The sequence below is a fragment of the Rhineura floridana genome, chromosome 6 (genome assembly GCF_030035675.1).
Source record: "Rhineura floridana isolate rRhiFlo1 chromosome 6, rRhiFlo1.hap2, whole genome shotgun sequence".
In the NCBI taxonomy this organism is placed as follows: domain Eukaryota; kingdom Metazoa; phylum Chordata; class Lepidosauria; order Squamata; family Rhineuridae; genus Rhineura; species Rhineura floridana.
Window position 1 is genome coordinate 94,816,412 of NC_084485.1, and position 288,358 is coordinate 95,104,769.

General features: G+C 42.5%; 2 protein-coding genes and 1 pseudogene across 3 annotated transcripts; 1 reads left to right on the forward strand and 2 right to left on the reverse strand.

Moving 5' to 3' along the window:
• The first annotated feature begins 28,101 nt into the window (after positions 1–28,101).
• Positions 28,102–53,336, forward strand: PCSK9 (proprotein convertase subtilisin/kexin type 9). Of its 2 annotated transcripts, none has more exons than XM_061633149.1 (12): positions 28,102–28,653; positions 32,621–32,812; positions 37,228–37,351; positions 38,535–38,668; positions 41,369–41,510; positions 43,607–43,803; positions 45,024–45,207; positions 46,267–46,437; positions 46,723–46,871; positions 47,002–47,182; positions 47,945–48,126; positions 50,549–53,336. In XM_061633149.1, the coding sequence occupies exons 1-12, from the start codon at positions 28,375–28,377 to the stop codon at positions 50,747–50,749; spliced, it is 2,136 nt and encodes a 711-aa protein (XP_061489133.1). In that variant the 5' UTR covers positions 28,102–28,374; the 3' UTR covers positions 50,750–53,336. The 2 variants fall into 2 exon arrangements, with proteins under 2 accessions (XP_061489133.1, XP_061489134.1); XM_061633150.1 differs by lacking the exon at positions 28,102–28,653 and adding an exon at positions 29,081–29,144.
• A 714-nt stretch (positions 53,337–54,050) lies between these two features.
• USP24 (ubiquitin specific peptidase 24) lies at positions 54,051–195,143 on the reverse strand. The gene is made up of 67 exons (XM_061633148.1): positions 194,626–195,143; positions 172,754–172,919; positions 168,112–168,179; positions 167,434–167,577; positions 166,885–167,007; positions 162,672–162,707; positions 161,478–161,543; positions 160,453–160,518; positions 159,315–159,389; positions 157,480–157,638; positions 156,865–156,979; positions 155,842–155,945; positions 151,216–151,323; positions 150,974–151,069; positions 150,719–150,880; positions 147,058–147,165; positions 142,235–142,384; positions 141,924–142,055; positions 141,230–141,341; positions 140,953–141,029; positions 139,869–140,009; positions 138,952–139,005; positions 131,538–131,653; positions 129,396–129,462; positions 127,694–127,804; positions 126,453–126,551; positions 126,207–126,377; positions 125,450–125,535; positions 125,239–125,332; positions 124,084–124,239; positions 122,247–122,344; positions 120,680–120,775; positions 120,335–120,560; positions 119,948–120,107; positions 119,634–119,789; positions 119,279–119,349; positions 118,531–118,691; positions 112,393–112,454; positions 111,263–111,454; positions 105,927–106,044; positions 104,629–104,773; positions 104,280–104,399; positions 102,976–103,101; positions 102,566–102,664; positions 102,375–102,457; positions 100,446–100,587; positions 99,201–99,320; positions 98,572–98,789; positions 89,481–89,605; positions 84,415–84,556; positions 82,952–83,102; positions 80,720–80,815; positions 79,231–79,334; positions 79,024–79,137; positions 77,730–77,826; positions 76,812–76,928; positions 75,247–75,339; positions 74,072–74,174; positions 67,134–67,255; positions 66,906–67,019; positions 66,022–66,087; positions 64,624–64,690; positions 63,389–63,467; positions 62,446–62,521; positions 61,231–61,317; positions 57,732–57,842; positions 54,051–56,292 (listed from the first exon to the last, which is right to left on the reverse strand). Exons 1-67 carry the CDS (start codon positions 194,989–194,991, stop codon positions 56,230–56,232), a joined length of 7,848 nt encoding a protein of 2,615 aa, XP_061489132.1. The 5' UTR covers positions 194,992–195,143; the 3' UTR covers positions 54,051–56,229.
• Positions 166,420–166,528, reverse strand: LOC133388112 (5S ribosomal RNA; annotated as a pseudogene).
• Positions 195,144–288,358: the final 93,215 nt, after the last annotated feature.

Consider the following 288,358-nt stretch of genomic DNA (forward strand, 5'->3'; position numbering starts at 1 on the left):
GTACCTTACCATGGAGCAGAGTCATGACTTTTTGCTCAGCTTGATACCTGGAAGTGTGGACTGACAATCTATGACTCACTTGAACATCATCTATTGACACTTTGCAATTTATGAACAATACTCTTATTAAAGCTGTAATCTTCTAAGCATTACAGACCTGCGAGTAAGTCCTACTGAACATGGTAAGGTCTGCATGTGAGTGGAAATGCATAGGGCTGCACTGTAAACGTGTTGCTGGCCTTTTGGAAACATTTAGCCTTCTTACCCCATCCTCCTCCTTCTCACTATCTATACAATTGGTGTGATTGTTATTGGTGTTCATATTGTAAGTGGATTGTTTTGCTGGGGACATTTTGGGTGGCAGTGATTCCTGCTTTGTTCCAGGGGGTTAGATGATGACCCTTTCAGGCCCAGGATTCTTTTTTTATTATTATTATTATTATTATTATTCTATTATTTTTGTAAGGCTTATGTCAAGAGGTACACTGTAATAATACCCTCCTCCCCAATCCTGAAAAAAAATCTTTCAGCTAGTAAAAGTACACCCTCACTCAGCCTCCACTGAAGAACACAGTGTGTGGGCTGGTTCACATGGCGATTTAATGTGAGATTGGAGCTACTTGCATGCCTGTTTAATTCACAGAGTTTACATGATGTTGCAGGCAAAGGGATGGTGTGTCACTGCTTTTCCCTTTAAATCTGAATTAAACCAACCCGCTGAAAATGCGAAAAGTGAAGGAAAACCCGTCTCCGCTTCGCTGTGTTCCTCCCATGTAGGCGCTTTGCTCCAATGCTTTTTGCTGGGGGGTGGATTGTCATTTTCAGATACTCCTCTTTCTCTGCCCACTAAATTCTCCATGAAATTCATTTCATTTCCGTCAGCTTAACCAGCCACTTCCGGTTGCTCTAGCCTTCATTTCCCCTCCTGTTAAATCCTTTCCCTCGCTTTTACTTCTATGGTTGAAATAAATAACAATGAAGGCCAGACTCATCACTAGAATGCAGTGGGCCGGGAAGAGTAATTTGCACGCACACCTGACCTCGTTTATAGGAAACGATAGCTAGGGCAAGATCTGTGATGCTCTATCTGTCGAGAGGAACCTCTCTATGGTTATTGGTGATAGCCATTCCCTCCTTGTTTCTGTGGCTGGAGGGGGATTTGGGTTGATACCTGAGCCCTGAGTGGAGGGGTGGGGGAAGTAATGGAAAGAGACCCTTGGTTGGACACAGACATCAATGTGAGGAGCAGCAAAGAAGAGGGGCAGGAATCGTCTGCTCGGAAGGCGCTTCCCCTTGGGAACTGTGGGTCCCCTTGGGAGCAGGACAGTGAAGATCTGGAGCTTGTGTGAATGTTTCCTCTGAAGTAAGCCCCGCTGTGGTCAGTGGACCTCCTTTGTAGACAAATATGTATTGGGTTGTAGCCTTGTGTATTGCCTGCTCACTTGAGGGTGAGCCCTGTTGAGGCTTACTTCTGAGTAAATAAGGACTGGGTAGTTGTTTGAGGCTGCAGCCTGCGTATGTATGCACAGGAGTAAATCATACTGGACACGGCGGGACTGACTTCTGAATAGGCAAGCTGCATAGTATTGCATTGTATAGCGGCAATTTTAACAACGCCTGCCTGGGGAAGTCAAGCTCCTTGAATTTACAAGAAACAATGAAACAACCCCCCCTTCTCCATTAGCAATAGTCTGGAGGAAGTAAACATGTAAATTTGGGGGCAGGGCCACAAGGAAACAGCGATACTAAATGTGAATGGAAAACAGCAGATTGGAAGGCAGTGTGAATCTTGCAAATCTATCTTGAAGGGAAAGCTGCGTCTTTAATCCGAAATTCATCTCCCGTGTGAATCAGCCCTGTGTGTGTGTGTGTCTGTGTCTAAATCAGTGTATCTCAGTGTGCAATATATGGGCTCTCTTTCCATCCATTCTTCATAATTACCAACATAACACCACTGATACTTGAATACCTTTTACAAGATATCCCAAACTGTGGCCCTTTAACATAATTTTCAACATTTTTTAAAAAAATGGTTAGAGGTTAAAAAGTGTTTCTGTGTGGATGCTAGACAGCTCACTACTCAAACTTCATTAATTGGTATGATCACAATGGAGCAGCTGACATGCATGAGCAGCAGACAGGCAGAAGGCAGAACTTGTGCCCTGAACACACTTTGTTTTTGAAGCCTTGCTTTCTGCTCTGATTCATGTCTCTTAGCCATTGGAAGTCAACTTGCTGCAGTGGAAAATCTGGAGTGATTTATGTTGGCTTCAGAAGCCTGCCAACTGCTCAGCTTGTCAGACTGCTTCCTCTGCATGAGGAGGAAGACAAACTTCCGGGTGGCCATTGGACAGCAGCTGTGTGAAACTGACAACGTACGGCAAAATGTTTGGCATTGAGGATGGCACCATCTTAACTAAGCCATCTGAACATCAAGCCAATAAGGCCTGCAAGTTGTGCTCTTGCCTCCATCTTAAACCAGCAGGGCTTACTTCTAAGCAACATGTATTTAGAATAACAGCCTTAGGAACCACACACAATATTGTCTGACTGATTAAGGAATTTTAAAAACAACCCCCACCCGAGATATTAGTTTATAGAACCAAAATGTAGAACGCTGGCAAGAAATCTCAGAAGAAGTGAGCATGTGTTGCAGCTGAATGTGTGGTGAAATAGTTATTCTCGTTCATCAGGGTTCTGGAGTTTTGCCTTAGTGAATCTTTGCTCAAATATAGCCCTGAGCAGGCATGTATAGGATTGCACTGTCAGTGGAGAAGTTGTGAGACTCCAAACCTCCAATATCAGCTCAGATATTTTGGGAGAAGACCATCCAAGACTGTTTGCTCTTCTGAAGGTCCTTACTGGAGAAGGTAATGGGCACAATTCATGGCCATTTAAAGGTGACACAGTGTACCTTGCCAAGTCAGAGCACTGCCCCTTTAAATCCTTTGCCAATTAACTTGAGGGAGTTGAGCTCTGACAGCCATTGAACCCTACTTGGACATATAAGCACCAGTTGAGCTTAGCAACTTAGTTGGATCAAGTCTTGGTGCCCTGGAACTCTCTCAAGCCCTGCATCAGGTTATCTTCTGCTCCTGGTTGATTTTCTCTAGAACTTATCCAGCAGCCCATTGGCTCTCAGTCTGAAGAGGAGTACCTCCATATATGCTGTGTGTGAAGTTGGTGCAACATGTTGATACCTATCTGTGGAATGTACTTTGGTAGCTATTTTTGAGAAATATTGTTTAGAGCACAACTTGCAATTCTGTGTTTAGGATCACCCCCATAATCATGACCATTAGAAATTCTTTTTTGCAGACCTCTTGACACTGTGAATCTCAGGAGTCTTAATAAATAGCCCAGTTTCCCAAATAAACTTTCAAGATGACAAGGAAGATGAGGATTTGCATGTTTGAATTAATGTTACTTTCAACAATGGAATGAGACACTTGTTTGTTCGACTATGTTTAAAGGCTCCTGCTAATAACAGAAGGCTCTCATATTAAATATCCTATCAGAGGCTAGGTTAAAATGTGACTTGGAAGAGATTGGTTGTCTTGAGCCACAATTTTTCTAAATCACTTATATTATCAAAAACAGCCCCATGGGTGGTATTTAATGCTAGTCCTACTCAGAGTAGACCCATTGAAGTTAATAGATATGACTGACTTGGGTTCATTAATTTCAGTGGGTTTACTCTGAGCAGGCCTTAGTTGAATACAACCCCATGTTGTAACCTTGCTCCGTAACATGTTCTGTTTAATATTTGTCCTGAGCATCATTTCCCCACCTCTGACAGTAGCAATAAATTATGTGGACTGAAGATGGGGCAATGATGGCATAATTATGTCAGAAGTGATATTAATTACCATGGATGATTTTGCTGCTCCTTTCCTTATATCACACTAGGTTTAATGCTTTGCTAAAACATTGTGTACCTGGTGTAAGCTGCCTTGACAGCAGTAATCCTACTTGTGTACTGTGTCAACAGCTACTTTAAATGTGTTGCTTACACTAAATAGAAAAGCCTAGTTAATGACCCTGAAGTGTCCTTCACAGCTTTATCTGAAGTTCACAGAGGATTCAACCCCAACCATAGTTACTTAGAAGTTCCATGTGGAAAGTGTATCTACATTCAGGAATATTTCACATGTCCACCAGTAGATAATTGGGATTATTTTATTCAGTTTATTCGGTTTTGCAGATTCCACTTCACTTCTTTTTGACGCCCACACGCCTTGTGCATGGTGACCCCATCCCTGACAGTCTCCATGATTGTGACAGTAATTTATGATTCTCTTTGCTTTCCTGGCTATTCATAATAATGCCTGCCTGACCTCCTGGTTGCTCAGTATTGCAGAGTGAATACGGATGCATTATTATGCTTTATATCAGATAATTGTCAGAGCAGTTGGCCAGTTGTCATTCCTAAGAACATTATAAAATATCAACACTATATCAAACACACTTCCAATGTATGTGGGGCAAATAAAAGTTTAATAACTTGAGCCTTGGGTTCTTCTGTAGAAAGTCAGGCTATAAGTTAAATAAACACACACAAATAAAGAAACACGAGGGTAAAGAGGACAGGAGGAGAAAGAAACACAGGCTAGATGAATTGATTTTATATACTTAGTTATTTACAATACATAAAGTGCCTTATAATGAATACAAGAGATTAAAAGCAAAGGGTGCAATCCTAATCCTAGGCCACCTGCAGTAGTGCTTGATAGAGCAGTGGAACCAATGCCTGTATCCACAGCTCTGGTGCGCATGCTGGGGAAGGTGAGAAGAAATGCCCCTTTGTTGTATCAGCTCCCAGAATGGTGCAGTGAAGAGGCCTGGCTCAGGTCGTTGTTATCATGTAATGGCAGCAGGCTCTGAACAGGGTCCAATGGATCCTGCAGTGCCACCTCACATCTGCTCACCCCACACAGGAAGGTTGTTTATACAATGGTGAGAGACACTTGTTGGATGTAGGGTAGAAAAGAAGAGCGAGTGTTTCCTAAACATTGTTCACAGAGCGGGTGAGCCCAGTATGTGAAATGAAACAGATCCCCTCTTTGTTTAGGCCTGACTAGTTTTTCTCCCAAAAGGCAGGCCCTTGAACTTGCAAGAGGTTTGTTTGTACGCAAGCCAAGCTAGATGTAGTTTGCTGTAGCTGTGCAGCTAATTTTTGTTAAACAAATAGCAAGGGCAGGAGTGAGGGATTCAGATCAGGACCACAGCGTGGCTGGAAATATTTTTTAAAAACTCTCTACCCCCATTGCTGTCCTGTTTTGCTGTCCCATGCACTCACTGCCTACTATTTGCAATGGGAGAAAGTTAGCAGCTGTAGGATAAGAACAGGACCACAGGAAAGGAACAAGGAACACTAAAGCCATTCTTTTTGGCCAGTGGAATTCTTTAGACATTTCGGCACATGTGGATTGCACATTTCGGGTGTAACTTTGTGACCATTAAAAATATAGGCAATAATAGTTTAGAATCTCAGTATTCCCAAATCCTAAAATGATTTGAAGAGCTATAGCAGAAAGTCACAGGTTCAGTCCTTGCCATCTCAAATTAGGGCTGGGAATGTCCCCTGCCTGAAACCCTAGAGAGCTGCTGCCAGTCAGTGTGGATAATTCTGAGGTAGATGGAGGTACTTCCAGATTGTTGCTATTTTAGGGTAGAACAAACACATACTGGCAAATTCAGATTGTGCTATTATAGTTGAATGGGAGGTCTTGGGCAACAAATCTTTCCCCAAAACACTGCACTTTTTGCAGTAAGGAAAGTGACAGGAAAATGCATAGGAAGGTGCAAGTAACACTTCCTTCTAATCTCCCCTCAAACAGATTAGGATGAATGCTCATTTAATAGACAACTGTTGAGTGTAATCTCCCTGCAAACAAATCAGGATGAAACAGCCAATCAACAGGTATTCTGGAAATGGCCTGATTCAGTATGAGCTTCCTGTGTTCCTAAATCAGTGGCTTTTCGGGCCCAAGATTCTGTGATCTCACACACAGTCCTTAAAATCACCTTTAAATGGTATATAAACAATGACATAATAATATTGATCTCCCATCCTGCTTGATTCTAGCTCAGCTGTCTGTGGGTGTATAGAGCATGAAAGTCTTTAAAAGGCCGGGGGGGGGGACACTCCCAACTGAATTACCTTACAGTGGGTGGCATCATGTATCCACATTATCATGAAGTACCAGTAGTTTTGAACTATCATCTGCCCAAACAGACTCACTCACAGTATTTTATTGCTTAGCAGTATCCCACCATCCTATTCCCATGCTCTCTAGCAATATCTTGTGGCAGGGATGAGGGACTTGTGGCTCTCCAGATGTTGGTTGGAGTAAACCTTGCCTCAGCACCATCCAAGCATGACCACTGGAAGGGGAGTCCCTGATGGGAGTTGAAGTCCAATAGCATCTGAACAGGTCACAAGTTAGGTTTCAATTAGTTCTGTACATAATATTTCCTTGGTAAGCTGAAATTAGACAGGCAGAACTTATGCCGTGCAGAGCAGGTCTGGGCTTACTTCAGTGGTCTTGTTTCTTTTTTGGATTAGAATCCCAGGATCCACCAATATTGTTCACTTAAATTTATAAAAGGTAAAGGTGTCCCCGCACTTATAGTGCGAGTCGTTTCTGACTCTTAGGGTGACGTCTTGCGACATTTACTAGGCAGACCATATATATGGGGTGGGATTGCCAGTTCCTTCCCCGGCCTTTCTTTACCCCCCAGCATATGCCAGGTACTCATTTTACCGACCACAGATGGATGGAAGGCTGAGTGGACCTCGACCCCTTTTACCAGAGACCCTCCGTGGTGCAGAGTGGTAAGCGGCGGTAACGCAGCCAAAGCTCTGCTCACGGCCGGAGTTCAATTCCCATGGAAAGAGGAAGTCGAATCTCCGGTAAAAGGGATCGAGGTCCACTCAGCCTTCCATCCATCCGTGGTTGGTAAAATGAGTACCCGGCATATGCTGGGGGGTAAAGAAAGGCCAGGGAAGGAACTGGCAATCTCACCCCATATATACGGCCTGCCTAGTAAATGTCGCAAGACATCACCCTAAGAGTCAGAAACGACTCGCACTATAAGTGCAGGGACACCTTTACCTTTTTAAATTTATAAAGTAAGGATACTGTATACTAAGGATTTCTGGTCTTTTAAACATTTTACTTCATTGTTTTTCAAATTTAACAAGTTCTGAAGAACAGAACATTTATTTATCTAAGGGCTCTTCCAGATTACCTATTTATTGAGCATTCATATTGAGCGATATGAATTATTATTAAATTATATTGAATTAAATTATTGAGCAAGCTTGCACAAAACGTATGCGGAGGTTAGATTGTATCCAGCCTTTTCTGATTTGTTTGTGGGGAGGTTATACTACGATAAGCATTCATCTTGATTTGCTTGCAGGTTGTTTACCCATTTTTCTGTTTGTCATTTGTTCATCCCACATTTTTCACTCCATTTCCCTGTCACTTTCCAAACTGCATAAAGTCTGTTTCTTTTTAAAAGTGGATTTGTTGCACTAGGGTAAGATAGTACTTTCATCCACTTCAATTGCCCAAACCTAAATTTCTTGGTGCATGTTTGAATCCCTCTAGGACAATACTGAATCTAGACTACGTACCCAAAGATACAACCATCAACCATTTTCATCACAGAGATATAACTCTGTTAACTTACAAGCGGTTATTGGCAGTGAAAGGAGCATTATCCATCTTAAACAGGACATGAACAACATTATCAAGGTAAAACCAAAACCAAGAAAATGATTCTACTTTGAAGAACAATGCCACATAGATGTGTCTCTCTTTGCATCTGTAGTTTGGCGACAGCAATAAAGAAATGTAAAACAAGATCATCATCCCTCCCTGTTGGATTGCTGTTGTTTGATTTGCACTATATCCTGCAGGATTGGGTCCCAGGAACCTTAGCCAGCCGTGGTTTATTTTTTCCATCTACCCTTTGGAGGGATATGTTGACTGCGGACTGAGGGACGTGTGGAGACCTTTTTGCCTACAGGAAGAGGAACATTGTTGTTGCTTAGAGAAAGAGAGCAGCTGTGGCTGCTACTTTGGTTCTTACACACAACATTTGTTCCAGCTGCCCAAGGAGTGAGAGCTATTATTGCTGTTTGCTCCTGTCTTCTTTTGATTGTCATCATTGCTGCGCTTCTCATTGAACTGCTTGTACTGGGAAGATCTGCTGCTGGGCGTAATGAAGATGGCGGCGTAAGAGCTCGCTATGGCTGGAGCTCCGCCACCATATGTTTCTTTTAACACCTTTTAATCACCTTTTAGTGTTATTTTTGGGATCAGGAACGCCTCCCCTCCGTTTTATAACTTGCAATAAGTTTGGCTGTATTTTAATTTGTTTGTTTGTTTGTCTGTCTGTTGTTGTGTGAATGAGATTGAGTGAATGTGTGTTTGTGTTTATGTTGTTTAAGTGTTTTGCTGTATTAGATTTATCTTAAGATGTGCCTCGGAGAACATGCCTCGGGCCTCGCAGGGAGATTTTCGGGGGCCCCAATTAACGTTGTGACGGGTAATGGGAGGTATGGCGTTGGGAGGAGAACGTGCCAGGTAAGGGGAACTCGTCCCAGACAAGTTGTGTCTGTGCCTTGTTCCGGTTCTCCTCCTATCCACAGGACTGTTGGTTGTACTGTCAGCCAGCTCTCGGATCTCCAGGTGCTGCTTTTAAATGCTAGGTCGGTCGTTAATAAAAACCCCCTTATCCACGATTTGATTGTGGAGAAGGGTGCCGACCTTGTGTGTATTACCAAAACCTGGGTGGGTGAGCAGGGAGGAGTTGCTCTTTCCCAGCTTTGCCCACCTGGGTATTCGGTGCAGCACTGTGGTAGATCTGAGGGCCGGGGAGGCGGGGTTGCTGTGGTCTATCGGAGTTCTTTCTCTCTCACTAAGCACCCTGTCCAGACGGCGACTGGTTTGGAGTGTCTTCATCTTGTGCTGGGCCAAGGAGACAGATTGGGAATACTATTGGTGTACCGCCCACCTTGCTGCCCAATGGCTTCCCTAGCTGAGCTGACGGAGATAGTCTCGGAGGTATTGTTGAGATCCCCCAGACTTGTGGTACTGGGGGATGTCAACATTCATGCCGAGGCTGTCTTGTTCGGGGCAGCTCAGGACTTCATGGCCTCCATGACAACCATGGGGCTGTCTCAAGTTGCTACTGGCCCGACGCATGTATCAGGACATACTCTTGATTTGATCTTCGCCACTGGTCATGGAGATGGTGATCTGAGGGTGGGGTATTTTTCATCTACTCCATTGTCATGGACAGATCACCGCTTGCTGAGCTTTAGACTCACGGCAACCCTTTCCCTCTGCAGAGGTGGGGGACCTATTAAGTTGGTCTGCTCCCGGAGGCTTATGGATCCTGTTGCTTTCCAGAGCGCTCTGGGAGTTTTTCCGGCTGATAGCACTGGCGCTCCTGTCGAGGCCATGGTCGATCTGTGGAATGCGGAGATGACCCGGGCCATTGACATGATCGCTCCCGCGCGCCCCCTTCGGTGCAGAACTCAAACAGCACCGTGGTATACCCCGGAGCTGAGAGTGATGAAGCAAGAGAGAAGGAGGCTAGAGTGCAGGTGGAGGCGAACTCCTGACGGATGTAGTCATTCTTTGGTGAGTGCTTCCACTAAGTTGTATGTAAAAGCGGTTAGGGCGGCAAAAAAGTCATATTTTGCTGCCACCATTAGATCATCTCTTTGCCGCCCAGCGGAGCTTTTTAGGGTGGTACGAGGGCTTTTACATTCTGGCCCTCCTGATACTAAGGAAACATCGGAAGCTCGCTGCAACGAATTTGCGGAGCACTTCCAGGATAAGATTGCTTGCATCCGTCGGGACTTAGACTCTGATGTTATGACAGATGACTCCATTGAAGTGTCCAGAGCGCGGTCTTGTCCTTCATTGTTGGATGAGTTTCAGTTGGTGCAGCTCGAGGAAGTGGACAAGGTGCTTGGAATGGTGCGGGCGACCACGTCTGCCCTTGATCCTTGCCCATCTTGGCTGGTGAAGGCCAGCAGGGCTGTAACCACCGGCTGGGCCAAAGAGGTGATAAACGCCTCCTTGAGAGAGGGAGTAGTCCCTGGTAGTCTCAAGGAGGCAGTAGTGAGACCTCTTCTAAAGAAACCTTCTTTGGACCCAGATATTTTGAACAACTATAGACCAGTGGCGAATGTCCCTTTTTTGGGCAAGGTCCTGGAGCGGGTGGTCGCCGGCCAGCTCCAGGCGCTCTTGGATGAAACCGATTATCTGGATCCGTTTCAATCCGGTTTTAGGCCTGGTTTTGGCACTGAAACAGCCTTGGTCGCCCTGTATGATGACCTTTGTCGGGAGAGGGACAGGGGGAGTGTGACCCTGTTGATTCTCCTTGATCTCTCAGCGGTGTTTGATACCATCGACCATGGTATCCTTCTGGGGAGGCTCGCGGAGTTGGGAGTTGGGGGCACTGCTTGGCAGTGGCTCTGCTCCTACTTAGCGGATCGTCGCCAGAAGGTAGTGCTTGGGGAACATTGCTCGACACCCTGGACTCTCCATTGTGGAGTCCCTCAGGGGTCGGTCTTGTCCCCCATGCTCTTTAACATCTACATGCAGCCTCTGGGTGCGGTCATCAGGAGTTTTGGAGTGCGTTGCCATCAGTACACTGATGACACGCAACTCTACTTCTCCTTTTCACCTTCTTCAGGTGAGGCTGTTGATGTGCTGAACCGTTGCCTAACCGCGATAATGGACTGGATGAGAGCTAATAAACTGAAACTTAATCCAGACAAGACTGAGACACTGTTGGTGAGCTCTTTACCTGCCCAGATGGTGGATGTTCATCCTGTTCTAGATGGGGTTACACTCCCCTTGAAGGAACAGGTTCGTAGCTTGGGGGTCCTTTTTGACCCTTCCTTGTCGCTTGAGGCTCAAGTGGCCTCGGTGGCACGGAATGCGTTTTACCATCTTCGCTTAGTAGCCCAACTACGCCCCTATCTGGACAGTGACGATCTCGCCTCAGTTGTTCACGCTCTGGTAACTTCTAGACTGGACTACTGTAATGCGCTCTACGTAGGGCTGCCCTTGAAGACCGTTCGGAAACTTCAGCTAGTGCAAAATGCGGCAGCCAGGTTGTTAACGTGGACCCGCTGGTCTGCGCATATAACACCTGTCCTGGCCCGCCTGCACTGGCTGCCTGTTTGTTTCCGAGCCAGATTCAAGGTGCTGGTTTTGACCTATAAAGCCTTACACGGTGTGGGACCACAATACCTTGTGGAACGCCTCTCCCGCTATGAACCTACCCGTTCACTTCGTTCAATATCCAAGGCCCTCCTCCGGGTACCAACTCATCAGGATGCCCGGAGGATTGTTATTAGATCTAGGGCCTTTTCTGTAGTGGCCCCCGAACTGTGGAACAGCCTACCTGTGGAGATACGCCTGGCGCCTTCGGTACTTTCTTTTAGGCGCCAGGTTAAGACCTGGCTATACTCCCAGGCATTTTAATGTTCAATGTGTTTCATTTAATTTTTTTTTCCGTTTAACTTGTTGCTGATTTTATTGTAATTTTATTGTAATATTGTATTTTAATCTTGTTTTGTTCACTGCCCAGAGAGCTATTCGCTATGGGCGGTTTAAAAATGAAATAAATAAATAAATAAAAATAAAATAATATCACCAGTGTTTTTGGAGTACAGTATTAGTAGTAATAGTAGATACTATTACTACTAGTATTCCCAACACCCACAATGGTGTTGCTGCCATCGTTTACATCAGCCTATAAAAAATGTCTTTCGGTGGGGTTTCTTCTCTTAACAATTATAGTACAGTTAATCTATGTTAAGTGATTCTCCTGAGTATGAACTCTGGGTTAAGAACATAAGCAGTGCCTGCCAGATCAGGTGTCTACTCACCTCTCCACCTGGACTCTTTGCAGGAGTCCCAGCATCAAGCCAGTGCAAGATGGTCCACTAGAAATTGGCCAATAGTCCACCCATGGACCTGATGTGGAGCACTTAGGAGGTGAGATCAGTGGGGCAGCTTCGTTGTTACTGTAAATCAGGGGCCTGCTCTATCCTGCTATGACTTAATGTTCCTGTTAAGTCTTGTGCCTCCAGCTGCTTTTGCCCGAGCAGTTCAGACCTGGAATATCAGTTTTGGTAGGGGTTAAATATTGTAGGGAAAGAGAGACATTCCTGCATGAAATTAAAACATGCAAACAAAAATCCCTGAGGTTTGGGCTGCCTATTTGTGGAAAAAGCCAAGGTAAAACCCAGAGTCTTGGTAAATAACCTTGACATAGGGTGCGGGAGACAAAAGGCTTTGCAGCATTACCAGAAATAACTCACCTGAGAGGAAATTAAAGCCAGGTACATGTAAGGTAAAGAACAACTCTGAAGCTTTGAGGCACCATAAAGTATTACTCCTTGTGGAACAGGTGTGAGGCAGCTGGGATGGAATACTTGTTGCTAAGAAGGGGCAGTTTTGCTATGATGATCCTGGAGGAGTTGTATCTTAGAAACATGGGAAGATGCATTACACTGAGTCAGACCATTGATCCATCTAGCTGTGTACTGGCTACCCTGACTGGCAGCAGCTCTCCAGGGTTTCAGACAGGAAGATTCTCCCAGCCCTATCTGGAAGTGCTGGGGTTTGAACCTGGGACCTTCCACTTGCAAAGCAGATGCTCTGCCACTGAGCTCCGGCCCTTCTCTACATTTGGATTGTGGGAATTCTACCACTTAAGGAGCATGGGAGATATGAGCCTAATTGCTGGGGGAAATGTAAGAGGCCAGCTATTACAATCATTCAAACTGAGGCAGGATCCACTTGCAAAGAGATGCAGGGTTTTTTTTTTATTTAAAATGCTTTCATATACTGCCTCTTCTTAAAACAATACCAAGGTAGTACACAAGGAAAACCATTCAATATATAATAAAAGCAATCCAATCAACACAACATATCACAATTAAAGTAGCTAGGAATCATTCAGCTGGTATCAACTGAGCCCAGGGAAAGCTTGAACTCTGAATAAATAGATATAATGTTGACAGGCAGAGGAAAGCTCACTGCAGTGAAATGCTTGGTGTATCTCAGTGTGGAGATCATTCCAGAGGTTGAGGGGCAGGGAGGAAGACACCATGGAGATAGCCCTCCTCCAAGTTGTTATGAGATGAACCTCTTCAGGCTGCTGCATAGATTCAGGGTAGAAACACACTCACTGTTCTGCCGGTTCCAGTGTATCTCTATCTCTCTCTTCTGAAAACTGGGGTACATGATGCTAGTCAACCCCCACCCCTTTTTACTGTAGAACCTGGTGGGAGCAGCTTGAGAGTGCTTTGTTGAAAAGTCAGCTCCAAAGAGATTTCGTAGCTGATTGGCAGATCAACCCATTCTCCCTTCAGGTGTGGCCAATGGAAATGCTTTGATCTGGTGACTAGTGTGTTTACAGTTTCACAGGGCTCCCGTGAAGATCCTACTGAGCAGGCAGGTCTATAGATGAGAAGGTGTTCTTTCAGATAACCTGATCCTAAGTTGTTTAGGGCTTTATAAGTTAATAACAAAACCTTAAACTAGGCTCAGTTACAGCTTGTCAACCAGTGCAATCCCTTTAACACAGGTGCTGCACATGCATAGAGAATGCTTCACTTAGCAACCCAGCTGCTGCATTTTGCATCAGATGCAGCTTATAAGGGCAGCCCTACAATAGTAGTCCAAGGTTACCTATGCATGGTTCTCTGTGACTTGGCTATCCCATTCCAGGAATGGTCTTAGCTGGCATACCAGACAAAGATGGCAAAAGGCCCTTCTAGCTGCTGAAGTCACTTGGACCTCCAGCAACAAAGAAGAGTCAAGCACCCCCAGACTACATATCAATTCCTTTAGGAGTGCAGTCCTGCCCAGAATAGGAACACTCCCCAATTTACAGACCTAGGAGCCACCCCCACCCACAAGGCCTCCATCTTATCAGGATTTAACTTTGGCTTATTGCCCTATATTTAGCCCACCGCTGCATCTGGATGCCACTCCAGGGCAGAGGACAGAGAATAAAGCTGGGTATCATCACCATACTGATGACACTGTGCCCCACACCCATAATGGCTGCTCCCAAGAGCTTCACGTAGATGGGTGACCGAAGGTCTGGGAGCCACATGTAGCTCTCCAGGGCTCTCTGTTTGGCCCACGGGATTCTCCCTGGACCATACACTATTCTGAGTCACACCTCTCATGAGTCCTGCTTTGCACCCTCCTTGATTGTTTTTGCCTGGATGGAATGTGTCCTTGAACTCTGATAATGCATCTTGCTTGCCTGGATGGAGGATAGAGAAAGATGTGTGAGTGTGAAGAAATTAGTCTACTGTACAAAGGTAACACTCACCTTTGTTACTCAGCTGGCTTGAATCAGCCATGATGGCCAAGGATCAAGAGGGCATGTGGTTGGCTGGAAAGTTGGAAGCAGCTTGTCCACATCCTCAGGTTACAAACACGGGAGCTGGTCCCTTAAAACCCGATCGGACAGTGTATTGGATATCTTACTTGGACCTGCTACAACAATGGCATGGAAGTCGTCATGGAGGTGAGTGACTTTATCCTCCAAAGTGTCTAGCAAACTTGTCACACAGTCCTCTGAGACCTGGGCTCCACAGCACTGGAGAAGACACTCAGGAGTTATCATGTTGATGACCTGCTGCATTCCACAGTGAGACTAGGGCCTGGGCAGAATTGCCAGTTTGATTGCTGGAAAATACCTCAGAGCATTCAGGAATCCATGAGATTCCATAAGTCACTGGGGGTGGGCATACTAGTGAGTCCTTCACACCTGCAGTGGTGAAAACTGCTGCAGTTAGACCAAACCATGCCAGGAAATGGACTCACCATGACAACAAGGGATTACAACTATTTTCAGAGCATTCCTCCCATATCCTGAGGCAAAAATCAAATTGAGGGTATGCCCTGCTCTGTGTAATTATCTGATGACAAACTGAGACAGCCCCATGGTTTTCATGGAGGCCATGAAGCCCTGATCTGGCTCACTAGTTAGGGAGGATGTGGTAGGATACTAGTAAATCCAGTTTGCATTCTGAGACCATAAACAGATTTACTGACCTTTTCACTTGCACCACTGCCAAGCCAAATTGGATGCTACACATAAATGCATGTGAAAGTAGTCTGATGGCCCATTTTGAACTGGAGAAGCTGCTGGGTCCAGAGAAATTAGGTTGTAGGGTTAGTAGAGAGAGGCATTTAATCCTTTCCTGGCCAGATTTTTCTTCACTCCAAATCACCCAACAGTTATATCTCTCTCTCATACCACACTCATTGAAAACCTTGTGTAGGGAATACCTGTAAGCAGTGGAGGCTGCACCAAACTCAGTCTGGCCTCAGCCAGCCCCCATCTGCCTACCTCTTTATTTACAACCAGACTGGGGTGGCACTGCTTGCCATCTTCCGCCTGCTCCTTAGTTTCAGTGTTGCCCTTGTAGAACTCAGCAGGAAGGAGGATAGGGACAAAACCAGAATTAGGGGGCTATCAATGGCTACTAGCCGTGATGGCTGTGCTCTGCCACCCTAGTCAGAGGCAGCATGCTTCTGAAAACCAGTTGCCGGAAGCCTCAGGAGGGGAGAGTGTTCTTGCACTCGGGTCCTGCTTGCGGGCTTCCCCCAGGCACCTGGTTGGCCACTGTGAGAACAGGATGCTGGACTAGATGGGCCACTGGCCTGATCCAGCAGGCTCTTCTTATGTTCTTAGTTGTCTCTACTTGCCATTGGTTCTGGCTCCACCTACAGTTGGGCTCTCTGACTTCCACCCCATTAGGCCCAATGGACACTGCCTGTAAGAGAGGCAGGGAAAGGAGTAAGTGTCCTTCCCATCTATCATTTGCACCTACCCGAAACAGCTTTCCTGATTCCAAATAGGTTGCCTGGCTGCTACTATGCATTTCTGTGCAGTGTGACAAAAGGCTCCTTCCTTTACCGCATTGGGGCTGGCTGGAGAAGGTGCCCCTGCTGTTCCACTATAACGAGGGCAGGAGATGGTGGTGGTGGTGGCAGCGACTAGGGATGGGAAGATCTGTCAGTTTTGGTTCTCTCTGTTTCTCACTTTTCTAATGTTAAATTCAGTCTTCTACATTTCTGCAGCAATCTGCTTTTTTTTTTTTTAAATCCTCATGGAAATTCTCCACCATTCCAGTGTGAATTTCTCCAAATAAACACATTTTTGTAGGCAGTTTTGACAAAGGTACATGTGAGTGCAAGCAATTTCTCATCATGCCTTTTCGCATGTTATTTTCACTCATATATTCATTTTTATGCACACTTTCTCCTAATATATGCATTTGTGTAAATATTGTTTAGTTGGCGAAGCGCATCCCAAAATTCTAATAAATGTCCATTTCGAAGGATGGCTGTGTTTTGGTTCTCATATTGTTTTGGAAAGTGCGAATTTGATAAATTCTGCTTGAAATGCGAACTGAATTGAAATTCTCACCCATCCCTAGTGGTGACAGGGAAAGGCTCTCCCCCTTTACTCTCCAATTGACTGCAATATGAGGTAATTTGTTACATCAGCCCCAGGGTGGGGTAGTGTTGCCCCTGCTTTGTGGGGCTTGTCAGGGCAACAAAGTGTCTTTGGATTGGGTGGTTCCACCATGCCCACCCCTAGCACATTTCCCGTGTAGGGCCCTGAAATGGCTAGATTCCCCCTGCGCAGCAGAACCCCACCAGGAGAACATCTTCAGCCAGCCCTCAGCCAGCAATGTCACTTTCATCTGCTAAATCCTTCAGGACAAAGCTGATCTATCCCAACTAGGGTTGCCAGGTTCAGGGCCTGATCCTGATCCTGTATCTTTAGGAGAAGAGAAAGTCAGCCAAGTGCAGGTGTTCTTGCAACACTGTAATGAGAAAAACCACAAGGTGGAATTCTCCCTTCCCCCTGCACAACTTTTAAAGATACAGAAGCTCTCTTGGTTGCCAGGCCTGGTCTCCAAGAGGTCTTCTGTATCTTTAAAAGTTGTGCAGGGGGAAGGGAGAATTCTATCTTGTGGTTTTTCTCATTACAGTGTTGCAAGAACACCTGCACTTGGCTGACTTTCTCTTCTCCTAAAGATACAGGATCAGTCTCAGGCCCTGAACCTGGCAACCCTAATCCCAACATTATCCTTTTAGCTGTGGGTAATTTCTTGCTTCTTTCCAGGAACTGGTACTTAGAAGTGTATTGATTCTAAACATGGAGATAGTAGTGACCAAACCCTTGGCAGCATGTCTTTTCCTGATAAATCTGAGCCATGCAAACCTTTCTGGGAGACGGTGCTGGGGGAGATCAGTGTTATTGTTGGGAAAAGGGGAGTCCCATAAGTTATGCTTATTGTCTATGTGCACGGGAGGCCGGAGAACTTGTACATCATTTCAAAGATTTTAGTTATATTTCTGTTGGTTGCTCCCTGCCTGCCTGGTCATTGCCAGTGGCATTGTTATGATCGTTATTATCATTGATGAGGAATAATTAATAAAAATCCATCAAACCTCACTCTGGAAAACTGGAGAAAAAGGACTATGTTTACTGCAGTTTTGGAAAAGCTGATGCACCAGAAAAAGGTTTGGAGGTGTAAGGTTGACTTGGCCACAAGCAGGTGGGATTTTGTGACATATGTACAGGCAATCACATATGCTATTAATCTTATCCAAGTATGAATATATTTGGGAAAATAAGTAACTCCTCTCTTGGATGTTTTGGATTTCCTTATTTGGACACCCTTGTTGCCCTCTCTTTGTGTCTTGGCCTCTTCATTTTACTTTGTGTTGCCCACTTTACAGACGAACTTGTTGGAGCCGTGGCTCAACTCTTGATCTTGTGGAAGAAATAGGTTTTGTTAGTTTCCTTGCCTTTCCTGCATACTGCTGTATGTTTGATGTTTGTTTAAAATGTTAAAGTTTGAAAAGTTTTTTTAAAAAATGATACTGCTGCAGTTTTCGGTGAAACGTCTTTATGCTTTCCAAATCTTTTCCCTAGCAGCCACAGCCAATTTCAAGTTCATCTGTGTTTATGTACTACATGTAGTCAAGATGTTGTGTGTGTATATGTCTCAGTGTGCAGGGCACTAATCTGTTTCTTGGTTGCCAGTTCAACAGGTGAAGCATTTCCTCTCACTGCGTCTCCACATTTGATCTCCACTGCATTTCAACATTCGAATGGAGAACTAGATAGGGATGGTAGTTTCTTTTGACAGTGACATTGTTATGATCATTATTATTATTTATGAGAAATAGTTAATAAAAATGCGATTAGATTTTCAGTGCCTACCAACTCATCATGTTAGTATCCCAAGAGTTACGAAGTTGGGTGTTGTTTTTTTTGCAAAGCTGTTTTTATTCATTTATCATTTCTAAGCCATCATTGGGCTTTGAAGACCCTCAAGAACCAAAGTGGCTTGCATCTTTGCTGTGCTAATCTACTCTTTGTTTTGATTCCATTGACTGCTTACGTTAAGGAGAGGCAGTGTGAAACTGCTGTTGATATTGGACTTAGACGAGACCAGGGAGAGGGGTTTAAATTCCTGGTGAACCATGGAGCTCACTGTTTGATCATGGTCAGTTACACACTGTCAGCCTAACCTACTATTAAACAGAGCCTGAGGTTATGAAGGGTGGCTATATGAAAAATAAAGAAGTCCCAAAGCTCCTCTTAATAGTGGGTTGTTTTTCAAGAACAGGACCTATACCCAAGACAGAGAAAAGCAGATGGATCAAAGAGCATTTGGTTACTGACAACATAATTTGTTCCATGTTGTTTAGTGGGATACAATACTGTACAGAGGGCTCCACAACTGGTAATCTTGTCGCAGTGCACCCTCTGCTGGCGACATTTGTATTTACACTGCTCTAGATACTTTCTAATGTAGTAGGTTCTCTTAACTTTTAATCCATTACCACCCACGAAGTACACAACTATAATAAGAATGCCCCTAAAGCCACAGGAAGGCCCATAGGCAACCTAAAAATTCAGGGAGAGAGAACCAGAAACATAGGGGAGGGGGAAAAAATTCTGTAATAAATTTAATTATTTATTTTTTGTAAAATAATTTTTTTTGGGGGGGGAGAATCTTGGGGGGAGTTGCCCCAACCTGCCCCCCCTGCCTTGCCACAGGTAAAACGTTAGGATATAAAATAGCAGTCCAGGCAAGGGAACTTTATTCTGACGTACAGATGAATTGGTGACAGAATGCAGCACAGGCAGGAGATAAGTAGGACAGGGCATGCAAGTAGAACCCATCTCACATTAAATCACCATGAGAACTGGCTCTGCAAGAGGAGGGGGAAGAAGGGGTGGTGGTGGTGATTGTGTTGAAGCTGGAGGGGTGGAACTGGGGGAAGGGGCACGGAGGAGATCATGGCTGGGTGAATGGTCATGTGATTGCTCTTGGGTAACAGAATGGTGAGCAGATGGCAGAGGGAAAAGAAGAAATCTGAGCTGGTTTTCCAGCCTCAGCCCCCTCGCCCCAACAAACTGCGTGTGGGGCATCTTTCCCAGCTGGTCTGTGCAGGGACTGTAGCTCAGTGGCAGAACACCTGCTTTGCATGCAGAAGGTCTCAGGTTCAGTCCCCAACATCTCTAGCCAGGACTGGGAGACAGCCTGGAGAGCGTATGGAGCTAGCTGGAGCAAGGGTATGGCTTGGTATAAGGCAGCTTCCTATGTTGGGATCTGGAAGCTCATGTTAAGCCCCTCCAGGCATCCTTTTTATTGTGCATTCATGATGATTTCTGCTCTTGATCAGTGCTTGGAGGTTGTGATGGTCTGGATGTGAGCCAATAAACTGATGCTGAATCCTGATCAGACACATGTTGTGTTACATATCCCAAGTTGCACTTCCCTGGAAGCAGCAGGACTTTAGCTTGGGGTGCTCCTGGATCCAACAGTCTCACTGGAAGCTCAGGCAGCCTTGGTGGCTTGGAGTGCCTTTTCCCAGTTATAGCTGGTTTGCCAACTATGGCCCCCTTTCGACAGTGGTGACTTGGCCACTATACTTCTTGTTCTTGTCACTTCCAGACTGGGTTATTGCAATGTGCTCTACATGGGGCTGCCCTTGAAGATGACTTGGGAACTTCAACTGATCCAAAATACAGTGGCCAGATTATTGGCTGGGGTTTCATTTAGAACTCACATAGCCCCTGTTTTAAACCAGCTGCACTGGTTGTCAATTTGTTTCCAGGCCCAATTGGAGGTGCGCACATTAATGTTTAAAGCCCTGAATGACTTAGGCCCCAAATATTTGAAGGACCGCTTCTTTTCCTACAGACCCTTTCAGGTGTTAAGAACAGCAGAAGGGGCCCTCTTGGTCGTTCCACCACCCTCAGAAGCTTATGTGATGGTTGCCTGGGAGAAGGCATTCTCTGTGGCAGACCCTAAATTGTGGGACTCCCTCCCCATAGAGGTGATTCTGGCACCTTCACTATACAGTTTTTCTAGTATGCTGAAGTTGTGCCTCTTTACTCTGACCTTTGAAACTTGAGATGTTTAGTGGTAAGACCCACCCTATTGTTGTGTCTGTAATTTACTTTAAACTGTTTCTAATGTTGTATTTTAAATTCTTGTGATCTGCCCTGGGACCTTAGGGTGAAGGGTGGGTAAATATTATTATTCGTAGGGATTTTGCCCCTGCACGCTTTGCATGCCAACCCCACACACTCCCCCAGGAACTCCCAAACACGCACACACAGAGGGACTCCCAGCCCCTTTGTGGCTCCCCCCCCATGCACACACACATGGACTCCCAACTCCCCTGGTACTCCCATACACACACACACACACACACACACACACACAGGGAGAGGGAGAGATCCTGCCACAATAAATTGATCCTACCACAAGACTCTTTGTTACTTTTGCACAAAGTTATCTTCTGGAATTTATCCCTCTGGAATTTGGCCGTGTGATGCGGAATACCATTAACTTATGCAACTGCGAAAGGAGCCTTTTGCCTATGAGAGCTAATTATATGATGCCACAGAACTCTTAATTTGTTTTTTGTTTTTCAAATGTAGTCTAACATGGCTATGCTTTTGGAACATATCGACTTATTCTATCCTGCACTGAATCTCAGCCCACCAGTTTACATACATGCCGGCCACGTCATGTATCTAGTGAAGCAGGTTCTTGCTTCCAACCAAAGCCTAATAGATCCGTGTCTATTAGAATACCAAAGCATTCTATTTGTGCTATTGGTAGGACCAACCGGCATTTGTCTTTTGGAGAAATGAAAACAGGTCACTGAATCTAAATCATTCTGAAACTGTTAGCTTTCCTTTTAATTTGGCAAGAGGAGCCTTTGCCATTTGGTGCCCAGCAGAAAATTAATTTCCACTCATGAAATGACATGAGAATCATCAGCCCATTAACTCTTCTCACTTTGCCAATATCAGGGATCAGAGCAAGCCCCTGATGTGGGTGATATACAGCTCTGCAGACCTCTTTTGTGCTGGGCTGACAGCCTCCTGCTTCCAACATCCTGTTGTCTGCTGCATTTCAGGCCTCATGGCTGGCTCTCCACAGTGAAAATCTGGAACAGCTCATATAAGTCTCAGGAGCCAGCCAACTGCCAGCTTCCTTGGCTTGCCAGTTTGCCTCTTGTACAGGGAGAAAGAGCCAATCTCTCAGGGAGGCATCAAGCCCAGAGCAGTGGCTGTGTGAAGCTGACCACGAGTGGTGCAGGGTTTGGCAGAAAAATGTTATTTGCCCCCTCCTTCATCTGTCATGTAATCGGATTTCAAATGAAGTGGAGGATGGGTCTCCCTTTGGTATGTGTTAAATGATTCGTCCAAAAATTGGCACTGTCTGTTCAGAATTTTGTAGACCTGGAATGCGTGCTATTTGCTCACAATTGATATTTATTCAGGTGCCTTCTATTGCCACTGTTCAAAAGATACAATCTCACTAGCTAGGGCATTCTTGTAAAGAGTGCAGCGATTTCTTAGAAGCTTGAGGACAAAGATGAAAGACCTTTCCAGGTAGTCATTTGTCATGCAAGGCATTGTGTGGCCATTCCTCAAAAGTTGCCGGGGAGCCACATACGAAACTAGTACACCTTTTGGAGAAATACTCTTTCCCTTGTAATAAACGACAGTGTTTTACCTTTGTCCCCTTCCATTCCACAGGTATGAATGCTGGATGGACTGTGATTGTAGGAATAAATGAAGCTGCTTTATTCTTCACTAACTGAGTCTAATTAGTCTGATGCTGTCTATTCTGGGCATCTGGGTTTCCAGGGACTTGGGTAAAGGTCTCTTCCGGACATGCTATATGAGTCATGTAGCAAATCCAGGAGAAACTCTTGCCTGAGTCTCTGGAGATCCAGGTACCCAGAGAGATGCCAAGGATTGAAACTGGGATGCAAATCATTTGTGCATGCAAAACATGTGCTCTAACATTGAGCTATGTTCCTCCCTTCATACATGAATGCACAGACCCCTTCAGTCATGAGGACTGTGGGATTATAGGAGTGTCATGGGCCCTGATTGGATAGTGCCAGTGGTGTGGCTTCCACATTTATGCACCTCCATGCATGCCTATGCCAGTTCACAGAATGCACAAAAATATTATGTTATTGTACTTCTATTTTGCTAAAGGTTGTGCAACATCCTGCTTTACAACTCAACCACAAAATAATTCAGGTCTCCCTTGAGTGATGGGAAACCTCAGGATTGGAGGCTGAATGCAGCCCTTCAGGCCTTTCTATCTGGCCCTCAGGTCTCTCCCAAGGCAACAACTCCTCCCCAGATCCCCCCCCCCAACAGCTCTATGGCCACCTCAAGTGCTTTTGCCTGGCTGGCATGTGTCCTTGAGCTGTGATAATGCCTTTGCTTTCCTGGATGGAAAGAAGTGGGTATGGAGAAACCTCTGACTTTTGCACTGCTTGCATGTGGCCTTCTTTACCTCTGTTGCTTCACCCACTTCTGCATCTGGCCTTGCCCATCACTGGCATGGTGTCCCCAGAAAGTTGCTCATGAGGCAGTGCAGCCCATGTGTAACCCTGCGGTTTGCAGTTCCCCATCCCTGAGTCCAAAAAGTGACAAAGTGCAGCAAAGCCAGCCCCCCCGCCCTCCCCATCAATGCTCTATCAATTTCACATATATGCTAATTGTCATCCCCCCCCTTTAAGTTTGTAAAGGTGGTAGCTTTCCTCTCTCTGGAGTAGTTCTATCTGAAGCAAATCATACGGGTAAGTCCAAAGAGGCTGCTCAATATCCAGAGGCACAGCAGCAACCCACAAAACACACAGATCAAAAAATCAGAGGTATTACAACATGTTGTCGTTTTGTTAGAAATGGCTGAACTGGATTAAACCTCAAACATCTCAAGAATGAGCCACATCACAGGCTTTCCAAGCAAGGCCTTTAAGTGAATTCTTGCAATATTTTTCCCCCACCATTTTTTTTTGTTTGTTCCCCAGCACACAGAAGTTCCTGCCCCGAGTTGCATGATAACATTACTGTTTTGAAATATCCTGGCCAGATTGTAAAAGCATGAGAATATTGCTGCTGCTTTCTTTTCGGTTAGTCTTCCTGATATATGACTTAGGCTGCAATCCTAACTCCACTTACCTGAGAGTCAGCCCCGCTGAATTCAATTGGACTTACTTCTGAGTAGACATGGTCAGGATTGTTAGTTGAGTTTTGATCGTTCCACAGCACTGTCATTTGTTCTGGAGCACATTTTGTAGGGCCTTTGGACATGGGTCTATCTAGGGCACAGTTTATGTGACAGAGCAATTTGCCTTAGATAAAGTTATCAATGGCATGGATAATCTTCTGGACTGGAATGATGTGATGGAGCCCAATATAGAGAAAATCTATGGAATTAACTGCAGCCATGTGACAATGGAAAAACTTTTAAGAGATGACCCAGTGTATTTTGAAAAAAAGAACAGAGATATGATTTTACAGCAGTATTTCAGCAACCTATTCAGAATGGATGGCAAGAAAATATTTGGGATAGAGGTAATCCCCATCAGACTCTTACTATATGACTATGGCTTTGACAGCAAGATTATTATGGAATACTGATAATGGAAGATTGGATATTGAAATTACTGGACTTAACAAGACTACTGAAGATGGAAGATGGAAAATGGAACTAATAGAGATAATAGAACAATGGCTACTGAAATTATTGAACCTAACAGATTCTGATGTGATGGATTAATTGAAATGTTTATTTTGACTATGGTTATGACAATAAGATTATCATAATTAGTAATGAGATGGATTAATCGATATGCTTATCTGGAAAAAAAAATTGATAGATATATTTCTTAAAGAATTGAAACCTCTCTTTGACTTTTTGTGGAAAGAATAAAGTAATGTTTATGAGATTTGATGATTAAGTAAGATAACTACTGGAGGAAAGTGATTTTATAATATGACTTAAGAGACAGGATTGTTATATATTATAGACTTATAACTGATTTGATCTTTGACAAATGGGAAGTCAATATTTTACTCTTTATTTTTTATTTTTGTTTTTTTTTTTCTTTTTTTCTTTTTGTTTAACTATTTTTGATTTTGTTTTTTGTCTTTGAATGTTTTATGATTTTGTCTTGTATGTTTTATGAAAATCTGAATAAAAATTATTGAAAAAAAAAGAAATAAGAGAACCATAGAGATGGAGGGGTTGCTTGTAGGCTGTCCTTTATCCAATCACATTCATTGTAGGAAATAGAAAGCTAGAGCACCCCAACAGATGGCTGCCCAGCCTCTTCTTAAAGACTTCCCCTTCCAGTTAGGCAATTGGTTCTATTGTCAAATTGCTCTTACCATCAGGATGTTTCTCCTAATGTTCTACCAAAACCTACACTCCTTGTATTGATAAAGGAGTCAGTTGTGTTGCTAGTTCATTTGCTCAGTAGCTTCCTCTAATACATTTGTCTCTGCAGTGGTGGCTCCATGTCAGCTTCTTGAAAGTTTGGACTAAAATCTGCAGTGGATTCCACTGCCCCACTGACATGGAGTCACCAGCTGCCACTGGTCCTCTGTAGTTATGACCAGTGACACAGTCTAATCTTCAGGGGACAGCCGCACAGTAAGCCTAAGAAGTGATGTTCTGGGCATGGCTATGGAATTCTGCCCCATTTAGATCATAGAAAATCTGAAGCTCCACCTTACTGCTAAGAGCCCTGAGTGCAGCACTGCATCTGCTCCAGACATCCAGAGGCAGTCAAATGATCCCTGGGATAAGTTGCCTGGGGTCTGTGACGAATGCACATGGATTCCACTGCCAGAAAAAGAGATCATTAACATGTTATTGGCATAATGCCCTTCCAGAAATAAAGATCGAAACTGAACTCTTAATTAGTGTATGCTCTGTATGCTTGATTTGCAGCTCAGAGTGGTGCCACTGAAAAGCAAGGGGTTAAAAGGTGATAGGAGGTGACACTGGAAATTCTGTCTGTGGCAGAAGCAGATGGTGTTGTAGGGCAGAGCCACCCTCCCAATACTGGCCTCACTACAGGTTACAGGGACGGGGTGTCACCAATTTGGGGCTCTGCAGATGCAGCGGCGGGAACACCTGATTGGCTCACCCCACCCTGCCCCATCCAAGTATGTTGTAGTGACTTTGGTATCAGGAGGGCTTTGCTGCCCCATCACCCCATGCCCATTTCATTCTTGAATTATTTGATTGTCATATCCTTTCAAATATTCAAATGAATTCACAAAGTGGAGAGCAATGTTTAAAAACAACTGCAAAGCCTCCAAAGGAAAAAATACAAACTCGCAGAACAATCCAACTCAGGGCATAACTTTTGCCTGGATTGAGACCTACAGGAGCACTCTGAACAAGAGTTGGATGTGGCCTAAGTCCCCTCCCCTCGGACCCTCCCTTGTGACACCCCCTTTTTCGTGTTGTTGTGTAAATTTGTATATTTGTTAGCATGCATGCGTGTGTGCCAGTGTGTGCTTTTACCCTGCACTGAGATCACTGAGACTTAAGACTTAATAAGATAAGAAAAGCTACTTTATTTACAGAAATACGTAGTAGATAGAAAGGCATACCTAGTTCTAGCTAACTAACTAAGTTTGGAGGCACAACACCCTCATGGCTCAAGAGAGAGAGAGCAGAGACAAAGGTGTCTCCTCTCTCTCAGACAGTGGAAGAAGAGAAGAAAAGAAAGGGCGGGAGGAGGAGGGGCAGATAAGCTTCCCTAAGACATATCAGTTTAACGACTGTAATCAAGCCTATCCATCTGGAGGACCCTAACTCTATCTCCCTTCTAGAACATTAACAAAAGAACAAAACAGGAGTTGCTGTTGCCCCACTTCCAAAATTTCGGTCCTTATGCTGGCTCCGTTTGAGCCGGTCTTGGCTGAGCCGGGCTGAGGGACTTATGTTGGTGCATAACATAACATATGCAGCATAAATGACATCTAAACTATATATCCATGTATAACAATGCATGATAATATCACATCCCAAGTGAGAAGGATTTCTTTATTATTTCTATTTTTTGCATTTCTCTGACATTTACGTCATCTTGGGGACTTTCCTTAAAGTAGCATCTCCCAACTCTGGACTGCTGTTACCCAGTCGGAATGAACTTTTCTTGAGTCCTATATCTGTGTATACCTGGCTGGGACTGATTAGAAGCTCAACTTTATTTGACTGCGTCATGGGTATGTTTTTGGCAGGTTTTACAGCTCAGTGGTAGAGCACATGCTTTGCATGGGCAAAGTACCAGGTTCAATCCCTGGATCCTCCAGTTAAAAGGATCTCCACTAGCAGGAGCAGGATATACCTCAGTGTGAATCACTGCCTGTCACAGTAGATGGACCTATGATGCGACTCACTATGAGGCAGGGTATGAAACCGAGGGCTGCATTCCCTCACAGAGTAACCTTCCAGGAGCAGCATGCCAGTAGTGGGCGGAGCCAGAGGCAAAACTGGGTGTAGCCAGAGGCAAAAGTGGGTGGATCAATGGCGATCACTCTTTGTACAGTAGGCAAACAAAAGTGACAGGTTCCTACAGCTCCCTCCCCCATCCAGGCAAGCAAGAGGCATTAGGGCAGTTCCAGCCAGACAAAAGTGCTTAAGGCAGGCACAGGGGTCTCAGGGGGTCTTAGACCCTTTACTTTTTTCGGAGCAGGGTCCCAGCGGGGTCCCTTTGTCTCCTGTATCCTGCAAGCCAATCAGCATGAAAGGGGAGTGTGTTAGCCACTGAGAAGAGTCTTACAGCATGCTTCCTTGTCCTTTCCTGTGTATTGTAACCAACCATAGTGAAAGGAGGTGAATCAACCACTGAGAAGACTCTTCTTAGTAGCTAACAGTCTCCCCTTTCATGCTGATTGGCTCCTAGAATATCTGTTGTTGTGGGTGAAGGCATTAACAAGGATCTTATTCTCAACTCAGCAGCAGAAAAGGGGGAGGGGTGGCTGTGACTAACAAGAAGAGACGCTGCACTTCTGAACTTGCCACTACACTACTGGGCAGGTGTGAAGTCTGGCCAGCAAGTAGAGGGAGTGTGGCCAAGTAAGAGGCCTGAGGGATGGACAGAGAGATCTGGAGGGCTGCATTGAGTCCCTGGGCCTGAGATTCTCCACCTCTGCTTTAAAAGACATCGATGGATTTCTTGGGTACCTTATGGTTATTCCAGGTCTCTTGGAAAGTCAATACTTTCTTGGGATGGAGGTATTAGGAAAATGATTGTTTATTGCACCCTGCAGAAAGAAGAGTCTCTGAACTATGGTGCACCTTTAGACATTTCCTTGTGGGTTTCTACAGAGCTTTCCAAAGACCCACACACACTGCTTCTGGGATTTCTTACGTGCAACTGCTTCTCATCCCCTTGAGACGCAGTCATCCAATCACGGGCATGCATAGGAGATATACATTTGCCTTCTCTGGGCTACGTAATGGAATGAGCTTTCAAAGAAAGAAAGAAAGAAAGAAAGAAAGAAAGAAAAGTATTCCTGTAATCTGACGCCAGGAAAGCAAAAAGGGGCAGAAACTTGATCTCAATGGATAAGAAAAACTCCAATTAATGTTTAACAAGATAGGATGGTCCGATGGGATAGTAGTGGCGTGATCCGGCACATCCACGCCCAAAAGACTGAGGGAAGCACATGGAACTGTAAGGGGAGGAGAGAAAGTAGAAGCAGCGAGAGAGGGCGAGTGAGTGTACGCGCGCCCTCTGGGATGCGATTACCATTTGCTAATCCTTCGCATCGTGGAAGGGCAGCTCGCCACAGATCCGGTTCCACTCCGTGCAAAGAAGTGACCTCGCCAGGTTCCAGACCTTGCGCCGGGTTCTAGGTGTCGCGCTGCACTCACCGGCGGGTTCCAGATCCCCGACTTTCTAGAGTCTGGTATATTCCATGTCCGTCCCTCCCGGCAGAGCTCTAGGTTCGGCGCTGCAGATCCCCACCTTCTTCCAAGGCTGCTGGGGGAAAAGAAGGATGGGCAGCCGCTGTCTGCGTGCTCCGCTGCTGGTGCTGCTCCTGGGCGCCCTCGCCGGACTAGCTCCGGCTGCCGGCACCCGCTATGATCCGGAGGAGGACGACGACCTCATCCCGTCCTTCGTCTTCGAAGAGGAGAACCAGACCGATTTTGGGAAATACAGAAGCGGATTCGCCGCTTTCCATCGGAGCAATAAGGTGACCGGGGCGGAGAGATGAGGAGGACCAGCGGACCTGGGAAGGCTGTGCTCTCTCTTTGGCTCCGGGTGACGCTGGTTGCGCCTTTCCCCCTTTGCCCAGGTTGGCGAGCAGAAAAACGAAGCGGAGCTGCGCATGAAGGGCGAACGCTGGAGGGCGCTTCGGCGGCTCGGGATTTGGTTGCGGGACCCCGATCGTCCCGCGCAGGCAGGCAGGCAGGCAGGCAGGCAGGCAGGGTTGGAGAGCAGCAGCGTTGGCAAGAGTCGGTGGCTTCCCCGCAAAAGCAGCTGGAGTTGACTGGGGAACTTGACCACTGCAGCAGAGCTGGTGCCCTTCGGTTGCAATCCTGTCGCCCACTCACCCGGGGGAGGAAGCCCCTGGAATGCAGCGGGACTTCGGAATAGGCACGAGAAGGATTGCCAGAACGACCCTCGCGGGGGTGGGGCTGGCGGGCCGCACGGCCCTGGAGAGTCACTCCTTTGCCTGCCACGGTCAGTTCCTCAACCAAAAGGGCATGGAGTTAAGTTTACCGGGAGGACTCGCTCTCTCTCCTCTTGATACCCCCATGATCTGCAGGCGTGTGTGTGAAGCCTGGCTCTGGCTCAGTGGCAGAGCAGCTGCCTCGCACGCAGAAGGTCCCGGGTTCGATCCTGGGCATCTCCAGGTCGGGATGGGGATTAGCCCCTGCCTAAAACCCTGGAGAGCTGCTGCCAGTCAGTGGAGAGCATACAGAGCTAGGTGGACCAATGGGCTGGACTCAGTTGAAGGCAGCTTCCAGAGCGCACCCGCCCGAGGCTACTCTCTTCACGGTAGTCTGCCTGGCTTGTTCCAGGGCAGGGCCCCGATTCTAAACAGATTCTGTGGCACTAGAATCCCTGGCACAGTGTAAACCCGACAGGACCACGCGACCCGTTTCCTAGTCGTTTCCCCCACGGGGAAGGGGTGCCCATCCATGCTTTGGGATTGCTGCTGCCACACTCCGACGTTTGGCGGAGTGATGTCTGGGCTAGATCAGAGTCTGTCCTCTCATCATCATGACAGTGACCCTGAGACAAAGGAACAGGTCTCCAGTAATCCCCTCCCCAAGTTATTTCGGATTTGTTCTGTTTGCTTAATTAGTCTCCTCTGCGGAACTGTAACGCTCTTTTTGTCTTTTCAATAAGGGACATTTGGAGCGTTATCTTCAGGTAGCACGAGGAAGAGGCTTTGTTAAGCATCCATTTTAGGAAAATTGGCCAGATGTCAGTTGTACACCGTTGTCATGTGGACATGCCCCAAAGGTATCACTTCCCACACGCTTTAGTACAAGTATACACCTGTAGCATTTTGCCTTTACTTGGAACCTACTTGTCTGCTGAAAGGCAGACCTGCCTATTAAAGTCTTGTGATGTCTGCTGACATGTCTTCTGTTGGAACTATTAATTTTAAAATGCCTGCTTTGTCTTGCATATGGAATCTAGGATCTGACATGTATGGAACAGTCAGGAAATGCAAGGCTTGGCTATACGGGATTGTTCACATGGCCCTCTGCACTATATTATTTTGTCTTGTCCTTGGGCCACTTCTGAGCCTTGTTTTGGTTGGGTGCATTCACATGGTGCATCTGATCCCCACAATCCACATGCGCTGCAAACTCCAGCCTGACAGAGAATGACTGCCTTGGCTTGTGCTGCGCATAGCACATGGCTGATCTACCTACCTTTAGTGCACAGGTCTCTTGGGAAAAACTTAGCTGTCATTTCTAGGGGGACTTCCCATGATTTTAAAGGTGGAGTCTAGTGATGAATCAGGTGGTGTGGATGGTATGGTCAATAAATGAAAGGGCTCTGGACTGGAAGTGGCAAGCAAGCAACATCAGGATTTCTGGATATGGATGCAGACTCCTCCAAAAACTGTATTTTGTTTTTGTCTTTTAAAAACAATCAGAACAATGTAGGAGGATGTGAAAAATGAAGAGACTTTGAAACACAAGTGGCAAACAGGAGATTGCTCAAAGATTGGGGGGGCAACCAGAAGTGATTGATGTGGGAGATCTATAATCGGATCTCCCAGCATCTTAAAAAGCACTGATGAGCAGAGCGGGGAGATGATTTGATTCCCCTACACTATTTCTCTGGTTGAAATCCCCCCTCACCAAAGCTGCTGCTAGCCACAGAGGGGGAAAAGCCACATCCAGTCCTAGTTACATGCCTTATCCCTCCACTTTACAGCTAATAGCTTTTGGGGGTGGGCCATTTAAATTATGCAAGAAAGGAGACCCCCTTTTCCCCAGCACCCAATCCTGATCCAAACTGGAGAACACGACTGCTTTTAAGCAAAGATGTTGCTGGATCTCCCAGGTCTCATCCAGTTTGGCCCCGTGAGACTGACTAGAAGGTGGGAGAAACCTTTATGTGTAGGATTCCACAAGGTTTGCTTTACAAAAGTCCCGATGTTCCCCCCCTTATTCTTTCTCTTCCTTTTCCCCCACCCCCACCCCATAGTTGACCTGTCTATACATGACAGAATCACGGTTAATCTTTCTCCTAAGGAGCAGATTATACATTACATGTCGATGGATTTAAGAAAACCCCAATTTTTACAAAATGAAAAGCAGATTTTGAGCAGAGTTTGTGTGTGTAGTTTACTTTTCTCTGCTGATCATGTTCCCTCTCGAAATCGTCTCTCCCCCGCCGGGGAGATTACGAACAGGGGGGGAACCAACCAGCTCCTCTTCCCTCCCTCCCCCTTCAGCATCATATCACCCTGAAGAGGCTTTTCATGAAACAAATAAAGGCTTTGCTCCTTTTTTGTGTGCGTTTAACACGGTGTCGTTTGCTCCTTAAACTGGCATGTGTGTTGTGGCTTTGAGACTGGCAAGGCAGTGGGGTGAGGGGGCATGAGGAGACAGATCTTCGGTGACCTCCTCTTACCACGTGGCATTATTTGGTTGGTGTGGGTTTCTTCTCATTTGTCCCAGGCTAGGGCATTAGTCCTCCAGTGCACCCTAAAAAAGGCAGGCTGAGGTGTGTGTAGGAAAGACAGAAAGAAGGTAAAGTCAGAGGAGTGTTTCCCTTCTGGCATGGTGTTAAATTCAGCAGTGTAGTGGTAAATTCTGAAGGGCAGGCCGTCTTCATGACACCCCTCCACCCAGCCATGCCTCTCCTAATACTGTAAAACAACAACACATTTTTTATCAATGCAGATATTACGGCTTCAGCACCAAGACAACTTTGGCCATCCTCACCTGCTTTGCTTAACAGGCAGTCTGATGAAGAATTCTGGTGGACAAATAAAGCTTTCTCATGATTTTGTGACATTTGGGTTGGTCATAATAAAGGAGCGTTGGCATTTTTCAAAATAAAAATGGCAGTTTAACCTTTAGCCTGATGCTAAAGCCACCTACCTCTGCTGAGCTTATTCAATGGCCTTCTCTCTTAGAAAAGCTTATTTGTTTGGCATGCAAAGGATTGGCAAGCAGCACCTCGTGGATGACAGCACTGTGAAATCAGTGGTGCTGCTTTGTCCCTGCCCCTACCTGCTCCACTACCTCACTGGTTCAACTGAGGCACACTTCAAAAGAAGCAGACAGAGTAGTGAGCTTACAAAAGATGTACGTTTCCGCACCTGGAGGGGAAATGGGTTGATCTGCTGATCAGTTGCAAAATCTGTTTGGAGCTGAATTTTTTTTAAAAAATGCCTTCAAGCTGCTCCCTCCAGGCTTTACAGTAAAAAGGGGAGGGGTTTGACTAATGTCTGTGCCCCCATTTTCAGAAGAGAGAGGTGGACTGGGACTGATAGATCAGTGAGTGTGTTTCTACCCCCAGTGTATGGATGTGAGATTGGGACAACAATCTTGCACAGTCTTAGGGGTACCAGAGCCTCATCCAGGTTAGTGTATCCTCCTGGAGAGGGGATACCTTTTCGTAAGTCAGCAGACTTTGATTGTCATCTACTGACTCTCTCTTTCTGCTCATTTTCAACACAGGATGCGTGGCGCCTACCAGGGCATTATATTGTGGTGCTTAAGGAAGAAACCCTTAGATCCCAGACCTCACGGACAGCCAAGCGTCTGCAGTCCAGAGCAGCCAAGCATGGCTACCTGACCAAAATCCTACATATCTTTGAGGACTTGTTCCAGGGCTTTGTTGTGAAGATGAGCAGTGATGTGCTGCATGTGGTAAGTTTCTCTTTCTGCCTCAGGGCTGGGGATGCTCCAGATGTTGTTGGATCCCAGCTCCCATCAGCCCCAGCCAGCATGGCCAATAGTCAGAGTCCAACAACATCTACAGGTACAATAAATATTTATTTATTTGTTCATATGTTAGCATGCCTCTCACCTAAGGTTTCCCTGGGGCTAAAGTTTGAATTGAACTAAAATGTAATAGAGTGGTAGGGTTCCACCAGTGCGGGAGGGGGCAGGGGATACACCTCTGGCCTGTGGGCAGTCTTGGCCTGCCAGGGGATTTAAGTTGGCCTACAGAGCTATTTTCCCCATACCCCACCTACCTGTCCATCAGGTGATGTCAGATGATGAGCGGGGGGGGTTTCAATCCTGCAGGGGTCTACTTCACTAGTATGTTCACTGTAGGGACCATGCTGGCAAACCCTGCAGCAAACAGGATTGAACCCACCACTCATCAGCTGGTGAGCAGAAAGTTCAGTCCTGCTGGATGCTGCTTCACCACTGTGTTCTCTGTGAGGAATGTGCTGGCAAAAGGCTTTCAAAGGGCCCTGCCCACCTGTCGAATTTGGCCTTTCAGGGGTGGGGAGATACGTTGGTTCCCCACCCCTGCACCAGTGGAATAGGCGTTGTTGGTGGAATAGATTTTCTGTCCCATGTGCAGCCCCTGCTCCTCCAAAATCAGCTTGAGAGAGTAGGAGGACCTTCTGGACCAGACTTAGGGAGGTGTATGGGGCTACAGTGGGGGAGGAAAAGAAGAAGGGGAAAACCCATCATGCGAGCAGAAATCTGCTCATGCCTCCCAAACAGTTGGAGGGGTGTCTTGCAGGCCATCTAGTTGAACTCGCCCTGTTCAGTGTTGGAAATCTAGAGCTAGAGCATCTCCAACAAATGGCTGCCCGGCCCCTGTCTGAAAACCTCCAGTTCATTACAATATCGTGAAGAAAAATATTTTTTAAAAAATCTTGACTAGTAAAAGCAAGGCAGCTATTAACATCTGTAAACAAAATACTTTCAGAATTTGGATTTTGTAGAGCAGAATCTACTGGGGACTTTTGCTTAGTCGGAAACAGGGCACACGTATAAAAGTTCATGAGGTATTTTAAGAATTTCTCTTTATCAAGGAGATTTCTTTCAATTACAAAACTGCTTGAGACAACTTCGCAAAAGACGTTCTCAAAATGCTTCGGGACCCTATATACTTGTGCAGTTGTCTGCTTTTGATCATCTCTATGGTGTGACTTTTCACTAAGGCTCTGTACACACTTACCCATTTGTATCGCAAAACTACCTTTTCTCAATATGAAATAATTCATGCTTGCCCTCAACATGCTGCCTTCAATCAAGATTGATTGTAGATCCTGCCATCCACATGGATGGGTGTGGTTACCTGATATACGTTTGAAACTCCTTCCCACATCATTGGCAGGTGTGAATACCCCTGCCCCCGCTGCATTGCTATGACAGCTGCTTCCATCTGTTTTCAAATGGACACACTGCTGGATAATGCAGAATCAATCTGCAATGAGCTTTTATTTTGGGAATGAAGCCAAGTGATCAAGATGCAAAAAAAATGTAAAAAGTGTAGACTAGTTAGTAAAAGGAAGAACTCCATTTCTAGAATAAAATGTGTGTATGCAGCCGAAGTCGCTATTCAGATGTGTGCATCTTTTGAAAGACTACAGTATGGCAGTGATGTGGGTCTTTTGGCAAAATTTGGTTGGCGGAAATCAACTAGGATCTGCTTAGGGATGTCTGACTTATATTTAATAAACAAAACTGAGCGGTTACACTATGTTAATTTTACTTGAAGTATAAATAGAATGTTTTCCCAATAGCCCAACAATGGTTGAACTATAATATTTGATTAGGGTAGAAAACAAAATCAATAAAGTGCTCTTATTATGGGTTAAATAGTATGCTGAAAGAAACTCAGGGATTTACTTGGAAATTATTTTTGATCAGAATACTTGCAAATAAGTTAAGACATGGCAACTCAGTAAGCGTGCACTTACCTTAAATTGTTTCAGTTGTAAGGAAACAAAATGCTGTAAACGGAAACAGGTAACATTCCAATTTTAGTGTGTCCAAAGACCTGTGCATGATCTTTCTCTCTCTCTCTCTCATGCACACATTCACACACACTCTCATTCTCTATCACAGTCACACACACACAAACATTTACACATATTTCAGACATGTGAAGGCTAATAGAATGAAATAATCCTTTTTTTAAAACGGAACATTTTCTGCAGAAAAATATAACCACAGACATTTTCTCACCCCTTCCACCATTGCAGTGTAGTGCAGTGTCTTAGGCTGTGAATACACTAGTTACTAGATTAAAGCGTTTCCATTGGCCACACTTGGAGGGAGAATGGGTTGATCTGCTGATCAACTGCAAAATCTCTTTGAAGCTGAATCTTTTTTAAAAATGCCACCAGGTTTTACAGTAAAAAGGGGCAGGGTTTGACTAGTGTCATATGCCCATTTTCGGAAGAGAGAGGTGGAGACGCACTGGAACTGGAAGAACAGTGAATGTGTTTCTACTCTAAAATGCAGCTCTGAGCTCCTTGAAGAAAAGGCAAGGTCCAAAGAAACAAACAACTTTCCCATTTATTCCTGTGGGAAGTGTTTTCTGATGGTCTTTGCCCTTTTGTTCACAAGAAGGGCATATATGCAGGGAATCATGGGGCTTTTTACAGGATAAACTGTTAACTGGTGGTCCTTTCAGGTTCAGTGGAGAAAATGGTGTTTGTCTAATTACTTCCTACCTGCCAATTATTTATTTATTTTACTATTGCATTGCATTTATTATTGCATTTATATCCCACTTTTTCTTCAAGGAGCTCAAAGTATCATACATGGTTCTCCCCCTCCTCATTTAATCCCCACAACAACCCTGTGAGGTAGTTTAGGCTGAGAAGCAGTGACTGGCCCAAGGTCACCTTTCATGGCTGAACGGGGATTTGAACCCTGGTCTCCCAGGTCCTAGTCCCAAAACTCTAACCACTATACCATATTGGCTCTCAGTGCCACTCATGCTTCAGGCTGGAAGTTAAAACTTCTGCTCATCTGAGAACTTAAGAGCATTGTAGGCCGAAGATGATGCCCAGGTATGCCACATCTTGGGGAAGTGATCAAATGGAGAAAGCAAATGATCCTGGGTTTTAGTACTCAGTGAGGTGGCTTTCTGTTCAGTGTTGGTTGTGTGTTACAGACACGTTCAAGTTGCAATGGGTACAGAGAAGAGCATCTAATATTTTATATTAGGTTGTGCTTGTGGTAGTGAAGGCTTGTCAGCACATGCCTCAGGGAGGAGGGAGGAGAAATACTCTTGAACACTCACAGATGAGATCCCTGCATGCACATGCACAGATGGAGAAAGGGTGAGAGGAAAAAGGTAGTGGACAGGAGAGAGTTGGTTGGGTTTGTGGGGATGGAGGTTAGGAGAGAGAGGAATAGAGTGAGATTGGGGCTAGGATGCTGGGGGTGGAAAACAGGATAAGGAGTAGGAAGCAGGGCCGGATTATCCATTAGTCTTAGTAGACTGAAGCCTAGGGGCCTGGAGTTCTTGGGGGCCCGCGATCCACGAAAACAGGACAAGAGCCACGGATCGCCGGACAAGAGCTTCCGAACCGCCCGCCATCCCCTCGCTTCAGTTACCTTTTTCTCCGCTGTTTTTTGTGGTTTGCCATCAATCAAGATGACGGCCGAGGTTTCTCTAAGGGGCTGAAGCGTCACGCATGTGTGCTACACACGTGCATTGCTGCCATCAACCAAGATGGCGGCAGAGGCTTCAGCACCTTAGGGAAACCTCGGCCACCATCTTGATTGATGGCAAACCGCAAAAAACAGCAGAGAAAAAGGTAAATGAAGCAAGGGGGGATGGGATGGGACAGGACAGGACAGCGGGCAGCTCAGGATCAGCCTAGGGGCCCTCCTCAGCTTAATCCAGCCCTGGTAGGAAGGAATACTGTGCCTGGAGCAAGGTGATTCTCCCACAGTCTGTTGTATGCAATAGATATTTACCAACAAAGGCCTCGCGTCATCAGAACACACAGGAATAGAGAATTTGTCTTATGAGTAGCCAGTGAAATAGCTTGTCCTACTTTGCTTTGCAACAAGGAGGCTGAAAGGGCAGCTGTTAGCACTTTGTAAAGATTTTAGATGGCTTAATAAAGAAGATACCCAGTTAAGGTTCAAAGAATCTTCTTTGGATACAAGAATCAATGGTAACAAATGGGAAATCAGCAAATGTGGTCAAGGAGGATAAGAGCTGGAGTCCGACAACATCCGAAGGTCCACAGGTTTACCATCCCTATTATATGCTGTGGACGCTTTTAATAGAAGAGCATGATAATATTCCTTGCATGAGCTGCAGAAACCTTCCTGTGTCTTCCATTGAGCAGGCTGTGAGGCTACCACATGTGGATTATATAGAAGAGGACTCCTACGTGTTTGCGCAGAGCATTCCCTGGAACCTTGGCCGGATCGTCCCACTGCAGGACAAAACTAGTGAATACAATCCTCCCAGTAAGTGCTCTTTCCTTCCACTATTTGCACATTTTGTTTATGAAATGCCAAATATTCATGGGGCGAACAACAAAGTCCTATGCAGAGGCCAGGATAGGATTGTTCTGTCTGTCCCTAATTTCATATGCAGTTCAGATGTTATGGGGCTATAGATGTTATAGTTATGGGGCTACCGCCAAGGCTCTCTTCCATGTGCTTGCCAGCCCTACAGTCTAACTTGGTGGGCGTCAGAGCAGGGCCTCTGAGGATGACTTTAAGGTGCAGACTGGTTGATACTGATGGAGGTAGTTCTTCAAGTAACTTGTTCCCAAACCATTCAGGGCTTGCAAGCTCATTACCTGAATTTTAAATTGGGCCTGGAAATGCATTGGCAGCCAGTGCAACTGGTACAATATAGGTGTAATGGATTTCACCTGCCTGACCCCAACCACTATCTGGATAGCTGCATTTTGTCACAAGTGAAGTTTCCAAATCATCTTTATAGCCTGCCCCATGTAGAGTGCATTGCAGTCAAGAGTGTAGTGGCAAATTCAGAAGTGCAGGGTCCCTTCATGATAGTCACAGTCACACCCCTCCTCCTTTTTTTGCTGCTGGGTTGAGAATGAGTTCCTTGATAATGCCTTCTCCCACAACAACAGATGTCCCTAAGAGCAAATAAGCATGAAAGAGAGTTAACTACTGAAAAGTCTTCCTAGTGGCTGACTCACCGCCTTTCACTCTAATTGGTTCTAATCGACAGGAAAGGACAAGGAAGCATGTTAGAAGACTCTTCATTGGCTAACCCACCTACCCAGCTTGGTGTAAAGTTATTTTTGGATTGCTCTGCCCTTGTATGTATTCACACACTTTTGATTAAAAGACAAGTTAAAAATAAACTGAATTTTCTATTTTTTTTATGCTAACACAAATAGAAGGTTAAATACTGAGACCGCAAGATTAATAATAACAAGATAGGCTGAATCACCTTTAAAATAACTAAGTAGACTCCTCACCCTGATTTCCGCTTCCTGCCTACTCTTTACAACACAGTTTGCCTATAAAATTGGACCAGCCATTGTAAATTGCTTGTGCAAGATAAACATCCTTGTTTATTGGCAAATATGCTGGGATGATAAGTGGAGGCTGCAGTGAAAGCCATGAGCACACTGCCTCTTGGCATTGCTGACTGACTCTCTCTCTGCAGATAGAGGTGACCAGGTTGAAGTCTATCTGTTGGATACTGGCATCCAGAGCAATCACCGGGAAATAGAGGGCAGAGTGTTTGTGACCGATTTTGAGAATGTCCCAGAAGAAGATGGCACTCGTTTTCACCGACAGGTACATCAGCTCTATGTTTCTGTTTACTAGCATTCCTGACTTGGTTGTCATGTTCCTTTTGATAAGTGATACTGTTAGAACCCTAGGTAATAATGATAGCATAATCCTGAATCTTTGGTCCTTTAAGGAAATTTGCTGTATCAAGCACCAGTGATGGTGCTGGTGCTTCAGGGAAAGCAGTATGTATAATCAGTGCTTTCTTTGGTAAAAAAAATGAGATGCTGGTACTCATATCTTGATAAAAGTGCTGAGATGATAGTACAAAATGGCTGCAATGGGCAGCAAAAAAATAGTTGCTGGTACTCTCTTCCAGTGAGCAATCACCAAAAAAGCACTGTGTATAATTCTTTCTGTGGGTAATTCAGTCATAAAATTCTGCATAAAAATGATGCTGGTGAAGATGGATACTCAGCATTTGTACCATTGGGCTAATGACTTGGGAAGTGGGTGAGTTCTTAATCAAAACTCGTAACTGTGGATGTTTGTAATGCATATGTAGATTCCGAAGATATTCACTCTAAATCCATTTGTAGACAGAGCTGGCCTTAGCCTTTTCCTTGCCCAAGATGTTGGGAGTAGGGTTGCCAGGCTCAGGGCCTGAGAATGATTCTGTATCTTTAAGAGAAGAGAAAATTCAGCCAAGTGCAGGTTTTCTTGCAACACTGTAATGGGAAAAACCACAAGGTGGAATTCTCCCATCCCCCTGCACAATTTTTAAAGTGTATCTTAAAAAGTTATGCAGGGGGAAGGGAGAATTTCACCTTGTGGTTTTTCCCATTACAGTGTTGCAAGAACACCTGCACTTGGCTGACTTTTCTCTTCTCCTAAAGATATAGGATCAGTCTCAGGCCCTGAGCCTGGCAACCCTAGTTGGGAGACTTTATCTTCCCTTTTAGTCTGCCCCTCTCCTCCAGTTTGTGAATTATGTATATTGCATGGAAATGTCAATGTGTGGCTATATTTGGATTAGATGGTACAGTTGCTGTGACAATGTATGCACATGCTCAGTGCAATCATATAGACCCCCCCCACCTGCTCCTGCTGGTCCCCTAGCATGTCCCAAAGGCAGTGAAATTTGGGTCCAGGGGTAGCGTATTTTGAACAAAATTGGTTCCCCAAATTTTACACTTTAAATTTGACCCTTGAGACTGGGCCTTCAGCCTGCCTCTCTGGGTTGGACTGAGAGAAAAACTGGCAGAAGAGGGCTAGTGCAAACTGACTTTTCCACCCCTGGCACCCCCGTCTCCTACCAAGCTGGTCCCTTGGCATTGGAGTGCCTTGCTGAATGGGGTAGGATGTGATGCAGTGAGCTAAAGGGGAAGGGATAATCCCCCCAAATTGGGCAGAGGCACCTTCTGCAAGTGGAGCTCCCACCTACAGAAGGTACCTCCACCTGACTTTTGGGGATCTCCCCCAGTAGCCCACTGCACCATAGCTCCACCCCATTCAGAAGAGCCCTCTCACTGTAAGGAGAGGCTTTTGGGGGTCTGAAGGGCTGTCAAGGGGCAGAGAGAGTGGGACAGGCACCTTCTGCCAGCTTTTCCCTTGATGCAGCCCTATGGATTCTTCAGTCATAGTGAAACTTTTGTTCAGATATTACGAACTTTTTATATTTCACTGACTTACTGCATTTGAAAGTACCCTGCACAGAATTTGTCGTGCTCTTTCTCCTTATATATGGCAGGGTAGGTCCGGTAACATTCATGACTACTTTTTAATGTGAGCCCTCAGGCTCACATATTTAATGTGTCAGAATGAGGATACCCCTGATTCAGCTGCTGCTGGACATTCCTAATAAAAACTGATAGTGCATTTGGAAGGACCACTGAGACGGTGTTTCCTACAATGGCAAGTGGGGGCTGCTGTCAGTTAACACATAGGCCAATGGTAATTCAGTTGCTTTTTATCTGTAATGACAATAACTCCAAATGTGAAAGATTAAGGTGATTACACTGTCTCTTATTTATGCTGTGTATGGCACAGTCTGGATCCGGAACTCTGCTTGAAGGCCCTATTCTTTTTATTGATCTTTGAAGCTCCCTTACTGATTCTAGCTGGTGTGTGTGTGTGTGTACGTGAGTGAGTGAGTGAGAGAGAGAGAGAGAGAGAGGCATCCAGCTTTTTATAAGATTGAGGCATGAGGAAAAGAGGATTTTTACCTATAGAAGGAATGAATAATGGGACCTTCAGACAACGTACAAATTCAAAGTTGCATCAGTAAACGTGTAGGTGGTCATGTAAAAGCTTTTAAATAAACAATGCATCCAGTCATGTATACCCTTTTTATGGGGAGCATTTATGACCTCCCCCTAACAGTGGTATTTAATCAATTCCTGTCCTAATTTTTTTCTGTTATATTGCATCTTAATGAAATTTATCATATGACTGTATGAAGCTTTTCATGTCATACCTGGTGTTCTACTGTTGTTGCTTTTCAAAGAATTTTCAATAAAAGTTAATGTAAAATTCTGTAATATAATTCAGCGTAGAAGATACTTCACAAATCCCATTTATCTCATCTTTGGATTGCTCTTTTTCTTCATGTCTGTTGAAGGTAACAGAGCTGCTTGATCCTTCAGCCATGTAGAGGTTGTGTGTGTGTGTGTGTGTATGTGGACATGGTGACATGAAGGGCTGCGATTTATGTTGTGGGGGGGGCAGAAACAGGAGATAAATGATGTACTTTACGCTTTCTGGCAGGCCAGTAAGTGTGACAGCCACGGGACCCACATGGCCGGCGTTGTGAGTGGGAGGGATGCTGGTGTTGCCAAAGGAGCCAGTGTTCGTAGCCTCCGAGTGCTCAACTGCCAGGGAAAGGGCACTGTGAGTGGCACCCTAATTGGTGAGTAGCAGCACCTGTTGCCATGGCAAAACTGAACTCTGGAGTGCAATCTGTAAAAGTCAAAGCAATGTTTTTGACTTGGCTGATCCGCCGCTCAGGGAAATCTGCAAGATGCTTGTTAAGTTGAATCGACGTAAATAGTCAGCCCAGTTCTCGTGAGCTCAGCTCTTGCTTCAGCACCTGATGAGGTTTGTTTTAAGAGAGAGATCAAAATCTAATTTATGCTGAGGGACTGAGCTCTTTTGAGATTTTGAGCAAGAGCATCAAAACCAGATGTGGGGGAACCTTTGGCTCGCCCGATGTTGCTGAACTACAACTCCCCTCAGCCCCAGCATGCGTGGCCAGTGGCCAGGGATGATGGGAGTTATAGTCCACCAATATCTGCAAGGCTAAATGTTCTCCACCCGACCTAAATCTTTCCCTCTGCAACTTTGTGAAGGCTAATTCTGGTGTTACACTTTAAATTAATGGAAAAACTCCCTCAAGTCGTGCCTGTGTGTTGCAGTAATAGAGGAAAGGTTTTATGATCCATACACAATAGACTCCAGGCTTGTATTTGGTTTTCAGCTGAAATTTCATTATATTACATTATTTACTGCAAGAAAAGGCTACTATGAAATATTAAGGGTGAAGGTTTGTAGCTAGTCTTGTAGTGGCTGAAATGCCTTCAGGAAAGTAAGCTCCCTCCAGTCCCTCTCACCTCAGGCTTCCATCAGTTTTTAAAAACCTGAATTTGACTGTAACATTTTTTAGATACAACAGCGGCACAAACAAAATTACCAGTAATTAGACGTTTGGAAAGGAGGAATTAAGATAATCCTGAATTGTAAACCATTGTTCAAAAGTTGTGCACAGAGTAACAAGGAAGTAATGAAACCAAACCTGAAATGTATGAAGATGGGGAACCTTTTACAGCCTAAGGGCCGCATACTCTTCTGGGCACCCTTCTGCGGGCCACGTGCTAGTGGCAGGCAGGGCCAGCGGCAAACTTGGCAGAACAACTGGTGTACAGTTCATCTTTGTCCAGTAGGCTAGTTTCGACACACATTCACATACGCCCCTCTCTAGTCTCCACCCAGTCAAGGCAGAGCCAAGGACACATTCCAGCCGGGCAAAAAGACTCAAGGAGAGTGCAAAGCAGGGCTGGTGAAGGGTGAGACCTGGGGAGAGTCCTGACAGACAGAGACCTAGAGGGCCGCATTCATCCCTCAGGCCCGAGGTTCCCCACACCTGATAAAAAGATACCTCTTTGTCATAAAATAACCTTTACTTGTTTGTGGCAGGTGGGCAAGATATGTTTCAAGAAGATACAAACAATGCATAATGCTCATCATTGTTTTTGTTTTGTTGCCGAATGGCTTTGTACAATGATGACCTGATGCTAGCGGTTGTTGCTGCAGCAGCGTTGCCCCATGCTGCTGTGTTGGTGAGACGTCTTTAGTGCTTCACAGTACTCTTGCACACCACCCAGGACAGGCTGTTGTAAAGGTGCGCTCCCTGTTCTACTTCTTAAACTGTTCTGTGCCAGTGTCGTGGCTTGTCAGATTAGGCAGTTTAACATGTAGCTTACGAAGTAGCTCATAAAAAGGGTTCATGCATGCTTTCATTTTCTCTCTTGAATCAGGGACTACCTTCCATTTATTTTTTATCTTTTAACAAATGCCATCATATCTGAGGCCCTAAAAGGGGAAATATTCAAGAGTTTAGTGGAAATTTGGACTTATGTTGACTACAGTCCACTTTGCCAGGAGCACGCATCTGATGAAGTTGACTCTAGGTCGTGAAAGTGTGTGCCATAACAAATCTTGGTTTTGCTGCAGCACACTAGCATGGTTACCCATTTGGACATTGCACTTGCAAGGTTGCTATCTTATTTTTTTTTAATGATGAAGGCATTTTCTTCCTTGTCCTTCTTTTTCTGCATATTACAAGAGATGAATCTATGAAAAGCTTCTCTCTCTCTTTCATTCTTTAAAGCTCATATGCTCTTCATGTTTGTCTCCCCAACGTGGAGAACAGGATAAAGCACACAGTGAGAGATGTGCCCTGTACTACTCTTTCGAGTGAAACATGCTCAGTTGTCGGTTTCCCAACAGGATTGGAGTTTATTAAAAAGACCTTGGCTGCCCAGCCCTACAGTCCTCTGGTTGTTTTGCTTCCCTTGGCTGGTGGTTATAGCCACATCCTGAATGCGGCCTGTCGCCTGATGGTGCAGATGGGGGTAGTGATGATTGCTGCAGCAGGCAACTACAAGGAAGACGCTTGCCTGTATTCACCAGCATCGGAACCAGAGGTACCTAGAGGGTTCACTTGGTCCCTTCTTCTAGGCTGTAGTAAAGTAGCCCAGAAATGATTTGTGTCACCTCCATCAAGGTTCCAGCTCAGCTCATCACTGATAGATCTTCCACATCGTTTCACACACAATGGTTTTCAGTGGAATCAGTTTGTCACATTCTGCTGCCAGTCACCCAGTGTGCAAGTATTATCAAATATTGGGAAATCAACCAATGCACACATTTGTATGAATCTGCCCAATGTTAGATGGAACATCAGAATTTCAGGCCAAGGAATGGAGGAATGGACCACCACTGCCACGTGAATCCTTCACATCAAGGATTTGAAGGATTACTGATGGAACCTGATTCAATGCCAACAAGAGTTTCGGGGAAATCACTGCCCTAGAGCATGTTGTTTTTGTACCTTCAAAGCTGTGCAGTTATCTTGGCCAAACCACATATTCTTTTCTGTGACTACATTTACCCCAGATTTAAAGTGTTTGTGTGTGTGTGTGGAATGGTCCTTGGCCTTGTGGACTACATTATAACCCACTCATAGAGTCAGTTAAAGAAGAATGTTCAAAGGTAAAGGCGAATTAGCTGGGGTCTCCAGAGACATTTTGGAAAATAGATTTAGGGAGGAAAAGTGAGGCCATGAAATAACACTAATATTCTCTAGAGCCCGTGATCATATCCACACCATACATTTAAAGCACTGCTATACCACTTGACGACAGCTATAAAGAATCCTGGGAACTGAAGTTTGTTAAGGGTGCTGGGAATTGTAGCTCTGTGAGGTCACCCTCCATCTCCAGGATATTTCAGGGGAAGCCATGGCTGTTAAAGTGGTATAAGAGTGTTTTAAATTTGTGGTGTGGATGTGAGATCCTTCTTTCAATATGGTTCTGTGTGGAAATTTCCCATCAATATTGCACCTTGTGTTTGTGTTGTTTAAATACATATTAGAGTTTAAATATACATTATCAAAGTTTGACAGTGGAATTTAGTGCTCAGGTGGAGTGGGAGTGGTCTCTCCCTTGGACAAGCAGAGGCCAGACATCCGTCTGTTGGGGATTTTCTGCATTGAGTTGCAGGCTGGACTACACTTTATTTTTATTTATTAAAGTACTATCCTGCCCTTCCTCCCAAAGATGGCCTACAAGACCTGTTCCATCTCTAGGGTTCTGTTTTTAATATTTGTTCCATGTCAACTCTGACAGGCCTTGTGTCATCATAGGTTATCACAGTTGGAGCCACCAATGTTCAGGACCAACCTGCTTCCATGGGGACCTTGGGAACCAACTTTGGCCGTTGTGTAGATGTGTTTGCCCCCGGAGATGATATCATTGGTGCCTCCAGTGACTGCAGTACTTGCTTCACATCACAGAGTGGGACATCCCAAGCAGCTGCACATGTGGCAGGTAAATTTTTGCAGCAGGATTTTATGAGTGCAGACTGTTGCTCAGCTGCCAATGGGGTTTTCATAGGAGGAACTACCAGCAGTGCATGGCCCCTGTGTGTGTCTCTGAGTCAGCGGTTTTGAGCCTTTATCCCACAAAATCTCTCTCATTCTCTCTTCAGTCTCATTTGACAGCTTACTGCAAATACATCTTTATTCCTTCATTAAGCAGTTGGGAATGACAGTGTGTGTGTTACGGTCTGATAGTGACACGCCTTGTGGGCTTTTGGGCCTAAGGCTGGGTGCAGCTAAGAGTTAACTGCTGACAACACGTCTCCTTATTAAACAGTTATATGCATCAGGAAGCGTGCCTGTTGTGATGGGAAAAACAGAGATATTTTAAAGAATCAAATTTGTATTTCAAGTTATTAGTAGAAATAAAAGCTCAACCAGGCAAAGCAGACTGCAGAGTAGAAGGCGATTCTTGCCTCTTGCCTTATCCTGAACAGAAGTTTCTTTCTGTCTTTCCATTCACTTCCATAGAGAAATTGGCTGCTCCATCAATGTAAGTGACTGGGGAAGCACTCCAGGTTAAAGAAACGTCCATATTAGAGCCTCTGTGCCAAAGCACATTGCTCAGTTGGGCCTAATATCTTCTATGGGGCCAGCTAAAAATGTAACAAACTTTTGGATTGCCTCTTGTCCTCCTTTTTCTTCTGCAGGAGCATCAGAGGTATAACAGAGTATGGGGTACAATCCAGTCAAAGTTAAGCACTTTTATGTCTTAATGAATTCAATGGAAGAGATTTAAGTACATGCTCAGATGCTTGGGAGGAAGAGCAAGTTAGCTGGATTCAGTCCTGTCACATCTTATCAAACTGCCAATCAACTTCATCCTAACTTTATTTAAACAGCTACACAAACACAGAGCCAAAACACTGAACTGTTCATTTCTCAGTACACTTGTGGAACTTTGATAAATTTATAGGACAACATAGTATGTAAACAGTAAAGATTGTCTTATCAAGTTACATATGTACCTAGCTCTTGCCAAATAATACATATATATGTGTTTCTATAGGAATTGCAGCCATGATTCTGAACACCAACCCTGACCTGTCCATCTCTGACTTGAGACAGAGGTTGATCCACTTCTCCGTCAAAAACCTTATCAATGAGGCTTGGTTTCCAGAAAACCAGAGGCTACTAACCCCCAACAGGGTGGCTGGGCTTCCCTCCAAACTGGTAGCAGGTGAGTACTTATTCTTTTCGGCTTTTATAGAAGAGATTTGATAGGCTATGATAAGGGTCCAGTTAGGCACTGAACATGCCTCCCCTACCCCTTCCCAAATACCACTTTCACAATCCAGCTTTCTGGTGGTTCCCAAAGAGCATCCTACAGTGGGTCTCTTGAATGTATGGGTTCTCCAGGTGGGTGAACTATGGAAAACATACATACTGGAGAGAGGTAGTCTCAAAGTCACTGTGGGTACTGCGAGGCACATATAATGAATGCATGTTGGCCACCTCCTTTCAGATGAACAGTTGTACTGTCGCTCTGTGTGGTCTTCCTTGTCTGGGACAACTAGCAAGTCAATAGCTGTTGCCCGCTGTAACAGCAATGAAGAAATGTTCAGCTGCTCAAGCTTATCGATGAATGGCAAGCGGCAAGGCGAGCACATTGAGGTGACCTTCTGTGGCGACAACACTACTTTTTGTTTTTGGTTTTTTATGGGCAGACAAGTTTTCAGTGGGATGGAATATTGAGGTTTGCTAGCATTCCTTCTGTCTTACTGCTGTGCTTTCTAAATACCAGGATAACGGAGGCAGGAAGGAGTGCGTGGCTCATAATCGATTTCGGGGCCAAGGTGTCTATGCCGTAGCCAGGTGCTGCATTTGGCCCAAAGCTGCCTGCCAGGTTAATGCCCACTCACCAACTGCAGAGGGCACAGCATTGCAGAGTGTCAGCTGCACTAAGGGCAGCCATGTTTTGACCGGTATGTAGCAACAGCTCTGATGGCAATAATGGATGCAATCAATATTGTCATCCCAAGGCATCTTTTACTGTCACCAAGGAGATTCTGCACATGGAAGAGGACTCCCTTGCCGGGTCAGAACAGAGTTGGGGAATAGGTGTTCATATCTGGGTTCTTACAGAGATCACCATGTGGTAAGATGAAGAGATGAAATGAGGCAGGGTGTTGTGCCAATCCAGAATATTCTTCTGTGCTCCATCTAGTTTCTGACCCTGCAGCAGGGATCCTTATCTCCCCAGCCCTGGAGTGCCAAATTTGACAAGTGGGTGGGGCTGCCCACCTGTCAGTCACCTTTTGTCACTCTGGCATCACATGATGCTGTGCTTTAAAGCCCTGACTATCAGGACTTCAGAGCGACTCATGGGGCTCTTTGAAAACCCTTTTGCAAACAGCTCCGCACTGCTCTTTAAACCTAAGCAGGATTTAATCCTCACTCATCAGTTGACAACCCCCCCATTAGAGTGATTGGCACATGGTTTTTGAAGAATTGCCTCATGGGCCAAATTTGACCCCTTGGCAGGCCAAGATTGGCCCTCGGGCTGGAGGTTCCCCATCCCTGACCTTCACCAACAATATAAACCAAAACAAACAGAACCATACTATTTAATGTGGATTCCCAGTGTGAACACTCCAGATCCACTAGTATTCACAACTGTATTTCTCTCTCTCTACCCCTGCCACCATGTCACTGAACACATACCCTACTATGATCTCAATTGGCAGGTTGCAGCTCTCATTCTCTGGCTGGAGATTTCAGTGACAACATCAGACCTGTACTCAGGGCAGGAAACAACCATGATGAATGTGTTGGCCAGGCAGATACGACTGTGCATGCTTCCTGTTGTCATGCACCCAGCCTTGAGTGTAAGGTACAGGAACACTCTTCTCTGGAGTACACAGCAAAGGTATGTGGGTGTTACTCCTTTAGGTCACAGGTCATTAACCTTTGTAAGCCAGTGGACATATTTGCAAACCAGAAAAACACAACACACCTCAACCAAGCACATACAACTTTTATCGGCTGTGACAGAATGCATCTTTCAAATTTCTACTGGAGTAAGGGACCCTGTGGCCACCAGGGAAGACTTCTATAGGCACATGTGTACCCCCAGGCACCAGCCCGTTGACCTGTGCTTTAGGTGGATTCCCATCCAGTTATAATTTGATCTGTAATCTCCATGCAGGTTCAAAGCTTTATTTCTCCATAACTCCTGAATCAGGAGAGGTTGTGAAAGCTCTGGATCGGTGTCTGAATGCTGTAGTGGACTCCCATGAGGGCCAATAAACTGTTGAACCCTGGGAAGATGAAGGCTCTTTGGGTAGATGGTTCCCGTGTCCGGGAGATAGGCAGGTTGCTTGTTCTGGATAGGGTCGTGCTCCCTCTGAAGAATCAGATCCGTAGCCTAGGGGTATTCCTGGATTCATCTTTGTCACTAGAGGCCCAAGTATCTTCTGTGGCTGGGAATGCTTTTTACCAGTTTTGGTTCATCAGCTGTGGCTCTTTCTGGATAGAGATAGCCTGGCCACTTTAGTCCATGTGTTGGTAACCTCAAGACTGGATTACTACAATGCACTCTATGTGGGGCTGCCTTTGGACGTGGTTTGGAAGCTCCAGCTGATGCAAAATGCAGCGGCAGACTTCTGATGGGAGCACATGGCTAACACATGTAACACCACTTTTAAAACATTTGTACTGGGTGCCCATCCACTACTGAATCAGGTTCAAGGTCCTTATATTAATTTACAAAGCCCTGAATAACTTAGGTCCAGGGTATCTTAGATAGCGCCTGAACCCTTATAACCTAGCTCTATCACTGAGAACATCTGTAGGAGCAGCTCTGGTTGTCTCCAGAGATGACGAGGCTCATTTAAGATGGACATGAAATCGAGCCTTCACTGTCAGTCCTCTGGAATGCTCTGTCAACAGAGATTCAGCAAGCACCTTCTGTTTTAACTTTTAAGGGCCTGCTACCTTTCTGTTCCACAAGGCTTATGCAGGCAATGAAGAAGATGCTTTTTTTGCAACAGCTGACCTTTGATGTTATTGTATTTTTAATGTTTTTATTCTATGGTTGTTTTTCTTTTTAATGTGATATTTTTAATGCAATAGCAGTATACAAATATTTTTATAAATATAAAAATCAGTAATAAAGGAAATGAATCTGAACCCCCTCACACTTCTGCACATTAGAAGTTCCTAGTGAGACTACCTTCTCAGTGGGTCCTCCTTGCTCCATAAGCTGATCATTTTACTACACTCTGGCTTAAGTGGAGGTCACTGGGCTCCTGAAATCTGCTGCATACCCAAGCTGTATCAAAACAAAGAGGCAATGAGAAGGAAAAACGAAAAACCCTATAGGCGTAGCTCACTTGGCTAAAAGATGCGAACATTCTTCACAATGCAACTGCCGCTGTAGCTAAGAGGGAACTTTGGACAATGTTGCTAGATCTGAGTAAGAGGGGGGACATGTACCCTGCCATCAAAACATCTAGGCCTGTTTCAGGAATGCTGAAAGATCCTTTAGGGAGGTGCAGTATTCCTCCCCCCGTTATGTGCCTACACAGAGACAGCAATGAAGAGCAGACTTAGTATTTCACGTTTGACTCCCACAAACAGGGGAGGGAGGCATTAGGCTTCAAATCTGAGATGCGGATTGTGGCACTGTGCCAAAAGTGTCACAGGAAAAAGTAGTTTCTCATGAGGGATTTGGAGAGAGACATGTTACATCCCACAGGTCAGAGGCTGCTAACTTTTTCAGGCCCATGAGCACCATGCACACACTGCAAGCAAATGCAAGCACACAGAATCCTTCCTTGATTAGCAATTCACTTCAAAAAAGTGTTCCCCCCCCCAAGCCTTATTGTTGTGGGAGGTGGGTGATCTTCCTGGATAACGCAGCTGGGTAGACAGAAACTAACCTTCCCTCCCTAGGTGCAATCTCCAGGGTGATCCTTCCACCCACCAAACAATTAGGCATGGAAAAAACAAGAATCCTATTGAAGCCAATAGAAGGCTCCCCCCCCCGCCTAATTTGGGATGGGGAGTTTTCTTTGGAGGGGGCCACAGCAGGGGAGGAAAGAGGTAATCCAATTTAAATGTTGGAGGGAGGAGGAAAGGGGACTCTGCAGATGCCAGGGAAGGCAACTTGGGGTGTATGTGCGCCTGCAGGCTCTGCATTAGTGACTTCTCTCATGTTCAGTGGTGGGGGAGTCTCCATATAAGAGGCAGCAAGAGAAAATGAGTAGGCTTATTTGCAGCACCCTTCATCCTTATCGAGAGAAATTCATCTTTGTTAATGTTGACTAACCCTGCCTCTTCCTTCTCAGGTGATGGTGACTTGTGATGATGGCTGGACTTTGACAGGCTGCAATGCCCAGGCCCATGGCCCCAGCACGCTTGGTGCATATTCTGTGGACAACATGTGCATAGTAAGGAGCAGCCCAGGGGGCAAAGGAGCAACAGCTGTTGCCATCTGCTGCAGAAAGAGACTTTTAGAGAATGAGAAGCACAGTTCCAATTATAAGTGACAGAACTCTTTTCACCCCTTTACTGTCCATGGAACTCTTGTGTTATGAAACCCTGTAACATCATATCGGTGAACTGTACATCTCTCCCAATCAAGTTTGAAGAAAATATTCTTCCACGTGGGACTCTAGTACCACTGGAAAGTGCTTGTGGTGGCCACAGTGGAATGTTCCCAGTATCACCATGAGAGTACGAGCATCTTCACTGTGGAGAGGCTGGTCTATTTGATGCCTAGGTAATACCAAATGAGCTGCACTCGCAAAATAATTTTGGACAACAGCTTAGTCAATACTTCTCCCAGCTACCCTCCATATATTTAGGACTTACGACTTGTTCAAGTATTTGAAGGCTGACAGCATCTCTTCCTTACAAGTTTCTTCCTATTCTAATACTGCTAGGCATCCAAATATAATCCTTATTGTAATTTGAACCATTCACAGTGGCTTATTGTCTGAAGACAACCTGAACTGGGTATGTTCCGTGCTCAAAATAACACAAAAGTGCATTTCCTTAATTGGTTTTACTTCTATGATTTTTGAAGAACTGTTCAGTATTTCCGCAAGAGCAGGGGATAAAGAGTATGAATGAATCAGTGCAAGGAGAAGTGCCAGTGGAGAGGATTTTTGTGAGGCACTTTAGCTTGGCCTGAACTCCTTTATGTAACCAGCAGCTCTCCTTTGTGTAGATTAGAAACTTTTCTTAAGACTATAAATGTAGATTCTCTCACCGTTCAAAATTCTGCCCCAGATACCAGATTACTAAATACTTTTGCACAAAGACCTAAGCATTACACTGTAGGTTCAGCTTAAAAAATTTTTTTTTTTCAAAGGAGGCATTCCATCTTACAAAACGTAGTAAGTAGCATTGTATCTCTCAGGTCAGTCTCACCTAGAATCAGTTGTGCAAGTGTTAGCATTCAAGACTTCTTTCCCCAGCCAATGTAGTTAACAAGATGGCCTATCTAAGACATACAGAATAGGAAAAATAAGGTCAGAAAACCTCTAGCACAATCCTTAATCATAACTATTACAGCAGGGATGAGGAACCTGTGACTCTCCAGTTGTTGCTGGACTACAATTCCCTTCTTCTTTGACCGCTGGCCATGCTTAGCGGGGGGGTCTTGGAGGACCATAGCTTCCCTATCCCTGGTTGTAGAGGATAGCTGGGGAGGGAACCACATTGTGTAAGCCAACAGTTCCCAAACTTTCCCCTACCCACACACATCACTTGAAAATTGCCAAGCGTCTTTGCAGACCACTTAATGATTTTTCTGTCTGTTGTGGCAATTATGATGCCTTTTACTAAATGCTATATGATTTTTAACTGTATTTTTATTGCTTCTTTTACTTCTTGTATTTTATCGTATTTGATAACTAATAGTATAAGAAATAAAAGCTGCAGTAGAAACACAATTAAAAATCAATACACACACATGAATATGGTAGATGTGCCGTCTCCCATCTTCAACCACAAATCCACATACATGCTGTGGACCACCTGATTGAAGCTTGCTAACCACTGGTGCCAAAAGATTCACTCCTGTGCTGAGGAATCTCAATGTCCTGTTGTGGTTTAGTAAAGGTTGGAGAGTGGTTATGCCTGTGGAAGTGCAGCACAGCTCATACAGTCACTTACCTGCGCTTCTTCAACATTTCTAGTTCTAAAGTGCCTTACAGGTCCCATTTGCAATGCTTAACAGACAGCCTTGCAAATTTAAACCCTCTGCACTGAAAAAGTAAGAGTGGCCAGGCTGATTTTTATGATGTTGCCTTCTAACCTCGAGAAGCCACATCTACAAGGGCTGTTGCCTGTGATTTGATCTCAAGAAGAAAGTTTCTCCTCTTCCACTTATGGAGGCCATGTTTAATTGGCCATTGTTGTCCCCATCTGTGAGGAAAGGCACTATAAAGTCACCAACCATACTGGACAAGCAGCTTCCACTGATGAGGTAAAGGGAAATGTCCGCTTACTAAAATACTTTATTGATGGCCCCAAGAATATCACTGAGCTGTTGCAGAATGTTTCTTTAGAAAAAAGCACCCAACACTTTTAAAGGCACTTAGACTCAGGAGACCAAGTACTACTGGCTATGCTTGAGGTCAAGCACACTGTCAGTAATTTAGGCCAAACAGTTTGGTTTACTGTTAAAGCACTTGGTAGCTAACTCTTAATTTTTTTAAAAAAGCAGGCTTAGTGTTACATACAAGCCCTTCCTTCTTTTGCCTTTTATACAAGTTTGCCAACATGCATAATCAAACCTTTATCTGTTAATGTTGAAAACAGCAATTGTGTTCATGTTTTTCTCAGAAGCAAGTCTCACTGTGTACAGTGAAATTTACTACCAGTTAAGTCTGCATAGGATTTAGAAAAAGTCTAAATGGCTTTTTCATGAGTAATGTGGACAGCATGTAATACTTTGTATGTGGCTTTGAGCTAACACACACATAGACTTAACTACTGTAATTCATAGCTGCTTAATGTAGAGAAAAGCTTTCCTCGTGCTGTGGATTTTACATTTTTATCTGAAAACTATTTATTTTGTTTTATATAAACATTTTATAATACCATCTTTTTTTGAAATAAAGTTTCATATGAACTTACTTGGGGATGCATAACAATGTCGGTCTCATCTTAAGCAGAGTAAGTATCTACACCTAGAATTGGAGAGTAAGGGGGAGGAGAATCCAGTCTCTAGTAAATCCACCCCTCCACCAAGTTTGCAAATCAAACAGATTCATGCTGATTTATAATTGCCCAAATTTCAAAAGCTTAATGACAGAGCTAAACACTTGGGAGGGGCGTAGGTATATGCAAAAGATATGATGTGAGGTTCAAGAGGTGCATGGAGACACACAGAAAAAAAGGCTTGTTCTGTCATCAAAGAGAGCACCCTTGGATTTTTTTGGGGGAAGGGGAGAAGAGACAGGAGCTGCATGTGTGTGTGTGTGGGGGGGGTAGTGGTGATGGTTGAAGGCAGCTCCATGCTGAAGGATAGCCAGCTGATTGTCCTCCCTTCATATGTGCTTGGTATGTGCTAACTGGCACATCTGAGGCAGACTGAAGAGGAAGCTAAATTGTTAAAAAAAATTCAGGGCTCTGCTTATGTCAGATGTTTTTTCTTAGACAGCTACTTAGCATGCTTCGGTTGTAGATTCTTGATAGTCTTCAGCTCTACGTGAGTATAGAGCATTTCATTCGGTAAAATGGACCAGCAAAATGGCATCTGACATCTTTTTACAGCCTAATGATCAGACTATTTGTGAGAGGAATAAACTTTATTCCATTGGCCAGGATTTTTTTCCATGAAAATTGCCTTTTCTTTTTTAGTACGAAGGAATTAAGAGCGCACAGTTGAACTGTAGTTGCCGCTCACTCCAAGAACATTCCATTAACATAAATGAAATCCATTTTTCATCCAAAAAGACTGGCAATAAAATATAGAAACATGTCACAATTTACACAGAAAACTAGATTTGTTACGTTTGATTTAAAAAAAAAATCCTTCAGCAGATTCAAGTGACAGTAGCTGGAAACCAAGTAACTGATGGACTATCATACTTGAATACTATAACCATCAACTTTGTACAAGCAGAAAGAGGATCACAAAACAGCCTGCAACGATTTTAGAATGTATGGTGGTGAGACAGTCTATCCTGGGATTCTGCAAGGAATGTTCTGTTTCAGCCTGTGATAACACATCCTTTCCATAGGAAATGATAGAAACTCTAATGTCTTTGGACTGAAGTGATACTTCCTATCCAATATCACCTCTGTAATGTTTGCTTCTGATTCATCATAAAAGTGAAGATGTTGATGCAATAAGGATGGGGTAGGACATCAAAATTTATTCAAAACTTTAAAACATCACATTTAAAATTTTGGAGACTTTTAATAAAATATTTGAATTCTGCCACATTTCAAAGAAGACACTGTCTTGAGAAGCGAATGCAACTGAAATGTCATTGTTTTGCACATGCAGTGTTATTAACACAACTCCTTTGACTTGAACACATGGCAGAGAATTCTGACTGGAAGATGTACCGCTGTTACCTTCAACAGTGAAATGACCTGTAATATTCAACTAGTGCACAACAGTGAAGAAAGCTATATATGGGATCAGGTTTTGCAATAGTACATACAAGTGAAAAGAAAAAAGAGGCACTTTTTGGCTGTTTGTGCCTTTGACTTGGCAAATCTTTCAACAATGGCGATAACCCAGGCACTCTATGTCTTTCCCTCAATTCGTGCACGGTGCATTTTGTTTAAATTAAGGCAAAATCCTTGAACAAAGGCAAAAGCTGTGCAGAAAAATGTGAAAAACTAAAGAAACTTAAAAACTGGCACAGAAGGAGCTAGTATCCAGAGCTGCTAAAGAAATCACTTAACTGCATTTCATTTGGGAAAACTAAATCATACCCATGGAGCTCAGTTGGATTCCAGTTATTAAGGAACAAATAAACCTGTTGTATTTTAAATGCTGCCTGGCCAAGCAAAACAAAGCCTACAGTCCTTTGCCTGTGTTAAATTTGTAAAAAAATCATATGTCCCCTAGTCACTCAAGGAATCATATATAAGCCAATTCCAACTTTCAACTTCAAAAGTATAAGCAAATGATTGCAGATCACATCATTAAGACTATAATTTATTCAATATGTCTCCAAGTAGAAGAATGATTTAAGGAGGCAAACAGCAATAAAATTCTGTCTTAAAGTGCTTTTTTTGTTAAACTTACTCATCAACATTTTTTAAATGATCCACTGATGCCACAATACATAAGTGTATTCTTGGAATAAACAAAGCTATTTTATTGCTCTTACCCATTTAACATCAGGAAAAAGTTACCAATTTCAGACTTCCTTGTACCAAAACCATTCCATAAGGAATAACCATCCTTACAAAAGGGCTACAAACCCTTTCTGTAAAGAGCTATACAAATTACCTAGGAGACATATTAAATACAAAGGTCCTTGTGTAAACTGATTCTTAACTAATATTTTACAATGCCAAGTGTAAGTCACACATTTTTACATAATTTTGAATATTACTATTCAATATTTCCAGAAAGATTAAAAATTTGCCCTCCATATCTAAAGGCAGTCTGATTTTTTTCTTCTGTATAAAAACCGAAAGTTTTTTTTTTTGCAGCATCACAGAAAAGCAAGTTTTTACATTCACTCATTAAAGGTTCACATAATAAAAATTTCACTTGATTTTCCCCCCTTTAAATTGGTAAAATCTTTCACAGATTTTTACACTCATGCCTGGTCCAGCATCCCACAAGAACTACCAAAGATGCTGGGAATCCCTCACAGCCTGATGCTTAAACTTCTCAGTTGAAGAGTAACTCTTTAAGAAGTAGCATGGCCACTGATTCTTAGAATGCCTTCACTTCTAATAATGAAAGCAATGGGATTTTAACAATATCAAAGACCAGGTATTTAGTACTTCAGTTGAACTCTTGTTCTTCAGCTTCAGCCAATCACTAAGGGTCCACATCATCAAGGTCACTTTTAGGTTCACCAATCATCATTGGAGACACTGTGCCCTTTCAAAAACACAAAAGAGTTAGAAAAGGATAAGTTAAGTCTTCCAAGCAGTACATAGCGCAGGAGCTCCCAATCTTTTGGAGCCTGGGAGCATGTTTGGAAATCTGCAGCAGGCACCAGAAAATACCCATGACACAGAAGAAATTGGTGATGCTAAGAACCCCCCCAACAGGCAGCATATCTATACCCCCCAAACAAATAAAAGCAGGACACCTCTTCACCAAAATAAGCAAAACACCTCCCAACCAACCAAAAGAAAAAGCAAGCAAAATACCTTTCTAAAAAACAAGCAAGCAGGCAACCCCCACAAAACAAAAATGAAGAAGCAAGCGTGCACCAAAGTCTCCAACTGAACAGAAAAGTAGGCAAAACACCCAGAGGCATTCTGGAGAAAGAGAGGTAAGATGATGGTCTGGATACCTGCACTTTGCTTTCCACCCATGGTAAAGAGGGAGGTAAAGCCAATACTCTAAAAGATTGGGAAGAGGCAGTTGGCCTTAGCAGGTGCCACATGAAGAGTCTCAGCATGCTATGGTGCCCACAGGCACCACACTGTGGATCCCAGCCACAGTGAACTATCACTGAATAGCTGACATTTAGAACTTTTCAGCAATCATTTTGCTGATTTGAATGGCACAAAAGTGACCAGGAAGGCACATGGTGATAAAAGTATGCCAAACCAAATTAAGCAGAGCTTATTTTTGCTTGGGTCCTTTAAAGTTTGAGGTGTGAATCACATCTAAGAGAGTAATGTGTTAAAGTACTCCGATATAGCAAAGGTTGCTTAAAAACAGATGCATCTTAACCTAGGATAGCATCAAATGTATCTGACTATATTGTGAATTTGTTCTGTGCCTTTTATCTAAACATTTCAATACTGTAATCCTTTGATGCTACACTGGCCTGAAGGTGTATCAAGTTGGCAAATAGGGCCTTAAAAGCAAAACACACTGCAATGCATTGGGTTTTACATTGTGGAATACATTTGTGTGGTTCGTAACGGAAATAGACAGTAAGGTCCTACGTGGCTTGCAGACATTTGGTTCCTTTTTAGCTATTATAAGAAGCAAGTACTAGCTCAATTCATTTGTACTGCTGGGGTTAAAACTGGTAAAACCATGTCAGAAACCATCTGCATGAATCACTTTTTACATGCAGGTGTCTGTAAGTGGTCACCCTCTCACAGCTTCCTGAATGCATGAATGGGAATTATTGTCATCTATAGAAAATAATTGAACATCTAAATGGAATTCAAAGTATTAGGAGCACTCTAAGTTTTCAGCAGCAGGATATGCAAAGCGAGAAGAGTAACCAGAATTCAAATCCTTTTTGTTGGTATTATTCACTTAGCTGTGAAGATGCAATGTTTGCTCACTGATAAAGAAACCAACCACAGCAAGCACGCATGTAATGGACTCAGAATAACCTTGTTATTTACCTGTGGTAGATGTCTGCCACCATTCTCATTGGCTGGACTGCTCTCAGATCCGTTACTACTTCCTGATTGATCTTTCTCATTCAGCAAGGCTGTGGCATATGCCAATGTGTCCTAAAGACAGACCACAGAAGTTAAGAGCCATTTGAATACTTTTACAGTGTTGGAGCTCACCAGGGGAAAAAAATCTGCACTATCTACAAACAAGTATAACTTGGTACTGGTTTGAATGCTGCGCACCCCTCCCATCAGCCTAATACAAAAACTAGTAGAACAAAAATTATATGCATGGTGGGCTCTCATATAGATCCTTACCAAAAAACCCTTGGGAGGGATGGGGAGATTTTTTTAGTCTGAGGACCACATTCTCTTCTGGGCAATCTTTCAAAGACCAAATGCCAGTGGTGGGCAGTGCCAGAGGCAAAAATGGGAGGAGCAACAAATGCACATTTTACCTTTGAACAGTAGGCTAGTTTACACACCCTCTCTACCCTCCATCCAAACAAGGAGGAGGCATTATCAGAGTTCAAGGACACATACCAGCCATGCAAAAACACTCTGGGTGTAAAGCAGGGCAAGTGAGGATGGTGGCCAGGAGAGAGGATGTGCAGCTCAAGAAGAGTCCTGATAGCCAGACAGAGAGGCTTGGCGGGTCGCATTTCCCACATCTGCTGTATGGCATTTATTTTTAAAAAGTAAACTGGAAGACAGTTATAAAGTTTCAGTCCTGTCTTAATGATAAAGCAATACTACCTGAAGTTATTTGAAAATCCATGTTAATGGATTCGAAGTTGACGATGATCGGCAAATTTATGCATACATGCACATAATTTGAGATATTTGTGCGCCATGTTTGTAATAGTTTTGGAAAATAAAACTTGACAATCAAAGTTGACAACCATTGGCCAATAATATACAGTAATTCCTGGTGAAGTTTAGACTTATGGCTCTGATCCTTTCTGCAGGGGTGGTAGACAGATTAAGATGGTCTGCCCCTGGAGACTAATGGAATCCACAGGATTACTGAATGCCCTGGGGGAGTTCCCAGTAGATGGAGAGTTGAAGCCCTTGTCACGCTGTGGAACAGCGAGACACGTTGGGCTCTTGACATGGTTGCCCCCAAGCGCCCTCTCAGGCATTGTGGAGCCCAGTTTGCACCTTGGTACAACAGCGAGCTAAGGGAAATGAAACAGGCTGGACGATGGCTAGAGCTCAAGTGGCGAAAGATGTGCTGTGAGGCTGATCGGGCAATAGTAAAGCATCATAACAGTGCCTACTGTGTGGTGATGAGGGTGACGAAGAAGGCCCACTTCTCTGCCTCCATCGCATCCTCAAGTAGCCCTCCAGTGGAGCTTTTCCGTATTATCAGGAGTCTGTTGACATCAACTCCACAAAATGGAATTTTAGACCCTTCGGAGGCCCACTGTGAATTGTTTGCAAGGCGCTTTGAGGGTAAAGTTGCTCGCCTCCATAGAAGTCTTGATGCCCCCTCCACATCTCCCCAATGAGGTGTCCAGTGCAATGTCTGCAGCAACCTCTTGGGAACGGTTTCAGTTGATGAGGCCTGATGACGTAGACAAGGTGCTTGCGATGATGTGGCCTGCAACGTGTCCTCTCGACCCTTGCCCTTCTTGCTGAGGGGGTTTGACTGAGTGGATCCAGAGTGTGGTCAACACATCATTGCGGGAGGGAATGGGAGGGAAGAGGCCGCGATCTGACCACTCCTGAAAAAGCCCACCCTGGACCCATTGGTTTGTGACAACTACCGACCAGTTGCAAATACCCCTTTTTAGGGAAGGTGACTGTGAGGGTTGTGGCGCAGCAATTGCAAGTACTCTTGGATGAAACAGATTTTCTTGACCCCTCCCATTCTGGGTTCAGGCCTGGTTATGGGACTGAATCAGCCTTGGCTGCCCTGATGGATGACCTTTATCGGGAGCAGGACAGGGGGAGTGCGACCCTGTTATTCTTTCTTGATCTCTCAGCGGCTTTTGATACCATTGACCATGGTATCCTTCTGGGCCAACTTGGTGAGCTGGGTATTGGAGGCACTGTTTTACAGTGGTTCCAATCCTGTCTCCAAGGTTGTTTTCAGAGAATAGCATTGGGTGACTATCTTTCAGCCCCATGGCAGTTGTGCTGTGGGGTGCCGCAGGGTACCATCTTGTCCCCCATGCTGTTTAATGTTTATATGAAGCCCTTGGAAGCGGTCGTCAGGAGATTTGGGGTGAGGTGTCAGCAGTACACTGATGATACCCAGCTCTATTTTCCCGTAACATCTGAATCGGGAGAGGCTGTGCAAGCCATGGATTGCTGCCTGGGCTCGGTGGTGGGCTGGACGAGGGCCAATAAACTGAGTCTGAATCCTAGCAAGATGGAGGCACTGTGGGTTAGTGGTTCCCGAGTTTGGATGATTGGTCAGTTGCCTGCTTTAGATGGGGTTGTACTCCCTCAGAAAGAGCAGGTCCATAGTCTGGGGGTGCTCCTGGATCCATCTTTGTCGCTAGAGGCCCAGGTGACCTCCATGGTTAGGAGTGCTTTTTACCAGATTTGGCTGATAAGACAGCTGCAGCTGTTTCTGGACCGGGATAGCCTGGCCACTGGTAACCTCCAGGCTGGATTACTGTAATGCGCTTTATGTGGGGCTGCCCTTGAGGTTGGTCCAGAAGCAGCTGGTGCAAAATGCAGCGGCGAGACTGCTCACTGGGGCTGGGTATCACCAACATGTTACCCCGCTGCTGAAAGAATTGCACTGGCTGCCCATTTGCTACCGGGCCAAGTTCAAGGTTCTAGTTTTGGTGTACAAAGCCCTATACAGCTTGGGACCAGGATACCTGAAAGACCGTCTTACCCCTTATATGCCCAGCTTGTCACTGCGCTCTGCAGGTGAGGGCCTCCTGCAGATACCATCTTATCAGGAGGTTCATTCTGCACAATATAGTAAACGGACCTCTAGTGTGGTGGCACCTACCCTCTGGAATTCCCTCCCCTTAAATATTAGGCAGGTGCCATCTCTGTTATCTTTTCGGCGCCTACTGAAAACTTTCCTCTTTCAACAAGCCTTTTAAGTTAAGACCTATCCCAGTCTGCGCCTGTGTTGGAATTGCTTTTAATATGTTTTTTAAAACATTTTTTCCTAAGCAATATGTTTTTTTAACCCTTGTTGTTTAAGATGTTTTTAAAGCTTTTTCAAAGAATGTTTTTAACGTTGTTTTGTTTTAATGTATTTTAAGGTCTGTTTTTATGATGTTTTAAAGTGTTTTTACTGCTTTTGTTTGCTGCCCTGGACTCCTGCTGGGAGGAAGGGCGGGATAGAAATTAAATAATAAATAAACAAGCAAACAAACAAATAAATAGGCGGGAGAGCTCTGCACACAAGAGCAAAAATCCTAGATAGCAGTGTCCTTTTTCATTATATCTGTATATAAGAAACGTAACTGCAACCAATCAAATTAGAAAGTTCAGAGAGTTCCTGCGCAAACAGTATCAAATTGAGGCTGACCTGTGCAGAAATAGTGCGCTGAAAGGTTTTGGCAGTTGAGGTTTCATTGGATACGTTACTCTGTGGAGCCCAGTAATGTTCAGACATCTAGAGAAATGTGAAAACATCCATTAATTGAAACTGTGTAACAGCACAGCTTAAGTGTTACCTTAAGTTTCTTAAGTTAAGGAAGTTCAAGGAAGGAAAGTTTCTTATTCCCTCCTCGCCCCTGCAGCTACCTCTGCCCCCCCCGCCACTCTAAGGGGGTCGGAGGCCCTCCTGAACAAAGTGGGATGGGATTTTTTTTAGGATCCTACATTTCAAGAAGAAATCCTGTCTTTAATGATATCATTGTATATATCACTATCCAGGTCAAGAAAACATCCCTCAATCCTTGTATGAAACTGGTTTTGTCATAACAAAAATGTCACTTCCTTGAAAACCTTAATAGGAAAAGAACAGCTTTTTGTTTATTTAAAACAGGATGTATTCTATTCAACAGTCTTTTTTTTTTTTGCAACAAGGAAAGCAAGATGGCCTTTGAAAGAGCAGCAGTCCCACAATGATAGAAAACCAATACTGAAATGTAGCAGCTAATAATGGGCGATATCCAATTGTGGTGCCCTGCTAGCACAACCGACTCCCACGTATGCAGAAGAACTCTCTCTTCTTCTCCTTCCCCTTGCTGCTTTCAACATGTGCTCCAGAGGACTGGAGGACCCTCTGCAGCAGACAGGGTGAGGGGCTGCAGGGATGAGGAGAGGAAAGGGAAGTCCTGCACAGTGCACCAATGGATCTTGCCCAATGGACTTAGCAAAGATGGTAACTAAGGTGGCAAAATTTAGTCAAGAAGTGATGAAACTTTCCTTCTGGGAGGAAGGGTGGGATATAATAATAATAATAATAATAATAATAATAATAATAATAATAATAATAATAATGTGCCAGGGCTCCTGCCTGACAATAAGTAACACAGCTGAAAAAATGGAATTGTGCCACTTTCTCGGGGTTATGAATTTATACTGCCTTTTCTTCTTTAGAACAGCTATACTGTGCAACTGCCTAAACTACACTCTATTCACTTCCTTATTTGTCTGTCTTATAATTCAAGTGTGAGCTTGTGGGCAAGGCCTGTCCCTTTTTGTATTACACTTAGTTGTAGGCCTATGAGTGATTTGCATTAGTCTGCACTATAGTCGTGTGAATAAACTTTTGTAATAACAGAGTATAAATTACCTTTATTTGAAGCCACTGTACAGCCCAACTCCAATGATGGGAATTCTCCTTGAAATAATCTTTAGCAGCACAGCACCTTTGAAATTCAAAGCAAACTATTAAAACTATGTATCTGAAGATAATTAAGGATCGCACTCAGTTTTCATATTTTAAGAACTGTTGGGTTGTGTAAATCACTGTCATTGTTTATCGGGTTGCAATACAGATCAGGAAAGGACCAGTGATTTTAAACCAATCAAGAATGTACTGGAAATTCTTCCAGTGTACAAAAGCTTTCCTCCCTGGTCACACAGAGGCCATTCTTTCTTGTCATAAGCAGCCAGGTGGGTGTGAAAAATTGCAGTGACAGGGTAATTTTATCAATTTATTTTATTTTATTTAACAAAATTTGTATACCACTTAACTGTAAATGAACCCTCTAAGCAGTTTACAAAGAAAGAACATATATGGTTGCTATTTTTAAAGCACCACAGGCTTGGTGTTGGCTGCCCTTTTACAGTGTTTTTTTCTGAGCCTGCTACTATTATCAAGCAACTGAAGGTACAACATTGTACCTTTGATTAAATTGTCAATGTGTCAAAATGTAGGCTTATATGGGCAGATGGAAATTTGTGTGGTCTAGTATCTTGTGGAAATATTTGCCAGACCACATGATCTGAGCAACCAGTTGCCATCTGATTTATCACATTTTCTTTACTATCCATGCTACTACTCTCTTCCATAGACTGCTGGTAAGGAACCAGCTTTCAAAAGTATAGATTTTAGCAGACTCCTTATCAGCAGGTTATCAGTGTATCTTCCACATTTTACATTGGCATGAAAAAAGTCAAGGATAAAAGAGAAGTGGCAAAGGCTTGGAGAAGATGAAGAGGGCTTCTTATAAGCATATAACTTAATGTGATCAGAAAGCACTAACTTTCATTTCACTGACTATTACACTTACTTCTGAGCAAGAGTGACTAAGAATTTGACACACTGATAGCATCGACTGCTGTCCACGTGGTTACTGTGGTGCATCAGTGCTGTTGAAGGAAAATAAAGGAGATTAATCAGTAAAGAAATGATATTAATCAGTATTAATGACTTTAAAAAGTGGTCCCTGCCATAGTGCAGGGAAATTAGATTCTATGTCTCAGTTCAGACATGATGTCAAACCATGGCTTACACTAGAAGAGTGTAGAATCTAAACCATGGTTTGAGTTTGAAAACATTCAGTAGACAAACCACTGTTTCAAGCTTTTTGTCTAGTTTTGTCTTCCATGTTTTCAGCACTTAGCTTGGTAAATTTATAAACAATTTCCATTCCATCGTGCGGCTGCAGACAATGACTGTAGTTATGGCTTGCTAATTTAGACTACAGCATAGTTTGGTGCAATTTATGAATTGAGCCTATGATCCATATCTTACTCAACAACAACAGAACGTTAAAACGTCTTTTTTAGGTAAAATATACAATACATTGTGTGATTACCACCTATGCTTTAAAGGAGCAATTTAAATATAAACAAATTGGTCAGTTGGTCAGTAATATATCCTTACTGTTACTGATCCTACAGTTTTCTATTCTTCTGATGCCACCTACTTTTGATGTAGTAGGTAAAACGATAAAGTGGTTCAGTTTCCATATGAATCAAGTTGCCTTCACAATTAAAGAACAGCTCCTCATAAATGTTTCCAATTCTTTATTTGTATGTACCCAAGGACAGAGGAAGAGGGTTGTATTCAGTAGCTGTACGAGAATAAGGCAGATTACACAACTGATCTTCCTCTCCCTCTCCTGCCCCCACAGCCCTCTGTACCTAATGAAAATCACCTACAGAAGATGATTTTAATTAGGTAAAATTGTGTTTTGAACAGTCTGCAGTGGAAGAGGGGAGCTGCTTTGGGTACCCCCCGTTCTGCACTGCAAACCTGTATGACACAGTCCCCACAACCCCTCTAGAGAGTTTTCAGGTGCTACAGGGGAGGAAGAGGAAGATCAGTTGTGCAACCTGCCTTTCACTTGTGCAACCACTGGATTTAAAACTTTTTTTACCACTTAATGGTTTTCGAAGTTTCCCCCCATTTCAAAGTGATTAGCCAGGAAGCTGAAAAGACTAAAGCATCCTTGCATGCATGGAACTAGCTGCATAATTCTTTGGAACCTTCCTAGTAACTCTTCACAGCAGGTTTACTCACCCAGCAATCCATTTTCAGTCTCAAATGCAAACTTGACCCGCTCTATTTGTAAAGGATCTTCAATAATCTGTGAAAAGGAACAGAAACATTTGGTTATATTGACACTTGGAGTCTATGTTATGGTTATACATTCTTGGTTATAGCCAATGAAGTTATCCCATCAGCACAAGGACTTCCCCCCATGCTCCACCTGCTCCAGAGAACAAAGAACCCCAGAACAGATTTAGGGGGCACAGGGGATAGAGGAAGTCTAACAGGACAACTTCATTGGACACAACCTTCTGACTGTTTTAATGTTAGCACGATGTGACTCAGTACCAAATTGTTAAGCTGTCACTGTCAGAGTCGTGTTCACATTTCAGTTTTCTGTGCAAACTAGAACTATTCTACCTGAATCCTCTGTGTGATACTTTGACTCAGTTTCTTATGAATCTGAAGCAGACAAATAAAAGTTGGTCCCAGCCAAAAATATTTCTATGCCTGCCAAACAGTGGTACACTCGAGCAATTAAAACACTTTAAAATCAGTTACATTGATGCTTATGGAAAAGTAACCCAATTTTTAACCTTTTCTCATTGACAGCAGTTTGACCCTTCTCCCCTACACGAGCAGGAAGGCAAGGGGCAACCCCTTCCCCCCCGTGCTTAGCCTCTCTCTCTCTCTCTCTCTCTCTCTCTCTTTCTTTCTTTCTTACATTTGAGCAGGCAGGCAAGGGGCAGCCACCCCCCATGCGCTCTCTCTCTCTCTGTGCCATCCTCTCCTACACTCAAGCAGGCAGGCAAAGGGCAGGCAAAGGGCAGGCAAAGGGCAGCTATCCCCCCCGTGCTTGGTGTCTCTCTCTTTCTGTGCCATCCTCCCTTACACCTGAGCAGGCAGACAAGGGACAGCCATCATAACTACCTCATGTGAGAGGTGCCTGAGGCAGCCACAATCCACCAGGCAAGGAGAATTGATTGATTGCAGCTGCTGCAGGGCAACTCTCACATGTGGCTGGAACCACACACCTTACCAGGTTGTGCAGGCACATCTGCAGTAAACGCTGCTTCCGGGGCAGCAGAAGCACTGTTTACTGCAGAGGTGCCTTTGCCACCTGGCAGGGAGTGTGATTACAGCCACATGTGACAAAGCCACCCGCAGCAGCTGCAATCCAGCAGGCAAGGAGCCACATTCGGCCTATGTAAGAGTGTGTGTCCCCTGCACCCAAAAAAGCCTTCACTGAAAGAAGCTTTGTTCCTGGAGGTTTTGTTAACTGAGGTACAACTGTATTGGTTGTACAAATTAGTTTAGAAGCTAGAGTTATATTAGTTTTTGGTATTTTCATCTATACTCAAATGTATATAGACTGAGTGGAAAGCAAGAAACGGGAGGAGTATCTGGCATTGAGGACTTTTTCGTTACCAATATCTCATGAAGAAGCTGGAAGGTGTTCTTCAGTTCATGGGGTGGAGCAGTCTCTAGCTGATTCTGTAAGTTGAAGACACAGATTCAAACAGGTAGAAGGGCATATACGTGAATATCAGATTGAGATGTATAATTTTGCATTTTTAGAGAACTATGAATTATAGCAAGGTGGGTGCTAGATATATGCATTTTTACCAGAAGCTCATGCAATCACAGAAGTGCATTTAAATTAGTTTTTTACAACTTGTTCTGGGGACAGAATTATTTATTTGTGATTTTTCTCTCTCGAAGAGCATGCGTTTAATAGCTAGGATGCTGGAAGGCAGGCAACAAGAACAAAGGACACAAATGGGAAAATTAGAGAAGCAGGTGAGAGTACAAGCTAGGGGCTAAAACATGCAGTGCAGATCTCCTGCTCTCTGAAATACCACACGAAATGGTTTTTTGTTTTGCAATTCTGTCAGATAGCACTGCACAATTTTCCATCTCTCTGCCAGGTATCATGCAAGCTAGAAAGCAATTTTTTCAATATGAAACCAATTTATCTGCTGTGTAATATACACACGTAACAGGCCTCTATTTGTAAATGCATGGAGGAATATGCATGGAGGAATACCCTTCTGATATTCATACCTTACTAGTAGTTAACAATATAATATGAAACATAAATTAGTCCCTGGATTCTGAAGAATTGGCATTTACCAACAGATTACACAATGGATTGTTAGAATTTGTATTGCACAGTGCTACTGCAGTCTCTCTCTCTCTCTCTCTCTCTCTCTCTCTCTAGTGCCTTAGGTACCACATACTGACTTAGAAGGGGCCATGCTTTGAAAGGAACTCCTTCACAGTAAGTAAAGCCCTGACAGGTGTCTCCTTACCTTGATGAAATGCAGTATGGTAAAGGAAAACTGCTCATTACAAAAGCAGCAGTACACCACCATCTCAATGAGGATCAGTAGTGAGCCAGTTAGTTCCCGCAATGCATACATCACCTAAATGAGGAAAGAGAAGAGTCAGAATATTAGGCAGGCATTCTTTTTTTAAACAACAAGAAACAAAACCCCAGCTGTAGGCAGCTGGTAAATTTGCATATTTAAAATGCTTACCTCCATTAAATAAGGCTTCCCTTCAGGCAAGAACAGTAAAGCTTCTACTTCTTCATGGAGGGCCAAGAGTGGCCCTGAGGTGGTAATGCTAAGGTGTGAATGCAGAACACACAGACCAGGAGCTAAAAAATGAAAAATAAAATTCCACATGGTCCTGAAATGGAACATTGGCTTTTTACAGTAAAGGTTCCTTCTTGATTAGCATGCAAAGGTATCCGTGTGGGCTATGCCTCCTAGTTGCTCAGGATGGGAGGAAACCATCTGATTTAGAAGTCTTCACTATCCTCTCTCCCCCACCCCCATCCCAGTTTGTAGAAGAATGAATCAACTTTGAAGAGTGAATTGTTACAGAAAAGAAACAAAATAAAGGAGAAAGCACTGTGAGTAGTGACCTGGCATGTGGAAGGAAGTTATGGAGGTAGCAGAATGACACAAGTGCAGTGGATATGTGACTACAGGCAGTCACAAGAAACCCTTTCACAGTAAGTAACCAATGCTTCATTCTCCTGTTTTGCATGGGAAGTATTCAAATCAGATGTGCAACAGATGTTACTATCAAGGTGCAGTTGGGTGGCTGCCTTAGTGACGTGGGAGAACATGCTGAATCATCCTCCACATGAAGGCTGCTTGTGTAACCTGTAATACCTCATGAAGGTGTTTGCTAAGGAGGATATAGCTGCCCAACATATTTCAGCTGCAGGTGCATTAGTGAACAGAGCTGCAGAAGTGGCAGCAGCTAGAAGAACATGTTGTTATGTGTAGCTGCATGGGAAGGGTTTGGTCTTGTAGGCAACGGTAGGCAACAGCAGGGAGTAGAAAAAGAAGAAGACCAAACAAGAGATGGACTGATTCCATAAAGGAAGTCACAGACCTGAACTCACAAGATCTGAACAGGGTGGTTCACACCAGATGCTATTGGACGTCGCTGATTCATAGGGTCGCCATAAGTCATAACTGACTTGAAGGCACATAACAACATGGCAAAGGTGATGCAGGCTTTTATTCATTTCACCAGAGTAGAATTTGAATCTTCTACTCTGATGTGGAAGGATGGAAAGACACCTAAAGGATTCTGTGCAGTGAATGTAACTCCTAACTTATGCCACACTCACTCTGTGAGGTGGAAAGGCTTGGAACAGAAAAAGGGTAGGATACCTTCTTGGAATTAGTGAAAAATGGAGTTGATCTCAGAGATTAAGGAGGGGACCACTCAGTCCATGTGGAATATGCAGAGCTACTGATGGACAGATTGTTGAGTTCCAAGACTCTCCTTGCTAAGGTGATGGTGATAAGGAAAGGCCACTTTAAGGGAGAGTTGACAAAGACAAAGATAGACTGACTTGATGGGTTTGAATAGGAGCGTTAAGAGACACTGGATGATCAAAAGGAAACTCCAGAAAGGGAACCTGTGGAATAATGGAGGGCTAAGCAAAGATGCTCTGCAAAAAAAAACCCCAAATGAGAAGTGGGTAGAGCCCAGGGGATGGGAGCCCTTTCTAGACAGAAATGATGATAAAGCAGAGACGTAAGGTTTTACTGAGTCTTAGCTTCAAACCTAATGAAAAGAAGTTTAGGAGGTCTCTTTAGGAGGGAGGTCTCTTTAGGAGGGAGGTCTCTTCCTTTTGCCCTTTCTAAAACCTTCCAACAAGTGTTGTAGATCTGGATTGTGGATTTCTTCCTAAATGCAAGGAGAATGGTGACATCTTTTAGAAACTATCATTTTATTAAGGATCTCAATTTAATCTTTAAGTGGCTAGGCAAAGTCATTCCAATTGTCTTTTCGAACCTTGTGTCAGAAGCTCTGGTTTGACAGGTATGAAACTGGGCTGGTGGGAGGGGAGAAGATGCCTGGTGAAGGATTTTCAAGATCCACATTGTAACTAATGAGGTGCAACCAGGACAACTATGGCCTTTCAGGCAGATCTTGCATAGTATTCTGGAAATCAATGGGGCTAGGGAGAAGGTGTAGAGAATACCTGTTGGTCAGGATGTTGAGAGGACATCTATAGTCTCTGTTCCATCCATCAGATACCTCATGGTCAATCTCCAGATTTTCTGATTGTTGACTGAGGGGAATAGGCCTATTGTGAGACAGCCAAAATGCTTCTGAATTTCTGCAAATATGATCAGGTCCAAGATCCGGGTTGTTGTGTTCTCCATTTGCACTAAGACATGCAACTGCTTGATGAGAAGGAAAGTAGAGCGATGTGAACCAAACGATTATGCTATGGAATGCTTTCTGCCTGGATCATGTACCCTGGATAATCTGACCTCGGCAGCGGGCACTCCACCTCTGCAAGCTGGCATCTGTGGTAATCATGGTACATGGAGGGGGGTCTTCAATGGGAACTGAAAGGAGCAGGTTGAGGATATTTGCTCACCACCTGAGGGAGTGTCTGTGTGGGAAACAGACTAAACCTGAGCTTTTATCTGTGGGATATGAAATCCTGTAGGGCATGTGTAGGAACCTCTGGTCCACGTAACTGCCAAATGGCCCATGAGGCAGCTATTTTTTAAAAAAAACCCAAGCCCATCTGTCAATCTTTCCAATTGAATTTGATTATTTTTGCCTCTTTGTGCCGCACTGCAGCACCTACAGAACAAGTGCTGCTTCAATTGCTGCTTACTGTATGGTTGTAGCTTTGCTCAAGGCTTCTCCCTTGCCAGAGTGTCCATGGCTATGGTGGTTACCATGGATGTTGCCTCATACTTTCTCCTTCCTGTCTCTCACAGTGAGCGACTCTGGTTCAGTACAGTTCTGGAGAAGCTGATCTCTTTCAATTACTTGAATAGTTCTCTTCTCTTTCATAGATCCCTTTTGATTGATTGTTAATTGCTATGTTTGTGCTTTATCTGTCTCCACTCAGTCATGGCTAAAAATGGTGTGTATGTGGGTTTTCCCCTCTCATCTCCACTTGGCCATGGCAAAAATGTATATACTTATTTAGCATTGTCCGTGGGGGCTGCATTTAACTTTGTTTTAATGTTGTATGTGAAGTGGAAAGCTACAGGATTAATTTTTGTAGTTGTCCACAGGAAAGCTGCAGGCTTGAATTTGTGGTGGCATACTATGTTTGGGCTGTGTGTGTTTTTTTAACATTGTCTGATGCTGGGAAACAGCACAGGCTTTTTAGGTGTTTTATGAAAGTACTTATTTAACTTTCTACAAGGCCTGACCATTTGGGCCTTGGGAGGTTGGCCAGGTAACCAACCCTTAGGCTGAAAGAGGTTCCTCACCTCTGTTGTATGGGAAGAAACAGCCACTGTAGGGATCTTGAGTGTAGGCACCAGGTAGGATGTCAGTGCAGGATATCACTATCCCTAAGGCTTGTCCAAATGCATGATGTCCATAGTGCTGTGATTCTGGAGAAGCTTTGTGTGTAGGATCTTTTGGTTTACCGTGGGAGACAGTGAGATGCTGATCATGGCACTGAAGTGCTGAATCTAGAGAAAAGCATGCAACTGGCTTTTTGCTTTATCCATCAGATTAGGAAGCCGTGGTCTTTTACAGAAGAACAGAAACTGAGCAGGTCAAACAGATAAGGGTAAATATTTATCCCCTAGAGTCCATGAGACTAGCTGACCACTAGCTCCGTGAAGATACGAGACTTATGCCAACCCGAAGAGTATTGCGTTGAATTGAAAATGCTGATCTTTTTATGTAAACCAGAGGTATTTGTGATGTTTAGGTAGGATGGGAATATGTAGATGGGCTTCTGTAAAGTCTATGGGCGTTAGGAAGTCCTGTGGGTGGATGGCTTTGCATACAATCCATGCAGAATTTGTGATATTCGATAATTTTATTCAAGATTGTGTGCCAAGCCCTGCTGTTCTTTGGGACCATAAACAAGAACGAGTAAATGCCTAAGAACTTTTCATTGGAGTCACTGGGTCTATGGCTTTGATTTCCTGCATGTGATCAATGGCTTCTGGATAACTCTCTGCTACTCTGCAGAATGGGGGGTTGGGGATGGGTGCAGTATGTCTGAAGGAGTTTTCAGCAACTCTATGCTGTAACTGTGCCTGAGTTTGCAGAGCCTGCTGATTCAACATGGAGGCTTCCCATGCAGGTAGACAGCGCTGTAGCCTCCCTCCCATTGGAATGTGTCTGGTATCAAAATGGCTGCCTGCCTCCTCTGGTGTAGGAGGGCCCAGGCTCAGAGAACAAGGTCTGACCTCTGTGGGGGAATTATGTCTCATTCCATTCAGCATCACTTCTCCAGAAGTCCTAAAATTAAATTTCTGAGGATGAAAGGAAGGCAAGGTGCACCATGACTAGTGCTTATCATCTTTGGATGCAGATGGAAGTCTTTGCTGTTAGTTTCCATGAGCACATCCTTGAGTGTTCTTCACCAAAGAGCTCTGCTTCCTAAATGGGAACAGAAACGAAGTTGTTCCCAGATGCAATATTTCTACTTCAGTGTTTAAGTCAGGGGGAATATCTCTGAAAGCTATTGCCTTGTTGAGGTTTGGAGCAACTTGTGTAGCCGCTCTGAGTCTAGCTTGGGATCCTGTATTAAAGCCTTCCACCACAAAGAGAGAGGCTGTGGAAAAAATGGGCATGGAGGCAGCTCAGAGTGCAAGAGTAGATGCCTTGTGCACCCATTTTAAAGCTGTCTTCTTCCAGCACCACCATCTCAAGGAATGACAATACAGACAATACAGCAGCTAACACTACATCTACCAACCGGAGTCCTCTATAGCCTGTCCCAACAATTATGCTATTAAAGGGTGCTGGGAAAGACATTGTTTTCGGAGGCCATTTGGTCTCCAGAAAGACTTTGGTGCCCCTTCTTTGGTTTTGACATGGACTTAACTCTTGCCCCTTTTCCTCTATGAGGGGATTGAGTCAGAAGAAGAGGAAGAGGCATTCCTGCACTAGTTTTTGTTTTTACTTGGAGCTACCCAGATATATTTGCAACAATTGCCTCCTTAACTTTTGGATGAAATCCTTCTCCATAAAGAAGACTATGATCTGAGAAGAGGGGTGCTTGTGGCTATTTGATCCCATGAGATTTTCTGCTTAGCCACTGCCATAATATTGGATATGGACTCATGCATAATGTACTCTTGCATTATCTGCCAGCACAAACTGAGGTTTCGATTTTTGTGCTAGGCAATTGCATTGCTTTCTCAGCAAGCCAAGAGTTGGCGGTTTCTGCAAGCTGCTGTTTCAGAATGAAACAGTGGTCTGTGACAATCCAAGGTGGAAAGTGATTTGGCTTGGCAGGAGAGGTTGTTCCAGTTATGGTAATAGCCATGATGTACCAGGTCTGTCCGGAACATCTTGGGCTTTCCAAGAGACTGTCTGTTCTCACAAAGGTGGAGAGATGTACACTGCCACAGCAGTTTTCATTGCAGATGAGACTGAAGGAGCTGGAAACTTTTTCATCACCTTGGTAGGTTTGCCTTTGTTAATAAGTTGGCCGCTGGTTGCATTGCTGATGAATTTTTCCACATAGAAGCCATCAGGAGGAAAGACAGAAGAGCGAGAGGAAAGAAAAAGATTGTGCGCTTTTTAAACATTTGAAGTGGAGAAAAAGCAAGAGAAGGACAACAAAATGATGGGTAAGATTCTAGGACAAAGGTAGGGCTCAAAGAAGAAAATACAAGTTTGAGCTTTAGTAGCAATAGCAGAAGAGAGGAACTGGCTTCTCTAAGAGAAGGCAGGAAAAAAACCAATAAGAAGACAGCAAAAACTTCCATTCACATGGTTTCCTGCCTTCCTGAGAAAATAAGAGAGCCATAACCCATTTGGATGCCTCCTAAGACAGTTGAAACCCTAATCCTTTTGAGTAGCAACTTTATATGCAGAGAGTAAATAATAGGGGTGAGCATCGGCTCTGTGTCTACCCCAAACAATGAGGCGAATCAGGGTGATTTGGGGGCAGTTCTCACATTTCAGAGTCAAATCATGCTGTTAGCGAGGCATCTCAAGGTAGACCAGAGACTTCCTAAGCCTCTGAGTGGCTCTGTGGCCTCAGGTCCCAGCCACCTCCACCTGAAACTAAATCAAGCTTACTATGGAAACTCCCAGAGCTTGAGAGGGTGGAGAGGTGGTGGGATCTGATGGACAGGCCTAGTTTTTAAGCTGAGATTTATTTTCCCAGGGTATTCCAATCAGTTATTTGGGGGATGGCTTAAAAGCTATGTTTTTCACATGGATCTATGCTTTCCCCTATTCAAATCAATGGAGAATTTCCACTGTATTCCCAAAAATACGTGTGTGTGTGTGGGGGGGAAGCACCACCTACAACTCTTGCCAGACTGAAGAGCAAGGTGAAAGGCAGTGCTGCTCAAATGAGGCAGGAAAATAAACTAACACTCCATGGGAGGAGCTGAGGTGAGAGTCCTTTGGAGTGTTAACTCTTTCCTGCCTCAAGCAACAGGAGAGAAAGACAATACCCACTTGGGGGTGTTCTGGTGTCCACTGGAAAATCCATGTTATTTTTTCTACCCCCATGATTCCTACTATGCCCTATCCCAAAGAGTCAAGTCTGTTCTTGTGGGAGAAGCACTATAGCTGAGGTTTCATTCCCTCAGAAATGAAAAGGTCATGGTGCCTGCAAATTGCATTCAATTCTGGCAGAAAATGAGAAAGTTACAGACTTCTCCTTTGTTTTTGTTTTAATCAAACTTTTAAAAGGTGTCCTGCACAAAATGTATCTATCTATAAATTTGGCAGACTTAATCCATTCTGGAGATGCTGTTATGCCACTTTTGTGAAAAGGAAAAAAGTTATAGGTGTATATAGATCCCCAAAGCTACAGATAAAAGTCAAATTGTGTGGCTGGTGCACACCCCTACTAAATTGTAACTTGAAATCAGAACTGATAAAAAATCCATTGAGGTTTAATATCCTTACTGAATATCTACTGAGCTGCATTATTAAGAGCAGCCACCTAGTTTGGGTCCCTAATTTGAAATAAAACACTTACCCACAGTCCTTTGCGAAGACACATTCGAGTGCAAAACAAGCAGTGCCACAGTATTATGGAGGAATCCAAACTCTCGTGCTTGTGCTGAACTCCACCTGCGATTCTTTTTTGTTACAGAAAATTTTAAAAAGCGTAGAAAATAGTTTAGTGAGTCCTGTTTAAACAATATCACCTGCACATAATGAAGATCTACTTTTCATTTCTGAAGGCAACAATCATCAAACACTGCACAAAGACTGGAACAATGGTGGAATTTAGGAAGTAGTTCTGCTAGTGCAAGGCTGTGTAACTGAAAGCCTTCTCCCTCTTCTTCCCAGGCTCCAACCCCCCAAATCTGTTTTGGGGTTTCCCCCATCCTCCAAAGCAGATTTGGGGAAGACCTGTGGGGGCAATGGGGAGAAGAGAGTGAGGGGCAGTTCCATTGTTCAAGCAGAAATCCTTGCACTAGCAGAAGTACTTTATTGGACACCACCCAGAGTGTTTTTTTAAAGAAATGGGGATACTTAAACGAACCACATGTTTGCTTGAGGTAAGCAGCACTTTTGTTTAGGTGAGCACGGTAGGAGCAAATTATGGGGTTCTATAAGAAAACTCTCTCCTAGCCTCAAAAAGGCTGGTCATTTTGAAGTTCCAAGATTTTATGACACAGCAGCTCGGCATACTGCACCATACATTAGATTTTGCTTGCAAGTAGCCGTATGTTTCTCTTCAATTAGTGCAAAAAGCCTTTTATCACCAACTTGTTCCAGTAGTCCACATGGTGTTCCAAGAGGGAGATGCCCAGCAGTGCATGTAGCATGTTCAGAACTAAGTTGAGCTAAGGTGAGCCACCTGCAGGCTTGAGAGTCGATACTAGCAGTTATTAAGTCCGGCTAAACACATGGTTTTGACTCCCCTTCTGCCACAAAGGCTACAGAGAATGAACAGCTAGATCTGAGGGAAGTGGCTGTAGGGAGTCTGATCCTTTTCTTGAGGATCCTCTTGCAAGGACAGCATCCTCTCTTGGTCTTTCAGGTACTGGGGCAGCAGTAGCAATAGGAATGCAGAGTGCATGGTTGGTTGCTGGGTTGTTTAAAGTCCCAATGGTTCATTTTGTAACTGAGCATAAGAACTAGAAGGCCACACAGACAGTCTACTAAGATTATTAGACAATGATATTAAGCACCTCTCATTACCTGGTTATTCTGTCGGCTGGGACCAAGAAGGAAGTTAATCATATGTCTCAAGGCAGAATGTCTGAGAAGCAGATCACAAGCTCTTACACCCTGCTGTAAAAAGACAGGCAGAGTATGGTGTCACATTCCTTTACATGTACAGAACATGTTCTCGTGTTCACTAATAGGTATAAAACCATTGCAGTTTAAGAACATTCTACAGCCAACAGATATTTCTACCAAACTTTAAAAAGCAGGGAAATTAGGCAGCTGTAGGGAATGCACCAAGGGAACAGGAGACCTGACCTCTCCTCTCAGATATTGTATTACCCTACAAATTTGTAAAATTCAAACACAATTTGGGTTGGTCTTTCTCAGTCCAATCCACTTTCTGTGCAGCTTGGAAGAATTTGGTCTCATGTGCCTCTGAGCACATGGAAGGGCGGGATATAAATTTAAATAATAATAATAATAATAACAACAATAACAATAACAACAATAATAATAATTTTGCCATAAAACTTTCCAAGAATACATCTGATTAAATTCAAATGTACTGATTTACAGGGTTTTGAAAGGCTCCTTAGTACCAGAGTATTCTGTGATTTCTGGTCTCATATTTTTCTTTCACATTTGCTTGCCTTTTAGTCTAGGAATAAGATGCATTAAACACATAGCAAACCTTAATGACTGCAGCCGAAGCAGTTTCCCACTGAAAAGCACCTGGGGAACTGAATGTTCTCCAGTCAATTAGGGCTTCCTTTGGTCACCTGTTTTGGATTTAAACTTATAAATAGCTACTAGGGGCTCCTGCTCGCTTTGCTCGCCAACCCCACCTACACTGCACCCGACAGCAACCCCAAGGCCTGCCCCCACCCCTCTGCCAGGCGCTCCCTAGCCATCTCTCCATCCTCTCTGCCATGTTGCCCTGTACCACTCTCCCAACTGCTTCTGCTAGGTGTCCCTAGCCATTCCCCCACCCCCTCACCAACCACTCCACACACAGGTTGCCAGAGCCCCCCTGTGAAGACAGTGGTTGCCAAAGATCTCCTCCTCCCTGGGCCTCCAAGCCTCACCCACCCCCTCCACAGGTCTCGGAAGTCTTCCCCCCTCCCCTCCCCCCTCCGCCTCCATGGATCTCCAAACCTTCCCCCCCTCTTACCTTCTGGCCTTGCTGCTGCTCATTCACTCACTAGGCCTTGGCTAGACCCCGGCTAGGCCCCACCCACTAGACCCCGCCACCACCCCTCTCATAACAATTGCTGCCTCCTCCTTGCCGTGCCATCACAGCCAGTGTTTGCCTGTCCTTGCCCTCCTAGCCTGTAATAGTCATGCTACCTGTGAACGCTTCAGCACAGGCACACGCCTGTGCTGAAGTGTTCATGGGTACTGCGACACAAAAATAATATAGTAAGATATATGGAATCCAGAGAAAAAATAGTGAACAATCTTGTGAAGTTTTGCAATTGTTCTTATTTTAAAAGTGTCTATCTTTATGTGATAATGTTAACATTTTCCACAACATATAAATTTGTCCTAGCACTCCTATAATAAAATAGACATGGAAGAGCAACTATTTGGTTTACCTTGTGTACAAAATTGTTGAACAAGTAGAAGTACTGGGCACAGTTTTTACAGTTCTCAGGGACATCTTTGTCCAACAGACCAAGCAGCACTTCCACTAACTGATGCAGATTTTTCAACTGTTGAAAACAGAGATAGGGAAATCTTGAATTATTAGGATGATGGTTTCAATTAAGGCACATTTAACAAAGAGTATAAAAGGCAAGCATGAAAGCCAAACTAGCATTACCTTTGTAGATATCAGGCAGCTTATTAAAACTGAGCAAAGAATAGGCATTTTACAGAGTTTGCTTAAAACAAATGCCAGGTAGCTTGGCTCAGCTGGCCATTTGACACAGCTTCCTTAATGCTTCATTAAACAATTTTCTACGGACATCTCAGGAGTCAGACAAATCCTCAAAAGGACTGATTTATATAGGTTTCAGGATATACACACTCAGAACAGAAGAACTGGCTCAGTAATTAAGTAGAAGCACTTGAGCTTAAAAGCTTGGCATAAGCTTAGCATTTTAGCATAGCAACAAGAACTTTGGTATGTGTACATGTAAGGAGCAATCAGAATATTTAAGCCTCATCCTCTGACCACCACCTCCTGAGAGTTTATAATCATTGCATTACATACATTACCCATACATTGTCAAATGCATCTCTGGATAAGGACAAAAATGGAAACTTACGATATTAAAGTTGGAGTTTCTCAAAATACTGGATTCTGCACTTACACATTACAATCATAGAACTACAGTATTGCACAGGCCTGAATCTATAAGTCACAAGACACTTACAGTGAACAGACTAAATATATAAATTAAGATAGAAGGACAAGAAAAAAGCAACATATGCTATTAATGAAGCAGCAGCATATTATTTTCTGAAGTACAATTACTTGTTTTACATACTGGCAGTTTCGTATTACTGACCTTTTCCTGATAAAACAAGGCACTGTCAAGGGTTTTTTCAAGAACGGTGGCTACAGCAACTCGCACCTCTCTTACACTGCATTCCAAGAGAAAAGTCCTGAAAAATACACACATGCAGTAAAATTGAAGATGCGAGACAGAATCCTTTTCTTTCATGTGCTAGTTTAAATCTTCAATCCCTATTACTTACTGTGAAACCCAATATTTATACTTTTTGAGAGTTGAAAGACTGGATATGGTCACTTAATAGCCAAATTGAAGGTGCCTTATAGAATGTAAATGATATCTGTGTGCGTCTGACAGAAATTCTTCAAATCAGTATGATTTAATACCATAACAAAATAGGTAGATGAAAAGGAAACAGAAATTGACTGCCGGAAGCAATGTAGATAGGCTTTCCACTGAAAGTTATTCAGTGTGGCAGAGCTTGTCATTTGGAGCAGACACATGCCTACACACTCTCCCCTGTCTCACTCATTCTTCACTTAATGGATTGAGCAGATTTTTACATTCATGTCATAATCACTCTCTCATACTGTTTATATTTCTGAAGTCTGTAAAATTTTAACACCTAAAAACACTGAAGATTTGCTTTCCTAAACAGGAAGCAAAAATGTGCTTGTCACTCCCTCCCTCCCTCCCTCCGGGAAGGAGACTAACACATACTGAATTTTCTAATGTTGTCAAGTGAATATTCTTGCTATCTACTATAATCCCTCCCATAAATTAGATATTGACATACTTAGGAAATGATTTCACCAACTGCATTAGGTTGCTTTGTTAAAAGCTAAATTGTATAAGGGCCAATACAGATCTTTATTTCCATACAAAATTAATTTTCCTAGTCAGTCTTTGTTAAACCTAACCTTTCCAAGGGATGTTACAGATTGTTTGGGTGCATACCTCTATTTATTTATTTTTTATTTGATTTATATCCCGCCCTTCCTCCCAGCAGGAGCCCAGGGCGGCAACAAAAGCACTAAAAACACTTTAAAACGTCATAAAAACAGACTTTAAAATGCATTAAAATAAAACACCTTTAAAAATATTTTTTAAAAAGCTTTCAAGACATCTTTAAAAAAAGTTTAAAAACATATTAAAAAGCAAATCCAACATAGACGCAGACTGGTATAAGGGCTGAACTTAAAAGGCTTGTTGAAAGAGGAAGGTCTTCAATAGGCACCGAAAAGATAACAGAGATGGCACCTGTCTAATATGTAAGTATACTCCAATATATAGTATTCTCTAATAAGTATACATGTGTAATATATAATAGTAACAGACTTGGACTTACTTTATGAGCTCTCGCCCTTCTGCCTCAACTAGATATTCAACCAACCACTGACAAGCATCAAAACTTTTAGAAACCAAAGCCTCAATGGTTGCAATCCATTCTTCCGTGTCAACCCTTTAAAAAAAGCAAGCATAACAATGTCAGCAAGACCACTATATGTGACACATAGCTATTCTCTCCTTCAAAAAGCTCCTTTAAAAGGAGTACCTGAGTTTTTTCTTGGTTCGCAGATATGTTTGGAAGAGGAACTGGACTGCTAGTTGTAAACTCACTCTTGCCATAGATGAGTAGTGGGGGTGCTTTAACTTCGTCTGAGAGAAAGAAAACAGATTACATAAAACTATAAGTACTGTATTTTGGATAAGTTTCTTAAACACAATTTTCAGATAGGAACCAAGATGGTGCCAAAACCACTTTTAGGATGGCATGAAGCTGAAATAGATTCCCCCCAAAGTCTGATAATTTCCACTTTCTGCTAAGCTCCTTCATGTTTAAAGAAAACGTCTGCTGGACTGTGCTCTGGGAACTGCAATCCAGCACCATTTTTTTCTGTTCTTGCGCCTTCCACTTTAGCTCACACCAAGAAAAGGGGAACTGGCACTAGCTCAAAAAGAGTGCTTGGTAGCAGACATGACAGGGGGCCCAAGTATGCTCTTTCTTGAGGCCCACCATTTCTCTTTGAAACATACAGTTAGGTTTATCCAGGAATATACATTTATATACCTTTATCTAGCTACAAAGAAACATTGGGATTATTTTATTATTATTATTTTATTACATTTTTAAACCGCCCTATAGCGATAAGCTCCCAGGGCGGTGTACAGCATGTTTGCAGTGGCCCTAAGATTTGCCTTGTATCTGTGTTTTTAAAAAAATCTGATCCATTTCTGAGATGCTTTGTGCTCTCAGATTCAATCCGTGTTTTGGATTCTGAGTAGCTCTATACAAAACATAGGGTGGAGAAGACATTTGCCTCTTACTCTCTCTTACCTTAAAATAATTAAAGAGGTGACTGAGCGGTGTGTATTCTTGCTTGAACATTTTTTAAAAGTTTCATACCAGGCCTTTTCATTCTGGTGCCTGGTTGTGACCTCCAGTACGCCTTAACAGGCATCTGACAAGTCTTACAACATGAGGCTGTCTAGAACACTGCCTGGAGAGTTCTGAATAGCTCTGGCATTTTTGTTTTGTTAAAGCAGAGAAACGCAGGATTTAAAGAAATATGTATATGAAGCCTCCACTTCTGTGATATGACCAAAATAAAAATAAAAATCCAGAGCTGTTCAGTCCTCTGAAGGCAACATTTTGGACAGCCTCACTTCTTGCAAAGAGATATTGGAAAACATAGTTATTTAATACAGAAAAGTACAGAAACACTGAGACAGAGCAACATGGGGCTTTGTGGGAACCCGAATCCAATTCAGGGGGACCCACAAATCAGCCTGTTATTTGGCCCTCAGACAGAGCTGATGCACAACTATAATAGATGTAATCACAGACCGAATAGATGCTTGACTGAAGTTTCATAATGATGCCATAGCATGCTATATCAACAATGCATTCAATTTTCAAATAGACTCTGCTGCTGCATAGTATAAAAAATTATTTCAGCAAGGACATTTTATCTTGTCTGGGCTCCACTGAGAGTTAGCAACTGACTTCATTTAGTACCCGAAAGATAAAATTCACCACTCACAGCATTTAATGAAGCTAATGATAAAACAAAGCTAAAATAGTCACTGCTGTAGACATCTCTATTCTTCATAAACTTCAGGTTTTCATCTCTCACCATCTGCAAAGACAACCCATGACTGGTTTTAGAAATAAAAGTCATGTAAGTGTTTACAATTTCTAAACTTGCAATGTTACAGAAAGCATTACATTTAGTTACAAAAGCATTATAAAAAGCAGGATGTTTGAAACAACATATATCTCAGCCTCTATGTTTGAAAAGGCATGATGTAGGATAAGTTAGTTATAATTATCACCAAGGTATCCAAACATACTAGAAAGCTCACTGAAAACATCAGCTTAAGTGTGCTGCAGCAGTAGAGGGGAAAAAAAGGCAAATTCTATGTGAAATTATAAGCAAAAGAGATTGAAAATAGAACATAAAGTTCTCCCAGTGCCATAAAATACTAATGTGCACGTTCACAATTACAGAGCTGAAAAGTACAGAAAGGGGCAGCTACAATTACCACAGGACCTTCTATAACACTCCAGTTATCTACTGAAATTGACAGTCATTAGACTTTGCAACAGACTTCACAAAATGCAGTTAATTTATGTACTATCACTGCCACAACATGACAAAATGGCATTCAATTAAATGGCTTTAAATGAACTATATCAATATCTCTAAACTCTGAGACAGCATCTTTCTGTTTACAACACCCCAGGAAACCATTGTGTCCTTTTGTGAGTCAGGAACATTTGGCTGACTACTGCTAGAGGGGGGGATTCTCATGATGCAGCTTGGGTCTGAAGCTCACCGTACTTAATTTAGAGGCAGGAAAAATCAGAAGAACTAACTGAACCTATTTCCTCCTAGCTACATCAAGGAAAAAAGTTAGAAACATACACAATAAAGGTTTTCCTTTATCAAACTCTATGAGTTCAGTAACATTAAGCAGCATAAATTCTCATTTTTGTCAAATGTTTTCTCAGATACATACACACACACACACACGTGTGAATTCCTTCTTTGTTTATTTGTTTTTATTTGTTCGTTTGATTTATATCCCACCCCTCCTCCCAGCAGGAGCCGAGTGGCAAACAAAAGCACTAAAAATAATCTAAAACATCATAAAAACAGACTTTAAAACATATTACAACAAAACATCTTTAAAAATGTATTAAAACAAAACATCGTTAAAAACATTTTTTTAAAAAGCTTTAAAAACATCTTAAAAAGCAATTCCAACACAGACACAGACTGAGATAAGGTCTCTCCTTGGCAGCTGTCTAATATTTAATGGGAGGGAATTCCAAAGACTAGGTGCCACTACACTAAAGGTCCGCTTCCTATGTCATACAGAACAGATCTCCTGATACGATGGTATCTGCAGGAGGTCTTCACATGCAGAGTGTAGTGACTGACTGGGTATATAATTGGTAAGATGATCTTTCAGGTATTCCGGTCCCAAGCTGTATAGGGCTTTGTACACCAAAACCAGAACCTTAAACTTTGCCTGGCAGCTAACGCAATTCTTTCAGCAGTGGGTTAACATGTTGGCAATACCCTGCCCCAGTGAGCAGTTGCACCGCCACCTTTTGCACCAGCTGCAGGTTCTGGACCAACCTCAAGGGCAGCCCCACATAGAGTACATTACAGTAATCCAGCCTGAATGTTACCAGTGTGTGGACAACAGTGGCCAGGCTATCCCGGCCCAGAAACGGCCACAGCTGTCTTACTAGCCAAAGCTGGCAAAAGGCACTCCTAGCCACTGAGGTCACCTGGGCCTCTAGCAACAAAGATGGATCCAGAAGCACCCCCCAGACTATGAACCTGCTCTTTCAGAGGAAGTACAACCCCATCCAAAGCAGGCAACTACCAATTACCTGAACTCGGGAACCACCAACTCACAGCGCCTCTGTCTTGCTAGGATCCAGAGTCAGTTTATTGGCCCTCATCGAGCCTATCACTGAGTCCAGGCAGCGAGGGCTTGCACAGCCTCGCCCGATTCAGATGTTATAGAGAAATAGAGCTGGGTATCATCAGCTTACTGCTGACGCCTCACCCCAAATCTCCTGATGACCTCTCCCAAGGGCTTCATCTCCAGACCATCCCTTCCTCCAACTGGAGCAAAAAACAAGTTGAGGGTGTGCATATGCACTGGGCTGGTTCTTTATACCTAGATTTTACCTACTGAACTTGTGAAAATCCGACATCTTCACAATGTATCTAGCTGCCATTAATATTGTTTACCTGATATATCCGAACCGGCATTTTCTCTACAAATAAGCCTTTTTTCTCTCCTTTCTTGACCAACTTGGTTAAGATGGACAAACGGTCACTACTGGGTCTGTGGGGTCGTGGTGATGATTGTGGTGAAACATCTGGTGAAGATGGAACAGATCTGGGAAATAAAATGCATATAAGCTTAATGCTGAAAATATACTATCCAGTCTGCTTGACAAGGCAGCTTTCAAAGAGTCAAAGATCGCAAATATATTGTTCATCCAGCAACGTACATTTGATCATACTTTATATAATTATCTGCATATGGAAGCCCTGAACTCACTATATGGTTGATTGTTCATATCTGTAGATTATGCATCCTGTGGGAGAGCAACAGGGTGTGGAACAGCCTTTTGTAAGACACCCATGTAATCTCCCTCCTTCATCAGGTTGTGTCCATGGCTCTGTGCACTGCTGTTGTGCTAAGTACACTGCATCACAACTCCACTCTAAACAGATACCCCCACGCATTCAACAGCCTGCTCTCTCCTCACCCTACTCAAGCCCTCACACACAGCTCTGCTCCTGATATTGCTAGGAATAATAAGATACATCTAAGAACAAATAAGATGCATCTGTATCTCCCACTGATGTTCATAACTGAATATTTTCATTCAGCTGAAAACAGGGAGAACAGGGTGGAATGCCCTCCCTGTTGAAATATGAGAGGCTCCATCTGTCTTGGCATTCTGCCAGCTTTTGAACACACGCCTGTTTAGGCAAGCATTCCCCTGTACTTGAACTTTTGATTTTATTAACTGGTTTGTTTGCTTTTACCTGTTTTAATTATCATGTTTTTAACTATTTTGTTTTATTGTATATTTTAACTAAGGATGTTTTAATATTTTAACTGAGTTATAATTTGGTATTTTAACTAAGTACATACTTTATAATTGATTTTATGTTGCAAACCATTTATAAGCCTGAATGGCTTCTAAGCGATATATAAATAAAATATAAAAAATAGGTTTTATAGTTGTCCAGCCCCCTGCTAAAGGAAGGTAAAGAGGAAGCAAAAGGCTTCTCTAACCAAATGTATTTTGTCCTTTAACAGGATTTGAGGGTCATGATGAAAGTATCTGGTCCTGAAGAGGTATGTTCTGCTTTTCAAGGTTATACCCATGCAAGCTGCAGTACTGTAGCCTGTACAGTCCCATTCCTCTAAATTGCCATTTCCTAACTTTCTTGACTGCCCCTAGCTATAAACGTGTTCTCAGAAGCTACCCTGAGCTAATGCATAACCAAATGATAGCCTCAGGAGTACTCCTCTGGATAGAAGATTATAAATTCTGCAGAGCTCCCTCATGGAAGCAATAAGCTTCTTATTAAGTAGTTTTACAAAAAGCCTAATGGATTTTGTAGGGAGAGCAATAGTAATGTTGTGTTTGTGCATGAATCAAATGACTGGAGTTAAAGGAAAGATAACTTACATGGACAGATCCTCAGCTTCTTGACGCACAACACTAACTCTGCTTTTCTTTGGCAAAACTGGCGAGTTCTGATCAGAGACTGTCTGATAGAAGAGCATGTAGGCATTCCAGTAGCGACGCCGAACATCAGGATATGGATTTGCTATAAAGAAGAAATATTCCAAAAAAATCTTTATAGTTGACTGCCTTGATTCTTGCAGTATGAACACAGGTTTAACCACAAATTTCAGACAGCTGTTAATGGAAATCCAGTCCTTTCAATGGGGAATGGATAAACTGCTAATGATCAACAAGCAATTCAGAAAAAGGTAGCTGCAGTCATTCATCAAACACAGCTGATGAGTAAATGATAACATTTTCAACATTTTATTTTCCAAATGCAGACGGATCACTTGCCTCACACATTCTGCCCGCCTCCCCAAAAGCAGGCCTGTCCAGGAAATAGAGTGGGACTAACATACACACGTATTTCATGTGAGGGATGAATGTGCTGGAAAGTTATGGGTGCATACATAAAAGCAGTACACTACCTATCACACACATTGTTTTCTACATGGAAATGCCTCCTGTGTAGAAAAAACATGCGAGTGTGAAGCACTACAAGAACATCTATGAGGAGAGATACCATCTATTGCATACGGACGTTGTCGCTGCTGCCGGGGGGCGTGCCGCTGTCGGGGATTCTGTCGTCGCGGCCCGCGCCGCCGCCGTTGCCGCTGTCGGCCCGCTTGCATGCGGGCGTTGTCGCTGCTGCCGTGGGGCGTGCCGCTCCGGGGGACTCTGCGCCGCGGCCCGCGCCGCCGTTGTCGCCGCTTGCCCGCTGGGCGTTTTCGCCACTGCTGGGACCGTGTTGCTGCCGGGGACTTCATCGCTGCGGCTTGTGTTGCCGCCATCGCCGCCGCTGGTTGCGGGCGTTTTCATCGTCGCCGAGGACCATGCTGCTGCCCAGGATATTACCACTGCGGCTCCGCTGCCTTCGCCGCTTCTCTGCTCGTGTGTGGGCGCTGTTGTCGCTGCTTGGGGCTGTGTTGCTGTCCTGGTGCCATCGCTGGCGGCTCGTTTTTGGCTGGGGGCCCCGAGACTGCCATTGTTGTTTGAAGAGGACTAATTAATTTTAATGTTGTTTGTTCGGTGTGTGTGTGCGTTATTGTTGGGTGAATGATTGTATGATTGCTTGTCTGTGTGAGTTTGTGTATTTTTAACATGTGCCTGGGAGAAAAGATTCCATCCTTCGTGGGGGGGCTTTCGGGGGCCCCAATTAACGTAGTGACGGGTAATGGGAGGTATGGCGTTAGGAGGAGAACAGGCCAGGTAAGGGGAACTCGTCCCAGACAAATTGTGTCTGTGCCTTGTTCCGGTTCTCCTCATACCCACAGGTTTGTTGGTTGTCCTATCAGCCAGCTCTCGGATCTCCAAGTGCTGCTTTTGAATGCCAGGTCGGTACATAATAAAACCTCACTTGTCCATGATTTAATTCTGGAGGAGGGTGCCGACCTGGCATGTATAACCGAAACCTGGGTGGCTGATCAGGGAGGAGTTGCTCTTTCCCAGCTTTGTCCACCCGGGTATTTGGTTCAGCACTGTGGTAGATCTGAGGGCCGGGGAGGGGGGGTTGCTGTGGTCTATAGGAGTTCTTTCCCTCTCACCAAGCACCCTGTCCAGATGGCGACTGGTCTGGAATGTCTCCACCTTGTATTGGGCCAGGGAGACAGACTAGGAATACTGTTGGTGTACCGTCCACCTTGCTGCCCAACAGCTTCCTTAGCTGAGCTGACAGAGATAGTCTCAGAGGTGCTCTTGAGATCCCCTAGACTTTTGGTACTGGGGGATTTCAACGTCCATGCCGAGGCTGTCTTATCTGGCGCAGCTCAGGACTTCATTGCCTCCATGACAACAATGGGGCTGTCTCAATTTTCTACCGGCCCAACGCATGTGTCGGGACATACTCTTGATTTGATCTTTGCCACTGGACATGGAGATGGTGATCTGGGGGTGAGGTGTCATGGACAGATCACCGCTTGCTGAGATTTAGACTTACAGCGGCTCTTTCCCTCTGCAAAGGTGGAGGATCTATTAAGTTGATCCGCTCCCGGAGCCAGATGGATCCCGCAGGTTTTCAGAGGGCTCTGGAAGATTTTCCGGCTGATAGGACTGGTGCTCCTGTTGAGGCCCTGGTCGCACTGTGGAATACGGAAATGACCCGGGCTATTGACACGATCGCTCCCGTGCGCCCCCTCCGCTGTAGAGCTCATACAGCTCCGTGGTATACCCTGGAGCTGAGAGCGATGAAACATGAGAGGAAGAGGCTGGAGTGCAGATGGAAGAAAACTCCCAGTGGATACAACTATGCTTTGGTAAGTGCCACCAATAAGTTGTATACAAAAGCGGTAAGGACAGCAAAGAAGCTTTATTTTGCTGCCTCTATTAGATCATCCCTATGCCGCCCAGCGGAGCTTTTTAAAGTCGTGCGTGGGCTCTTACACTCTGGCCCCCACGATACTACGGAAACATCGGAAGCCCGCTGCAACGAAATTGCTGGACACTTTCAAGATAAGATCGCATGTATCCGCAGGGATCTTGACTCCGATGTTGCGACAGATGAATCCATTGAAGTGTCCGGAGCACGGCCTTGTCCTTCATTATTGGATGAGTTTCAGTTGGTGCAGCTCGAGGAAGTGGACAAGGTGCTTGGAATGGTTCGGGCAACCACGTCTGTTCTGGATCCTTGCCCATCTTGGCTAGTGAAAGCTAGCAGGGCTGGGACCACCGGTTGGGCCAAGGAAGTGGTTAATGCCTCCTTGAGGGAGGGAGTAGTCCCTGGTAGCCTCAAGGAGGCAGTAGTGAGACCTCTTTTAAAGAAACCCTCCTTGGACCCAGATAACTTGAACAACTATAGACCGGTGGCGAATGTCCCTTTTTTGGGCAAGGTTTTGGAGCGGGTGGTTGCCGGCCAGCTCCAGGCGCTCTTGGATGAAACCGATTATCTAGATCCGTTTCAATCCGGTTTTAGGCCCGGTTTTGGCACCGAAACAGCCTTGGTCGCCCTGTATGATGACCTTTGTTGGGAGAGGGACAGGGGGAGTGTGACTCTGTTGATTCTCCTTGATCTCTCAGCGGTGTTTGATACCATCGACCATGGTATCCTTCTGGGGAGACTCGCGGAGTTGGGTGTCGGGGGCACTACTTGGCAGTGGTTCCGCTCCTACTTTGCGGACCGTCACCAGAAGGTAGTGCTTGGGGAACATCACTCGACACCATGGACTCTCCATTGTGGAGTCCCTCAGGGGTCGGTCTTGTCCCCCATGCTTTTCAACATCTACATGCAGCCGCTGGGTGCGGTCATCAGGAGTTTTGGAGTGCGTTGCCATCAATATGCTGATGACACGCAGCTCTATTTCTCCTTTTCATCTTCTTCAGGTGAGTCTGTTGATGTGCTGAACCGTTGCCTGACCGCGGTAATGGACTGGATGAGAGCTAATAAACTGAGACTCAATCCAGACAAGACCGAGACACTGCTGGTGAACGCCTTCCCTGCTCAGATGGTGGATGTTCACCCTGTTCTGGATGGGGTTACACTCCCCCTGAAAGAACAGGTACGTAGTTTGGGGGTTCTTTTCAATTCTTCCTTGTCTCTCGAGGCCCAAGTGGCCTCGGTGGCACGGAATGCATTTTACCATCTTCGTCTGGTAGCCCAACTACGCCCCTATCTGGACAGGGATGACCTCGCCTCCGTTGTTCATGCTCTGGTAACTTCAAGATTGGATTACTGTAATGCGCTCTACGTAGGGCTGCCCTTGAAGACCGTTCGGAAGCTTCAGCTGGTGCAGAACGCGGCTGCCAGATTATTGACGAGGACCAGTCGGTCTTCGCATATTACACCTATTCTGGCGCGTCTGCACTGGCTCCCTATTTGCTTCCAGGCGAGATTCAAGGTGCTGGTTTTGACCTATAAAGCCTTACACGGCGTGGGACCTCAATACCTTGTGGAACGCCTCTCTCGCTATGAACCTACCCGTTCACTTCGTTCAGAATCTAAGGCCCTCCTCCGGGTACCAGCTCATCGGGAAGCCCGGAGGGTGGTTACTAGATCTAGGGCCTTTTCTGTGGTGGCCCCTGAGTTGTGGAACAGCCTCCCAGAAGAGGTACGCCTGGCGCCTACACTTCTATCTTTCCGGCGCCAGGTAAAGACCTTTTTGTGCTCCCAGGCATTTTAATCTTTTAATTTTCTTAATCTTTCTACTTTTAACATGTATCCTTCTTAATTTGTGTTGTATTTCGTTTTTGTTGTGCTTTCTGTTGTTTGTTTGTACATGTTTTTGTGATTTTTTACGATGATATATTGTATTTTATCTTGTTTGTTCACCGCCCTGAGAGCTATTCTGCTAAGGGCGGTATATAAATTGAAATAATAAATAAATAAACCCTTATACCACTGGCCAGATTCTCCAGTTCACAACTCACTTATGGGTCATATTAAAAGTATCAAATGCAAGAGGACAACAGCCAGACTGCATATCAATAGCTTAATTTGATTATATTTTTAAAAAGACAGATATCAAACTACAATGTGTGTTCATGCAACTTTAAGTGGAAGCTTGAGAATTATGATTCTGCCCTTGAAAAACCTTGTTATATGAACTTATAAATTATGAGAGAGTGAAACAGAGAATGTAAAATTCCTTTTTGGCATGCTTTCTTGCCATATTTTTAAACTTCTTTGGAACAATACAGGTTGTGGTGATCCTCTAGAACAGTTTCCAGGCGGAAAGCTGCAGGAGAAGGAGAGGAAGGAGCAGTCTGCTTGAGCAACAATGGATGCCACCCTTTATGTGTGCTCAGCATAACATAAAATGCATTTGTAAACCAGGTGTGGGGTGTAAATTAAAAACAAAGGGTATATCATCCAAATATGCACAGATCCCATCAATTTAAGGGCACTGGAAAAAAATTCAGTTCCAAGTTTTGTAATAAATCCACATCACTGACTGAAATTCTGCGTTTTGGCTGATGTGAGAAAGTTTTAAATGCAAGGAAAAGTGATAGTTAAACACAAAATTTATACTTACATTGATCATAAACTCGGGGTCTATACTCTCCACCAAAGCATTCATACTCCAAAGTTTCATCATTCAACTCAAATTCTTCAACAACTGTGTCATTAAATTTGAACCATTTTCCTTTCCCACATCCCCTGTGGTAAGACAGAGAATAATAATAACAATAATACAATTTTATTTTTAGGCCGCCTATCTGGCCGAATGAACGGCCACTCTAGGCGGCGAAAGACAAGTCCTGTTCACACTCTAGTATGATGGCTTAAAAATCTCAAAACAAGATTCCTAATACTTTTCCAATTCTCAAGGTTACCAAAGAGATAATCTGTAGTGTGAATGATTACATACTAAAATCAAATATGAAGCAAAACATCTCTGAATTTAAAGGAATCAGAAATCACAGCAACATGGCAGATACATTCACAGCCTTGGCTTGTACAATCATTCAAAATATCTTCTTCCCTTGTGCCTCCTGTCACATACCTGGTTTGATATGAAGGTCCTGGTTTTGTATTAAACCAGAATTCTGAATTGGGAAAAACTCTGCCTTACTGCTAATTAACACACATCCTGGCTTACTTTTCTGGTTAGTTAACCAACATTAAGCCAGAGTTCCCTGGTTCTAACACTGATTTAATACAAGCTAGGATCTTCACAACAAAGCTGGACTGTGACAGGAAGAGGGATGAGAGGAATAGTACTCCAAGGATTCATAAACTTTAAACTATCATCCAAACAGGTCTACTAAATCCTTATAGTATTGAACAGAACCTACCTCTCTTTGTTTATACCCTAGTGTGTATAGAGAGATATCTATGAAACATGATATCAAGGACTATTTTATTTGAACCCACTTTTAAATCTAGAACTCAGTGTACAGAGAGTGGAAACACATTCTTAGCCTGTGCTCTTTCTTATCTGTAAAATGAGAATATGAACCAATCAACCTGACACTATTGGTTCAATGAGGACACACATAATGTAAACCATAGTGTTAAGAAAGCCATTTATTATTACTTAAGATAAAGAGTGTTTAGAGAAATGAGCAAGTTAGGTTTTATACTATGATTAAGTATCTCAGCCTGAAATGAAACATGGAGGTACAACTGTATCTGATTAGGCCTCAGACTTTTGGAAAATTACACCGTATGGGGGAACTGACTGCCAACAGAAGTGTTGGTTACAGGTGCTAAGGAGGGGAACACCTTTGGCAGTTAAAAGTACTGAAAATAAGTGTCTCTGGCATTTATTTATACTGAGCAAAGACATTAGAAGGGTCTAATCTGAAGGGTGTTCTGAGGGTCATTCTAAAACCTTGGTGTCCAACATGGTCGCCACTTGCCACATGTGGTCAACTGGCGATTGAGCTGTGGCAAATTGGTGCTTTACTTCTACCACTAATTTTTAAGATAAGTTTTAAAATAAAATTCTTTTATACATGTACCAGTTCAAAAATGTGTCTACCCCTTCCCCTAACAATTACAGATCCTTGGGTCCTGTACGCTTTTCTGATTTTGAAAAGTACAGAATTGCTTTTGAATTCATGCAAGATATTGACATCCACAACTCTCATCTATCTCAAGAGCTTGTAAAGCTCCTTTCTTTGGAGAGGCACCTTTTTGAGACAGATGCAATTTTACTTCAAAGCACTCAGCATTTGAAAGATGATTCAGTTGTGATGTGGACTCATATTTTAAATCAAAACAAGTCTGCATTTATTCCAAAACCGTTTGATTTTTGCATCAATAGGTTCTATGAATCAACTTTTTTCTGTGGTTAAAGTGGTAAAATCAAAATATAGGTCGCAGATATCGGATGAAAATTGGAGGGCAGATATGTGATCTAACTGATTTTATGCCTGCTTTCTCTGCACTACTTAATGAAAAGACATGTCAGATTTCTCACTAATTCTATCAGTAAATAATTCAAAACATTATTGTGTATTTTTCTATCCTCAAAACCGGGGGGAGGGTTGTCATGTGGCAAAAATGTTAACACATTCGCCACAATTTTGGCAAGTATGAAATTAATGTTGGACACTGTTGCTCTAAAATCTCCTAATGTTCATTTGGAAAAGACCAACAGAAGAGGGATCCTGCAAGAAGGCCAAACATTATTGGCTGGAGGCTGGGTAACAGAAATTAAAGCCCAGATGAAATATTGTCAGTCAGCTGGAGTTAAGAGTCAGGCAGAGAAGAGCCTGAGAAAGCAAGTCAGAAGACTAAGGAAAGCTGAAGAGAAGAGACATTTGGTCTTACCGTGAAATCGGTCTTCTCTGTGCATGTCAAAGATGATATCAGGTGGGTAACTAGCTCCACCTAGTGGTTGAAGGCAAAAGAGTACTGCTGACGTTTTACTGTAGGTCCGTTCCCAGTCTGCGCCTGCTCCGTCCGCAGTTTTTTAATAACAAGCCCACAGAAAGAAATGAAATAATACCACAAAAAGACAAGACAACAGTACTCATACACTCTCTGCTCAAGGTCTAACAGCGCTTGGACAGGCAGCCCAGCCGTCATAGGGAGCGGCCCTGATATCATCTTTGACATGCACAGAGAAGACCGATTTCACGGTAAGACCAAATGTCTCTTCTCCTGTGCATGGAAAGATGATATCAGGTGGGACATACCAAAGCTGACCCATGTAGGGTGGGAATACTGCTGGGCTATGGGTACTAGTGATCTGAGAGGACATGCTGTAGCACCCTTCTACCAAAGGCTGCCTCGGCTGAAGCATAGGAGTCTATTTTATAATGTTTAATGAAGGTATTGGGAGTGGCCCATGCGGCTGCCCTACATATCTCCCCCAGAGAGGCATTATGGGAAAAGGCCGCTGATGTGGCCGCCGCCCTAGTAGAATGAGCTACCAACCCGGTGGGCCAGGATAATCTTAGAGAGGCATATGCCAAGGAAATGCATGCCTTGATCCACCTGGCTAGTGTAGATGTGGTGACTTTATTCCCCATGGATTTTGGGTGAAAGGAGACAAACAAATTATCTGTTTTCCGAAATGATTTAGTCTTGGAAATATAAACTTTAAGGGCTCTTCTCACATCAAGAGAGTGCCAGGCTTTTTCTAAAGGATGGACAGGATTTGGACAGAAGGATGGTAAGACCAGCTCCTGCTGACAATGGAAGGCAGACAACACTTTGGGACGAAAGGAAGGGACAGTACGGAGGACTACTCTATCCTTATGGAATACACAAAAATTTTTATGGACAGACAGGGCATTCAATTCAGACACTCGACGGGCCGAAGTAATGGCCACGAGAAACAAGACCTTAAAGGAAAGAAGACGGAGAGAAACTTGACTCAGGGGTTCGAACGGAGGTTTTTGAAGGGCTGACAAAACCTTATGCAGATCCCAAGTTGGGTAGCGATGCACCGTAGGAGGTGCAGTTATCGTTGCTCCCCTGAGGAAACGCTTGACGAACGGGTGAGATCCGATTGGCTTATCCGGGGATCTGGAGAGGGTTGCTGATAAGGCTGAAACTTGGCGCCTCAGGGTGTTTGGTCTGAGACCCAAAGATACGCCATCTTGCAGGAAGGACAAGATTTCTTTTACTCCCGCCTTTCGAGGAAGAACCCCTTGTTTCTGCGACCAGGATGAGAAGGCCTTCCAAGTGCTTTCATAAATTCTGAGTGTGGATGGGCGTCTAGAAGCCATCATGGTTTCTACTACTTGCGGAGAGATGCCTCTTTTCAAGAGTCTCTTCCGTTCAAGTTCCAGACATGAAGTGCCCACCACTCTGGGTCTGGGTGCTGGAGCTGTCCCTGAGAGAGCAGGTCCGTTCGCACTGGAATCTTCCATGGTGGTTCCACCGACAGGTCGAGAAGGTCTGGAAACCAAGGTCTCCTTGGCCACCATGGAGCCACCAATAGAAGTGCTGTCCTTTTGGCACGAAGTTTTTTGAGTACCCTGGAAATCACTGGAATTGGAGGAAATGCATATAGTCTGCCCGGAGGCCACTGGGAAGTCAAGGCATTTATCCGTTCCGCGCCTGGTGACGCGTATCGGGAGAAGAACCTCTGCACCTGCCGATTGGCACTGGTGGCAAGAGGTCTACTTGAATGTGGCCAAAACGTTCCACTATTTGACGAAAGGACTGTGGGTGAAGTCTCCATTCTCCTTGAATCAGCTTCTCCCGACTGAGCCAGTCCGCTTGGCTGTTGTCCTCCCCCTTGAGGTATTCTCCCGCTATCGATGATATTGGGCTCCACCCACTGGAAGAGGAGAAAGGCCTCCTTCTGAAGAATGAGGGAGCGTGTGCCTCCCTGACGGTTTAAATACGATTTGGCTGACACGTTGTCTGTTCTGACAAGCACTGCCCCTAACCGTCTGGTGTTCGCAAAGTGCCTGAGGGCCAGACGAACTGCGCGTAGTTCGAGTAGGTTGATCGGCAGTGCGGATTCCTGAGCCGACCACGTGCCTTGAATCATCTGCCCGTCGCAGATGGCTCCCCATCCGGATAAGCTGGCATCGGACGTTATCAGGGTGTGGAGTGGATCCTGGAAAGGGACGCCTCGCGTCAGGTTGAGCTCTTGGGTCCACCAGAACAACGACTGACGAACCTGTGGCTACAGAGTGACCATGCGGTGGTGCCTGGACGCTATGTCGTTCTGGAATGGCAGCAGCGCCCACTGAAGAGTGCGGGAATGATGACGTGCCCATGGTGTCGTTTGGAATGTGGATACCATCAAACCGAGAAGTGCTGCCAACTCCATCAGGTCTGTAGAGGTGGAGGATAGGACATGCAACACCACTTTGCGGATCTTGCTGATCCTGTCTGAAGATAGCGTAATGAGACCATTTTGAGAGTCTATAGTCGCTCCCAAATGTGTGATGCGTCTGGACGGAAAGAGATGACTCTTGGCTTCGTTGATCAGGAAACCGTGATCCTTTAGACAGGTCAGGGTGACATGGAGGTCCTCCCATGCCTTGTGTAACGATGGTGAGCGGATCAGAAAATCGTCCAGATAAGGAAAAATATGAATCCCCTGTGTCCTGAGGTGTGCCACCAGGGTAACCACTATCTTGGTGAATGTCCTGGGAGCGGACGACAGGCCAAAGGGCATGGCCCTGAACTGATAATGGTCTTGTCCCACCGCGAAGCGCAGATACCTTCTGTGAGGGGGAAAAATTGGAATGTGCAGGTAGGCTTCCTTCAGGTAGATAGATGAGAGGAAGTCCCCTAGCCTCAGCGCTTCTTTGATGGAAAGTAAGGTCTCCATCCGAAATTTGCGGTACTTTATGAAGCAATTTAGAGTCTTGAGGTCTAATACTGGCCTGGATGAACCGTCTTTTTTGTCGACGGTGAAGAACAGAGAGTAGTTTCCCAGGAACCTCTCCCCTGGAGGTACTGCCTCGATAGCTGCCATGCGTAGGAGATGGGAAACTGATCTCAAAACTTTGCCCCTTTTGTGTGGATTTGCTGACAGAGGGGATGGAAGGAATCTCGCCGGGGGGGTGGAGGAAAACTCCAGGCGAAGGCCGTATCGAAGAGTGCGGAGGACCCAGCGATCGGAGGATAGGTCCTCCCATCGGTGAGCAAAGCGTTGGAGACGGCCTCCCACCGGCGAGGTGGAGGCGTCAGAACTGATTTCTGTTTCCACGTGCCTGGGATGCAAGGCCGGATCGACCTGGGAGGTGTTGCTGGGACTTAAGTTGGTTGCGCTGTCTGTTCCAGAAGGGACGGCTGAAGCGGGCGTCCTTCTGTCTTCCAAAGGGACGTGAGCCCCGAAAGGACTGCGACAAGTGATATGGATGGAATGAGCGGCGAAAGGTCCTTCCATCCTCCCTTTTTCTGGTGGATGGCATGGACTTTTTCTTTTCCTTGGTTTCTAATATGTTGGCGAGGGCAGTGTCCCCAAATAATTTGCCACCCACGTAGGGTTCTGAGGCAAGATTCGAACGAGCTGCAGGGTCTGCATCCCAATGTCGAAGCCAAAGGGTCCTTCGCGTGAAGATCCCTGCAGTGAGAGACCTAGCTGCAAACTGCATGGCGTCCATTGACGCATCTTCCATGAAGGTAACTGCCCGAGAGACCTTCAGCAGAGATTTGCGTATCCGGGCTGCATCCTGCTGTGGGCCATCTATCAGGTCTTCCAACCACAGTAGGGAGGCTCGAGCAAACACAGAAGAGGCTGATGCTGCCCTGATTGAAAGCGCACTAGCCTCGTGCACTCTTCTAAGTCCCTGGTCCATCTTGCGCTCAGTAGGATCCTTAAGGTGAGCGTCTGAGTCTTTAGGATTCAATGATGGGTTCAATAGATTGACTATAGGCGCGTCTATGAGCGGGACTTTCAACTGATCCATGATCGGTTGTTCCAGTGTATAATATTTGTTGGCTACCGAAACTGATTTTTTGAATTGCAAGGGAATGTCAAATTCTGATTTGAGCACCTTGGGGAGAAGAGAAGGAAGCTTCAATACTCTAGACCTAGGCTTTGGATCTGGACATACTGCTGAGACTCTCGAGGAGGGTGGAGTAGGAGGATCCTCTGTAGAGGTGAGGGTAAGAGCCTCCATCGCTTTGCATAGCAGAGTTAGGAAATGAGCCTCTTGAAATATTCTAGTAGATAAAATCTCCTCAGATTCTGATTCCCCACTCCATTCCTCTTCATCCAACACAATCAAGTCATTTTCTGTGTCTATAAGCTCCTGTTCTGGGAGCTGAAGGTGTCTGCCCTGCGATGCAGCATAGGGGTCTGGGGATGTGCGGCCCGGGGAAGGGCGTGTGTTCGCCCTCGGGTGCCTTGAGGGTTGTGAGCCTGATGCAGTTTGAGAAGACAAATCTCTAGTCAGATCCATTAAAAGGGCATCCTTAAGCTGTTCTTTTAATTGCTGAATTGAATGTGCTGAAAGCTGCAGCTGAATAGGGCGAGCTTGAGTGTGAGATGGATAAAACCTGTGCCCACCAGCATCATGAATTTGTTGGACAGGGATTGGCTCCTCCAAAAACCCTGTGAAGGCCTCGGGCGAGGAGTTGTTAGAAAAAATAGCGTCTAAGGAAGGGTGAGACTGGCCACCTTCCCCATCAGACAGGGGTTCCAGGTCCCTCTGGTCCCTTGAGTGGTGGTAGGAATCTTGACCTTCTCTACAGGTTCCCTTATGTGGAACAGGAATCCTGCCTTCTGCAGCCACCCTGCCCGCCAAAACCTGAGCCTCAGCCACCTCGTGCCTGACGGTAGAGGGGCGGGCCACCACTGTTTCAGAATGATCCCCCGAAGAATGAGCCTGCTCTGATCCCAGGATGGGACTGAGTTCTGGCACTGCGCCTGTCACTGGCTTGCGGGGAAGCACTTTTGACCCCTTTGAGAGGTGCTTTGTTTTGTGTGTGGCTTTCCCCATAGCGGGCACACACTGCGGGACTTACGGGGTTAATGAAAATATGAATGGAAGGCTCCCGCTGGTAATGATTGACAACGCTGTCTAATAAGCGGCTAGGTAAAGCAGAAAGATTAGAAGCTGTTGCCGCCGATCTGCTATGGCGTCTGTGCGTCTGCCCCTCCCCGCTATGAAGCAGGGAAAACAAAGCCGCTTGAAAGGGAGCGCGAAAATCCAAGGCGTGGGCCTGAGTTCCGAGCTCCGGTGAAATTCGCCTCTAAGGCTAATGCTGCCGACGCTATGCTGACTAGGAGGAACGGTAGCAAATTCGGCTGGGGAGGGAGCCTGAAGAGGCCAACGGCCCCAGAAGCCGTGGGGAGGGGCTGAATGCTCCTCGCCACCGAGAAAAATCTGGAGGAAAGACACAAGGAGCTTTTTTGTTTTTTTGTTTTTAAACTTTAAACTTTAAACAGCAGGGGAAGACAAAACATATACTGAGGGCAAGAAACAGCAGAAACCAACAGGTAAGACCTAACAGACAAACAATACAAGCCTGAACCGACGGAGACAGAGAGGAATCAACCAGATTTGGTGAAGGCAAAAGAGAAAAAAAAAAAAACTGCGGACGGAGCAGGCGCAGACTGGGAACGGACCTACAGTAAAACGTCAGCAGTACTCTTTTGCCTTCAACCACTAGGTGGAGCTAGTTACCCACCTGATATCATCTTTCCATGCACAGGAGAATAAGGCTGAGCCTGAGAAGACGACTCATCACCTGAAAGAAGCCTAGAAGGTGAAGGATCAGAAGACAGCAGCTAGTGATAGAGGGTTCCAGAAGAGTTATTCTTAAAGTAGAGAATGTTCAAAGTTAGTTCCCTGTGTCAATGTGTGACATTTAGAACCCATAACTGTGATTTATAAAAATTATGATCCACTATTGATCTCATTTCTGTTAATACTAGATGAGTGGCTTTGTAAAGTGACAATGAAAGCAATTTTAAATTGCTAATTGTTCTTGAATTTCATTTGTTTGCTATTATTAAAAATTGTTTTGTGTTTTTTTAAAGTAGAGAATCTTCAGCAAGCAGGCAGCTGGGAATCTAAACCCATTGTCTTTAGGATTTTGTTTGACCCAGACAAACACTTCTCTTCAGAAAGTAATAAGTCCTCACTGCTGCCAAAAACCAGAGAGAGCAAAGCAAGAACTGGATCTCAGAGAAGACTTCAGTCCAGAATCCAAAGCTGTTCTGCAAGTGCAGGCTGGGATGGAGAGAGATAGAGGAACTATGTTTGGACTTAATTAGACAAAGGCGTCTCTCGTATTACTTAGTAACTATACAGAGGGTAAATATAGCTTAACATCTGAAGTTATAACAGTTTATCTTACTACAGTATATTATCTTGTAATTGCCATTTGTGTATACATATTTCTTAATCTCTGTATAATATATTCTTTGGGGTTTTTTTTAAGCTATGGTGTAGTTGTTGGTAAATCTCACACATACACAATATTAACCAGGTTACTATAGAAAGAGGCAAAACCAAGGGAACATTTATTTTTAAGGTATATGGTGGCAGCAAGAGTTTTTTTTAGCAGTATTAAGTATGCAATACACATTTTTCCACACACAGCTTTATGAAACACTACAAAAAATGATGCACTTGCCAAGAAGAATTTACAAGTCTAACACTTCATGGTCTCAGCTGCTTTAAAGCATTCAAGCAAATGACTAAAGAACTAAGAGAGACTATCATGAGCAGACTTAAATCTCTTATTACCTTCTATCTTTGATAAAGGAATAGTAGTGCCCTGCATGGGCCTGACCGCTGTGCACAATCACTCCAACCAGCTCATAGTTTTCTGTAGGGGCCACTTTTTTCCGTGGAGAACCTGCACCTCCCTGATCTGTATTTCGTCCATTATCAACTTCTGAAGAAGAATCTTGGCGAGCCGTTCCTGAAACTGTATAGGGTTCCATGTTCAGCATCCAGGGGAACTGTTTGAAAGAAAACACTTCCGATTAAATTTAAACCTGAACCATATTACCTGTTCTTAAAGCTCCTGTAATTATCTACCACAAAAGCACTTAAGCTGCAAAAGGTTGAATACAGAATATATTCTGTGGAATGGAGAGGGTCATAGGGTAAACCAGAAGGTTTATCTGTTTTTCCAGGACTCAGCTTAGAACTTCAGAATTCTTGCTATGAGACAGGCTATGGATTGCAACTCAAAAAGTAAATCATAATTAATTCTTTTAAAACTCTGCAAACACCATTAGTAGCCAAGGCAAGTAATTCCAAAGCTTATAAGAGAAACGCACCATGGGTGACATGCTTACTGATAACAATAAGAAATTGGAGTCCATTCTAGAAAATGCCTTCAGAGAAACAAAGAGCAGCTGTCTTACCTTTATCTGTTCATCGTACTTAATGGAACGCCCGCTTTCCCAATCAAATCCAAATCTCATGAGGTGGATCACCAACACACTAGGCAGAGCTTTAATGCATGTCCGCTTTACTGTAGTTCTCTTAAAAATAGAAGAGAGTCACCTCCAGCTACTCATTTTAGCATCAGGGACTGCATACTTCCTGTTCACTACAGAGAAGTATTCTTACAAGCGTAGATTTAAGTTTGCAGAATGAAAGAGCAAGAAAACTTTTTTCTAAAGGCTCACAGTATTTATTATATGGAAAAATAGTCAAAGGAGAAATATTTTAACCATACAAATATTTTGTGACATTTGTTTCACTCAAACTCTGCTTTGGTTCAAAATCCCACGGCTAGAATGTTTGCAAACAGTAAAATAAAATAGCAAAAAATTGATATTGGATAGATTCCAACAATCTCTTTGTCACATGATTTTAACATTATTTGCCCATGCAAAGTGCAGAACTTTAAAATTCATATGAATTTTTATTTTACAGGAAAACCCCATAAGCAAGACCTTTCAGAATTTAGTAACCTGCTTACAGATCATATGGATTCTCATATTCTGTAGTGTGGAACAAGGTACTACATTTCTGCCAGGTTAGGCTCTGAACTATTTCCTATAAAAGAAATAGGCTGTTGACTTGTAATGGTAGGATTTCAATTCCTCTGCAGCATTTTCCACACTTAATTTTCTAAGGAATCATTCCTAAAAGCACTCCATCCATTGAGGTTCTTAACACGTCTATTGAAAATGTGTCAACAAAGTTAACTGTTGTCATTTCATACAGAGTTAGGTGTGGTATCCCCTCCTATCTGCTCAATTCTTGCAGGCTGCTCATGCTGTCAGCCCCCCTCCCCCCAAACTGCTATAGAATTTAAACTTTCTAGAGATTTCTGGCTAATGTATGCTCTATAAAAAGAACCATGACTTCACAGAAGACACAAAGGAAAAAAACCGTTACACTGGAACCAGCCATATGACTAAATTTCACAGCCCATCTCAGCCACTTAGCATGTAAGATGGCCTTGCACGAGTCACTACCTCATAGGACTTTGTGAGGGTAAAATGGGGAACCATAATAAAAATAAACACACATTAAAACTGTACGACTTGGAGATCTCAAGAGTGAGTCTAGCCCAAGTATACTAACACACCCTGGGTTATCTGTCCCCAAAGAATACCACAGGTATTTTAATCATCACATAGGGAAAAAAGCATTACCTTTTCTTTACATTTCTCACAGTAGTATGCATTACTTCCTTCCAGAATTTCTCCTCTAACAAATTGATCCAATGAAATTTCCAGGCTTTGACATGAAGTGACTCCTAGATTGAGAGCGACGAAGGCTTCCTCACGTTCATATCTACACCAAAGAGTATAGTAAAAAGTTTGGAATGCAATATTATTAACTCTCATGATTCAGTTTAAGAGATGTCTCTTTTAGGTAGCATGTTTTAACAGTTAGACCCAGTGTAGACTTGAGGCTCATCATCTTCTATGGTGGTTTACAGAACAATCCTAACTATAAGAAGCCAGCATAATTTAAGTTACCCCTATTCCAAACTCCATTCAGGAGGAATTTGACTTACATCATCATTTTTGCTGGCCAAGTTCTGCTAGGTTGATAGTTCACGTGATCAAGCTGAAAGGGGTTTGGAACAGATGTAAGTCTCTCCTGTTCCACCCCCACCATACCCCCAGAACACCAATTTTTGGGGGAGTTAGCTGGTGTACGTTCCATCTGTGGAGAGGGACTTACACCAGAGTAACCCCAGCTCAGCACGAAAACCTAAATCCATACTTTGTCATCCCAATGAATCTTGGATTGTGCCTTCATCCATCTTCCTGCCCCTTTATCCATCCTCTTGCTTAAGAACTAACCATGGTGACTATAAGTGCAGAGTTGCAATAAGATAGTATAATTACAGTTGCCACATGACCATAGTTAATGCTGACAAGAAAATGGAGAGGGAGATTCATACAGGAAGAGGGGCAGCCATAACATACAGATCTAAAGTAGCCTTCCTTCATCTGGTGTCCTCCAGAGGTTTTGGGCTACAACTTTCATCAGCCCACCCAGCATAGCCAATGATCACAGAGATGAGGGGAGTTGTAACCCAAAACATCTGGAAGGCACTTGGTTGGGGAAGGATGGTCTTCAGAGACTTCCCAATCAAACATCTGCTGGGAACATGTTTTCCTATATTTTCCATGTTTGCAAAAACAAACAAACCCCTGACTAAATATTAACTGGCTACTGTACTTTATTTCTTATTTCTACAAATGGAGAATTGGTAATGGCTAATATGAACCCTAACCCTTTTATATGAGAATGATAAAAACCTGAGAAATTAAGTGAAAAATCAAATATAATGAGCTCATTGAAAAATGATCAGGCTCCTCTCTCATCCAATCCAGAGAAGGGAGGGCAGAAACTATGAGAACTTGCAAGAGCTATGTGCTGTTGCAAAAGAGGCAGGGCTAGAAGTCAGTGAGCTATCTTTCATGGGATGTTAAAAGATGCCAAATGATTGGCATGGCCCTGCTTGTAGAGAAAGTGGAAAGAATAGCCTGTCTTATGATCTCATGCTTCAGAGAGGGAGAATTCCATGTGTACTACTCTACAAGAGAAATACTTGAAGGCAAATCTGGCAATGGACTACTTATCAAGAAATTTTATTTAGTTTCTTTAAAATGATGTCATTGATTGGCACTATACAAAGATGAAAATAAAGTCCTTTTCCCATAATAGTGTAGTATCTAGACATTAAGAGTTCTGCATTCCAAGCTAACTACCTGTATTCTACAAAATGATCTGACACACAAAGGAACCACCATGCAATATTGACAGAATTCTTTTCACTACCGATTGATTTGATTTTAAATTTCCTGGCATGGCAATATAAGGCTATTATATTTTGAGACAGATCAGTAGTCTATCTAGCCCAACACTGACTCTGACTGGCAGAGGCTCTCCAAGGTCTCATGCAGGTATTTCTCATTACGTACAGTAAGATCCTCTTAAACAGAGATGCCAGCGATTGAATCAGAGACCTTCTGCATGTGTGTGCTTTACCACCATCTCCAAATATTTAACAGTAGCCAATTCTGACCTGCTGACTAGGGATTATCTAGTTAAAAGTCACTCACCTATGAGGACAGTCTTTGCAGATCTTCTGATCGGAGTAGATTCCCTGGAAAGTGTTTTTAAATATTTGGTCTCGTCCTATTTTCTGTAAGAGATTGAAAGAGACAATAGTGACTAACTTGTACATCAAGTGGCTGTTAATTAAAAGAAATAATATCTGGTTATAACACCTTGATAGCAAATCAAAAATAACCTTGAGGTATTCATCCATCTGATCTATTAGACTTGTGAAGAACTCATAAGCATCTTGTTGTTCGCGTACATAAAGCTCCTTGTTCCACATCTTGAAGATCTATAAAATAAAAACGCATTCCATATAGTCATTGCTTTGATATTTTGAAACCCTAGAGGGGAAGCGGTAGGTGTTTCCTAGTTCTCTCCCTGGCTAGGTCTTTTTTCCTGGAAAAAGCGTGCCTCCAAAAGAAAGGAGAGAATCCCCAGTGTTCTGCACTATTGGATTGTAACACATATGAAGAACTTTAAATTATATTTGAGAAGGTAAGAGCCCTGTTAGTACTGCTCTGTTTCAATATGCCTGGACTTAAATCCACATGTTCAATCGAGGGGAAAGGCATTAATGCTGAATGAAATGGAAAAATTTACCTTCCAGAAATTTTCAGGTAGATAGTACTGCAGCTTACTCTCCATTAAATGACCAAAGAGTGACTGAACTTGATAGAATACATTGTCGTCAGGATTGTCCGTGTCATCATCAATGGAAAGCAATGCCTTTAGAAACAATTGGTAATGAAGTTTATTGAGAAGGCATCACAGTGAAGAATAGAAGTTGTGCTGCTGGATAGGCCAATGAAAATTAACCACAAACAAGTTCACAGATAAAAATCTATTTGTGAAACATTAAGAAAAGTCTATTGACAATCATCTAATTTGCAGTAGAATTCACATACACAAACCTTTCCCAATACTCTGTATAGCTGATCATTACATGTAATGGAACAGTTTAGTTCTGTCAGGAGTTGGTAACAGTAACCAAGATACTAATATTCAACATACCCAGTTCAATAAGCATACCAATTAGGTAGCTGGAAGGGAAGAGTGGGGTCATGTCGTTGGCCTCACAGAGAGGCTTCTCACAAAGCTGTACTACCTCAAAGGGCTGAAGAGGATTGGGTATTATGTCCCCTTACAGAAACTGGACTGAGGCAAGAGATCATATAGCTCCCACATCTGCCCTCCAAGCTTGAAATGGGAGCAGAGCAAGAGCCTGGCCTTCACATTTCAAAGTGCTCCAACTCTGACCCATTTGGGCCCAGAAACATTCTTCATAGGAAGGAAAGAAAGTGAGTGGGGAAGCTCTAGGACAATGTCTGGCCTCCAAACTTCCTTTCAGTCTGGCATTTTGGGGACGGGAAAGCAATGGTGTTTTTTCTCCTTGATGTTTTGGTGTTGGGGGTATATATGTATAAGTTACTTGCTTTTCTTGCCGTTTGGAGGAAGACTGTTCTGCCTGCTTCTTTTGTTTGCTTGGTTATTGGAGAAGTTGTCAGCTTTTTTGTTGGGAGGCATGTTTTGCCTGCTTTTATTGTTTGTTGTGGGATGTGTGTTTTTCTGGGGATCTTTATTTTGTCTGCTTTGTTTGTTTTGGGGTCTATGTGGATATTCTGCCAGTCTTTCTTTTGTGACGTGGCTATTTTATATTGTCCATGACAATATTAGATTTCCAAATGAGCCCCAAAGGCAAAATAGGTTGGGGATCCCTGGTCTACTGCATATGAATATCTGCCCTGTAGTTTCTGAACTAGATGGTTGTGAATTTACCTCAAAGTTCTGGCCCATTTTCATCCCAGCTTTATGACTCAGCTCTCCTTTCCATAGTTTCACATATATAGTGTGGGCTAACAAACATCCTAAAAGCATTTTCTGTAAGAACTGTGAATAAGGATTACCTCAGGAAGTCCTGGCTGCATATAGAGTTGTTGGAAGACTGCATTCATGTAACATGTTGCTCCACCATTTTTTAGCCCCACAAATCCTGAAATGGATCGACCGTCTACGGGCGGAAGATACTGCAAGGTAAGAGAACAGAAATTTGTAGCACAGAAGACCAGATGCGAGTATTAATGGATATAATTATTTGAAAACTGAATATTCAAGACTTTCAAAAAATATTCACTATATGGGATGCTTTCCCGTATTGCTATTAATTAATCCATTCTGAATACCTGACATTTATCTTCACATAAACATAGCAGGAATGAGTAATTTCACTTGCACTAAAGGAATTTGCTTACTTACATCAAATTCCTTGGAAAGAGCTGGATCAAGCTGGTGATGCATAGAAAGCAGTTCTTTTGTAATAAGCTGTAGATTTGAAGGCAAGCTATCAGCCAGCATCACCAGCACTTCATATGCTGCTAATCGGCTATTCACTGTGCTGCATCTAGAAGGGAGTAAAACAGAATCTATTCATGCTACACATTCAGTTTTCATACTAGCAAGATATAACAAGTCACTGACTTCCAGCAGTTGCCAAAGCAAATCAAAGCCAAGTCTAATGCCCATCTGTGCAGTCCAATTTTAAAACCATTTGGAGAATGGATGTTATTTTTTACTGCAGATGCAGGGAAGCAATAGAAAAGTCTGTGTGTTTATCATTCCCTCCCAAAGAAAGTCTGGCTTCAGGGTGTAAATAAAAGGAAGATTCAGCAGAAGAGGGCACTAAATTGTAAATTCAGGGATTAGAATAAGTTATAGAAGTGAGAGCAATTAACAAAAAAAGTTACTTGATCTGTGTATTTCTGGGTGTGGCTTTCAACATTTTGTGGGAACTATGCACTGATAGGGCACAGCAATTGGAAGGGAATTCATGGCAATAATGGTGTAGCTGAAACACAACACAGTTGTGCTGAATGAAATCCTGATACAGGCCTACCGACTGCCTGTTCTACATTCTCCATGGTAGGGATGTATAACCTTGGCCCTCCAGATGTTGTTTGGCTCCAACTCCCATCAGTCCCAGCCAAAATTGCCAATGGTTACCCATGATGGGAGTTGTAGCCCAACAGCATCTGGAGAGCCACCCCGCCCTATTGTCTGGAAGTTCAGAGGAAATTGTTTTGATGTTTTTGTGCTTCTCAAAGAGGGATTGAGGTTTGCTTGTTAAAACAATGAGACTCCTGGATTCTGTAATGGCCCAACTACAGCCATTCAGATTATGCATATTAAAGCAAGTTGTTTTGGAAGGAGTTTACACTATTGCTTAATATCTTCAAGTATCTGAAGTGTATTTCTCCAAAAATCTGAATCAAAATCTTCTAAAAGTTTGACAAAGATCATATAAGAGCAATACAAATGATTTATAGTTAATTAATAATTTCTTAATAGCCTCCTCAGGGACCACATTTATTCTTGGTTATTTAATTTCATGGCACACTTGACCATCGCTCATGAAGTTTATCTTTTAAAAGGGGAAAGGTCCTATTCTGCTTTATTCAGTCTGCACAAAGCTGACTGAATATTCAAGGATGTTAGACTCTAGCCCTCTGCACTTCTTCTTCATTTAAAACAACAAATGGTACTCATTCACTCTTTACTTTGGATGAAAATCTTGCTGAGTGACAGCAACACTGCCAGCTGGAGAATGGCTGTTCAGAATAATCCTAGATGCACGGAAGAGGAAGTCATCCAATAATGGTTTGATCAAAGATGAACCTATGAAAAGAGTAACACTGTTTTTAATATTAAGCATTACAGTATTTATAGTAAGTGGTCATACAAGAGAAAGGTGTCTAGTGGACATGGTTTCCTTATCAAGTTCAAATCCCCAGCATTTCCAGTTAAAAGGGTCTTAGGAAGCAGAGCTGAGAAAAGCCTTAATGGATACCTGCTGCCAATCAGAACAGATAGTTCCACTAAGATGGATCATAGGCCTGAATATAGTAGCTTTCACGATGTATTAAAAAGAAGCAGCAGTAGAGTTTCCCCTCCCTTTACTACAACAACTGAGCAATGACTGTTGAAAGGCATCACATGTTGTTTCTGTTTTGTTGCAAGCTATGCACACTGTTATTTTCCTCCCAGATAATTGTGTTTCCTATTCCTTTTCTATGGTAAGGAGTTCTCTGCAAAAGCTCTGCCAGCCTGAGAGAAGACCTCCCCTGCCCCTTTTACTACAAAGTGACTTTGGAAGCCTACACCTGCCTACACCTGTGTTGAAGGGGAGAAGCCCACACCTCTGCTTAAAAGAGACTGCGCTGCTGTTGAGGCCTTGTCCCTCCAAGACAAGCCACTCAGAATCATGAAGTTTTGCAGGAGATAGTAGATGGGCTTGGGGGGTGTTAATGGTTACTTCTTTGTTTGTTTTTAAAGATTGTTTTATTATGTTCACAATATTGAAAAGTTGTTTTTGCTTGCTGTTATATTTGTTATGTTACTGTTTTATTATTTTTTGTTATTAGGAAATTGTTTCTGCAATTGTTTTTGAGATGTATTCCTGTTAACGTTTTAAGCTCCCTTGAGCGCAATTTTTTGCGGAAAGGTGGCATGCAAATCAAATGATGATGAAAAAGCACTAAGAAGCAAATTTGGAAAACAGCAAATAATTTTCATTTAAGATCACTGTTATTTTAAATATATTTTAGTAGGTGGACAATGGACCGTTGGTCTCACCTGAAAGGTGTTTTTTCCAGGTAGCATACCATCAGGTGGGTAGTAGCGCCACCTGGTGTCCAAAGGCAGGAATGCACAAGAGTCAAGACTTCGGCTGCTCCTTCCGGCTTGACCCCAGTCCATTCCAGACGACCTGTACACCGGATCTATGCATCTCTCTTCAGACAGAAAACTCTCAGCCAGAAAATAATATAAGGAGCAGCAAACATAACAATACACATCTTGACTCCGAACAGGAAATATGTACAAACAGTAAAAAAATGGAAAAGAATAGTAAAGAACAGCTTTAGCAGTAACATGACTCATGCAATAAATGTAATGCAGGTAGTTCAAACTGGACTGAACTGAAACAAGTTGAAGAGTTATTAAACAATAGCAAACATTATCTCCAGAAAAGACTAGGCAGCCACCCTCAACAGGGAGGGCCCTGATGGTAAGCCCTAGAGAACCTCTCGAACAACTAATGAATGCCCAGCCTTCTCCACAGGATGAGCTGGATTGGAATGAAATGAATTGGGACCAAAGGATGCCCTCTTAGTGAAGGTTGTCTTCGAGACAAAACGTAAGAGATGGCCGAAACTTCCCGATGCAGAGTGTTAGGCTTCAGCCCCATATTCAATCCAGGAAGGACATACCCCCTGAGAAGAACACCACCTGGAAGGCATGACCCATGAACTTTGGTAGATCTGGATCCTGGAAGACAGGATCATAGTGATGCTCACCCTGAAAGAAAGCCCCCAACAACTTGACTGCCACTGCTGAAAAGACCAGATTCCAGAAGATCTGGCCTCATTGGCAACCTCCCTGAATCCATGATGGACAGACTCAGGAGAACTGAACACTATGGCCAGTGAGGTCAGTAGAACAGAGGAATTCAATCTGTGCCACCAGGAGTAAAGGAGGCCAGGCGTAGAGCAGACTGTCAGAAAAGCGTTGACTACCTCTGCTTCCATCTTGAGACAACTAGTGAAAAAGAGGGGAAAGCTGAATGTTGTGAATCAAGATGAACAGATTCACAGAGGACCAAACCTACAAAAAACTGGTGGAGACCCCGTAATGGAGTTTGCACTCCCATGGCCCCACTTGTTGCCTGCTAACCTGGACCACTTCCAATTCCATGTCACTGGTGAGATACTCTGCCCTGAAGGGGTGTAGGGACACCTGGCCCAGGGGACTAGAAGAGTCATTCCTGCTTGAAGACTAATCAACAGAGTACCCCCCGAAGAGGGATGAGCCAAGTAAAGAGCAGACCAATGCCTGTGCTATATGTCAAGCTTGAGGCCCAGTGAAATGATCCCTCTGAGCAGTGTAACTTTCTTGGAGAAGATTGTGTGTGACCAGATTGCATTAAGTAGATTTGCAGAGGCATGTCAGCCGTGTTAAGATGGGACCACTCACACCAAGATGGTGGCAATCATGTCCCCTAAAAAACCAGCATTCTCAGAAGCACCAGTGAATCAACAGACCAGGTCTGGAAGGTTCATTGGCCCCTGGGACATTCAATCAAGCCTGACTAGGATGTAAAAGAGGACCTTGAAAGCAGCATGGCTAGATGAAGTGGAGATGCCATGGTGGAAGAAACTCCAACTTATTGTTTCCAGCAAACATGGCCTACTGGCCAAGATATCTGACTACCACTACAACATATGGTCAGCTAGTAAAATTCAAATTCCAATCTGAAGAGGAAACCAGTGCAAGATTAAACAACTTGATGAATTCCAAAATGAAAGAAACATCTTAGAGACTATTGCCGGCAGAAACCAATTGGAATTCCTTATGGAGTTTCTGGCAGAAGAAGGAAAAGAACATTGCACCTCCATGGAATTCACAAATCTAGGGAGTTGCTTCACAACCTGTACCATTGTCTTAAGGCTACCCTGTTATTACACAGAGAGAGAGCCAACAACTTGGGAATTCTTACTATTGTCTTACGGCTACCGTGCAGATACGCAGGGAGGGAGTCAGCAGCTTGGCTGGGTCCAAGAAGAAAAGGCAAATACATGGAAGACAAGGTCAGCAGCGGTCATTAGACATGATGAACATGCTCTAACTGCATAAAAAGGGATAAAATGCTTTGAAATCCTAAACATCCAAAACTGTGGGAGCATGCTGCTGCTCTCATGTCCTGCCTCCAACTGGCCGAAGGGGCAATCTGTGGCCAGAGACACAATTGGGCAGTAGGGGGGAAAAGCTGTAATTGGGCAGCACCGGGGGGAGGACATGGCCTCCAGACAACATGAGGGGAGAAGGAGGGAGACGCTAAGAGGAGAGAACCCCCAGTAGCCACAAGGCTGGTAGCCAAGCCTGAGAAGGCCAGCTGTGTTAACACAATTTAAAGACAAACAAACAAGCAATTAACAGAGAAAACAGAATACACAACAAAAAAGAGGAACATAGTAATAGAGAACACAATAAAGGAACGAACTCACAAGAGCTAAGGCAGAAGGATCCAACCTAGGACAAAGGCAGGAACGGATTGGGGTCAAACCAGAAGGAGCAGCCGAAGTCTTGACTCTTGTGTGTTCCTGCTTTTGGACACCAGGCGGTGCTACTACCCACCTGATGGTATGCTACCTGGGGAAAAGTTGGCTTTTCTACTCAGAAGCAGATCCAGCTTCTGCTCACTCATATCTTACCATTATAACCTTTCTTTCAGACATCTTATTTAAGCCACAAGAAGTCACCCAATGGTAAGAACATAAGAAGAGCCTGCTGGATCAGGCCAGTGGCCCATCTAGTCCAGCATCCTGTTCTCACAGTGGCCAACCAGGTGCCTGGGGGAAGCCCGCAAGCAGGACCCGAGTGCAAGAACACTCTCCCCTCCTGAGGCTTCCGGCAACTGGTTTTCAGAAGCATGCTGCCTCTGACTAGGGTGGCAGAGCAGAGCCATCATGGCTAGTAGCCATTGATAGCCCTGTCCTCCATGAATTTGTCTAATCTTCTTTTAAAGCCATCCAAGCTGGTGACCATTACTGCATCTTGTGGGAGCAAATTCCATAGTTTAACTATGCGCTGAGTAAAGAAGTACTTCCTTTTGTCTGTCCTGAATCTTCCAACATTCAGCTTCTTTGAATGTCCACGAGTTCTAGTATTATGAGAGAGGGAGAAGAACTTTTCTCTATCCACTTTCTCAATGCCATGCATAATTTTATACACTTCTATCATGTCTCCTCTGACCCGCCTTTTCTCTAAACTAAAAAGCCCCAAATGCTGCAACCTTTCCTCGTAAGGGGAATGGTGACTTAATCTCATTTGCAGTAGGTATTAAAACAATGTGATTTGGAGTATGCTTTGCCAATCCAAAAATCAGCTCCAAAATAATATATAATAATGCACCATTGGCTGTCTCTGTAGACAACTGTAGAAAACTCTGTAGAGTGTTTTTTTAAATACACTAACACCTGTTGAGAAGACTGCAATCCCTTCTTTTGCATCCAATTACTGCAATTCATAACTGTTCAATCTGGAAGTTAGGTGATGATTAGCAATCCACATGACGCTTTCCTTTAAGTTACTCTGCTATATTGTACACTAACAAAGGATTTGACTTGTCAGAAAATTTTTACTCATGCTGCTGAGTCTGCACTGATTTCCTAGAGCACAACCTGTCTAGAAAGTTTTTCACCTAAAAGTTCTAAATAGTTGGGCCCCACAAATACCAGAAATGACTTCCTGCTTAGTGCTCTATAATCAGTTTAAAGCATAGTGTTGTTCATACCTTTTTGCACACTAATTGGAAAATTAAAACATCTTCACAAGTTTTATGTGGTTACTCTGCAGTTCTCATCCCTAAATCTTAGAGTGTGTTTTCCAAAAGAGTTGTTATATCACCAAGGGCCTTTAGGGGCTGTGATTATGCTACTACAGGTAAATGTAGTTGGATTAGATGTACGCATCATAAGTCCTTGAGATCAGATCTGCACAAAAATTCTAAATAGTGGCAGAACACTGAACACACATTATATTTACTTAGAGGTGGCTGTTCATACTGCCAAATAAGCCATATTTGTTTATTTGAATGAAAGCCTAAACCTTGCTCAAAGGAAGTGAAGAACTATTCTCTTTCCACCATGAAAAATAGAACTCTTGTTACCCCATGGCCGCCAGATGCAAGCAGCCTAAAATGTAATAAACTGATGATGATGCCTAAAATGACATATTAGGGAGTGTGCAGATCTGAAGTCCAAACAATCCAGCAGAGGAGAAGAAACAGCTGGATGTAACACTGAAACAACAACCTTCATTACTGAAAGCAAGTTACCTAGCATTTCCTTCTCTGTCCCGCAAAGTGAGAGGAGTGTTTTAATGAGCCTCAAATGTCCTGCCAACAACACATTGTCAGCTTCACTGGTTTCACATTCAGCTGCACGGGTGGGTTCAAAGTTATCCAACCATGTGATCTCATCCTCCAACATAGCAGCTGGGCTAATCTTCAGCTGTTCCATTTCTGAAGCTAGGTAAGAAGAACCACATAAGGTTAAGCCTACAGATGTTATCTGCAGAACACACAGACAAACTTGGTTCACATAACGAATTACTACTAGGTTAACACTTTGTTTCATGTAAAAATGAGTGTTTAGTTTAAAATGAACATAGAACTTCTCTTTGGAAATGAAATATCAAGACAGAGTTCTCTGAGGTAACAGATCATGTGTGAATGCATATATTATTTCAGGTATGGTTCTGTATTATTAATGCCGCTATTGCTGAGCATGGTAATTTACATTAGATACCATGATGTATATTGTTTTACAAAAAGTAACTGAGAAGGCTAGCAGTATTTTTTGATGCTTCTATCTCATTCTACCACTTGCTCATTCTCCTGTGTACATTTCTTAGTTGCAAAGAGCATCAGAGTCATCCTGCCCGCTTAGCCTAGCTCTACCAGGCAATGTGAAGCAGCCAAGATGCCTCTTGTAGGTTCTTCCCATCCACAAGGCAGTGGAGTGAAGTGCTATGGTAGGTGCTGTGTGCAATTTCTTTTAGCTTTAAAAAGGTAGGAAATGGTAAATGCTACTGCTCATCTGTGTGTTTAGAGTCACTCGAGGCAACTGGATTGTACACTAAAACTAAACTAAAGAGAAGCCTCAGGCAAACAGCTCAGGAGAGAGGCAGAGGATTTCTCTCCTGACCTCTGAAAATGGGTTTTTGACCTATGCACACACAGTTCTGTTGCATGAGACTGCAACAGAAAGGACACAAACAATAATAATAGTAGACTCCATGGAGGAAAGAGGAGAACACAACAGAAACAGGATTTTTAAAAAATTTCTTGAGAAGCTCAGCTAATGTTAATTCTTTGAAGACTTTATTCTCTTAAATGTTTGTTGGATAAGGGACATTTTCCTATGGTGTGTGAAGTGCCAAGTACCTTTGGTTTCTACTACTTACTTGTGAGATCGTCCAATAACTGGCATCGAAGGTCAAAGTATTCTGTACACTGGGACAAGAGTCTAAAAACAAATTCAGGCAATTAATACCAGGAAGAATTTTCTCAGAATCATCAGAAATAATTTTGCAGAAACCTTTACTTGCACATGTATCATCCAAGCATAGAAAAAGTTTATTCAGATCTAGTCAATATGTCAACTGATGTACATTCTATGCTATAAATGAAAAATCTATTTTTATGTTAACTTCACAGTCATAAATTGTTTGTAATGATTTTTTTTGTAGTGTTTTATTGAAATTTCTAGTAAATGTAACAACAAACAAATAATACAATCAAAGTAAAATAAACGTCACTCTATATGAAATAGAAAAAGAGTATGTTCAGCAGCAGAAGCTTTTTATATAAAATAGAAAGAATACCAGAAAGCAGAATAAGAGAATTAAAAAGCAGGGTACACATCCCACCAAAAGGAAGTTAATGATGAGGGTGGTCTCACTTCTGCCCCCTCTTTGATAGCATAACATGAAAAAGGGATACCATATTGGAGTAAATTTATCAGAAGATATTTCCCCCTCCAAGCTTTTTTTTGCCTGAGTTAATTTTTCATCTGGTCAAAGTTGCCAAAGTCTGGTAGACCAATTTTTTATTGATAAATGTTCTGCTCCCTTCCAATTTTTGGCTATTTCAAGCCTCACTGTAAGTAGGAATTTGGATAGGAGAGACATCTAAGTTTTAGGAACAATGGAACCCTCTTTAAGGAAAAGAAGTGCCAAGGCCAGATCCAGGATAACTGTAGCTTTAAGAACTTTACTAGCAATTTGAAAAACATCACTCCAGAATTGTCTCACTTTATTACAATCCCACTATAAATGTAAGAAAGAGCCACAGATCGGGCATCCCTTTCAGCATAGAGGGGAGAGGGAGGAGTTGATATAGTTCAGTTTGACCAGAGTGAGGTGCCACCAATGTATAGCTTTCAAAGCATTTTCTTTGGTGAGGGCTGAGGTGGCTCTTCAGTGTGGGCCTACCCATATATCACTCCATTCCTCCCTCCACAGATCTTTAGTCCAAACTTTACATGCCGAATTTTCTTTTCCACATTTAAACTCTAATAAAAAGCTATAAATTATAGTGCCTTTTGGGCTAGAAGTTCCTTGTTTACACAGGGCTTCATAGGATATCAAAGAACGTGGCAAACCTTCTGCTTTATAAATTGTGTTTATCTGCTCCCAACCTTCACATATATTGTCAACGTGACAAAATTTGAGGTGATCTAGGAATGGAAGAAGAGGGGATGGCCAAGGTGCTAGTTTGCATACCCACTGAGTCCAGATTTTCAAGGTGGCGTTCAAGAAAGAGTGTGTGATTGAGGAAAGAGCACATTTAGACAGTGGTAAGAAAGGGATTGATCGTGCTGATGGGCATTTTACTTTCAAAGTAATTTCCACTGAAATCCAAGGTATACTTCAAAACAAATCATTTGAGCTAGTTGTTTAATCTACAATGCTTCATAATATAGTTGCAGATTTTGCAAGCCAAAAAACCCCTTATTACTTGAGCGATACAGAACTGCTTTATTTAAGCATTAATGTTTACCGCTGTTACAGTAAGAGTCAAGCATTTGTTGCTATTTCTGTAGGAGTGTCTCAGGGAGATAAACGGGAAGAGTTTGGAAGAGGAAAAGGAATTTGGGCAGAATAGCCATTTTCACTGCAGCCAATCTGCCAAGCCAAGAAAGGGAAAGGTTTTTCCAAGAATAAAGCTCAGTTTTAATAGCTCGTATTAATGGATCAAAGTTATGCTTTTTTCATTGTTTTAAGTCTTTGGTAATAGTTACCCCTAGATATTTAAAGCCGCCAAACATCAGTGGGAGACCAAATACAACACTCAAGTGAGCCTGTGCTCATAAGGGGAAATTGATGCAAAAAAGTTCCAACTTTCTGTAGTTGATTTCTAACTCCACCACTTCTTTAAAATGAGCCAAATGGGTTTCCAGCCATGGAAGCACCATCATGAGGTTCTTGTAAAAATAGGAGTATGTCATGTGCGAAGAGGTTGATAAGGTGCTCTTGGCCATTAATAACCAAACCTTTAATATTCAGGTCTGTTCTAAGCTTGCCAGTACTTCTATTGCAATTGTAAATAATATAGGAGATAAAGGGCATCCTCTTGGTGCCTCTTGTTAAATTAATAAAAGGGGGATCAAATTGATACAAATTGTTGCTTGGGAACCAAAATAAAACTAATGAATGACATTAAGGAAGTAAGCACCAAAATTTAACTTAGTTAATAAACAGAGTAGGAAAGGCCATTCAAGACAGTCAAAGGCTTTGAAAGAATCTAGGGAAAGTAGTGCAAGAGGAGTGCCTGTTCGTGAACTATGATGGACAATATTAAGAACCCATCTTACAGCATCTGAAAGTTGTTGTTTAGGAATAAAACCTGTTTGAGCGGTGCGAATGTATCTAGAGATAAAGACATTTAGTCTCTGAGCCATTATCAAAGTAGCTTAGCATCTTGATTCAGGAGAGCTATTGGGCTATAGGACCCCCAGAGAACACAGATCTTTATGAGGTTTAGAGATGACAACTATTCTAGCTTGTTTCCAGATCTCCGAAATCCTATCTCCCTTCATAATTCCATTCATCAGTGCTTCTAGATGAGGAAGGAGAATTTCACTAAGTGTCCTATAAAATTCTGCACGAAAGCTATCAAGACCTGGAGTCTTTCCATTTTTCAGAAGTTTTATAGTGACCTCTATTTGTTCAGAAAGGACTGTTTAAGTATTCTCTATGCTCCAGGCTCAATGGGGGAATTTGAAGGTCTGTTAAAAATGTGTCAACAGACAAATCTTCTGTTGAGTCTGTACCATACAGATTAGTGTAAAAATCAGCAAATGCAGAATTGTAGTACAATATTTTTTGCCTTCATGAGAGAGCACACTAGAAAGAACATTTCTCAGTCTCTGTTTGCGCACTGCATTGGCTAAGAGCTAGAGTTCTTGTTTCCGAATTCAAAGTACTGGTGTTTTGTATAAATGAGAGACTTAAATGAATAGTGTCTATGTCATAAGCCTGCAGCTCTATACCTTTTGCTGTTAGCTTGCGGTATATCTTAGAGCCACCCCTGTTTTTATGGGCTGTTTCAAGGGCAGAGATTTCCATAATCAGAGCTGTTCTAGCAGCTTCCCGCTGTTTTTTTAAATATGGAAGCTTCTTTAATACACAAACCTCTCATTACTGATTTCATAGCATCCCACACTGTTGCCTGGGTGTTGATGTTGACATTAAAATATTCAGAGAGCGACTCCTTAAATTTGCTAACCGAATCTCTTTGGTGTAGGAGGGTTGTACTGAGTCTCTGGGCAGCAGTGTGGGAGCCATTTTGTCTCAAATCTACCAACAATGAGAGAAGGGCATGATCAGAGATTAGAATTGGACTAATGTCTGCATCAACAACAGCAGAGAGCAGTGTTTTGGAGATCAGGAACATATCTATGCATGAATAAACCTTATGCCTTTTTGAGTAAAAAGAGTAATTGTGCTCTGTTGGGTTACATTCCCACCAAACGTCTATTAAAGCTAATTTATCTATTACACGGGAGAAATCTTAGTTAGGACAGGGAGCAGGGTGATTTGCTCCACTCCTATCTTTACTGTAGTGCAGATCATCATTAAAATTGCCTCCAACAATAATATCACCTTCACCAAACGTTTCAAAGCAAGTTAAGGTGTCAAGCAGGAAGGAGAGTTGTTGAGTGTTCAGACAGTAGATAGATGCCAGAGTTATTTTTGAGTCTCCTATAGAACCGTGAAGAAATAAGTAGTGTCCTTTGGGATCCAAAATGGATTCCGCCACATGGAAAGGATAACTAGAAACTATAATAATGGCAACTCCTCTGGATTTGGATGATCCACTAGCTGTATAATAATCGCCCATCCATCGACCTTTAAGATGATACATCTTTTTTATGAGTTTCTTGCAAAAAGGTGTTATCAGGGTCTGCCTTCTGTAATAAAGTTCTGATCCTAGCATGTTTCACAGGAGTCTCCAATCCATTCACATTAAGGGAAAACAGTTTTAGTCCAGACATTTCCTAAGTTTGTTATAGCTGGAGGTTGGATTGGTGAGAATGGGATGAATAATGTGACTTTGAGAGGGCATGAAGTGACAAAAAACTTAGAACACAACAAGACCTAAACAATTAGAACAACTGGTCAACCCATATTGTGGGGGAGACTTTGCAGCCTCACAATCTGGAAATACATCCCAAGATTGCCCATGGGTCGATTCTGCCAGCACTGGGATAGAGGCAGAGAAAGAGTCCAAAGTTAAGCAGCAAGATTCCTCAGAACAGCAAACATATAGAAAGATTGGAGGTTGTCTGACAGAAAATTCAGTCAGGTCCAGAAGAGGAGCCAGCAGAAGGGCTAGGAGGTGTAGATTTAGCAGTGCCCCGCTTCTTTCAGCTACATCATTTGGCTAAAGGTGAAAGTGTATTTCTGTTGTGTGGGGATTCAGATGGTAGGTTTGGGAGCTCAAGCCCAAGATCGTGTAACAAACCAGATGCTTGACCTATCGTTGAAGCTGTATAAAAATGGCCTCCTCAACGAACCATAAGCTTGAAAGAGGAACCCCAGCGGTAGGGGATGTTAGCTTTTTGCAGAATCTCAGTGAATGACTTAAAACCCTTGTAGCGTAGCATGATATTGGGGGAGACATCTTGAAAGATCTGTAATTCAGCATTTTCATAGGAGATCCATTTAAGCTTTTGCAGTGCAGGGTAGATTAATTCTCGCTTATGAAATCGCTTGAAGCTAATAACAATACCCCAGGGTAGACAACCATCCTGTGATTTACGTCACAGAGCATCGTGAGCCCTTTCAGTATCAGCTTCTACTACAGGTTCTGTGAGGCACAGCTGTGTAACTAATTCAACAATAAAAGAAATCATGTCTGCTTTTTCAGTCCCTTCTGGCTCCCTACGTATGCGCATTCTGCCTGCGATTACGATCCTGCTGAACTTCCAGTTTAATTTGGAGACCTAGTACTTGATCTGTTAACTTGTCTGTTCTGATCTTCTGTCTTAAAGCCAGCTCAAAAGCTTCATCAGAGGTTGTAGTGATTTCTGCAACTTGGGTGGTCAAATCCTTAAATGACTGTTCAAAGACTTGAGAGCAGCTTGCCAACTCTCCATAAAGTTAATTTGCATTTGTTGCATTTGTGCAGCTAAATCTGCCAGAGAGAGGTCAGCAGTGGCCCTTGACAGTTTTCCCGCCATCACTTCATTAGTCGCCATTTTGAGAGTGTCAGTTTTACCCCCCCACTGAGCTGTTAAAATGTAACAGAACAGGGGTGTTAAAAGCTAGGAGAACTAAAATTAGAGCACTTGTGATCTCTAAGTCTCCCAACTCACAGACCATGAAAATTTATTTATTTGATTTATATCCTGCCCTTTCTCCCAGTAGGAGCCCAGGGCAGCATAGTATAGTATGTATCCATTCACAGTAAAAAAAAATGAGGAATATCACCAAGATCCAGGGTTAAGCAGCCATCTTGGCAGCAGGCTAGCCACGCCCCTCCAATGATGATCATTATTGAACCTACAACAATATGTTAAAATGATAACAGCTTAAGATCCCTCTCTATGAAAGCAGATCTAGGATTTGGAGTTTATATTTAATGCTGAACATTAAATACTGCTTCATATTCAACAGCATGAACTTCTTTATTATTTAAAATCTAGCAGTTATAGAAAAAAGACTGCAGTTTAGTAATTGGCATGTTTTGTATTTAAGGTTTAACTAGCATAAAAACAGCATTATTAGTTTTCTGTGTATTTATTGTGATCAACAAATTTAAAAGTAAATTAACACAGCAGAGAAAAGCTTATCTAGTCTTTGTATCATAAGAATGGGTTCATTAGGGTTCAAAGCTGCTGTAAGATGCAGTAATTTCATGGCTATCTAATTCCTATATGAAAGCATCTACAGAGGAAATTATTCCTTCTCAGTTCACTTCTAGTACTCATTTTTCTGTTCCACATATTTTTACTGCACTTGTCTTAAATAAGCATTTAAAAAACTGCTTAGTTTTAATTTTTACATTCTCTATTGAACAGCATGCCTGCAACTTGCCTCTGGTTGACTCCTCTCATGATGCTGGTAGGTGACCAGAGTGGCAGCTGAGCACTAAGGATGACACTCAAAAGAAACTGGTTTGGTTTCTGTACATCAGGATGAGCTGATGTGTCTGTCTGACTGAGGGTATACAATTGGTCACAGGCAACACGACGAATCTGGAACAGAAGCACACATCAGATCACAAAATCTTCTAATACCGCCATCTTAGAAAACTGCAAAAACACCCGAGACAGCATAGTAATCTGTCCAAGTTAGCTCATATAGGCAGGCATTTAAGCAACAGAAGGGACCACACTCATTCTCTGCAAACTACCTATCTGCACACATCCTTCAGAGGACTACCATATTGATAGCAAAAGTTAAACAATGCTGAGGCTAGTCAAATTTTTGCAAGATGTGCTGATAATTTAGTTTTCTCTTTAGATTTTCTGCTGATGCATTGACACATTGCTGCTTTGAGGGAAGTCTTAGTTTCAGTTTAAGGGTGGCACATTTGTAAAAAAAAGTGTGATAAAAGTACTTGTAGTCAATTTAATTCCCAGAAGTCCACTCCCCTAAACAGCACAGCTTTCTCATCCTAGGAACTTATTTTGCATGAAATCATTGGCATAAGCAGTAGCCTAAGTCACTGCATCTGAAGCAAATATTTATCCATGCATGTCAAAGGATATAGCACACCATAATCCATTGGGAACTCCTTGCAAGAGGAGAACTCTTTTGAATATAAATGCAAGTCACTTACCTCAGCACTGGGCGAGCCAAGCAGTATGTCTATGATAAAATCAGCAACACAAGGGAGATTGTAGAAAGATCCTGAGGAGCACACAACTCTGGCTGTCAGAATTTGTTTTGTAAGAGAGCATTTAATACTGCTAGTATTAACATATCATTTATAAATGCTGATAGCAATTTTAGCATTATATAAAGTTACAGTAAAATGTTGGGTGTCAAACAGAAACAGAGGACAGAAGAAAGCAAAAAGAGAGTTGAATGGTGAGAAAGCTGGACAGTTTTTGTCATACAATAGCGTCTAACTTTTGTGATGCAGTAGTGTTAGAAAACAACATCAGAACTGAATTAGCTTCTCTCAAACCTACCTAGCTGCTGGCTGCGGAGCTGTAGACATGTAACTAAGAGAGACAAGGCTTCTCCAGCAATCAGTGCATCTTTGGTGGATACAGAATGCTGCCTCACACAGATCCCGGCATGCAGAGCTGTTGGTTCTCCTTCACTCCCTGAACTGCAATTGCTTCCTGTAATATGATAACAAGTGACAACAGACTGCAAGAATCATAGCTCTCTCAAGTTAGGATTGAATAGTTACAGGCACAATAAAATCTTATAAGCAACACAGTGTTGAAGTCAGTGACCAAACCCCAACTGTTTCAATTTGTTAAAGTCAGGGGAGTACCTGAGCTACTAAGACGGTTACGAATCCCAACCGGAAACAGTGTGTTGTTTTCTTTTATTGGCTGGCTGCTTCCCACCAGGTCAAGCCGCCCTGCGGCAGCAGCCCATGAGAGTCGCATAAAACAAGCAACTGTGGAAGTGAAGTCATTTGCTTCCATTGTCTGAAAGAAAAGAATTTTCTTCTTGTTCATGATACCAAAGCATAAGGCAAAAAAGGACTTAAAGATGACCCTAAATCCAGTGAACACTGTTGGAAACAGGAGATACGTGACAGTATATTGGGGTTTTATGGAAGAGTGGTGTAAAAAAGGTACAAAAATTCTGCAGACAAAATGTGTGAGCCCCACCCTTTAGCAGGCCTACTGCTGTCACATTAGCATTAACTTACTTGTATTGCAACCCGTGCAGCAGGAATGATCTCCTCTACTCTGATAGAGGACCTGTCTGATACAGATAGCTGCCGATAGGACTTCTCTGGGGTTCCACAAATTGACATCTGTCTGGTAGTCTGTCGGCTCACATTACGGAACGGGCGTGAAGACAATGTTTCCACTCCATATTTAGCAAGATCATCATCAAGCAAGGTAGGCATGGTTTGCCCAACAAGCAAAAACCTGCACACAGAAAGAATTGTGCCACTTTTGAATGTTGAAGGCACTGTATACACTCAGGAAGATCAAACTCTAAGTTGATTAGTGCCATCTCTCTCTCTTTGAGACAGTCAATCACATACCTTGCTAGCTGCAGACAGATTGAATAAACTCCCTGTCTTGTTTCATAATCTACTTCTGATGGGATGGAGTCTCTCTGCATGACATTAACCACCAAGCTGGAAAATAAATGTAGGGATTTTAAAAAATAAAAGTACTTAAGCATGTAAAAATGTAGAAGTCTTTCAATTGAAAAGTTTCCCCTTTCCCACAATGATGGTGATTATTTATTTGATTTGTTAGTTGCTTAACACAGTGCAGTCTCACTAACAGCACCATCAAAAACAGGCTGCACCAAATTCTGATTTTCAGTAGGTGAAACAGAGGGAGTGAGGGCTCTGATGTAATTCACACTTTCTACACTCCTTTGTGCCCGCCAATCTAATGACCCTCTCCCTGTCACCATAAGAATGGCAGACACCTTCCCTACTTCCTCTGGCACAACTGCACACTCTTCTTGTCTTCCCACCAATACACCACCATTGGAAACTAACAATATAAGCAGCACTTATTTCCCGCTGAAGTACTAAGTGCAAAAGTGCTAAGAGAGGTGTGGGGAACCTTTGCCCCTCCAGAGGTGCTGAACTTCAACTCCCATCATCTCTGGCCATTGGGCATGTTTGCTGGGGCTGAGGAGAGTTCTAGTTCATCAACATCTGGAGGGCCAAAGATTCCCCACAACTTTGCTAAGAGATAACACCAATAATACTTACAATCTCCAGTTTAGGAAATACAGATTCACATATTATTATTTCATCAGTATAGCATAGTCAGCCATATCTCAATACTTCAGTATCTACTCCCACTCAAAGGTGAGTACAGATTCAGTGCTTAATTGCACAGTACCATGTTAGGCCATGTATTTTTCCATTTGGAGGAATTGCAATTTACCTGTGATCTCCTGGGCTAGACAGAGATGCCAATTAGGAAGGATAATGGCTGTGACACATTGATACCTGCAGGTTTTAAGCCAAGCCACCTGACAGGAGTGGGAGCAGATCTCATAAAAGTTACCTTCCTGGGTCTCACAAACCAGGCTGCATATGACTTGATGGAGTTTACAAAGGGATTTTCCAGTGTCAAGATGTGCGTTTTTTTCTGAAGTGATCTGGATAACTGATTCACAAGCATGGCAACTGTATTGTGCAAACTATTTTGGAAAAATGGTTGTGAGAAATGGAGCTATTATCGAAAACCATTTGACAAACCATTTTCTACAAATAGCTTGACAACAGATATTGGGAGGAGAGTACCAAACAGTGAAAGCAATACACCTAGGATGTATTTGTCTGGTTAATTCTGATAACGAACGAGACTCTGGCATGCTAACTAGTTTGAGGAGTAGCGTATGGAAGTGGAATGAGAACACAAAGAAATCCTTGCTGTAATTTAATCAATCATATTATGTTGTCCCCACAATATTTGGAATACCTGCTCAAATACTACTTGTGAGAACACAATTTACAGTATTTACATTATTTTATAGCATTTACACTATTTTATAGTATTAAATTTCTAATGTGAATGCTTAAACGTTAGTTCTCACATTGCTGGAAGGTTCTACATTACAATTGTTTAAAAAAAACTAACCTCAGGCCGCCTGCTCTGAGAAAATTTTCACAAAAAGATTTGGCGCAATTTCTTGCCATTTCATCATCTGCTGTAGGCATTAGCTTGGAACTCAGGACCTGAAAAATATTGAGACTTTAGATAAGTGGCAAAGTTTCAATGAAGCAATAAATTAAGCCTCTCCCACCCATAGGCACAGCATACTTAGCTAGGCAACAGTTCATACTGCACTCTAACATTGCAATGGACAATTAACGTACTGTACTATGGAATTTTATCAGTTGAATTCAATAGGTCCTTTCAATAAAATCAATTAATTCCTTTATCAACATCCTTCACACAATTAAAAAACCTAAATTAATAAAGTAAGACCAACAATGCTTTCATAAAGTGTGTTTCAAGGTTTGTATCAACCTCCCTCACTGCAAGAGAGAGGTTATGGGAGATTTTAATAGCAATAACATATAGAAAGAATGGAAGTTAGGGACTATGAGGTGGTGAGAGAACGCCATGTGAGGTCTGAGCTGCTGAAAAATGTTTGGGTGATTGGAAGAGAGAGCAGAAACACTAACATGGAAACCATGCAAAAATCACCCGAGTTGGGGACAACCGAAAACACAGCGTTAATACAATAAGGTTTCATCTTACCATAAGTTGATTGACTTACACTCTACTCTATAGTAACTAGAATTCCTTTGTGCCAAACTCACTGGGCTTGTTGTGGGCCCAACAAAAGCTGCTCTACTGCTGATACATATCATGGTGTGTAAGGATTCATTGAATTTGCATGTAGCACTAAGCCATGAGTGATATGATACCCCTAAATACCCCCTTGATGCTCACCAGGGCCCCTTGCCACTCCCAATTTTTGATTTTTTGGGGGCAAGAGTCCTCCCCTCTTCCTCCCACCCTACTCCTTTGGCAGTGGCTGAGCTGGCTGGAAAAAGAAGTGCAGGCTCCAGTTGCCCCATTCTCTTCCTTTCCATTCCCCAGAATGACTCTGTGCCCCAAATGGACTCAGAGAAATTCTTCCATAGGAAGGCTGGTGCCTGCCCTCCAAAAGGGGATGACCCTGCTGCTGCCCGATAAGTTTGAGGAAACAGGGGAATGGCAAGGAAGGTGCTTTCCTGGATGTTTCGTTTTTGAGAATAAGTGCGAGTTGAGGGTACATGCGTCTTTCTTTCTTTGGGGATGGGTGTTATGCGTGTGTGTGTGTGGCCGTTTTGCCAGTTTGTTTGTTTGTTTGGAGAAGGTACTGTTGATACTCACCAGAAATGCGCTTCTGTGGGGCATTGAGAAGAGGGTATTTCACATGGGGGGGGTTGTTCGTTCTGTGTGCTCTGCCCGTTGAGAGGGAAGGTATTGCATGTTTTTGTTTGCTTGTTTTGTTTGTGTGTCTGTGTAACTATTTTTGTTTCTCTATTTTGGGGGAGGATGGAGGGGATTGACTGTTTTGTTTTTTGGTGTGTGTGGGGCTATCATCAATTTTTCTTCTGTGAAATGGGTATATTGTGGTGACCATGAGGACTTTGTTTTTTAAATGTGCCCCTGAGCCCAAAAGGTTGGGGATCTATGCACTAAACCATGCCTTAGTGCCATCTGGATGAGCCTCAGCAAAGCATTAGGCTCATGCACTCCCCTTCCCCTCTCATCCTTCTTATTTAGGCTCACTGAGGCTTGTTTTAGTATAATACGTTTTAGTGTTATGCGTAAACCAGGTCACTAGCTGGCAGCAACTCTCCAGAGTTTCAGAAAGGAATCTTTCCCGGCACTGTTTGACTACACAGGACTGTTCGCATGCAATGTCATGTGCTCTACCACTGAGGTTTGACCCTACCCCACCCCAAATTCCTCTTACCTCAAGATTGTAAAGTACTCTAAAAGTAGACATTCCTGGAGCAAAAGACCTAAAAAGACTTTCAAGTATTGAAGTAGCACTAGGCTGGTGTTGATGCTTTGTAGACAAAGATGGAGATTTTGAAGACTGAGAATTTGATTCAGACAGTAATGTTTTCTGAGAAAAGAGTAAGCATAGAGAAATATGAATAAATAGGCAGTTCTGATGTAACCTTGAGTATAATGACAGTTCTAAGAATGCTGATCTTCCTAAGTTAATAAATTTGCAAGCAGGCACCTTTTGCTATACACTATAGCAGGGATAGTGAACCCATAGCCCTCCAACTCCCATCATCCCTGTCCAGTGACCCCGCTGGCTCAGGTTGATGGGAGTTCAATAGCATATGGGAGGAGCACAGTTACCAGCCTCTGTTCTATACCATAAAGAACTTTCAAAAAACAGTCAATGGTTTTTAAAAAAATCTATGACACCATTGTTCCTTTTCAGTGCAATACCCCCAAAACATTTTAATAACATTTTCCTCTAATTAGTATTATTTTGTAATTCACATTATCATTTTTTTCATACATAAATACTGGCCAACTGAATGCCCTGCCTAGGTTAATTTTTATGTAATTTGTTAACTTCCATGGAATGTGTTTAGTTCCAATACCTGTTCCCTACTTCCCTACATAGATAGCTGGGCCAGCAGTCTTAACCCTGTGGCTTATATGGAAGCGTCTTGGGCTTAGGTGGAAGTACATTAAGGGTAACAGATTTTGCGGAGTCTTTACAGCTGAGGCAAGCAAGCTAATAAGTGGCTGTGCTAACACTGTACTATTTTCTGGCCTAGTGATAAGCACATTAGCCATGCTTCTGAATCCCTAGCAGGTAAGTCAAGCAAAGGAAATACTTTACACTTTCCAAAATCAACATGCTACCCATAATATCAGAAATTAATTTAACTCAGTCAGTGATTGTTCAAACTTACTCTATGGCAGCAACTGTTTCTCCAGCTGTTTACAACTTAATTTAGTCAGCGCTAATTAAAAGCCAGCAAGGCTACTAAACACCTTACCTAAATCTCTCTATTTCTTTCAACCCCAATGACAAGTTATCAGTAAAACTAGACCATATTTTTTTTTTTGTATTTGTAGTTAGCAGAAACATATATACCTTTCGTCCAAGAGAATCCAGCTGATCAAGAGCTTCCTGAATAGCAGGGTCAGTAGGAATCAGCAAAAGAAGCCTCCGTACCCTCAAAGTAATTCTGAAGAATACAAAAGACATATAATGCACTCAATTTCTGCTGGGCTGGAGTCTATACTACTTGTAAATGCTTTTTGCAGCCACAGTATTTCCACAGTGTGTCAGCAACACCGCTTACCTTGGCTCCTCTAGATTTGCAAGCTGATAAAGCATGTCAAACACATTACACACAAGAGCCATTACCACTCCAGGGAGGGATTTTTCCTGAGGATTAAGAACACACAATTAGTTCTTCCATCTCTTCAGTAATTTGATAGGGTTCTCGGTTTTTAAAAATGCAGCAATTTAAGCTGAAAACCTGGGTTAGGGACATCAGCTACTTGCTAAAACAAGACACTGAGCTCTGTGTATTTGCTCACGTGAACACAAACTGCAGAATTAATATGAAATTCTGCCAAAGAAATCACAGCTTCACACTGTCGATATTGTAATTTTTATGTACACAGTTAACCAAAATATTACATCTTGGAATTCTGAACTGTTGTCATCAAGTATAATGAATAGTAATAGCACATAAGTGGTCCTACGAATAAAATGTTTACCCTATACCATTTTAAAAGACAGAAATGCGTTCTATTTTTTCATTTCTGCTTACAGTTAAAACAGTGTCAAACAATTCAGATGCATTCATTTCTGAAATGATCACTGGAATCCTGGCTTAAGCAAAAACAGGTGATGTACACAATAAGATGCACTAGCATTTCTTGAATTGGGAACGACCAATTCAGGATAAGCAGAAATGGAAGATACCAGAAAGCATTTTTGAAAGAGAAAAACCAACAGTACCTGGACAATGTAATTAAGGAAAAAGAGTATGTGCAAGTGCGCACACGCAGCAGAGAAATATATCTACATTTCATCTCCACATGCTGTACCTGTTCCATTGCATATGATGAACTGAAGACACTACTACTGTTGCTGGAGCTAGTGGAGGAATCAGCAGAGCTTGCTGATGGGGTTCCACTTCCTGATGTCTTCACAGTAAGTGCTTGTTCATCAGAGAAGCCCAACTGGTGAAGTAGCTTTTGATCTTTATTCACTGTTAGCTGAAATGCAACAGTTTTTCTTAGCCTTTGCAAACTGTACAAATTTAATATATTGATAAAATAATCCCAACATACCAAGCTGTCATTTGCAAATATCTGTATGTTGTCCACAGGAGCATTCAACAGCTTTGCTATCTTCCATCTGACACTCCCTATGGTTTCATTGCTATGAGCCTGTAAAAATGAAGTAAAGTTAGTTTGTTCATGTTCTCAGCTCTGGGAATTATTACTAGATAGAAACCAGTGACCCTTACAGCAAATGAGGGGCAAATCCACACAACTGTTATTTAAGTTATCTTGCAAGACTGTTTATTTATTTATTAAGGCAATGTACATAGTGCTTAATTATAATAGTATCTGAGTGGTGTACAAGTAACTCAATAGAGATAAAAATCAATTGAAACTATAAAGTCAGAATTCTGTTAAAATGCCTGCTTGAATAAAAAACTTTCAGTAGGCACAGGACGTTCAACAGCGAGGGGACCTGTCTGACTGCAAATGCAAGAGAGTTCGATACAATTAGGCCCACAATACTGAACATATGGCAAGTGAATACAAGTTGTGCACCCGAGCCTCAGCATATTCTTTTACTCAGCATATCCTTTTAATAATTTTTAAGTATTTTATTATAAACATACACACACTCAATGCATATTAACATTTTACGATGATATATAACTACAGCCTATTTCATCATATATTAATTATAATGTAAAACTATTATAATTGATGTAAGATATATGTAAAATATAAACTTATAAATTATACTTCAAATTATTTGACAGCTGTGACACAACTTTAAAATAGTCCTAACTGTACCCTTGCTTCCTAAGATAAAAACAGTAGATTCTCTTAATTGTACCATTTCAGTAAGTTTTGGCACCATCTATATTTTGTAAAACATGCTTTTATCAAACCATTCAGTTTTAATTATCTGAGCACAGTGTTTAGTTATCAAAATTTTGGCTGCAGTTAGCAAAAGCAACAAAATTATAATGTTCTGGTTGCACATCTTTATTAAGGTAACCTAAAAGTGTTTGTAAAAGTCTCATTATTATATGCTAACCAATAAGTTCCTGTATACAGATAGCGATTTTTACCCAGCAACTTCTGACTTTCTCACATGTTCACCATGCCTGCATATAGTCTGCCACATTTACCCCACATTTCACTATCACCCGATTTTCTTTGTCAAACAATGTGGAGTCAAATACCAACTACATAACATTTTATAGTTTTCATCTAACTCCATTTTTGCTGAAAATGTTCACCCTTATAAGTGTATTTAAAAATGCAATACAATTATATAAGCATACCTCTACTGTAAAGGTATCTTTGGTAGACTCATACGTAATATTAAGTGTTAAAAGATGTCCATGAAAGGAGGCACCATGAGGTAGAATAGTACGAGGAACAGAGTAAAGATCCTACAGAAAGCAAGTAGTAAAAGTGATCCTTGATGCAAACATTTAACAAATTAAACAATATAAAATGTAAACTGGCCTCAGTTGTATTACTGAACATCTTATGTGTTTTAGCTAACACAACATATCATTGGTTATATAGTACAGCCTTCCCCAACCTGGGTTCCCTCCAGATGCTTTGGACTACAGCATCCCTGACCATTGTCCATGTTAGCTAGGACTAAATAGCAAAGCCTCTGCTTCACATGCAGAAGGTTCCAGGTTCAATCCCCAGCAGCTTTAGCTAGGGCTGAAAATGTCCCTGTTCTGAAATTATGGAGAGTGACTGCTAATTAATGTAGACAAAAATGAGCTAGATAGGCCAATGGTCTGACTCGGTACAAGGTAGCTTTTTATATTCCTAGTTGGGGCTGACGGCAGTTGCAGCTCAAATCATCTACAGCAGTGGTGCCCAACTTTTCCCCCCATGGACCACATGAAAATTAATGATGGTCTTAGTGACCACTTGATTATTTTTAGCAATTTAGCCTTCTTCAGCAATTGTAATGAACTGTGCTAGATACTGTATTGTTTTTAATTGTATTTTTATTGTTTCTTTGATTTCTTACACTGTATTTTATTGTATTACAATTTGCATTATATAGAATTCAGACTGAACCACAATTAAATACAGCATAAGAAATAAAAGAAGCAATAAAATACAATTAAAAACAGTCTGAATATTTAATGCAAACGTGCTGTGGACCACCTGAATGAAGCTCACGGAGTTTGGGAACCCCTGATCTAGAGGGTACCAGGAGAAGGCTGACATAGCACATAAAACTGTTTTGTCTCTACAACCATTTGAGACACAGATTACTATTGCACCAAGCTTCCACCCTCTGTTGGGGGCAACCTTTGTGACTGTCACAGGATATGGGCCCAGAGCTGTGAGGTGGTATAGCAATGGCCATGCAGCTTCAAATTCTTGGTCTTTGCCACTGCACTGATTATTCTTCTTGACCCTCAGCCAGTCAGTTTGGTTCTGGGTGGCCTGTGGGCAGGAAGAGTTTTGGTGGTCCAGAGTGGAGACCTCCTTTCTGGCCTGTTCTTGCATCATTAAAAAGAGACCCAATTTGGGATAAGGCTCAGTATTCTCATGTCACTTGGATAGTAAACAGAGTCCATTATTAAGGGCCAGGATATGATCACTGCATGTCACCAGAGGAAGGGGAGGTCCTTAAAGGGGCTTATTACTGGGGGAATTCTTAGTCACCTTTCAAGATACAAGCTTCTTCCCAAAACTTGAGATTGGGGCTCTTGGCCCAGTTCACTGGACCACTTGGCCTGCCACTGGTTCAGTCAAATACAAAAAAGTTGCTGCTAATAAGCCTGTTAGATTAAGTTCTGTGATGGCTCTCACCCTTCTTGTTTTCCCTGCTGCAGAAACAATTTCCTTTTAGAAATAGGAGGGTAATAGAGACTGACTTGCCTTAGATAACAAGTCTAACAACAAGAGAACTTGAAGCCTAAACCCAGCATTGTATTTTACTGGACTACTCACTAGATCAAACTACAGGGGCATGGATACCAAAATGACAGACTTTTTTTTTACCTCTATAGTGATGACGTAGCGTTCTGCCAATAGTAGCAATCTCTCAATTATTACAAGTTTCGTTGACCTGGAGGTTGCAGTCAAAATAAATGGCAGAGAGTTGGGTGAGATCTCAGTTGAGTTCCTGGAGAACACCTACCAGCCTCTCAAAAGCCACCAACACTACCCCTGTGGTTCCTATCCAATAGCAAGACATTTGTTTAGACCACCTATCAAGGAGTACACAGACTCTGGAGTTCAGTTCCAAGGTGACAATAGCCAAAAAGTTGGTTGGGGGTGAAACTACACATACGGAGGAGCATGTAGCTGCCATTCCTCCCTCCCTGCCCCCAGTAACATGTGATTAAAAAAAAAAAGAATGTGTGATGTGATGTTTTCATACTCCTAATTTTGCTGTTCTTGTTTCACTTTAGTCGATGAAGTAGAGCAGCGGCAGAGAAATTCTTGAATTTGATCATGTCATATCATGTATTCCATGTAACTATATATTGGCAATGAAGCAGTAGTAGTGGAAGCAAGGAGAAAGCACACATCTCCCTTTACATGTACTTCCATCCTAGCTTTGCCTAGCAAAAGGAAAAAAATTGATGGCTATAAGCAGTAACCTTAGTTTAGTTTTTCCTAAACCTTTGTTATCTGGAGCTCACTTAACTGGAAGATAAACCTGGCAACATACTTCATTATTTCACCTGAAAAGGCTTAAGAGTGAGGTGTACCATCAGTTTTAAAAAGGTATGTTGCAAGAGAGGAAGTAGGTGTGAGCCAAGAACAAGCCAGCAGTGCAGTGCACTTCATGCTAATCTGCACCTCCAATTTGCCCTCCTCAGAGTCAATGAAATGGGGAGTGGGGTTGGCCCTTTACGGAAATCTGGAAGTTGTACAGGCTTCTGCACTTAGCTGTAAGCCTTGGCCAGTTCATCTTTTCATTTATTTAACATTACATCTCACATTTCAGTGAAAACAGCAAACTCAAGGTGGCTTCTATATTTTTATTTAACAAAATTAAAAATCCTACTAAAAACAAGCAGCAGTAGAAATAGTATAATAGAAGCTGTATTAGTAACCACAAACATTTAGATTTAATATTTTAGACTTTTTACAGTGTTGTTGCTGGTCAGCTGCAGCCCAGCTGTATACTTCCACTTGCATAATGGGCTACTGGACTATAATATACCCCTTGAGTACTACTGCTAGTACCAACTTTCATCTTCTACAATCAGTTGTCCAAAGAAAACACGTAACTGGAAGTGCACATTATTTGCAAGAGGTTCCATGACTATCACACTTGTTTAAGATAGAAAGCAGAGCACTGCTTCTCTGGAATTGGAATAGAGTGCCACTTGATTTTCCAAAAGCAGCAACTTAAGGTATATACTGATTATATTTTTGTTCTCATCCCAGACTGGCATACATTGAGCAAACCTTTTTAAAAAAGTGTTTACTCATCATTCTGTAACCAGACTTGCATCACAATTCTAGCAACCCCCTTCTCCAGTGAATCCTACTACAAGGTAGGATTCCTCATTTGTGAGGAAGAAGGAACTGCTTAAATCTATCCTTTGTAAAAATATCTAGGTATCATAAAGCTTTGGGTGCCAGTGGCTTTTCAGCACAAGTTCTAATTTCAGGCCCATATACACTTCACACATACAGATATGTTTCAGACATCACATTCCAATGTTTAGTGGATAAGGAATGGGGGCTAGAAGAGTCTCCCTTCATTTATGGGCTTTCTTCTAACAAAACCAAGTAAGACAAATTATGGTTAGAGTTAACATCGAAACCATGGTTTGAAGTGGACTTTCATACCATGGCTTGGTGAAGAACACCAACTAGTTTTCCTGATTCACATATCACAGCAAGGTATGTTTAAGGAAATGAGGACTGACACACTCCTTCCTCCAACACATTCCCAGTCATCTAAACCATGGCTTGGAGAATTGTCTGGAACAGAGGTGGGAAACCTTTGGCCCTCCAAATATTGTTGGACTCCAGCTCTCATCACCCTGGACCACTGACCATCCTGGATTAGGCTGATGGGAGCTAGAGTCCAACAGCATCTGGAAGGCCAAAGGTTCCCCACCCCAGTCTAGAACTAGCCAACACGAATAATATTTATCTAATCCTGAAAAACAAACTTACCTGTATGGAGACTGTACTGATGTTGCCACAGTAGGCATTGCAGTTGCTGTTAGCATTTTGGTAGCTCTAGTAACAGCATGTGTCAGTGTTGGACCACCAAGAGCTGAACTGGCTGACTAAAATGAAAGAGACATCATGCTATTTCTGGATTACAATGAAGGCCATGTAATGGTGGAGCAACTTCTTCAGCAATAAAAAACTAAACCTTGCCTTTTATTAATAAAGTAAAAGTTACATAAACATTTAGTAGTGCCAAGGTGTAACAGGTAGGCGTGGTTTAATTCTGAACCCATGAAGACAAGGAACAGGTGATAGATTTCTGAACCAGTTTTGACCCCAGGCTCCTCCTCCATTTCCAACCCCCAGCAAAACCTGAGACAGAGATGGTAAGTTGTATCCCGTGCTAGTCCTACTCAGAGTAGACTCATTGAAATTAATGAACCTAAGTTAGTCATGTCCATTAACTCCAAAGTGTCTACTCTGAGTAGGACTAGTATTGGATACAACCTGGTAAATAGCGGTCAAAAAAGAAAAATAATCCTACTTGGATCAAAGGTGGGAGAAAAGTTAAATATTCATTTCAGAGGCACTTAGGTTTTCTCCCGTAGCAAAAGGACTATACCAGCTAGAGGTTCTGGTGAGTGTCCAAATCATAATGAAGGAGTTATGTTACTGATCTTCTTGGCAAGTGGCTCAGATGTCTCACTGACAACTAGAAAAAGCATTCATGGCAAGTAATTCAAGTTCCTTTCTTATTTGGGGTAATGAGGCATCCAATATGCTGGGATACACCTAATCTAACTTGATACTAGATGGCAGAAATGTGGTAGAAAAGGACCAGTGAAATAGGCTCATTGTGGAGGGATAACCTGATGGAAGCTCTCAATGGTTGCCTTGCAGAGGCAAAGGAACCTATTCGGTAATGTCTAGTGAACGTGGAGGGAGACTTCACAAAGTGGTGGCCTTGCAGATCTCTGCAGTGGGCATTTGTAGAAAAAGCTGCCAAATTGGCACCACTCATGCAGAGCGTGCTGTGACAGGGCAAGGTTTTCCTAAGTATGAAGATCAGAGACTAGAAAGATGGAGTCTTGATCTAGCCAAGATGAAACTAGAGTTTTCTTACCTAAAGCCCTAGGGAGGATAGAGACAAACATGGAATTAGTCCATCTCACTGAGTACATTTGCTGTAGATTTTTAGAGTCTGTGAACATCCAGCATGTGCCAAATCTGCTCCCTCAGATTAGATTAGAGGGTTGAGGCAAAAAGATGGCAGGATCAGTTCTTACTCTCAGTGGAAGGACAAGCTGACCTTTAGAATGAAAGCTGAATCTATCCAAAGGATGACTCTTTTTGTGGAAGATGCATAAATGGTATCTTATATAGAGTGCCCTCAAGTCATTCTGATATTCTGTAAGCTATGGTAACAGCTATCAGGAAAATAACACCCAGAGATAATAAGCTTAGGGACATATCTTTTAAGGTTTCAAATGATGAGGTTGTCAGGGACTCAAGGATCATGTGGAAATTCCAGGATGGAAACCTATCCACCATTGGTGGAAGCAGGAGGGAGACTTCTCAGAAAACGGTAGAGGCGAGGGTGGAATCCCAATGTGTTTTGGTTAGTTATTAAATTTATATCCCACTCTTCCTCCCATGGTGACAAACTGGTAAAACACTAAAAAACATATTTTTAAAAAATCATAACATCTTAAATTGAGTTTTGAGTTTCCTTTGTCATAAATGCAATTTAAAATATAAAAAATATACAAAGAAACCACATATAAAAAAATCCATAAACACATCAAAACACAGGAGTGGAAATTTAGTCAAATGCTTGTATAAAAAGATGGGTCTTCAGCAGACATCTAAAAATGGGAAGAGAGGGGGTTGATCTTACCTCACAGGGGACACTATTCCATAGTCTTGGGGCCACAACAGAGAAGGCTCTGTTGTATTTGCCAGTTGGGCTTCAGATATAGTAGGCATTCACAATATGCCCTCTTCCCTGGCTCTCGTGCAATGAACGTGACTGAGGGGAAGGTGGGCGGACAGATACTTAGGTCCCAAACTATTTGGGCTTTAAAGGTTAAAACCAGCACCTTGAATTGTACTCAGAGGAAAACTTGGGGCGAATGTAGCTCTTTTAGCACAGGCGTTAACATGCTCAAAGTGGCTCTTTCTAGTTAGCATCCTAGCAGACACATTTTGAACCAGCTAAAGCTTCTGAGTAGTCTTCAAAGGCAGCCCTATAAAGAGCACATTACAATAATTCAAACAAGAGATGACTAGGGCATGGATGAGGGTGGTCAGATCTGAGTGTCCAAGGCAGGGATGCAGCTGGCGCAACAGCTGAAGCTGAGCAGAAGCCCCCCCGTGCCACCACCACTACCTGATCTTCTAGCAGCAAGGCAGGATCCAGGAGGATTCCCAGACTACAGACCAGCTCTTTCATGGGCAGTGCAACCCCATTCAGAGTGGGCCAACAACCCCAATCCTGGTTAACACTTCTGTCTTGTCTGGAGTTAATTTCAGCTTGTTCACACACATCCAGCCCTATCCAGCACCTGTACTGCATCCTTGGGATCTGATATGACAGATGTGTAAAGCTGGGTATTATCAGCACATTCCTGGCAGCCTAGCCCACATTCTCAGACAACCGCTCCCAATGGTTTCATGTAGATGTTAAATAGCATGGGGGACAAAATGGAGCCTTGTGGAACTCCAAACACCAAAGAGTCGAACTACATCTCCCAGCGCCACCTTCTGGACACCACCCTCAAGGCAGGACCGAAACCAGGCAAAGACATTTCCTCCCAGCCCCAATCCTCTAAGGCGGCCCCAGAAGGATACCATGGTCAATGGTATCAAAAGCTGCTGAGAAGTCCAGCAGAGCCAACAAGGACACATTCCTCTGTCTAGTTCCTGGCATAGGTCATCCACCAAGGCGACCAAAGTGATTTCAGTGTTGTGACCTGGGTGAAAACCAGACTGACATGGGTCAAGATAATCCATTTCATCCAAGACCCTCTATAGTTGGGACACCACCACATGCTCATTAAGTTTGCTGAAGAAGGAAAGGTTAGAGACAGGACAATAGTTGTTAAGCTGCAGTGTATCCAAGGAGGATTTTTTTCAGTAGTAGATGCACTACTGTCTCCTTTAATGATACTGGTAACGGACCTTCTGATAAGGACACATTTATGATGTTACTAATCCATTCCCTCAACCCATTCTTGGCAGATTTTACCTGCCACGAAGAGCATAGATCCAGAGCACATGTGGTACTCTGAACACTGGAGAGGATCTTGTCCACATCCTCAGGCTGTACAAGCTGAAAAGAATCCAAAATAACAGGACATTCCAGTTCCCAAGGCAACTCAATATGTACTATCAAAACTCTCGAGTCAAGACTGAACTGGATTTGAGTGGTTTTATTTGCAAAGAATGATGGAAATTGGTCACAGTGGGCAACCTAGGACTCCAAATCCTTCCTCCTGAGGCTTTTGATGTAGAAGGCCTCTCACTGCTTGGAAAAGTTCTGCCAGCTGGTTCCCTGCATGACGATGGTGGCAGAGAAAAAACTCCTTTGCTGCCATCACTGCCACAGAATAGGCTCTAAAATTAGCTCTAGCCTGTGTCCGGTTGAGGGTCTTCCACCAGTGTCACTCTAATAGTCTCCTGAGCTGCTTCATCACTCACAGCTTCATGGTATACCAGACAGCAGAATGAGCTCTACAGTTCCAGAGAGAACGTTTCGGATTGACAGAATCAACCACTCAAGCAGCTTCCTTATCTCTGAGGGCTACTACAGCATTGACAGAATTGCTGGAACTAGCCACTGGTAACTCCCCTAAGGCCCTCAGAAATCCATCTGGATTCATCAGCATTCAGGGGTGGACCATTCTAATTGGTCCTCTGCCCCTGTGAAATGTATGGAGCAGTGGTAATATGAACCCCATCAGAGAGTGATTTGACCACGACAAGGGAGTTATGGAGATCTCCCCCACTCCCAGATCACATAACTCCAGACCAGCAAACACCAAGTTCAGACTGTGTCCTGCCATATGTGCTGGGCCAGATATTAATTATGACAGGCCCGTGGTTGCCATGGCAGCCATGAAATCCCAAGCTGGTCTTGAGGAAGGGGCCTTTGAGTGCATATTAAAATCTCCCAGCACAATATGCTTAAAGGGCCCCATGGCCACCTCCGAGACCACCTCCACCAGCTCAGGGAGAGAGACAGCGAGGTGGCCAGTATACCAACGGAATCTCTGTCCTGTCTATGGTACCCAACTTCAGATGCAAACACTCAAAGGACTGTGGAAGCCTAAAGGAGCCTCTAGATAGTTTTAGTGTCTCACAATAAATCACCACTACTCCCCCTCTCTGGCCCTCAATGTGAGTCTGCTGGAGGCACTGGTAGTCTGGTGGACAGAGCTGGGTAAGATGCTCACCTCCATGCTCTTCCAGCCAGGTCTCCATCACACATCAGATTAGCTTGCTCATCCAGGACCAAGCTGCAGATGGCCGATGGCTGCCATAAGTTGCTGTGGAGGAGGCAGGACAGGAAGGTCACCCTGAGAATGGACCGTTGGTCTCACCTGAAAGGTGATTTTCCCAGGTATCATGCCATGACCAGGGGCCAAAATGGAGCTGCAGATGCGAGCTCCTGAAGGTGGGAAGAGCCAGGCCACGCTGGCAAGTGCTGCCACCCCCACGATCAAACCAAAGTCACTCTGAAGGGGGGAAGCCTGAAAAGCTTTTGGGCCCACAGCTGCGAGTCCCTGCAGCCAAATTAGAGCCTCTCTGAAAGGGGGGAGCCTGATGAGCTTCTGAGCCTGCAGCCGCGAGCCCACAAGTAAAAAGGGGCAGACCGCAAGCTGCTGGATCAGTCGCCACAAGCTCCAATGCCCAAAAAGTGGGAGGAACTCAGGGCTGCAGCCACGAGCCCCGCTGGGTGTGTGGAGAAGAGGTGGTTCAGATAAGACCAGAGGGGCAAAAATGTGAGCAGAACGCAGTAAGGAGGCCCGCAACCTAGATGGGGAGGGAGAAAGGAATTTTGTGTGTGTGTATGTGTAGAAAAAAAAACCCCTCAAACAAGAAAACAAACTAGTCCCTAAAAGGCAGACTAGACACACCACACACCCCCCCAAAACAGAACAAACAAACACAGAGCACACAACTCACAAAACTGAGTATGAAAAAGGTACAGCCTTGGACAGAGAGCTAGTGTGGTGTAGTGGTTAGAGTGTTGGACTATGACCTGGGAGACCAGGGTTCGAATCCCCACACAGCCATGAAGCTCACTGGGTGACCTTGGGCCAGTCACTGCCTCTCAGCCTCAGAGGAAGGCAATGGTAAACCCCCTCTGAATACTGCTTACCATGAAAACCCTATTCATAGGGTCGCCATAAGTCAGAATCGAAGGCAGTCCATTTCCATTTTCCACAGCCTTGGACAAAGGCAAGAATGGAGTGGGGGGGGGGAAGTGCAGGTCTTGACTTCTGTACATTCTTGCCTTCGGACACTAGATGGCGCTATAACCCACTTGATGGCATGCTACCTGGGGAAAATCTACATCTAGCCAGGTTCCTATACACTCTGGAGTGAAAGGAAAATATGGATGTGTAGAATAGCATTCTTTTTGTGAGATGAAGGTATAGCCTTTTCTTATCTTTTTTTTTACTTGAAAGCTTATGATAAAGTTGAACATGATGCTGTATCATTGTTCCTGAAGTGAAGCGACAAGGACCTCTGTGCACAGGTGAAGCAGCAATGGCTTGAGCTACAAACTGTGGGACACCCATGGTAGCATCTGCAATAAGTGGGTAGAGCTTAGCAATTCTAATTCAACTCTGAAGGGTTGTGTCATATAGGTCCTTATCTTGCATCAGATTCTCTATTCAGAGAACGATGACTCTGGCAAAAAAGGATGAGGTGGGGGTGGCTCAGACGACTAAGGCAGAAGCAACATAATTCTTTTAAAGAGTTCATCCTGCTTTTCTCTCTGTGGTCCCACTAAACAGAATGATTTTCCTGGGAAAAAGAGAATCTGAGAGCAGTGCTACCACTGGAGTGTCTAAGTGCCTCCATAAACTAAGTGGGATGTGAATAATGCTGTTGAATGAAGGTAGCAGGCTTTTTCACTTGTAAGGGATTTGTCCATTCATGATTAACCATATCAGAAAAGAATGAAGGAAAAGGTACCTCCTCTAAAGGTAGGCTTGGATTCAGGAAAAACAAATGCTAATTTGGAGCTACTAAAGGTACAAAGTCCTCATTACCAAAGTTTAGACATGGGCAACTCTTTGGGCAAACTTCTGTCTGAACATTTGTCCTCTTTCTCCTCTTGGATCCTCATGGGAACTGCATTCATTGTACGTGTGGAGAGGGGCAAAGGCCAGGGTTTGTTACCCATATATTCCTCTTGGAAGATAAGGAATTGGAATTAGGAGGCTAGGATCCCACTGTAATACCATAAGGCATGGAAGAGGCTTGATTCAAACCTTCTGATGAATGGGGAGTGGGACCCCTGGGTTGTTTGTGTGGCTGTCTTTGTGAGAAGGTGGGCTTCTGTCTTTCCCACAAATGGGGATGGGAGATCAGTCACAGACAAGTTGGGACAATTGTTTTTGGGATTTCCATTATCTGCTCTGCTGAGAAAGTTGAACAGAAATATCTGCCAGGACTCGTGGCTCAATGTTTTCAATAATACATTCATCTTGAAGAAAGGATGGCAGCATTAAACTGGAACCTTTCCTTGGGATCGGGGAGGGAGAGGATAAAATAGGGTGAACAGCAGCAGCTCTATTGGACTGAGACAGAGCTGCATCTGCTTCAACAGAAAGGTCTTGGTTGAATCCCAAGAAAGGCTGCCACAGTCAAGATAATCTTTGGCAGCTGGGAAAGGTGTGAAAAGGGTAGACATGCTGCTAACAAATGGCTTGAGATGTCACTTCTGTTGGAGGCTTGTGGCTGGAGGCTCCTTACAGCACCAGAAAGCTTTGGATTTTTCTTCCAATGACCTTGCAGATCTTTTCTTCATTGCAGCTTTCACCTGCCTTTCAGAGGGAGCCATGGGGAAGGAAGGATAGCAAAAGAGAAAGCTAAGGTGGAAAAACAAGGGGCTTTTTAGAGGGGGGGAAGGAGAGTCTAGAAAATGAGCTGCACTAATCCAAGAAGAGAGTAATAGAACTAGAAGAAGCAGCTCCGTGTCCTAGCCGAAGGCAGGGAAAAGAACTGGAGGAGTTGTCTAGGGTCCTGGGGCTGTCCCAAAAACCTATTGTATGTTTCCCTGCTGCCCTGGGTAATTGGTGGATATAATCTAATAGCATAAGGTGGAACATTTGGAAATTATCTTACTATTATGTAAGAAAAACACAGAACATTTTATTTCAAAAAGACTGACTCTTACTTCTAATCTTGTATAGCAATCAGCAATGAATTTCTTATGGAGTGACACTGAATCCTGAAAAAATGCAAAATATTAAATTACATTAAAAACCTTTAGCAATTCACACATACACAAACACGAACACACACACAGCATGCATATAGGACTATTACTATACATAACTAAATTTAAGCAGGAGCATGGTCAGGAGAAAGAATTACTCAGTAGACTTAATTTACCTACCCATGCCTCAATTCAGACAAACAACAAAACAACTATGGTTTGCCATTATGAGAATGAGCAGCAGTAAGCCTCAGGCACGCACACAACCTCTTTCCCTTGCCTCTTCATTCCTGTGCAAAGAGAGGAGACTAGATACTTCCATTTCTAATCACTGACAAGTCATAGTTTGCAGTTTCATCCAAATGCAGCAAACTATCATTTGCCAAAAGCAACAAGCAGAAGCTCCTAACCTCCTCTCCATGTGCACAAAGGAAGAAGGAAGGGGGTGGGAATGCATATTTCTGATTATCTGAAATGTGAGCCCCATTCAGACATTCTACTTCTGTGTTTAAAACAACATGTAAGGGGGAAGAGTGTAGATGAGTTCACTAGCTCTGCCTCCCCCTCCCTGTTGCCCTCCATGAGTTGGAGGAATAACTTCTTCTGCAGTGGGGAGCATGCTCTACTCATGTAGGCCTACATAAGAGCAGGTTACCCACTGCAGAAAAAAGTTATTCCTCCAACACATGGACAGCAATGATAATGATGATGCTGAGTGTGTGTTTGTGTGTGTGTGTCTACTATGTTAATCTATTCTCCACCCTCACATGTTATTTTAACACAGACATAGAACACCCGGATAGGATCATCTGAATGCAGCCTGTATCTCATGTTCTGGGACAAGTGTGGCCATCAAAACAATTCAAAGTTGTTACCTTTTTCAATCTAGGATTTAGGCTAATGTAACTATAGTTTATTATCAGCTGAATAGCTTCATTAGCTATTTCTTCATCAGGTGACTCCATTGCGATTTTCCAAATAAAATCCATTCCTATTAATTCCAGTTTTTCTACGTGCTATTAAAAAAAAGGAAGAAAAAAAAGAGAAATCAGAGTACACTACTGAAACAGTTGAGATGTTTTCTCCTCTCCAATAGACAGCTTGACTTATGGATGACCTTCCTTTACCAAATATAAGGAAATATTACTTGACTAACAGATACATCTCCTGGACAGAGGTTCTTCCTGACCTTTACTGTTACTTCTTGTTCTGCTACTGACCTCAGTACTGGCCTCAACCACCTTGCAAGGTTTTAGGCTTGAGAGAAAATAGTGACTCAGAATCATCCAACAAATTTCATGGCTGAGCCAGAATCTGAATCCAGGTCTCCCTAGCCCTAGTCTGACACTGTCCATTGTCTATGATACACTGGTTCTTCCAGGAAAACTACTATACTACCCTGGTTCTTAACCATTTTTATTAGTTTAAAGTAATAAAATACAGAGTAGAATAGCTTAAGATAATAGCTTCAGCCTTGCAACATAAAAAGAGTACTAAGCAGAGGAGCAGAGTAAATTCAAATGTTGTGTGAGTGGAAGACATGTTTCTACAACTAATCTTTTCCATCCAAATTCCTCCCACAGCAGCTTCACATGACTCTACCCACAAAGTCTGGCAAGTCTTCCCAAGCCTCTGGAGAGGATTTTGGGGGGACAGAAGTGCTGCGAGGGGATGGAAAGATTAGTTGTGCAAAGTGCCTTCCACTTGTGCAATACCAAATGTAACCCAAATTTAACTGTGTTACTAAGCATGTTGAATGAGCAAGTTAAAGGAAACTGATCTAAGCCCTAAAGTTGATACTGACTTGGGACGAATTCATGTATTTTGGCTTAGCAGATCCACAGTCTAATTACCATTTGCCAAAGGCCACTATTCTACAGCACACACATTTTTCCAAATAAATTTGACAGCTCTGACTACGAACTGCATGCTGGAATAAGGTTACAGAAAGATGCTTACCAACTGAGTTCCTTGACGTTTCAATCGATGATCACAGAGATTCACATTTTCAAAAAAGGTCTTAAACAAACCAAAACCTGTTTTTAAAAATTAACATTTTAAAGGAATTCTTTAAACATCAGAAACATTATTCATACAAAACAAAAGCTTTAAAGCCTGACCTCATTAAAGCTGTTCACAATTTTCATCAGTATTGAGTTCCCCAATTTTACTCTAACACATTTGCCTAATATGCAGAATTAGTTCAAAGGCTAAGAAAGCAAAAATACTTACATACCATTCATAGTGATTTCATAAGATTCCAGTTTAAGAATTTTTTCTTTAAAAAGCTGCTGCTGCACATCACTCTCAAGATCATGCTGTCCTTTCGTAAACCATTCAAAACACATCTGTAAACAGAGTGCACAGTAGGGTTCATATTCGATATTAAAGTTATGTATTTTATACTACCCTAAAATACTGAATACCCAACAGTTTACTCTATTCACAGGAAATTGTTCAATGACTGCTAATAATTTAAGGAAACCAACATCAGTACAATTGTGAAGATAATTTTTGTCCATTCTGATCACTGCTCTTAGCAGTTAAGCACACATAACAGACACTTTCTTTTTCTGCAAGTTTGTGGCACAATTTTTTTTATTAGCTTGTTCAGATTCAGCTCCGGTGTGTGTATATTATATATTTGCTTTTATATATGCAATTAACTTTTTAAAAATGTAACTGTTCTATATATGTTTTTATTGTGAATTGCTTCAGGATGCCTCATGGGAAGCGATTCATAAATGTAATAAATAATTATAAAAAAATCAATCAATGGCAGTTTGCACAAAGGCAGTTTTTCCAGAGGTAAATATCCAAGTGAACCTGCCCCCAGGAGCCTATTATGACAATCCAAAACTCATTTCAGGATACACTGCTTCAAGTACATTGTTGCTACATTATTCCAAGGACATACAACAGGAACTCACCTCTCGATCTAGCTCACAAACATCTTGGCCTGTTACAAGGCATTCCCAGATTTCCCGAGCACGATTCCATCCTAAGTAGAGTGTAGCTTCTTGAAGGAAAAATGCCAGAAATTTGAGATGTGCCTCTAAGTACTGAAAAGAAAGCAAACAAATTAACATTAACTAACATTTCTGAAGAAGCATTTATAAAACATTTTGTAAATTTTAAAAAATCCCAAGTTTAGATCACCTTCCCCTCAGTAAGAAGATAAGTCACTTTCATTTAGAGCATTCCCAAATTATCCAGATTTTAATAGCACAATTTTGCTTACCTCCCGATACGTGTATCGGCCATCCACTAATGTTGCTCCCGCCAGGCCGCCAGGACCTGCCGCTGATGCAGCCAACCTGTGACATGCTATTAAGCTTCCTGTTACCAATTTCACTATTTCAAAGTTTTTCTTCAAATCCTGAATAATGCTCTTGACAAAAATATCAGAAAAAGATGCGTTAAGCAGAGCATTAAAACATGTACAATTAGATTTTCATTACCTGATGTTTCTCTTGCTGTATTCCCTGGGCATATATTCAATGAGGGCCTCAAAAATCTTACAGTTTCTATTCTCATTCACTACAGTGTCCAGTCATGCCAGTAGTCTTCCAGAAGAAGGTACCAAGCACTTTATTGAGTACTTCTACGTCAGTTATCACAGCACAAAATCTTGCACTTCATTTTCAAAGCCAGATTTAACCTTATTATGAACAAGTAACACGACATCATTATCCTCAATTTATCTTACCTTAACCATGTCATACCTATAAAGAGAACTGTATTTATAGCAAGACCACCACAAATAAGTTTATTTACAACAAAGAATGAGGGAGACAAACTTAGAGCACAATCCAACTAGTATTTGTGCTGGGCTGGGGTGAGCTGGATGTGGTGGATCCCCAGCTGAATAGGTAGGCTCCTGGCACTGCCAGGCTCTGCCAGCAGAAGCACCTCACATACCGGCTCAGACACGGCACCGTCAAGTCCCTGCCAGCTTAGCTAGGGGTCTGCCAGGGGCAGCCAGTCTGCAAGACAGAGAGCTGGCTGAAGCTGGCGGTAGCCCCCAAAACAGGGCGTTCTGGGGGTGTGGTGCGGGAGGAACCCCCAGGGGACTTATGTGGCATCCAAATACCCTTGAAGTGCTCCCACGGGTCCCAATCCACATAAAAATTCTGCTGGCAAAAGGGTCAGCGGAGGAAAATAATTGCAATGATGGTCTACGGGGAGCGCTTATTCCCAGTAGGGCTATTTGTGGGAGCCGGCTCTCCCCTTCCGGCTTCCATGTGCAGTTCCCATCAGAGCCTGCATTCAGCCGGGCTGCAAGCTCCCACTGGCTCCCTCCCCACCACCCTCACTCCCACCAGCTTCCCCTCATATGGATTGCTCTGCCCGCTCCCATGATGTTGTTCTGTTATCAGGCAAACACTTCTTCATTAAGACTGAGCTAATTTTAACACTTTTATTTTTCAACCTGTTGTTAACTGGTCACTGTTCGGAATTTTAATTGTAGAGTATCCAAAATGCAACACGAGATAGTGCTGGAAGATGAGACCCTCAGGTCAGAAGGCACTCAACAAGCTACTGGGGAAGAACAAAGGACAAGTACAAGTAGCGCTGTGACTAATGACGCAGCTGGGTCAAAACCGAAAGGAAGCCCGGAAGCTGATGCGCCCAGATGCAAAAGGAGTCTGGAATTGTACGACGCACACGATAGGAACATGGAATGTGACAAGCATGAACCAGGGAAAGTTAGAAATTGTCAAGAAAGAAATGGAATGTATCAACATTACAATTCTTGGCATGAGTGAATTAAAATGGACGGGAATGGAACATTTCCAATCAGGCATTTACAAAATATTTTATGCAGGAAATGAGAAATTAAGAAGAAATGGGATTGCTTTAATAGTGAGAAGTGATGTAGCAAAAGCAATTAGGAGCTACAACACAAGGTCTGAGCGAGTGATATCAATGGGATTAAACGGGAAACCTATTAACATAACCATCATCTAAGTCTATGCTCCAACAGCAAACACAGAAGAAGAGGAATTGGGAGAGATTTTATGCAGAAGTACAGGAAGAAATTGATCACACACCAAAACAAGATGTGCTGATAATCATGGGAGACTGGAATGCAAAAGTAGGGAACAGAGAAGAACTAGGAATTGTGGGGAAATGGGGCTTAGGAGACAGAAATGAAGCAGCAGAAAGACCGATTGAATTCTGTGAAGCCAGTAATTGGTTTCTTGCAAACACAGTTTTTGAGCAATCAAAAAGACGACTGTACATGTGGACATCACCAAATGGGCAATATAGGAATCAAATTGATTATATAATTGGTAGCAGAAGATGGAGAAGTTCCATACTTTCTGCAAAAACAAGACAAGGAGCAGCCTGTGGTACAGATCATGAACTGGTTGTATCGAAAATCAGAGTAAAGCTAAAGAAGAAGAACAAAGCAATCATAATGCCAAAATACAATTTAAATAACATCCCAGAAGCATATAAAGATCAAATAAGGAACAGGTTTGAGACTTTAAACTTAGTTGACAGAAAATTAGAAGAACTATGGAGTGAAGTCAGAGACATTACCAGGGAAGAATGCAAAAAGACAATACCTCTAGTTAAAAAGAGAGGAAGACCTCAATGGATGACTGAAGAAACCCTTAAAATGGTTAAAGAGTGAAGGAAAGCAAAAGCAAAAGGAGATAGAAACACGGTCAGAACCCTAAATGCAACAATACAGCGACTAGTACGTAGGGACAAAAAGAAATATTACAATATTGTGTAGAAATAGAAGAGGACAACAAAAAGGGAAGAACAAGAGCCCTATTCCAAAAGATTAGAGAAATTAAATGGAAATTTAAACCAAGAGTAGGGATGTTGAATAATCAGCAGGGGAACACACTGACTGACCGTGATGAAATAAAAGGAAGATGGAAGCAATACACTGAAGAGCTCTATAAAAGAGATGACAGGATGACAGATTCACTCATGGAGGAACTGTATGACGAAGAACCAGAAATAGAATGTGAGGTGAAAGCTGCTCCTACAATACTTGGAAGAAATAAATCACCAGGAACAGATGGCACACCAATAGAGTTGCTACAAGCTATTGAGACTGAATCTGTCCAAATTTTCACAAAAAATGTCAAGAAATATGGAAAACTAAACAATGGCCCACAGACTGGAAGTGTTCAATATACATCACAATTCCACAGAAAGGGGATCCCAGGGAATGCAGTCATTATCAAAAAAGGTAAAGGTGTCCCCGCACTTGTAGTGCAAGTTGTTTCCGACTCTTAGGGTGATGTCTTGCGATGTTTACTAGGCAGACTGTATATATGGGGTGAGATTGCCAGTTCCTTCCCTGGCCTTTCTTTACCTCCCAGCATATGCTGGGTACTCATTTTACCGACCACGGATGGATGGAAGGCTGAGTGGACCTCAACCCCTTTTACCGGAGATTCAACTTCCTCCTTCCGTTGGAATCGAACTCTGGCTGTGAGCAGAGCTTTCGGCTGTGTTACCGCTGCTTACCACTCTGCGCCATCAAACTATTGCCTTAATATCCCATGCAAGCAAAGTAACGCTCAAGATTCTACAAAAAAAGCTCTTACCATATATGGAGTGAGAAATGCCAGATGTCCAAGCTGGATTTAGAAAGGGAAGAGGCACCAGAGATCATATCGCAAACATACATTGGATAATAGAATGGACCATGGAATTTCAGAAGGAAATCACCCTGTGCTTTATAGATTACAGGAAAGCCTTTGACTGTGTAGATCAGGAAAAACTATGGAATGCTTTAAAAGAAATGGGGGTGCCATGGCATCTGACTGTTCTGATGCACAACCTATACTCTGCACAAGAGGCTACTGTAAGGACAGAATATGGAGAAACTGATTGGTTCCCCATCGGAAAGGGTGTGAGACAGGGGTGTATTTTATCACCCTATTTATTTAATCTATACGCAGAACATATCATACGGAAAGAAGGATTGGACCAAGATGAAGTAGGGTGAAAACTGGAGGGAGAAATATCAATAATTTAAGATATATAGACGATACCATACTACTAGCAGAAACTAGTGTTGATTTGAAACTAATGCTGATGAAAGTTAAAGAGGAAAGCACAAAAGCAGGACTACAGCTGAATGTCAAAAAGACTAAAGGAATGCAACAGAACATTTATGCAACTTTACAGTTGACAATGAGGACATTGAACTTGTCAAGGATTATCAACACCTTGGCACAGTCGTTAACCAAAATGGGGACAATAGTCAACAAATCAGAAGAAGGCTAGGACTGGGGAGGGCAGCTGTGAGAGAACTAGAAAAGGTCCTCCAATGCAAAGATGTATCACTGAACACTAAAGTCAGGATCATTCAGACCATGGTATTCCTGATCTCTATGTATGCATGTGAAAGTTGGACGGTGGAAAAAGTGGATAAGAGAAAAATTAACTAATTTGTACTGTGGTGTTGGAGGAGAGCTTTGCGGATACCATGGACTGCAAAAAAGACTAATAATTGGGTGTTAGAACAAATTAAACCAGAACTGTCACTTGAAGCTAAAATGATGAAACTGAGGTTATCATAGTTTGGACACATCATGAGAAGACATGATTCACTAGAAAAGATAATAATGCTGAGAAAAACAGAAGGGAGTAGAAAAAGAGGAAGGCCCAACAAGAGATGGATTGATTCCATCAAGGAAGCCACAGATCTGAACTTACAAGATCTGAACAGGGTGGTCCATGACAGATGCTGTTGGAGATCGCTGATTCATAGGGTCGTCATAAGTTGTAGTCGACTTGAAGGCACATAACAACAATAGTTTTAATTGTTCTTGTATAGTTAGTATTACCATTAACCACCTTGGATGCTACATTCAAGAAGCAGTATATACAACAAAATAATACATAATAAACATTTCTTGTCTTGCAGTCCTAAAGGACCACCCCATCTAGCTATTTAATGTTTCATACTTTCCTAACGTTTCTTATTTTTCAGTTCTAACCACTCCTGATAATTTCCCCCTAGGAGTGGGAAATTATTGTTATTAACGTACACAAGATGTAATTTTGTCGCAAAAATTCTCTTACCTTATCTTGTTTTTGGTAGGTTTGCTTAATAAATGAACGCGTGATTTCATGGAGCTGACGCAAGGCTGGTACCACCCACACAAACTGAGGATTATTATGCTGGGATGACTATTAAAACAAGTTAGAGTAATATATATGCTTAGTAACAAGAACTGTATAGAGTAAACATTCAGAGCTTTCTTCCCCATTCTAGATTACTTTTGTGGTTTGTACTAGTACTACAGTATTCATCAATTCTACACAACCCCTAACAAATCCATTTGTTTCTCTAGTCTCTTGAGTTCTCTGTGTAGTATACATAGATATTTTTAATAATCATAATAAAAGTGAAGAGCAGGCTTTGATAGCCACAGAATTAACATTAAGTAATTCACTTAGGGAAAAGGTGCTTTATGTGAAGCATAGCTCAATTCCAATACTGTAGCCAAACCATGGTTTGGTTGTCAGTGTGCATGGTCTCAGCTATTCCCTCCTCAGTTTGGGCAACACTATTTTCTGATAATCCACAGTATGGCTTTCCATGACTGTATGAACATGCTGGTACCAGAGAAGAGCCTGCACCCACTTTGCTACTTATGGTTAACGTTTCTCCTCCTTAACCACAACCAGTAACCATTCAGACAAATCTTGGCAACAGAAACCTTAACAATGATCCCAGGTTTGAATGACATGCTAAGCCAAACCTTGGGTTAGCTGCCACGCTACACCAACCTATAAAGCCCAGGGGGGAGGAAAGAGGCTGCAGTCTTCTTTTTGGGAGCCAGCATTTTTATGGTTAGCCATGGTTTGGTTTAGTGTGATGTGCAAATGCAGACAACAGGCAGTGATGTGAAAATCAGGGAAACTATATTAACTGCTAACCATATTGCCTCCAAACCAGACTCAAGCAGGAAATGTCCATCATTATCATGCTCTGCACACTAGCATTCAGGAGTATTTGGCTAGTCACTGTTATTTGAATACAACCCTCTTTTTCCAAATCAATGCACAAGTGAAACAACTCTCACTTGCACAACAGAACTTCCCATAAGAACAAAAGAAAAGCCAGCTGGAGTGGGTCAGTGGCCCATCTAGTCCAGCACTGTCATAGTGGCCAACCAGATGTCTATAGAAAGCCTTCAAGCAGGACCTGAGCACAAAAGCACTCCCCTCCTATTGTTTCCAGCAACTGGTATTCAGAAGCATACTGCCTCTGACAGTGAAGATAATAAATCCCCTCCCTCTGTAGGACCCCGCAAACCCCCAAAGCTGCTCTTAGGGTTCCTCTGACCCTCTGGAGCAGATTTGGGAAGGTGCAGGGAATGCAAGGGAAGTTCCATTGCACTAGCAGAAATTGTTCTGCTCACACAATGACTTAGTGGATACAACCCAGAGTTCAGACCTGGAGTTTATGGTTTTTAAAATTACAATTTTCAGATCACCAAGGCAAATGCATCTCACTATTGTTATATTTGCTTTATTTCTTTTCATTAAAATGAGACATTATTAGTAAACAAACAAAAATTTCAATTATTAAAACCTATAGAGAAGTGAAATTTTAAATCTGTTTCTTCCAAAGGAGCGACTGATATGGGGAAAGGGAGAAAGTTAGGAATGAAACATTATATTATACCTATGCCAAACACTCTCTTGTAAGTCTATATCTAACTAGACCTGGGGTCACTAATGTGGTGACCTCTGAGGCTTCCCCTGGGACTTGCAAAACCTTTGAGTCCCCCTTCACTGTACTCATTAACATGTTTGTAGCACCGAAGAAAGTTAGAAGTGTGAAAAAGTTTCACACTTCCTCTTTCAGCTATATGTGCTTTTCAAGACTCAGATTGGCTTGTGAGTAGCTGAACAAAAAATAAACTGAGAGTGCAGGAGGGAATTGGGGGCTATCTGCGAGACTGGAGGAAGGAAAACTGAGCAACTAGAAGTAGAAGTATGGGGGACAAAGTGAGCAGTGGCAAGAATAAAGAGAATTGAGTGAGAGAGAGGGAAAAGGAGCATGCGCAGAAACTCACGAGATTAATCCACTAAAATAGACCCTCTTGAAATTGCACAATTTTCTTATCACAGATTGCACCTGACTCTATTGACTGATATGTAAAAACCGTGGACCTAGTGCTTTCCAGTGCAACCAGAGGCTAACAATGCAAGCCTTGATGGTAGGCCGTTTTGGGGGTGTGTGAGGTGGGCCCAATGTAAAATAATACAAATTCAAGATGATCCATTTAAATTTGACTGGATTTGATTTCCCCCGATTTTAAGGTAAAGCAAAGAACATGTCTGTATATAATCTCTTTTCCTGTCTTTGGGGAACAGTGTGTGTGTGTGCCTTTGCCACACACTTAAAAGTTCCAAATATGCTCATGGGCCCAAAATTTGGCAACCCCTGAACTAGGCCAAGCCGCCTCCATGGCTAAAGGGCAAAGTAACATGTAGTTATTATTTACTGATTGTATTCTACCCCAAATACTGAATGTACATTGGCTAGAACAAACCCTGTTGTGTCTGATATATTTCCTATACAGAAAATATTCCTAAATCAAATTATGCCGTTATGTTAATTTCACAGTCCAAGTTCCTTACATATATATTTACAGACAAATATTTTGTTAACTGTTGTCAATCTTGAGTGAAGTTCCCTGTTTTCAATTGCATCTTCTGCCAGACAGACAGAATCAGTCGCAAAAGGTAGCCTTTTGTCTTAAAATAATCTTATACCTACCAAATATATGGAATTTGCTTCCTGATAGATAAGATTAGAAAGATAAAGATGTCGTGATGGCCACCAATTTGATACGTTACTGGAATTGCAAGTGGGAGAGTGCTGTGACACTTGGGTTCAGCTGGCGAGCTTCCCATAGGCATCAGGTTGGCCACTATGAGAACAGGATGCTGGACTAGATGGCCCTTGGTCTAAGGGTGGCTCTGATCAAGCTGGCAAAGTTTTAATTTGTTACCCCAGTAAGATCTTTCTCCTAGAATATGTATGAATCCTAGTGCTCTAACTCAATAGGTGGAGACAGCTATTTTTTTTTGCCTTTTAGTTCCAATGGTAAAGCTGGAGCAACTAGACCTACCACCTAATTTGGTATACATAGTGACCCCATAGGATGCCAGGTTATCCAAAAGGGCCCTAGAGATGTCATAGATGGACTCCAGGACAGAATTTGGAGATGGATCCACCTGCAGAACAAAGCTAAATTTTTGAAATCTGACTATTTCAGATCACATTATTATTACTAACCTTTGCTTCAGTTCACTTCATAGTATACACTAGGAAACTACCTTTTTTCTTTGAACATACAAACAAGTTTTATTACTTCCTAATAATAATGTAGACTGAGTGTACTAAAGCAACAGCTTACTGTTGGAGAGAAGTTTATGAAAAACATTACGAAGAACTTGTTCTGCAGGGAGATCCATCTGCAAATTCTATCCTTGTAGCTTTTCCCAGAATGGTCAGTCCTTTGGCAGAAGCAAAGGCAAAATGTTTGCTCTGACTGTCATAGGAAGAAAACTGATTTTCAAGGATACCCTTGAAAGGTGAGAACCAACAAATGTGACAAGCTTCAAGTTCTGTACTATTTCTAATAAAAAAGCTAGATCTAAAAGTACATCTTAAGAGAACATACTATTTGGACGAAATACACATTCTAAAAGAGAAACTAACTCTCTTAATATCTTCTATGCATTTGATGATGTAACTTCTTTTTATTGCCTCCTTCACTGCATATGCATCACTAAGGATTGTCAAATGCTCCTCCAAGGCCTGTTGAATCAAACTGCTTGGCAATGTTGGAAGATGAGCCAGCTCCCAGAGAACCTCAAGAACCTACAAAGAGATACACACAAAGAGATAAATATCACTGTTCATTACAGAAGTTGGCATCTATATTCTTTTAAAAGTGATTTTTATTACTCATGCCTTTCCAGTGGTTGTCTCCACCCGTGCTTCCCGGCCAATACGTCCTATCAAGCTCAACAGTTTCTGTCTCACTCTATCACTCTCAGACTCCCAACTCTATGAAAGGAGGAAAAATGGATAAAGACACACAAAACCAAATCATTATAGTTTGAATTGGGCTAAGCTTTGGCTATCCACATTATGATCTTTAGCCTCAAACAGACTTCAAAATATATTTCAAATTTTTGCAGTGTGCACCTCACCTTCTGAATAAGAACAAAGAGATGATTGAGCTGTTCTGAGCTAAATTTCACAGCAGCTGCTGCAATAATGGTGTGAATGTTCTCTATCACAGTTGACGGCTGTCCTGACTTTAATGAGAAGAGAAACACACAATTGTAAAGAGGCAGCAATGAAAAAAGGCAATCTAAAAAGAATCATAGATTTATCTTAAACAGAAAAGCTGGAATCTTAGGCGCTCTTACCCTGCTGTAAACCCCACGGGAAACACAGACATTTCTGATTAAACATGCTTCGGTTCACACTGCATATGTATCAACCAACTAAGAGACTAAAAAATAAATAAATCACAGCAACCCTTGTGGTTTTATCTTCAGTTTCTGAACACAAGACAAAAAGTATTTGTATTTTGTAAAAGGTTTAGCACTAGGGGCATATACTGTTTGCTAGGCGTGTCATTAAATAAATTGATTACTCATTCAGAAGTATTTTCAGTTTCAGGCTCTGGGTATTCTGGAGGCTGATGAAACCAGTAGAAATGCAGCCATTATGGAAGTTTCAAAACAGATCTACTACTAGATAATTCTCTAAAGGTGAATCATTCATTCATCTCTAAGAAAAGTTGATCCATCCGACAGCCTTAGAAGGTAACATTTCAGAAATTAAATTTATTCATAAAAGGATTTATATACTGCCCTCTTGCAAAACAGCAGCCTAAAAACATTTAAAAGCAATACAAGATGATCATTGAAATGACTGGCTACTAAAAAACATTTTAACAGCTGCATAGGCTTGTCAGTACAAAAAAGTGTTCCAGAGATACCTGAAAGGCAAAAACAAGTGGTGTAAAAATCCAATCATACCGCAATCCAATCACACCGCAATCCAATCACACCATCACGTAGCAGGAAATTGAGGTTGAAACAAAAGAAACGAAAATTAATCTCAAATGACTGGTATGCAAAAGGAATGTGGGTGGTTTAGTCAGTGGGCGGTTCACGGCTAGAGGCATTTTTTTTTATATACTCTTGTAGTTTTGCATTTTAAACCGTATAAAAAGCCTTTGTTCTTTCTCCCGGGGGCCGACTGAACTCAGCCCTTTGTTGCTGATGTATCTGATTGTGCCGCTATTGCAATAGCTTAGATAAATAAAATATTTTGAACTTGTTACTGTATCAGGTCATTCTTTCTTGCATTCATTCCCGCCTGGAAAGAACCCCCTTGGTTCCAAGTATTTTTGCAACGCAAGGATGCCCACTGAATCTCAGTTGGAAGAGTGTTCCCCAGCACGGGATAGGTGACACTAAATGCCCCACTTCTGGTTAAGGCCAGTCAATTGCTCAAGCCATCAGAAAGGACTCACAGTTCTTCAGGAATGCTGCATTGGCTTGTCCAAAATCAAGGTAACATGCTGGCATAGCACCTATCAGCTCATTAGAAAAGCTAACAGCCCTTATTTGACTGCCAATTAGCACAGTATTTGAAATAAATATTTCAAAAGTAATGCAAATATAAAGACAGTGTTTTCAACACTGACCTGCCAATTTATCAACAAAATTCTTGGTGGTACATCTTGAAGCAAACAAGAAATTTGTTTTGAACAGCACTGTGCAAATGTTATAAGTCATGTTGGCATATAAGAGGCATACAAATAAAATAATAATAATGATAATAATTTGTTCCCATATATAACTGAAATTAATGTTTGGAAGAGATATAAAGCAATGAAGTTATTCTAAAATGCTGCAGCAGTATTCTTGGTTAAAAGCATCCTATGTAATGTCACTCTACTGACAACATCTTGTTTGTTTGTTTTATTATTTGATTTATATCCTGCCCTTCCTTCCAGCAGGACCCCAGGGCGGCAAACAGAAGCACTAAAAACACTTCAAAACACCATGAAAACAGACCCTAAAATACATCAAAACAAAACAACTTTAAAAACATTTTTTTAAAAAGCTTTAAAAGCATATTTAAAAAAGGGTTAAACACATTTAAAAAAAAAAAATATTAAAAGCAATTCCAACACAGACGCAAACTGGGACACAGATGCAGACCTTGAATCACAGATGTTATCCATTTGGAATATTGGAAACTGTATCCTTAAAGCAGTGCATTTCACATCTTTCTAGATCAATAGCCCACCTTTAACAACCCCTAGACCCTCCGTGGTGCAGAGTGGTAAGCGGCGGTAACGCAGCCAAAGCTCTGCTCACGGCCGGAGTTCGATTCCAATGGAAGGAGGAAGTCGAATCTCCGGTAAAAGGGGTCAAGGTCCATTCAGCCTTCCATCCATCTGTGGTCAGTAAAATGAGTACCCGGCGTATGCTGGGGGGTAAAGAAAGGCCGGGGAAGGAACTGGCAATCCCACCCCATATATACAGTCTGCCTAGTAAACGTCGCAAGACGTCACCCTAAGAGTCGGAAACGACTCACACTATAAGTGCAGGGACACCTTTACCTTTAACAACCCCAACCTGCAACATAGGACCCCCAAGCCCAAGCTGCCGCAGCCACCATCCAACATGAACCAGCAACAGCAGCAGCAGAAGCCTGTGGAGCACCAGCTGAGCGAGCCTGAGGATGTGGAGATGGAAGCAAGCCTATCTGGACAGTGGGGGAAGACACTGCTACCAAGGAATCTGTTACAGCCTTCTCTGAGGGATATGGACTGTTACACAATGAAGGGACTTTACTGTATTTTCTCTCTCTCTCTTTTGGAGACTAGATTGATTTGAGATTTCAGCCTGTTTTGTGAAATTTTGTGGTGTTATTTATTGATACTGTTGTAGTTTTTATTATTATTATTATTATTATTATTATTATTACGTTCTGAATTGGTTTTATTATATTGTTTTGTTCTTGCTATGGAAGCTGCTTTGAGGTCACCTGGTGATGAAAAGCGGCATGTAAATATACTAAATAAATAAATCTGTCTCCCTGCGGCAGTGATCCACAACTCACTTTAGCCTGCAATCCATTAGGCGCTTACTTGGAAGTAAGTCCCACTGAACTTAATGGAGCTTACTTCTGAGTAGACATGTATTGCATTGCAGCCTTAGTCACAACTCACCAGTATCTTAGAGCACTGGAAAACGAAAAGACTATAAAGACATTTTATAAGGTCTGAGATTCAGACACACACAAAGCCTTTTTTTAAAGAACATCTCACAGGTTTGTCCTCAGGATGACTGCACTCAAACTGAATGATAAAACATGTCACACTATTACAACAATACCAGTATGTATAAGCTTTACACTGTAAAGACATACTAAAAAGTCCATAAACTAGTTATAAATAAAATGGAGGGAGTGATGGTCCTTGTGCTCATTACATTTTTGCACTCTGACTCCAGCAAAATTTTTCACATGGCATTTTTTATTAAGGTCTTGGATAATGATTAACTGCTATATAGAATAAACCATAGTTTCTTAAAGTATTCAGTGCATAGGAAGACTTGGCATAGCGGCTTCATGTACAAGCACTAAAATAAAGTAATGAGATGGGATGCGGAAAGAATGCACAGGTTTAAACACCTATGTGAAATTAGAATGAAAATTATTTCTGCAGGAAAAACTGTTAGCAGCTGCTCTGAAGACAAATGAGGCACTAGAGCTGTATAATCCTAAACCCATTTAAAATGTACACACATGCAAATATATGTGGATGCCAAACAAATCTAGCACAAGCAAAACAATTTTAAAAATTGTTTAATTGTTTTAAAAATTAAAAACAGCACTCAATTAAATAACAAAACCATTCATACATATCTAGAAGTTTCTTCTCTCAGAATTTGAAGGAAAAGAAATGTAACTAGAAGATTGAGGGTAGATATGATACGTATGATAGCACTTGAAAAGTAGTCAAGCAGAGAAGAGCCAGAATCTCTTTTTGATTATCCCAGAGTACAGGACACAGAATAATGGGCTCAAATTACAGGAAGCCAGATTTTGACTGAACATCAGGAAAAACATCCTAACTGTTAGAGCAGTACAACAATGGAACCAAAGACCTAGAGAGGTGGTGGGCTGTTTAACACGGAAGGCATTCAAGAGACAGCTGGACAGCCACCTTGAGTGGGGTTTGGACTCAACGACCTTATAGGCCCCTTCCAACTCTACTATTCTATGATTCTATGAAACAAAAGAAATGCAACTAGAAGCATAAGATCCTATATTAGATTAACTTTTTTAGGACCTCAGCAAACATTGTGATCACCATACTGTTTGCTATACAGCATCAGAGTGTGAAAATGCAAGCTAAAGTCATCAGGGCTTAATACGGTGGCAAGAAAGTACTGAGAAGCATGCCCTGAAGCAAACCCTGCTCTTTCAGTGACTGATTCATGGAGAAGTTGTTGAGTCCTTCCTTTGGGCAAGTTGTTTAACCATATGACCTCCTGGCCTTCTTCCAACTCTAGGACTGATAAATATATTTAGCATACTTTCACAAGTTCATGTCATGAGTCACAATTCTTCAGGGGAACAGACACTCCATGTCCATTGATAGCGTATAATCGTGTAACTGACCAAATGATAGCTAACGGTTTAGCTCAGTTTTGGGTCTTACATATGCATTTGAAAATGACATTCCTCAAGCCTTGTCATGAGAATTTCAAATGCTGAGATAAATGACTGCACATTCTCACCTGTATTCTCCAAATTTTTGTCAGCTCATCTAACGATAACTTGCTGCCCAGAAGCTCAATAATTCCCTTTATACGATCACAGTATTGTGCTTGGTCTATGTTACCTAGCAGAAGGAACACAAGACAGTGAGCCTAACCACAATGAATGCTTTAATCAAGTCTATACATGGCAGGAACAAAATATAAACTCCTTAAAAAAACAAAACAAAAAACTAATGGAGCAGGTATAGGAAACCTTTGGCCCTTCAGATGTTGCTGAACTCCAATACCCATCACCCCTGACCATTGGCCATGCTTGCTAAGGCTGATGGGAGTTGCAGTTCAGAACCATCTGGAAGGCCAAAGGTTCCTTATCCTGTAAGAGAGGTTCAACAACATGAAGAACTTCTAACATCCCCCCCCTCTCATTCACTATATAACTTATACCTTAAAACATGCACCTTCTTTCCAGGTTTATGTTTGGTGCTGGTAGCAACCAAGACAGTTCTAAAAAGCAGAGATTTCAAAAGACTCATTAAAATATGAACTTCTACCAGGAGTATCCACCTCAAGACATTCAGATACAAAAATAGTTCAGACATAATGTTGCAGTTTAGCATTAGGAGCCTGCGGCTCATCTCTTTCTCTTCCTACTTTGGTGTGGCCACGAGAAGTTCAGAAATCTTGGATTAACCAGTTTGTCGTGTCATCCAAATCTGGACAAGCTATCTTAAACTTAACTATGGTTAACTGAGACAAGCTAACATCATAAACTATGGTTTGCATTTGGCTTGTTTCAACATTAACCACAATTTGCCTGGGTTCAGACAACATGCTAAATTACATTTTAGATTAAACAGAAGCTGATGCTTCAGATCATCTCCTTGCAGCCAAGCTGAGGGAAAAGAGCATATGTGAGTTCATGACTCTCTTATTAACACTAAACATGTTTCAGTGCTGCATCCAAATGCAACCACAATGTCGACTCCTTCAGTTTAAAAATTTCAGAAGCACAGAGGATAAAGCTGTTTATTCACAACTTACCTTCTAATGCAATTGATAGGACAGAGTTTTCTACTAGCCAGTTTAACAACCGATCTGTATCTATTGCATTCTTTACTGATTTGGATACAGTACTGTCTTCAATAAGTTTTGTTACCTAAAAATAAACACAGACACTCAGAGGCATATGTAATAGCTACCCAAAAAATAAGAAATTCAACTGTCACAGGAAAAAAAATGAAATATATGATCTTCACTGATAAGGTTATGGAAGGCCTGAAACAGTAAATACTTGAAAATTAAAGGAATAAGCAAAACTATATTCCATTTTCCATTACTGGGGTCGAGTTCTTCTACAGGAATGGCCAGCTTTGTAAAGCTATTAATATTTTGATTGCTTCATGAAATTATTACGCTTTATTACACTTTTTTTTAAAAAAATGCAGGATAATACCATATATTTGTCACTTATTATACAAGTTTATTTCAAATGGAATTATATCAATGGACAGAATATGTTTTTGTTTCCTCCTATATAAATGCAATAATATCAATATCTATAGTGCTATCTGCATTGGGGAGGAGCACCAGTGTTTCCAAAATGTAAATGACAATCTAATCATTTTTAATTTGAAGATTTTAGCATAATGAACTTACTTCTTTGAGAGAGTTCATTTTTGCACTGAAGTGTGGCGATTTCAACATACGCAATAGGATATCTAAGCGCAGGTCATCCACTACTGTTACCAAGTCAGGCTGGAAACGCATACAAAGGAGCTTGATGGCAGACAAGAGTTCAGGGATACTGACCAGCCTCTGTGAAACATAAAAATTAGAGACACTTTTTAAGATCTCTAAATAATGAATTCTAGTGACAAGGAAGATACCACAAAAAAGTTGGTGTAGCCCGATCTTTTAAACCTTACATGCCTATTCATATCTATTCTATCTGGAACCCCTACTGAATTCAACAGTACTTACTTCCAGATGGGTGTATGTAGGACTGCAGATTAAGGCTGCAATCCAAAACCTATCTACTCAGAAGGAAGCTCCATTGCAGCAGACTTAGTCTGCAATCCAGTACACACTTACCTGGGAGTCCATAATTTTATGCATAGTTAGTCCTAGTGAAAATAGCACAGGATTGGGGTAAAGCTTACACTATCTTTAGCAGCAGGATATTAAACGAAAGTATTTATATATCTATAACTGTATAATTTTACTTGACATCCAGGTAAAATGACAATGAAAACTCCAAATATATATATAGGGTCATACATAATGAGAAATAGACCTCACACTTTTTCATATCTAACTATCAAAAGAACTTTTTGAAAATTGTAACTATAAAAAATGTGAACCTTCTAAAACAAGAGTGTAAATTTGCAATTACTGTGAATATAGATTACATGACAGCAGACATTCCAGCAGTCTGCAAGTAGCAGTACCACTTCATCAGTTCTGCTAAAAGATTAGGAACTGGAAGAGCCCGATTGAACTAAACAGTTTCCATTCGAGCTGCTCATTATAAGAATTACTATTTAATTTTAAGAAATTTCCTCTTCCCTCGCAAACCTTTGTGAATCAAGTCTTTTATATTACAGTAGGGCCCCGCTTCTCAGCGCTCCGCTTTTCAGCGTTCCGCTAATACGGCGCCAGTGGGACAATCAGCTGGAGGGGGGGCTGGAGTTCCCCGCACTCTAGCTGATCGCGCCGGAGGAGGGGGAATCAGACTCTCCCGCTCGAGCTGATCTCCTCCTCCTCAGGGGCAGTCAGACTCGTGCATTCCAGTTGATTGCGCCAGAGGAGAAGATCAGCTGTAGTGTGCTACAGCTGATTTCCTCTTTTGGCACGATCAGACTCTTGCTCGAGCTGATCGTGCCCGAGGATCTTCTCCTCCTCTGGCGCAATCAGTGGGTTAGGTTCCAGACCCCTGCACTACAGCTGATCAAATTTTCAGCGGTTTTCGCTTCTCGGCAGGGGTCTGGAACCTAACCTGCCATATGAGTGGGGCCCTACTGTACTGTTCTTCAATATTGGCTCCCCAGATGTTGGACTACAACTTCCATCATCCCCAGAAAGCATGGTCAATGATCAGGGATGATGGAAATTGTAGTCTATCAATATCTAGTGACCCAAGATTGAAGAACAGTGTTTTAGATTTGTATGCCTGTAGGCAGGGACTTTCTTGTATTAATTGCCTATATGTAAGTTGCTCTGGAAGCCTTTTCAGCTGAAGGGCTGAGTAAAAATGCTCTAAATAAATCATATAGAACAAATTAGTTAAAAAATGAAATAATGTACTAAACACACAGCTGCTGAAAGCATTAATCTGATTATTTGCCAAGTGTCATTACAAGCATCTCACCATGCTTTAGTTAAGTACACACATTAATAGCATGGGAGCAGCAGAATTAGCTAATGGGATATCAGTTTTACAGTTGTAAATTATACTTCAAGTTCTAGGTTGTATCTGGAAAATCAAGTTCTACCTTGTCTTTCAGGTCCTTCTCTTCAACATTCTGAACATATTTAATCATATTATGAATTACTGGATCCAGCATGGGCTATAAAACAAACAAAACATTATCATTCTGTATATTAGAAAAACGTATTTCCCCAAGGCTTCACTGCAATGGATTACTTTTATTCTTGCACCCTTTCTAAAGGCTGAGGGATTTAATGTGGTGCAAAACTGCAGAAAGCAAAAGTTGCAACCCCTCTCCCATGAGCAAAAGTGATTTCCTTTCATGCTTGCAATGTAGGCCTTACACTAGAGTTCAATTATTGAACACAAACTAGGGACAACTAAAATACATATGAGTTTATCTGAAGCAAGAAAACAAAGTGTTACGCCTATAATGGGTGGTATCCATCACTTGCTTGAGAGGAAAACTGCTCACACAACAATCTTTTCCCTTCAGACTCCTGAAAGGTATATCTGAAGGGCCCTCTCATGGGCTGTGTCATGGGGAATTCTCCCAAAACTGGGCAAGGGAAGCAAGGTTCCTGCTCAATAAAATCCTCCAGAGAGGCTTTTCAAAGGTCTGTAGCAAGGAGGAGAAAGTTTGGTTGCAAAAGCAAACTTCTCATGCAGCTATTAGATTCCCCGCCCTGCCCCACTAGTTAGTATTTATCTCAGTGTGGGCATGGTAGATTGGGATCTACAGGTAAATCTCTGGGTAGTTTGAAGAAGAACAAGGATTTCTGACTCCCAGTTGTTTCAATGGCAACAAAATGAATCCTGCTCCCAAAATGAAACTGGTGAAATGATTAAAGATTAGAAGGAGTGGATTTTTGGGTGGAAGGACCGTGAGCTCAGTTCAATTCTGTTACTCAAAACCAATTCCTGAGCTCAGAATTCTTTTAAGTTTATACCTTTTGGGCAAATCTCTGTATTTTAGTAAAAATTGAAGCAGATCCCACAACCCTGATGTCTGGCCATCACTGATCTATCTCATAATGGTATTTCACAGTTATCTGCAGTTATCCCCAACTGATTGATGCTATTACTGTTAAATGCCACTTTTAATGTGATTAACACTACTTTGGCAAGATATCTTTTTAAAAAAAAATAACACAAAGTGACTAATTTCTAAATAATTAAAAGGAATGAGTGTTATTCATTACCTGTACTACCGAAGAGTTGAGATACTCTGCACAAACCCCCAAAGGCTGAACCAATGAAGATACTGCCTAGAAGAAAGAGTAGACATTTAAGAACACAAGAGAGCAGACGTGAAGCATGTACCACAAGAGTAATGCTTAGACTGGTCCTAGCATGTGACAAACATACTAAACAAGAAAATAGTATCTGATAAAACAGACAAATGAACATGGCCAGTGTAGTCTCACATGGCCACAGAAGTGGCAGATAGAGTGTACGGGAAGTGCAACTGAACATCGCTTTTCACATTGCACTGTGCACTGTTTAGAAGTTGTACAGTAGGGCCCTGCTTGTCGGTGTTCTGCTAATACAGCACCAGCGGGGCGATCAGCTGTAGCGTAGGAAACTCCAGCCACTGTGCTCCAGCTGACAGTGCTTGGACCCTGAAGCTCCCTGCACTTCAGCTGGAGCGCAGTGGCTAGAGCTCCCAGTGCGATCAGCTGTAGCACGGGGAGCTTCAGGGGCCAAACGCTGTCAGCTAGAGCTCCCTGCGCTCCAGCTGTTCGCACTGGGAGCTCTCGCTGCCGTGCTCCAGCTGACAGCGATCAGCTGTAGTGTGTGATCAGCTGGAGCGTGGGAAACTTCAGGGGCTAAGCGCTGTCAGCTGGAGCGTGGCGGCTGGAGCTTCCTGCGCTACAGCTGATCGCCCCGCTGGCGCCATATTAGCAGAACGCCAAAAAGCAGGGTGTGCGATCAGCTGTAGTGCAGGGAGCTCTAGCTGACAGTGATCAGCTGTAGAGCGCAATCAGCTGTACAGTACAGCTGATTGCGCGCTATGTCCCACTTTACAGTGGGTTTCACTTTTCAGCAGGGGCCTGGAATGTAGCCCGCCATATAAGTGGGGCCCTACTTTATTTTCTTCATCTAGCACATGCCTAGTCAGTCTTAGTCCTTATTACTTCAGTTCCACAACAACGGAAAGCATTGAACAAGAGCTGTCTGTGAAAGTTTCACAAAACAGCAAGACATAAGCGTGATTTTAACTTACCCCAAGTTCAATATCTTCTGAATGTAGTTTAGACTGAATTGCAGAAAACCCGCCTAATTCTGCAAACTAAACAAGAACAAACAAAAGATTGTCAGAAACTTTAGACACATGCATACAGCAAGTAAAACTTTCTTTCAACCACACACTACACAAGAAGTAGTAGTGAGATAGGTCTCTGACAAAGGAGCAAATAGAGGAGCATTTCCTTCAAATTGTCCATCACAGGGGAACAAATTGGAAAAGCATGCTGGGCCTACGAATTTTTACTAGTTCAGTAATGGAAAGCTAGAACAACCCACATAGGAGGATATGAAAAGAGCAAACACTACTAACAAAGCTCCTTCAAAACCTAATTTTTTCTTGACAAATCATTGTTTCCACTTAGAAAGATCATAATTGCCTCTAAGACTGTGATGGCATGTCACAGGTAAATTGCTGACAAATCCATTTAAGAGAAATTATTTTTCCACGTGTGTCATAATTCCCTTTTCCTCTGTTATACTCCAGACAAATGATGAAAACTCAACACACAAAAGAACATATTGCAAGTATTTTCCATAGGTGCACATGCATGCGTGTGGACACAAACATTCTAATGGAGTATCTGAAGAATGTATCAGAAGGACTTTCCACAGAACTGTAGACATTCCCCCAAATACAATGATAAAACATTACATATTCTGTTGTCAAAATCGTTCACTTCTTCCTCTGCTCAAGTGATGTCCCTCCTCAAAACCCTTCATTTGCTTCCCATTCCCTTCGGTACCAGGACAAATTCATCTACTGGCCTTCATGTTTAATTATATACACCTATATATGATCTTCACTCTTCCAGTGCTACTATCCTTCACTCCTGCTTTCTATTCTTTCTATTTCCGTTTATTCTTCTTTGCTACTCCTTGCATGTAAACTATCTCCCTGAGCATGTACAAAGTGCTTATAATCCTTCCTCAAATCTATCTTGTTTCCCTGTAAGTCCTTTGTCTAATACCTTAATTTTCATTTGCAACTTAAACCCATCTTTAGTATGTGTACCTGCATTTGTTCACATTCATTCTTCTCCCCCTCCCCCCCCCCTCCAGATTCTAATTCCTTACGTCAGAAACTGGTTTTCTTTTCATATAAATGTCTGTATAATGCCATACATGTATAGATGGTTCAGAATAAGTAATAGCTACTTTAATGCTGACTTACCCTATTCACTAAGTCCACTAGCCATCCATGTGGTTCCTAGCCAACAGAGACATTAATAAATTAATAACATTTTAATAAAAGGATATTTTGTAAAATAATGGTGTTTTAATTGTGTTTCATTTAGAACTCTGGATTATTTCAAAACATGTACTTCCTGCCAACAACTGTTCAAATAGGGCGTGGACACCTAAAGTGCTGGATGTTCTCATTAGCACAACCCACTTACTAAGCATTGACTAACAAATTACAATGTGTTATGGCAACATTAGGCTTTGTTTATAACCCATGATGGAGTTGCACTAAGATTCAGAAGTAGTATTTGGGCACAAACAAGCCTAAGACTGTGTGTGTCTGAAAATCTCATTGCTGAAACTTTGTTGTTATATGCTTTCTCCCCCTCTAGGATGCAAACCTTAACGTGGTGAGGGGGTTTGAGAGTGTTGAAGAAGCTGAGAGGAATGCCGTCAGGAGTCTAGACCAAGAGGCTAGACTCCTAGCAGGGGCACCCAAGGTGGAATGGTCAAAGCTGAGACAACAGACTAAGATGCATCCAAATCAGAGGAAGGCAATGGTAAGCCACCTCTGAATATCTCTTACAATGAAAACCCTATGAACAGAGTATCTAAAATGCAACACGAGATAGTGCTGGAAGATGAGACCCTCAGGTCAGAAGACACTCAACAAGCTACTGGGGAAGAACAAAGGACAAGTACAAGTAGCGCTGTGACTAATGACACAGCTGGGTCAAAGCCAAAAGGAAACCCAGAGGCTGATGCGCACAGATGCAAAAGGAGAGTCCGGAGTTGTACGACGCACACGATAGGAACATGGAATGTGAGAAACATGAACCAGGGAAAGTTAGAAATTGTCAAGAAAGAAATGGAATGTATCAACATTACAATTCTTGGCATGAGTGAATTAAAATGGACGGGAATGGAACATTTCCAATCAGGCAATTACAAAATATTTTATGCAGGAAATGAGAAATTAAGAAGAAACAGGGTTGCTTTAACAGTGAGAAGTGATATAGCAAAAGCAATTAGGAGCTACAACACAAGGTCTGAGCGAGTGATACCAATGAGACTAAACGGGAAACCTATTAACATAACCATCATCCAAGACTACGCTCCAACGGCAAATGCAGAAGAAGAAGAATTAGAGATTTTATGCAGAAGTACAGGAAGAAATTGATCACACACCAAAACAAGATGTGCTGATAATCATGGGAGACTGGAATGCAAAAGTAGGGAACAGAGAAGAACTAGGAATTGTGGGGAAATGGGGCTTAGAAGACAGAAATGAAGCAGCAGAAAGACTGATTGAATTCTGTGAAGCCAATAATTGGTTTCTTGCAAACACAGTTTTTGAGCAATCAAAAAGACAACTGTACACGTGGACATCACCAAATGGGCAATATAGGAATCAAATTGATTATATAATTGGTAGCAGAAGATGGAGAAGTTCCATACTTTCTGTAAAAACAAGACCAGGAGCAGACTATGGTACAGATCATGAACTGGTTGTATCGAAAATCATCAGAGTAAAGCTAAAGAAGAAGAACAAAGCAATCATAATGCCAAAATACAATTTAAATAACATCCCAGAAGAATATCAAGATCAAATAAGGAACAGATTTGAGACTTTAAACTTAGTTGACAGAGAACCAGAAGAACTATGGAGTGAAGTCAGAGACATTATCAGGGAAGAATGCAAAAAGGCAATACCTCTAGTTAAAAAGAGAGAAAGACCTCAACGGATGACTGAAGAAACTCTTAAAATGGTTAAAGAAAGAAAGAAAGCAAAAGCAAAAGGAGATAGAAACACGGTCAGAACCCTAATTGCAACAATACTGCAACTAGTACGTAGGGACAAAGAGAACTATTACAATAGTTATTGTATAGAAATAGAAGAGGACAACAAAAAGGGAAGAACAAGAGCCCTATTCCAAAAGATTAGAGAAATTAAATGTAAATGTAAACCAAGAGTAGGGATGTTGAATACACAGGGGAACACACTGACAGACCGAGATGAAATAAAAGGAAGATGGAAGCAATACACTGAAGAGCTCTATAAAAGAGATGACAGGATGACAGATTCATTTACGGAGGAACTGTATGACGAAGAACCAGAAATTTTAGAATGTGAGGTGAAAGCTGCTCTTAAAATACTTGGAAGAAACAAATCACCAGGAACAGATGGCACATCAATAGAGTTGCTACAAGCTACCAAGACTGAATCTGTCCAAATTTTGACAAAAAATGTCAAGAAATATGGAAAACTAAATAATGGTCCACAGATTGGAAGCATTCCATATACATCCCAATTCCAAAGAAAGGGGATCCCAGGGAATGCAGTCATTATCAAACTATTGCCTTAATATTCCATGCAATAAAGTAATGCTCAAGATTCTACAACAAAAGCTCTTACCATATATGGAACGAGAGATGCCAGATGTCCAAGCTGGATTTAGAAAGGGAAGAGGCACAAGAGATGATACTGCAAACATACGTTGGATAACGGAACGGAGCAAGGAACTTTAGAAGAAAATCACCCTGTGCTTTATAGATTACGGCAAAGCCTTTGACTGTGTAGATCAGGAAAAACTATGGAATGCTTTAAAAGAAATGGGGGTGCCATAGCATCTGATTGTCCTGATGCACAACCTACACTCTGGACAAGAGGCTACTGTAAGGACAGAATATGGAGAAACCGATTGGTTCCTAATTGGAAAGTGTGTGAGACAGGGGTGCATTTTATCACCCTATTTATTTAATCTATACACAGAACATATCATACGGAAAGCAGGATTGGATCAAGACGAAGGAGGTGTGAAAATTGGAGGGAGAAATATCAATAATTTAAGATAGGCAGATGATACCATACTACTAGCAGAAACCAGTAACGATTTGAAACGAATGCTGATGAAAGTTAAAGAGGAAAGCACAAAAGCAGGACTACAGCTGAACATCAGAAAAACTAAGGTAATGACAATAGAAGATTTATGTAACTTTAAAGATGACAATGAGGACATTGAACTTGTGAAGGATTATCAATACCTTGGCACAGTCATTAACCCAAATGGAGACAATAGTCAAGAAATCAGAAGGCTAGGACTGGGGAGGGCAGCTATGAGAGAACTAGAAAAGGTCCTCAAATGCAAAGATGTATCCCTGAACACTAAAGTCAGGATCATTCAGACCATGGTATTTCCGATCTCTATGTACGGATGTGAAAGTTGGGCAGTGAAAAAAGTGGATAAGAGAAAAATCAACTCATTTGAAATGTGGTGTTGGAGGAGAGCTTTGCAGATACCATGGACTGCTAAGAAGACTAGGTGTTAGAACAAATTAAACCAGAACTGTCACTAGAAGCTAAAATGATGAAACTGAGGTTATCTTACTTTGGACACATCATGACAAGACATGTTTCACTAGAAAAGACAATAATGCTGGGAAAAACAGAAGGAAGTAGAAAAAGAGTAAGGCCAAACAAGAGATGGATTGATTCCATAAAGGAAGCCACAGACATGAATTTACAAGATCTGAACAGGGTGGTTCACGACAGATGCAGTTGGAGGTCGCTGATTCACAGGGTCGCCATAAGTTGTAGTCGACTTGGAAGGCACATAACAAAAATATACTTTCAAGTTGATTATGATTTATGGCGACCCTATGAATCTTTTTGGATATATTCATAAGGTTTTCATGGTAAGAAGTATTCAGAGGTGGTTTACCATCGCCTTTCTCTAAGCCTATGGCACCCGGTATTCCCAGGCGGTCTCCCATCCAAGTACTAACCAGGCCTGACCCTGCTTAGCTTCCGAGATCGGGCATGTTCAGGGTAGTATGGCCGTAGTATTTATTTAGACACACAAAAATTAAAAGAGGTTACATCGCTTCTTCTGCCAAGAGCCAGATCTAAAAGAACTTAAAATTATTATATCCATGTGATAATCTAAACCATGGCTACAGCATGGTCACCATGAAGATCTGGCTGCGAGCACTGGGGTTTTGGTGGTAATTCAACCCTTATTATAGTCAAAACAGCAGAAATAATGATGGACCAAAGGCTGCTCTCCATGAGACAGACTGATAAATTGTCAGATATTAAAGGGGGGCATTTTTTATTTCAGGTGACACACACACAGCATTTATGCTTTGTTTTAAATTCTGTATTACTTCTAGCAAGGTATCTAAAATGTGGACATACTTACCTTCTGGAAAGTAGAAATGGGTGAGACAGCATACATATTCCCTTCTCCAAATATTTCTGCCCAGTTCCTTTGGCACACTTTCATTCTGTTCTTGAAATGGTACTCGTTATCAGGATTAAGCGCCTAAACCAAAAAGTGGCATGACAAGGAAGCAAATACGGCTATCAATTTTCCGATATATAACAGGTTTGGATCGAGTGGTGTTTTGTACCAATTAATCACCAGATTTTCCTTCCAAGGAAAGAGGGACAAAATGTTTAACACCAAGAAGTACATATACCTTTACAGAAGCAGCATCAAACCAGTTCAGAACTTCAAAGTAAGAAAGAGAAATAGAATTCGTGTTTCAATATCTCAAAATCAGTATTCTTTGACAGAACTCTGCATAGCTATTGGAACCTAGACTGGTAAACTGCATCACTTCATATTCTGTTTAAATGGATTTTAACATGATGCTTAACTCTGATTTTATAATGAAAACCTGGAATATCTTGTACACAGACACACAGACACAAAAGCAACCTCAGGGAGGTCAAGTAATTGCAATACCATTGTAAGTACAGCCAGAAGACCAACAGGAATAGGATCTTGCTTTATTCTTTCTGCAGCCAGATCTACTAGTAGCATCAGCATGTTGTAGATTCCCTCATGGATTTCAGTTCCCCATTTATGAACAGCACTTGACGTCAACAGCTGCAAAGGAGCACAGTATATGTTAAAATACTGATGTGGCTCTACAAGGGGGAAACAAAGAGTACCTTTTTTTTAGCTTTAGGCATTGAAATGTTAGAGCTGCTTATTTAGCAATAGTTGACTTTTGAAGTCAGGTTTCAAACCTGTTAAGAACACCTGGCAACTGCCTATGGTGTCTCTCTTCCCCCCACTTCCAGTTTTAAGAAGATTCCATTTTTAGCCATAGCATGTTTAGACAATTCAAAATCTTCAATAAATTCCAAGACCAGGGAAGACATATGTTTTTTTTTCAGGAGCCAGAACACCTTCACTTGGCATACCTCACTATCCTACCTTCTCGTACTCCTGTCCTTATTCCTACAAATGTTCCTCAATATTCCAATTCCCCCCCCCGCGTTCAGTGTCCCAATAAATAATGGCCTATTCTGTAAAACAATCCAGAATGCAAGCCACCATTTTACAAGTCAGATATCACCTTTTCTCCCATCCATAGCAATGGAGAGGATCCACCGTGTTTTTTCTCTTATCTCTTACCTTTTTGAAAGCTTCGGGCATACATCTGTCCATAAACCTCCTGCAGTTTTCATCAGAATCAGAAAGTCCTTGTTTAAAGGAGGAAAAACAAAAGAGTTAGATCTTGCAAAGTTTTGCAAGCTATGGACGGAAACTCATAGGGTCACCCAAACAGCCATATTGGTCAGATTTTTGTTGGTTCACACAAACATCCCTACTGCATACTAATAATTTTAAGAGTGAAGACACTAACAAAATATAGCTTTAATCAGGATTTGTCAATACAGAAGCAACACTGCTTTCCAAAACTCCATATTTTATGTGCAAAGGGGAAGAGTGAGTTGTTGCTTACAAAGGCCAGGATCCAGAGTACTATGAATGAAGCAGACTTCAGCTATTTTCTTCTTCAACTAAGGGGCTTCCAAGAGGAATTTACGATATGGCATTGGAGTCTGCTATTTGAAGAAACAATTCAGAAATTCCATCAGGATAGTTTACACACCTTGCACAAGCAGAACAGCTCTATGGATCCCAGCAGAGTTTAACAGCTGGCACAGCACAACATAAAGGCAAAGGTAAGAAAAGGTGAGCATAGTAAGATGTGTACAGGAAAGAGAAGAAGTGTGCAGATTACTAGACAGGAATCCAATGACAAGATTATCTCTTCAATTTGCAGTAACAAGAAGCAAAATGCTCAGGTAAAAATTAAGGGCTAAATAGAGACTGCGGTTCAAGGAAAGCAGTGGTTTACAATGGCATGACACTGGAATAAGCTAAAGTGGAACAGAAATCCTAGGTAATCAGGAATGCCTGAGGATCCTAAGTAGATTGCTTGGGAACAACATGAGGATTAGAATTAAGGAGTCTCATGTTATGAAGTTACCTAGCAGATGTGCCTGTGACATAGGTATTGCTGCTTCTAGGTTCCCAAAACATATGGCAAGCTCTGGTCTCTCTGTGAATAGCTTCCACATCAAGAGGGCATGCAATACCAGTGACATACAGACTGTTCAATTCATCTGAAACATCCAGATTGAAAATGAGGGAATGGGAGGAGAGATAATACTCAGGAGCAGAGATAATAGGAGTAGAAGACTAAATCATCAACCTATTAACTATTTTGTTTCTTTAATGGTGTTTACTCTCAAACCCTTGGGAAGGATACAGATATTTCTGAACACATCAAGGTGTTCATTACCATCCGTGGCAAAAGTTAGGCAGGTAACACTTCATGCTGAACAGCTGCCATGGGGCTACAATGTTATGATGTTCCTGAATACGCAGAGACAATTTAAATAGCTCACTGAAGCCTATGTCTTGTAGCATCACTTATCTTTCTGAGAAAGGTTCATTTTATAAAGCACATGCTATAAACCAAAACGGTTCAGGTTTGGACTACCTGTACTTACAGAACTTGACTAAACAGTGGTATACAGCTCCACTATAAACAAAAGATGAATTCAACCAGCATCTATAAGAGCTTCCTTTCAAATGGAGATCCAATACACACCCTGTGACTCAGTGAATTTGCACAGCATGCAAAATCAGATGAAACAGCAAATGTATGCAGGCAGACACCGAATTTTTGTATTTATTTATAAGGCTGCAATACTGGTATCCTCAATGTGGTATTTCTGTGCAGTGGTACCTGTAAAAGCCTCTCCCAACATCAATGAAAGCTTCTGTACTTCCCCATCCCTTCACCCAGAGTTAACTCCCCTCCCCCTTTGGAAGAGAGAAGGAAGTGACTTCTGCGTGGAGAACTACAGAGAGCTGAAAGAGGAAGTGGAAGAGTGTCAGTTATTCCCACTTCATCTTTAAACGCTTTAGTTTTTTAGCCTGAGATCACAATCCAAGGACAAAGCAGAATGACGAGGAGAGAAAGAGTCTGGAAAGAAAAGAAAGAGGTAAAGGGAAGAGAGGAGGGATGTGGCCAGGAAAAGAAGGGACAAAAAGGAGCTGAACATTGTGCGTCTGTTTTTCCTCCTCTAGTGGGGGGTCTGTATTTTGGGTTTTTTATTTTGTTTCAACTTCTTTTCTCTTGGGGCTGTCTGCACTTGCCCCCCCCCATCTTGACCCTCCGGTGATATGCATTTTTTTGTTGGTGTCTGCATTTTGCTTTTTGTATTCCCCTCCTCTATGTGTACAGACACAGTTTGTGTCTATGTTTGCTTATTTTTTCTTTCTTCAGTCCTGCCTGCCTCTTTCCCAGCAGACACACAGCATGAGCACCCAGGGAGAGGGGAGCAGGTAATCCCAACAATTTATGACTGGGCATGCCTCTCACAGCAGTCATTTTACAACCTGCATCCTTCCCTCTTCCCATAGCAGCAATGTTGTGGTGGCACCCATAACACTTATTGAAAATGTGCCCATGGGCCCAGGAAGTTAGGAAATCCCTTCTGTAGATTAAGCCAGACAGCTGATTGTTTCAATATTGTTAAGACTGTAATTCTTAATTTGTCCATTTGCATTCCCCCCATACATTTATTCCACCTTCTGAGGCCCCCCTTCAGATGAGAAATACAACACTTTGTTTATATTTGCTCTGATTTCATAAAAAAGGGAAGCACCTTTGAGTATGTGAAGAGGTTGTTTTTCTTACCACTTAGCAACACACACTTCATTAATGTATGTGAGCAGCATGTGCATGGTTTCTAGGGCACACAAGATCAGTTCATCTAGGTCTGAACCTCAGTATGGTCTCACTTCTCTTGGCACATTCTCTAAAGCTGGAACAAGATGCATTCCTTGTCATACAAAGTTCATTGCATTCTCACTCCCCTCCTTCACTTCCGTTTCAGGAAAAAAACAAGACTTGACACCCTTTACCCTCTTATGATACAGTACAAGAAAACTGACTCCCAGTATGTGAAGTGAGCCTTTCACTCACCCTTAAGAGTTTGCAGGCAGTCTTCATACCCACTCAGTTAAGTGTTGGAAGTAAGCAAGGAAGACAAGGATTTCTGAGCAAATGGTATGGTTCCTGTGCAGGCCTCAATCTACTAGTTCTCCTTTTAAAACAACAGCTTACACAGTCCTTGCAGCATTTGATACAGCTAGATCATCCCCAACTCTGTACAATAACCAATTCTCTTACAATCCCCTACCTTACCCTCCTCCTAGAATTCATTGAGTTTTGTCAGCTTTTGTTACCCATTCCTTACCATGTGCATCTTCTCTGGGAGACAGGGTGCTGTCTCAGAGCCTGAGCACAGGACCACCTAGCTCACTAATGTCTACATTATCTGGTAGTGGTTCTCCAAAGTTTTAGACAGCAGTCCTTCCCCATCCTACCTGAAAGATGCCAGAAACTGAACCTGGGATCTTTTGAATGGAAAGCACGCAGTCTACCACTACCCTTAGCCCTTCCCTTGTACAGAAATGCTTTGAGACTTCCTGACCCCTCCCCACTTTAGACTTTCAAAGTCAACAATAATCCAGGGGTAGCATAAAATGAAATAGTTGTGCTGATTCAAAGATTTCTGCTTGTGCAATGGAACTTTTCCCCTTCTCCCCGTGTACTCCCGCACCCTCCTCAAATCTGGGGAAAACCTTAAAACAGATTTAAGGGGCACATGGGGAGAGGACAAGGAGGGGAAGTTCCATTGTGCAGCTGCAAGCCCTTGCACTAGTGGAACTACTTTGATGGATATTTCCCCAGAACTGTAGTCAAGTAGACCCCAACAGTTCACCCACAAAATTTCACTGGAGAGTGAAGTTACAGGGAAGTGACGCTAGAGTTTGGAAGCTGCAATAAAATAGAGAACCTAGGCAAAGACTTAGATTCCTGAGGAAAAGGAAGGTAGGTGTGTGTGCACATATGCAGGTCACCGGTAGGCAGTGATGAACCATTTGTGTGCCTATCTTTACAAAGACAATGCCAAGCCTTCCAAAGCTCCCTTCCTTTGTGCCAAGCAAAAATACCTAGGAAATAATTGCTAGATATCATGCAGTTTGAGAAATTGGTCTTTTCTCATTATGAGAATAATGCAAGGTGTTTTGAAAAGTGATCTCTTCCCACCCCCACCTCAATTTAACCAACACCAAACATCACCTTTAGATCCACAAGTTCTCTTCCAAGACTGCAAACTTTCCACTGAAATGTTGCAAGCCAGTGTTTTTGCCATGTATTGTATACGCTGCAAGCATTTCCATATCAAAGGAACATTACTATTAGGGTTTTTTTACATCAGTTAGAAGCACATTTGGTTTGCTACAACAACCAGCACAGCTAACTTTCACCTGAAGAGCCCTGCTTCTTGACAATGTGCTTAAGCAAGTTTGGAAAATAAATGTTCATTCTCATGCTGACATTTGATCATGCTGGCCTGTTCAGTAGTTTATTAACCACAAAATAAAATATTTAAGAAAGGATATATTTTTATCTGTTTTCACATGTTCTAAAGATCACCTATAATTCAAAACTTATTTTTCAACAGTTCATTAAAGGGATGAAAGCATCAACTGAAAAACATACAGCACTCTAAAGTCAAGAGATCAAAGTTACCTCTCACAAGAAAATGTTTTTTAATTAAAAACCTGTTAACAACATGGAAATGGAAACTAATACAATCAAAAGCTATTTTAGAATACATTTTAAATCCTTTTCTTTCAAGTTATCATTATCAACATTCTGTTTAATAAAATATTTGCAACTTACCCAGCCTTGCCAGATAGGTGGATGCGATTAAACACTTGCCAAGAGATTCTTCTCGCTTATATGGAATAGACCAATGATCTGTTAATACTCTGCTCTCCAGTTCATACAGATTAGTTGTAGGAAACTCAATACCTTCTCCACAGCAGTTCCCATTTTCATCATTTTTCTGTTGAGAGAACAGCTATAAATGAAGAAGGCCCATTTAACCATTCTAGCTACTGGCCATTATAAAAAGACACTATGCCAGATCCCCACTGGAAAACCTGACATTCCAACTACAAAGCAACTTCCATGCAATAGAAATTCAACTTCTTAACTCAGAAGATGAAGCCTATTTGCTTTCCTTTCTTCCCACCATTTCAATACCTAGCAGGAAAACAAGAGAATGCCAGAAAAACAGGGAGGGCTGATGCTGAATTTAGCCCTGTGATATATATGCACAGTGGTGAGATAGATGTACTATATTGACTATGTTTTCCTAGATTACTGAATCAAAAGTCTGGAAATGACATGAAGGACATTAGCCCAATCCTTCACAAATCAAAATGAAATCACTGAAATAATAAAATTAATAGATATAGAATACAACTTCTGACAATCACATGATAGATCCCAATGGCTAGAGATATACAAGACAATATTGTAAACAATGAGGGAGCAATTGTCCACTGATCTGGTCATTAATGAAAGTTGAAAAATGCAAATGGACTGCCTTCAAGTTGATCCCGACTTATGGTGACCTGGGTGTTCATGGTAAGCAGTATTCAGAGGGGATATGGAATGATCTCCCAGATGAAGTTTGCCTGGCGCAAACACTGTTATCTTTTCGGCGCCAGATAAACACTTTCCTTTTCTCCCAGGCATTCTAACAGCATGTGTTGAGCTCTGACCCTAGGTCTTTTACCTGGTTTATCTGTGCTTCATGGTTTTAAACTTTGTACGGTTTTTAAAATTGTATATTTTTTTTAATGTTCACTGTTTTTAATTTTTGTAAACCGCCCAGAGAGCTGTGGCTATGGGGTGGTATATAAATGTAATAAATAAATAAATAAATATTACCATTGCCTCCCTCTGAGGCTAGTCCTCCCCAGCTGGCCAGGGCCTGCTCAGCTTGGCACAGCTGCACAAGCCAGCCCCTTCCTTATCCGCAACTGCCAGCTGGGGGGCAACTGGGCTCCTTGGGACTATGCAGCTTGCCCACAGCTGCACAGGCGGCAGGGCATGTAACCCCTGAACCACTCACTGTGGGGTGATCTTTAGCTGGCCCTTGACACCCAGGAGACAAAAGAGAGGATTTGAACTTACAGACTCTGGACTCCCAGCCAGGCTCTCCTCCCCACTCAGTTCTGGTTTAATTCGTTCTAACACCCAATTATTTGTCTTTTTTGCAGTCCATGGTATCTGCAAAACTCTCCTCCAACACCACATTTCAAATGAGTTGATTCTTCTCTTATCCACTTTTTTCACTGTTCAACTTTCACATCTATTTATAGGGAGCAGGAATGCCATGGTCTGAATGATCCTGACTTTGGTGTTCAATGATACATGTTTGCATTGGAGGATCTTTTCTAGTTCTCTCATAGCTGCCCTCCCCAGTCCTAGCCTTCTTCTGATTTCCTGACTATTGTCTCCATTTTGGTTTAAAAAAAAGCATGCAGGAAGACCACAGCAGCATCACGTTGAAAAGCTATTCGATCTATCCACTGGGTGAAGGGCTTTTCCCACTCTGAAAGGCTTAAGGCTATCACAGCAAGATAGGGATAAGGCAACTATATCCAACCAAACTATATTGATCTATTTGGTCTTGAACTTATGTTACTCTTTATATCTAGAAGAAGTTGATCTTACCCAGATTTGCCCACCTGGATACTCGGTGCAACACCAGCACAGGCTGCAGGGATGGGCGGGGAGGGGAGAGTTTGCTGTGGTCTACAGAACTTCCATCTCTGTCACCAGGAAACCACTCTGTCTTGGAGATGGCTGTGAGGGCCTGCACCTAGTGTTGGCCCAAGGAGACACTAAAGTAGGGTTGCTGCTGGTGTACTGTCCACCCTGCTGCCCAGCAGCTTCTCTGACCGAGCTGGCGGAGGAACACCTCTGCTATGGTATTGGAGGAGCCCAGAACAATAGTCCTGGGTGATTTCAATGTCCATGCTGAGGACACTGTTCTGGCTCAGGACTTCATGGCCTCCATGATGACCATGGGGCTGTCTCAAGTTGTCACTGGCCCGACGCATAAGGCAGGGCACGCCGTCAACTTGGTTTTTGCTGCAGATGGAGGAAGGGGTGACCTGGAGATTGGGGGGTAGATGTCACCCCACTGTCATTGTCAGACCACTTCCTAGTGAAGTTTAGACTTACGGCTCCAGTTCTTCACTGTAGGGATGGTGGACAGATTAAGATGGTCCACCCTCAGAGACCAGTGGAATCCATAGGATTCCTGAATGCCCTGGGGGATTTCCCAATAGATAGAGCAGGTGACCCTGTTGAAGCCCTTGTCATGCTGTGAAACAACAAGGCACGTTGGACTATTAACACAGTTGCCCCGAGAGCCCTCTCCGTCATTGTGGACTCCAGTTTGCACCTTGGCACACCAGTGAACTAAGGGCAATGAAACAGGCTGGACAATGGCTAGAGTGCAAGTGGGGAAAGATGTGCTGTGAGGCTTATCAGGCATGAGTAAAACATCATAACCGTGCCTACTCTGTGGTGGTGAGGGCAACAAAGAAGGCCCACTTCTCTGCCACCATCGCTTCTCAAGTAACCCTCCAGTGGAGCTTTTTCATATTGTCTGGGGTCTGTTGACACCAACTCCAGGAAATGGAGTTTTAGACATAGTGGAGGCCCACTGTGAATTGTTTGTAAGGCACTTTGAGGGTAAAGTTGCTCGCCTCCGTAGCAATCTTGATGCCCCATCTACATCTACTGTAGTCCCCAGTGTCCAGTGCAACTTCTTGGGATCAGTTTCAGTTGATGCTGACTGATGACGTTGACAAGGTGCTTGCGATGATTCAGCCAGCAATGTGTCTTTGCCCTTCTTGGCTTATTAAAGCTTGCTGAGGGGGTTTGGCCAAGTGGATTCAGGGTGTGGTCAACTCGTCATTGCGGGAGGGAGTGGTTCCAGCCTCTCTGAAAGAGGCAGTGATCTGACTGCTCTGAAAAAAGCCCACCCTGGACCTACTGGTTTGTGACAATTATTGCCCAGTCGCAAATACTCCCTTTATAGGGAAGGTGATTGAGAGGGTTGTGGTGTAGAAATTACAAGTACTCTTGGATGACACAGATTATCTTGACCCATTCCAGTCTGGATTCAGGCCTGTTTATGGGACTGAATCGGCCTTGGTCGCCCTGATGGATGACCTTTATCGGGAGAAGGACAGGGGCAGTGTAACCCTGTTATTCTTACATGATCCCTTGGCAGCCTTTGATACCATTGACTATCCTTCTGGGCCAATGTGGTGAGATGGGTATTGGAGGCTGTCAGGACGACAGAGGCACTGTTTTACAGTGATTTGGATCCAATCTCCAGGGTCGTTTTCAGATAATAGCATGGGGTGATTGTCTTTTGGCCCCCTGGCAGTTGTGCTGTGGAGTGCTGCAGAGTATCATCTTGCTCCTGATGCTGTTTAACATCTATATGAAGCCCTTGGAAGTGGTCATCAGGAGTGACCTTGGGGTGAGGTGATGACACTCAGCTGTATTTTTGTGTAACATCTGAATCGGGAGAGGCTGTGCAAGCCCTGGACCACTGCTTGCACTCAGTGGTGAGCTGGATGAGGGCCAATAAACTGGGTCTGAATCCTAGCAAGATGGAAGTGTGGTGGGTTGGTGGTTCCTGAGTCTGGATAATTGGTGAGTTGCCTGCTTTGTATGGGATCACAATCCCTCTGAAAGAGCAGGTCCGTAGTCTGGGGGTGCTCCTGGATCCATCTTTGTTGCTAGAGGCCCAGGTGATTTCAATAGCTAAGAGTACCTTTTACCAGCTTCGGCTGGTAACAAAGCTGCAGCTGTTTCTTGACCGGGATAACCTGACCACTGTTGTCCATGCACTGGTAACCTCCAGGCTGGATTACTGTAATGTATTTTATGTGGGGCTGCCCTTGAGGTTGGTCCGGAAGCTGCAGCTGGTGCAAAATGCAGTGGCACAACTGCTCACTGGGGTAGGGTATCGCCAACATGTCACCCCGCTGTTGAAAGAATTGTATTGGCTGCCCATTAGACACCAGGCTAAGTTCAAGGTTCTGGTTTTGGTGTACAAAGCCCTATACAGCTTGGGATCAGGATACCTGAAACTATGTCTTATCCCTTATATATCCAGTTGATCACTGTGCTCTGCAGGTGAGGGCCTCCTGCAGATACCATCTTATCAGGAGGTCTGTTCTGCACAACACAGCAAGTGGAGCTTTAGTGTAGTGGCACTTACCCTTTGGAATTCCTTCTCCTTAAATATTAGACAGGCACCATCTCTGTTATCTTTTTGGTGCCTACTGAAGACCTTCCTCTTTCAGCAAGCCTTTTTAAGTAGAGACCTTATCCCAGTCCATGTTGGAATTACTTAAAGATGTTTTAAAACTTTTTTTAAAAAAAATGTTTTTAAAGATGTTTTGTTTTAATGTATTTTAAAATCTGTTTTTATGATGTTTTAGAGTACTTTTAGTGTTTTTGTTTGCCTCCCTGGGCTCCTACTGGGAGGAAGGGTGGGATATAAATTAAATAAATAACCAAGTAATCACTACTGCAATCGATAAGGAAACTGAGTACACCATAACCACAATACATGGTTTGTTTTGGAATCTTTACAGGTATCTATTTTTTTCTTCAGACTGCTGCAAGAGTGCCTTGTGTAGGTTCAGGAAACCAATCTACTATACCGTAGTTACTTTTTAGTTAAGCTTTCACCTTCTGAGCAGAGGATTTGGGAATGCACAGATTTACAAGCTCAGGTGGACTCTCGTAAGTGGAAACACAGGCAGTTAACAGAAAGAACAAAACAGTATCCCACTTATACCCAACTAATGTAGCCTGTAACATAGAACTGCATACTCTTTCAGCTTGTTTCTAGTATGTCCAATAAGGTCATTTTTGCCACTTTTTCACCAGTTTTACTTCCCATGGAGTCATTCCAACAAGTACCAAAACACACAACCCACACTGCATTTTGTAAGTCCCTACTCTGCTCCCTCCCCCAACACCATTTAAATTTGCCCATTCCTGTCTAGGAAAAGAGCAGGCCTGGCAATTCAAACCATTTGTTACAATACATGAAGGGAGGCTTTAACCATTTTTTCTTGCAGATAAAAAGTGTGAGCACCCTAAGGTCTAAAGGCATTCAATACCGCTCAAAGCAATGCAGCCTATGAAGTCCTTCACCAAGATGGGTGGTAAGCGCTGACCATTGTTCAGCTTGAGATTTAGCCTTTTCAAAAAGTGCCAACAGGATGCAAATTAGTGCCAAGCATGGATCCAACAATACAACTCTCATGGGCGCACAGCTACCAGAAAAAGGACCAAGCCATGATTCACTGCACACTGGCTAGTCACTGAACAAGCTATTTTCAATCACTGCATGTACTTGGACACGATTCAAAAATTTGTGAGCTAGTAGTCACAGGTTGTTTTCCCAGTACCAGTCCACTGTCTCATTTATTGTTTTCTTTTCCTGGTCTGACAAGCACTCCCTCTGTATCAAAAAAACAACTGCACATTTATAAAATAATACTTCCCATCTGAGAATGCACATTAAGTACTGTAGAACAGGAAACTATTATCTAGGAAAGCAACAAAATGACAGTGCGGATATTAAATATGATCTTCCCATTGGATTGAAATACAGAAAACAAGAATAGCTTTTGAGAATGCTGAGCATTACATTAAGAATTTAAGAAGAGCCCTGCTGCATCTTCTCACAGTGGTCAATCAGACGTCTATGGGAAGTTCAGAAGCAGTTCATAAATGGCCATGACTACATCTAGTGACAGTGAATACTATACTTCAACTATGTGCTATATGAAGTTCTTCCTTTTGTCTGTCTTGTCTTCTATTATACTGCTTCATTAGACACCCCTGTATTTGAGTATTGCGAGGGAGAAAAGCTTCTCTCTGTCCACTTTCTCCATGCCATGCATAACCTTATACATCTCTATCATGTCCCCCCCCACACTCATCGTTTTTTTCTAAACCAACAAGCCCCAAATGTTGTAACCTTTCCTCAGATCCCTTGATCATTTTGGTTGTCCTTTCTCAGCTCTACAATATCCTTTTCAATGTGTGGCAACAAGAACTGTACATGGTATTCCAAGTGCAATTGCACTGTACATCTGTAGAGCAGTAATGTGATATTGAGATATTTTTCAATCCCTTTCCTAATGATCCTCAACAAGGAATTCACCTGTTTCACAGCTGCTGCACACTGGGTCAAATTTTCATTGTGTTATCCATCACAATCCCAAGATCTCATTCCTGGTCAGTGATGGCCCGCTCAGATCCTATTAATGTATATGCAATGGCAAGGGGTTCTGCCCCAATATGCATAACTTTACCCTTGCTTACACTGAACAGCAGTTTCCAGTCTAACGCCCATTCACCCAGTTTGGGTAATCTGCTTTTGTTCTTACCACCCTGAACAACTGGGGGTCATAAATGAACTCCAGCTCCCAAGCTGGCCCTTCCCTCCTCCAAATGCCACCACAGGAACTTCTGCAGAACCACCTTGCCCTGAAAAGCAGTAACAGCTTCTTTTAATCAAATATGTTCTTTTTTATTTTATTGGAACTTTTTAAAAAATCAAGGCTTATTGTTGTAATAATCTTATGTAAACCACTTTGTGAGGTCCATCTGAAAAGCGGTATGTAAATTTCTTAAATAAATAATAAACTTGGCCACCTTGCTGCTCAGCCTTTACCTCCAGATTGTTTATGAGCAAGTTACAAAACACTGATCCCACTACAGATTCTTGAAGGATATCCATCATGAGAACTGTCCATTTATTCCTACTCTCTGCTTCCTGTTTGTTAGTATTACTAATCTGTAAGAAGGCCAGTTCCCTTATTCCATGACTGCAAAGCTTACAGGAGTCTTTGGTGAGACTGTTTCAATAGCTCTTTGAAAGTCCAAGTACACAATGTATATGAGAAACTAACAGCTAAGGACAGCTAAGAATATTGTGAAGAATGAAGCAGCAAAAGCTATAAACATCTTGAAATTTTGTCCTACTCAAAGGACTTCTCTTAAAGGAGTAGAAATCACTACTCCCAAACCATTTTGTTTGTGACTTACCAGAACAACGGCTTGTTCTACCCCTTCTCAAATGTACCTTTGTATCTAATATATCGGGTATAAAAAGAGCAAGGATGGATATCTTCATATAGTGAAACCAGATGCTACATAGTCAGCATCCCTCTTAAAATATATAATCTCTCTCAGAACATGATGCAGCTGAATGCTACCCTATATCAACAGTAAGAACATAAGAAGAGCCTGCTGGATTGGGCCAATGGCCCTCCTAGTTCAGTATCCTGTTCTCACAGTGGTCAACCAGATGCCTATGGGAAGACAGCAAGCATAACCTGAGTGCAACAGCACTCTCCCCACTTGCATTTCCAGCAACAGTTATTCAGAAGGATAAGGCCTCCGACAGTGGAGACAGAACATAACTATAATGACAAGCAGTCATTAATAGCCTTATCCTTCATGAATTTGTCTAATACTCTTTTAAAGCCACACAAGTTCGTGGCTGTCATTACCTCTTACAGTGAACACCATAGTTTAACTATGCACTGTGTGAAAAAGTACTTTCTTTTCTCTGTCCTTTCATCATTGCACTTCATTGGATGTCCTTTCTCTATCCACTTTCTCCAAACCAAGGGACTAAGGGCCCTCCAGGCAGGTGTTCTATTATGGGCGTATTCTGCAACATGTTCTTGATACAATAATACAGGCATACCCACTTTAACGTTCGCAATGGGACCGGAGAGTATACTTTAAGCGAAAATAAACTTTAAGTGAAGTGATAGTCTTCACTTGTACTGCACGCAATCACCACTAGATGGCAGCGGCGTCATGCCAATAAAATGTACGTTATTGCGAAGCGCACGAACGTTAAGCGGGGTATGGGGATGTATGGAGCATGTACGTTATAGCGAGGCGACGTTAAGTGAAGCGACGTTAAGCGGGGTATGCCTGTAGTGCATTAGTGGCGTATTTGTTTGTCCCAGGATACTTCTCCAGTGCTGTCACATTATTGCTGTCTGGAGGGGCTATAGCACAACAAAAGCGGAACAAAAATAAACCAGAACATTTGTAGTATACAAAGTTATAGGATTTCAGCAGGAAGTTACAGGATATGCAGCAACTGGAAATGAAGCAGTGTGACTGCTCCAAAACATTTGCAGGTGCAAACAGCATTGAAAGCAGGATCACGTATGACCACGTGATAACATCAGAGACACACATCATGAATGTGCAATAAAAAGGATGTTTGGAGGGAGCCTAGCAGTATCATAGTAATATTTGTGTGGCTTGTTTTTCAGGACAAAAAAGTGCCTCCTAACTTGTGAAACATTGGTGATGCAAGACACTACTCTTCTATCATTGTTCTGCAACATCCGTGTTACAACAAGTCATGAGGATTCCAATTCTGAAACATGGTAGCTGCCAAAGAGGGAAAGAATCACCTCATGTTTGGGATTAACTTAAAGGACAAATATGTAGTGTGTGTGTCAGCACTACCACAGTAAAGCTACACTTGCAGTCCCAATACCCTCCCTAGGTTATGGAATCTTTTTTACCTTCATGGAAAGCTGTTGGGGGAAACACACTCTAGCAGTGGGTGGGGCTAGGCATATATATTCTCTTCTCTGCTCAGGTAACTCATACAGATCAGCCAACTAGCCAGGGGGATTATTTTCATTTCCATCACAGTGTGCTGGGAAGCAAGGTTTAATGCTTTTCTCCCCACATGCAGGAAAGGAAATGAAAATCATCTACTACTCCACAGCTGATCCGCTCTTATCACCTGGGGGAGAGGGGGCTGGAATAGGATGCTTTGTGGCCCATCCATGCACTATCTCAACCTGCTGTTGTAAGAATCACTCCTCTGGACCAGCCTATCCTATCCCACCATAGCCACTCACATTGCAACCTCCACCCTTTGCAGTGGCTATCCCAATCCAGCATTTCACTGTGTAAGAAGTAGTAAAATAGAAGCAGCCATGGCACCCCACAGATTAACACAAAGTCTTAGCACAGTATGTGCCCACATATTTGCAGTGGACATAGTCTGTTACTTGCATATAGAGAGAGAAGGATTCTTGGGTTTTAACAATGTAGCCTTGCTGAAAAGCACACTGCCAATACTACTTTCCCAGAAAAGCTGTGCTAAAACAGAGTTCAGTGGCTGCAGATGAGGCATTCAGTACTCTGATGGAATCAGCTTCTATAGCGAGGTGCTCTTCACAACTTACACATGAACCAGTTCAGAAAAAGTAACAGTGTACTGGATTTCTAGTGAGGGCAGAGGATCACAAGAGGTAGTCAACCTATCCCTGCCAGATTTCTCTCACAGCAGAACACATTGACAACCATTTGATAGAATTATTTTGCAAATATTAAGCTTATTTAGGGACCTTTAGAACATGCCATGCATCATGCATTGCCTAAACATAGTGGTGAAGTTCTTCTGAGGGCAGCTGAAACAAGAATGACCAGCTCACAATAGCAAAGAAAGCATGGTCACATCAGATGCTCTCCAAAAACATAGCAGAACCTACATCAAGTGATGGTCTATAGTTCAGTGGTAGAGTGCATACTTTTTATGCAGAAGGTCTTTGGTTCAATCCCTAGCATCTCCAGTTAAAAATATCAAGTAGCAGGCAATGGAAAAAAGATCTCTGCCTGAGACCCTGGCAATCTGCTGCCAGTCAGAGGAGACAACACTGGGTTAGATGGACAAACAGTCTGACTTGTTTAAAGGTAGCTTATTACATTCCTATACCTGTTGCAGACTGACAGTAGCCAGCTACTTTTCATAAACCAGAAATGGTATGGGTTCACAGCCTATACACTAATGTGCATTGGTAATATCTGAAATTTAGGAATTAACTGTATGTCTGGAAACTTAAGGACACTGGTAGCTCTTCATGTTAAAGGCAACCCACAAGGGTGGTAAACCAAAGGGACCACAATCGGTAGTGACTGGACAGTAGATGAAGACAGTAACCATAAGGACAATGATGTGCATGACTACCCTGTTGTAGTGCTCAGGCACAACCCTGTTAGGAGTAACTTCAGAGATCAATTACAATACTTGTTGCAAGGAATGTAAAGTAAGAAAAGTTTGTGCATCTGTATTCTCTCTTTTACAAAGGCTTCTTTAAAACACAATTCTCTAGCAAGGCTCTCTGGAGAAAAAATTCTGGTTACCAAGTACAAGAATGAGCTTGAAAAGCTTTGCCCTTTTATGCACTAATTCAGTGAAAGACGGTCAATTCAATGCTTCAGATAAGATGGCCAAAATGGAGCTGTGGGCATATTTGAACAAACCTGGAGTTCAGAAGTTTAATAAGGACGTCATTGCTGGCAGTTTGCAGGATCAGACAGAGGAACCTATGCCCAGGCCCTGTTTTTTGCCCTAACTGTCCAAGCATCTTTTCAGAGAAACTATTTACCACAGCCCAGTCAAGTTGAGAACTTGCTCATCAGAATCCAATTCTGAAGAGCACCCAAAGGTCTTCTACAAAGAGGCCAATATTTCCAATGTCATAAAACTATGTTCATACCAATAATTACAAAACATTTTAACATGTTTTCAATCACATTTTGAAAAGATAGCTTTCCTCAATACAAAGTGTGCAACAACAAATGTACAATCCAGTACTTTAGACTGAAGGCCTTAACAAGTTCCTCAAGTGCTGCAATCTGCCCTCATGCCTGGTGCAGAATTTGCTTCCAATCCACCTCCTCTCTTCCCCCCCTCCTGGGCAGCTGATCTATGTGACAAAAACCCCACAGTTAGCTATGGATAATTGAATGACCCACCTATAATTCAATAATTGTACATAAAAATTTGCTACTGCTATGTAAAATAAATTGTCTGTTGGATTATGTGTCATGTGTTTAGGTGTGATTGGGCTATAACATCGCAGGTCACATATAATTCCTGCATAAGCTAATGGTGTGAGCCCACCATGGCACTCCTTTAACACCATTACACTGGCAACAATCATTAACATAACACCATGATATTCTTCATATTCATTAAGGTCAAGTGAACAATGAAGAACATGCTTTACATGAGTTCAGTTATAAAGTCTGGGATACAGAGATCATGTTTTCAGTAACATATTACTTGCTTGGGAGCATGCCCCAGTTTGAACGCACTTGCAAACACACAGCTACGCATCCTAAGTATGGTGCTGCAACCGATTCCTTCAGAGGACAAACTAGTGAAGCTTGCCAATACTGATCTTACAGACTTCCCTGAGAGCATCTGGGCTTATGTGGCCTGGCAATGCCTCCCTCTGTTAACCTAAAACATAGGGGAATCTTTGACCAGGAAGGGAGATTCTATAAGTGATGTCTCCTGCACTCTTCCTAGACTAGAGAGGTCCTACTGCAAGATAATGGTATTGCCATTGAGCCACATTGCCATCCATAGGTCCACATATTTTGGTGAGCACTTTTGTAGACTCTTGTGAAATACTGAAGTGTAGAGTTCCAATGGATTTCTTGGGGAAAAGACTTCCAAAGATGTGGTGCCACCCCCAAGTCCCTGGTACCTATTTTTGATGGCAGTCCAGACAGCAGGGTTCTCAAGGCTGAATTTATGTTATAGGTATGCTCATAAGAGTGCAGGCAGTCCTTCAAACAACCTGGACCCAAATCATTATGGGGTTTAAATGTTCAAACCAATGGCATTTTGAACTGAGCTTAGACGAAATAGCTAACAAACGTAACTGATAACAGAATTGGTGCTATACAGACAGACTTCTTTGTCCCTCCAAACAACCCAGCAGCTGGATTCTGCACAAACTGGAGCTTCCAAACTATCTTCAAATGTAACCCTACGTAGATAGAATTACAACAGTCTAGTCCGGAAATAAACAGTGTGTGCATGACTGTAGCAATCATCCCAGAAGGAAACCAGGGAAGTACCCAAGTCAGCAAAGTGACAAGTGCATGCATTTGATATTCTGACTTTGCAAATTATGAGAAAAGTGTGAAAGGGGGGGTAGTTCTGCCCTACAAGTTATGCTTATGTCTATGGATGTACTTCTTGTTGCCTGCATTTCAAATGCAGCTGTAGGTCTATTTCTTGCTTTTAAGTAGAAGCCAAGAAAACACAACAAAGCAATTCATTTTCTACCGTAAAGCTTTCATCAAACATTAAACTACAAATTGTCTATTTCTTTTTTAGTTCATCTTTTTAAATTCATGCAGGATTATATAAAGCTGTGGGTACTTTAGCAGCTCTCTTCAGCATCATTTATTTTTCCCATTCAGAAGGGAAAAATGGTAATCACCACTGTCATATCCTATGGGGTATAGAAGTTTGTACATTCACATAGATAACACATTCATAATTTATATCCTATAATACCAGCCAATTACATCATGTGAATACAGAGTGAAACAAGGATGATTCCCATAGCAGGTACAATGAATGCTAATTTTTAATTCTGTCAGGCACTAGCATTCAGATCAGGATGCTGCCAAAGGCAGAGCATATGATAATACTTACAAATGTTGTATCCACAGGACAAATGATCTGAAACAAATGTGTCTATTAAATGAGTCACACAATAATCCAGAGTGAGGTATAGATCTACTTTTATTTAAAATTTTACAGCTTATTTCCTAGAATGTAGATCTTTTCCTCCCTCTTACATTTGACAATGTTGAATTTGAAAAATTCTTCTAGCCATTTGTGGATATTGAGCTAAGGAAAGCAAGCAATACATGCAAAAACTAGTTGAAAGAGTTGACACGAAATGAGGAACTCTTAGAAACTGAACATATTTATATTCCTCAGACCTCCTCCCCTCCCAAGCTTTTGGTAACAAGTAAGTTGTTTCCAAATAAAAGTTATAAAGATAAAGATCCTCCCAGGATTTTTCTTGTAAGAGACTACTGTTCTTATCCAAAAACGTTCAAAAAACTTTTGCTAGAATTAACATCTGCCACAGGCAGTTTTTGTTTAGCTTCAGCTTTTCCTTCAGCACTTTACTTCCTTAATAAGCAGCTGTCATTGAATAGAACTTCTGACTGGGAAGATGACCAGAAAATGTCTTTACTGAAGTTATCTGAAAGACTCTTCCTGCCCAGCTGAGCTGCTGTTTGTTCCATGCACAAATGGCCTCCCACATCCTTCAATGATAAAACATTTCTATCAGATCAAGTGTTAATCTTCACTTAGAGGTTGCTTCAGTAAACTGAGTACTATTTCACAAGGGATTTGGAAACCCTTTAAAGAAAGGTGCTGAAGACTACAAAGGCTAGGGAGAAAGTTAAATAGGCAACGTCCAGAAATATCTCCCATTCAAGAAATAAAAGTGTTGAAAGCTGGAAGAATACAGAGATGCTAGATTCAGAAACCCAGGAACCCAATGACACCAATGACACTATCTAAACATCTTTTAATTCCTAAATGTTTTATACACAAATTTCACATGGATGCCATATTGTACAGTTTACCAAAAAAAAAAAAGTATTGGGTGCTTCAGTCTCACACTTACAGGGGTATTAAAATTGTTTGAGTGCTTCCCAATGAGCTACAGCCCTGAAATTTGGTACACAGATGTTAGACTTTCATCATCACAGAAGATGTCACATCACTGAATGAGCCATGCACAGAAAAAAAAAAAAAATCTAAGCTACCTAAATACCATATACATGATTTTTAAAGATATCACCTGAAAATCTGTGCAGTATATAGTTATTCCATATAATAACTGGTCAAACTTTTTAAGCTAACTTCTTTGTGTTTGAGGATGTAGCACTAAGCTATGCAAAGCAAACACAGACAACTACCAACTTCAAGCCATGTAACACTCTATAACTGAAAGTGATTTATTTATACTTGATAGAGAGAACTGTACAGTCACTTTTAAGCAAACATTTGCCCTTATTTTCCTATCACAAAAAAACCCACATCTGAGGTAACCAATCAAAATATATTAGGACATTCAAATTAGTAGCATCTTTCTTATTCATAAAATATCTAATGCAAGAGCTAATTGATTTTTTTATTCATTATATGGTCTTGGATATTTATGTTAAAACTAAAGATGCCACTGAGGCTTTGGGGGTTTAAGTCCAAAAACGAGTTTGAGGGGCTTAGTAATGTTTGCCTCATATAAGAGGTGAGCATTACATGCTCCCTATTTATACAGCCACAAGAGTGGCTGTATACTATAGTCAGCGGGGATTTTTCACATTCCGCAATGTTAAATGGAAAATATCCCCCATGCCATTCTGAGGCTTCCCATAAGCTCATTTCAAAACAAAACCTTACAGAACTTATAGTCCTGAACTCAGAAACGCTTGCTTAACAACCCTGTCAATTTTCATGGCGATACACAAAACAGTCAGAGAGAATTGAGAGTTCAAAGTCTAAAAAGAGAGAAAAAAACTCAGAGCCCTTTTGGACTTTTTTCTGCCGGAGTTCTCATAATCTGTTGAAATTCATTAAAAATCAGCCATGTTCACAGAGTACCTGTAATCCTAATACTGACCTTGCCCCATACTCTGACCTTCATCTACTGCAGTTTAAAAGTTAAAAAAATGCCTGGTTGATTTTTAATTAATTTAAGAAATTTTGGCTGGAAGCCTATTATAACGCGGGGCATGCTCAGTAAGGACCAACTGTCAGTGTTCTAAAAGCCTCACAGCTGCTGGGCTTGGCTAATCAGAGGGCCACACCCACACCAGACTTGATTTCACTTGAGACAGTCATGGCTTCCCTCAAAGAACCCTGGGAAGTGTAGTTTGTGAAGGGTGCTGACAAGAGACTCCTATTCCCGAGACAATGGTTTAACAGTCAGCCACTCTGATTAAAGGTCTGTGAGAGAAACAGGGTGTCTTCAAGCAACTCTCAGCACCCTTCACTAACTACACTTCCCAGGATTCTTTGAGAGAAGCCATGATTGGCTTTGAGCCATGGCTTTGAGAGAAGCCATGATAAATTGTTTTAAATTGATTTTAAAAGATGTGTTTTTAAATTTGTATATTTGTTTTTAATGTTTTTAGTTATTGTAAACCGCCCAGAGAGCTTCGGCTATGGGGCGGTATATAAATACACTAAATAAATAGATAAATAAATAATGATTGTCCAAAGTGTAATAGAGGCCTGGTGTGGATGTGGCCAGGGACAGCTTTCTTTTAAATTTGGGTGGGAGGTAGTGTTGCCAGGTTCAGGGCCTGAGACTGATCCTGTATCTTTAGGAGAAGAGAAAGTCAGCCAAGTGCCGGTGTTTTTGCAACATTGTAATGGGAAAAACCACAAGGTAGAATTGTCCCTTCCCCCTGCCCAACTGTGAAAGATACAGAAGATGTCTTGGTTGGCAGGCCCAGCCTGGCCAGTTTTACCTATCCTAATCATGATTGCACAGGAGTATATCTGTCAACGCAATAATCATACAAATGATCAGACCTGCCTTTTCCCTCCTTCCCCTTTCCTCTCCCTTTCTCCTCCCCTCTTCCTTCTTCCGCCTCCCCTGCCCACTCCATCCCTCCCCCCCGGTCAGTTTTACCTATCTTAAGCATGATTGCACGGGAGTTAATCCCACTGAACTCAATAAACATGCAAACGACCACATCTGTCCTTCTTCTCCCCTCCCCCTCCTCCCTTCCCCATCCCCTGTGGTCAGTTTCACCTATCCTAAGCATGATTGCCGTGTGTGTAAATCCCACTTAACTCAATAAGCATGCAAATCATCAATCCATTCTCAGCAAACTTGCAGAGGATCCCATTTCTTACCTCCCGGATTAAAAAGCAGGGAAATTCATTAATAGGCAAAAAAGCTTGCGGTTTAAGAACGTACCTATAGCCCACAGATATTTCTACCAAACTTTAAAAAGCAGGGAAACTGGGCAGCTATAGTGAATGCACCAGGGGAGCAGGAGACCTGAACTCCTCTCTGAGATATTGTACCGCCCTATAAAGTTGTCAAAATGCAAACACAATTTGGGTTGGTCTTTCACAGTCCAATCCACTTGCTGTGTAGCTTGGAAGAATTTGGTAACATGTGACTCTGAGCATATGGTGAGTGGTGGCAACACCTGTAATCAGCCCAAATAATAGAAAGAAGATATGTCCTGTGCTGATCTTGTTTTAGCCAGAAGGAAGCAACATTATTAAAACAGTTGATATAGTTGAGATGGTCACTTTAAATATGTCTGATTTACTTTGCAATTTTAGTGAAGTTTTCTATAGGAAATCATTTTCTTTTGCTTTTGTTTCTATGAATATGCAACACTTTGTACAGCAACACTTTGCAAAATTTATACTAAAAAACTCCAAACATAATTGTGGAATAATAGCACTGACTTCTGCAAAATAGTCTCCAGTGGACCTCAGAAGTGTCTCAATTTGCACAAGATAAAACAGTGGGAGGTGAAATATATTCTAGCAAAATTCTAGGTGTGCTCTATGTTTTTAATTGATCGTGAACACCTTTCCTTAAATAAAGTGGTTTAAACATAGCAGGCTGAAAACATGCATCCTCTTTTTTCCAACAACTAGAGTCATTGCTAAAGTAGGAGCATATTGTAATCAGTCTGATTTTACATTAAACTGCAGTTTCAGGTCCAACTGTTAATGCACCCAAAATAGAAATAGACCATAACCTTCAGTTTGATACAAAAAAGGCTATCTTCACCATCATATGACATTGACCAATAAAAAGGCTTTGAAATTAATAAAAATAAATTTGACACAGATTTCTAGGATGAATAATGAGGGAAATAAAATTTTCTAGTTTAGATTATCTGTAGAAACAATAGTAACACAGGAAAGAAGAAAAGTAAGAAGAACACCAACAAACATACAAAAATACAATTCTCCATCTTTGGAGATGGCAGGTGTTGCCACCACTCACCATATGCTCAGAGGCACATGTTATCAAACCGCAAGGTTTTTTGCCTATTAATGAATTCTTCTGCAGCTCAGGTTAAGTCAAGCCAGAAAGGCCTTTCCATCTTACAACTGGCTTTGAAGGGCTAACTTTAGTAACACTACTCCTGGGATGCTCAAGGGACCCTTTTGCCCCCAAATCCACCTGCATGGTAAACTTTGTCCCCTTCCCATCTCAGTTTTCCCAAGAGTGAACAGCCCCCAAGCTGTGCTAATTTCTATGCCAATGTATGCCACTAGGGGAGGGGGAGGAAAGAGAAGAGAAACTCACTCAACTCTAGTTAAAACACCAAAGTTCTTCACTTTCAAATTAGGATAACATCTTCCCATCTCACAGGATTCTGAAGACAGGTATTTAAAAAAAATCTCCTTAGCAGTCTAAAACCACTATATCTTAAATAGTGAATTGGTCAACAAGCATTAATAAAGTGTTTCAGATTTTATTGTGAATGACACACTGCTCTTAAAAGATATAAAGCCTCCATGAGCATAGTTCATCACAGTAATTGTACATTCATAAATACACAAAAAACATGATTTGGGTGGGACATACATTACAATAAAGTGATCTGCTACTCTCAAGTCTTCACATCCAATATGGAAAGACTTGAAATATAAGAATATTAATGTTATAGAAGCTCATCTGTGGAGGATAAGTGTGCCGTGCACAAATGCAAGTTCTGGAATCTAAGTTGAAAGAACAAATACTCTTGCTACATTGTTGCCAGTAAATAAAAGTAGTCCTAGTGTTGTTTTAGGCTTTAATACTGGGACTGCACAACTGGTGAACAAGGCCAGGAACAAATAGGGCCAAAACATTTAGGTATCTGTTATGTTTTCCCAAGAAGGGTAAAAAGCAGCTTCAGGACATGACACTTAAGATTAGAAAGAGACACAGGAGGAAAAAGTCAATACACTTTCCCAGTACCACTGTTCTGATCCAGTTCTGGGACTCTTGTGAAAGCTTTTTTAAGCTGATCCAATCACAAATGTCCTATGCAGTTTGGCCCTTACATCACACACCAAAATGTAGGTAGGCAAGTATTTGCTAGTTATATAGTACTAACCACTGGTGCTTATAACAACTGTGGCTCTACAGTAAATGACAACTGAAAAACAGAGTAGGGAAAGAATGAAAGTTATATCTATGGTGGCAATAGCAAGTGTCTCGAGATCAAAGCTAGACTTCTGGATTTGTTGTGCAAGCTGTTTGCTGGTTCTGAACATAATTAAAACTCCCAACTTAATAAGAGAACACAGCCACAGATTTCTATGTTTAGTGACATTTTAGATAATGATTCTCTTGCCAGCACGCTAGTTAAGAGAATTAGGAACAAGGCAAGGCAAGAGCTCATACCCAGAAAGAAGACCTGCTCGTAGTCATAGTAGGCAGCACTACAGTAGACAGGCCCAAGACCTGTACACCATGCATCAATTTCTGTCTGTCTCCAATATACAAATCAGTTTTTTCAAAACTGAAAGTTTTAAAATTTTTCTATTAAAAGGCTCATCTAGTAGCATTATTTCTAGACTACCAAGAAGGGAATATTATATGAACATAAGTAGTATTTGTTTGAAGAATTTTTAACTCACTATTCAGATTCCTCCCCCCCCAAAAGGCTCCCAGAGTGAATTGCAAAAATCAGTAGTAAGACCATCTCTGACCTCAGACTTACAATTTAAAAGGCATGACTCAAAAGGAGAGGGGACTTGAGGGGAGGAGGAAAAAAGAAACAGACACTTTTTCTTAGTTACAAAATACAAATAGAAATAAATAGAAATCTATACATGAATGTTATCTAATATGTATCGGAGCCTTAAATGAGTTGGTACTAGTAGCATGCATTGTAAACCTGAGAATAAGTTACCGCTCTTTCAGTTTATGCTGAACGGGAGTAAGCTCATATTAGTGTTCTACAATGTCCAAGCAGGTTGCTTCCTCTGCAACCTGCATCCACTGATGGCTTGGATGATATTCAGAGGCACTCCAAGTGTCAATCCTCAGCAGCACCAGAAAAAAAGGCCTTGCTGCCTTTCCTGCAGGAAAGAATGACAGGAGACTGCTGGCTTTGACCAATATTTGGTAGAGTATCCTCCAAGGAACCCTCCACCCCCTTTCCTGCAGACAAGAGCAGCAGAGAGCATGCTGGTTTGGGCTGACACTCAGCAGAGGTGCTGGGGCTGACTCCACCAAGGAGCAGCCAACTCTTAGCTCCCTTTCCTGCCCCAGAACCAATCCAATAGCCTTTTATCAGCTTAGGTTGGTGGCTCAGCTGTTATCTTATCTGGATAAGAATACCCTAGCTTATGTTGTCTACACACTGGTAACTTTTAGGTTAAATTACTGCAATGCATTATACATGGGGCTTCCTTTGCAGAAACTTGCAGAATTCAGCAACCAGTTTGTTGACTGAGTAGGAGGTCTGGTCCTAGATTGGCTGCCAATTAGTTTCAATTCAAAGTGCTGGTTTTGACCTATTAAAACTTATGCATTTCAGGACCCAAATACCTTAGGGACTACCTCTTCCCATAGAAATCAATCCAGACCCTACATTCATCATCTGAAGCCCTTCTTTGTGTGCCCCTTCTGAGAGAGGTGCAGAGAGTGACAATATGAGAACGTGCCTTCTCAGTGGTGGTTCCCCAACTGTGGAATGCTCTTCCAGGTGCACCTGGCACCATCATTATTAACTTTTAGGCACCAGGCAAAGATGTTCCTGTTCACCCATGCATTTGGCTCTTAACTGAGGTCGCAGAGTATGATACCAAGCCTGTATTGGTATTCATATTTCAGTAGGGATAGGATTTGCCCTTTTTATGTTATTTCAGGATGAGCACTTTTGGCTCATAATGTTCTCTTATCTTTTTAATGTATTTTAAATTTTGTATCATGTATGCTTTTATAATTGTAAGTTGCTTTGAGACATTTTTATAGTAAACGATGAGTAAATGCAATAAACAACAATAATAGTAATAATAAAAAATAATTCAACGAAGACCGTTCATTTAATTATACTGCAATATAGTCAGAAGCAGTATACCTGGTGGAGAGGAGCGACAATGCTAGATTCTTGGCAGTGGGGTATCTGCAGCTGACTGGGAGGGAGAAGAGCAAGACAGAAGGGGCTGTGTGGGTACGCTGGCACCTATTGGGCAAACTGCTACAGAGTATAATTCAACATCCCTGATCCAAACACTAAGCTCTTGTGGAAGGGCATGCAAAAGATCCTAGGTTCGATCCCTAGCATCTCCTGGAAAGTCTTGGAGAATCACCACACCCAAATCCACAGTACTGCAAGCCGTGTTATAGCGAGGTCCTACTGTGTTAATTTCTCCATCAATTAAGCAAATCTTTCAACGGAATTGACAAAAATATTCAGAAACACTGAGTATTCAAGTATGCCACTGCAGTCTGAATAGTGCTGTCAAACATCTTGACTCATGAAGAACAGGAAACATGATTTTATATACAGTTATTTTAAAATTACAAATAACATACAATTCCTTATGCCCTCTATCCTTGCCAACAGTGATGGGATTTAGACATATTTGGAGAAAAAAGTTACTAGCTTTATAACCTTAAACATCCTGGGACAAGAGTATTTCAAAAGTCTCCTCTCCCCAGTTGAACATATCCAAGAACTTTGTTCTACCTCTGACACTCTTCTCTGGGTCACTCCAACATCAGAAGCATAGCAGGAAGATACCAGAGATATGATCTTTTCAGATACGCTGCCTAAGATTTGGAATAGCCTCCCAAGATAAGCGCACCTGGGCCCATCACTATCACTGTTAGACAAGCATTACAACTAGTTCTAGTGACTAAGAATGTGACTGCTACTTTTTAAAACTTTTTCTAATTTCAGCTTCTAGATTATGTTCATTTCACTGCTTTGTTGTTTACTTGCAAGCTATTTTTTTTTAAAAAAGAAAGAAAACAAAGCCAGGATCGAATTGCTAAAATCAAAAACTGCATGGGTGCACAAATAATTATTTGGTTAAATCAGGCTGCAATCCTACACACACCTGTGTGCAAGTTCCACTGAAAACAATGAGGCCTACATCTGAGTTGACATGTAAAGTATTAGAACAAACATCAAGTAATAAAAGAATGAGTCTGCACATGCAAATAACAGACTCATAACCCTTCACCACTACAACCTAGTCACGACAGCAATTTTTTTTCTAAGCTTGAGGCTACATTCTTGTTCTGGTGTCAAACCAGGACACACACATGAGGTTAGCAATCAATCTGAGTTTGATTCATGGAGAAGTCATCTGACAGCTCTTAAAACAAGACACTCAGGAAAACCTGTTCGTTCTAATTGGAGAGAAGGGAACTCAAGTCTGCAACAGTACTTAAGACCCACGGAGTGTGAAAAGGGCCTCTTCATGGCAATAAGCCTAGTAACGTATGGGAACGGGGTAGAAACCGTTTTCAACAGAAGATTGAAAACACTGAGTGACCATGCAGGAAGAGGAAATGCATAAGCCCTAAGCCTCCACTTGTGGTACCCCATAAGCTCTCCGTGACGAAGGCGGTATTTTACAGCAATCCTCAAGTTTTTCTGCAAGTCGAGTCAGCGGCAAAGGTCACGCCGAACCCCTCCCCCCGGGGGCTGGTTTTCGAAGTTGAGATCCAGCTAATAGATGAAAGTAGAAAGTGAAAAGGAGGCAGGCAAGTAACCACCCACCCCTTCCTTTCGCTCTCTTCACCTCCCCTCTGCCGCCCAGAGACCGTTACCTCGTTCTCCACCACCTCATGGTAAGCAGGGGGCGGGTCGAAGCCGGTGCTGCCGCTGCCGCCGCTGCCGTTACCACCTCCTCCACCACCACCGGTGCCGTCGCCGTCCCCTCCGCCGCGGGATCCACCGCTCTGCTGAGGGGGGGCTGGTCCGCTGCTACCACCGCTGCCACTTCCACCTCCTCCTTGGCCGCCGCCGCTGTCCATGGGCTCATAGTGCAGGCCGGGCCGCTCGTTGGTGAGCAGCGCCACAGCCTCGTTGATGTCGTTCTTGGCCAAGCGGAGGGCCCTACGGATGGCAGCCGCGTCCGAAAAGCCCATGCACAGCAGCGTGGTCATGTGCTGCTGCTCCTCCTCACTCTCCATGGCGTCCCACTCAGGTCGAGTTCAAGCGCTGTTCCCGCTAGAGTTGCTATTGCCGCCACCCGCTCTGCGCGCCGCCATGTTGACGGGAGCCTCCTCCTTCCTTTCACGGCTGCCTAAGGGCAGAAAAACACCAAGCCCCACACCCACCCGGAAGCGGCTCACTGAAGCCCGGATACTAGTGGAAAAGAGGCGCCGTGATCACGTGCTAAGGGAGGGGAGGCAAGGCCGCGGACAGAACATGAATGAGGAGGAGGGAACTCCAGACGCGGTAGATGTTGGAATCCTACAAACGCCACTTTAAGCGAATATACTACTGTGCATGTATACGCCGAAATGGCAACATAGCAAATAACAATTTCGGATTATTAACAGTGCCCACTGTTGTAGTGATCTGCCTCATATTTATTTAGTTGCTGTTGTTGTTTTGTAGACTTCAACGTCATCGTTCCAGAGAAAAGCTTTTTAAATAAAAGGATATCATAGAATCGTAGAGTTAGAAGGGGCCTATAAGACCATCGAGTCTAACCCCCTGCTCAATGCAGGAATCCAAATTAAAGCATACCTGACAGGTGGCTGTCCACCTGTCTCTTGAATGCCTCTGGTGTTGGTGTTCCCTAGGAAATTGGTTCCATTGTTGCACCACTCTAACAGTCAAGAAGTTTTCCCTGATGTTCAGTAGAAATTAGGCTTCTTGAAAATTGAGCCCATTATTCTGTGTCCTGCACGCAGGGATGATCAAGAAGACATCCTGGCCCTCGTCTGTGTGGCAACTTTTCAAGTACTTGAACTGTGTGTGTTATGTGCCTTCAAGTTGATTATGACTTATAGAGACCCTATGAATCAGCGATCTCCAATAGCATCTGTTGTAAACCACCCTCTTTGGATCTTGTAAGTTCAGGTCTGTGGCTTCCTTTATGGAATCAATCAATCCCTTGTTTGGTCTACCTCTTTTTCTACTCCCTTCTGTTTTCCCCAGCATTGTCTTTTCTAGTGAATCATGTCTTCTCATTTTGTGTCCAAAGTATGAGAACCTCAATTTCATCATTTTATCTTCTAGTGATGAAAAATGGAAATGGACTGCCTTCAAGTTGATCCTGAATTATGGCGACCCTATGAATAGGGATTTCATGGTAAGCAGTATTCAGAGAGGGTTTACCATTGCCTCCCTCTGAGGCTAGTTCTCTCCAGCTGGCTAGGGCCTGCTCAGCTTGGCACAGCTGCACAAGCCAGCCCCTTCCTTGTCCACAACTGCCAGCTGGGGGGCGACTGGGCTCCTTGGGACTATGCAGCTTGCCCACGGCTGCACAGGTGGCAGGGCACATAACCCCTGAGCCACTCACTGTGGGGGTGTTCGTTAGCTGGCCCTTTATACCCAGAAAACACAAGCTGGGATTTGAACGCACAGACTCTGGACTCCCAGCCAGGCTCTCCTCCCCACTCAGTTCTGGTTTAATTTGTTCTAACACCCAATTATTTGTCTGTTGTGGTCCATGGTATCTGCAAAACTTTCCTCCAACACCACATTTCAAATGAGTTGATTCTTCTCTTATCCACTTTTTTCACTGTCCAACTTTCACATCCATTCATAGGGATCAGGAATGCCATGGTATGAATGATCCTGACTTTGGTATTCAGTGATACATGTTTTCATTTGAGGATCTTTTCTAGTTCTCTCATAGCTGCCCTCCCCAGTCCTAGCCCTCTTCTGATTTCTTGACTATTGTCTCCCTTTTGGTTAATGACTGTAACAAGGTATTAATTATTGACAAGTTCAATGTCCTTATTGTCAACTTTAAAGTGATGTAAATCTTCTGTTATTACTTTAGTCTTAACGTTCAGCTGTAGTCCTGCTTTGTACCTTCCTCTTTCACTTCCATCAGCATTCGTTTCAGATCATTACTGTTTTCTGCTAGTAGTATGGTATCGTCTGTATATCTTAAATTATTTATATTTCTTTCTCCAGCTTTCACACCTCCCTCACCTTCATCCAAACCCACTTTCTGTATGAAATGTCCTGCATATAGATTAAACAAATAGGGTGATAAAATACATCCCTGTCCCTTCCTGATGGGGAACCAATCGGTTTCTCCATATTTTGTCCTTACAGTAGCTTCTTGTGCAGAGTATAGCTTGAGCATCAGAACAATCAGATGCTGTGGCACCCCCATTTCTTTTAAAGCATTCTATCGTTTTTCATGATCTGCACAGTCAAAGGCTTTGCTGTAATCTATAAAGCACAGGGTGAAAAAAATCAAAGGCAAGGAAGCATGTTCGAAGACACTTCTCATTGGTTGATTGGGTCGTAGGATGCTGGAGACATAAGGACCCTAATGGGACCCTGCTACCAAAAAAGTAAGGGGTCTAAGACCCCCCCAATACCCTGGATGACTACACCCCTGGGGTCAAGGGTCCAGAGTACATACAGTTGCTTGCACTGATCCAAACATTTTGTCCAGGCCCTCAAGCCATACTAGATGAAATTCCCATGTCTGGGAGTTGGTAGAACAACCTGTTCTTGACAAGGTTGCACTCTCTTTAATCGAGGAGGTGTGTAGTTTTGGGGTGCTCCTGGAGTTATTGTCATTTGAGTCCCAGGTGGCCTCAGTGCCTAGGACTGCCCATCCCAGCTTCAGCTGGAGCACCAACCACAGCCATTTCTGGATAGGAATAATCTGGCCATGATTACTCCTGCTCTGGTAATCTCCAAAATGAACTATTATAATGTATTCTATGTGGCACTGTCCTTGAAGATATTCCAGAAATAGCAACTAGTGCAAAATACAGCAGCCAGAATGCTGCTAGGGACAGCAAGCTGTGAGCATATTTCTCCTATTCAATAACAGCTGTATTCATTGCCAGTTGTTTTCTGGACCCAATTTAAGATGCTTACTTTGTTTCATTTAAAGCCCTAAACAGCCTGGGATGAAAATATCTGCAAGAATGCCCTCTTCCATATCAATGTGCCTGTGTCTTAAGATCGGTAGATGAGGCCCTCTTGGTAATCCCAGTGTGGGATAATGTATGCTGTGTGGGGGTCCATGGCAGGGACTTTTCAATGGTGGCTCCTTGTTTATGGAACTTCCTTCCTACGGAGGTTTGCCTGGCCTTACCCCTATATACTTTTAGTGAATTGGTTAAGACACACCTTTTCCAGCAGGTATTTAGAGGAGGAGAGACCTGATTGGATAAACTGATTAGTTTGTTGTTGCTGCTATTTGTAAATTGTTATGAGTTGCTATGTTATGTATTTAGAGGTTATGTTATTTTATAGATGTTATGCATTGTTTTTGTCTTTTCTGATTTTGTTGTAAACTGCCCTGTAGGTTGTGTAATAAAGGCAGTATATAAATCCTTTAAATAAATAACTATTTGGAAGTAGTTCCCATAGAAGTCAGTAGGACTTACTTCGTAATAAACCTGTACTAGTAGGGTTGCCAGGTTCTTGGCCTGAGACTGATTCTGTATCTTTAGGAGATGAGAAAGTCAGCCAAGTGCAGGTGTTCTTGCAACCCTGTAATGGGAAAAACCACAAGGTGGAATTCTTCCTTCCCCCTGCACAACTCTCTGATTTTTGGGGGTCCTCTCAGGGTCTCCAGGTGAGTCACCCCAATCTCCAGATGCTTAGCTTTCATTTTTAAAACGTTTCTAGGTGGTCTGGTTCCAGAGATATACACCAAAATGTCAGCCACTGCCCCCCACAACTTATGTTGGAAGTCAGCTGCTCTGATCCCTGCCCTTTCAGGTTTTTAGCCAGTAAGTGAAGTCGGGATTGGGATTGATGAGAGATTTGCTGACCTCCAGGCAATTGCTAGAACTCATTGCAAATCCTGAAAACAGTTTCCTTTTCCTGCTTGTCTGTGCATGAGAGGTTGAGTGAATATATGACCTTCAGCAGCAGCAGCTATATTACCTTTCAACAATAATATACCAGGAAATCTAGAATTGAAGATCAAAGCAGGATCTTGGTAGGTATACACAGTAAACAGTTTCAGTTATTATGATTATATTACAAATGTACATACAGTTTTTAAAAAATTAATTGTAAAAATAGCATATACATTTTATCTTTCAAATAGTTTTTGAACAGAAATTTGAAAAAGTGTACATGCTGCAGCTTATGATGCCATTACAATGTGTTATACATTTCTAATTATAAAGAGTCAAACAAGTTCAAATTTTCCTGGGCTGTTGAAGAAGGCTGTCTAATTCATAGCCTGTTTTGAAAACTTTCCCAATATGAAGCTTTAATCCTACACTCACTTTTCTGGAGTAAAGCTGCAATGCTAATCCCACGTAACTGGGAGTAAATCCCATTGAATTCAGTAGGATTTACTTTTGAGTAGACTTGGTTAGGCTTGTGCTGTAAATCAATGGGACTTTTGAGTGAACATAGCAAAGGATTTTGTTGTAAATCTTTCCTCCTTCAATCCTTTTTTTAAGCAATTAGGCAGGGCTTTTATTTATTTATTTATTTATTTATTTATTACCGGTCCTTCATCCAAAGGTCACTGCTTTTATTTGGAAGGAAACAAATACTGATTTTCTGAAGAAAAATGTTCTGCAATGACCCAACTGATTTTGACAATAAACTACTATATAGGATGTATTTTTACATCTCCAGTGTGTGTATATGGAATCTTTCCAACAACCTTGTGAGATAGGGTTGGAAACCAAGGCAGCTCACAAGAAATAAAGCCATTTAAAACCCAATAACCATAAAACAAGTATAAAACAGTTGCAAAACAGCTTTTTGAATTGGGTTAGTGATGTTACTTATCACTTGAGGTTGCAATCCTGTGCATGCTTCCCTCTTTGCGTAAGCCCCATTGAATACATTGGGACTTGCTTCTGAGTAAACATGCATAGGATTGCCATACAAATATCTTTATAGGTTGTGTAAATAATAAACATTCAGGCTTTTATAAATATTTCTTCATACTCTGTCTTGATATGTATCTGATTTCACACTATGGTTGTATACTATTATTTCCACTACATTTTAAGTGTGCCCTTCATGGGGTGATCATGGTCCCTCTCTGTTTTCACCCTGAGGGACATATTAGGCTGAGAGATGGTGAGCCCATGCTCACCCAGTAAACATTGTAGCTGATTTCCATTTTAAAAATACCGTATATTCCGGCGTATAAGACGACTTTTTAACCCTGGAAAATCTTCTCCAAAGTCGGGGGTCGTCTTATATGTCGGGTGTCATCTTATTAGGGTTGCCATATTGCCCGGATAGCCGGGTTTTACCTGGATTCTAAGCATGCCACCCGGCGCCCGGCTAGCCCCTTAGGTGGCCAGGATTCTCAGCTTTCATTTTTTAAAAAAATTAAGTTTCTAGGTGGTGCGGTTCTCGAGATATATATAAAAACGTCAGGCACCCCCCCCCGGTTAAATCTTCTTTTAAACTACTGTATAGCACTTCGTAGCTTTAACCCCGCCCGTTCAGGATTTCAGCCAATCAGTGAAGTGTTTGTTTGGTGGCAGTGTCTGCAAAACTTCATTGCGAGGCCAGAAAATGGTGGTTTCCCCTCCTGTTTATCTGAAAATCTCATAAATTGAGTAGGTATATACATTTCAGTTTTTTCCCCTGTTGTGTATAGGAGTCAGATCCTGGGCAGTGTTTTGAAAACCTTCCCAATAGTTGCTTTTGGGGGTAAAAACAGTGCTAATCCCATATGTCCAGAGTAAATCCTATTGAATTCAGTAGGAATTGCTTTTGAGTAGACATGATTATGAATGTGCTGAAAATCAATGGGACTTTGGAGTGAATGTAAAAAAGAATTGTGTTTGTGTTCTCTTTCTGCCCCCCCCAGTCCTATTTTAAAGCAAGTAGGCAGGGCTTACTTAGGTATTGCAGTTTTTATTCTGTAGGAAACTAATACTGATTTTTCTGCAATGACCAATTGGTTTGACAATAAACTATTATATGGGCTGTATGTATTTATACATCTGCAGTGTGTGCGTGTGTGTATGGAGTCTTTCCAACACCCCTGTGAGGTAGGGTTGGAAACCAAGGCAGCTCACAACAAGAAATAAAGCCATTTAAAATCCAATAACCATAAAAACAAGTATAAACAGTTACAAAACAGTGTAAAGTGGCATGATTTGGAATTTTGGGTTGTGTGAATGAAGTTGCTTATCACTTGAGGTTGCATTTCTGTCCCTGTTTGAGTAAGCCCCATTGAATATGCTGGGACTTGCTTCTGAATAAATAAATTTAGGATTGCACTATAAATATCTTTACAGTTTGTGTAAATAATAAATATATTTGATAGTTATGCTTATATAAATATTTCTTCATTTATCATATTTTTGGTTTTTGGTTAGGAATCCTGACTGGTTGTGAGATGCTTAGCTTTTGCCTTATAGGAATCTTGTTGTGGTTGGTATGGTATTACATTTAGGAAAGTGTTACTGCCTTCTGTGTTTTTTTTTCCTATTTGCATTTCACTTATCTTTAACCTCACTCCATTACAGCCATAGAAGCAACAGCAGCATATGCAAGATAATTAACTCCCATTAGTGATAAGAACAAGAATTTATAATTATTATTTCAATTAAAACAAGAGGCTTATCAATACTTTGAATAGGACCAGATATTTATTTTCTTTCTGAGCCCAGGACTGGGTCTTTCATGATGCCCGGTGTGTGTGTGTGGGGGGGGGGAGCAGGAGAGTAGTCGATAAGACAGACATCCTGGCATTGATAATCGAATTAGCAAGGTATGTGTGGGGTTGTTGTACACTTCCAGGCTCAGTTTCATTTTGAGTATGGAGGTGGAACCTGTGTAGATGTGGTTATCAAAGGGAGAAGAAATTTTGAGTTAAGCAAAGCTCTGCTTTTATAAAACCTAAGAAACATACAGTACTTTGAATGTCTGAGTGCCTGCACCAGTGGAATACTGGAGGAACTTGTAAAACTTGCTGCAACAGTATTTAGAACTGAGCATGTGGTGTGAAAGACTCCTTTTCCTGACATTTTGGCTTGTTTTTCTCTGATTGTGTATTTTTATTGTTTTTACTATATTTGTAAGCTGTGCTGAGCTCTGTTTTTAACAGCAAAAGGGCAGGATATAAATTTTCTTAATCAATCAATAAATACTCCATAGTGTTGGAAACTAGAGTCTAGGCATTTAATGTTGCTTTTAAAAAAAAGATTTCTCACATCTTTCCCCAGTTTTTGGTGGTAATTCCTAGGCACAAAAACAAAACAACTGGACAATCCAAATATTAATATTTATAAGTTTATAAGTGACAATTTTCCTGCTAAGTACCTGCATGTCATAAGCAGGGGTAGTTTATACGGCGAGTATATCCCAAACTCTATATTTTAACTGGAAAAGTTGGGGGTCATCTTATACGCCCAGTCGTCTTATATGCCGGAATATATGGTAAATTACAATGATTTATATGCAGGCAAAGTTTATGAAGTAATGCTGATCCACACAATACATTTAAAGCACATCCAACTCATATTTAAAGCGCATGACTATCCCCAAAGAATCATGGGAAGTGTAGTTTCCCCCTCACAGTTACAGTTCCCACCACCCTTAACAAACTACAGTTCCCATGATTCTGTGGTGGGATTCATATGCTTCATATGGATCTGTCGTAGGTATGCTGTGCATTCAATAGTGAATTGAAAAGAAAAAAAATAAAAGATATTTTTTGAACAGGGGAAGGGCTGTAGCTCAGTGGTAGGGCACAAGGTTTGCATGCAAAGATCCAAAATCCAATTTCTGGAAAAGACTATTGCCTGGAATCCTGGAGAGCCAATGCTAGTCCATGTCATTAAGTACTGAGCTAGATGGTACCATATGTCATCAGTAGAAGGCAGGTTTCTTTGTTCCTAAAAGTGGAAAGAGACTCAAGGGCCACAGTGACTCCAAAATTTATTTATGTATTTTATTTACAACATTTATATACAGCTTTATTGTAAAAAAACACAAAGCGGTTTGCAGAAGAAATTACAACAACAATATTATTGACAAAACAGTTAAAGACAGGTCTTTCAAAACATTCAAAATAATAAAACCAACAATGAGTTAAAAACAGATAAAAAACAAAATAGCTTCTACATGCCTGGGTAGCCTTGCCTAAACAAAAATGTTTTTAGCAGGTGCTGAAAAGAGTACAATAAAGGTGCCTGCCTAATGTTAGTAGGCAGGGAGTTCCAAACTGTAGGTGCTGCCACACTAAAGGACTTGATTTACAAGAACAGAACAAGTGCTATATGGTACCCATCATATGGAAAGCACACCTTGAACCTGGCCTGGGAGCAAATTGGCAACCAGTGCAAATTTCAGAGCAGAAGGACTTTGGGATTATTGTTGATCACAAGCTGAATATGAGCCAGCAGTGTGATGTGGCTGCAAAAAAGGCAAATTCAATTTTAGGCTGCATTAACAGAGGTATAGGTTCCCCTCTATTCAGCACTGGTTAGGCCTCAAGTACTGTGTTCAGTTCTGGACTCTGTACTTTAAGAAGGATGCAGACAAGCTGGAACAGGTTCAGAGGAGGGCAACAAGGATGATCTGGGGACTAGAAACAAAGCCTTATGAGAGACTGAAAGAACTGGGCATGTTTAGCCTTGAGAAGATGAGGGGAGATATGATAGCACTCTTCAAGTACTTGAAAGATTGCCACACTGAGGAGGGCCAGGATCTCTTCTTAGTCGTCCCAGAATACAGGACATGGAATAATGGGCTCAACTTACAGGAAGCCAGATTTCAACTGAACATCAGGAAAAACGTCCTAACTGTTATAGTGGTACAACAATGGAATCAATTACCTGGGGAGGTGATGGGCTCTCCAACACTGGAGGCATTCAAGAGTCAGCTGGACAGGGACCTGTCAGGTATGCTTTAATTTGGATTTCTGCATTGAGCAGGGGGTTGGACTTGATGGCCTTATAGGCCGCTTCCAGCTCTATGATTGTAAGTATTATGTGTTGACAGGGTTTCAGTCATGTCAGCAATCGTGTTGCAGCATTCTTCACTAACGGCTCGGGTCAGGATGTACTGCATGGGGATTTCTGTGACCTTGGCTGACTGGCTGCCAGGTTTTTTGAGTTTTGGGTTTTGGTCAGCATTGTGGAATGCTGAGTTTTCTGCCTTACTTATAGGACTCTTGCTGTGGTTGGTATGCTATTGCATTTAGGAAATCATCACTGTCTTTTTCTTTTTCTATTTGCATTTCATTTACCTCTGACCTCACTCCCCTACATCCATAGAAGCACAAAGAGTGATTCCATGCGCTCAGCTCAACCCCCTTAAACCCACTGATGATGAACTCTGTTGGTTGCATGACAGTTTTTTACAGCTATTCAGCAAGAAACAGAATTCACGTATTGAGAAGCGTGGCTGCAATTGCTGTGGATCCCAAGCTACTGCCTGTGAAGGTAGACCAAACCATGTGTGTTTTTTCTCTATCAATTATTACTCACTGGAATTGGGTTAGCTGTCAAAGTTAGTTCATAGCAGCCCACAGAGTAAGCAGAAAAGGGTAGATAATCTTCTTACTCATTTCTCAAACCTCTTTTTGAAGTAAAGAGTCAAGTCTGTAAAGAAGATTTGCGCAGCCATGTTAAAAGGCAGGGGCAAGGCATTCCAGGCAGGGGGTTGCCAACTCTGCTTGGATATGGATAGTTTTGCAGAGGATCCCTTGTCAAGCTTTACCAACAGCACAATCCTAACCATATCTACTCAGAAGTAAGTCCTATTGATTTATGTGGGGCTTAGTCCTTTAGTAAGTGTGTTTAGAACTGCAGCCTTCAGGGGCATCCATCTTTACTCCTGAGTGCTCCAATTTAACATTTCCACAACATTAGGCTCCCTTCTTCCTACAATGGCCTTCTGGTGACTGGCATTCTGGTGACTGACTGGCCTGCCAGAAGCAAATAGGATAGATTAAATGTTCCACATCCAGACTCCCTAAGCAGGTGAGAAGGATGATTGTGTCACTTCAACTGGACCTGGGAACATGCTCTTTTAGCTAAGATTTCTGTCTTAATTTCCAATCAGAGATTATTTTTTTTGTTTGCATGGTATGCTCCAACCAATTGTGGTTGATGCTTAATGTATCATGCTTAATAATATCACTAGGGCCCACCCCTGGTATCTCAGTGTTTGGGATACTTCTGACTTGGCAACCCTAATTGTAGCTAAATGGAGCTTCCATGTTTAGAGGCAGCACACAACTAAATCAGGGATAGGGGACTTGACGCTGTCCATACTACAGCTACCATAATCTATGATAATTTCCCATGCTGTGTGAAACATTCCACAATGTTAAATTGAAAATACCCCCATGTCATCCTGATGCTTCCCATAAGCTCATTTTAAAACAAAATCTTATGCAACTTATAGTCCTGAACTCACAAATGCTTGCTTAACAACCCTCTAAATTTTCATGGCATTACACAGAACAGTCAGGGAATCAAGTGTAAAAAGAGAGAGAGAAAATCAGACCCCTTTTGGACTTTTTTCTGTGAGTTCTCATAATTTGTTGAAATTCATTAAAAAATCAGCCATGTTCTCAGAGTACCTGTAATCCTATTACTGACCTTGCCCCATATGCTGACCTTCATTTTAAAAGTTAAAAAATGCCTGGCTGATTTTTATTTAATTTAAGAAGCTTAGCATTGAAATCAATGATAAGCCCCAGCATGCTCAGTAAGAACCAACTGTCAGTGTTCTAAAAGCCACACTCATAGCTGCTTGGCTTGGCTAATCAAGGGGCCACACCCACACCAGACTTTTATTTGACTTTAGACAGTCATGGCTTCCCCCAAAGAATCCTGGGAAGTGTAGTTTCTGAAGGATGCTGAGAGGAGACGCCTGTTCCCCTGACAGAGCTCCAGTGGCCAGAGTGGTTTAACAGTCAGTCACTCTGATTGAAGCTCTGTGAGGGGAACAGGGCATCTGCTAGCAACTCTCAGCACCCTTCACTAACTACACTTCCCAGGATTCTTTGGGAGAAGCCATGACTGTCTAAAGTGGAATAAAGGTCTGGTGTGGATGTGACTGTGATGTTCCTGTATTAATATAAATATGGTAAGTGCTGTTTGTATAGAAGATATATGGTAAGTGGAGTGAAAGAGGAGGGGGGAGTAGACAAGCAGTAGAATGCTGGATGATTGGCTGAGCGTTTGAATGGCTGAGAGTATAAATGGAAGAATGACAGTTGAATCTGGGTGGGTGGTAGTCGGTGGATGTTGTTAGGAGGTGGATGTTGGTAGTTGGTGGATGTGAGAGGAAGAAGGTGTTTGGTGGTGGATGTCAGGAGAGTGTGGAGAAAGAGGGAGTGAGAGTTCTAGTTAAAATTAAGACAAGTATCACAAGAATAGATGAAACCATATGCTTATGTACCATTATAAAAGTAATCTTGTTATTTCTGATATTTAATAAATACTATTTTGGTTTACCGAAGGCCTGATCCTTGGCTGGGGTTTTCACAGACCAGAAGGGAGGGCAAGGTAATTACCAAGGCTGAAGGGAAACAGTAACGAATGGTGGCAGCGGTGAAGAGGAGAATAATAACATTACAAGTATCCAGCGCAACCCACAGTTATATGAGTTATCTATATAGATACAAAGAGGTTGGGGACAGCTTACGCACGCAGTCACAAAAGTAACCAGATAGAGAGAGACTCAGGCAAAGTCTCTGGGAATATTGGTTACAGGACGTGACTGGTGGTGCTGCCTAGCAGGGGGATCTAGTGAGATCTGTGCTAGAGCGGAGAGAGAAACCATATAAAGGACAGTCCAGACTGGTGGAGTCCCTGGTGGTGCCTAGTGAAAGGCAGTAGCCACGAGCAGGTAGGAACCTGACAGGGAGAGCCAGGGAAGGGCGTCACAGTGACCAATGACAGCTTTGGTTTAAATTTGGGTGAAGACTACATGTGCCTGCTACAGAATAAAACGGCGGGGGAAACCCTGAAAAAGAATGATACTGTTCACAGTGTTTTCCTTTTGGAAAGGAAAGGGCCTTTCTCTCTGCCCAGTGCCCACCAATCCAATCTCCTCCCCTCCCCCTTCCTCCCTGCCCCCTCCCATTCCTGCCCCTCCCCCAGGTCAGTTTCACCTATCCTAAGCACGATTGCATGGGAGTAAATCCAGCTCAACTCAGTAAGCACGCAAATGATCAAACCTGCCCTCCCATCCTCCTCTCTCCTATCACCTACCTTTTGCCCATTCCTTCATCCCTCCTTTCCCATCCCCATCCCCTTCAAATCTCTTCCTTCACCCCTCGCCCTTCTCTCTCCCTTCCCCCTCCTCCCCCATGGTCAGTTTTACCTATCTTAAGCGTGATTGAAGGGGAGTAAATCCCACTGAACTCAATAAGCATGCAAATGATCAATCCATTCTTAGGAAACTTGTACAGGATCCCATTTTTTACCTTCCAGATTAAAAAGAAGAGAAATTCACTAATAGGCAAAAAGTTTAAGAATGTACCTATAGCCAAAAGATATTCCTATAAAACTTTAAAAAGCAGGGAAATTGGGCAGCTATAGTGAATGCTGCCCAATGCTATGCTTAAACCACTCCACTTAAAGAAAGGTGGACATGGTCAATTAAAAACACAGAGCACACCTAGAATTTTGCTAGAATATATTTCACCTCCCACTGTTTTATCTTGTGCAAACTGAGACACTCCTCATGCCCATTAGAAACTATTCTGCAGAATAGTCAGAGCCATTATGCCACAATTGTTTTTGGAGTTTTTTAGTGTTGCAAAGTGTTCCTGTACTTCACATATTCACAGAAACAGAAGGAAAAGAAAATGATTTACTATTGGAAACTTCACTAAAATTGCAAAGTGAATCAAGCGTATTTAAACTGACTATCAGAACTCTATCAACTGTCTTAATATTGTTGCTTCCTCCCTGCTAAAACAAGATCAGCACAGTACATGTCTTGTTTCTGTTATTTGGGCTGATTGCAGGTGCTGCCACCACTAAATGCTCAGAGGCACATGTTACCAAATTCTTCCAAGCTACACAGGAAGTGGATTGGACTGTGAAAGACCAACCCAAATTGTGTTTGCATTTTGACAAATTTGTAGGGCGGTACAATATATCCGAGAGGAGGTCAGCTCTCTTGCTCCCCTGGTGCATTCACTGTAGCTGCCCAATTACCTTGCTTTTAAAAGTTTGATAGAAACATCTGTTGGCTATAGGTACATTCTTAAACCGCAAGGGTTTTTTTGCCTATTTGTGAATATATACATATACACATACATATGTGCATAAGAAGCTCTTGGACATATTTCTCTGTATTTCTTTTGTCAGTGTGACTCTTCTAAAGATGAGATGATGATATACCAGTTTCTATCATATCTCTCATCCTCTGCTTTTAATAGTTACATGGAAGGCAGAAATCCAACAGTTGCAGCTTCCCCATCACTGTATCCCAATTCCGTGAAAAGCTGCACCTGCTTAAAATACTGCTGTTACAGCATATATAGACAGAAAAATGCATAACCAGATCTCTGCATTCAGATTAAATTGACTCATTGTGTCAATCAGCTATACATAACTAGTAGACAGTCCCGGAATTCTGGTTTCAGAGGTCTCTGTGGCTTTTAAAATTCTTGTGGACCTCAAAAGCCAAGTTACACCAAAATTTATTGAACCTCAGAAATGCCAGACCTTAAGCCAAATTCCAGCACTGAAGTGTGGGTCTGGATCTGCTTAATGTATTGATGGATTAGTTAATCATATTACCTATAGAAGTGCTTATATCAGTCATCAGGGGTTTATATAACCTGCTCAGACTCCAAAGAATGGAATTTGTGTGTAATTAGTTAAAGCCTGCTCACAGTTGCCTGCTTATGATATTTGCTATATTTATGCAGGCTCTGTGTTCCATTTCCCCTTGAGGTAAACTAGAGAGTGTATTTGCGCCCACACTTTTCATGTGATCTGCTACTCTTAGTACTGCTATCAGTCTGGTGTCAATCATGTCACACTGATCTGCATCTCTCTCAGTTACACCTGCCTCTTGTCCCCCCACTCCCCATTTGCCATTCCTCTTTAAACAGGTATATAGGGAAAGACTGCACTATTCATTTTCTGTTTCTCTCCCTCCTGCCCCCACCTCCACACTTCCAACCTGTCTTTTCTGCGTCTGCCATTTGCCCCCCGCAGGTCATTGTGCAAGTAAACACCACTTTGTCTGCATGCTGCTGAATCCTCCTTGCTACCTCTTTGAAAAAAAGTTTTGCATCTTTTTGCAGAAAAATAACATTTCACTCAAACGATGTAATTGCTGAATGATTTTGTGTAAATAATGCAAGGATCTTTTTTTTTTTTTAAATCCTGAGCATAATATTTTTTTCCAGTAATGTGAACCATTTGACCCAGGCCAAAGTATGATCACAAACCATTGAGGCAACCTATATGTATGTAGACAAATGGACACAAACATGAAACACTGAGATATAAGAACAGCGAGGTACAAAAAGGAATGATGGGAATGCACATTACTATAGTTCATGCATACTTATTTCTAGTTTCCAAAGCTCTTCACAACATTGCTTGTAGTAGCGAAACCTAAAATGACCTAAAATAAAGGCGCAAGTAGCTACATGAAGTATAGTTTCCAATAGCCTGAGTCAAAGCACAAGCCTTTTCACTTTCTATCTGATGGTGTGTGTTCATGTCTACCCTACCCTGAACTATTCCTCGGCCTATTGCCTGGTTCCACCTCTAGCCAGTCTTGAGAGGGGGGGGAACATCTGGAGGGCCTCTGTCCATGTCCTGCCACATGTACCAGGGCTAGCCAAATAAAGATGTCAAATAATAAAGTTGTTGATCTGCTCCAAGGGTCTCCAATATGTCTGAAGGCACATAAGGCTGCCACTCGGCTGAAATTAAGCAGGCCTAGGGCTGGACAGTGTCTGGATGGGAGACCCCCTAGGAACCACATGCATTCCATGCTACCTTGATGAAAGAAAGGCTGGATGTAAATGCAGAAAACAAATACATAATCACTTGTGCTATACGAGCTTCTAGTTCTCCTTCCTTCAGAAGCACTAAACAATAAATTTGCCTGGTTGGGAGAAAGAAGATAGGGTGCAATCCAACTTGCCTCTCTGCTGAGCTAGGGGAGTTAGATGCTGCGGCCCCTCAGCTATGCTGGCAGGCTCCCAGCGCCACTGGGCTCTGCTGCATTTGAGCTATGGTGCCTCCAGAAGCCTTCCGGTACTGCTGGGGGTCCGCTGGAGATGGACAGCCCGGCGGACAGAGGGCTGGTGGAAGCCCCAAGAACAGGGTGTTCCAGGGGCATGGTGGGGGCAGAGCTGTGGAGGAGGACTTGCACACGATCCTCCTCACTTTCAGAGCCCTCCCCTGAGTCCTGATCCGTCCGGAAACTCCACCGGCCAAAAGGCTGGTGCAGTAAAAACATTACTATGGAGGCCTATGGGCAGCGCTTACTCCCTGGGAGGCCCGTTCATGGGAGCTTGTGCTCCCCGGCTGGCTCATGTGTACGGCTCCTAGCAAAGCCAGCATTCAGCCCGGGGTGGTGGCTCCCAAGCGTAAAGAGGATCCTGCGGGGCTGTCTACTGGCCCCTCCACTGGCCCCCCTTCTGCCGGCTCCCTGGCATTTGGATTGTTCTGCCCATGGCCCTGTATTTTATATGATACCTGCAAGTCTTATATTTTTTCTTTTTCCTTACCAGGGTTTCCCAAACTGTGGTCCATGGAACACCAGTAGTCACTGAACATCATTCAGGGGATCCACAGTGTGTCTGTGGATTTGTGGTTGAAGATAGGAGATGGCACATGCATTACCTCAATATTTATATTATCTTAAATTATATTTCTATTGCTTCTTTTACTTCTTTTATTGTATTTTATTGTATTGCAATTTGAATTCCATGGAATACAATAAAATACAATATATAAGAATTAAAAGAACCAACAAAAATACAATTAAAAACCATACAGCATCTAGCTCAGCACATTGGAAAAGGTACAACAGGCAGAAAAATCATTAAGTGGTCCGCCAAGACTCTTAGCAATGTTCAAGAAGTCTGTGGTGAAAAAAGTTTGGGAACCGCTGTCCTAAGCTAATAGAATAATCAGAAGCTACAGCAGCAATAGTAGAGACTGGATGGATTATGCGAGCTGTATCAGAGGCAGGAAAACTGGATAGGTTCAAAACAGTGAACCCCATAGTTCCTAGCCTTCTGATAATGCTGGAGATCTGCCTTAACTTGAAAGTCAAGGCATACATTTTGGATTGTGTGTGCAAGGATGAAGAAAGCCTGGGGCTCATTTAGTTCACATATGGCAAGAAGTTAACTGCATATTGTTGCAAAATTTATTGCATTATTATTTTGTATAGGTTTACATTACAGAGATGTTGGAAGGCATCACTTCCATATTCTGTAATGACATGCACAAATTCAACAGAAAGTTTTTCATCTCTATGTTGAGAATGCAGCATCTGTTGAATTTCTGCCTGCCATGGAACTATTAAAGTAACGGGAAATAAATGAAAAAGGAAGTAAAAACTAAGTTGCAGTAGATGTGAGTGCTTATGGATCTCCCGGAGACTACTGACCTTTCAGTCTACCTTTGGAAACACTAAGAATTTGTGGGATTTTGATAGAAAGCCACCCTAAAAATAGCACATGTGACCAAATTAAATATACTGGGTATTGCTAGACCAGAGATTTTTGAATGCAGTATGAATGGTTATATTTGCACTAATTAGTAGGTTTAGCCAAACACTGTCTATACGGTTGAAGGAAGGATTTTGATGTTGCAAAATGAGCTATTATTCTGGCATATTTTATGCATATCCATTTGCATGGGGAACAGTATGAAAAGCTTTAATAAATCTTGCCCTTCCCTGTATTTTCTTTATCACTGATACATTTCAGCTTCTCTTATTTGAAAATAACTAACACATTTTATCCAACTGTTGCTACAGATTCAACTTTATTAAGGCACCGAAGGCTGCAATTCTATATGGGCAGAAAAATCCAACTCATGAGTAGCCGTGAAGGAGGGGACAGTGGAGGGACCGGTGGAAAGCTCCGCTGCATTCACTTGCCGTTTGGTAGATGCTGGCCCAGCTGAATGCAGGCTCCATTGGGAGCTGGAGCCGGAAGAGAAAAGCCGGTTCCCATGAACCGTCAACATTCCCTGTAGACCACCGTTAGAATAATTTTATTGCACCAGCCTTTTTGCCTGCAGAACTCAGGACCCACGGGAGTGCTTCAAGGGGGAATTGGATGCTGTGTAAGTCCCCCCCCGTTGCTCTTCCCCCGCCACACTCCCATAATGCCCTGTTTTCCACCTGCTCTCTGTCTGCTGGGCTGGCCATACCTGGAGGACCCCTGCCAGTGATGTGGCAACTCACCTAGGACAGGGGGCTTTTGCTAGTGGAGCCCAGCAGTGCTGGGTGCCTGCCAGCTCAGCCCAGGGTCCGCCACATCCAACTCCTGCCAGCCTGGCGTAAACTCAAATTGGATTGCTCCTCACTAACCTGGGAGTAAGCCCTGTTGAGCTCCATGGGACTTACATATATATAGGATTGCACTGTTAATGAATGAATGAATGAATTTTTATTATACGGTGACAGAGCCATCGTACAAAGAATTTAACAAACAGTATAAAAGGAATAAAAGCATACCGTATTAAAATAACAATATTATCAGAGAGTCACATTAAAAGGGAACATTCTTTCGCATTACCTGGGCTAAATTAAGAAATTTAGCAACAGTTTCTGTCGTTATCGGCATCAGACATAAGAAATTGTAGATACCAATCAATGGATCTTCCAGGAAAGTGATTAATTATAGGGAAGATAAATCTAAAACGTTCAGCATGATAAAAAATACAGAAGAAAAAGATATGGGTCAGTGATTCAACTTCAGTGGATGAACAAGGGCAAACACGATTCACATAAGGGATACCTTGAAAGCGGCCCTCAAGGATCGCAGGGGGAAGACAGTTAAATCTTGCTCTGGAAAACAGAAGGCGATATTTCAGAATAAACAAATTTATGAGGTAGGCAGCATGGGCAGGGAATGAAAATTGCAAACCAAAAAATGTAGGAGAGCAAGTGTTACGGGCCCTAGATCTAGAATATTGAAGATCAATATCTTTAATGCATTGCTCAATTATGCGTTTGGCTGAACCGGAGCCCAATGAGGACAAGAGATCTATTGAGAGGCCAAGCATCTTTAGTTTGTCCTGAACGTTTTTTATCCATGAGTTGGTATACGAATCTTTCCATAGCAGGTGTAAGTAGCCCATATCAGGATTGGGATAGGCTACTTTAATCCAGAATCTGAAGGCCAAAAGCCAGATGGTGCATTCAGTAGAAAAAAGCCCTGCCTCCAGACGGAGGCCGGCAACTGATGCACAGCGAGGCATGCCAAAAATTGTTCTGAGGAAAGTAGATAGGACAGATTCAACCTTAGCATTACAGCACGGTGCCCAAATTGGAACCCCATAAAGGAGTTGAGAAAGAATTTTAAGTTTAAACACTTGAATCACTGCTGGGATATACTGCCCGCCCTTAGTAAAGAAAAAGCGAAGTATAGCCTTAGTAGTATTAGACACGGATTGGACCGCAGAGCGGACATGAGAAGACCAGGAAAGAGTTGCCTGAAATAAAACCCCCAAGTATCTGAACTGCTTAACTTGTTCAATTGTCTGACCCTTAACATTCCATGGGTGAATGGACAGGCACTGTTATTACTATTGTAGTTATTACTACAATAACTCATAAAAGCACGTAAGAGGTGTTTGATGACATTAAAAGGATATATTTGATAAGGACATTAAAACCGCATCATCAGCGTACAAAACAAGAGGGCATTCGGCCCCTGCCAATTTAGGGGGATGGAAATTATCGGATGAGCAGCTATTTCTCAAATCGTTAAGAAAAAGGTTAAATAGAATAGGGGCCAAAATACATCCCTGGCAAACCCCGCTGGAAGCTGGGATGGAATTTGTCAGGCTGCCATCGGCACCGCAGCGAACGCGAAGAGTGGTACGTTGATAGAGACGACTAATAAGAAAAAGCAGTCTCTTATCAATTGTGGAACGAGATAACTTAGACCAAAGTTTGGCCCTTGAAACAGTCAAAGGCCACTTTAAAGTCCATGAAAGCAACTGACAAGCCGTTGCCATGACAGCTTGTATACTTCTCGGCCAGATGAAATAATATTAGACAGTGATCCAAGGGAGATTTTCCCTTTCTAAAACCTGCTTGCTCTCTGCCCAGATTGTTTTCCTCCTCAATCCATGACAGCAGCCTAGTGTTGAGGAAGCTGGCATAAAGCTTACCCACGATTAATAAGAGGCTAATAGGCCTGTAATTAGAGGGGTTGCCCCTGTCCCCTTTCTTAAAAACTGGGATAATTACTGCCTCTAGCCAGGATATAGGGAATTGCCCTGAGTAATTAATAGGGGAAAACAAATTGGCTAATAAGGGAGCCCACCAATCAATATGGAACTTTAGCAGTTCAGATGGTAAGGCATCAATGTCCGGAGCCTTGCCAGGTTTTAGATTTCTTATCAATGAGGCTATTTCCGACGACACTACAGGAGGCCAAATAGGCAAAGGGGAGGAGTCCACATGGGTCAAAGGACCGAGCGACCGACTCCCATCATCAGAGAACAGAGCAGCAAAGTGGCGTTCCCAGATTGCAGATGGGATATTGCATTGAGAAGAGTTAGATGACCCTAAGGCATCAGTCACTAAAGCCCAGAAAAGTTTTGAATTTTTATTTAGGGAAGCACCTATCAAGGCCTTCCATTGATTTTGTACTGCTAATCTCTTTTTAATAGAGATTAGTTGCTTATATTTCTTTTTAATAGTAAAGTATTCAGGTGGTAATACATGAGCCTTGTTATCCCGATAGTGCTTATAGACCATTGTCACTTGGTTCTTAGCCTCAAGGCAGTCCTTATCAAACCAGTAAGAGAAAAGCAATCTGGAAGAGAAACTAAAGGGATGCGGCTTGGGCCTTAAGGCCTCATATAGAGCAGAGGATAAAAGTGAATAATAATCTAAAACAGCAGAAACATCAGGGGAGGCCCCAAGACGAGCATTCACATTTCGAGATCTAAGGGCCATACCCCGGGAAGAAGCAAGAAAACGGGCAGCCTTGTTAGAGGACTCAATAGACCAGTAAAACCTCTTGTAGCTAGAGCAAGGGTCCTTATCTGCATATTGCGGGTAAGAGACCAAATGACCATGTTCACTAAGTGTCAATGTAAAATGTAAAGGAAAATGGTCACTATCAAGTTTGTTAGCTATGGCAAAATTAGAAATCGGTGCAAACAGAGATTGGGAGGTTAAAACGTAATCGATCACGCTGCTGCCTTGGGTAGACGCATATGTGAATTCAGCACTGTTGGCTAATTCTACATGGCCGTTCAGGATCATCAAACTGAGGCGAGCAGCCAATTGTATCAAACAAATTCTGGCATAATTTACCTTTGGATCTTTAGAGATGCTTTCATGGCTAGGGATATAATTTACTTGGGTCGACCTCGCCCCATAGGGGAGAGGAAGAAAAAACGTTATTGTTGGAACCAATTCTTGCATTAAAGTCACCGAGGATAATAAGGTATGCCCTTGGATGTGAAAATATCAGGTCTAATATGAATCTCTCCAACTTATTAAAGAACGATAAGGAGATTGCAGAGAAGCTAAATGAATTCTTTGCATCTGTCTTCACAGTGGAAGATATAGGGCAGATCCCTGAACCTGAACTAACATTTGCAGGAAGGGATTCTGAGGAACTGAGACAAATAGTGGTAACGAGAGAGGAAGTTCTAGGCTTAATGGACAATATAAAAACTGACAAATCACCGGGCCCGGATGGCATCCACCCGAGAGTTCTCAAAGAACTCAAAGGTGAAATTGCTGATCTGCTAACTAAAATATGTAACTTGTCCCCTGGGTCGTCCTCCGTGCCTGAGGACTGGAAGTGGCAAATGTAACGCCAATCTTCAAAAAGGGATCCAGAGGGGATCCCGGAAATTACAGGCCAGTTAGCTTAACTTCTGTCCCTGGAAAACTGGTAGAAAGTATTATTAAAGCTAGATTAACTAAGCACATAGAAGAACAAGCCTTGCTGAAGCAGAGCCAGCATGGCTTCTGCAAGGGAAAGTCCTGTCTCAGTAACCTATTAGAATTCTTTGAGAGTGTCAACAAGCATATAGATAGAGGTGATCCAGTGGACATAGTGTACTTAGACTTTCAAAAAGCGTTTGACAAGGTACCTCACCAAAGGCTTCTGAGGAAGCTTAGCAGTCATGGAATAAGAGGAGAGGTTCTCTTGTGGATAAGAAATTGGTTAAGAAGCAGAAAGCAGAGAGTAGGAATAAACGGACAGTTCTCCCAATGGAGGGCTGTAGAAAGTGGAGTCCCTCAAGGATCGGTATTGGGACCTGTGCTTTTCAACTTGTTCATTAATGACCTAGAATTAGGAGTGAGCAGTGAAGTGGCCAAGTTTGCTGATGACACTAAATTGTTCAGGGTTGTTAAAACAAAAAGGGATTGCGAAGAGCTCCAAAAAGACCTCTCCAAACTGAGTGAATGGGCAGAAAAATGGCAAATGCAATTCAATATAAACAAGTGTAAAATTATGCATATTGGAGCAAAAAATCTTAATTTCACATATACGCTCATGGGGTCTGAACTGGCGGTGACCGACCAGGAGAGAGACCTCGGGGTTGTAGTGGACAGCACGATGAAAATGTCGACCCAGTGTGCGGCAGCTGTGAAAAAGGCAAATTCCATGCTAGCGATAATTAGGAAAGGTATTGAAAATAAAACAGCCGATATCATAATGCCGTTGTATAAATCTATGGTGCGGCCGCATTTGGAATACTGTGTACAGTTCTGGTCGCCTCATCTCAAAAAGGATATTATAGAGTTGGTAAAGGTTCAGAAGAGGGCAACCAGAATGATCAAGGGGATGGAGCGACTCCCTTACGAGAAAAGGTTGCAGCATTTGGGGCTTTTTAGTTTAGAGAAAAGGCGGGTCAGAGGAGACATGATAGAAGTGTATAAAATTATGCATGGCATTGAGAAAGTGGATAGAGAAAAGTTCTTCTCCCTCTCTCATAATACTAGAACTCGTGGACATTCAAAGCAGCTGAATGTTGGAAGATTCAGGACAGACAAAAGGAAGTACTTCTTTACTCAGCGCATAGTTAAACTATGGAACTTGCTCCCACAAGATGCAGTAATGGCCACCAGCTTGGACGGCTTTAAAAGAAGATTAGACAAATTCATGGAGGACAGGGCTGTCAATGGCTACTAGCCATGATGGCTGTGCTGTGCCACCCTAGTCAGAGGCAGCATGCTTCTGAAAACCAGTTGCCGGAAGCCTCAGGAGGGGAGAGTGTTCTTGCACTCGGGTCCTGCTTGCGGGATTCCCCCAGGCACTTGGTTGGCCACTGTGAGAACAGGATGCTGGACTAGATGGGCCACTGGCCTGATCCAGCAGGCTCTTCTTATGTTCTTATGTCCTTTTAGATCAGTAATGTATGGGGTATTTAGGTGGTTTTGAGCTTGCAATATCATTCCAGTATAGAAGCACTTAATTCCATTTTTTAAAAAAATTAATAGCACACATTAACTTCATGATTCTAGAGTGTTCCTTCTTGAATAACAACATATCTCACAATATACAGATCCCAAAATATAAAATACTGTAAGCTAGTATAGTCCCACATTATGCCCAACAGGACTTGAGAGTGTCCAGATTGGTCTAAATAATCCCTAAGGGATGAGGCTGAAAATGTTCAAGATTGTCCAAATGGGAGAGGGGTAGAATTAGGCAATGAAACTGCAGGAGGACATAATAGTAATTCAAAGAAGCCAAAGTGCTGTAGTGTAAAACACATATGCCAGAGACATTTGCAGAGAGAGACAGTATGGGTGTTTATGTGCTAATGCTAGAAGCATCCAAAACAATATGGAATACTTGATTTTAAAGAACATAGTTGTAGTAGGCATAACAAAAACCTGGTGAAATGGAGAGAAGCAGTGGGGCATGGTTATGTGTGGGACTGTGTAGGAACGTTAAACTCTATAGGAATGTCAGGGAAGATGCATAGTGGAGGTACATCTAAGAGGATGGATGATCCAAGAGCAGATGGATAGGGGTGATCCGGTAGACATTATGTAAAAAAAGGCAAAACCCATTTCAGGGATCATTAAGCAAGGGATTGAAAATAAAACTTTAATTTCCCAAATAAAAGAAGCCATTTTTGCAAGTAAGCAGTATATAAATAAAATAATAACAATATGGTGTTATACAAATCTTTGATGTGGCTGTACTTGGAAAACTGTGTAAAGTTCTGGTCACCTCTCTTCAAAAAGTATACTGCAGAGCTGCAAAAGGTTCAGAAAAGGGCAACTAAAATTATCAAGAGGATGGAGCAACTTCCCTCTAAAGAAAGGTTACAACCTATGGGGCTTTTTAGTTTAGAGAAAAGGTGAGGGGGGGAGCATGATAGAGATGTATAACATTATGCATAGTGTGCATAATACTGTACTAATATATAATCTCATAATACTACTCTTCCAATGAATTTGAATATTGAAAGATTCAGGATAGGCAAAAGGGAGTCCTTCACACAGCATATCGTTAAACTGTGGAATTCAGTGTCACAGTATGTAGTGGATAGATTTAAAAGGGGGGTTGACAAATGCATGGAGGATAAGGCTGCCCGTGGCTGCTAGTCATGATGGCTTTTTACCACATCCAATATCAATGGTGATGCGCCTCTGAATACCAGTTGCTGTTTCTCTCATGTCCTGCTTATATTGCATTTATTAAATTTCCATCCTGCCCTTCCTCCCAAGGGGCCCAGGGTGGATTATATCAAAAAGTTAAAGCAATATAATGTAAAATAAAATAAAAACATTTAAAGCTTTTAGAATAATTCAAAGACTAAAAACATTTCAAAACAATTCAAAACCATCTACAACATTTCAAAACTTTTAAAGCAACTAAAAACATTTTAAAACAATCACATTCCTTCGCAGTTGCTTATTTCAAGGTTGCCATGGCCAGTATTCTTCAGCCTTCAAATGCCTGGGTGCACAAGGAAGCATTTAAATTTCTCCTGAATATCAATAATGAGGGAGGCTGACACACCTCACCAAGGAGGGCATTCCGCAACAGGGAACCACCACCAAGAACACCTGTCATGCGTCAGCAGCACCAGCCAGGTAGCAGCAGAGGTGGCACCACCACCAACGCCTTCCCTGCCAATTATAGGGCCCAAGATGGTTGATATTAGGAAATCACTTCTTAGATACTTGTGCCATTGTATGCTGGTATTAATAACTTGAATTGGGCTTTAAAGCTTACTGGCAACCAGTGCAGAGCTTTCAGGACCAGTGACACACGGTCCCATCATGATACCCTGCTTACTAGCATAGCAACTGCATTCTGGGCTAGCTGAGCCTCTTTCCTTGAAGATTGTCCAGGGATGCATTGCAGTAGTCTTAAGTGGGAGGACACTAGTGCTTGGCAATTGAGGCCAGGTTATCCCAGTCCGTGAATGCGTGTTGCTGGCGAACCAGTCTAAGCTGGGCATAAGACTTCGGTTTATGAGCTTCCCATAGACATCTGGTTGGCCACTGTGAGAAGCACGGCAATTCTTATGTTCTTACTGTGGTGCTCAACATTCTCAAATGCACTTCTATAATCACAATCGCCCACCTGTCAAAGTGGTCTGTGGAGGTCTGGCCACTTCTGAATCCAGTCCTGTGCCATGATCTGATTCCCTATCCCTGTGATACAGGTGCATTGACAGATTACTGAGATAGTAAGACCTCGCCCGCCCGCCCCCCGGCAGTAAATCAGTTCTAATGGCCATCAGTAGTTTTGTGTCATCCATATGCTCATCAAATGGGTGCCAAGCATCATCATTTTAAAACAAAGGCATTATTAACAGAGAATAAATTATTCATTTCTCCATAGAACTAATAGAGTTAAAGTGTATTGATGCATTTTCTCACAGATACACTACTGCCCTCTTCAGGATATTGGCAGACCATTACGATGAGCAGCTGGATTCTATATAATTGCAAACTTTTTGAGACTTTTCATTGAAAACTGGTGGCATATATGTTTAGGTAACAAAATAAAAACATTACCTTGACTAGGAAACTAACTCAGGCGCAAGTCATACATGATGTGTGGAATCCAGGACTGGATCTCTGACCTTTTTTGTTTTGTTTATGCTCTGTAAAACAGATCTCTCAAGATGCAGGGATCTCTCAAGTCGAAGCACTGGAAATGGATGGTTTAACCCTTTTCCTGGCTCAATTTTCCATTCTACATTGAAGTTAATAGACATGACTAATTTATGGTAATGAATTTCAGTGGGTTTTCTGCGTAGGACTTAGCTGAATACAACCCTTTGTTGATTTTGCTGCAATTGCTATGGCCATCAGTTTGGAAATTACTCAAAGATATATATCCTACTGAGTTCAATGGGGGTTACTCCCAGGAAACTGGGTAAAAGGATTTCTGCCTCAGAGGAAGAAAACAGAACTGGGAAAAGAGTTAAATATACCCCCTTCCCTGGCATGACTGCTCCAATCAGACTCAAAGTGTCTTGCATCTGTTTTAAAGTAAAACAGAAAGGCCTGGAGATGCAGTCATGGATTTCCTACCTCATAGATGGCTTGGCCCTGAATTTAAAAGTCTGGAGAGAACATATGAAGATTGTGAAACTCCTTTAGAATGCCTCTTAATTAATTAATTAAAACATTTATATATCTCTAACTTGCATAGAAAACATCTAAGCTGTGTACAGCGAATATAAAATCATAATAAATATATAAAAGCAGAAAACATCATAAGGAACTGGCCAATCACATAAAATTCATCCAACTGAAAAGGCCTGTCAATGCAAGGAAGGCTTTAAAAGGCATCTAAAAATAAGAAGTGAGGATGTTTGGTGGATTTCCATTGGGAGGGCATTCCACATTACTGAACCAACCACACTAAATGCTTGATTTCTCATAGATACCAAGTGGGCCTCATTCACACAGGGGACCTGTTAATGAAACCTGTTACTGACCAGCAACATTTCAGGTGCTTCGTTACTGTCCATCAGACATAATTAGGGAGTGGTGATAGCAAGAAAAAAAATCCAATTCCGTCCTTGAAAATTTTTGGGGAAATTATAGGGTTGCCACTTTTTAGTGTTCTCTCTCCCGTATCTTTAATACCAGGCCAACACACAGAAATTCAAGAAGTGAAGCTTTTTCAATTTTCCCAACCTCTTAAGAGCAGTCACACTGGTAACAACTTGCATAACTCCGTTTTTGAGGCTAGACGAACTAAATCTATAGTTAATTCCTGATATCTGTCAAATGCATTAATTTAAATGGAAAAACACTGAACTGTACTGGTGTCCGTTCCAAAATTTCTATTTAGAGTAGACAAAAGTTAACAGAATTTGGTTCTAGGTATACTAGCATTCCCATTTTAATACTTTCCTTGATAGTATAATCAGTACAAAGATCACATGGGATGCACATGATGTGGGATGCACATGATGTAACATGCACATAATTGGGTGTTGCTTGAATTTGGAATGAGAACTAAAGTCTCATGGAAAAGGTGGGTTCTGAGGAAAGAGACTATTGTACATGCATGTACAAAGGAGCGATGTAGTGAAGTAGCAGATGTATAGACATTATGTTAAAGATAACAATTTAATGTGGATTTTTCAATACTCCTTGTTACCCTTCTTTTGCAAAGTCTTTGTGTTTGTAGCTCCTCTTGTTATATGTCTTGACCCTTCCCCTTGCCACCTTGGCAAAATATTTCCTTCACTGTGTGGATCTCAAATCCTTGCCCCAGGAGGGCTATGTGTGCTCTATGCAGGCATCTGGTCTGGTCAGGTACAGGGCTGCTGTGTTGTGTGGACTTCCCTTCATTTCCTTTCTGTGATGTGCTCCAAAACAGTGGTTATGAGAGCATTAGGGGATTTGAAGCCCTGCTTGTAGGGATTCCTGGGGTAATTGCTGGCTAAGACACTGGAGTGCATGGAGGAGGAGGAGCACTTTGATGTTGTGTCTTGCATCTGTGGTGTGTGCTGCAGGTGGGTCCCTGTTGGAGTGAGTTCATTGGCTCATATGTGAGCATAATTGTCAGCACAGTCCATGGTTGGTGGGCACAGGTCAAGTTTTCAGGGATGCTGGAGGCATGTCTGTCATTTTCACTCGGTTTTTGTATTTTCTGCTGGTGTGTTTTCATCTTCCCCTCCTGGTCTGAGCACACATTGAGTACAATGGCTGTTTTGCTTGCCTAGTGCTGGCCTGTCTCCAGTTTTGTCACAAAGAAAGTATGAGCTTGCTACGCCCAAAGAGTGAGTACTTAAATTTACGCCCCTAAATGGATGCAATAGCCAGCGTCCAACTCTGATCTTTGGAAACAAGTTTAAAGGAGTCATTATCTAGGATGCATAGCTGTGATCATCCACTTATCACAGGTTGTTCATTCTAAAATGCGAGATTACATGTTCGCTTTCACGGAACAAATGTTTTGCCTTCTTAGTTCTTGCCTAGTTCCACCAGATGGCACTAATGGATAACATACAAACACAAAATCGGACCAATTCAAATCTTTCTTTTATTTTATCACAGATTATTATCCCTTTTCCTCTTGGCTTCAACAGATTTAATGTCCTTGATACTCTTCACTATAACACCATTCTTCCAAACCTGGAGCTATTCCTTGGGATGCTGACCATTCTCTTTTGTAGTTTATACATCACCAAAGGCTACAAGCCTAATGCTCACTCTGTTCTTTTCTTCTGCTGGAGGGCACTTACTCTATATGTAACACATCAGCCTTGGACACTGACCTCTGCATTGTATTTCAGCATTTGATGAAAGCAGGTTAGCATTGAAATTAATGGCTGAGACTTAGGCTGCAATACTACACTCACCACTGAAGGGTTACCCTTTAAACACAGTGTAACTTCCTTATGCCTGAATATGCATACCTCCATGAGCCAGGTGTCAATTTACCTCACATTTGAGAGGTGCAGTGAATTTGGTCCTCTGATAATACAGATGTACTTTAAATTAGTTCCATAATATTGCAGATACGTGAGAGTTGCCACTGCTGTAAGCTTTTGGGAGAAAGGGTCCTCAAAGCAATTGACTACAGCAATTTGTAGCTCTGTCTTTCACACTTCATTAAATATTTTAAAGTATCCTCTTTCCATGGGCATTAGTAAATTGGTGGATAAAGTTGGCTGCCAGCAGACATTCACATGGAAATCACATTTGAGCATGCTAAAGTCTCCCCACACACCAAGTTAGGAGTCAGCTTGCATGGCTAACAGCTAAATCTCAAACCATGCTTTTGGTAACAAGAAACCACAACTTAGCAGTACCACCACCACCATTTCCTGTATTCTGAAATGTGCAACAACTGAGGCAGGATATCATATAATCCTGTCTGGCATATCCTCTACCAGCAAACATTGTATTCTGATTTAGGGCTTATTCACATGGGAGCATAACTTTGTGCTAAAGATGCTGTTTTTACTTCCGTTTTCTGTTTGCACCATCCACAGTGGGGCTCAATGCCAGCAGCAGACATGGTGTTTCTAGTCACACTTGAGGGGAAGCACCAATCACACAGTTTCCTAAAGACCACACCCTCTAATTTAACATTCCCACTCCCTCTTGTTACCTGGCAGCAGAGCTTGCTCAGTTTGTTCTACCAGTAAAGGCTCATTTGCGCGAGAGCTGAACTTCATAGTAAAGATGCAGCTTTTGCCATTGTGATAGATTTGCAAGGTTCACACTTCCTACCTTCAAATCCGCTGTTTTCCATTCACACTAGTCAGCATTCCTCTGGAAAGGTTTAGTATCACTGTTTCCTTGTGGCCCCACCCCCAATTTTACATGTTTACTCCCTCCGGAGTATCGGTTTTGCTAATGGAGAATGGGAGGGTTTTTTCATCAGTTTCATTGTTTCTTGTCAATTGCACATCTCTCCTAGTGGGGAGAGTGTGGGATTGCAATTGACATGAAACTAATTAGAGGGGGAAGTGAGTGAAAGGCAAAGTAGGCAGTGGCGGCAGCAGTCAGGTGAAAAGAATTGGGGTCATTTCCCCCCCTTTCTGTGCAGCACCTTGTCAGACTTTTCCCCCTTGCCTTTAAAAAAACAAATGCTTTCCTTTTTGGCAGATTCGGCAGATAATTGCCAATTATCATTCACCCATCTGTTTTCTGTCTGTCAGTTTCATTTCCTGACATGTTTGCAGCAAAGCCCTTTTAAAAAAAAGTAGCTATGTACTTAATGGGGGAAGGGGGGGGGAAGGAAGGCTATAGCAAACTCTGATGCTGGAGGACAGAGCGAGTCGGAAGTGGCTGGTTAAGCTGCCAGAAACGAAATGGAATTCATGGAGAGAGTGGGTGGAGAAAAGGGAGTATCTGAAAGGGACAATCCACCCACCCAGCAAAAAACATCAAAGCAAAATGCCTACATGGAGGAACACAGCGAAGCGGAGACAGGTTTTTCTTCACTTTTCACATTTTCAGCAGATTGGGTTAATATGGATTTAAAGGGGGAAACTACGTGATAGCTTCTGCTTGCCTGCAACGTCATGTGAACCATGCAAATTAAACAGGGATGCAAGTAGCACCAATCTCACAGTAAGTCACAGTGTGAATGAGTCCTAAGTTTCATTTAAAAAAACAAACCAGAAGTGCAATTATTTGTATTTTCACTGGTACAGTACGACTGAAGTACAAATCTTTGTCTGAGCAGTTATGCTTTTGTGCACAAGTTTGGGGGGGGGGAGAAAATAAAGGCACCATTTGCAGTAACATAATAAAGCATTGCAGAATGGGGGAGAGCAGCTGTAAGTTGCAGGAAAAAATTAACGGAGGGAGTGGGTGTGGAGAAGGGAACGAATGACCCACCCACCTAAAAGCATTGGAGCAAAGTGTCTGCAAGCCCTAGAGATATGGAGTGGATATGTTTTTTCCTTCCCTTTTCGGATTATCAGAGGATTGGGTTAGTACGGATTTACAGGGGGGAAACTGTGTGATAGCTTCTGTTTGCCAGTAACATCATGTGAACGATGCAAATTAAAAGGGGATGCAAGTAGCACTACACAGTAAAACCCTGTGTAGATGAGCCCTTGGAATGGATTAAGCACGACTTGTACATATGTCAAAGTTTCTCTTGTGTACTGTGAGTAGGAACCCAAATGTTCTCTGAGAAGGCATATAGAAGGAAGCTGTTTTGCGGAACACAAGAAGAAAATGGAAACCTAGGGCAGCAGCAGCTATGAATTCAGTTGTATCAAGAGTTTCACAGTAAAAAAAATCCCATATCTCATTCTCCTGTGGCAACATTTTACAAAGTTTGCGACAGCAAATAATACATATTCCAAGGACCTGTTTACATTACTCTTCCTGAATTTTGATTCAGTTCATTTAAAGGATGAGAGAGGTGGATTTACTTATCCTTTACCACTAGATGCCTTATTTCCAACCTCTCTTGACTGGGATATCTGAAGGATTTTCTTCTCCCACCTGCTGAGGTCATCTTCAGAAGCCTGAAATACTCTTGGTTGGAACCAGGTGGAGAGACATTTCTGTGGCTCTCCTCTGACAACCCCTAAAGGACTGTTCTATGAAAATGGCCCTTCTCAAACATGAGAAGTACCATGTCCTGGGACTGACACCAGATATGTGATTTTCTTCAGGTGCTAGTTGCTCTACACCACTTGGAGTTCTGATTAGGATCCTGCACAAAAATGACAGATAAACTGGTACATGTGGACCATCTTAGCAACTGTGATAGCTTTAAAGGATCTGTGTTGCTGGATTAATGGACTGATGCTCAGTTCTTTGACCAATGCATTGCTGACAGCTCTGCCTATGGGCTATTCTACCTCTCTAAACCTATGCAAAATGATTATGCTGGTTCATTTCCACCTTTAATATACAGAAAAGGAATGACAGTTTCGGGAACATCTGTACCTTTATTGTGAAAGGGCTGTCCACTTTGTCCCCAACTTCATATGAACAGGAGAGGGCCCTGCACAGACCTGATGAGGCATAGTCATTGGAATACACACACTGGAAATTATAAAGCATGATATTCCTATACCTAGAAATAACTCTTTCTTATTTATTTCAACAGTTTATATACTGCTTAACACCACAGTCTCTAAGTGGAGTACAATAAGGTTAAAAAGACACAATGAAGATAATACTAACCAGAAAACTAGAAAACATACTTAAAATGACTGCTTAAATAAAAAGCCACCAGGAACTGGAAGTTCAACAGGTAGGGGGCCTATCTGATCTCAGCTGGGAGGGAGTTTCACAGATTGGGCCCACAATACTGAACACCCAGTGCCCAATGGATACAAACCATGTGTCTGAGCCATGGGGGACCACTAACAATGACTCCCCCAAAGACTTCAGTGATATGGCAGGGATATAATGAATCAGGCAGCCCTTAAGTTATCCTGGACCCAAGTTTTTAAGGCCCTTGTAAAATAATATAAAAACCTTGAACCTGAGTTCGTAGCATATGGGCAGCCAGTGCAAGCTTTTAAGCACTGGAGTAATTTATGCTGCTTGTAGTCTGTCCCCACCAACAGTTTGGCTGCAGTATTTTGCACCAGCTGGAGCTGCTAGACTGGGCTCAAGGTTAGCCCTGCATAGAGTGCATTGCAATAATATGTCTTGAAATTGCCAGTGCATGAACCTCTGGGGCCAGGCTACCTCTGTACAAGAACAGATGCAGTTGACATACCAGTGATAGCTGTTAAAAGGCACTCATAGCCATTGATGCTACCTGAGCCTCCAGCAACAAATTTTGGATATAGGATCACCCCAAACTATGAACCTGTTCTTTCATCCGTATCCAATCTCTCTGTACATAGGAACCACTCACAGTGCCTTCATCTTCCCAGGGTTCAAACCCAGTTCATTGGCCCTCATCCAGTCCACCACTACAGCCAGACAACAGTCCAGATCATGTACATTCTCTCCTGACTCAGATGGTATGGAGAAACACAGCATACTGATGACATCCCCTCCATCCCAATGTACACTCATGAATAGGATTAGGGACAAGATTGTGTCCTGTGGAACCTCATAGTGCAAGGAGGACCATGGGGACAAAACACAATCTTGCACCACCATTCTTTGGACAAGGCCGTGCAGGTAGGAGCAGAACCACTGTAAAATAGTGCCCCCCAATACCTATCCCACATAGCTAGTCCAGGAGGATACCATGGTCAGTGGTATGAAAAGCAACTGAGAGATTCAGAATCAGAATCAGAGTCATAATCACCCTGTCCTGCTCTCGATACAGGACATCCATCAGGCCACTAAGGCTCATGTAGTCCTAAAACTGTTCCTGAACCTAGATAGAAATGTAGCTTTCTCCCAGTGACTTTTTTTTTAGATGATTCACCAGTCTTGTGGTGGGACCAATATGTGTCTTAGCATATAAACCTGCATAAAAGACCCAACTACTCTGGGTGAACTCACTCACCTTAATAACCTGTATCATCCTACCAAGTGGCAAGAAGAATTTGCCCAGATATCAACTGCCAGTATGGTCAAACATCTCTATGGACTCTATTCTTAATATTTTGAAAAGTCTTAGATGTGTCTTTCATTCACGGATACAAAACCTGCAGCCCTCCAGATGTCGTTGGACAACTGTCATCAGTACCAGCCAGCCAGCATGGCCAGTGGGCAGGGATGAAGTTCAGTCACGTTTACAGTAGTCTGTGATTTCATTAAATTGATGGTGGTGTTTTGGTAAACCCATGGAAAATCAAACAAACTGAATACCATCTGTTCACTTCCACTGGATCCACCTTTTACCCAGACCTCTTGGAAAAGCAAAGACCGTGTGTGTGAAAGGCAGTGTGGGGAAGGCTGATTTACAGATTAATTGGTCTAAGATTCAAATCTATGTGGTATTTCTTTTGTCACACTGAAAAACCATAGAGATATCAATTTTCAGCATGACACGATAAATTATAGATGGGAATTCCTTGTTAAATATTATTTTTCATCATAGCAAACAATCTAGTGTTTATAGGTCATAGAACATTTCTCTGTCACAGAAGAAGATGCATTGGGCCCCACTACATAAATTTTTTCAGTTGGAAAGAATGATTGTTTTTGTGATGAAAGGATTATTGGTTGTTGGACTGCTTTGCAAAACAGCAATCCACTATCACCAAACAGCAACCACAGAGGAGGAGTGAGAGGTTCGGTGCACTTATTGCTTTGTCTGTAAGGCAGCCCTCCCATGCACAATGTTCCATCTTCACCAGTCACAGGCTTTGCTGGAAAAGAAAAATGAGAACAAACAATGGAGAGAACTTAATATGGAGAAGCTGGGCTCAAGTCCATCATGCCTGGAAAAGTGAATGGCCCAGAAGCCTTGTCCTCTAATCCCAGCTGCATGAGAGCTTGCTGTAGTTTTCTAGATGCTAAAGGATGCAGGGCAAGTGCATTATGGGAGCATTGGATCCTACACCTTCAGCAATTGTGTTTCTTCAGCCTTCTTCAGGTGTTTTCTAAATGCCTAAATATACAAGTGGCATCCCCTTCTGTTCATGTTTCTCTCCATGACTATCTGAAGCACAGAACCTTCTGTATTTGTGGAGGCTCCATGAATGGGTACAGCAGGAGCAGAGCTTGGAAAAGTTACTTTTTTGAACTACATCTCCCATCAGCCCAATCCAGTGGCCATGCGTGCTGGGGCTGATGGGAGTTGTAGTTCAAAAAAGTAACTTTTCCAAGCTCTGAAGGAGGCTCCCTCCTTCAGACAGTCGTGGTGTGTGGCAAGAACAATGACAGAGGGTGGACCTAGCACATTCTACTTGTGTAGGCTTTCTGGTCATTTTTACAATCCTGGAAAATTAGGGTTCTAAAAAGTGGTGGGAGGAGAGTAGGTCCCCCACTTCAGAAGGTCACCCTCTAGCTCACAGAGGGTGACAAAAGTGGTGAGAAGGTGGAGCTGGTGCACTTGTGCCTATGCCCCTCTCTCATTGCTCTACAGCTTTATAACACAAATCTTTGTGTACAACAGTTAAGCTGAAAACTAATAAACTTCGCTCCAGTTTTGCTATACTCACTCTGATTTGTTAAAATCTAGTACAGGGTTCATGGTGCTGGTAGTGATGGTGGTGGTGGTGGGCAGAATGAGACTTCTGATGGTAGGATTAGGTGTTAGGATGCTGAGGACTTTTAAAAAAAATCCCTGGTTTTCACTCTTAACAAATCACAGGCTAGATTTTTTTAAAAAAAATCCTGAAATGGTGGCATCAGTCTTTGTTGTTTGTAAGGCTGTATTTTGTTTTTCATGGTTCTCAGGAATCCCTGTGAAGTTCACTCAATGCTATAAAACTACATTTTCTCCAGATTAAACATATTATTGCATTTTTAATTGCAAAATGTCTTTGAGCAATATTCTGCAAAATTTTACCATTAAAAGAGGGAGAAAGTATATCAGGTTAAATAAAATACAGAACTATCAATTGTGCTAGAAAGTTTAGTAATTTTGTTGATGGAGGAGTAGATAAGCACAAATCCTTTAGAAGACAGTTGTAAGACACTCCCTAATCTTGGTCTTTTGTTTTAGAGAACGCAGGGGGCAAAGCCCAGACTCTTTTGAAATGTCCCAGGGGTTCTTGTGGATTTAGTTTACAGCTTCTGAAATCTGATTTAAGATGTGCCTGGTAGCATTTCTGTATTTATTGTACTTCGTGTGATAAGGAAAAAGCTCAAGTGTGTGTAGATAAACAAACTGGTTGCTTCTCATGTGTTTCTACATGAGCTCCCAAATATGTCCAAGTCAGGAAGCTCTTGTTGGCCTTAAGCCAGGAAATGACATCATTCCACCCAGTTGTATCTTGTGTGTGAGCACACTCACACACATATATGGCTACAGTAGTTAAAAAAATCTGAGGTTGCTCTTAGTCTGAGAAAGCAAGCCCTTGCTGGCAAACCCTAGGATATCGCAGATCTAGATTTTTGAGTGTCACAGCACATTGTCCCTTTAAGTTTTCGCATCAGTGTCAAGGATTCAAATTGCTGAGACATTTCCATATATGCACCTGTACATACCATGATGCTTAAGACTCTGCAATCTATTGTAATTTTGCACTGCAGCCGGAAACTTTGTAGAAGCATACACTTGAATATCAGATATTTGTTTTGGTTTAAGCAGAATGATTTGGTACATTATGGGCCACATTTCTGTGACAAACTGTGACTTATTAAAAAGAGGATGCAGACAGAATATACTAAATGCAGACTTATCATTAGGGTGAATATGGGAATGCACTTTTTGCAAACATTTTTGGCAGCATGGATAGGCATCCCCTTTTAGGACAATTTGTTGGTGACTGCGTTTAAAAGGGAGAAAACTTTTCTGTATTCAGTCTGTGTGAGTACAATGCTTCCAGAATTGCCTTTTTTGCCCTTAGTATCATCAACACATAGTCCAGTTGGCTTTTTTTTGTGATGTCTTCCCATATACTATGTGATTCCTAGGTGGCTGGGCTCAGGAAGCAGAAGATCTATGTGGCCGCCAAGTGGGGGGCCGCCGCCACCATTTACAACTACAGCAGCGGGATGGGGAACGACATCCAGGCCATGACCCACCCTGCTTCTGCGGGACCGGCTGGTGCTGGGGAAAGCTTACTTGTATTTTGCCATCAGAGAAGCTGATCAGAAGTTCATCTGAAGGTGTTGGACTTGTAAGCATAGAAGGAAAGAGAGAGAACCAACTCACAGCTTTGTTGGGGGCAACCTGAGATGTTTCTGCCGCTCCAGGCACCTGCCCCACCCTTTATTTTCAATGGAAGTTGTAATTGCTGTTTTTTAATAATGTTATTTGTTTTTTAATTTTTGTAAATTGTATTGTTTTATTGATATATTTCTATATTTGTGTTTTTCTTGTAAGCCACCTTTCGGGCCTTTTGCCATAAGGCGGGGTATAAATAAACTATAATAATAATAATAATAATAATAATAATAATAATAATAATAATGCTGTCACTTTCAATTGGCTTTATTTGCTCTCAGCAACTTGGTCATGTAGCTAAATCTGATTGTCTATGTAGTGTTTGTGGTGTTACACCAGTCACTATATTTTATCTGATTGGGTGGAATTGTCAGAGCAACTGAGTATGTGGATTACATACTAATGAGAAGGAAAAATGCAACTGAAACAGCAGCAGAGATGGGGGAAAACAGTAGCAAAGAGTTTAGCCCCCCCCACTTAAATTTTTTGTCCCCCACTGCAAAAATACTACTTTCAATTTTTTAAAAATAGACACAGCAGAACATTCAGCATATCATTAGTTATTAAAAGTGTAATTCTGGCTCTTATACGGAAGCTATATTAATTGGGTCTATGAAATATATAATGGGTGGGAGAGAGGAAATATTTTTGACAATCTATTTGGAAGCAAATCTGTTTGTATTACTCATTTGCAATTCATTCATTCATTCATTTGTATGCTGTTCCATAAAGTTCTTTGGATGGCTTGCAGTATAAATTGGACTCCTTTCAAGAGGAAGGGCAGGATATAAATCTAATAAATAAATATGAGTAACTAAAAGAAAAACTGAAGCACAAAATAAGACACCAAGCCTTTAAAAGAGAAAACAAAACCTACATAAATACGCCAAAACAGAACTCATCACATCCACAAAGTTAAAAACAGATTTTAAAAACAAAAGGCTAGATGGCCTAAGTTATTTAAAAGCTCTGGGTGAACAAAAGGTTACCATCTGGCACCAAAATCCCTACAGAATTCTGCCAGGTGAGTCTTCCTGGAAAGACAACCCAGTAATTGGGATACCACTACCGAAAAGGCCCTGTCTCTGCTGAGGAGACCTAGGGCAGGACCTCTGAAGAGAATCTAAAGGTAGGTGTATATGGGAGAAAGTGAACCTTGTTTCAAGCTGTATTGGTCTCTATGGATCAAAGTTGAGTTCAGTTTGAATAAAGGAAAAGCTGCCCAGGCAAGAGAAATTGGTTCATTTTTAGTACATGCTCCCAAGAGAAGTACTGAAATCCTCATTCCTCACTCATTTGAAACCAATAGGAAGTACAGTTCTAAGAGCTGATTTAGATGTCCAAAAGAAGTGGAGAGTACCATAGTATAAATCACTCAGTTTTAATCCTTCCTTCTGATATATAACATCTGAAACTCAGATTTCACCATACTGAGATCTTTTGAGTTTATTATACTGCAATGCAAGGATTCAGTGGCATGGAAAAACCTCTTTTTGATTTTCTGAATTGGTACTTCTTACTCAACGTTGGCAGAAGAATTATTAGGAGCATACAATGTGTATTTTCTTTGCTGCAGGAGTCTAAAAAGAGAGAAAAAAAGTATTTACTCCAGATGGGATGATCTACAAAATTTCCAGCAGCTCTTCTCCAGATCCTGGGGGCATTCTGTCCAATGACAGTGAAGGATTTCACAATGTACAAGGAAAAGGGAGAAAAAGCACCACAAAGTAACAAAACAAAGAGGAGAACAAGCTGCAGTGCTTTAATCAAAGCTTTGCTTCTGCAAATGAATATCTTTGACTATCCTCACTGGGTGGGTGGCAGGAGAGAAAGACGCCAGGCTGGCCCAAGACAATTTTGGTGCCTAAAATAAAAAATCCAAATAGTTCCTCCCAGTAAAGATAATATAATAACATGCTTGCATGCGGGCATTGTCGCTGCTGCCGTGGGGCGTGCCGCTGCGGGGGACTCTGCGCCGCGGCCCGCGCCGCCGTTGTCGCCGCTTGCCCGCTTGCGCGCGGGGTGTTTTCGCCGCTGCTGGGACCGTGTTGCTGCCGGGGACTTCGTCGCTGCGGCTCGTGTTGCTGCCGGGGACTTCGTCGCTGCGGCTCGTGTTGCCGCCATTGCCACCGCTGGTTGCAGGCGTTTTCATCGTCGCCGAGGACTGTGCCGCTACCCAGGATATTACCACTGCGGCTCCGCTGCCTTCACCGCTTCTCCGCTCGTGTGTGGGCGCTGTTGTCGCTGCTTGGGGCTGTGTTGCTGTCCTGGTGCCATCGCTGGCGGCTCGTTCTTGGCTGGGGGGGCCGAGACTGCCATTGTTGTTTGAAGAGGACTAATTAATTTTAACGTTGTTTGTTCGGTGTGTGTGTGCGTTATTGTTGGGTGAATGATTGTATGATTGCTTGTCTGTGTGAGTTTGTGTATTTTTAACATGTGCCTGGGAGAAAAGATTCCATCCTTTATGGGGGGGCTTTCGGGGGCCCCAATTAACGTAGTGACGGGTAATGGGAGGTATGGCGTTAGGAGGAGAACAGGCCAGGTAAGGGGAACTCGTCCCAGACAAATTGTGTCTGTGCCTTGTTCCGGTTCTCGTCATACCCACAGGTTTGTTGGTTGTCCTATCAGCCAGCTCTCGGATCTCCAAGTGCTGCTTTTGAATGCCAGGTCGGTACATAATAAAACCTCACTTGTCCATGATTTAATTCTGGAGGAGGGTGCCGACCTGGCATGTATAACCGAAACCTGGGTGGCTGATCAGGGAGGAGTTGCTCTTTCCCAGCTTTGTCCACCCGGGTATTTGGTTCAGCACTGTGGTAAATCTGAGGGCCGGGGAGGGGGGGTCGCTGTGGTCTATAGGAGTTCTTTCCCTCTCACCAAGCACCCTGTCCAGATGGCGACTGGTCTGGAATGTCTCCACCTTGTATTGGGCCAGGGAGACAGACTAGGAATACTATTGGTGTACCGTCCACCTTGCTGCCCAACAGCTTCCTTAGCTGAGCTGACAGAGATAGTCTCGGAGGTGCTCTTGAGATCCCCTAGACTTTTGGTACTGGGGGATTTCAACGTCCATGCCGAGGCTGTCTTATCTGGCGCAGCTCAGGACTTCATTGCCTCCATGACAACAATGGGGCTGTCTCAATTTTCTACCGGCCCAACGCATGTGTCGGGACATACTCTTGATTTGATCTTCGCCACTGGACATGGAGATGGTGATCTGGCGGTGGGGTGTTTTTCATCTACCCCATTGTCATGGACAGATCACCGCTTGCTGAGATTTAGACTTACAGCGGCTCTTTCCCTCTGCAAAGGTGGAGGATCTATTAAGTTGATCCGCTCCCGGAGCCGGATGGATCTCGCAGGTTTTCAGAGGGCTCTGGGAGATTTTCCGGCTGATAGGACTGGTGCTCCTGTCGAGGCCCTGGTCGCACTGTGGAATACGGAAATGACCCGGGCTATTGACACGATCGCTCCCGCGCGCCCCCTCCGCTGTAGAGCTCATACAGCTCCATGGTATACCCCGGAGCTGAGAGCGATGAAACATGAGAGGAGGAGGCTGGAGTGCAGATGGAGGAAAACTCCCAGTGGATACAATCATGCCTTGGTAAGTGCCACCAATAAGTTGTATACAAAAGCGGTAAGGACAGCAAAGAAGCTTTATTTTGCTGCCTCTATTAGATCATCCCTATGCCGCCCAGCGGAGCTTTTTAAAGTCGTGCGTGGGCTCTTACACTCTGGCCCCCACGATACTACGGAAACATCGGAAGCCCGCTGCAACGAAATTGCTGGACACTTTCAAAATAAGATCGCATGTATCCGCAGGGATCTTAACTCCGATGTTGCGACAGATGAATCCATTGAAGTGTCTGGAGCATGGCCTTGTCCTTCATTATTGGATGAGTTTCAGTTGGTGCAGCTCGAGGAAGTGGACAAGGTGCTTGGAGCGGTTCGGGCAACCACGTCTGTTCTGGATCCTTGCCCATCTTGTCTAGTGAAAGCTAGCAGGGCTGGGACCACCGGTTGGGCCAAGGAAGTGGTTAATGCCTCCTTGAGGGAGGGAGTAGTCCCTGGTAGCCTCAAGGAGGCAGTAGTGAGACCTCTTTTAAAGAAACCCTCCTTGGACCCAGATAACTTGAACAACTATAGACCGGTGGCGAATGTCCCTTTTTTGGGCAAGGTTTTGGAGCGGGTGGTTGCCGGCCAGCTCCAGGCGCTCTTGGATGAAACCGATTATCCAGATCCGTTTCAATCCGGTTTTAGGCCCGGTTTTGGCACCGAAACAGCCTTGGTCGCCCTGTATGATGACCTTTGTCGGGAGAGGGACAGGGAGAGTGTGACTCTGTTGATTCTCCTTGATCTCTCAGCGGTGTTTGATACCATCAACCATGGTATCCTTCTGGGGAGACTCGCGGAGTTGGGTGTCGGGAGCACTGCTTGGCAGTGGTTCCGCTCCTACTTTGCGGACCGTCACCAGAAGGTAGTGCTTGGGGAACATCACTCGACACCATGGACTCTCCATTGTGGAGTCCCTCAGGGGTCGGTCTTGTCCCCCATGCTTTTCAACATCTACATGCAGCTGCTGGGTGCGGTCATCAGGAGTTTTGGAGTGCGTTGCCATCAATATGCTGATGACACGCAGCTCTATTTCTTCTTTTCATCTTCTTCAGGTGAGTCTGTTGATGTGCTGAACCGTTGCCTGACTGCGATAATGGACTGGATGAGAGCTAATAAACTGAGACTCAATCCAGACAAGACCGAGACACTGCTGGTGAACGCCTTCCCTGCTCAGATGGTGGATGTTCACCCTGTTCTGGATGGGGTTACACTCCCCCTGAAAGAACAGGTACGTAGTTTGGGGGTTCTTTTCGATTCTTCCTTGTCTCTCGAGGCCCAAGTGGCCTCGGTGGCACGGAATGCATTTTACCATCTTCATCTGGTAGCCCAACTACGCCCCTATCTGGACAGGGACGACCTCGCCTCCGTTGTTCATGCTCTGGTAACTTCAAGATTGGATTACTGTAATGCGCTCTACGTAGGGCTGCCCTTGAAGACAGTTCGGAAGCTTCAGCTGGTGCAGAACGCGGCTGCCAGACTATTGACGAGGACCAGTCTGTCTTCGCATATAACACCTATTCTGGCGCGTCTGCACTGGCTCCCTATTTGCTTCCGGGCGAGATTCAAGGTGCTGGTTTTGACCTATAAAGCCTTACACGGCGTGGGACCTCAATACCTTGTGGAACGTCTCTCTCGCTATGAACCTACCCGTTCACTTCGTTCAGAATCTAAGGCCCTCCTCCGGGTACCAGCTCATCGGGAAGCCCGGAGGGTGGTTACTAGATCTAGGGCCTTTTCTGTGGTGGCCCCTGAGTTGTGGAACAGCCTCCCCGAAGAGGTACGCCTGGCGCCTACACTTCTATCTTTCCGGCGCCAGGTAAAGACCTTTTTATGCTCCCAGGCATTTTAATCTTTTAATTTTCTTAATCTTTCTACTTTTAACATGTATCCTTCTTAATTTGTGTTGTATTTCGTTTTTGTTGTGCTTTCTGTTGTTTGTTTGTACATGTTTTTTTTTATTATTATGATATATTGTATTTTATCTTGTTTGTTCACCGCCCTGAGAGCTATTCTGCTAAGGGCGGTATATAAATTGAAATAATAAATAAATAATAAATAAATTTAATGTAGTTGCTTTGCTTTCCCACATGGCAGGGCCAGACCTGGTCAGCAGGAGGATCGACCTCTGCACACTGTGCAAAAAAGAAGTGCTGTAAGCATAGCTCAATAGCAGAGCACATGCTTTGCATGAAAAAGGGCCCAGGTAGACTCCTGCCTGAAACCCTGGAGAGCCACTGCCAATGATGTGACTAAGTATAAGGTAGCTTCCTATGGTCCCAAGGAACTTATATATTTATCATGGATAAATAGCTACACATGTATTTTCCATGCATACAACATGAAGTGAATGAACCTACTTTAAGTTTCCTACTCCTTTAGATCAGGAACTGCCAATGTGGCACCCGTGGGCACACATGCACCCACAGAGGCCTCTCTTAGTGCCCACAGGGTCCGCTTGCCTTGGCCCCTCCCCTGCTGAAAGTAGGCTTGAAAGACGCATTCTATTGTAGTCAATAAAGCAGGTTTGCAGAGTGTGCTTGGTTATGGTGTCTGTGTGGTGCCCACAACAGTTTTTCTAGTTTGCAAATATGCCCATGGGCCCCAGAAAGTTGCCAATTCCTACTTCAGATCAAGCAGGGATTGCCTTGCATATAAAAATAAAGTTTGGAGTGACTCAGCTATTATAGCTTATTCGTGAAAGAGGTTTTATGGTGAAGGTAGTGAGAGAAGAGAACTGAAAAAGTGACAAAGCTGAAGAACCTTCAATACTTTTTTGTCCATGTGCACACTTTATTTTGTACCAAGGCATTTACTAAAATACTAAGCCACAAGTGCTTGGATAACTGATTCCTAGCAAACAGTATGACAAAACACCATCAGAAGCGATCGGGATCCTTAGGGAGATAGCCCATTAGTGGTGTTTGCTAACTGGAATCACATAATTCTTTCTGACACCCAAGCTGATCAGACTGTAGGTATCTATGTCCAGCAAATCACCCATGACAGTTTTGATAATTTGGATTTTTGACCCAAATCAACGTATACAAAATTACTTAGAGAGAGAGAGAGAGAGAGAGAGAGAGAGCACAGCTTGGGGGTGGGGGGAAGCCTAGGTAGAAAAGAATGGTTGCCCTGGGTCAGGCTGTGAAAATGTAACCACATGAGCAGGCCAACAGATGTGTCAATTAGTAGAGGGGGCCACTCTATGGGGCTTGCAAGACTCCCTCTTCTTTCCCCTAGGGTTAATTAAGAAACGAGAGGAGGTCTGCCATGTGAAATTAAAATTTGCGGGAGGAGGTCACTTCAAACAGGACAAGGTTGGTATTGTAACAGAGAGCTTCTGGATTTGCTGGGTGATCAGAACTGATTAACACACCAATAGTGAGCTCATACAACAGTTATCCATCCAACTGCTATGCAGTCCTGAAAGCAACAGTGTTTCCAGCTCATATATGCTTACTGCTTTAATTTAGTCAAGCTAGGGAAGAATATGTGAAATGTTAAAGCACATCTTTAAAGAATGGCCTTTTAGACTTTGTCTTCTTTCTTTTGTTCAGGATGCTATACCAATAATTCAAAATGTATCATTTCAGGCCACTGATACACCAGGGAATATTATAAAGAATAGGATTAGTTTATGAGTCTACCGAAGACTTTGCTTGAAAACTTTAGTCAGCATCCCTTTTATCAACGTTTCTTAGGGGTTGTTTCTTAGGGATTATCACTAGACTGAAGAGTGAGGTTCTGCTTCTTATCTCCAGGTGCAAAGTATTCAGGCGACTTGGTTTGGCTTTATTATGGATGTGGCACAAAAATAACATAATTGGCAACTACCCTTGACACATTAACTTCTTTGGAAAGACTATATAAGATAATCCTAAAGGAAAAAGAGAACAATTACTAAATAAGAACAACTAACAAAAAAAAGGCTTCTTTCAATGCTGCAATATGACTGATGCTCTTCTCTTTTGTTTCGTTGTTATGTGGTTATGTACTGTTTTATAGTGTACTGACATTTGTATACCAAAAATGACATAAAACCATTTTTTGGGGAAAGAAAGTGGTGTGTGTGTGTGTAGAGGTGTGTGTGTGGAGATTGTCCAACGATTTAGGAAAACTAAACGGAAAGCTGGCATCCAGATCTACTTAGGATTCAGTTCTGCAAAGTTGATGGGAACCTCTGGCCTATAGGCCAAAGGCCTCTCTAGGCCTCTCTAACTGTCCCTCAGACCTCTACCCAGGCCTTACCTCTCACAGCCCTTGCTCTGCAGCACCCTTGAGTGCTTTTGTCTGGTTAAATGTGTCCTTGAATGTGCTAATGTCTCTTGGGGGCTTGAATGGAGGACGCAGCATGTGTGAGTGAGCATGGCTGGAATGTAGCCTCCGTTACAAAGGTGAGAGTCATAAACGTTGCCCCACTCATTTTTTCCTCTGGCCCTGCCCACGACTACCATCTGGTCATTGGAAGGTGGTCCATGAGGGAGTGCAGCTCTTGGACTGAAAACTATTTTCCATCTCTGTTCTAGCAGCTACCTATAAATGGGAGTGAGAACAGATTCTTAACTTATATGGTGTTAAATTAATAGAAGAAAGAATTGGATTTCCATTTAGGTGTTGTAAGCCCCTTTGGGCTTCATTGGGAGGAAGGGTGGGATATAAATTTGATAGATTATTGTGACCAGGGCCGGCTCCAGGCATGCGGGGCCCCTTGGGCATCAGCTTGCCCTGGCCCCCCAGTGTGTGTGTGTGTGTGTGTGTGCGGGCACGCATGTATGCACGTACGCGTGGCCCCCTGCGCACCCCCCTGGCCCCCATACCTGTCTAGTCTTTACCATTGCCCTTAATGAAGATGGCGGCCACGGCCTCTGCCACCATCTTTGTTGATGGCACACGTGTGTACAATGCGCACACATCTCTGCCATCAACTTCGATGGCAGCAGCGGCTTCAGTACCTTAGGGAAGCTGTGGCCGCCATCTTCATTATGGGCAATGCTAAAAAGCCGGCTGACAGGTAAGTGGGGGGCGTGGGGGGCACAGATCATGGAAGGGGAGCAGAGGGCCCCTCAGGGGCTCCTGTAGCTCCGGGGCCCTCAGGCCAGTGCCCAACCTGGCCTCCCTTTAGAACCGGCTCTGATTATGACGATGATGATCGTCATCATTAGAACCTGCACCAGCAATGGCGGTGATGACTGGGGGCCAGGGGATCCTGGATAATGAAACCCCATGCAAGATTCAGGGACTTCTAAACACAGAGGGTTTCAACCTAATTATAAGGATGAGATGGTTTGTGCAGCAGCAAAATTATATTGCACATGTGGTTTGAACATTGATAACCTTCAGAATGCTGGGTTCTTTGCATTCTTGGCTGCTGAGGAGTAATCCACTGCATTACAGCAACTGAATTCAGAGTGTCTTCATTAACACACTTCTCAGAGTTTGGTGGAACACGGTATAAATCCCAAGATACTCTTCTACTTCAGGTTCAACATTCTCAAAATACATATGGAAATACTTTTGACTTTGCATTCCCTTCTCAAGCCCCTCCAGTTTAAACCTATATTTGTACTGCAGATTAAAAAGAGAAAGCTTTCAAGCCCTGAGCAATGTACACCATTCAGAAATACATGAAACTAGAAGCTACACATTAATCACAGTCCTGTTTCAACTTTGGAGTGGAAACTCTGAATGTTGCTTGGACTTTGTTCTATGGTTAAGGGAAAGGGAGATTTCCAACCTTTGGAAGTCAGAGTTCATGAGCTGCCTCAGGTAAAAAGAGAAATTGAGTTAATGGTCTTCATCATATTTCCTCCCTGGGGGACTTTATAAAATCTCTACAAATTTTAGCATGCTTGTGGATTTCTGACTAGCTGACAGACTGGTGCAACAAATGCCTGGTTTTGCACAGGAAATAGCAAACAAGGCACATCGTGCATTTTGAGAACCATGTGACAGACTTCTTCGACAAATAAATCTGTATGCTGAAAGGTTTTGGAACCATGAGCAAATTGTGCATTAATAATTAATTATCACATTTAATTGTAAACCTATATTTGGCTATTTTGTTGTGGCCTATGGTAAGGAAAAAAACATTTATCTGCCTATCCATCTGTCAGGAGGGTGCATGTTTGACCAGGTCATCAAGGTAGTACGGAGTGGAGATGTTGAACTGTCAATTGTTAGGCATAGATGACACCTATTGGGAGAAAAATGGCATCCAGCACAAGAGGTAACATAAGTGAGTCAGCTTGTGAGCGTGGTAAAGAAAATGCAAAGACCTGAACTTACAAGATCTGAACAGGGTGGTTTATAAGAAACGCTACTGGAGGTCGCTGATTCATAGGGTCACCATAAGTCGTAATCGACTTGAGGGCACATAACACACAATGTTGGTGAGTGCATGTTAATATTTGGGGGAAGGGCCATTGCTCCCTAGGGCAGTGAGTGAAAAGACAATGACCCTTACGGTGGGTGTTTGGGTGACACTCAGTTAGACACTATTTGTATTAGAGTTGTGTTATGTCCAAAAATATAATTTTGTGTTTCCCTCATAAGCTGGTTCTGTCCTTTGGTGGAAGCTAGAGAACACTTCTGGAAAGCCCATTACAACAGTGAGAAGATGGGATAATGGACAAGAGAGAGGCTAAATATGGGAAGCCATGGTTGTTAGCTTGTCTCATCGACATCCCCTCATTGGATGTATAAATAAATGGTGGACCTGCTGAGGATTGGAAGCAAAGTTCCTTCCATGTTGGCAAACACTGGTGTTTGTGGAATTCCACAGAACTGGAGGCCATTGCTGTGAGGGATGGCAAATATAAAAAAATCAAAGCAGTCTCCAGGAAATGTCTGCAAAGTACTGGTCACTTGGGAGTAGTACACAGATTATGGGAGGGTGCTAGATACTGGGGATTTTTCACCAGCATTTTGGTGCAAATTTCTACTAATATACATATTTTTGCAAAGCAATTTTCCCTAACATAACACATTTTTCAATGTTATTTTCCAAGTTCCAAGTTCAATTTTATTGTAGGGCCATAGGCCAACACAAGTACAAAGCAACATGCAATATAAAAATAAGACACAAAGTTATTATGCTAAAAAAACAAAAGTTAATTATTAGTTAAGTTAAAAAAAAATTTTTTTTTTATTAAATAGTTTAATTTGGTTGTAAACTTAGAATAAAAATGGCTCTTAGCTTCTGAGCCACCAGCGCAAAAAGAGATACCTTACGTGTTATCTCGTGGTTTGTATCAGATAATAAGAATAATATTTTTTCCTCTTCCGTGGGCATCTCACGGAAATTGAGCCACTCCTGTAAAAAATTTACTCTAGGATTCTGATAAATTGGGCAATATAACATAATATGCGGGAGATCCTCTACCCCATCGAAACCACAGACGCATTTTCTTTGGTTCTTTGGGGTATTGGATATTCTGCCCTCTCTATCGGAATTCGGTAATGTGAAAAAGCGAAGGGCTGTGAATGCGCGTCTGAGAGGCACTGGTAGTGCCTGTAAGAGGTATGGAGAACAATTATGATCTGTTTTAAATCTCCAGTACCAAGGGGCAATATGGCAGTTAATTAAAGTCAAATGGTCTAAATAGTTGCAATGATTAAAAATTAACTCACGGAGTCTCTTGTTTGTATCTATGTGAGTGAATTGTTGGAGAGTTATATGATATCTATGGAGAATGCCTTCAATTTTGCTGCTCCATATAGTATGAAAAAATGGGTGGGCAAAACAAAGTTTAAGTAATTCCCTACCTTGGTTTGAAGTGGGCAGTCTCATAAATTTTAGGGCGGCTAGATGTATACGGGCGCCCAGTGGCGGGAGGCCAGTTTCCGCTCGAAGCATGGCTGCTGGAGTTCCTTGGGGCAGGAACAGTAAGCGTCTTAAAAAATTGGTTTGGATTGTCTCCAAAACCAGGATTGCTTTTTCTGCCCAGCCCCATATCATTGCGCCATACAGAACTTGAGAGATTACTTTGGCCTCATAGATTTTTAGGGCCGGTAGAATCAAATGACCCCCGGTAGATCGGGCAAACTTTAAAATTGCTCCCACTGTTTTTAAAGCTGAATGTTTTACAGATAACCAGTGGTGTTTCCAGGTAAGGGTATCCGAAAAGATTACTCCCAAATATTTAAATAAGTGGCACTGTTCTAGCTGGTGGTTTCCCAGTGACCATCTATGTCTCACTGGCCTTTTCCCTAAAACTAAGATTTTTGTTTTCTGAAAATTACTATTGAGTCTCTCAGTTGCACACAAATCATGTAATTTTCTCATTGATTTCCTCAGACCAACAGGTACTAAGGATAAAAGGACCATGTCGTCTGCATAAAATAGGGTAGAGATCTTCTTTTGCCCAATGGAGGGAGGGAAATGTTGTATATCTGATAGGTCTGAAATTATATTAATTAAGTATAGGTTAAACAGTAGGGGGGCTAGAGGACACCCTTGTTTGACACCCTTTTCAACCCCGAAGAGAGGCGTCGTGTGGCCATATTGATTTACTTTGACCTGGGCTTCGGTGCCTGTATTTAGGGCTTTTAATTTTCATGAATATGTGCATTTGTATGCACACTTTAACTTAGCACATGAATTTTTGTTCACATTACTTGGCATTGCAAAATCTGGAGAAGTCTGAATTTTTAAGGATGGCTGTGTTTCAGTTGGCATATTGTTTCAGAAAGTGCAAATTACATAGGTTCACCTCTAAATGCAAATCTAATCTATCCCTTCGCCACTAAGGGGGCTGTCACAACAAGTACGTTCCTTCACTCTGCCCCCTTCTGTGAGTTGAGCAATGTCTGAGAGAGGCAAATCATCCATGTTTAGGTGAAACATCACATTATGGGGAAGGAAACTGAGAAATGTAGGGTCAGGCTACATTTGACATGGGTAAACATTAGGAAATGTTGTTGCTTATTTAATAATAAAAAAGGAGTGGAGGGAAGAGTTTGATTTTAATCAGAATTGCAGGATATATGGAGGAGAAATTTAACCCCTTTTTTCTTTAGCAGGCCTGGTGCCAGCAGGTGGCCAGGTCATGCACTGGCCGAGGACCTCTGTGGTGGCCGATGACCCCTGTGGCTGGCCAAGGGCCCCTGCAGCTGGGATGGTGGAGCTCCCATTCTGTGATCCCCGTCAGCATCAGGTTGCAGGTCATGACTGGATGGTGGCATGAATCACAGAGCGGGAGCTCCATTCTCCCAGGCAACATCACCCCTGCATGTGTGCACAGCTGTTGCACGCTTGACTATACCTGGTTGCATCACCTTTTGTGTCATTGCTTACCTGCCATCACCCAAGATGGCAGTGGAGGCAGTAACGGTTCAGCGTGCATGCCTGCAATTGCTCAAGATGGTGGCAGGGGCGTATTGATACACCTGCTTCCATCTTGGGTGATGGCAGGCATGTGTGCTGATGTGGCAACACAAGAGGTAGCATGACCAGGTATATTAAAGTGTGCATGTGAGTGCATGGGGAGGCCTGTGGCAGTCTGGTGTCCAAGGCCCCACAGTGGTCGGGTGCCAGCCTTGCTCTCTAGCCACGAACCCATCAAACCTCCCTCATGCTGTTATATATATATAAAAGTTCTCAGTGGTACCAATGGGAGCTTTTCCCACCTAAGGTTAATAACAATGAGTTAAGGCAGGTGTGTGTGTTGATCTCATCCCTTCCTCCTTGCACAGGGATGGACAAATCGGTTGAATTTGGTGTCTCCCAGTTTGCCATTTTTCCAATCTTAAATTCAGTTCTCCATATTTCTGAAGCAATTTCTATTTAAAAAATCATGACATGTTGCAGCATTTTAGTACAGATTATTTTACTACAGATTTCTCCTGATATCCATATTTTTGTATGCAGTTTTGAGTAAGGGACACATTTTCCCTAACATGATGCAATTTTGTATGTTATATGCATTTTAATATGCATTGTTATGCACACTTTCCCCTAATATATGCAAGTTTGTACTCATTGGTTAGAGAACTACATTGCAAAATGTAAAATGCAAAATTGGGAGAAGTGCACATTTCAAAGGATAATTGTGTTTTGATTTGTATATTGGGTCAAAAAGTGTGAATTCTTTTAAAAATGCAAACCAAATTAAATTTCTCCTCCATCCCTACCCCCATTTGCTCTGTTCTGTATGAAAAGTGTCTTGCTTTATAGCCAAACAGACTAGCAGGTGCTTGTATAGTGTGGTTTTCAGAATGAAAGAGAATGGGTCATGAAAGAACCAGAAACTTCACATCTTGTACGGAATAGCTTCTCTTTGATGCAACTAACTCAATCCAGGAGGGCACTATGAAAAAAAGTGTTTTTAATTAAAATAAAAATGAGCAAAACTTGAATGACAAAATTATTATTTAATTTAAAATACATGTTTTTAATACCCCTTCCCTAAATGTTCCAACATGAGAGATGGTTAACTAGCTTGTTAAACAGAATCACTTGGCTACAGGCCCACACACATTGTGCAGCAAGCGAGGCTTCATCTTCATGGCTTCCCTTGGTTTCTACTGCTACACCTCCCCACCACCAAAACGTGGCAAGCGGAGACAGGCAACATGCAAGTCATAATTTTACACAGCATTTTTCAGTCGAGCAGTTGACGTTTTTATGGCTGGAGGACATTTGAAAATAGGGGAGAGGAAGAATAGCCAACTATTTTAGGGGGGAAATGATGCCAGATCCTTGTTTAATAAGCAAGACAGGAATTGCAAGGAAGAATTATTTGCAGCTTTCAGAGGGTTATGTGGAAGTGCATAATAAAAAAACAAAAACAAGGAAGCATATGAGTAAAAGGAACTTTTGTTTCCCTGTTTTTTTCAAAACTAGGAGAAATTCAAATTATTTTGAAATGACAGCTTGTCTCAAGCTTCGTTGAAATGTTGATAAATCCCGTGGACCCTCAAATTAGCAATATCAAATTCCTACAGTGTTGATGGAAATTATTTTTAAAACCCCAGGAAAATTTTCATATTAATACGTAGCCCTATTTATATCTGCCATGAAGATCAATAATGCCATGTTAAGATTATTCTCTTAAAATAACCTGAGTACCTAAAGTTAGAGTCCTAGAAGCTTTTCTCACTAGTTGTTGCACATCTGTAGAATTCCTTTTTGTTGAGGGTTTATTTATTTATTTATTTTTATGTATTGCATTTGTATACTGCCCCATAGCTGAAGCTCTCTGGGCGGTTTACAACAATTAAAAACAAATATACAAATTTAAAAACACATTTTTAAAAAGCAATTTAAACAGGGTTGAAATACTCTCAAGTAATGTGACTAAGGTATTATACAGCCACGAGAGTGGCTGTATACTATAGCCAGCGTGGGTTTTTCACATTCCGCAATGTTAAATTGAAAATACCCCTCATGCCATTCTGATCCTTCCCATAAGCTCATTTCAAAACAAAACCTTACAAAACTTATAGTTCTGAACTCAGAAACGCTTGCTTAACAACCCTCTCAATTTTCATGGCGATACACAAAACAGTCAGAGTGTATAGAGAGTTCAAAGTCTAAAAAGAGAAGAAAAAAACCCAGAGCCCTTTTGGACTTTTTTCTCTGAGAGTTCTCATAATCTGTTGGAATTCATTAAAAATCAGCCATGTTCACAGAGTACCTGTAATCCTAATACTGACCTTGCCCCATACTCTGACCATCTTCTGCAGTTTAAAAGTTAAAAAAATGCCTGGCTGATGTTTAATTAATTTAAGAAATTTTGGCTGGCAGCCTATGCTAACACGGGGCATGCTCAGGAAGAACCAACTGTCAGAATTCTAAATGCCAGACTCACAGCTGCTGGGCTTGCCTAATCAGGGGACCACACCCACACCAGATTTTGATTTCACATGAGACAGTCATGACTTCCCTCAGAGAATCCTGGGAAGTGTAGTTTGTGAAGGGTGCTGAGAGGAGACTCCTGTTCCACTGACAGAGCTCCAGTGGCCAGACTGGTTTAACAGTCAGCCACTCTGATTGAAGGTCTGTGAGGGGAACAGGACATCTCCTAGCAACTCTCAGCACCCTTCACTAACTACACTTCCTAGAATTCTTTGAGAGAAGCCATGACTCTCCAAAGTGAAATAAAGGCCTGGCGTGGATGTGGCCAGGGACAGCTTTGGTTTAAATTTGGGTGGGAGGCTACATGTGCCTGCTGTAGAATAAAAAGGTGAGGGAAACGCTGAAAAGCAATGATACTGTTCACAATGTTTTTCTTTTGGAAAGGAAAGGATTTTCCCCTCTGCCCAGTGCCCATCCACCCAATCTTCTCTCCTCCCCAGGGTCAATGTTGGACTACAACCTGGGAGACCAGGGTTCAAATCCCCATGCAGCCATGAAGCTGACTGCATGACCTTGGGCCAGTCACTGCCTCTCAGCCTCAGAGGAAGGCAATTATAAAGTCACGTCTGAATACCATTTACCATGAAAACCCTATTCAAAGGGTCGCCATAGGTTTGGTTGACTTGAAGGCAGTCCATTTCCATTTTCAAACATGATTGCATAGAAATAAATCCCATTGAACTACAAAAGTATGCAAATGATCAAACTAGGGTTGCCAGGCCCAGCCTCCAAGAGGTCTTCTGTATCTTTAAAAGTTGTGCAGGGGGAAGGGGGAATTTCACCTTGTGGTTTTTCCCATTACAGTGTTGCAAGAAAACCTGAACTTGGCTGAATTTTCTCTTCTTTTAAAGATACAGAATCATTCTCAGGCCCTGAGCCTGGCAACCCTAGATCAGAGCCACCCCTAGGCACCGGGAAGCGGGGCAGTTGCCCCAGGCCACGTGCTTTGGGGGGGCCCACACTTGGCGATCTGCATATAAAAACAGCTGCTGCGTCCTCCTCACGGCCGCAGTAGCGAGCTGAGGGGAGCATAGAAACGAACCGGGAGGAAGAGGTGCAGCGGCGGTTTACTGACGGCCATGGTAGCAAGCCGGGAAGGAGAAAACCTCGCAGCGAGAAATGCTAAGCGAGTCTACAACAAAGGCTGCAAAAAAGGGAGCCGCAGCCACAAGCTCCTAGCAGCCGAAATACAAAGCCTCTGCTGCTGCCTGGAGGAAAAGATATAGAGAGAAAGAAAGAATGTGGGGGGGCCCCAACTATGCTTTTGCCCCGGGCCCTGCACATGCTAGGGGAGGGCCTGCCCTAGATCAAACCCTCCTTCCCTTCTCCCTCCTATCCCCTCACTCTTGCCCCTTCCCTCCCCCTTCCTTTGCTCCTCCTTCCCCATCCCCTTCCAATCCCCTCCTTCCCCTTCCTCCTCCTCCCCCTCCCCTTCCTCCTCCCCATGGTCAGTTCTACCTATCTTAAGCATGATTGCACGGAAGTAAATACCATTGAACTCTATAAGCATGCAAATTATCAAACCTGCCCTGCCCTCCCCCTTCCTTTGCCCCCCTCCAATACGGTCCTCCCCCCTCCCCCTCCTCCCCCCCCATAATCAGTTTTTCCTATCCTAACCATGGTTGCATAGGAGTAAATCCCAATGAACTCAATAAGCATGCAAATGATCAGACCTGCTTTTCCCCTCCTTCCCCCCTCCTCTCCCTTCCTCCTCCCCCTCTTCCTTCTTCCTCCTCCCTTGCCCACTCCAGCCCTCCCCCCCTCCCCCCGGTCAGTTTTACCTATCCTAAGCATGATTGCACAGGATTAAATCGCACTGAACTCAATAAACATGCAAATGATCAAACCTGTCCTCCCCTCCCCCACCTGCCTGCTCCCATCCCTCCCCTCTGCCTTTCCTCCGCTCCCTCCTACTCTTCCTCCTCCTCCCTTCCCCTCCCCATCCCCTGTGGTCAGTTTCACCTATCCTAAACATGATTGCAGGGAAGTACATCCCACTGAACTCAATAAACATGCAAATGATCAATTCATTCTCAGCAATCTTGCACAGGATCCCATTTCTTACCTCCCAGATTAAAAAGCAGGGAAATTCACAAATAGGCAAAAAACCTTGCGGTTTAAGAATGTACCTATTGCCCACAGATATTTCTATCCAACTTTAAAAAGCAGGGAAATTGGGCAGTTTACCATGCAGGTGGATTTGGGGGCAAAAGGGTCCCTTTAGCATTCCAGGAGTAGTGTTACTAAAGTTAGCCCTTCAAAGCCAGTTGTAAGATGGAAAGGCCTTTCTGGCTTGACTTAACCTGAGCTGCAGAAGAATTCGTTAATAGGCAAAAAACCTTGCGGTTTAAGAATGTACCTATAGCCCACAGATATTTCTACCAAACTTTAAAAAGCAGGGAAATTGGGCAGCTATAGTGAATGCACCAGGGGAGCAGGAGACCTGAATTCCTCTCTGAGATATTGTACTGCCCTACAAATTTGTAAAAATGCAAACACAATTTGGGTTGGTCTTTCACAGTCCAATCCATTTGCAGTGTAGCTTGTAAAATTACCAAATTCCTGTGGCCAGGAATGCTTTTGCCCAGCTTAGGTTGGTGTATCGACTATGTCCATTCCTTGAGAAAGCAGACCTTGCCAGAATTACACCTCCGTCATGGAAGGCTTAGAAGACACATCAGTCAGGAAACTAGACAAGAACTTTGTACTGTCTATCTGCCTGCCTATCTGTCAAGAACAGGACAGCAATAGGAAACTTCTGCCTCCACTCAGATACAACTAAGCCCAGTGCCACTTAGTGACTAAACTACATAATGACTGTATCTACACATTGCCTTGGTTACATGCAGACTGGGCTACCATAGTACACTTTACAGAGCTATCTTTGAATAGTGTCTGGACATGTCAGTTTGTGCAAAATACGACAACTAGGTTGCTAACTGGCACCTGGATGTGTGATCATGTCATACCATTACTATATCTTCTTCATTGGCTCCTGAGAGTTTATGGGCCCAATTCAAGGGGCTGGTATTAACCTTTAATGCCCTGCATGGTTTGGGACCATATAAACCTCTCTGTATGCTGCTGCAATTGGTAGAGATGCTGCTCTGTATCCCACCCCAAACAGCAGTAAGGTCGGTGGGCCTTCTTAAGCATCACACCTGGGCTCTAGCTGGCCATAGAATACCCAGCTGATCTCATCTTCCCCTGTGTTTCATAAAAAGGAAAAAATCCTGTTTTTCCAAAGGGAATGTTCTTGATTTATTTTTTTTTGGCTAGGTGATTCTATTGCTGCTTGTTGTTTCTATTTGTGTTGTCTGTTTAAGAATTATGATATTATTTTTATTACGCTAGTTAGCTACCCTGGAGGGCTCATTACTGGGATAGAAGGGTGGGAGGTACATTGTTTCTATAAACCATAACATATCCTCTTGTCTCCTCATCTTCCCTTACATCCAAATCCTGGCCAACCTATTCCAAATGTGGAAATGCAAACTTAGCAACAAGAATAAATTAAGGAAATAAACATAATGGTCCCACTTTTTCACGATATATTGCATGTGTTCATTCATAAGTCTGTTCCACCCTGTTTCTGCATTACTCTGTGGTTTTTTAAAAAACATCTTGCACTAAAATTCAAATTTAAAGATCTATTTTAAAATGTATTTTTGTGTTTTTTCACAATAAATGCATTTGTAGAAGTATTTTAACTCTCCAAACACTTTTTAAAATGAGTTGAGAACTCATTCGTGCCAGAATTTGCCTGTTTGTACATGAACTTGCAAAGACTGAATTCTTCAGGCACCCCTAATTTTTAAGTTTAACATCTGGATATCACTGGCATGGAATATGGTTATTTGGGGATGTAAAGACTATTCATTCTTGATCATGGACCATAATGTCCTTTTTAAAATAGTGACATTTTTGAAAAGGACATTTGAAGGACAGTTCATGTTTTATTCTCTAACATGAAAAGGCTTGAGGTATCTATTATCTTTCTATCTCTCTTACAGAGCTATCTCTCTGTAAGAGGAATACAGAGCTATATATTTTTTCATGAGCTTTTCTTCACAAAGTCTTCTGTTTTACATTTGTTCAGAACAGTACCAGCCAGCCTGATTATGTCCAATTATGTCCACAGATAAATAAAAAATATAAAAACTACAAGAAAATTGCTTTTCCCTGGGACTGCTGGAGAAGCCGGCATAATACAGCATTGTTTGATCTTGCAAAGGCATTAATTTACATGCTAGCGTGTGTCAAGCTTGTTCTTGGCAAAACTGGAATGACACCTGGTTTAGTTTTAGCCTACTTGCTGTACAGTTTCAAAACAATGGAGTCTTCCAGGACCAGAACTTCAGGCTATAATCCAGACTTGAGAATTCTGCTGCCTTTCATAAAATACTCTAGTACCTTCAGCAATCAAGGTGTTAAGAAGTCACAAATCTTCGTTTGTTTTTTCTTCTTCTTTATGATCCAGAGCTACATAATGCCTCAGAAAGTAGGATGTTATAATGGCTGATTACTTTAGGATGCACTGTTGGCAGGTCTTGCTTGTACAAACCTCAAACTGTGGAACTGTCTTCCTAAAGTGATGCGCAGAGCTTGGAAAAGTTACTTTTTTGAACTACAACTCCCATCAGCCCAATCCAGTGGCCATGCTGGCTGGGGCTGATGGGAGCTGTAGTTCAAAAAAAGTAACTTTTCCAAGCTCTGGATGCGTCCAGCATATTCATTGTATATTGTATAGCATTTGCTGTACGCTGAAGACACACTCTTTACCCTGGCATTTGACAGTTAAAGTATTTTGTTTTGTGGAACCTGTCTCTTTTGCTGAATTGATTCTGTTTTGTTCTTACTGAAACAGTTTTTATTAATGTAACTTTTATCTTTTTTAAAATTATATATTATTGTTATAATAACCCACCCTGGGACCTTATGGTGGAACCTGGCAACCCTACTCCCAATGGTCTGTACAAGGTTGCCAAGATACAATGCTTTGGTAAACCATAAGTTTTTAGGGTGAACTGAGCATTACTGGGCTGGGGAAATGTGTTGAAATGTGTGGAATAAATGCATGATTCATTTATTAAACACGGCACAAGCGGATTAGGATGAATGCAGGATTAATGCTCTTTGTTGTATAACCTTCCTGCAAACAAATCAGAATGAATGCTCAATAAGACTGGATACAATCTAACCTCTGCGTAAACATTGCACATAATGTCTGGGTTATCTTTAGTAATGATAATCTTTATTGCATGCTTAGCCATGGGCCATGTGCAAGAATACATGTTAAAACATACGAACATACATTGATACGTATCACCTTACAATTTACATTTCTTTGGGTGACTCATTCATGGGGGAGATTCTCTTAACATAGGAATCTCTCATTTTTTGTGCTGCCATTGCAAAATTGGCAACCGCTAGTGATACATAATTACATTCATCCAATAAAAGCATAATTATCTTTTCCCTATCTGAATAAGGCATTAAAAGGTTTAAAAAAGTGGATAAAAATGTCCGCCTAGGATTGTCATAAAGTGGGCAATGGAGTATGTAGTGTGTAATGTCCTCTATTGCCATGCATCCAAAGATGCATAGACGTTGAGCCACTGGTATGCCTCGATATCTGCCTTCCAAATAGGCCGATGACATAACTTGAAAGCGCAGAGCTGTAAAGGCTCTTCTAATGTGGACTCTGTCAAGTGAGTCTAAATAATTTGCTAACGTGTGATTAAGTTTAATATGAGGGTACCATGTTGAAAACCGGGCCATCACAATTGAGGCTCGGTCCTGGGCTGCATCACATTCATAAATCCAATTGCGGAGAGCCATTTTGCTTAAGTCTAAAAGTTTATCTAATGTAAGGTTGTATTTTATGAGTACTGATTGATATTCCTTCGCCCATCCTCCCTTCGCCATTTGTTCCTGCCAACATTTCTTAGTCATAGATGTATTATTCATATTAAGAATTCGAAGCCAGTATCGTAGGTATGCCATATCTATACGTGCCCTTACTGAGGGGAGTCCCAGTTCAGCTCTCATGTGGGCAGCCGGAGTGCCCGGGGGGAGGCCTAACACTATCCTCATAAAGGCGTTCTGGGTGGGCTCCAAGGTGGATCTAGCGGCTGGGCCCCATAGTTCTGCGCCGTATAGTATCTTAGCTAGGATTTTAGCCTTTAATATTTTAATCATAGGGGGAACCAATTGGCCCCCTCGCGTGTAAAAAAACTTTTTGGCTATACCTAGGGCGCGTGCGCCTGCTGTGGTCACTGCTTTTAACTGTGGGGTCCAGGAATGGTTATTTGTCAGCAATATGCCGAGATATTTATAGGAATTAACCTGTTCTATCTTTAGTAAGAACATTAAAAAGAAAAAAGGTAGGGTTGCCAGGTCGGGCATGGCAACGAAGAGGTCTTCTGTTGCCTATTGCTACACACCCACACTGGCAGTACACAGTGACATAACAAATGATCATTTCATTATATCTTTTCATCAACAGTAGAAGACAACATGATAAACAATTTAACGTGCGTCTGCTGCTTTTTCACTTCCCTCCCCTCAAGCCCTGTACTGTAGAGTCCAAAGGGAAGACAAAAGAATGCTTTACAATCATTTTTATGTTAGGAGATTCTGTTTTTTATTTTGTGGTAATCTTGTTTAGTAACAGTCAAATCATTTGCAGGGGGAAAATGAATGTGAACAACACTACAAGTTTATATTCCAGCTGTGCAGTGGAATCTTGGTTAGCTTTCCCTGTCCTTGCTCCCCCTGAGTTTGTCAGCAGGAGAAATTTAGGCTAATAAATGCCAGATTGTGTTTCAATGCAGGTGTTTGCAGAGTGATAGTCATCTCTCTCTGATGGCCTCCATCTGCAATACATCTTATTTTAAAAGTCAGGTAATTGTAATACGTGAAGGAGAGAGGCTTTCTGTGTGTGTGTACAGAAGAATTAAACAAATAAGGGGTAAAATATAAAGTTCTAGATTAGCAATTTTGTGAGATTATTCTGCAGGGCTTCTAGGAAGGCTAAAGATCCCCCCCCCAACATTTCACAGATAAAAGTAGGACTCCTATGTACTTCATCCACCAAAGATCACTTGGTCACTCCCCACGATCGCAAACTGCCGAAAGATTTTTCTGCCTGCTGTGCATAGCTTTGTCAACTTCTTAAGCCCTTGATGTTGTGCTTGTAACTGTGGCCAGTTCATGGCATGGAGGTAAATATTATCACCTGCTTATTGCTGCAGATCAGTTTGCTGATAAGGCCACAAAACCAGGGTCTACATGAAAAGTTGGCAACTATAGATGTAGGTATATATTTATTGTGGAATAGCCTCTTCACTGTCATGCATCAGTTCATGAAGCAAGGTGTGCTCATAAACTCTTGATAGTCAGTTTGCTTGCAAAACTGAAGGAAAGCTATTGCATCCTGAACATTTGAAAAAAGTATTTCTGAAAGGCAAAGTGGGAACAATGATTTACCAAGGTCTGGTACCATAGGATAGGGAAATAAGGGGGCAATTGGAGGGTGTGAAGACAGCTTTGGAGATGTCATGTGTGTCAATAAGATCTCGTAAAGCTTTCTGGGAAGGGAATATGTGGATGCAATTACAGAGTGCTGAAATATTGTTCGCTATGATTAAGCAGCATGATCAAATTAGCATTTAAACCTTAGCCAAAGACTTGTCATGGGGCAGTCTCCCCTTTGAGTCCGTCAGTCATCTGCCTCATAAACTGAACTTCTAAAGAAAGATAATACATTAATCATGCCAAGAATATTCTTAATTCCAAGGTAAAGAAATGTTTTAATGGGAGTGTGGCGTAGTGGTTAGAGTGTTGGACTATGACCTGGGAGACCAGGGTTCAAATCCTCACACAGCCGTGAAGCTCACAGGGTAACTATGCCAGTCACTGCCTCTCAGCCTCAGAGGGAGGCAATGGTAAACCCCCTCTGAATACTGCTTACCATGAAAACCCTATTCATAGGGTCGCCATAAGTCGGGATCGACTTGAAGGCAGTCCATTTCCATTTTCAACACTAAAAGGTTGACTGGGTTCAGGGAATGAGCTGTTTGGCTCATATTGACCTTGGGCAGCTTGGTGGTAGAAAATTTCTTGATGGGTACAGCAAAATGCCCTCTGCTCCTATGTGATCCATGGAGGGTGCAAGGGTGACTTACAGGCAAGGGTTGAGTTTTCATTGGTCCTAATGAAACTTGGTACTGGGCTTTAACAACATAAAAAGTCTTTTAAAAATATAAATTGTAGTCTACTGTCCATATGCAGAACATGAACACCGCACACAGTAAGCACAATTTGCACACAATTGTCTTAGACTATGCACTGTTCTTCAACATTAGGTCTCCAGATGTTGTTGGACTACAACTCCCACCCCCCGCTGAATGTACTGGATGTTGGATGCTGAAATCAAGAGGGGGTGTTGTTTTTCGGTCTTGCATATGGACTATCACCCACACCGGTCTTTGTGCAAGGGTGGGAAGACTCACATCACGAGTTTCCATCTGAAGGCGCACATTTTGGACTATACAGATGAGAAGCCTTATTGTAACTGAATTAGTTTTTATGTTATTGTTTAGCTTTCTTGCTTAGTGTTTGGTGTTTTTGATGTTTTATATGTTTTTTGCTTTGTATGTCGCTCAGAGTGGCTGGGTAGCCAGCCAGATGAGCGACTAAGAAATCGAATAAATAAATAAAATAAAAAATCATCCCTGGCCATTGGCTGGGGTTGATGGGAGTAGTAATCCAACATCTGGGGGCCCAAGGTTGAAGAACAGTAGACTAGAGTGATGACTCTTAAGTTCTGACAAGACGGTGCCACCTTAGAGCCATCATTCTAGGATTATTTGTGTTCAGTCTTCACACCTGGTGGCACTTGTCAGTTGGGCACAAGTCTTAAATTCCATGCTGAAATTTGGTGCTCGAAGCCTGGGTTTTCAAATTTTGTCATGAAGGCCTGACCTTGTTCCCATTGGGGAAAGGGAGTAGTCATGTGGGGTAGCACAGCTGTGGTGCCTCTTCTGGTGGTGGCAGCAGCTGAGGCTGGGCAGAAAGCAGAAATATTGCAGTGGCAGGATAGCATGGGATCACTTCCTCCAAGGCTGTCCGTGTCTTCCTCAATGCTATTTACTGGCACAGTGGTAAATTTTAGTGCTGTGCCATCTCCTGTGAAATATATTTGTCCTGTCAAACAATCTTGCAATGAAGTGTTACAATTTAAATTGCTGGCATGAAGTAGGAACTTAATCAAAGAAAAGGAGAAGTACCCAGCCTCTGTTTAGTTATCTTCCTCATCTCTGATTTCCTCTATGCTCATCTGTCACAAACAATAGGAAAACTTTGTTTATTGTATTGTGTGTACATGACAGTGTAAATTGCCCTTTTCTTCTTTCTTGTATTATTAAAATTGCAACAGGAAAACTGGAAAGCCTTGTTACCACTTCATTCACGTGCCAGAGTAAGGAGGGTCTCCCAACTACCCTGGCATTCTGGCAGATGACATAATCACTCCTGGTTAGGGTTGCTAGGTCTCCAGTTTTCACTCAGAGACTCTGGATTTTTTTGGGGTCCTCTCCAGGTGAGTCACCCCACTCTCCAGACTCTCAGCTTTCATTTTTTTAAAAAAAGTTCCTAGGTGGTCTAGTTCAAGAGATATACACCAAAAGTCAGTCACTCCTCCCTGCAACTTCTGTTAAATGAGCACATATCTGGCTGCTCTAACCCGCAAATAAGTGAAGTCAGGGTTATGTTTTAGAAGGGATTTGTTGACCTCCAGGCAATAGCTAGAACCCATTACAAGTCCACAAAACTGTTTTTTTCCTGCTTGTCTGAAAATCTCATGAACTGAGTAACTTTATAGCTTTCAGCATTAGCAAAAGTCTCTTTCTATCTCTGTGCAGGAGATCTAAATGCCATTACAATGTGTTAAGCATTGCTAAATATGAGGAGTCAAACAAGTTTAAAATTTTTCTGGGTGGTTTGAAAACCTTCCCAATAGAAAGCTTAATACTATACTCTCTTTTCTGGGAGTAAAGCTACAATGTTAATCCCACATACCAAGAGTAAACTCAACTGAATTCAATAGGACTGACTTTTGAGTAGACATGGTTAGGATTGTGCTGTAAATCATTGGGACTTTTGAGTGAATATAGAAAATGATTGTGTTTGCTTGTAAATCTTTATCTCCTCCAATCCTATTTTTTAAAGCAGGGCTTACTTAGGTGTCATTGCTTTTATTTGGTAGGAAACGAATACTGGTTTTATTTTTTTTAAAAAAAATGTTCTGCAATGACCAACTGGTTTTGACAATAAACTATTATATGGGGTACAGTAGGGCCCCGCTTATACGGCAGGTTCTGTTCTGGACCCCCGCCATAATGCGGAAATCGCCGTACAGCAAAACCCCATTGACTTTAATGGGGCGCTGTGACGCCCTTCCCTGGCTCTCCCTGTCAGGTTCCTACCTGCACGTGGCTACTGCCTGTCACTAGGCACCACCAGGGACTCCACCAGTCCGGACTGTCCTTTATTTTTTTTTTCTCTCCCCGCTCTAGCACAGATCTCAACAGATCCCCCTGCTAGGCAACCACCAGTAACGACCTAATACTAGTATTCCCAGAGACTCTGAATACTGGTATTGTTATTCTCTTCACCGCTGCCACCATTTGTTACAGTTTCCCTTCAGCCTTGGTCATTACCTTACCCTCCCTTCTGGTCTGTGAAACCCCAGCCAAGGATCAGGCCTTTGGTAAACCAAATTAAGTATTTATTAAAGATAACAAAGCTAACAAGATTAACAAGATTTCTTCTTAAGGCACATAAGCATATGGTTTTACTCAATACTAATCCGAACTCCACCCCCCTCCTTCTTCACTCTCTCCTGGCAAACAACTCTCTAAACCCCACCAAGCAACCCACTCAGTTTCACCTCATCCACCACCCAGATTCCACTCTCACTCTTCTTTTTATACGTTCAGCCATTTTAAACACTCACCCAATCATCTTGCATTCTACTGCCCATTCACTCCCCCTCCTCTTTCACTCCACTTACCATGTATCTTCTAAACAACCAACACTTACCATATATACATTAATATAGGAACATCACAGGCGCGTTGTGCGAAAATGCTGCAAAATGCTGCAAAAGCTGCAAAAGCAGCTTTAAAAGAGGGGAGGAAAGCTGCCGCATTAGCGGAACGCCGGTCAGCGGAGCGCCGGTAAGCGGGGCCCTACTGTATATGTATTTTACATCTCCAGTGTGTGTATGTGTGGAGTTTTTCCAACAACCCTGTGAGGTAGGGTTGCCGATTAGAAACCAAGGCAGCTCACAACAAGAAATAAATCCCCTTAAAATCCAATAACCATAAAAACAAGTATAAAACAGTTGCAAAATAGCTTAAAGTGGCATAATTCTGGATTTTGGGTTGGGTGAGTGAAGTTCCTTATCACTTGAGATTGCAGTTCTGTGCACGCTTCCCTGTTTGAGTAAGCCCCATTGAACACATTGGGACTTGCTTCTGAGTAAACATGCATAGGATTGCACTATAAATATCTTTACAGGTTATATAAATAATAAATAGCTTTGACAGTCATATAAATATTTCTTTGTACTACCTCCTGATAATATCTGATTTCTCACTATGATTGTACATTAATATTTCCTCTACATTTTAAGTGTGCTCTTCTTCTTTGGAGTGGTCATGGTCCCCCTCTGTTGTTTTCTTCCTGAGGTGCAGATTAGGCTGAGAGATATTGAGTAGCCCATGATCACGCAATGAACTCTATAGCTCATTTCCATTTTAAAAAATTAATTAAAACCTTTTACATGTAGGCAAAGTTTATGAAGTAGATCCACAGAATACATTCAAAGTACATCCAACTCACATTTAAAGTGCATGTTTTCCCCCAAAGAATCCTGGGAAGTGTAGTTTCCCCCTCACAGTTATAGTTCCCACCACCCTTCTCAAACTACAGTTCCCATGATTCTGTGGTGGGATTCATGTGCTTCAAATGTGTGTTGAATGTGCTTTAAATGAATTGTGTGGATCTGCCCTAGATAGGCTGAGCATTCATTAGTGAATTGAAAAGAAAAAATTTTAAAGATACTTTTTTAAACAGGAAGAGTTGTAGCTCAGTGGTAGGGCATATGCTTTGCATACAAAGGTCCAAAATTCAATTTCTGGAAAAGACTATTGCCTTGAATCCTGGAGAGCCAATGCTAGTCCATGTCATCAGTACTGAGTTAGAGGGTACCAAATGGCCTGTGTCAGTATAAGGCAAATTCCTTTGTTCTTAAAAGCGGAAAGAGACTCAAGGGCCACAGTGACTCCAAAATTTATTTATGTATTTTATTTCCAACATTTATATACGGCTTTATTGTAAAAAAAACCCTCAAAGCGGTTTACAGAAGGAATTAAAACACTAACAGCCAGGTAAAAACAGTTACAGCCAGGTATTTAAAAACATTTAAAATAATAAAACCAACAATGAGTTAAAAACAGATAAAAAACATAATAGCTTTTTCATGCTTGGGTAGGCTTGCCTAAACAAACATTTTGTTAGCAGGTGCTGAAAAGAGTACAATGAAAGCGTCTGCCTAATGTCAGGGACTTCCAAAACATAGGTGCTGACACATTAAAGTAGTACTATGACGCTCGTAACATGGATAGCATACCTTGAACTTGGCCTGGTAGCAAATCGGAACTAGTGCAGGGGTGTTATGTTCTGACAAAATTCCTTTGGCTGCTGATCTATTTCAAAGTGTTTTTCATTAATTGTTTTCATAATTTTTTAAAGCTAGTTTTATTTATTTATTATTTATATATCAAGTATTTCATATGGTTTTTATATTCATATGTATAGTGGAATACATATTTTATCTTTGCATTTATTTTTCCTTTTAGATTTTTTAGATTTTGGAAAAGATGTTGTGCCAGTATCTTGTATATTCATTCTTATTTGTTTCATTTTTGTGGTATGCATCTCTATGTGCAGTTTTTGTTTCACATTGTAATATATTCTACCTCAGTTGTCCCTCTCCCCTCTTTTTCCTATTAATTAGAATCTTGCAGCCAGTGTCCAGTAAATTTAACTGATTAATGTTTTAAATAGGTTATTATGTTTGGTATGATTGAAAACTATTTTTAATGTTGTTTTAATGTTTGTTTTTTCTGACAGATTGCCCTTGACAAAGGGTGACTTGTACCCGAAATGCATTGGGCATTTATTAAAAACATTTCTGTTTCTACTACTGGCTTTTTCACTGGCTCGGCACTTTAAGGGTCCCCCCACTCCTTTCGTTACTGAGGGTCTTACTCAGGTCACAATCATGCAGCACCATGCTGCACTAACTGCAGCCCCCGAGTCAGGTTGTACTACATGGGGATTTCTGTGACCTTGGCTGACTGGCTGGCAGGATTTTTAGTTTTGGTTTTTCGATAGGAACCCTGACTGGTTGTAGGGATTCTGAGTTTTCTGCTTTACTCATATGAATCTTGTTGTGGTTGGTATGGTATTGCATTTAGGAAATAATCTTTTGCTTTTCTTTTTCTGTTTGTATTTCATTTACCTCTGACTTCACTACCTTACAGCCATAGAAGCAACAACAGTGGTTCCATGCTCTCAGCTTGACCCCCTTAAACCCACTGATAATGCATCTTGTTGGTTGCATGATGATTTGTTTTTGCCCAATAGTGGTAAAAGAGAGCTCACATTCTGGGAATTGTGGAAGCAATTGCTGATGTTCCAAAGCTACTGCATGTGCCATGTATGTTTTCTCTGTCAATTATTACTCACTGGAATTGGGTTGGCTGTCAAAGTTAGTTTATAGCAGCCCACAGGGTAGGCAGAAAAGGGTAAAGAATCTTCTTACTCATTTCTCAAACCTCTTTCTGAAGTAAAGGGTCAAGTCTGTAAAGATGTTTGGAGCAGCCACGTTAAAAGGCAGGGGCAAGGCATTCCAGGCAGGGGGTTGCCAACTCTGCGGATATGGATATTTTTTGCAGAGGATCCCTTGTCAAGCTTTACCAACAGCACAATCCTAACCATTTCTACTCAGAAGTAAGTCCTATTGAATTCTGTGGGGCTTAGTCCTTTAGTAAGTGTGTTTAGTATTGCAGCCTTCAGGGGCATTCATCTTTACTCCTGAGTGCTCCCACCTAACATCTCCACAACAGTAGGCTCCCTTCTTCTTACAGTGGCCTTCTAGTGACTGGCCTGGCCTGTGGGCACTTACATTCTTCTTGCCAGAAACAAGTAGGCTAGATTAAATGTTCCATATCCAGGCTCCCTGGATCCAGGCAGGTGAGAAGGAATGATCCCATCACTTCCGCTGGATGTGGGAACACCCTCATTTAACTGAGATTTCTATCTTAATTAGGGTTGCCAGATTCAGGGCCTGAGACTGATCCTGTATCTTTAGGAGAAGAGAAAATCAGCCAAGTGCAGGTGTTCTTGCAACACTGTAATGGGAAAAACCACAAGGTGGAATTCTCCCTTCCCCCTGCACAACTTTTTAAGATACAGACAACCTCTTGGAGGCCGGGCCTGGCAACTGTTTTCCCTAGCTTTCTTCATTTTAGGAGTTTACTCTGGGGTGTGGGAGACATTTTGCAGTTGCTATTGTTAAACAATGGAAGGCAGAAATCACTGCTGTTCTATTGCAAATCATTCAAAAGACCTACCAGTAGATGTAGATCTTGCACCTTCTGCCCAACCCTGTCCTGAGACTACCTGCATTTGAGTAAAGTCTTTGGGTTTAACAGATCACAAAGTAGGGATTCCTTATGCCTGTGGACACAGCTGTAGCTGATCTGCCATGTTAGAACAAAAAATGTAGTTTTACAGAGCCCTCATTAGATTACAGACACTGGACCGATTTTTTCTTTCTTTTTTAAAACACAGTGTAAAGCCTTTGATACATACTTCTACTTTTTTGTTGTTGTTGTGACACTGAAAATACAGCTGTCTGGACAAAATCAATTTGCTCAGGTGGAAATTGTGCTCTCAGGAGAATCAAGCTGTGGTATTTCTGCACAGTGTCCAACTGGTAGGCTGTGAGAAGCTCTGGGTAATTAAGTCCCCATGTTCAGATGGGGGGGAGACATGGAAAGGAACAAGCTTCTGGTCCCTTCTCAGGCCTGGCTGAGTAGCCTTCTTGCAAGTTTCCCATGGCAACTTCCCAATAGTAGTTTTACAACCAGCTGGTGCTTATTGCTCTGGCCTGAATCTCTTCTTACCATAGATATCCACACTGGCGTATTGTGTTTATTTTTGAAACAGGAACTGACTGACTGCTTTCACTCAACCAGAGCTGTATACGATTAGGACATCCTCCAGACATGTATGGAAGAAACACCTTTTAAAGTGCTTATCCATATGAAGATCAGGCTAATAAGATCTTAGCGTGCTCCCAGGAGATTGGGGACTTTTGCAAGGAGTGACACAGATGGTGGGGTATATACATTACAAGCTAAAACCCATAGATAATTTTAATCTTCCATCTTACAGGACAGTGTAGCCAAGCTAATCAGCAGCTGCCTCTAGATCCAGTACTAAGTCTGGACCACTCTGGAACTGGTGTTACTCTGGAAACTTTTTGAAGTTTCAAAAGAAATTCACAGTGTGATCCTATAGTACCTGAGTTACAACTACTGGTGTTTACAGCAATCCTAAAGCCTTCTGTGCTCGGGGAGTCCAAAATATGCATCCTTCATGGAAGTGGAACCTAAGCCAGTGCAGTGATGCTACTTCCAGAATAACATTACTAGCATAAGGGACAATTGGTGGAGTGTGGCAGAGGGAGAACTGGAGCTTAGGAGGACTCCTATGCCTCTCCCAGGCTTGCACTGCAGGCTTGTATGATGGAATAATGCTATCCCAGCAAAATAGGCAGTGTCAAGTGAAAACACCATCACTGAAGTAAAGAGAGAGATCTAGGCAATGGGCTACTCCCCACCTTCCCCGTCCTTTTGCCCAGACTGGATGGAGGATAGGATTTTGACTAAAGACTTCTATAGGCATTCTATAGAAGCAGGGATGGGCATTCTCAGCTCTACCCCATCACCATTCCTATCACTCTCCACAACTTGGAGGACAAACTTCTAAAGCAGGCAGCCTCCATCTGTCCTCTTGAAGGCTCCTCATACTATTGGTTCTTCACAAGTAGAGGAGGCTCCGTAGTTCAGAAGTGATGAGGCACAGACCTTATTATGCTCATCCTCGCTTTTCCTGTATGTTTGTTGGCTTGTTTGAAGAGGGCTTAATTCTGCAGTCTGTGGCACACCACCATATATCCTCAGCCAAGGAACACATCTCATCTGTCAAGACATGTAGCGGGAGTCACATCACACTGTGATCCTAGGTCTTTAAAGCTATGAGCACAGGTGCAGGGGCTTTGGGGCACTGTGCACTAGCTACAAACCCCCAGCAACCATGGAGGGGAAAGTGACTTGCAGAATCTGTGGCAAAACTCTTACAGGTATACTGCCTCAAACCTCCAGATAGAAACATGCAACAGGAATCTTAATTCCATTGCTGCAGGTGGGGCTGGAAGCACAAAACACTCCTCCCAAGTTTACCAGAGAGGGGGGAGGGGAGGTTGCTCAGCAAGGAGTTGGATACCATACCTCAAAACAGCATTCCTACCCATCTTTCATCTCTGCCCAAGAAAAGTACCGAGTGTTCACAGCACTGAACATCTGTACCTGGAGAGTCTCTCTCTCCCTCCCTCCCTCCTCCCTCTCCCCTCCCCCCTCCCTCCCTCCTCCCTCTCCCCTCCCCCCTCCCTCCCTCCTCCCTCTCCCCTCCCCCTCCCTCCCTCCTCCCTCTCCCCTCCCTCTCCCTCCCTCCTCCCTCCCTCCCTCTCCCCTCCCTCCTCCCTCCCTCCCTCTCCCCTCCCTCCTCCCTCCCTCCCTCTCCCCTCCCTCCTCCCTCCCTCCCTCTCCCCTCTCCCCTCCCTCTCCCCTCCCTCCTCCCTCCCTCCCTCTCCCCTCCCTCCTCCCTCCCTCCCTCTCCCCTCCCTCCCTCCTCCCTCCCTCCCTCTCCCCTCCCCTCCCTCCCTCTCCCCTCCCTCCCTCCCTTTCCCCTCCCTCCTCCCTCCTCTCCCTCTTCCCTCCTCCCTCCTCCCTCCTCTCCCTCCTCTCCCTCCTCCCTCCTCTCCCTCCTCCCTCCTCCCTCCTCCCTCCTCTCCCTCCTCCCTCCTCTCCCTCCTCCCTCCTCCCTCCTCCCTCCTGAAAATATGTGGGAGCTCTCTATTGACAGCAACCCACCAATACTCAACAGGGCTGTGAGTGTCTCCTACACAGGACGAATATGCACTTTACAGTAAAGAGGGCTCCTGTTGACAACAAATCCACAAGTGCAGGTAGGTTTTCACAGTGGAGAAGAGGAAAGGAGAGAACAACCTCCAAACACTCAGCAAGGGATGGATATCCATTCCCCTAGTTTAGGAAGGCTTGAGCCTGGAGCTGGGATGAGAGTTGTTCTTTCAGCAGTGCAGGAGCTCAGTCTGAGACCCGTTCCTGGCTCTCAGTCAGGCCCTGATATGAGCAGGTGTTTCCATGCACTACCCATCCTCCTGAATAGCTTCCCAGCTGGGCATTTCTGTTGCAGTTCTGAACTTTCTACCAGGCATGCTTCTGCTCCTGTGACTCCAAGGGAGCCATGGGGGCCTGAGAGTTGGCCAAGAACCCAGGCAGCTGGTGTGGGGACCTCATGTCAAGGGGCAGGGATGTCCTGATCTCATGGCTTCCTCAGGATGATTGGCAGTATGGAGATCTGCTGGAGGGTCCTACTCCCCTTGCTCCCTTGCTTAACACACAACCTGTAACATCTTTGGAGACCTCAGCTTTGAGGTCTAGGCAGCACTGAACCCTCACAGTGGAGGAGAATTTCATTTGGCTCACATTTTAAAGACCAATATACAGATTGGAATGTAATTATCTTTTGGTTATGTTGTTTTAAACTGTTTTTGATATTGTATTTTATATTGCTGTGACCCATCTTGGGAACTTCTAGTGAAGTGTGGGTAATAAATCTGAATAATACTGGGTGGTGGGCTGGATGAGGGCCAATAAACTGAGTCTGAATCCTAGCAAGACAAAGGCACTGTGGGTTGATGGTTCCTGAGTTTGGATAATTGATCAATTACCTACTTCGGATGGGGTCATACTCCCTCTGAAAGAACAGGTTCGTAGTCTGGGGGTGCTCCAGGAGCCATCTTTGTTGTTAAAGGCCCAGGTGACCTCAGTGACTAGGAGTGCCTTTTACCAACTTCAGTTGGTAAGACAGCTGCGGCCATTTCTGGAGTGGGATAGCCTGACCACTGTTGTCCTTGCACTGGTAACCTCCAGGCTGGATTACTGTAATGCACTTCATGTGGGGCTACCCTTGAAGTTGGTCTGGAAGCTGCAGCTGGTGTGCAATATGGTAGCCTGACTGCTCACTGGGGCAGGATATCACTATGTTACCCTGCTGCTGAAAGAATTGCACTGGCTGCCCATTAGCTACTGGGCCAAGTTCAAGGTGCTGGTTTTGGTGTATAAAGCCCTACGCAGCTTGGGACCAGGATACCTGAAAGATCCCCTCACCCCTTATATAGCTAGTCAATCACTGAACTCTGCAGGTAAGGGTCTTCTTCAGATACCATCTTATCAAGAGATCTGTTCTGCACAACATAGGAAGTAGAGCTTTAGTGTTGTGGCACCTACTTTTTGGAATTCCCTCCCCTTAAACATTAGATACCATCTCTGTTATCTTTTTGGCACCTATTGAAGACTTTCTTCTTTCAACAAGCCTTTTAAGTAAAGACCTTGTTCTAGTCTGAGTCTGCTGGAATTGCTTTTTAAGTTGTTTTTTAAAGATGTTTGGTTTTAACATAATGAGAAGACATGATTCACTAGAAAAGACAATAATGCTGGGGGAAACAGAAGGGAGTAGAAAAAGAGGAAGGCCAAATAAGAGATGGATTGATTCCATAAAGGAAGCCACAGACCTGACCTTACAAGATCTGAACAGGGTAGTTCATGACAGATGCTATTGGAGGTCACTGATTCATAGGGTTGCCATAAGTCGTAATCAACTTGAAGACACATAACAACAACAACAAAGTGTTTGTTTTCTGCCCTGGGCTCCTTCTAGGAGGAAGGGCGGGATATAAGTTTAATTAATTAATTAATTAATTAATTCATACTTCTTCAAATTGTGCAGTACAGTTCCCTGCTCAAAAAACATACCAAAATGTGTTTATAAATGCATAGTTTAGGATAAAATATGTTTACAATGTGTACATTGAAATCAAGTATGTTTAGCTATGCATTTTGTGATAAAAATACATATCTAAGTATGTCCAGACAACAAGTATTGGCAGATTAATGCAGAAAAGGGGCAGAATACATTTAGGAATAAACACATGTGAAATTGACATGGAGTGGAAATAGACATATCTGTCCAACCTCATCTTCAATTCCACTTACTGCTACTAGTGGCCAACCACCACTCATCCAAATTTATCCCTGCTGGCACAGCCCCACTATTCCATTTGTGTGCAGGGGGTTCTAGTGAACACCCCCTTGTCTGAAAGAGGGTAATATTAGTGTCTGAAGTCCTAAGCCATGCCCGGTGTTCGGAATGAACTACATTGTCTTAACAAAGTCCATTGAACTAGTTCAAAAATCTCTGAACTACACTTCAAACAAGTTCTCATAATTGCTGGGTGAAATCAATATGAATTAAGTTCATTTTGGCGTAGAACTCTGAATGATTTCTAGTTCTTCTTAAAGTTAACTCATATATTTTTTACTCTAGATTCTTTGGGTCTTTATGCTTATAAATGTTGGGGGAAATACATTAAACAATTCAGCGCACATTGTGTGTGTTTTAATGTCTTCTCAGTCTTCATATATTTTATACTTTAGCACACGACTTGTAACGTTCTGAATGCTGCTTTTTTTTTGCTAAGGATCTTTTAGATGAATGTGAATTGAACTATGAAGTGAGCATGAACTGAGTTTGTTCATTTTGTAAAGGGTTGAATGTGAACTGGAATTAGTTCTTTTTTGGAAGTGTTGAACTTGAATGAGTTCCTTTTCAAAATGCTATTTCCAAGCTCTGGCCTTGCCATATTCCTTTCTATGGTACTCCTCCCACAAGATCAGGACTAGTTTATAGTAAGGACATTTCTTCATGCTATCATGTACATCAGCCTTCCTCAACATGGTGCCCTCCAGATGTTTTGGGCTACAAGTCCCACCGTACTTGACTATTAGCCATGCTGGCTGGGGATTATCAACAACATCTGGAGGGTACCAGGTTGGGAAGTCTGATGTACACAGATAAAGAACTTCATAAAAAAGGATTAGTATGAACTGGATGTACATGCGGAGAGGCTGTACCCAGCAGCTGTAATGATTACTGCCAGCTCACTACTTGCACTGCCTTTTTTCTGCTAACCTTTCTTCTTGTGGTCATGTGTTCCAGCATACATGATTACACAGAGAAATTCAGCCATGTGAGCTGGCTCATAGTGTGCTGAAATGTTGAATGGATAGCATGGTCCATTCCTGTCTGGACAAGCCATAAGATAAGATTGGATAAACATCTGCTGATATTTTAGACTAATTAATGTCTACCTCTGTGTGGATATGGATTAGTTGGCCTCATGAAGATGCATTGGAGTATTACAATTCAGTGATTCTGTGACCATGAGCCTCTGGCTTTCATAGTTTGGTACATGAAAGTATTCCATTGGACATTTCCTGGGGCTTTGAGCAGACTACTATAAACTTCCTCTGTATGAAATCTCTTTTGGCCTCTCAGAGAGGGAGGGAGGGAGAGAAGGATGAATAGTGCTGTACTGTAGGGTCAGGGGCTTGGTGGGGCCCCCAGAGGCACTACTGTGCCTGTTAATTTACCCAAAGGGCCTGTGTGATGAATGACGGTGTTAACTTTAAACAGCTTGTAGGTGATGTTTTTCAAGCATCTAACCCCTCTGGATCACCTGCTGACCCATCTGCCAGCAGATAAGCCCAGAACATTACCTCATTAAGAAAGCTGGCTTAGTCTAATTGAAAACAGAAGCCATGCAACACCTCCTTTGTAATTTTTTTTAAAAAGAAAAATGCCCACACAGCTATTTTGTAGATTCTCTTTAGAAAATTAGAGCCAGGCATGTGCAAGAAGCAAAATACTGTTTCAAAATAAAAAACTGTTTCAAAACCAAATTTTAGTAATTATGACATAACAAGTGTCATCTCTGCCACGGGTGTCTACTTCAGGCAGCTGATTTTGGCTGTCATTAATAGGTAGCAAACAATTAGTTATTTAAGTTTTTTATTATTGTGTTTTTATTCCCAGGTAGCCTATGCCTATGCTACCCTGAACATGCCTGTTCTCGTCAGATCTCGGAAGCTAAGCAGGGTCAGGCCTAGTTAGTACGTGGATGGGAGACCTCCTGGGAATACTGGGCTTACAGGAAGGCAATGGTAAACCACCTCTGAATACCTCTTACCATGACAACCCTATGAATATATCCAAAAAGATTCATAGGGTCGCCATAAGTCATAATCGACTTGAAGGCATATAACAACAACAATTCCCAGGGAGAGGTCCTTGTGGGAACTTTCTGTCCCAGATGCCAAAATAATTTGGCCAGCCTTGGCTAGAGATTCCTGCAGGATTTCCTGGACCCGGTATATTGTTTGTGGATTGGGCTGCTTGTCCACCACAATTTATTGGCAGGAACAGCTATTTATGTACATATATTAACTTATATATTATTTATATTATATATATATATTATTTATGTAGATATATTAGCTTAGCCTACCTCACAGGGTTGTTGTGAAGATAAAAGGGGAGAGAAGAAGGCAATGTACACAGCCTTGAGTTTCTGGGAAGACAAACAAGATACAAACATAACAAGAAGCAACAAATATTTTACACATGTCGTTTCACAAGTCTCAGCAAAACATACACAAACATACACATACACAAACATATTACCAACCATGATAAAATAGTATCCCTGTGTTAAAGTACAGTCTATAGGATTTTTACTGGCTACAGTTGTAATGTGTTTGATGATTTTATAGTTGATCTTGCTAATTCACTTTGTGTTTTATATTTTTGTTTCATGGTTACTGGATATTAATAATGATGACAAGCAGAGCAATAATGGCTGTGTGTGGGTTACTTCTGAGTAAAACACATCAAAGCCAGCCAATTGTGTTTTATACCATAAAGGCAGCACACTTGGGATGTGAATGAAATAATGTGGACATGGGGAACATGCTTAACCAAACACTCCAGTACACAGGCAGGCTATGCTTTTCCATCCAGCTTCAGTAGCAGCAACAAAAACAACAAGCTTCTCCTGTTTTTTTCTGCTATTTTGGGAAGCTCTGATTAATATTCCTTCCTCTAATTGCTTATCAACACTGATTAAGTTATTAAGCATCCTCAGCAACAGCAGCTTCTCTGTATCTACCTCTAATAAGCCTTAGAACGTTGCCCCCACCTTTTGCTTTCTAACTTTCTTTATAGATGTCCAACTAGCTTAATTTTGTTTTTAAAAATGAAAGCTAAGAGTTCTGGCTTCTGCTAGCTCAATCTGGTACATATATGTATCTCTTGTAGCCTCCCGCATTGGTGGCTCTGGTCTTAACTATGGTGCACTTTGACTGGGTAGGATGCAGGGACAGGGAGGAGTAGGGGAGATACTATTTGTTGTTCCATCTCATTCAGCAAAATCTCCTTGGGATGCCTTTGCCTTGAATATTACATAGATGTTTCATCTGCTCCAGAATGCTGCTGCATGCTGTATAATGGGTGTTTTGTGCACTTGCTGCAAATTTACTTACAAACCCAATTTGAGGTGCTTTTTTTAGCTCTTGAAAGCCAAATCTGAGACCCTTATACTTTAAATGCAGTGTATTATTAACCTGCTCCCTAACTGAGGCCGTCAGTTGGCCTTGCTGTCTGTTCCTTCCATATGATAGGTTCAGACAGCCAGGGCTTTTTTCAGCTCAAAACCTTTGGGCATTTTCCCAGAAGAATTTAGGAATGCTCCAATAAAAATGGCCTTATTTTGTCAAGCCTTGAGGATTTACATTTTATAATACTGCTCTATCTTATATGTGCTTTTATTGTGATTTAAAATTTTAGTATAACCAACTTGAACTAGTGGAAAAGCAGTATGTTTTAATGTTTTAATTCACTAATAGGCAAAAAAACCCTTGCGGTTTAAGAACGTACCTATAGCCCACAGCTATTTCTATCAAACTTTAAAAAGCAGGGAAATTGGACAGCTATAGTGAATGCACCAGGGGAGCAGGAGACCTGAACCCCTCTCTGAGATATTGTACTGCCCTACAAATTGGTCAAAATGCAAACACCATTTGGGTTGGTCTTTCACAGTCCAATCCACTTCCTGTGTAGCTTGGAAGAATTTGGTAACATGCCTGAGCATATGGTGAGTGGTGGCAACACCTGCCATTTCCAAAGATGGAGAATTATATTTTTGTATGTTTATTGGTGGTGTTCTTACTATGCTTCTTTCATGTGTTACTAATGTTTCTACAGAGAATCTAAACTAGAAAAGTTTATTTCCCTCATTATTCATCCCAGAAATCTGTGTCAAATTTATTTTTATTAATTTCAAAGCCTTTTTATTGGTCAGTGTCATATGATGGTGAATACAGCATTTTTTGTGTTTCAAACTGGAGGTTATGTTCTATTTCTGTTTTGGGTGCATTAACAGTGGAATCTGATACTGCAGTTCGATGTAAAATCAGACTGATTCCAATATGTTGCTACTTCAGCAATGACTAGCTGTTGGAAAAAAGAGGATGCATGTTTTCAGCCTGCTATGTTTAAACCACTTCATTTAAGGCAAGGTGGCCGCGGTCAATTAAAAACCTAGAGCACACCTAGCATTTTGCTAGAATATATTTCACCTCTCACTGTTTTATCTTGTGCAAATTGAGACACTTCTGAGGTCCACTGGAGACTATTCTGCAGAAGTCAGTGCCATTATTCCACAATTATGTTTGGAGTTTTTTTAGTGTAAATTTTGCAAAGTGTTGCTGTACTTCACATGTTCACAGAAATAGAAAAGAACAAAGTTATTTCCTATAGGAAACTTCACTAAAATTGCAAAGGAAATCAGACATATTCAAAGTAATCATCTGAACTATATCAACTGTCTTAATAATGTTGCTTCCTCCCTGCTAAAACAAGAACAGCACAGCACATGTCTTCTTTCTATTATTTGGGCTGAGTGCAGGTGTTGCCACCACCCACCAAATGCTCAGAGGCACATGTTACCGAATTCTTCCAAGCTACACAGCAAGTGGATTAGACTGTGAAAGACCAACCCAAATTGTGTTTGCACTTTGACCAATTTGTAGGGCAGTACAATCTCTCAGAGAGGACGTCAGGTGTCCTGCTCCCCTGGTGCATTTACTATAGCTGCCCAATTTCCCTGCTTTTTAAAGTTTGATAGAAATAGCTATGGGCTATAGGTATGTTCTTAAACCACAAGGTTTTTTGCCTATTAGTGAATTTCCCTGCTTTTTAATCTGGGAGGTAAGAAATGGGATCCTGTGCAAGTTTGCTGAGAATGCATGGATCACTTGCATGCTTATTGAGTTCAATGGGATTTACTCCCCTGCAATCATGCTTAAGATAGGTGAAACTGACCACAGAGGATGGGGAGGGGAGGGGAGGAGGAGGAGGGAGGGGAGGAGGAGGAGGGAGGGGAGGAAATGCAGAGGGGAGGACTGGGAGGGGAGCAGGCAGGAGGGGGAGGGGTGGAGGACAGGCTTTATCATTTGCATATTTATTGAATTCAGTGCGATTTACTCCTGTGCAATCATGCTTAGGATAGGTAAAATAGACCGGGGGGGAAGGAGGGAGGGCTGGAGTGGGCAGGGGATGTGGAAGAAGGAAGAGGGGAGGGGAGGAGGAAGGGAGAGGAGAGGGCAAGGAGGGGAAAAGCAGGTCTGATAATTTGCATGCTTATTGAGTTCAGTGGGATTTACTCCTATGCAATTGAGTCATCAAGGGCACATAACATTCTCTACCATTTCAAAAATACCATTCAGGATAACAAAGTAAAAATGTAGGACTTTTCCTTCAGCTTCTGGGATCAAGCATCTATGAACAAATTTTTGTAGAAATTCAGTGTGAATATGAGCTAACTTGAACTCAAGAACTTGGATTCATAAGCAGGAGCTCTTTCTACTCTGTCATAGGCAGTAAGGTAGCCACCTTAGGCAGTAGGTGCTGTGGGGTGGGGAGTGGTGCGGAGGTGTTTGACGACAGAGCTATGTGGACTATTCAGCCTCTCCTGCACTCCCTAAACTAGGATGGTGCCCTCAGAAACAGTAGAGGATCCTGCTAGTGTCAATGTTGAAGTAAGCAAATGTTGTTGAATTAACCCAAAATAAGTCAGTCAAGAAAGGACCCATACCACCTTCAATTTTAGCAACTAGAGAGATGTCGTATATATTAAATATTTAATATACATTTAATATTAAATATAGACAGACGCCATCTCTGTTATCTTTTCGGCACCTACTGAAGACCTTCCTCTTTCAACAAGCTTTTTAAGTTGAGACCTTATCCCAGTCTTCGTCTGTGTTGGAATTGCTTTTTAATATGTTTGTAAACCTTAAAAAAATGTTTTTAACCTTTCTTTAAAAAAAGATGTTTTGCAAGCTTTAAAAAAATGTTTTAAAGGACTTTTGTTTTAATGTATTTTAAAGGCTTTATGATGTTTTGAAGTGTTTTTAGTGTTTTTGTTTGCCGCCCTGGGCTCCTGCTGGGAGGAAGGACGGGATATAAATCAAATAATAAATAAAATACTGTCTTCTCATTTACAATTTGACCTATATGCTCACACTAAATTAACTTTATGGGGTAATCCAGATTTGAGGACAGAGAGGCAGTCCTTTTTGTGCAAGAAATGGGTTGAATGTAGGATAAAATATATCAGCTCAGATGGAGAATTTATGTCATTTCCTATTTTACAGTTTAAATTCAGTTACCAGAAAGTGCTAAATGGGCATATCTTCAAATACAACATTTGTTGTTATCTATTTATGGACCATCAGATTTGAGTGATTCAGTATCTCCTAAATTTTGGGAATAACTTATTGGATCCTTACAGAAAGCTACACCTATAACTGTGCCTTTTACCAGGAGTGCCTTTTACCAGCTTTGGCTGGTAAGACAGCTGCAACAATTTCTGGACCAGGATAGCATGACGATTGTTGTCCATACACTGTTTTAGAATGTTTTTAGTGCTTTTGTTTGCTGCCCTGAGCTCCTAGTGGGAGGAAGGGTGGGATATAAATCTAATAATAAATTAATTAATAAATTAATGTTATTTATTAGTGCTTGATGGATCTTTGTAAGATAGAAGTATAGGAACTCAGAGTGGTGTAGAATAGGGAATTAGAATGTATCATACAACCTGAGCAATGGAAAATTGTTTTGAAATCTATACACAATGTTTCCTTAGATTTGAAATTTAGATTGATGCAGCAAAAGTAATGTTTTGAGTATACTGGACACCACAATGCTTGTACAGGAAGGCACTGTTTAATACAGATAAATGTTGGAGGTGTAATGCCGAAAATGCCTCACTGAGGCATATGATGTGGGCATGGCCAGCAATATACTCCGTTTGGTCTGAAGTTGCTGTCTGTATTAGTTTTGTATTGGCAAACTCCTTGATATTTGCAGATCTTCCAGTACTTTAAAATTATATTCCTGTAGTATGGGGATTAATGGCAGGACAACAAAAGTGGATTTTGCGAGCCCTTATGGTCACTAACAGACTTATATTTCAAGCCTGGAAAGATAAATACCCATAATCTATCATGCAATGTGAGAACCTCACTCCCTGGCTACATTTGAGCATTTTTCATATAGACATAAATTTTATCTGGATTTCTATTTGGACATCTAGAGGGCTTATATTAATTCATATGTTTAATTTAAGATGGATATACTGATGTTAGTTGTATCTGTAATGTGAACCTATGGTTGATTATTATTTTTGTTGTTACATTTTCTTCTTGTTGTTTTCTTTAATATTTCTTTGTTAAATTTGCAAATTTGCAAATTATTTTATTTAAAAAGCCATTCTAGTCAGCTTCCGTGTGTGGAAGGGGATAAATGGGGGATCTTGTCCTTTGATTCAGACAGCAAAATATCTTGGGCCTGTTGGGGAGTCTGCTATCATCTCAGCTAACCTGATCCCTGAGACCTGTGACTAGTTGCCACTGAACCTGCATCTCCAATTAGGGGTGTAAAACAGACCTGGGACCTTGTCTGAACAACAGGCGGTCTTATATTAGCCTCCTGCCCAACCCATCCAACACTGTCTGCTTTCTGGACAAGTCCCCGCTATTCTTTCCTCATTTTGTTCTCCCAGTCTCACTTCAGATTCCGAGCTCCAACACTCTTCTGGATGAATGTCCAGATATATTGACCTCAGTTGATCTCTGAAGATACCTGGTTTAATTCTCAGCCCTCTTGAACTGAATGGAACAATTGTTCAACTATAGCAAGTATACCTTAGCCTTTTCCTTGCTGAATCTCTGCTTGGCCTTTATTTAACCACTGCTGGTGGTTCAGCTGGTGTTTTGTGGGATTCACAGGACCATAGTAATAGGTTTTTATCTTACAAAAAGGAAAGCAAGCTTACATTTGTATTGTGAACGTTTGCCAGAACTGACATTGTTTAGGGATGGGTGCAGGGCCGGCTCCAGGCATTCTGGAGCCCTTGGATTCCAGCCTGCCCCAGGCCCCAGCACAGGCTGCCGTGGGTTGCGCCGCCCACCCATTCCCTTGCTCCGCCTATCTTTCTGTCCTCTGTTTTGCGGCTGCGTGCGCAGCATTGTCCTTAACCAAGATGGCGGCTGAGGTTTCCCTAAGGGGTTGAAGCCTCCACCACCATTTTGGTTGATGGCACGCATGCGGTGGACGCTTCAGCCTCTTAGGGAAACCTTGGCTGCCATCTTGGTTAAGGGCAGTGCTGCCCGCACAGCCACAAAACACAGGAAAGGTAGGTGGAGCGAGGGAACGGGTGGGTGATGCTATCTGCGGCAGCGATTCTGCCACGGATCGCGGAAGGGGAGCCCTACTCTCCCACTCTAGAAAGGGGCCCTCGGCCAGGGCCCAACCTTGCCACCCTTTAGAGCCGGCCCTGGATGGGTGAATATGCTAGCTTCAGTTTCTCTCAGTTTCTCATTTTTTCCAATCTTAAATCCAGTTCCCCAAATTTCCACATCAGTTCACAATTTTTAATTTTTTTTTCATGAATTCATCAGCATTTTTGTGCGAACTTCTGCTATACACTTTTTATATTCAACTTTCCTTATTATTCATAGTTTTGTAAAGCAATTTCCCCTAATATAATGCCTTTTTGTATGTTATTTTTACTAATGTATTTATTTATTTATTTATTATTTCAATTTATATATGTATGACCAAGTTTGTTGATTGTATGTACTGGAGGTTGGGACCAAAGGGCAGTTTAAGAATTCTGCTTGTGTACCGCCCACCCCGCTGCACAGCAGACTCCCTGACCGAGGTGCTTGAGGTGGTCTCGGCTGTGCGGTTGTTTACCCCAAATCTATTGGTTTTGGGGGATTTCAACGTGCATGCCGAGGCCGCTCTCACTGGAGCCCCTCGGGATTTCATTGAGACCATGACTTCATGGGAACTGCACCTAAGTAATATAGGTCTCACTCATGTAGCCGGCCATACTATTGACCTTGTGTTTGTCTCGGGAGAGAAGGGAAGTGATCTGAAAATGGGGAATGTTTTTTCTAGCCCTGTGTCATGGTCAGATCACTACCTGGTGAATATGGATCTCTCACTGCCGCATACCCTCCGCAGGGGACAAGGACCTACTAGGATGGTCCGCCCCAGACGCCTGATGGAGCCTAAAGGATTCCTGAATGCGCTGGGTGATTTGGAGCTTACTGAAGGACACCCGGTCGAAACCCTGGTGATGGAGTGGAATGAGGAGATCACTAGGGCAATAGACCGGGTGGCACCGAAACGTCCTCTTCCCCTGAACAGAACTCAGACTGCACCCTGGTACACACCACAGTTACGCGGTCTGAGACAGGAGGTGAGACGACTAGAACGCCGATGGCGGAAGTCGCGCGCTGAAGGCGATCGAACACTGGTTAGAGCGGCAATAGCGGCCTACCAGCGGGCAACAAAGGCAGCAAAGAGGGATTTTTTTGCTGCCTCTATTGCGTCGGCAGAGTGCTGTGCCAGGAGGTTGTTCCAAGTGGTCCGAAGCCTGGTCGATCCAGTAGCGCAGGAACCTATGGAACATTCAAAAGTCTCCTGTGACACATTTGTAAAACACTTTGCCGATAAAGTCGAGCGCCTAAAGGGCAAGATTCCGTACGTCATGGTTACAAGCAGTGGTCCAGAGGCGGCCAGTTGCAATCCGGTCTGCTGGGATCGGTTTCAGCTTCTTCTCTCTGATGACGTGGACAAGGTGCTCTCTACTGTGAAACCAACCACTTGCTTGCTTGATCCTTGCCCTTCATGGCTCATTGTAAGCTGTAAAGAGAGACTGGGCAAAGGGATCAGGGCAATGGTAAATGCATCCTTGGAGGAGGGTGCAATGCCATTAGCCCTCAAGGAGGCAGTGATAAGACCTATTTGAAAAAGCCCTCCTTGGACCCCCAAGATTTAAACAACTTTCGCCCAGTCTCCAATTTACCATTCTTGGGCAAGGTGATTGAGCGTGTGGTGGCTAAACAGTTACAGACACACTTGGAGGAAGCAGATTATTTAGATCCTTTCCAATCGGGCTTCAGGACTGGACACGGAACTGAAACAGCCTTGGTCGCTCTGGTGGATGATATGAGGAGGGCGTTGGATAGGGGAGAACATACTTTCCTCATCCTCCTGGATCTCTCAGCGGCTTTCGATACTGTTGACCACGGTATCCTGTTAAATCACTTGGAGGGATTGGGAATGGGAGGCACTGTTTTACGATGGTTCCGTTCCTATCTCTCCAACAGATATCAACGAGTAGCGTTGGGGGATGAGGTTTCAGACCCTTGGCCCCTTAATTGTGGAGTGCCACAGGGCTCTATCCTCGCCCCCATGCTATTCAACATTTATATGAAACCGCTGGGAGCTATCATCAGGAGTTTGGGGCTGCAGTGTCACCAGTATGCGGATGACACGCAGCTCTATCTCTCGTTTAAATCCTCACCAGAGTTGGCTGTGGAAACCTTGTCCAATTGCCTGGAGTCCGTAAGTGGATGGATGGGAGAGAACAGGCTGAAGCTGAACCCTGACAAGACCGAGGTGTTACTGGTGGGGGATAAGGGAAGGTTGGGAAACTTTGACCTGTTGTTTAATGGGGTGAGATTGCCCCTAAAGGACCAGGTCCGCAGCCTGGGGGTCATTTTGGACTCTCAATTGTCCATGGAGCCCCAGGTATCTGCAGTAAGTCGGGCAGCCTGGTACCAACTTCATCTGGTACAGAGGCTGCGACCCTACCTTCCTATACATCTGCTTCCACGAGTGATACATGCCCTGGTCTCCTCTCGATTAGACTACTGTAATGCGCTCTACGTGGGGTTACCCTTGAAGACGGTCCGGAAATTGCAGCTGGTACAGAATGCGGCGGCACGCTTAATAAAGCAAAGCCGTCGCAGGGATCATGTCACCCCAGTGTTGATGGAGCTACACAGGTTGCCAGTTGTATACCGGGCCCAATTCAAGGTGTTGGTATTAACCTTTAAAACCCTAAACAGTTTTGGCCCAGTTTATCTGAAGGAACACCTCCAGTATCACCAAATATGCCGCCAAACAAGATCGGCCTCACAAGACCTTCTCTCGGTCCCACCGGTGAAAACAGCTAGGCTGGTGCGGACCAGAGAGAGGGCCTTCTCGGTCGTGGCCCCCACCCTTTGGAACTTGCTTCCTTTTGACCTTCGACATGCCTCCTCCCTGATGGCTTTTCGTCGAGCCTTAAAGACCTTGTTATTCAGGCAGGCCTATGGGATTTCTGGGGTGGGTTAGGCTATTATGTTGTATTACTAACTGGTGGTTTAGATGTATTGTTGTTTAATATGGTGACTGTTGTATGAATATGTTTTAAATTGTATTTTACATTGTGTAAGTCGCCCAGAGTGTCTGTTAAGTCAGACAGATGGGCGACTAACAAATAAAATTTTATTATTATTTATTATTATTATATTTATGTGCACACGTTACTCTAGTATATGCATTTTTGTATGCATTACTTGGCTGGAGACGTGCATTGCAAAATTCAGGTTAAGTGGAAATTTGACAGTTGGCTGTGTTTTATGTATAGTTCAAGTAGGTATGCAGAAGAGGATGCAGCTGTCTATCAGACTTATATAGATAAATAATTTTGGGAGAAAGTAGATTGATATCCAACACGTCATCTGCCTGTCCCTTTTTTTTCCTTTTTAAATCATAACTGTAGGAAGGCACAATCTGGATTGGGACTCTCCTCCCACCACTTTCCTGCTGAAAATAACACACCTCTCCAGTCTGTTGTTTGCTGCAACGGCACCTTTGGGGTCAAGTAGTACATGGAGGTGATACACCAGAAAAGTTGTGCTTGCTTTTTGGCACCAGTTGAAAATGTACCTCTCTCTCTAGGCTTTTATAGAATTTTAATGGAATTACCTCAACTATTGAGAGCCAGTGTGGTGTAGTGGTTAAAGTGTTGGACTATAACCTGGGAGACCAGGGTTCGAATCCTCACACAGCCATGAAGCTCACTGGATGACTTTGGGCCAGTCACTGCCTCTCAGCTTCAGAGGAAGGCAATGGTAAACCCCCTCTGAATACTGCTTACCATGGAAACCCTATTCATAGGGTTGCCATAAGTCGGGATCGAATTGAAGGCAGTCCATTTCATTTTCACCTTAACTATTAAATGATGAGACCGCCTTTAGTATTATTAATATGGTTTGGATTTTAAAGTGGTATGTTTGTTTTGATATTGACATTTTTATCTCCTCCAGTTGTACTTATAAATTTGATCGTAACATTGTTTTTTCAAATTTTATACATAACCTGCCCTGAGATTTTTAACCAAAGAAACGTGAGCTACACATTAAATTGTTTTTGTGTTTTAAAATTTGTATATTTGTTTTTATTGTTTTTAATTGCTGTAAACCGCCCAGAGAGTTTCAGCTATGGGGCGGTATATAAATGTAATAAATAAATAATTAAAGATAATATAGTACCAGTGTCCTGATCCATATCATCCCCTTCCCCAGGAGCAGCATTTTTAAAATAAAGAAAATAGATAAGAAGGGCATTAATATATCAAATGTCAAGTCTAGTTTGGCCCTTTAATCTACCTGTTTGCAGAGATCTGCAACATTGGGGGCTAATATATTTTTAAAAAAACCACAACAGGCTGAGAAATCTTCCTTGCTGAATCATCAGAAACTGCATGAACTCTGTCTTTCATATTCTGATCTGATGCCAAGGGTTTAACTTTAAACAAGCTGCAGTCTAAGAAACGCTTGCTGCAGTTTAATTAACTCGGGGAAGATGAGACTTGAAATCTTTAAATTTGAATGGCTAGAGATTAAGGACCTTTTCTTTTCCCCCTAAAAGAAGAAAGCTGTTTCTGGAGATTAATTTCCAAAGACTTTCATTAGATTAACTTGCAGAGATCATTTCCTTTCCTTCCTCAAATCTAGGAGTGACCTCCAGCTGCACTAGGGGACTCTCCCTATACTTCTATTATCAACTGCTTCAAAATAAGTAAAACAGTGTTAAAACTGACTGTTCTGTAGTGAGTTCATATATATATCAAGTTCTTTATTCTAGGCAATATCTATAACTTTGTGTAGTATGTGTAATATCTAAAAGTGTCTTAATCGATTATTTCTCTTCATATCAAGTTCTTTATTCTAGGCAATATCTATAACTTTGTGTAGTATGTGTAATATCTAAAAGTGTCTTAATCGATTATTTCTCTTCATTCACAATCTCACCCTGTGTGGCCAGCAACTATCATTCCTATTTTGTAGCAGAGGAACTTGCATTTGAGAGATGGTGTCATCCCCCTAACCTAAGGCTTTCTTATTTATAGCTGATCAAAGAGCTGAACTCAGGTTTCTTAGCTCTAATTTAAACAGTAGACTGCTAGACCATTAATGGTGTCCATTAACTTCATCATCACAATTCACAACATGAAGACACACTCTGCAATAACTTCATTAAGCAAAATATCATGACTGGTATCCAAAGAACCAAAAGAAAAAAAAGCTGCTAGTGATGTTCTACAAATTATTGATGACAGCTAGCAGACAAATTCTACACTAGGTAGGGTCTATAACAGTTCGCAGGCTTCTGTTTGTGCAAGCTCTTGCAGACATGGAAGAACATATTTGGATTTAGTTTCTTTAATCATGCAATACTCTTGCACAGCAGTTAGCAACTTGGAGCCCTTGACTTAATTTCATGTGGCCCTCAGTCTAATTTCAGAATCTCTCTGCAAGTGATCAGGTCAGAGTTCTGGCAAGAGTGATGTGTCCCTTCCCCAGCAACCTACTGGGTGAAGAGAGACAGACAGACAGACAGAGGAAAAGGGCTGCCAGCATGAGAGAGAATATGTAGTGGTCCCACCTAGTTTTGGCTTTGCCTCTTCTTGCTGCTGGCTTTGCACCCTCACACAAACATAGTTGGGATATCGTTCCTGATCTATTTCCCATGAGGGAATGTGGTCTGTGATAGAAAAAAGACTGCAGCTGCCCAAACCTACTTTATAATGAGGTGCAAAACAGCCCATCTAACAAATTCCTCATAAAATAGATCCAACCCTATAAACTGGACCATCAGAGAAAATAAAATGAAGATCTGTATTTGTTTATTCATGGCATGATATGTGTAATCTATCACCAGCACAAAGTGGCATTGTTTGATTGGATGGATGGTAAGTCTAGAGAAATGTGGCACCTTGGACAGCTCCTTGAAAGTTTGGACTAAAACCCAGAGCGGATTCCACTGCCCCACTGACATGGAGCCACCAGCCGCCACTGATACAGACAGTACTGAGCTAGATGGACCAATAGTTTAATATACTATAAGGCAGATTTCTGCGTTTCTATTTCTGCATTGTTTGTTGAGGAATTTCTGTATTTCTCCTATGAAACTCCTACTCATTGCAGAGAATTCTGGGTCATATTGTATGGCAGACTCAGTTCACGTGGGACCCTAATTTGGCCTGCTTGGCTTCACTTTCACTTCATGTCAGCTGAGAGTGACCAATTATTTTTTTCAGTGCTCAGGTTATATTGGGAACCAGTTCCTTCTGGAACTTTCTGTGCATTTTCATTGTGTAGTAGAAAGGAGATACTAAGCAGAGGGCACTTTAGCCCACAGTTCCTTCATACAAATTGTCCCAGCTATAAAACAGTTAAAGGTTTGGCTGAAAACTCACGGTAGGGAATTGAGAGTTGAAACTGAAATACTAGCCTTCTTAAACTCAGCATATTGTGTGCAATATGTGTATGAAGTGATTTTAAGGATGAAGTGCCAATCTGAGCAATTGCCCAAATCTCAGTCTCCAATCTTTGAGATTTAGAAAAGTTCAGGTGCAAATGCATTTATTTATTTATTACTTTTGAAAAAAAAAACTTTTTGTTCATGCACCTTTTACACTTCCTGCTTTTAGCCAAGGTTATAAGCTTCAGTTCCAAGTACAGTAAGAACATCTGTTTCCAAAGTAATTCCAAGAAGAATCAGAAATCAGGAAGCCATGGAATCCTCCAGATTTGAAACTATCACCAGGAGACCTCTCATTTAATTGCAGGAGCTCGGGTTTCTAGGTGTTCAGCCAAACCGTGGGACCTGCTGAGGCACCTCTGTTGCCACTTATGTATAAATTTTGCTGCAACTTCCCATCTGCAGACAACCAATCTGTAACACTCCTGCATGTTTCCACACTGCTTGAATCCAGTTTTTCTGCCATGATCTGCTAGTTCAACGTAATATTTTTTAAGTCATATATTTGGAAATTGGCTTTTGAGTAACCACATAAAGTGAAAAAGGAAAAAATAATGAAAAGCAACATCTATACATATTACTAGCATGCAATAATGTTGGGTGTCACATTGCAGGAACATTTATACCTGTGTCTAAAACGTATTCTGTTTTGGCACTCTACCATTTGGTAGCTAACTTTGTTTGGCCCGAGGGCCACATCCACTGTTGGCCAGCTACATGCCAGTGATGGGTGTGGCCAAAGCAAAGTGGGTGTGGCTACCCTACATTTCCTCTAATGATTCTTGGGAGAGGGGAGTTGCAATTGCATTAGAATAAAGATACTGAAAAGCAAAGGCATGTAAGATTGTAGCGACTAAGATTTATGTAATCCAACTGCATATTTCCAATTGATACTCCACATTATCAGCTAGTTCATATCCTTTCAGACCAAAAAGGGGGAGAAGCACAGCTTTTTTCAAGAGCCAAGCCACACCCCTTCTGAACAATTGCATTTTGCATAAAAAATGGTGATCCACAACGCAGTGCACAAGGCAATCCATTCCCACTCCTTGCCAGAGCTGGTGTCAGCACTTCACATCCTTGGGAAGCTGCTGAAGCACCAGTATTCTGGCAGGCCTGTTACTGAAATCTGCCTTTAAGTGTTTCCCAGCTCATCTCTCCAAGCAGCACTAGGTGGCCAGGTCTAGCTGCCATTTACACTTTGTCCAAAAGCAATGCTACATCTGGCCTATTGTGGGGAATCAAAACTGTGAGCTAGGCCACGTTGCTCAGCATACCACCACCAGCTCCAGATAAGCCATCTAAGATTGGGAGGAGAGGCATCAGAGGACACTTTGCTTAGAGCCCACTTGTACCTGGAGCCAGGAATGCGGATGGACTGAGCTCAGCATTGTACTGAGATTATGCTGTCAATTTCATTTTAGAATGCTAGCTGCTTCTTAAAAGAGGCAGCAGTGTGATGCCTCTACCAGTCTTGGTAAAGTAGGGGAGGGATCATTTTGTGAAGTTGCTACTTTGATGGTGGTGAACATTTTTGCACCTTTCGTGTGCTTCCTGAAAGCTTACAGAAATAGGGGGTGTCCTTTTGTGTACGGGCAAAATGTTTTAATTATTTTATAAAAATATACCATTTAATATAAAAATATCCTTCAGCAGTTTGCATAAAAAATTAAAGTAAATGTCATCCATTATTTTATTCTTTACCGATTAACATTTCCAAAGAAGGCCTTTTGAATTATGTTACTAATGCAGTTGTCAGTGATGTGACTCAAGTGAAACTAAAAGCCCTGGCCTCCTACTGGGAGGAAGGGTGGGATATAAATTTAATCAATAATAATAATAAAAATGTAGAAAACATGTACTCAAGATTTTGAACCCATATGGAATATCTGTTCAACAGCCTCTCTTGATTTTTTTGTAAACTTTCTGTTATTTGCTCATCAGAGGATAAGGTTTGTCACATCAGCTGATCTTTAGTATTACTTTTTGTTTAAAAACAATACAATTCTTCCTCACTTTGAAGGCACTGTCTGTTGGAAGTGGGGCAAGAGCAACTCCAGTTTTGTTCTTTTGTCTATGTTCCAGAAGAAAGATAGAGTTAGGGTCCTCCAGATGGATAGGCTTGTTTACCTTTACCTGTGATGCTCTGACTGACTTCCTTCTGGCTACTAGAATGTTACGTCTTTAGGGAAATTTACCTGCTCCTCCTCCTTCTGCCCTTTCCACTTCCTTTCTTCTCTGACTGTCCAGGAGAGAGGAGACACCCTTTGTCTCTGCTCTCTCTCTCTCCTAGTCATGAGGTCCACACCTGGGTGTTGCACCTCCAACTTAGTTAGAACTACGTATGCCTTTCTATCTAGAATGTATTTCTATAAATAAAGTAGCTTTTCTTATTTTACTAAGTCTCAGGTGTCAGTGATCCTGATGCAGGGTAAAAGTCTGCTTTCTTAGATAAATGCACACACACGCTGGCACACTCGCATTTCAACATCCACTGTTACTTTGCTGCTGTGCTGTGTTAAACTAAATTTAGCACACACACAGCAACACTGTCTTCCTCTGAATAGACACTTGGTTCCGGTGGACCACCTTCTCAATTGCAGACAGATGGGTTTTCCAAAGATAATGCACTTTGTCTGGACATTTTGAGGCCAATATTCCTGCCATCTTATCACTGTGATAGTACATTTCCATGTGCCAACTCCATGTCCTGTCTGTAAAACTTAGAGCAGTTTGCCACATAGACCCTCCAAATTAGGTGAAGAGTTTCTATGTTGTCACTAGATGCTCCTAGAGAAGTCCATCCAGATCGCTTGGAGGATCCACATGGCAAGCTGGCTAGATTTTGTATCTGAGCACGGAGAGTCATCATGGTGAAGCTGCCTTCCATGAGAATAATGTAACAGTGATGGTGAACTTGTTGTGGCCCTTCAGATGTAATCCTCATCTGCTTTGAACCCAACCATTTCCTAAGCAATACAATCTGACCAATCTAAGGACCCTTTCCCTCAAATTCTAGTAGCCATGCCTATTTTTTAATTGGTTAGCAGGCGAACCGCCAGATTTCCCTCCCCCCTTAAAAAAAACCAATAGGACTTCTAAGCAGTGCTTTTTTGGTAAAAAATGAGGTGCCAGTACTCATATATTGATAGAAGTACTGTGAGTGCCAGCACATAATGGCTGCTATGGGCAGCAAAAAAAGGAGGTGTCAGTACTCCATACCCATAGTACTGTCGCAAGTATACATGGTTAGGATTGTGCTGTGTATTGATTAGGGGCTGAAGCAACTTCCTTACAAAGAAAGTTCTATGAGGTTTCTCATATCCTCCCCTCCAGGCCTCTCTGACTCTGCTTTCAAGTCATGAAGAAGTTTATTGCTGCAAGTTATTGTATTATAATAAATGATAATAAACGTTTTGGAGAGGAAATTCAACTGGTCAAAATCAGCATTTTTGAGGGTTCCAATTCCATCCAATGCATGTCTATTCAAAAGTAAAACATCACTGGGTTCAATGGGACTTACTCCCAGGAAAATGTGTTTAGGGCTGCAAGCCTATGAACACGCTGACTTTTGTATAAGATTTCACTTTTTTGTATAAGATTTCACTGTTAATTCACAGTGTGTCATAAGATACCACCTTTCCCTAAACAGTTCAATTATTGGCCCTATTCAGGGGATCTGAACAATGCTTAAATCAACACACATGCAGGGGAGAGTGTGTTTAAGCCTTATTCAGAACACCTGAATAGGACTAATAATTGCAGTCCCCCCATCACTGCTGCCCTGGAACATTACATCTGTTTAGTACAGAGGTAGAGAACCTGTGTCCCGTGGGTGAGCTTTGGCCTGACATGGACCCCAATTGGGCCTGTAAGGCTGTACTCTCCAAACTATGCCCATCTGACTCACACCTGACATCAAATGTGACTTCAGACATGGAGCAGGTAGAGATGTGGCTGGATGGGCTATGCAACCAAATTCCCCATGGGGAACTTGACACGTAGCAGATCCCTGCAGACAACAGCTTTGCCAGCCCTATTCTTGGTGCTTTGCTGTGGTTCCCAAGCACCCAACAATCAGCTGGCTGGGAAGTGCTCTGCAGGTGGCAGGTGGACCTGATAATTATACCAACTGATTGACAGATGGGTTGTCCCACCCTCCTCTCAAAGTTGGCCTGTGGGGGTGGGGATAGAGAGATCTGGCCCACTGGGCCAAAGAACTTCCCCAACCCTCATTTAGTATCTTTTTACTAAAATATTTTAATCTAATATATAAACATTTTAAAATTGCATGTATTGGTTTCCCAAATACGATGGTGAGACAAATAATTTATTAAAACATTTCTATACTGCCTATCACATCAGTCTCAAAAATGGTTTACTGCTAAATTTAAAAATAGGACATCCACATTAAAATCAATATACAGTTGATAAAAAGGAGAATGCAGCTGATAACTCTGGACAAGGTTTAGATAGATAATTAGATAATATATGATATACAGGAATACTCCGAATAATGGACACTCGCTTAACAGACACTCACTATAACGGTCATTCTCCAACTCCACCATACCCCACTTAACATACGCGTGCGCTTCACAATAACGGACACTGATGGAACGCCTGTTGCGAAGCGTCGTGCCACGTGCGTTGCGAAGCATTGTCTCCCGCAGCCCGCAGCGTTTAGAGCGACTCTGAGCAACTGTCCTTTCGCGTCTGGTCTGCTTCATCCTCGTTTTCAGTAAATATTCTTTACTGTAAATTGTTTAAATTCTGTACTGCAATCTCACTGTACTGTACTGCGATCGGAGCTCTGCCTGCCCCGTCCTAGGTCGGTGGTGGCAGTGTGTGTGTGTGGGGGGGGGTACCTCGTGCTCTTTACTGTAGATCCCCCTGATTTCATTTTATACCTCTCCATTGTCCCATTTTATACCTCTCCACTGTCCTGCTTTAATTGATTGTGATAAAAAAATTAAAAAATATATTTAGATCCCCCTGATTTCATTTTATACCTCTGCATTGTCCCGCATTGTCCCATCTTTGTTTCCTGCTTTAATTGATTGTGATAAAAAAATAAAAACAATCTTTAGATCCCCCTGATTTCATTTTATACCTCTCCATTGTCCCATTTTATACCTCTCCATTGTCCCATCTTCCTTTCCTTCTTTAATTGAATACTTTTCTCTCTCTGCCTATCATTAGTTCTGGCATTTGCCACTGCTGGCTTGTGTGTGTGTGTGGGGTGTGCATTTCCCTTGCCTTCAGTACAGTACAGGTACTGTAGTACAGTACTGTACAGTATTACATACAGTACATAATGGCAGATACAAAGAAAAGTCATCAATCTATCACCTTAGATATGAAGCTTAAAATGATTAAACTGTCTGATGAAGGTGTTTCTCAAGCTGAGATAAGCCGAAGGCTAGGCTTCACTCCAACGACAGTTAACACGGTCATGAAGAGCAAAGAAAAAATTCTTGCAGAAGTGAAGAGTGCTACGCCAGTGAACACAACAAAAATTAGAAAAAGGGATAGCCTTGTTGCAGACATGGAGAGACTCTTAATAGTTTGGATAGAAAATCAGACTGCACGCCAGGTTCCTGTAAGCCAGGCAATGATTCAAAGTAAGGCCTTAGGCCTATTGAATGACCTGAAGGCTAAGAAAGGTGAGGCAGCGAAGGATGCCGAATTTGTTGCAAGCGGTGGATGGTTTCATAGGTTCAAGAAGAGGTCTAACCTACATAACATCAAACTGCAAGGAGAGGCAGCTGCTGCAGATACTGAGGCTGCAGAAAGCTATCCATGCGACCTTGCCAAAATTATTGAAGAGGGAGGCTACTTCAAGGAACAAATTTTTAATGTGGATGAGACCGGGCTGTTCTGGAAAAAGATGCCTGCAAGAACCTTCATCGCAAGAGAGGAGAAAACAATGCCAGGCTACAAGGCAGCCAAAGATAGAATAACCTTTCTGTTAGGTGGCAATGCCTCTGGTACCTTAAAGCTAAAGCCTATGCTAATTTTATTTATTTATTTATTTTATTCGATTTATATACCGCCCAAAGCCCAAGGGCTCTCAGGGCGGTGCACAACATGGATAAATACAATAAAATCACAAGAACAGCAAAATATACATTATTAAACAAGTAAACAACCTGATATAGATTAAAAACACAAATAGATTAAAATGCCTGGGAGAATAAAAAGGTTTTAACCTGGCACCGAAAAGATAAAAGTGTATGCGCCAGGCGCACCTCATCGGGGAGACTGTTCCATAAATCGGGGGCAACCACTGAAAAGGCCCAAATCTTGTTACTACCCTCCGAGCTTCTCTGTGAGTCGGAGCTCGGAGGAGGGCCTTAGATGTTGAACGTAGTGAACGGGTAGGTTCGTACTGGGAGAGGCATTCCGCTAGGTATTGTGGTCCCACGTCGTGTAAGGCTTTATAAGTCAAAACTAGCACTTTGAATTTGGCCCGGAAACAAATAGGTATCCAGTGCAAACGAGCCAGAACAGGTGTTATATGTGCAGACCGCCTAGTCCTCGTCAGCAGTCTAGCAGCTGCGTTTTGCACTAGCTGTAGTTTCCGAACTGTCTTCAAAGGCAGCCCCACATAGAGCGCATTGCAGTAATCCAGTCTAGAGGTTACCAGAGCATGCACAACTGAAGCGAGGTCGTCGCTTTCCAGATAGGGACGTAGCTGGGCTACCAACCGAAGGTGGTAAAACGCATTCCGTGCCACCGAGGCCACCTGCGCCTCGAGAGACAGGAATGGATCGAAAAGAACCCCCAAGCTACGAACCTGTTCCTTCAGGGGGAGTGTAACCCCGTCTAGAACAGGTTGAACATCCACCATCTGGTCAGAGAAGGCGCTCACCAACAGCGTCTCGGTCTTGTCAGGATTGAGCTTCAGTTTATTAGCTCTCATTCAGTCCATTATCGTGGCCAGGCAACGGTTCAGCACATTAACAGCCTCACCTGAAGAAGATGAAAAGGAGAAATAGAGTTGCGTGTCATCAGCATACTGATGACAACGCACTCCAAAGCTCCTGATGACCGCACCCAGCGGCTTCATGTAGATGTTAAAAAGCATAGGGGACAAAACCGATCCCTGCGGGACTCCACAATGGAGAGTCCAGGGTGTCGAACAATGTTCCCCAAGCCCTACCCTCTGGAGACGATCCACCAAGTAGGAGCGGAACCACTGCCAAGCAGTACCTCCAACTCCCAACTCCATGAGTCTCCCCAGAAGGATACCATGGTCAATGGTATCAAAAGCAGCTGAGAGATCAAAGAGAATCAACAGAGTAATACTCCCTCTGTCCCTCTCCCGACATAGGTCATCATACAGGGCGACCAAGGCTGTTTCAGTGCAAAAACCGGGCCTAAAACCGGATTGAAACGGATCTAGATAATCGGTTTCATCCAAGAGCACCTGCAGCTGGCTAGCGACCACCCGTTCTAAGACCTTGCCCAGGAATGG

What these genes read in the sequence shown, in the direction of transcription:
- PCSK9 (XM_061633149.1), top strand. Translation starts at nt 28,375, where the DNA reads ATGTCCGTCCCTCCCGGCAGAGCTCTAGGTTCGGCGCTGCAGATCCCC. An exon ending in TAGTGAATACAATCCTCCCA is followed by an intron (nt 37,352 to 38,534) that starts GTAAGTGCTCTT and finishes CTCTCTCTGCAG; the next exon opens with ATAGAGGTGACCAGGTTGAA. An exon ending in CACCAGCATCGGAACCAGAG is followed by an intron (nt 43,804 to 45,023) that starts GTACCTAGAGGG and finishes GTGTCATCATAG; the next exon opens with GTTATCACAGTTGGAGCCAC.
- USP24 (XM_061633148.1), bottom strand. Translation starts at nt 194,991, where the DNA reads ATGGAGAGTGAGGAGGAGCAGCAGCACATGACCACGCTGCTGTGCATG. An exon ending in CGAACCAAGAAAAAACTCAG is followed by an intron (nt 79,138 to 79,230) that starts GTACTCCTTTTA and finishes CTTTTTTTAAAG; the next exon opens with GGTTGACACGGAAGAATGGA. An exon ending in TCAACAATTTTGTACACAAG is followed by an intron (nt 75,340 to 76,811) that starts GTAAACCAAATA and finishes GTCTTTTTACAG; the next exon opens with CAGGGTGTAAGAGCTTGTGA.